Below are 288,358 nucleotides of genomic sequence, written 5' to 3'. Positions count from 1 at the left end.
TTTGGTATGTCCCCCCCCCCACCACAACCACCCATGTGACTCCCTCTGCATCATTCCATCCTTCCTATCCAGGTCTTATATAATCTTTTTCTCAGCAAGTTCTGCGTCAGACTGTCTCTCAAAGCTGTAAATCCGTGGTTTTAGACTTGGGTTTACACTACACATGTCAGGACATAAATACAACATGTTAGCGTGTGAACAACTGTTGAAAGCATGTACAGTATGTCATGTGCATGATTCGGCTACAGGTGGCCAGTGGCCCTGAGCCAGGGAGCCTCCTCTCTGCACGACTGCAGAAAAGACAGGTGACCTTGCAGCCTGTGAAGTCTGCAGCGCGAAAAACTTCAGAGAGCAATAACTGGTTACATCGGCTGATAAAGGGGAGAGAGATAGGCAGAAATGGAGAGAGAGGGGATGAGGGGTAGAGACAGCTGCTGCTCTGTAGATTAGAACTGAAAGCAGCTCTCCCTCTCTTTGGGCTCTGCTTTGAATGGTGTTTTTCGCCTGCTGGAGTTGGCGATTGGCTGAAAAGCTGGGTCTACAGGATGGGGCGATTTTAAACTCTTAAACATTTGTCATGCGGCATCCTTTTCACAAAACCCGGTGGCTTATTTTGGCCCCCAAACTAAATTTATAAGGAACAGAATGAAGATAATATACTGAAATCAAATTTTGTGTCATATTGTCATTAATAACATCAGCATTTTTTTCCTTCAAAAGGTTTGGAAGTTTAGAAATTTCTTGATGAAATAAAAAAAATCTAGTAAATATAAGTGGTTGCCAATACAGCCATCAAATCTCCAGGGTTCAAAAAACTTCATTACTACTTTCCTGCGCTCCAAGAACCATAAAACTTTTAATGTCAGGGTACACTGAAGCAAAGCAACAACTGGCACAACTACTGACTGCTTGAATAGGTTCTGAAATAAAAGGTAAGAGTTTTAAAAACGCTGCCAAATATCAGAGCGTGCCAGTAGTGCCGAAGGCTGTAAAGTATGTGATGTAATCCAATGGTGATCAAAACATGTTAAAACAAAGGTGAGATGAAGATTTGTGTGTGTGTAGCTGAAGCATAAAGCAATGTATAGAGAGCTGAGCGCAGGTGCTAACAGTGGGAGATGGGTTTACAGACAGAGAATGACCCGCCTGCAGAGATTTTTGAGCGAGTGTTATGAGAGAGACAAACAAAGAGAGAAAAGTGTGTCTTTGTGTGTGTGTGTGTGTGTGTGTGTGTGTGTGTGTGTGTGTGTGTGTGTGTGTGTTTGTGTGTGCATGAAAGTTACTCACTCCATCATAGATGCAGGTATGGAGCAGCAGTCCTGTATCGCAGTGAGTGGAGAGGTGAGGTGAGCGGTGTATGAGGCCTCAACCACCTGTTTGTTCCTGTTCACCACATCCAGGTAGCGGTTAAACTTCTCGCGAATCTTTTTGGCCAGCTGGGAAACACAAACACAGACAATGATTAGTGGTGACATCTAGATTTATTTCTTACTTCCTTTCTTAAATATGCAAGACTGATCAAGACAATCTTTACTTTCCAGGCGTGACGAGATGTTATCTAGCCTTCAAGTCTGCTTAAAACCTGCCAAACTAAAGCTTGACGTAAAAGATTCACATCAAGGATCTACACAAATATGCGCACACATAAAAGTAAAGACAAAACATAAAAGTACTGATTCCAAGTTGGGTTTTGTTGACTGTGGTTGCAAGGTGTTGCACATTGATAGTACATGTTTGAATAACACATACAGCTTCCTACTTTGGTGTGTTTTGGGGGGTAAATATTGCGGCCAATTTAGGAAACTCTTTAAAATGATGGCCTTTTTTTTCCTTTTAGTCTTTCTGTATTTAACTGTGTTTCCATTCTGTTTGTTCTACCCCCTCTACCCTGTTTGCACATTGTAGTTTGCTATATGCATATAGATACAGCAGAATAAAGAAACTGACCCAGATCAGCTCTTCTCTCTAACATAAAAGCTTTTTCTGTCTTTTGTCTTCACTGTATCTTGTTTTCGGCTTGTTTATACTTATATTGAGTAAGCATTCTCATAATTCTTCTTATTGTCTTAGCTTCTCACTTCTCAAGTGTATCCTCCTCCTTTCTTTTTTCTACATTGTTGTTCTAAAACAAGCTTCTGTTTACTGTGACCTCGGCCTTCTTATCTGTCTATGTTTTATTTATAATATAAATAGCTAACTTCTAAATTTGGCAATAATGGCATGATGAATTTTAAGGGAACACTAGAATTGTATATTGGGGCAGGCAAAGCACTCATCTCTGACCGCAGAATGCCAGAAATGCAACTCTACAAAGTTCAACCTACACCTTAACTTCATCCACAATTACATTTTCCTCAAAAATCAGAAATCTGGAAACCCTGGTTAGAAGTGTGACTATAAACTTTAAATAGACAGCTGTCAAGGTAAACTGTGAGCAAACGTTTCCACACTCACTCTCCTGAACATCCAATATACATGCATAAACATGTACACAAACACAATTCAACACTCATAAATGGAGCTGAGCAATATCAAAGATGCCCAGAACCCAGGCGGCACTAAGTGTGAAATCCATCACTGTTAACAGCAGAGCTGAATGATGTATGCCTGAGGCTGGAGAACAAAAACACTCTCCATTTCCACACAGCACATCCTTCATCATTTGATAAGAAAAAAACACCTTAAAATACAACACAGGGCCAATGTAAAGTGAAAGTTGGGAGCAGAAGCATTGTAACTATCTGTGGGAAAGAACAAGTGCATCAAACTGTTTTTAGCTTATAACATTGCAGCCCTTACATGAATGACAACATGATTCTACCACTTGCTATTGTGCCTTTATGTATATTTTCTTTTGGCACAATCCACATTTTAAATACACTATCCCCTATTTGTCTGGCTTAGCAAAAAAACTTCATTTTAAAAGAGATAAATCTGATATGAGGTCCCTACAAATGTCAAGTGAGTTTGGGAGTTTTGTTTTATGGTGTAATTTACCTTTAAAATGCATGAAAACAAGGAAGCAGGAAGGAGAAAATGGTGTTTCTAAACAAAGGCAAAAGGCTAATTCAGTCAGTGTTTACTGGGGCCCTTAATGCAGGCCCCTGGACATGCATACATTATACTTTGTCTTTCTTCTTGTGAAGGACTGAGTTCTGGTTGAGTACACATCTCACAGTGCTCTTTCAAAATGGGGTTCGAGCTCCTTTGGGGAAACTAATAACCAGCTCGCCAGTAGCCTCCTGGGCGACATTAATAACCAAAGCACCAGCAGCTCTTCACAACAGGTTCCTGTTCGTGCTTTCTTTTTCCAAAGGGCACTGAAAGGATGTTATGGGGAATTGTGAGGAGCTCACATCCACTTAATCTAAAAACATCACATGCATGTAATCTGTTACAGCCTATCCTATTAATTTAAAAGCTGCCACATGATCCACTGGTTTACTTGAGATCGGTTAAGTTACGTTTGGATAACCTTGTCATCTAAAAAGTGTGAAATATTTAAGAACTGTCGATGATGTGGTGCGCACCAAGTTTACACCATAATATAACTGACTCTTTACTTTTGTGAATCCAGCTTCTTTGTTATGACAACTCTAGTTTATATTTTCCAGCTTAATATGACCACTACCGGAAATGGTAGAACAACAAAAATAGTAACATTGCACAATTGCTGAAACTTCTCATCATGAGGTATTATGTATGCACTGATGGCACTATTAACACAGAAAAATGTAGAAAAATGGCAGTGATCTGAATAGTTTCAAAAGCCATTGTAAGTTACCTACTCAGGCGTGTTGAATACAGAAAAAGGCTTATTTCCACAGTAACTGGACCCCCTTTGTTCACATCCCATAATTACCGGAGCCTGCAAAAGGGCTGTGATTCAAGCCAGGAACAGGGAAATGCACCACGACCCACTGACCGCTTGTACACCTAATCAGCCGGCCGCTATTCCTATTAGGGGTTTAACAGGGGCCTGAGGCACAGCCCACAATTACTCCTACTCAACCACAAGGAACACACACACACACACACACACACACACACACACACACACACACACACACACACACACACACACACACACACACACACACACACACACACACACACACCAAGACACTAATGTGCGCTCTCACACACGGACATAAAGTTAAACACACAAACGCTGTACTCCCCCACACACACACAGTACAGTCCATGCATGTGCAGCATGGCAATTAGCTGCAGTGGACTTTGTATTAAAAAGGGGAAAATGGGCCAGTGTTCAGCTGAGGAGTGTTTCCATAGCTGGGGGAGAGAGAGACACACAAGGAGAAAGTAAGACATGACTTTTAACAGAGTGACTTAAGAGAAACCAGAAACTTCTAGCCGTGCAAGTTAAAGCTTAAGGTTACAGTCTGCCACGGTGCAGCCAAAGCAAACCTGCGCTCTGCAGATTAACCACACACTTCCAAAACACAGGGCTCCTCTCTCCACTCTATGACCCATCCAACCAGCTTTTTAGGGTTTGCAGCAGCCAGTGGGGTTGGTTCAGCCGCAGAACTGTAGTGAGTGGAACGGGTGCACCCTGAAATCTAGTGCTGGGAGTTTTGAGGTTTGCCAGTCAGCCTGCAACCACCAGTCACTGGCATTAGTGTTTATGGCAAGACCAAGACTTACTTTGGAGTGCAGGGATGAGGTTAGAATAGGGATAAGTATAAGAGCGACACTAGTCGAGCTCTGCAGAACTAAAAATCTGCGGGCGCACAAGCGACTGGCACAGTAGAAACTTGACAGTACATGTCTTTCTTCTTCTTCTTGCATAAACTGATTTTGTTATTGAATTAAAGCGTTTTCATTGGTGTGAGAAGCGGACATGTTGCTTCCAATGACTGTCAAAAAGGTTTGTTGAACTTCCACACTGCTGGCTTTGTTCGCTCCACTGGTGGTGATGTAACTATTCAGCATGATTTGATAAAGTGAGGAAATGTCTTGGAAATGGAAAAACCTCCTGCTTACAGGTTTGTTATAAATACATGAACACCGTAATGATAGCAGGAGGTAAGATACTCTGAGGGGAATTTACCAGTTTTGAAAAAGTTGTCATTTCCATGGAATGAACTAAACAAAAATGGCTTACAAAAAGATGAATTACAACAGCCAAATATGACAAATTGTTTATTTGATGTCAAGTTGAGGCAGTGGATTGTTTTTTTAAATAAAATTGTATATGTTATGAAAAACAGACATGTATTTAGATTGATGTGGCAAGACTGGAAATTGCAAAAGATGACTCCACTGACATGTTGTAAGTATTACTGGTCTTATGGCTATAACGGATGTCCTGAATGCAGGAGTAAATGCAGTAAACCAATACAATTGTGAACACAACATGTCTGAAATAATCAAAATGTAATTTTTCACTTGAATGGAACCATTTCTTTTTGTCCTTTTCCTTCCATTGCTTAAATGTCACAGAGCGAACGCTACATCTACCGCGTAACACTCCCAACCACAGCTACAGTGGTAGATTCAACAGATACTGCATACCACTCTGTCAACACCTAATGTGGATACATGTTTTAATAAACTCAGTTGAACTGGGTGTGTCTACAATACAAGTGAGCATGTGTATTTGTGTTACAATTCATTATCCAAAGAGTTGCCACAGAGCAGCGAGGCTTGTGGTTTGTCTCCCAAGGTTTGTGGTTCACTAGGCTACTGATCTGTATCTTTCTCCTGCACTTATTTTTAGGTGCACCATAGAAACGCCCTGTTGTTACAGTAGGAAGCCAGTGTATCTCTAATTGTCTGAGGCTTTTCTCCCTGAACCACAAATGTCAACTACATGGTGGCCCCAGATGAAAGCTCAGGAGATCAGATCAAGATTCGTCCACAGAACAATGTTTGTACAAAATGTCATCACAATCTGTTCAAAAGCTGTTGGTGGACAAACTGACCCAGCGATAAGGCCATTGTCTTCAGACACGCTGCTAACAGGGCTAAACACACAGCACGCTTTAACATTTTTTATTCTGTGATTTGAGGAACTTGAGCCAAAGTAGTACTTGTAGAAACATTTTAACACACAAGTATATTCTTAGAGCTAATAGCCAACAAACTTTGGTTCAAGAACTTCATATTGCCTTTTAGAATTTATACGATTTAGTTATTTAAATAAGGACTGTATTGGCTATACAAAGCCTGATTTTAACTTTTTATAGTACCTGTAGAAGGGGTGTCAAATATTACTTTGTTAAAACAACCCATCACTAATAGACAGCACTGCATGTGTGAATGGTGGACCAGCATGAAAACATTGGCAGCCAGCAGCTTCACTCTGACAACACATGTCAAGGAGTAAGAATAGAAGCAGAATAAATCCATAGAATGAACTGAAAGAAGACAGGAACAGACCTTACAACAGACACAGAGAGGGAAGGCTTGTGTCATTAGAGAGGGACAGATGTCTGCATGTCTTTCTGAATAATGAATTTCCAGAGGAGAAACTCGTCTGACAGCCCGGTGGCTTCTCTCTGCAGCCCCTTGCCCCCTCTCTCTCTCTCTTTCTCCCAGCCCTCTCTTCCTCTGCAGATCCACTCCTAATTGAGCCTCAACTTTGGCTCATGGACACAGCCCCTCTGCCCAGAGAGAACACGCGAGCCAACTATGCCAAGGTTGTCATCTGAATTAGTCGGCGTCTGCTTCAGCAGGGTTGCAGCTAGAATGTATGGGCACTCTATGAGCTAGCCATGGACATGAAATAGTTCAACTATTCTAACAAGGACTAAGAATGAGTGATGTAAGTCAGCTCTGGGTGCTTATTAACACACCAAACTCATGTTATACCAATTCAAAACATTAGACTCAGTACTGTAGCTGACATTTCTGTAAAAGGAAATGTTTTTTGACTATTAAACTTGCGCAACAGGTTATGATGATCCTGGAAACGCTAGTTGTATGAATACTATATTTTGTGCAAATGAGCGCATTTCCACGGAGACGAAGAAACAGCGATGCTTCGAGGCCAATTTGAGCTACCTCTGGAATAGTACATAACTGCAAGGTGAGAGGTATTTCACACACATACATTGACACAGATGGATACACTAGCGTACACACACAGAGTCACGGGAGAAATGCAAACAAACATCAGCCTGTCTGTTCTTGCTGGTGGCTGTTTACCAGTCTGGTGTTTACTGTCAGTCTTCCAAGATCCCCGACACACGAGTGCAAACACACACGTGGATACCCACAATGCCTGCTCGCAATCATGTTTGACTTGACGCCGGACAGCATCAATTCTGAGCATATTTTTCCTAAACCTAGCCCCAAAATGGCACACACAAAATTTTGACTTGTGGATTTTGAGGGCATATGAAACAAATCTCCCAATTTCTCTTTCAAGCCTTCTTATTCTGACTGCAGCTCTGCACTCACACTGTGAGCAGAGGGAGAGAGAGAGACAGCGCACAGACAAGTGGAAAAACAGACTGAGAACTTCAAAGCCAATGAGACAGCAGCCGTAGAATTTTAATAAACCCCCTTTTTCCCTCTGATGGCGAGTGTACGTGTGAGTGTGTCTGTGGTCCTGTGTTGTGTTCAATTCAGCAATGAACAGACACCATCCATGACACATGCATGCACAAACAGGCAGGCACGCACACACACACACAAACACACACGCACACACACGCACACACACGCACACACACGCACACACACACACAAAGGAAAGGAGAAGCCTTTGTTACTCACCTGCTGCACTTCTGTCTCTCCGTTTGATGTCTTCTCGGTGTACACAAACGAGTTGAAAATCCTCTGTAGGGACACAGAGAGAGAAGGAAGCAGAGACAGTGAGGTTACATCAGGAGGAATGCTCAAGATTCAGATCCAATAACCGAAAACCATCACCTAAGGAAGAGTATTGGCAGAACTCCTTTATAGAGATAGATTTTGGTTTCAGGTGTTGTTGAGCAGAGACCTTTGTTATCAACACTGTGGGATTACATCTACAAAAACTGTCAAAAATTGTGGATCGGTAAAAAAAAGAGAGTGATTGCAAAAGTATGTTCCCTGTAGTAATCTACTAACTATCACAAGGTCACCAAATAGTCAGAGAATTCACATATTTGTAAAGAATCCAGTCAAACCAGGACCATTCATTGCTAATTTAGCATACCGGGTATAATGAAGCTGGGTATTAAACTTTGAATATCCTAGCACATATTTTTCAAATAATTCTATTCTGTATTTTATTGAGGCTTTAATTTTGAGCTCATGTATGGCCATTTGTTTAAACAACAACACTGCGTACACTGATGTATATTCATCAATGAACTCATGTATAAAAGTAGCATTTTCAGAGGTGCCACTACAACAGCCGAATTTTACCCTGTTTACACTGTCACGTAAATCAACCCTTTGCCCATCAAACTTGATTCATTTCAGCCAGTGTAATGTGATTTGGCAAAGACACAAGCTATTTAAGGAGTTGAGGAAGTGATGGTGTCGACCTTGTTTGTACAGTCTGCATTCATGTATCCCTTTACGAGCCTGTCGAATGGGGCAGTGAAACAGTTCATCTCTTCCTTGTTAAACATAAACCACCCATTACTGAGATAAAAATTATACTGAGAAAATCCAAAGATCAAACACAGAATCTAATCTGAATATGTATATGCTGAATAAACTGCCAACTAAATAAATATCCAAACACACTAAGTTGTTAGTCCTTTCTAATCGTAATGACAGAGGCTCGGTGTTGTGTATTTTGGCTCACTGGCTCACGTTGACATTGATGTTATTAGTTACACCTGTTCTTCTCCTGACAGACCAATCATATATAATTTATAACACATCATGGCATGACACCCAAGTAATATAAAGTAAATGTAAAGTGAACTACAGCTAATTAACAACACCCCAACCTGACTTCACTGAATGAGACAGAAAAGGCTCTGAGCCACTGTCTTGATTCTAGATCCAGAGTTAGGCAGACATTAGCATTAGTTTTGATGGATTTCTCTGCACAGACAGGTGCATCTGGAGCCTTTTTATTACTAGTCCATAGAGAATGATAAGCCTGGTTATCTGCCAAAACAACCAGCCCATAGACCCAGACAGTATGTTCCTGTCATTTACATCAGCCTCTAGGTTGGGAAGGAAAATGCGTCACCTGTCTAAATCTGGAGGTCAGCCATAACACAAAATGAAGGTTTTCATGAGCCCAAATCACAAGGTGATGTTAAATTTCCCCCTTCACCATCCAGACTGAAACATTTTAATAGTCCCTGATTTATATTGTTAAGTGAATAGGAAGCGGAGTCCTACATTAAAGCATGGAGAAAATGAGTCCTGGTGTGACCTCAGCATTAACACGCTCTTACAGAGACCCAGAAAAACATTTTAAGAGTTGCCTGAATAACACACACACACACACACACACACACACACACACACACACACACACACACACACACACACACACACACACACACACACACACACACACACACACACACACACACAAACAGAGTAAAACTAATGTTTGTGTTGAGGCAGCAGGTAGGCAGGTGTTTCACTGTGAACCGCCCCACTGCACACAAAGCCTTAAATTACCTGGTTCCACTCTGCAACTATTTCCTGCTGCCTGTCCACACCTTTTGTTAGATACATTCCAGAGGACCTCAGTTACCCAGAATGCACCACATCACAACTAACCTGGAGCTGATTCACTAGAGACGGTTACTGCCACGCCATTGCTACACCTTTACACTTTCCAACGCTGTCTCACTGGTTATACACAGTTAAAAAGGGAAAAGGTGAGCAGTTCCAAGATATTGTAGCCTCCTAAACATCAGATGAACTTATTCCTGGATGGCTCTTGCAAAGAAATGTAGTAAAAGTAAGGCCTTAACTACTTATTATTTTGATTATCTTATAATCCTTTGGTCTAAAAACAAGTACAAAACACAGGTATTTAGGTTACTATAATGTAAGACAAAGAAGAGCAGCAAATTCTGACATTTGAGCTGAATCCAGAAAATACTTTTGCCATTATTGTAAATTAATTTAAACAAAGATCAACTGTTTCTGTTGATCAACTAATCGATTAACTAATCGACATAGCTCTATTTAAAAGATACTGAAAGATTCCTACCCAAACCAATGCAATTATAGGCCATAATCTCTTTATAATGGCCTCTTCTGGGCCATAATTAGGCCGCTCAGTTAACACTCATGAAGATTAAGTATCAAATGTAATTTCTGAATGAACTTCAATGCTGCCTATAAACACAGACATAAATATAAGCTAATTGTGACTGTCTTCAACAGAACTTTAGCAAAGTGCTCAGTTTTAATCCTGATTGTCTAAATGGAGTCTGCAGTCCTTGTTATGACTGTTTCTGAGTATGTTTCTTTCATTTTAAGGTGGCATGAGACAAACACAAACGTGCTATGCAAACAGTTTTGTTATGTTATTATTACACACACACACACACACACACACACACACACACACACACACACACACACACACACACACAGCTGCATATTTCGCTACCGAGTTATTTACAAAGTGCAAAACCAAGCCCAGACAGTCTACTGTTCCACACCCTTCTTAGTGGAAAAAAAGAGAAAGTCCAAGATGTAGAACTGTCAAATAAACACGAAACAAGCGCACACAAACAGAGTTGCCACTTCTTAGCAGGAAGCATGTGCTTTCAAATCACGACACCAACAAAGAGAAGGAAAATAAGTGGAGAAATAGGCACTGGGAAGGAGAAATACTTTGTTCCCATTAAGCCAGCAATTCTGAAAAATCGGGAACAAATCCTGTTGAGAGAGAAACCTCCTGTTGTTGATTAGCCACAGGTTAGCTGTCTTTCCCCCAGTGCCTCGAGTGTTTGTTGTTGGAGCTGCTTTGCGGTTTTCACAGCTATGTAGCAGCCAGCAAGGAATGCTCAGCTCTGAAATCTGAGAGGCCTGAGGCTGCCTAGGCCACCGTGGGCCTGTGGCCTCCCCTGACCCATAATCAAACACTGAAATGTACACAGACACATATACCCCAGTACAGAGCCACACACAGACTACTACACAGTCTCATGGTGTACTCACACCTCCCTATACACCTTACTGGGCTGGGCAGTAAAGAAAAAATAAATATGAGAGATACCAGAAGATGAGAAAAATCAACATTTAAGTCAGATGGGATTTCTTGGAAGAAATGTGTTAAATTAAGCATGATTCAGAACTATGAATGAAATCCCAGCATTAACAATATATAACATAGGTACATCTGTATATTCACCATCTGTCTAACAGATCAGACCAGCGGGAAACAACCATATATCTTAAAAACAGCAACATTATGAACCCCTTTGCCTCATTTATCAAGCTGTGGAATCATTTTGTAGTTTTAGCCTGTTAAGTGCACATACAATAGCAATACATTTGGATGACTAATGAACCACAGCTCCAAACAAGTCAGCATAGCTCTTTACAGAATATCCACAATGTGGTTTTTGTTTGTCAAAAGGGAGCCCCCTAAAAGGTCCAGTGTGTAACATTTAGAAAGGAACTATTGGCAGAAATGGAATATAATATTCATATGTATGTCTGCATTAGTGTATAATCACCTGACTATAGGAATCGTTGAGTTTTAGTTACCTTAGAATGAGCGTTTTTTGTCTAGAGACGCCGTAGGGGCCTTTCATGGACGTTGAATCGCCACACTTCACAAACCGCTCTAATTCCCAGATTGTCAAATACCAACGCCAGCGGTATTCAGTTAGTTGCAATCAGCAACTTCACCACTAGATGCCACTAAATCTTACACAGGCTATGAAGCTGTTTCTCTATGAACGGCTCTCTGTTTTGTTTATCGCTCATGCACTATTCCACTGATCTACAGGTGGTGGTAATGTGCTACAATAAGCTAAGAAAAGCAGTGAGGAAGAAGCTAGTCAGCTGTATTTTAAATACAGTATCATTTACATCTTTGTTTACCGGAGAAAAATGCACTCAACATGTTTGCTAGACCTCAAGTATGCACATAATATGTTTTTGGTGAGTAACACTGAATGTAAATGTAACTTTTGTTTGTTTACAAGAAAACTGAACATACACATTTAACAGACCCTGGATCCGAATAGGTAACACACTAAGCTCACAAGAAATGCCCTCAAACTTGTGTCCATTGATCACAGAGCAGCAGCCTTTGTCTCATTAGGCCAGTTTTTAAATCCAACCACCTTGGGGTTAATCCTCCTAACCACAGACGGGTGGTTCACATGAATGACTAGCCCTCAGTGGAAGCTTAAACTGTGAGTAAGAATGTTATTTCAATCCTGTAATATATTTGTTATAACGATACAGGGTTGTTTGAGTGGATTCCTGTTGCATGTATTAGAATAACTGACTTATCGTTGAAACTCTTTTCAGATTTATAACTTAACCTGCTCCCCTCTCAATTATAGGAACAGAGGAGGATTAAGATTGAGCAGATTTACACATAACAAGAAAACGTTTGCAATCCTGTGACTTTTTGGGCTTAGTACATGCTGTTGATGTGTTGAGTGAGTCTCAGGCAACACCACACTTTATCATTTTGTTTCTCTTTCTTGGCCCCACAATCCTCTTTGCACCCTGTTAAAGCTTATTTAAATGGTTCAACCTTGGGAACCCCCACCCCCCTATGTATATGGCATCAATTTAATTGGGCCTGCCTCTTCAGCTCTTCTGTCGGGCTCTCTTGGGGATGCCATAAACTACCCCAAGAGGCTCTTCTCCTTTAAAGAGACTCTTTTGTTCTTAGTGGGGCAGAGAATAAAATCCAGACAGACGACTGGTGATAACCAGCCCAAAGACAGAGACTTTGAAAGTCGCCCGTGCATGTTTTTAGGGGAAACACATGGAGAAATGGGCACAGAAATACAGACTAAAAGAGCGGAAGTGAAGGAAAGACAGAGCAGACTGTAGGGAGGTGAAGGCAAGAGTGAGGAAGGAAAGAAGCAAGGAAGTGGAGGCCAACTGCAGGGGTAGGGCTTAATAGGGAATACACCTATTAACAATTCTCCCATCTTCAAAGGCCAGTGTGGAGCTGTAAGCAACACTAATTTGGAATTGGACTAGAGAGCATGCACACAAATGTACACACACACACACACACACACACACACACACACACACACACACACACACACACACACACACACACACACACACACACACACACACACACACACACACACACACACACACACACACACACACACACACACACACACACACACACACACACACACAAATCCTGTCTTTAGGGCTTGTTGATCAGTGGTCCAAGGTTTATCTGTGAACACACTGGAGGGCAAAATGGAAGCATCACTTGGGTGGGGCACATCTCAAATACTGTGTGTGAGCAAGTCAAAGTGATTACGTGCCCATGAGCAGACTGTGAACGTGGGTATGCATAGTAAAACATGCACAGGCCGAGCGCACGTATGTGTGATGATCATCACAATGCTGTCACTACAGGCTTCTCACTCTAAGAAATGTCTGTGAATGTGAATGTCTCATACGCATACACACACACATATCACACACATTAAGCTGTAGTGTAGATGTTTTGGAGCTGTAGGGCCTGAGAGATTGGTTTCCATACAACTGACAGATAAAAGCCCAAAGCCCAAGGGAGAGTAACTGCTGCTTCCTCCATGCTGCTGGTATACAGCTCAGCCTCCCTCCTTCCTTCAGTGCTTTATCCCCCCTTGGCTTTTCCTCTCTCCCTCCCTCCCTGCCCCCAGCCAACTCTCCGCTCATTGCACTACAAAGGGCTGGAGCCAGGGATGCAGCATCAGAGCTTCGCCACTGATGTGCGTGTTTGTTGTTTTTTTTTTTTTTTTTACTTCTTTCCTTGACTCTTTGCCATATCCCCATCTTCGCCCCCCCATCTCGATTTTTTTTCTTAACACTACAAAGCAGAGTCAGAAAACAGGCACCTGGGAGTGGAGAATCGAGGGGGGGAGAGAGAGCATAGTTTCTGTATTTTTCGCAATACAACACAAATAGCCTGAAATAATTGCACCTGCAGTTTACAGATCCATAACACATAGGCCAGAATAACAGAAGAAAATAGCATTTGTTTTAATTCATTTGTCTATGGGGATAAACCTGGTGAACACACCTAGACACAAATGCTTTGAAAGGCTTCACTGTGTTTCCTATCAATTAAAATACACACAACACAACCTCAGCTCTGTTAGAAACCAGATAACAGATGGAGTTCTGGTTCTGGTGAATGTTTTCACTGTGCTCAAACACAACGGTTCTATTGACTTTATTTCTCTTCTCTACAGTCAAGCCAGAAGGGAGTTAGTCGATTGAAAGTGGCTTGTGATTCTCTTTTAAATCGCTGACGTATAGACGTGACGATGGTTACAGGTTTTGAAAGGGAGCTTGATCACCATTCAACTGTTTAGTATCAATAAAAGGCATCAACAGAATCAATATTTATATATGAATAATGGTCACATTTGTTTGTGTGTGCATCAAGGGCACAGTCAAGCTAACAGCTGCTAAAGCGCCATAAGGGTCTATAAGGGGATGATATGTAAATATTGTATGTGCAGCTTGCTGTGGAACTACTAAGTGGACAAAAAATCCCTTAATGAAGTTTGAAGTTTCTCACATGAAGCAGTGAAGTTGTTTTATGTCTGTAAATGATGGAAAAACAACATTTTAATAAGGTCCGGGTTAACCCAACCAAATGATGCGTGAAGAGATGAGAGCCAATTAAGTACCCGGCTTTTCAGCAGTAAGACATGAAGCAGGTTTGTTAGCTTTGGTGGGGTAATTGGCATGTCCCTTGTTAGATTCTTGATTGCTAACTACAGATTTTAGAGAAAAAATTAGGGAATCAATATCTTTCCTTTGAGTGAATTCATAATATCTCACCAAAGATTGATTGGTTGCTTAATGCACAACACATTACAGGCAAATCCTGTGCAGATTTCCAAATGCTTTGTGACTATGAAAACAGACACAGAAAAAAAAGAACTAAAAAAGAAGGGTCTGCGCAGGAAGAGATCTCTAAATGTCACTATAATAGACAGAGAGAAACCAAACCTTTGCTAATTAAGTGTGTCTCTATTTCAACCCAGTGGAGTAGGTTCGCTAATTAAATGACTAGCTAGTGTGTCTGCCAACTGCTTGCTGCTGCATTTAGAGGGTGCTGGGGGTCAATTACATTTTCTTGAATCTAACTAACGGACAACCTGAGGCGATGCCTCTAAAGCCCCGGCCCACACACTGTGTTAGTGCATGCATGTGTGCAGCCTGCTAGTCAGAGGCTTGGAGCACCAGCTCTGATTTACTGTGCTTCATTTTCAATCTACTCCATGCATATTTCTGTGTGCTTGTAGACGTTTATGTGCACTTGAAAAAGTGTTGAAAATAGGGAGGATTGCAGCCACGTGCAAAAAATTATTCCTTGGCTTTACATCCTCATAAAAATGCAACTTGGTTGTCATAGTAATGTGACGTTAACTGTAATGGATAAAACAGCTCAATGTTCAATTTTAGCGCAAAGTCTATAACCCAGGTTGCACTGGGGGCTTCACAGAAACACTGAATGATGACTCTCTAGATCTGATGTCCATCATGAATCCCACACTTTAATACTGCTACTGCTAAACTACTACTATGCTGGTTACAGTCACTGAGAAAGAAAGTGAAATGATTGATTGGATCTTCTGTAAGCATTCACAGTATCTAGTAATATAAAATCCTAATTTTCCTACACTGATTTGTCAGCACTTTCCAATGAGATCAACTGGCACTTTGGAGGAAAGTAATGCCAGATCTGTGAATTGCCCGAAATGCTTGCAAAGATATAACTAAGCACATTGGAAATCTGCTGGGCCGTGATCCAAGCACTAAGGGTGTGGTGATGGCTTCAGCCTGCTGTCATGGTATCCAGCTTTGGGACATAAAGTGAAGACTGGGAACCTTTTCAACATCTGACCAAGTCCAAGACCTCGGACAAATGTGTCACACTAACCACATATGATGGCTTTTCAATGTGGAGCAACTTATAAAAAAAAAAGCAACAGATAACATTTGTTTCCAAACATTTTTCCCCAAAATTCATCACCAAAAATAATATCTTCTTGATTGACGTGCCATTTAAAGAAGAGCATTAACTTGTACAATTAACTAGTATATATAAATATATTGATCAGTATCTGCAGCAATTAAATGGATAAAGTTGTCTATCATCTATCTATCAGATGAGCCCAAATACACAAACAGACACGGAAAGAGCAGCTGTGTGGTTTTTGGTACACATTTTTTGATTTTTAATTGTTCTGTATTAGCGCTGCAACTAACGATTATTAATTAATCTTACAAATGAATCCTTTAGTTTAAAACATCAGAAAACAGTGAAAAATAATGCATAGCCACATCCTACGGGCCAACCTGGCATCATCAAATATACAGTTTACTATAATGTAAGACCAAGAAAGGCAGCGAATCAGGAAAAAAGTCAAAGCTGTAACCAACTCCCTGAAGAGAGATGAGCACAAGTGTTTTAAACTCAAATCTACATATGCTATAGATATTATTCGTGCTAAATGTACTGGAGTGCAAAGGCCTTTCTTTATCTTCCTCGCTCTCTCTCATTCAACCAGGGTCTCGTCCAGTCCAATGCGGTGGGAGGGTGAAGCCTGTCAGCTATCGGGTGCTGTGGTTCTGAAATAACAAGACCCCCTTTTGTCCAAACAGCATCAGGGCCAAGAGAGAGTGAGAGAGTCACCACCATGCAGATCCTAGCAGCCTCCCCACCACCCCCTACACCTACCCGAGAGACTCCCAGTCTCAGCCTGGGATGTTTGCTCTCCCTCTCCACCAGACAGGATATAATGCTTTCCACATGTGAGAGAAAAAAGGGAGGGAATGGAGGGTGGAGGAGAGAAGAAGGGACGAGAGGGGGGGACGGGGACGAAAGAACTGTGGAAAAGTGGGGCGGGGTCAGACGAGAGCAGTAAAGAGAAGAGAAAGATAGTAGAACTGTGGTTTGATAACTTCTCCACACATAAGCCAGGCTTCTTGTTTACTTAAGGCTATGGCTGTGAACAAAGATGTAAAACCTCAATATCTCCTGGTATTTAAGCCTTCATTTGATAGATGGTTGTCAAGACAGACAGTAAAACCTGAAAGAAATTGGGGGGAGGGGACTGAACCAAGGACATCAGAGGTACAAATGATCCATCATGACTGAAGTTATGACTATTGGCAAGGATCCCATATGCATTTCAATTCATTTTGTTGATGCAACCACACAGCTTTGCACCAGTAAAAAGATTATTGTTTCTTACTTTTGTTTTCATTATTTCTCCCTTCTTCTAAAGCCTCTTGCAACTTGCAAGTTCAAAATGGTGTTCTGCAGCTAACTCTAGACACACATATGTGTTTAAATAGACAGAAAATTATGTTTATTCAGAGTAAACATGACTGTAGAGGACCCACATACCTTCTTTGTGTCTATGAAATTAAGCTTACTTCTTGCATGTCTAGTATTGCCCCATTTAGCTCTCCTGCAGGACTAAGGATGGTAATGAACCAACTGAATTGTGGCTTAGCTACTGTCCAAAAATAAGGCATTGTGACTCAAATGAGAGACATAATCTGGCAGCTTAGCAAGAGTAAATGAGGTTTCCGCCTTTCTCTCTCTGAGTGGAAAATGGGTAGAAATGTCCTTCAGAGAAACCAAGAGAGTACTTTTATACTTTGAGTACATTTCATAGCCTGTTTTTCTACTTTTATCTGAGTCTTTTTTTACATACGTATCTGTATTTCTACTTGAGTAAAGAATGGGCATACGTTTGCCACCTCTGGGCAAAGGGTACATGTTTTCCGCACACAAGGCCCATTGATGTCAAAGCAGTTGAGTCATTAGAACAAGGCCACAGGCCATAGTAACCATGCACTAATCATACTTCACTAATTAGAATACTATGACTTTATAAAAAATGCAGTTCTTGATGATGACATTCCCAATTTTTAAATTAAAGTTTCCGCAACTCTTTTAGCACTATGCAAAATTCCTGATCTTAGGAAAGAGAAAACCCATTTCATGTATTGGAATACACCGTACAAGGCTCTGATGAGGTATCAAACTCCACTTTTCAGCCTGAAAGCAGCAACACATACAGTATGTAGCGGCAGAAGCGCCAGACCAGCAGTGCATTATGGGAATAGCAACTCGCTGTTAAAGTGGAGCCAATGTGAAAACTTTCCAAAGACAGATCAAAGCTGCATACCTGAGCACCTCCATTAAGCTGATAAAATCTAGGAGTGAAAGAGGACGAAAACAAAACCTCACACGCTGCTGTCACATAAGTTCAACACAGGAATGCGAGATAATGAGAAAATGCAGTGTTTTATAGGGGCTTCGAATGTTTCCCCATATCAAGAGATCCATAAATGATGGCGTTCCTGTTCACACAACATGGCTTAGACTGAAAGCCAAAGGATGATTAAACCAATTATGGACTGTGCAGCCATGCACTTTAGGTCATCGATGATGTGTAAATCTTGTAAATAACTGGGGACTGCGCCAATTATTTGAGATCCGAATGAAGTGCTGGGCTTATTTCATATGACGAACTCCATGTCAAGAATGCTAGTAAATTACTGTGGGGATCGGGGTGAGGGAGTTCAAACTAAAAAAGAACCTCTGCAGCAAATCATGGTTGGCTAATGTGTACTATACATTCCTTTAACTATTACTTGAGGCTCATAGTGTGGGTCACGGGCATGTTGACAGTGGATACTGACACTGACACTTTGCTTACAAAATAAAAATAAATTACCTCTTTCAGAACAAAAGGCTTCAAGTAAAGTGGCAAACGACATGACTGAAGCAAACAGGCCGCACCAGCAGTGGAAACTAAGCAAGAGTCTAACAAACGCTTAACCTCTGGACCCGGCTTCAGCCATCTCAGGGCCCAATGCCAGCCTGCCAGCAGCCTTTGGCACTACAAGTCCCAGGCACACCCTAGCGGTACACCGTGCCAAGGTCAAAAGATCATAAAGATTGTGTGAAAAAACTGAGACTGATAAACTGTAAGTCGGGGTCAAAGGACAGGACGAGAGAGACACACACAGAGCAAAGGGCTCATCACCCAGTGCCAATAAATTCAAAACTTTGATATATGCTTCCTGCCAAAATGGCCCCGCTCTCAGCCCAGTGAAGGGATGTTCAGATGGGGCGCCTGCACTGTCTGCACAAAGTACCCTGGATTATCTTCACATTCCTATGCTATGGACTCATCTTTACAAGCATCAGTACGTATGTACACAAGAGCCACGCTATAGATAGAAATCTTGTCACCATATTAAAAAGCAAATAAGACACAGTGTTCTTGTTTATAATAAGGAGAAGATGTATTTTCCAGGAACTTCAAAAAAATCCTTAAAAAAGGAGAAGTGGTCTGAGTCAATCATCCTCAGAGTTTGGAAAGCGAGGTATACAGAGGAGGAAGAGCAGGCAGAGAGACAGAGGCAGGACGGCAAAATGAAATGCATGTCGATACGTCGCTATGGTGAAAAGAATCAAATGCAATATATTCCATAAAATTATTTTAATTAATATTATCTTAAGCAATAATTTAAATATTAGCTTCTCGTTGTCCACATTGCCCATGTTTTCTTCTTGTGCGAGGGAGCTACCTAACATCCATTAGCAAATTATGTCGTGGAGGATGGTAAAAATATTTGCAATTTGATTTGTCTGTGTATTTATATGTACATATTTTGTTTGTCTATGAAGTTCATTCACTGTATGTAGTGTTATCTCATTTACCACTGTAATGCTGAGCAATCATTTATAGTTTATGTTTATTTTAGTATTTATTTAGAGTACTGAGTACTATTGTTATTGTATATACATATATGTATATATGAGAAAAATCAAATATATTTAAATAACTTTTGACAGCAGTGCCCGTCTACAGTCACTGGTTTTCTCTACCGGTAACTATTTTTACCGCCCTGCTCTCATCCACTGAAATGATATCCGGGTTGCCGCCTACTGTCTGCCTGAATCCTTCCTTGTGAATGCGGATAAGGATAGTAGAAATGATGAAAACAAATATAATATATATGTGTGTGTGTGTCTCAGACAGGTGATTGTGAAGGAGCAGTCGGTAAAGGCAGATGTACGGGGTGACACATCGGAGAGATGACGAAGAGATAAAGAAGAGAAAGGACATAGGACAGAGAGGAACAAAACAAGTTCCCAGGGTGGTCTCCTTCTCAGGTTTCTGAGCACGATGTGAGATCATGTCTGGCCACAGTTATAAGGTCTCTCTATAGACAGGGCGCTTTGTTCTACTTCATGTATTCTTAGGGCAGTTACACGCACTGATTAATAGAGGCAGGGGTCGCTCTGCAGAGCAGCCTAAAGCAGCATCCGATACTGGCTTTGTCTTTGCCAAGACAAACTAGTACAGCCTGATACTGCTGACCCTCGTGTTGACACCAATAACCTGGAATTAACCAGTAACAGCAGTGTGGAAGAAATGGGTCAAATGTGGGTGGAGGCATGTTCTTTGTCGTGTGTTAAACATGGTTTGTGTGTGAAAGTGGTACTAGTGACGCATACACCTATTTGCTAGTCTATTAGGTGCTAGCTAAACAAATGGGGTCTAATACAATAGTCGTGCAATAACTCCTACCTTCATAAAGGTTATGATATTCAGTGTTTGTTGAAACTGTTTTTTGTGAGCAGTTTATTCAACTTAGTGGAAATTTAGGAGAATGTAGTTTGTGCTGCTGTACTGTATTGATTTACAGAAAGAGGTGTCGTGACCCAAACTTTTTTTCTGCGTCTGATCGGATCCGATTTTCAGCATTTTTAAATTATCGGTTTTGTTTTAAATGATTGTCAATAAAAGAAATTAGAGATGTTCAGATGCCCTCTTTTCCTTCTAGACACCAATCCCGATACCTGAACTTTGGTTATCAGCCAATACCGAGTACCAACCTGATACAATTAATATTTGTTCTACATTTTGACACTAAGATTTTCAACTTTACTGCGAATGTGTATCGGTTCCAAATATCTGTTATCAGTTTCCTTTATTACTCATAATCAGCATCTGTATCGGCCTTAAAAAAAACAACAAAGAAAACCACAAATCGGTCGATCCTTAATAACCACACCAGAACACAAAAATGGGCAAAAACTTCTGATTATTACTAATACAAAATTACTGAGTAGAGAAAAGCATGCCATAGCGTAACACAGCTCAGTACAGCACCGCATCAATCTTTATGACATGAGATGATTAACTGGATGCAGGATTTGTGTTGGCTACTCAGCGTGCCGAGGGAGGCAACCTGGCAGCTGTGGTGAGGAAGGAAAACATCAGCCCGGGCTTGGCTAAATTACAGACATACATATACAAGCACATTTATGCACAGTCATATAGACTCACATAAAAATGACTCATTTACACAAATTCATCATGCATCTAATCGCAAATAACGGCTTATACAACATGACACGACAGAAAAACATTTTAATCCTAATGTCTAACGTCTCACCTGTCTACATAGCGAATGTTCTGCAACTGCACACACACAAGTGAATTAAAAAAGGAGGACAGTTTATGAGCTGTGACCCTCACTTGCAGCAGGAAACCACGATGCCAAAGTACACACATAAAATACACGCGCACACACAAATCTCCTTGTTCTCTGTGCTATCGTGCAGATGCAGTAACTCCCAAACACGATTTGTATCAGAAAGCTGCGCTCAGAAGTCAAGAGGACTGCTTAAGAGACACACACAGAGACGAACAAAGTGCAAATGAATAAATAAAGTATATTAAGAATGAAGGAAAAAGAGGATGCAAGCAGGAAAAGGAGTGATGGACCAAAGACAGAAATGTTTACCTATACAGCAATCGACGTTGATGACTGAACCCTTTCATAAATGGCCCGTGTAAAAACCTCTGAAGCAGATACCTTTGGAGATATGTTTGAGTAAAAGAAGAGAGGGATGATGTTTGTGGTGGGTGGGGGTCTCTAGATAGATCAAAGGCAGGGAGGAAGAAAGACAGAATGGGGGGGGGATGCAACCAAAGAGAGATCAGAAATGTGCACCTGTTGGTTTTGGCTCAGGTGAGGCAGTCAGTCAGTATTCCCACAAACTCACACACGGAGCTTTTTATACTAGAATTCAACAACAAGAGTTCGGATAAAAAAGGCTTTCAGACAAACTTCTGTTCCAGTGCAACTACAGTAAATACAGTCCAATGATTCAGTCTCAGGCTTCATTCATGCTGAAAAAGATGTGACAAAATTGTTGCCACACTGGCTGCAAATGGGAGTCAAAACACAAACCCACACATCAAACAAGGCATCGGAGAAACTTTGAATCTCCACTGAAACGTGTATCAGAAACTAATTGGAAACTTCAGAGCTATGGCAGCAATGTCTCACCATTACAACAACGTAAAGCCACGCCATGTCTGTACTCACTACCGTGTTGCCGAGTTAGTTTCTTCTCTTTTTAACATTTCTCTTTTTGTTTTGCAGATTTACTCACTCCGTTACATGCTGAGAGGCTTTAAATGTACAGCTGATGGGTTGCTACAACAGCACTTCACCATTTCCTACTAATGTGACAAAAAAATTTTTTTTGAACGCATCTAAATTTTCAACCAGAGATTTTCCATCACAAACTTGTGCTAGCCTGCAGCTCCATTGCAGTGGGAACATGCTGCTGGTTAGGGCTTGGTAGGGGAAGCCCGTCATTACAGTTATATAAATATATATTTATTTATTTCTTTTCTCTAGTGCACCTCTTATGAGCTGAACACACAGTGCTATGCATACGCCTGCTAGAAGGAGTTTATAAGCATATAGGCACATTTCAGCTTCTCTTTAGTTCGAAGTTAGCCTACAGTAGGAAATGACATATGGTAAAATAAATCCCTGGAGGGCAGGTGGAGCCATGTGAGTGACTGCCAGCAAAGGCTACTACACTCAGGAGGAAAACAAGCACTCCTTCCCTGCTAGGAAAAAAAAATACTGCGCCCTAGACCGGCTGAGGAACTAATGCCACTCTGGCAGCTGATTCAGCTACCCCAAGAAATAAGACTGTCATGCATGGTAATTTAAAATAGCATTAATTGCAAGGTTAGATTGTTTTTCTGGGTGCATTATGCAGCTTGCACACATCAAAATCTACAGAAAAAGAAGGAGCCAGATGTTTTGAAGATTTTGAATTCCCAAGGTAATAAGTGTCATTCTCCCTCCCTCATTAAACACCAGTGTGTTGCACATAGTAAAAGCACAGAAGTGTACGAGCACCCTCAGTCAGGAGCCTGCTGGAACAACTTTGTGTGTGAATGAGTGAAAATGTTTAATAAAAGAGGCCTAAATGTACGAAAAATTACAAGTGGAAGTGTTTGTGCTAGAACTCAGATCTCAGGCGTTAAATCTCTACGCAAAAATCTCATTTATGCAAGAAATACATAGAGATAATATATTGTTTACATTCATTAACACTCGAGCAAACCACTGGCACGCACACGCATTGTCTGTGTTTCACAAACGTGTCAAGCCGAGCTCTTAGACAGCAGGCAGGCCCTATGGGGAGTGTCAACTGAATATGCATCAGGTTTCTTTCCTATGCTGTCTAAACATCGGAAACCTCTCCTATTCAGATTCATGAGTCGATCATTGCTGTGTGCAGAAGCTCAAGTGTGAGTGCTTTCAAAAGAGAGACAGAGAGAGAGAGAGAGAGAGAGGGAGGGAGGGAGAGAGTTCCCCAAGGGCATTCACAAGTTTTCTGGTATGTAAATGATGAGTGGCTTTGCTGTTGTGAGTATGAGGAGAGGGAGAGCAGTGTTTCTGTTTTTAACTATGCAGGAGACGTATGACAGCTCCTCTCAAAGAAGAGTCTTCCATTTGGCATTCGCGTTATAACGGTCAATCAAAATGCCTGGTTTGGGACCTCATTAAACACTTTCACTATTCACATTCTAATAGTAAATATGCACATTAAAAAAGGTCCCAGTGTGTAGGATTTACAGGCAGCTAGAGGTGTAGTTGCACCCTCCCCCCTTTCCAAGCACGATGGAGAACCTACAGTGGTAGTGAAATGGCCCTATCTACAGCCAGTGTTTGGTTTGTCTCTTCCGGGCTACTGTAGAAACATTCCGTGAAAGGCAACCCGCATCATCTATAGATATATCTAAAGTAACAAAAACATGCATATTATATTCCATTTCTGCCCATAGATCCTCCTTAATGTTACACACTGGACCTTTAACAGCATGATGTAGTCCTATATTCTTTCACAGCACAAGATATGATGATTTAAGAGAGTTCATTTTCTATGAAATGGCTCAATTAAACTCTGGTATATATTCTGGTGTACAAACAGTCAAAAATTGGATTGTTTATTTTCAATGTGTCTAAGTTTGCCAACATTGTCTCAAAAGCCTGGAAAAGAAAGCAAGAAAGACTAATATTTACTCTGATTTTTCCAGTGTTATATAATCAATGTCTTTGCCAATGATTGATGAATTGGGTTGTGGTTAAAGTTGGTTTTCCATTTTTGGACTTTGTTTGAGAATGAACACACAGCGCTCATTCATTCATATTTTGGGATATCAACAACTCTAATTGATTTATTGATATTATCAAATTCATTTTCTGGCGGCAAATCCATTGAAATAAATACCAGATAAAGTTATGCACTTCAGATCACACAGATGCAAAACAAAAGTAGTCCTGATCTTTGATTTGTATCATTGCCTGCAAAGCCAACAAGAGAGGGATAGCTCCCCTGATAATAACGCTACAACAAAATCACCGCCAGTTGACAAATTCCTTGTCCGATAGCTGTATATCGTCATATCACTAAAGCTTATCACACATGCAGGCAAAGGAACGAAAACCCGCCTCGCTACTACCTGTACACACATGGATGCACACAACACCAAAAATGAACACACACACACACACACACACACACACACACACACACACACACACACACACACACACACACACACACACACACACACACACACACACACACACACACACACACACACACACACACACACACACACACACACACACACACACACACACACACAGGTTTCTGTTCCCACAGAGCTCAGTATCAGTCTAAGAGCCCTTTCACACATAGACCAAGTAACACTGACGGATTAGCGTCTCCGGAAAAAGGTAAGAGATCTGGTGGCTAGTTCACACCATCATCAACTTCACCGCTCTAAAACAGAGCAGGTTTCGCTGCTCCACGCTTCACTTGAGGGATTCTTCACAAAGACACATAGCTCCAAATAAAACCAGAAACAGTGCTACCTTTATGCTGAAATCTTCTAAAAACCTGGATGCTGTATAGTATCAGTATCAGTGTATAAACCATCCAATATCCATCCATATAAAAACTTTTCCCCCGGTATGTAATGCAGAAAAAAAAAGCTTGTTGTAATACACTGGCGTCACTGTAAAGTGCAGCAGCAAGCAGCACAGAGTGAGAGAGGAGCAGCTCTCAGCAGTGTCAACTAGAATTGGTTGACAATGTATATGTTAAATTATTTAACTTGTTAAATAATACTTAACTCAAATATTCTTCAATAAAGTTATTTGTCTAAGAGAGCAGCCTTCTGAGTACCTTTACATCCATAAAATCAGTGCACAATCCACATAGAAAAGGTATATTTTCATTTCTGCTCAAAATTCACTATATCGGCCACCTTATCTGTAGTCACTGAATTTTCAATCAATATTGATTATGTCAATATCACTATAGGGCTCTAGTTCTGTTGAAGTCCTATCATGCCATTGTTTCAGTATTATCTATTCTCTCTACTCTTTCACGTATGCAGCTTCACCCATGATGTTTTACTATAGAGACGAAACCTCATCCAGGAAGCAAATTCTAATTTATGATCAACAGTGAAATAGAGGTTTTGGATTTTTATGTTTATGCTATTTGTTTTTCATGCTGCTGAGTGTGGCAAAGTGCTCAAAGCTGCCTGTAAATGTTATTATTATCTACCTGAAGAAGTGACATCTGTAATGAGTAGCTTATAATATAAACAGAGCCAGCATTGACACACCTAATCCTACACAGAAGATTGAATATGTGTAAAGGTCTAAAAAATGTATTCACATATGAATAAGTAAGTTCCATAAAACGTAGAATGTGCAGACATGTTTTGTCTCATGTTCAGCTGCCAAGAGATACCAGCAGAAACCCCAGCTGGCTGACGGTGCCAACACCAGGGCGAGACAGACTGAAAAAAGCTGGCATGGCACCAGCCAGCCAAACCTGGCAAAGAACAGGCCTTCTGGAAAGAAAAAAAAAGTCTTGGAAATAAAAGTTTGGAAAGAAAGGAGAACCCTGGATAAGACTGAGTAAAATAGAATTTAGATTTCTTGTAGAAAGCGTTAACTGGGTTTCCCGCTGGAGAAAAACACAAATGAATCCTTAAGTAGTGAGACAGAGTGGCTTGCTATACAATTGGCTGAACATTAAACATCTCAGTGTGACCGCCAGTACTGATTTTAGTCTGGAAGGGCATACAAACATACATACAGACTGACAATGGGGGTTTCTTTTGGACAGGAGACAGGAGGATGAAATTGATGCTGCTGCCAGAAACATAAAAACACATCATTTCCTTTGTGAAAGATATTTTCTCCTGAATGTCTGATATTAAATAGATGCGGGCTGCAAGCAGCACCACCGTTTCAGACTGCACAAATTATTTGGTTTAAGAGGAAAAAATAAAGGATTCATTGCTGGTCTACACAAGGAGCACAGTGTGTGAACCAACAAGGTAATACACACAGAGACCAGACGATTTTATCTGCCTATTTAACTAATCGACCAATTTTTCGAACTTAGCAATGAAATCAAACCAGGAGCACCACAAAGAGAAGCCGTGCACATACACAGATGGAGACAGCCAGAAAGAAAAATCATGGGAAAACTGGCAAGTTTCTCAAACGAGAGGCCAAGATGTAAAATGTGCTGCAAGATGATTTCAAGATGGTCCCTACACAACTAGAGCAATATGTTTTTATGAGTCTGGGACCCAGTGTGAGACATTATAGTTATCATTTGGGCACTGAGCTGAATACATTAAAAACCTAAGGACTCTAACCTAAATGAGCTCTCTTCTCTGCTGGACTGAAATCCCAATGGGGAGGAAATGTCCACTGTAAAAAACAAAAAGAAACACCATGCTAACACTTAGGTACAAGTGGCATGTTTGTTGTTTCTCTGCATTGAAATTATTATGTCAAAATGATGCAGTAATCTTTGGTGATCTGGAGTAATGTTGGTGTGTCAGCAGAAGAATATGTCCAGTTTAGTGAACACCGAAGCCGGTTTGGCTTTCCTAATGCTCGTCTTCCATTACTTGTGAGTCAGTCCAGATCAAATAAGCCACTCGTTTGGCAAACACATAACCGAGCTCAGAGACACTGATAGCTAAACACAGCTGCAGCCCCCTCCGTACACGTAGCTTCATATAAGTCTGTGTTTATGTGAGGTATATGCGTGTATAGGTCGAGATTGAGATAGTGTGAGAGAGCGTCTTCAGGTGTTTACATGTGTTTGGAACATTGAAAGTGTCTGAAGCGGTCTACCAATTTTTCATCTCACACTCAAAAGTCCTGACACTCCTTCCTGCCTCCTAATTAGCAAGCTGTATCACATTTTCCCCCTTTGCCATTTTCTCTGCGAGAATAAAAACACTGCACCTCTTTTCATCTCCCAACCAGCCTAGTCTTACAGAGCCAGGAGCAGAAAAGTCCATGGTTCAACTCATTAGCCCAGGTCACTTCCTGACTTTTCTTCAAAGGTGGCGAACCAGCAGAAGACAAAAGGCACAGGACAGCTTCACATACCACCACCCACGGACACAATTACACTCAGAGATAGGAAGGGGCTGCAGAGAAGATGAGAAGATGGTGGAAAAGATAGACAAAGTAGGAACTGTAGAGCAGACAGCGACTTGTCAGATTGCTGAAAAGACCTCAAGGCACAAAGGAAGACCAAAAGAAACATAGGCCTGATTACAATGTTTTCCCTTTTTTTGGTTCATTTCTTTCTTTTAATACTATATCATACAATTATATTCAGTATGAAAGGATATGAACCACAGAACTTGCAAAGCCAGGCTAGCTGTTTCCCCCTGCTACCAGTCTCTGTGCCACCTCTCAGCTTCAGATCCTTACTTGGTGAACAGACATTGAAGTGGTATAAATCTTCTTATCTAACTCTCAGCAGAAAAGCAAATAAGCATTATTTCCCAAAAATGTTAAACGATTCCTTTCAGCCCTTCAGCCATCATTATTTTTTAACTTCCTTGAAAGGTTTGCATACAATAATAGTGAAACCACAGTCACTAATGTACCCATTAGTAAGGAGTGTTTTACCCAAGAGCCCATGAATGTTCTTCATAAAATAGTTGGAGGCGGACATTTGCAAACCTACGCTTTCTAGCCTATATGAGAAACTCCCAGTGCCTCTAATTTGCTGCACCAATGTTCACCCCACTTTTTGAGAAACTAAACCACTATTTAGTGCACATGGTACAAAAATCCCAGCAAATCAACAAATTGATTAAACCTGAAATCTCTGCAGCCAATGACGTGACAACAGGGAGTGGATATGTTGTATTAATCATTACTAGCTGCACCTTTAACTGGCAGAAGACATTATGTTTATGAATGGCTGCGAAGACAGAAGTTAGACTAACTGAGCTGACCCCCGCAACCCCGTGACCCTAGAGCTCGAGAGGCGTTATGTAATTCCTCACCATCAGAGAGAAAGATGCAAACTGCGGTGACAGTGTCTGTGCTTGGTGCGTGCATGAGACTCCACAATATGCTATTTCTTGGCTGCCACTGCTGCACACAATCTCTTCCAGTCTTCTTTCATTACTGCCCTCTGCACCCATTTTAGCATTTTGCACTCTTAACAGCCTTCTGACTGGAGGACGAACCCCAAAGCCTACTATTACATATTCACCGTCAGTCAAAAAAAAATGCACCTATCCAAATACAGAAATACTGCCAAACAGGCATAAAAAATTGATAGAAATTCTAGAGAACTTCAGAAACAGCGCTTCTCCACAACTGTGAAGTCTGGGCGAGTTTATGTATGCAACACAGAGCCCTGAGAGAGAGGCATAAACAGAGAGAAAGAGAGAAAAGAGGCATGAAAAACAGTCGGCTCTACTTCTCCACAGTAGGAGCTCCAACTCTCTCCTCATCGAGAATGCAAAACCTCTTCTGAAGAAGTGTGTGTGTGTGTGTGTGTGTGTGTGTGTGTGTGTGTGTGTGTGTGTGTGTGTGTGTGTGTGTGTGTGTGTATTGTGAGGGGGATGGGGCCCTTACAAAATGCATGGTGTCTGGGGGAGGGAACTGGTCCCCCTACTCTCCTTGCCCTCCCAATCGGGTATTTTGCTCACTGGCCCCTTGCCTTCACCACAAGCTCCCACCCCTTCCCCTTCCCTCTTTCTCTCTTTCAGGGAGAGTTCATTTTGAGTCCTGCCCATTGTGGCGAGTGAAGGGACTGACTTGCTAAGGGGTGGCCTGGGGTCCCTTGGCTCACACTGCCAGGTCAGCCCTGTTGGAGCTAACTAAGTAACACTGGCAGGAATCTGGAGGAAAAAAAACACAAAGCCTGGATCACCAATAAAGATCCTTTTTTCTCTCTCATTGAGTGTGTTTGTTATTGCTGTGTGTGTGTGTGTGTGTGTGTGTGTGTGTGTGTGTGAGAGAGGCTGTGTGAAGAAAGACATGGCAGAGGGGGTGATAGTTAATGGGAGATAAAGAGTGAGCGAGGCAACAGAGAGAGGGAGAATCATTAAAAAAGTGAGAATGAGCTGATTAAACACAGCCAGTTAATTAGTTCTCCTGTTTAATAAGCAGAGGAAAGAGTTAGCTACTTTCACTGAAAACCTGGAGGGCTTGGCTGTACCACTGATGCACGGAGTTCAATACACAGAAAATTAGGGCTGAAAGGATTAGTTGATTAATCAGCAGAAATAAAATTAATTGACTGACTGTTTTGATCGATTAGTCACATGACTCGTTTATGAGCCTAAAATGCCAAATATTTGCCGTACTACTTTTCTCTCTTTTTGTGTGTCCAGAAAGTGAATATCTTGTTTTAAGGCTATATATGATAGCATGTTCAACTATTTTTTGACATTTAAAGGCTGAAGGGATAATTGTAACCTTTCATTAATCAATAATGATAATAATCGTTAGCTAGAATAAAATGGAGAGGGAGCAAGCCCGACAAAAATTGTATCATAAATTAAAACTTGTGGGAATCAAAACTTGCCTTTGCAAACCGAGAGTAAAGTGGTACCTTCAAGTGCCAGTTATGTTACATCACAGGGGCTGCAACATGCTATCATTTTCTCAATCAATTCATTGATTCATTGATAGTTAATCTATGAAATGTCAAAATAATTGTGAAGAAATGCCATCAGAGTCCAAAGTGATGCCTTAAATTGTTCTCTGACAGACCAAAACTCAAAGATTTTCTGGTCTGCAACCAGAGGATGGAAAATGAAATGATAGTTGCAAATTAAGCTTCTGTCGACCACTCTTTCAGCTCTTAAATCACAAAAATAGCTGGTTCCAACTTTACAATTAAGACTAAATAATAGGAAAATGAAAAACAATCCCAAGATTGATAATTAAAATAATAATAATTAATTGCAGTGCTACATATAATAATAAAAAGGGAGCAAGCAGACAGGAATTTTATCACAAATCAACGGAAGGGCAGCCAAAAACAACAACTCAAATCTTTGGAATCAAGTGCCAACATGTAACATGATTGGGGCTGCAACTAACAATTCATTTCATTATTGATAAACCTGATCAATCAATCTTTAGTCGATAAAATGGAAAAAAATTTCCATCACAATTCCTCAAGAGTATAAAGTTACATCTTCAAATGTCTTATTTTGTCTCAAATATTTAATACAATTAATTATTATAGTAGTTTCTGATTAATTCAAACAATTTACTAATTGCTTCAGCTCTATACATCAATATGATACAATACACAGATACATTTATGCATGCCTGCACACAACCGACATCCTGATGTTTATCTCAGGTAAAACTGATAACAACAGGATGTTTGCAACTGGGAAAAAATGCTATTTTCCATGTTGAACTATATTGCACTTAGGGATCTGGACTAACATTTCTATGGCTGCTATCTAACAGGAACATTATAGGGCAGGTCAAAACAGGATACAAGTGGGGAGAGATTTAGAGCAAGCAAAAGCAGACACCAAAAGGCGAAGGCTGAGGAGGCTGCAAATCACTGCAAAACCAATTTCAGTCAAGGCCAAACAGAGAGAGGCCTTCTTCAACTGGGAGATGTGGGAAACAGATCAAAAAGCGGTCAGATAAATGATCTGGCCACGACAGTACAGACAGATTTAAACCACAACAGCTGGTGCAGAAGGGGAAGAACATCAGTTTTATGCTCCGTCCTGACCGCAGTCCAGCAGGAGCCAAGAGACAGTGCACTAGGCTGTACTTACACAGGCAAAAAAAATAAAAATTAAAGGGATTTGATTGAAATGAATGGAAGTCATGTTGTCCAAAAGCTCTGGAGAGAGAGAAAAAAAACACATCCCTGAAAATGTTTTTCTCCCCATATCTTTCTTCCAGCAGGGTTCCAGCACAAAGTTGGATATGGAAGTGGGTTGTAGGTAGATTCAGATAAAAAGGTGAAGTCAGACTTCAAAAGATACATGATGTCTGTTCAGGTCTTTGTAGAGATCATTTGGAAACTGTTTTTTCCATTTTGGAAAAGGACACGGCTGGGTCAAAAGAAAGGCTGAATATAAAATTTCAAGACATTAGCTGTGACTAGAAAACAAGTTACCGTATTTAGAGCCGGTTAGACACCAGAGTTGGTCAGAACAGCGGAAAAACTAACGAGGACAGTTTTTATTTGGCTTATTTTGTTCATGTCGAGTTTGAAGTTTGTTTTACCGTGACTTAACACAGCAATTAAGCTAGTCTTAGTTTTGTAAATGAGAGATACTTAAATTCAGGAGGTGTAGAGCTATATTTTTCTGTTTAATGAGGAAATAGGTGTTTAGAATATTTACTTTCTTGACATTTTGAGAGTTTATTTTGTTTATTGAAGCTAACCAAGCTTGTGCTATGTAGCGAAAATATCGGTATAAGTGTCTGTCCTTGACACTAACGGTGAACAACCAACCATCACCCAAGCCCAACAAATAAGTTTTTATTGTATTTTCATGAATGTAGAAGTTGCACAACTTGGCAAAAATTTAATATAGATCAGAACATCTGTCTTAGTTGCAATCCAACATACCAAAGCCCACTGAACCACCCGATGACCCCTTGTATGAATTCAAATATTGACAACTAAATAAGGTTGTTTTTCCTTTAAACCAGAAGCACCACGGTTTCCATCAGACAGCAGCACTTCATTTCCAGTTTCGTCCAACAAGTCCAGAGACTTCACCTCATGTCTGATGTCTGTTTGGAGGTTAGACACACTCCGGTGCAGAGTAGTTGGATACAAGGGGCGCCTCGGCCTCTCGGTGCTTGGGCTCGGGCCAAAGCATACAAGGAGCTCCACATTTAATGAAAACGTGGCCCTTTGCTCTGTTCTCTCCTGCATTGTGACGGGATGATAAAGGTAATAGTCGACAGAACTAGGTTGTTTCCCGGGGTTTTGGACAGGCCAACAATTTTGAAGACCGATATCAAAGTCATTCCAAGTTTTAAAACATTGCAGATGTCGCTGTTGGCAGAGAGCCCGGTTTTTCCATGAAAAATGGAGTCAAGAAATTCAATTCTTAATTTCAATGAAACAATTTAAACTTTAAAATAATAGCAAAGTTTAGTTTGGAAATAAGGTCACGTATACCCAACAGCTTTTCACACCAGTTACCATGTTCATCTCCAATTCAGCTAGAATATAAATAAGAAATAGACATTATACTAAAGAACACACACAAATAGAACAGTATAACTTGGTGTTATAAAGTATTCATGTATCAGCATCAACTTGGTACCAAGAATCCAATAAGTGTGTAAAAGCAAGGAAGTGTAAAAAAAAAAAAAAAAACACAAATAATCGTTTGGAAAAAAGCGACAGTTAAAATGGAAAAGAACAGAGGTGCAGATAGTTCAGCACAGCCTCGAACGGCTCGTAAACCTCTGAGGCACGTTGCAATTTATGGTTGGACTGAAAATGAGGAATTGTGCCATTGCAATGCAGTGCAAGGCTGACTAATACAAAGCACCTGTTGCTCAGACAACACGAACATCCCATCCCACAAGAGAAAGGAGGTCAGAGGAATGGGGACAGAGAGGCAGAAGGGGAAAGAAATCCCTACAACTTTCAACACCTGACAGACATTTAAAAACAGTGTTTGCCATTGTTGTGAGGGGGTTAAAGCATATTACCCGAGTATATGCTGGAGGAGACGTTTGGCCTAATAAATTCCACTTTTCTTGACTGCACTTGAACACTACGTTGTTCAATTAAAGCAACTATAATTAATACTTGTATGTTGACAGTGTATGCGTGGGGACGTACATTTCTCCACTTCCAATAAACAAAACCAAAACAAATGTACTTATTCAGGTACCAAGAATTTAGTTCAGTACCCTACTGAAGGCTGCACAATGTGGTAAAAACATCATATTGCCATTATTTTTTTTTTTAGATTACTTTTGCAACCCAAGTTAAATTTTAACTGAAAAAAAACATTCAAATCATCATCATCATGATATTCACATTTTGGGTTCTATATCCAATAAACACGTTTTTATAGAGAACAAGATGTCTTCATGACTACAGTGCTTCATTATAATGCTAATGTAAAAGATTTTACCTTTATAAAAAAAATGCAGCTTCTGTGATTTTGATATGACACTTGGCCATATTGTGATTTCAATGATATTCTGATTAATTGTGCAGCCCTAATCCTACTTCATACTCTATGTGATACATAAGTTTGTCCATAAAAATGGTTGTCAAACACCTGACAAAAACGGAGGAAACAAAAGACCATCATGCACCAAATGTTTCCATATTCTGTGATTACCAACTGACAGGGATAGAGACATATATTATGTAATCTCTGTGCCCTGAGGGGCACCAAAAAGAGACTCCTTATATCCCCAACCAGACAACAGGAATGTGCTTAGAGATACGTTTGACGCCTAAGTGTTCATTTGTTGTTATTGTGAAGAAACTGTTATACATGTAGCACAAGCCCTGCATGGAGAGCTACAGCAGTCAGACTGTGGAGTACAGTCGTTCATACGTTCATTTAGCTTCATATTATTAATTGAGAAGAATATGCTTGGATATGCGCAATGTTGAACAGCAAAACAGACCGAAACACCGACTCAAAGTCAAAAGAGAGAATAGATGAGAGATAGTAATAGTCCCACATGTAGCAGAGGGCCTGTGAGGCTCATAGTAACCTTGACTGTTTGAGCACACAGCCATGCAGGCAATGCAGTAAGAGGCAAGAAGGCTTTGAAGCTGTACTGCAGAGAACCTAGCAGGAATTCTGATGTCCTGCTGTATATCCTCTAACCCTCCTCCTCAGTTCCTGCCTGCCTCTGCAAGTGATTCAGTATAAAGAGAAGAAAAGAGAAGAGAAGAAGGCAGCCGAGAGACAGACGAAAGAGAAAGTTGAGAAATGAGATTAAAATTAAAGTGTGCAGAAACAAAGAGACAGAAGAGAGAGAGAAGATATTTATACATGTTAAAAGAGCCTGAATCAAAATCAAATCAAAAGCAGGAATCAGGGCTCTGTGATAGCCCCTCAACCGGTGTTGCCCTTGGACCAAACCCAACCCAGAAAATCACAGCATAATGACAGGGCAGGAGCTACCCCAATTTTCTCTTTTCCTGCACAAACCTCCATTTCCCTCAAATTACTATCAATATTCAATTAGGGGGCCGGGGATACTGGACGAGCCAGTCTCAATAACAAACCACACTTCTCTGTGGATTAAGGCCCTTAAAACTAACACGGTGAAATTTCCTTTGTAAATAATCAGCCAACAGGGCCGTAAATACCCTCTCAGTAAAAGCAAGTGAACTGGACTTTTCACACTGTGATGATGAGTGATCTCTTTTTGGCTTCACCTCTGGCGACAATACGCTGGTTCGTTACACCTTTAAAGTGTCTCCTTGTTTCCAACAGTGATCAGGCACGTGTTGCTGTAACTAAGGCTGGAAACTTGTGCCGTGGTCTTGGCTCCAGTTGGCGCCCACATGACAAGAGCAGCACCAAGCCCGTGTTTTAATAACATGGAAAAGGGAAAGGAGATTAAATTTCATATTTACATTCACGGCTAAATCCAAATTGCCATGTAAAACCTCCTACTTTAAGCCACAGAAAATCTGAGATGAAATGCTCATTAGTTACATATATCAGAGAAGACTGTCTGCTTTCACATAAACCGCAGAGAGTCACATGGCAGAAACAGTCATAAATCAGTCAGAAGGATGTGAAGTAATTCCTTAATGTGGCAGACTATTCTTACATTTCTGGTTTATGCACTGAGAACCTGCAAGGTCAGGCTGCAATCAATCAAAGATACAACAAATAGTATGCATCAGCTACAACTTGACAAGAGCCACACAAAGACTGTTTTAAATAAATAACACATTATGGAAAATCTAATATGTAAATGATGGGAAAACAACATTTCTGTACTGACTAACTAAATTGTAGAGACACTAAACAAGTTTACAAAGTAGGAAAACTGAAATGTGTCTATATTAAAGTTGATAAGTCAACTGAGAGAAGATTCATTGGCAACCATTTTGATACTTGATTAATTGTTTCAGTAATATTCTAAATAAGATCAACTTTCACTGGTTCTGGCTAATCAAATTTCTAATCATTTATTACATTAAAGTTAGACAGAATTAAACATTTGAAGATGTCAACTTTGGCTCTGAGAAATGTTTGATCGACTAATAACCTTGCAAGATCACAAAAATTCATGCAAGAATCTATGGTACAGTGGTATCTGAAGGCTTTTCTCCATGGAAAAGATTTTTTTGTTCTTACCTGACTGGTTCAGGTAAGAGCTTGACTTGGGTTTGTTAGATGGTGGGTTGATCTGATTGGTTAAAGTTCGCCCACGGTAGGTGGTGACAGACAGATGGTTCATCCAATCACCTGCCGAGTACTTTGTGAAAGTGTCTGTTCTTTTCCAATCAATTTTCCAACGATGGCACAGGGGGGATAATGACTGACATTTCATAGACTAAACCAATAATCAATAATGAGGATAACAGTTAGTTGCAGCCTTACAGCAAACTTTATAGTAGCAAACATTGTAGTTAAAATAATCCACAAAAAATAAACTATGCAGTATATTGTATTAGAATACCTTAAAACCTTCCCAGAGAATTGCCTTTATAACATCAATCTGATTATTCTCTGGTGACAAACATCCTCTGAAATGTTGACCTATCAACTTAAAAGTGTCAACTGTACACCCCCGTGTCCCCTGATAACTGAGTAACTCAATGACAGTTTGAACAAGGTTGACCCAGTGACTCAGAAGCACCGACAACGCAAGCCTCAAATTACACATCTGCCAGAGAATGAGGGGTGGAGTGAAGAGGGGTAGAATTACGGTTTAAATGGAGATGCTGGGATGCTCGCTTGATAACAAAACCTTCAGATCTTCTCTGAAATGGTACAGCGTGAACCCTGCACGTTGGTGTCTCTGTGCCAAAAGCATAGAACTTACAAAAAGATAATGAATGTCAGCTGTGACTCCAGAAAACAGGACTTGTATTAAAAGGCAATGGTGCCGTTTGGATAAAAACTCATTTTAGAGGGGGGAGGAAATCACAGTGTGGAAAATCACTGCCTCCGTCACTGCAAGGGGGAAAAGGGAAAATGTCAAAGAGACAGAGAGATAAAGTGAAATCTACTTCAGCTGACACACCTGCAGACTGCCAGTCAGGCCACATCTGAGCATCAGAGCAGGTGTCCACACAGACTGCGTGGCCGACAGATTCCTGCAGTTGTTTTCACGGGCAGATGCGGACTGTTTTTACTGGATGCACATCTCTTACATTCACAGAAAACCGCTCTGACAAATCCATGAAATGTACCGCTTCAATCAAACTCACATTAGCTTCATGCCAAAGCAGATTTTCACAGCTTGTACAACAACATCCTGAAAACTGTTTTCCCACGATACAGGGGGACGATTCTGAATGCATATTTCCATAAATACTAAGAAAGGGTTGTATGTAATCAGAATGTAAAAAAAATTGAATTAATTACGTCTTTTCAGCTATAGAACAACTGTACTCTGATATGAGAGAAAAACAGAAATAAAGACAGAAGGAACCAGAAAGATAATAAAAGCGGGCTGATATATTTTTACTTGCACCAGCAAGAGCAGAAAAGAAGAATAATGCAGAGCAAATAAGACAGACTGCACAAACAGTGTCATTTTCTGTGATGGGGAGAACCGGAATGAGACGGAAACCAAGCACAAACTGGAGCTCAAGGAGGGATGAGCGGCGACAAAGGCGGATCCAGAGGGATCAGAGGAAGCCCTCAAAGCCAACTCCCAGAGCCGGGATGAAGGCAGCTCAGTGTGGAAGCGGAGAAGATGAAACACCATTTGGGGGCAGGGCCCCCCCGCTGCCTCGCCTCTGTGTTCAGGGCCTGTGAGCGCCACTGCCTCTGAAGTGCTAAACACCCCCCTCACACCCTGCAGCACCCGGCACTGCACCTCCTGCCATTTGGTGACTCAACGCAGCTCTGCACGGATGGACATGAAAGTAGCCTTTCTGCTGTGCTCACATTATTTTCTCGATTAATTGTTTGGTCTTAAAATAAACTGGAAATACTGAAAAATGTTACAATTTCCTAAAGCCCAAGGTGACACATTCAAATCACATATTCTCATATAAAATAAAAATAAACAGCAAATCCTCTAAATTAAGGAGGTGGAACATACGAATGTTTGGTATTTTTAAATAAATTACTTAAATTTTTCTTAATAGTTGACAATTTTTTAAAGATTTATCAGTTTACTATCACAAAAGACAAACAAAATCCATAAATATTCACATTTGATTAGCTTAAACCGGTGTCATTTTGGCACATTTGCTTACTCAATTCACATTCTGCCAATCACCTAATTGATGAATCTGTTTGAGCTCTAAAATCAATGATCTATCAAGGCTGATATAATGTAATATGAGGATACAATCATTACACAGATTATGGGGTTACCAGCTAAAAAAAATGGTTGTTCTTGATATCTTCAATGAGGAAGAAAAAGGGCACGTTAAATAATGAACATCTAATAAAACACAAAAATCAGTTGCAGTCAGAGCTAAAACAATGAATCAATGAATCCTTTAAAACATCTATCAGGCTAAAAATCCCTGGTTACAGTGTCTGAAATGTGAGGATTTCCTCCTTTTAATATAATTATAAACTGAATATCTTTAAGTTTTTGGATCAAGCTATTTGAAGGCATCACCTTGACAGCTGGTCATTTTTCACTATTTTCTGACATTTAACCAACCAATTAATCAATTAGCCTACTAAAAAAAAATAATCACCAATAGCTGTACATACAGCATCATCAGCTCATTGGTTGCAGCCCTAATACAACTGATGCTGACAGAGACAATGTGTTTCCATCCACATGATATATGATCACAATCTGATTTACTGTTTGTATTTAATCACAAACACTTTGACTTCTCCTCCTGTCCAAAAGCTGATTCTCTGATTGCAGTCAATTTAGATAAAATATGGATTTATTCATATTATGTGACGTTCAGGAGACAGATTCTCAGACACACTAGGAAAGCAGTTGAATTATAAAAAAAAAAGAAAAAGCTTTACAATGTGCCCACCTTTATAAAACAGAGGCTTATGACCTTAGCACACATCACAGTTAACTGCATCAAGCTGCTCTTATTCATGAGGACAAATGATTCAAGGCTGAATGCTCATGTTAATCACAGTAAGCGACAGCCTCTTATTCACCTTTTCCATTTGTCTTTGCAGCACTCACACAGTAAATGTCTCGAAGTAAAAGATCTTTTATAAAAAAAAGGCGTCTATTTAACCAGATGAGGGAATAATAAAGGTGAAACACACCAAACCTCCAGCGTGTTGATGTCCCAGATAAATGCGTCCCAACTTCAAAGCGCTTGTTGTTGAGCAAGACAGAGCAAAGCAAAGAGCTTATTGTCCCCTCACATTACTGTCAACAAACTTCCCCTCAAGTCATTATCACATTATTTTTGTATGCCCCCCCCCCACCTCACCCCCCATTTTAACTATCCTGCTTGTGCCAGTTTTGGCCCCTTTTAAACCCGCTCCAACTCACACATGAATAAAAAAAAAAACCCACACAGGCTCAGTTCCATCCCTTCCACGTTTACCTGCATAGTAAAGACTCCCAGCTCCTGAGAGGACAGCTTCTTCATCTGATCGGCCAAAACTTGCGCTTCCTCCAGTATGGAAAACTCCGACTCGGCTCCGCAATATCCACAAGAAAGAGCCCAGCAGATTAAGATGAAGCTCCAGGAAAAAGCCATCAAGCCCCCGTGAAACCGATGGTGTTTATCCCGGAAAGCAGGGCGCGTAATCGGCGGCAAAAGCAGAGGTGTCTCCCCTGTCCGCCTCGCCATGATGGCTGTGCGTCTAACAGGCTGGAGAGTCTGAACTGGCGGCGGAAAAAGAAAAACTTCAAGGGGGGGGGAAACTACTTTTACAACTTTGCAGCGTAGAGTACGTGAGCCCTTTCTCTCCGGCACAAGTCTCCACAGTTCCCGGCAGCGCAAACCATCGCAACTCCGTCAAATCCCTCCAGAGGAGAAAGTAGATCCATGCGTCAAAAGAGGGATAGTTTCTTTCTTTTTTTCCTTTTTAAAAAAAAAAAAAAAACGTTGTCGGTGTTCCGTCTTCGGGCCAGCCGCTCCAAACTCCTGGAAGTCTGGCAAAGTGTGTGTGAGCCGGAGATTCACCACAATGGGGGTGAAAGTGGGAGGCGTGGAAACACAAGAGTCCTACCGGCGCCTGGATTACGGATCAATGGATCAGGGTTGGTGTGGTGCCTTCACGTGCTGCTGGGAAAGACGGCGGTCGGTGTAACGGCCAGCGTGGAATAACCCCCCCATAAAAATACACGACAAAGAAAGTGTTTGTTTTTAATCTGTTAAATTAGTGTAGACTATTTGAAGCAGTCAGCAGGATCGCAACAGGGGTCACCTGAATGCATCCACACCTTATACACAATGATCCACACACTACCTCCACACCCCTACAAACATTTGTGACCAGACACCAAAAAAAGTCTCTAAAATGTTTGCAAATATTTCCAAGTTTTCATATTTTATGTAATTTTGGAGGAACGGATTACATGTAAAGTAGTTAGGTAATCAAGATACAAAAAAGGGTAACTAATCCATTACAGGGAAACATGTGTAATCATATTACAATTATATTTGGTAAAAAGGGGGATTATTCAGGACTAAATTTTATTATGTATTAAAATACATCAGAGTACAGTGCAACTAATGCCTTCCAGCTGTGCAGATGGCTAATGCTTATATCTGCTTAATGAAAACTAAGTTTTTCTTTAAAGACACACTGAGCATAAGACACATTTTTGATGCTAAAAATCTTGGTTTCCATTTTCTTTTCTAAGATTACATTGTTCTGTTATCTCATAGAATATACATGATCTTTTTTACATTTATTTTGTCCTGTCTTTATTTGCATTTTTGGTATTGAGGCAATCAAAAAGTAAAAAGAAAATAATTGTGATACTTGATTAGGTTACTGACTTTAACTGGCAATTAGTACTTGTCTCTGTATCTGATTACATTTGAAAGTAACCTTCCTTAGCCCTGATTATAATATACATTGCTGTTCATACTATTTTATTTTGTGTAGAAAAATATAGAATCCCTAATTATTAATTATTTTTCATAAACTGAGCACAGCAAGCAGGGAGTCAGTCAATTAAGGGAACGTGGGATCTTATTACCATTTTGCATCTTATCTATACAATACAATTGGTGTTTGATTTTGGCCCAAAACCCACCATTAAGTTTCAGTTTTGTTTCCAAGTGAAAAAGCCTGGGCACCCCCTGGTCCAAACGCAGCTTCAAAGTCTTTACACTGCCAGGAATAAAATTCTGGTGGGGAAATGCTGAATTATTTATTTACTTTTAATTGCTGGCTTAAAAGTCAGGTCAGTCATAGCCAAAAATAAAATAAATCACAAATTTGCCTCAAAGGGCTTTCAGGATGGACATATATGTGAATCACATTTCAATATATTGAGTCTAAAAATGCTGGAATCAGCCAACAAAATGCCTTCAGTGTATATGTTTCTGCACAGAGGATGCTCAAAACCCTAAATGTCATCAAATAAAGACAGGGGACCTCAGTGTGCAGTCATATCTGTGACTGATGATAGAAGTTGGGATTTCCTTTACTTTTTATGAGGCTATAGGAGGCTTTAGATCTTCTCTGCAGTGCTAGTGTGTGGGGTTGTCTTTAAATGCAGCTGTACATTAAAACAAAGTAGTTTAAAAAGATATAAATCCTCATTAAAATATAAACTGACATGTAAGACATGTATCATGTCTCTGTGAAGTTCATTGATTTGTCCTGCCGGTACAGTTGTGGGAAAATGAAACTACAGCGTTTGGATGAACATGAATGAAAGCTGAACTGACGCAACCAGCAGAGACTCCTTTCCTACAATAATCCAGTTCTTGTTTTTGTTGCAGCTTCAATTTCGCTGTGGCTGAGCTCCTTTCAGAAAGATCAGAGGCTTGTGTATTTGTGCAATTCACATGTTGATTTCTGACTTCAGAATAAGAAAAAAAATTATGGCACATAGCTCATTTGTTAAAAAATCTTGTAGTCAAGGCCAATGATGTGAGGCTTTAAAGTACTCCAACCCATTCAACAGCTGACCTCTAATCAGTGCTCTCTCTAGCTCTCTGTTCTTCATTGGATTGCAGAGTGTATTTGATTTGCAGCTGTACAACTGGCCTCTTCACAGCAGTCTCTCTTGCTTCTTGAGATTTTCTGCCACGAAATATCAGTTTCGTGGCAGATCACATTCACATATCACATGTTCACTTAGAGGCTTATTTCGAAGGTCAGTTTTTACATTTTTTTTTCTAAATGATTTGATTTTAAGACATTTGAAGGCATGCAAATGTTCTGCCTATATATAGGAGAGACTTCACTATCAGCTGTGTAACATGTCATAAGGACAGCTTTGGGTTGGTGACTTCACACCGAACATGCCTTGCACGCACACAGACACACATATGAAATAAGTGTATGCCTGCTGTGGCCACATCATGTTAATTCTGGGTATAACTTTTAGAGATAGCCTGTGGAGATGTCCTGATGGAATGGGATTAAAATATATATTCTGTGCAGCTTTGTTGGTTGTGTAATGACGCTTTATGTGTCAGTCACACTAGAATGAAAGTAGACTCTTTAAAGGACCAGTGTGTAGGATTTAATGGCATCTAGCAGTGAAGTTGCAGATTGCAACCGATTTGAAAACTTTTCAGCCCTCCAGGCTTGAAGGAGAAATTATTGTGGCAGCAAAACTTGCACAAAATGCAAACACCTACCTAGACCCAGTGTTTGGTTTGTGCTTTCTGGGCTACTGTAGAAACATGGTGGTTCACCATGGTGTACTCTGTAGTGGACGAACCACTCCCTATGTAGATAAAAACGGTTCATTCCAAAGTAACAAAAACACAATGATTCTTCCTTCCTTCCTTTCTTCATACCTATAATCATTATATTCCATTACTGTCAATACATCCTCTTAAATTCAAGGATTAAAATATTCAAGGTCTTATTGTCATTTACAATGCAAAGTTGTATCATGAAATTTAATTTATGTTACACACTCGACCTTTAACCCAAATCCTTATCACATACAGTCATGGAAGGCTATTGAAGAAACCTTTCAAATATTTACCACTTATGTAGTTGTAAAGTGCTTGTACTAGAATAACAAACCTCAAGTCTATTACACAAAGGTCTAGTAAAAGTCTAAAGTAAAAGTCTTTTTATTTGTGTGTGGGAGCCATCTCAAGTATGTTAAGTTTTAGTTTTAGACCCTGCAAGTAGCTATAACACCAGCAATCTGTAAGTCATTTTAGCATCAACTGTGTGATGATTATTTTTCATTTGCATTTCATCATGATGCGTCACTTGCTGGAGAGTCTACATACTGTGTATAAATATATATTTTTCATGTTTTAGTCAGTCAGTCAACCGTGTTTAGTTATGGTCTTGATCATAGAGGGGATATAACAGCCTGCCCACCATGATCGTTTCACACTGGAGCCAAAATAACTCCAATGCCTTTTCACTTAAATGACATCTATCAAATTAAGAAATATTTTTGGTGTGTTGTATTTAGAGACCTAAGTCGAACAACCTCCCATCGTTATACGGGTTGCAAATACAACAAGTAATTTTTATGAATATTTAAGCTAAAAGTGTAGATTTTTTAAAGAAAAATGTTGACATTATGGCTACCAATTGTGTGTTTTCAGGATGTACTACTCATAATGTGGGACACTTATTTTCATTACCAAATCTTTCCTGTGTTTCTAATTCTCCTCTCAAGATTTAATTCACATGGATGGCTCTGCTTGTGAAATACAAGTGTGATTGATGCAATGAGCTAACACTTTGCAAACCAGGGATCTGCAGCAGGAAAAGAGTTCCCGACTCCAGACTTTGCTACGCTCCTGAATGGGTCGTCTGTCTGTGTCTTTGGCTGCAGACGCCATCAGATGTTTGCATGGCCTTCAGATTCTTTTAGACACTTACAAACACAAGGATGTTTGTTGAGTGGTTAGACGTGTGCGCCACATACATTATCAGTTCCTCAGAAAATCCCTGTTTTATTGGGGGTCTCTCAGCTCAACAGGCAAAAGTGCAGTTTATTTGCGAGCTATTCTTTATTTATAAGTGAACAAATGGTAACTGTTTTTTTAAGGGAATTCATTTCCTGAATTGGTTGCAATATTTGCGCAGGAGAAAATATATAAAGATCCCTGTGCAAACGAAAAGACAGAATGTATAAATTTACATAATTTGAAACAGACTAAAATAACTCAAAGTAAAATTCAAAAGCCACAGCCTTTCAAAATGAAATGGTCAATTTCTCCTCTCTGCTCCTCTCAGCCACAGAGGCAGAGCTGACCTCATCAAAGTGTTTGTGAGTTTGGAGGATTTTTAAAACTCACTCATCTCCCCCTGCTCCACCTGTTATTTGCGTGTGTGATCATGTTTTTGCGCCTGCATGTCTACCACAGGTGTACTGTGTTGCACTGATGCAGAGGTGATTAGAGAAAGGGGTCAGGGACTGAAAAAGACTCGACATGTGGCCCTTTTGCATCCTAGATTTCCATTGAGACGAGGATCTGTTTGTTTAGGGACTCGATGAAAATACAGATCTTTAATTTTACACTCAACAACTAAAAGATTTCTGAAGGTACTGTGACATTATGTTTCATAATTTACCTACACCTGGATTAAAAAAATGTGTATAATGAATAAATGTTGATCAGGTCGACTGTAAATAGTGTGAGAGAGCGACGCTACAGTTTGTAGTTGTACTTTTTGTGTCAGCCAAACAGGAAACTCACACTTGAATTTGTTGATCCTACAGGCAAATATTGTGACCTATTATTTTTATTATATAAAAGTATTCACACTCTACAGGTACATGATCCCTCACTGGCTTCCCACAAACAAAGAGATTGTGTTCCTTGTAAAGCACAACAGAGTTGGAAGTTCCACTGCCAGGTATTGTGGTTTAAGTGGTCTGCCCCTGTCACATGAGCCATGTTTAAAAATTAACAATATTATTTTACATTAAAAAGTACATAACTGGGACGCAGGGTAGCTCGCCTGGTAGAGTGTGCACTCCATTAAGGCGGATCCCTTGCTACAGCAACCTGGGTTATATTATAACCTGCGGCCATTTGCTGCATGTCATCCCCTTTTCTCTCTCCCTCCCCACTTTCCTGTCTACACCTATCCTATCAAATAATGGCTTAACAAGCCCAAAAATGCAATAATAATTTGAAAAAGTACACAACTATCCTGGCTGGTTAAAGATATAATATGTAACATTTCTTCCATGATCCCACGCTACTTCACAACGTCATCAAACTACATCTTTTGATATGGTTTTGATGTAAGAGAATCCTAATGGCAGAAATGACATACTGTGTGTTTAAGCTATAATAATACACAATCTGTTATATGTATATTATAAATAATTATAATAACACTCAATCTCAAACTCGGTACAGTCTCAACATATCCTGAACATAAGCTTCATAAAGGTAAGAATTACTACTGTGCTGATTGTGTTGTGTGGTAACATAATGTAGAAAGGAGAAGGCAGAGATTAAAAAAAATCTGAGATTGTATTTCAACCTGGATTTTTCATGGAAGCCTATACTGGTTCACCCAGAAACCACAATAATGAGATTCAAGTAAATACAAGAATAAAAGTTTGTAATTAACTGTAATCAAATATAAACTGTAATTAGGATGTTAATTTTATGTCTGCACCTCACTAAGATCGAGATTGTTGGCTTGTAAAGCAGGAAAACATGGGACTATTTATTATCTAATGCTAATGCTCATGCTATAAAAAGCAGCCACAACACCAATTTAACTTGCTCTGATTGTTTTTTCCGTGTATCTTTTGGATCATTTTCTGATTGCAGCTCAGTGTCTGTCTGTAAAAATACTAATCCTGACTGGCATATCTTTGTGGAGAGAGCACTGCTGGTTTATTCAGAGCAAAATATTTCATTACACAAGAAAGCGGGTAGGGGTCTTCATTAACAGAGACAGAAGGATTTGTTTTACAGGATTACCCCATTTGCATTATTTTAATTACAGCATAGACCCACAAAGCCACATGGTTTGGGATGATAAAGGGGAGAAGAGGAGAAAGTGAGGCTGATTAGTCCAGGTTTCAGGACTTGTGAATATATTAAATGAGATTTGGGTTGAGATGCAGTTAGGTCCTGTTCAAAGCAAGACAGGAAGACTCTGGGGTATCTGGCTTCAAAGACAACTCTGACTACTCTGATTTTTTTTTTTTTTTTTATTACAGGTGAACAGGAAAGTTTTGGCTCAGGATCTAATATTACCTGTTACATGTGGATGTCAAGACTACATTTGAAGCCAGATTCTGTGAGGTTACACAGCTTCTAATATAAGCATACTGTTGTGTTTGGGAAGGTGTCTCTGCAAGTGGGAAGTAGACAATGCTATAACTGGATTTCCTCATGCTGAGTAAATAAAGCCAAATGCAACTGACTGAGCATGACAATTCCCCACTGCAATAATCAGTAAACACAGGGGCTGATAGTGACACATAGAGGCTTGTTAGACTTTTACAGCAACACTCTTCCTGGCACATCAATACCCTTACATAACATTGGGAGGTATGGCACACAAGTAAGATATGACAAGTAGAAATGATACAATATCCTCTGGAGAAGTTCCTCTTAAAAACTTGCACAAAAAGAGAATGAACACTGAATGAAATCTGCTCTCTCTTTATGGCTGTATGATTTTGCTTATGTTCTCTGTTACGTGATGCTCTAACATGCATTTTAATTGCCATTTATATCGTTGGTTAATTTACGTAGACTTTTCTAAAGCTTTAGGAAAAGATGCTCACATTGAAGGATTTAAATCAGTCCCTACTTTAAGTGAATGACAGGCATGCAAATCAAAATGGCTTGTTTAATCACATCTTCTCCAGGCAGCCCATGAAAGAAGAACAGGGTTGTTACATTTAACAGTTTGTGGGTTGGTAGGGACAGCAGGCAACTACATTTATATGCACAGGCACTGAAAAGGTGATTAAGATGTGATTTCAATTAGATTTAAAAAAAAGAAAAGAAAATCCTTTTCAAATCTAGCTGGGTAAAAATTAGATCACGAGAATCTTCGACAGTTTAGCTTTGCTTATAAAAACTGGAAGCAGGTTCTCTGCAGAGTTAAAAAATATGCCTACTAGCAGCTTTAAATCTCACAAATTAATGCTTTATATTGCATTATAAAGTAAGGAGTTACATCCTGGACTTTTTCTTAGCCAGACAGTGTAAAACCACATATTGTTATTTTTACACTTTTTATTTATATGGATTGAACTAATCATACATATAATAAATTAATTAGTGAGCTTTAAAGGTGTTGGTAGGCAGATATTTTATCTTTGAACAGAGCCAGGCTAGCTGTTTCCCCACCTGTTCCTGTCTTTATGCCAAGCTAAGCTAACCATCTCCTGGCGACAGCTTATTAGTTATAAGTTTCACTCTGGATTGAATGATTTTGATCCTGTACTGGATGTAGACTACAGCCCAAATTTCTGACCCAAAACTTTGACCTTCACACCTATGGCAGTAAAATAAACGTCTGTTAAACATTTCATTACCATGGAAATCTGCCTGCTTTAATTAAATTATTGGTAAGTTCACTGACTGAATGTATGAGGTTGCATGACATTGGTTATAATGCATTGCATGAGTGTACTCACCGCAGCTCTTTGCCATCTCTTTCTTCCCAGCTGGTCCTGGATCACCCTCAAACCACTCAGAAGAAATGTTTTGAGCTGCTCCTAAAACTCCTCTTTGGTTCAGACAACATCACCATCGTGTCAATGTCTTCACAGAGAGCACAACAAACCAGTCAGTTATAAAGTTCATTAATGGACTGCTGGGACTTATTGTGACACACTGGCTAACTCTAGTTCATCCACATGTCTGTGGTTGGTAGCTGTTAACATAATAAACAGTCAATAATCAGTACAGTACAACCATTGTAAAAAAGTATCTGACTTGATATGTAGAAAATGACCCTCTCAAACTGCTCTAAACACCATTTATCAAAGTATAGAGGAAAGATCCTAACTGACTAACCTGATTTTCTCTCTTGATGACCATGGCGCCTTGGTGATCACCCAGTGGTAAAAACAGAAATCATTTTAGACGTAAACAACCTCCCAGTTCCCAGTTGTCTTGAACTCACTGGCAGCATCAGAGCTTCAGTTTCAGAGTCTCTGGGCATCCATCCATCTGCAGACAGGAAACGCTCCGGGGACAAACTAGCTAGACCCAGTTTTTCTTAATGCATGACAGACCCCTGTGCTTCACATGGCCATGAAAGAAGGACAGAGACTGAGGAAATAAACAAAAAAAAACCCAGAAAGAAATAGATCAAAAGAAAGAGAGGCTCACATTGTTCCAGGGATACAGACGGGCGTAGAGGAGCTGTACATAATGTCTGTTGACATGTGACCTTGAAACCTTCACAGCATTATTCCAATTGCCTTACTAATAATAAAATGTGCTTTGTATCATGTTTGAACAGGGGTGTAGGCATGGCAATTGTGGCCTTGTGCATATGTGGTTTCAGTGGACCCCTTTACCTGCTTAATACAAATAACAAATAACAATCACATGCATCTGTGGCAGTTATATAAATGGGGCCTGCACATGTTTGGGGCCCTGGTTATAGTTCCCCTGCCTTCGATAACAACATTAGAGAAAACTATTACAGTAAGATATCCTAAGATATCCAGTAAGACAAAAACAAAACAGATAAGAAGAGACATGAAGCAAAAAGTGAAAAAACAAGGATTTAAATTGGTTACAGGGTTAGTATAGTGAGGTCGATACACATGTGTGTATGTTTAATGATGTAAAGCACATTTTATTATTATTAAAAGGAGATTGGAAAATGCTGTAAAGGTTTCAAGGTCACATGTCAGCAGACATTATGTACAGCTCCTCTATGCCCATCTGAAACCCCGGAACAATGTGAGCCTCTTTTGATCTATTTCTGTTTTTTGTTTATTTCCTTGGTCTCTGTCCTTCTTTCATGGCAATTAATCCCAAAATTACTAAGATATTTCAGTCTGAACCAAAGTGGTGGACTGACCAACTCACAGACTGACACACAGACATTGCCAATAAGGCTAAAAATGTGAGAATGATCATATCAAAGCAGATAAAGTAATTTGACCTGTGAATAAATGAAAAAATACAGAAATAACCATTTTCATTTAAAACATTTATACATTTTTCTTATATTTATTTCTACATTTACTTCTTTACTTATTTACGCTAAAGTCATTTTTCGTCTTTCATACCTAGACCCTTGATTTGGGTAAAGAAAAACTCCCAAAAAACATTTTTAACTGGGAAAAATGAAAAAAAAAAAAACGTACCACGTTATATACAAATATTGATGACACAATTTCTGATACATGAAGATTTTAAAATATATGTGAAGAATGTTGATACAGGAGGAAATATAAACAGCTTTAGATGTCGCAGAGTGAGGCACACAACTTCCTCTCCACCATGGACATCTGGAAGAGGACAGGTCACAGAAGTTTAAGCAAAAGAATCACAATATATATATAGATTTTGATGACAAAAACAACAATATATTTAGATTGTAAAACATAACTGAAAAGTAGCATTTAACAGTCAATAAAGAGCAGCAACAGAGGCAAAACTTAGTCTGAACAAACATGAAAAATAAAAAGACAGACTGGGAGATGGATCTGATTAAAACTGGAATTTAGATCCACTGGCTATGAAGTGATAGCATGTCATAATTACAGGGAACAAGCCCCGAACATCAATACGTAAAAACACGAAGAAGCAACTCCTTCACTCATCACTTCACACAGGGAAACTGTGCAGCTAACCCTATTGGGTTTTAATTAGCCACAGCAGTACCCATCACCACACACATCAATATGATCTGTGCTGGATATGGAGAGTAACAGTATCCAATAAAGAAGATAAAAGGGACAGAGATGGAAAAATAAAGTATTGGGGAGCAAGTCTGCACCCAGTACACACTCTGCTGCCATAAATTTTTATGAATAAATGCGCTACATGTATGGGTGTTTGAGCACGGGGGGGGGCTTTAAAGCAGGCACCATACAGTTACCATGGCAACGTGAGTCTTTGAAGTTTTTTTGCCCCCTTTTTACAGCTGGATATAACAACCAGATCTGCTCTGTTCTCCCCTCAGCTACCCCCCCCCACTCCCTCTCTCACCCCTCTCCCTCTCACTCTTTCACTCCCTTTGCAACATCAAAAATTTCTCTTTGAAGACTTAAGCCGATTCCAAGTCAAACCCAATGCTATTTCTGGCTCTATTCAACACTAGGGCTGTGGCTTTGTGCAGTGCTGTGTTTGACATCTGTGTGTGTGTGTGTGTGTGTGTGTGTGTGTGTGTGAAAGAGACAGAAAAATATGACTCAGTGTGTTTGTGTGTGGAAAACTAGAAGTGATAGGTATATGTGTGTGTGTGTGTGTGTGTGTGTGTGTGTGTGTGTGTGTGTGTGTGTGTGTGTGTGTGTTTGCAGCACAACAAGCATAAACAAACAGTCTGATTAAAAAGCCGCCTGCTGGTCGGGACCGATAATGAGAAATGTTGTTTCATGTGTTTGAATATATGTGCATTTGTGTGTGTGTGTGTGTGTGTGTGAGTGTGTGTTGCCTGCAAGTACAGACACAGACCTAAAAAAAAAAAAACATATCAAAAGAGAAGGAGGGGGAGAGAGGAGGGGACGAAAGAAGAAGGACGGCGGGAGATGAGGAGATTAAAGGAGCAGGGGGGGGGGAGGAGAGGAAGAGGAGAGAGACAGGAAGAGGAAGACGGGAGGAGGTGAAGCACTGAAACATGCCATGTTGTGTCATCATGTTTCCAATTCTGTGTCTCACACAGATAGAGATAAAATATTAATTAGGACATCCATATACAGCTCACACCAAACTCTACACCCACAGATCTGGGATTTTCAAAGCCTGGTGTCAATCCTAGACATTGAAATGGGACCCAGTTTTATTCTGAAAGCAGTTAAAAGTGTACATAGTAAAACAGGACTTGTATGTATCTGAAGCCTACAGTTTATAAAAAGAGAAAATAAACATAAGTAACCTGCAAAAAACCACAACCCCCACATGAATTTGATGTTTTAGAAGAATAGTTCAACACCTCAGGGAAATACACTTATTGGCTTTCTTGCTGTGAATTAGATGAGAAGATCGATCCCACATATATGCTGAACATGAAGCTACAGCCAGCAGTTGGTTAGCTTAGCTTAAACAGCCCTGTCCAAAAGTAACACAATCCACCTACCAGCACCTCTAAAGCTCACTGATTAATGTCAGATCCCGTTTGTTTAATCTGTACAAATAAAAGTAGGCTATAAAAGTAATCCTGATCCTGAACGATGTCCGATGTCGTGCATATTGCGAGAGAGATATAGTCTGTTAATGAGCTTTAGAGGAGCTGCTGATTTTGTTACGTTTGGACAGAAAATAGACACCACTCTTCTATCAGTCTGTCCAATATGAGGCAAAAGCCAGCCGCTTATTAGCTTAGCATATGATTGCTTCTTTTACACATTGTTTTTTGTATGGCTTAAACAAATTAGATAAAATGTGTTTAATAGTGAGCTTTAGGGGTACCGCAAGGCAGGTGTAATAACTTTAACAAAGCCAGCTAGCTGTTCCCTCTGTTTCCTGTCTTTGTGCTAAGCTAAGCTATCCAGATACTGGCTGTAGCTTCATATTTAGTGTACAGACATGAGAGTGGTATCAGTCTTCTCATTATAGGGGCTTTTTTTTTTTGCAGACCCCATAAGCTATTTTTTTCTAATTTCATAAACTGCAGGCCTCAGATACAAAAAAAGACTAAAGATCCTTGACAAACACAATTTGTTGTTTTTATAATCCATATTTTGAACAAATGGGATATAATGTGTTAATTAGTGACCTTTAGATTTGCTGGTAGGCAGTACTTATCGCCTTTCTGTTAATTTTGCATCTTTTAGTTACTGCGTTGTTTTCTCGGCAACAAGAAATCAAACAAGTGCATTTCCCAAGATGTCGAACTATTCATTTTAGTATACAAAGGACAGTACTGCTGCAGTCTCTCTGCATACTGCAAAGACATCCATTCACACCTTTATCACCAGGAAACGGGAGAGTGATCATAATCACAAATCTGATCTCAACAGTGATTCTGCACAGAGGAGTTGAAAGAGACCTTGAGCCTAATGTCCACAACACACTCACAGCCTTTAATCCAAATCAGGACTTTTCCACAAAGACAGTTTTGTTGAAGCTGCAGTATTGCGTCGGTCAGAGTGTAAGATGGAAGATAAAAGAAGGAACATTTCTCAGAGAAACAGCACTGTATTGATGTCTCACTGCCAGCTACACGAAGCAAAATCTCCCTCAAACCATTTCTTCCATTTATTTGCTAAAATGGATGGCCTTTGTTGCCACAGAATTACTGCAGAATTCCACCTTAAACATATGATATTTTATTTTAAAAATTAAAAGAAAGGCTGATGTTGGAGTCCAGCTATAGATTCATCATCATCATCATCATCATCATCATCTTCACAGCCTCAAGTCTTGCGCCTCTCGTCTTGCACCTCTCGTCTCCAGCTCTCAGCCAGGTAAGTTTACTTACCTGAGAGTATGTTCACAAACTTTGATTAAAGTCTCCCAAGGCTGCATTCAGTTTTAGGGTGGACTTTACTTTTGATGCTACTAGTGCATTTCTTCACCATGACTAGATGTATTATACTGTTAAACCTCCTGCAGAGTTTGGGCAGCCCTCTGTACAATTAGTCTTTCTTTAAACATCAACATCATTGTGATAGTCCACATGCCACATGCAGTCTCGCTGAGTGGAATGTATTATACTTGCATAAGTTCTTGTACAGTAGAAGCAGATTTACCAGGCTTTTTTAGATATTCTTTGTGTCTTTATTTTATTGAGACGATAGACAGACAAGGGGGAGAGAGAGGATGATGTGCAGCGAAGGGCCACAAGCTGGAATCGAATCTGGGCCACTGCAGTAAGGGCTGAGCCTTGGCACACGCTCTACCAGGTGAGCTACCAGGGCACACCCCTTTATAAGGCTTTTTATTTGAACCCCGCCGAAAATTAAGTAGAATTTGGTTTTCTGACACAACACATCCAAAGTAAAACAACATTTACACTACATGTTAGTCACTCAGTACAATGCTCAATGCCTTTCAAGGGTTTTTATTGTAATCAATAATTTATATGCAAATATTAGAATATAGAGAAAAATGCCCATCACAGTTTCAAGGCTGAAATCAAACTGCTTATTCTGTCTGATCAACAGGCCAAAAGACCCAAAGATATTTAATGTACTATGATAATGTTATGTTATGCAAAGTTGGACCTAAATGCAGACAGACAGGGTAAATTAAAAAGGATTTATTGCAAGGGTAGCAGGGTATGGAGGTAGAAAGAGAAGGGAGGTAGCTGACTGAAGCAGAGGGCTAGAGGACTGAGAGGAATGGTGTGGCTTACTGGGTGGCGCTGGTGCAAAGCAGGCAGGCAGACAGGTGAGGTGTAGTCCTGAGACACAAGAGATACAGTTAGGCAGTATAGCACTGTCTAGGAAATAACTATGAAAACTGGAAGCTCTAGGACATATATACAAAAGCTATACTACCACAGTAGTTGACAAAACTATCTGACACTGAGTAGATGGAGAACTGGAGTTGATATACTGCTGAGTTGATGAGTCGATTGAAAGCAGGTGTGTAGAGGAGCAGAGCTGTGAGGAAAGACCACGCCCACAACACACAGAGAGACAGACAAGAGCACAGGAGACACAGAGAATGGACACACAAGAAAAACACAAGGAAAATGCAAGATGTTAGAATGAATGTTTGTCATCCTTTACTCGATAATTAATACTCATTATTTACAGAGCACTTCAAGCAAAGAGTTACAAGTTACAAAGTTAAAAGGGTTCTCGAGGTTAAAAAAGTTTTATCGATTCTTGTTTGTATCGCCTCGTTTCATTGATTTCAAGAGGAATCTGGATGAATCCGAACCGGTGGCAGGCATTAAAAATAACTTTATAGAAAAAGCCAATCTTGCTGATGGTCTTGCTTGTTTATGTAGGTCATATGAGACTGTTTTATAATCTGTTAAAAACTCTCTTGTTTTACGTTTAAAAGAAATGAATACAAACAAGATGAAAGAAAAGACATTTAAAAGATTGAAATGATAAATCAGTTATCAAAATGGTCAATTAACTTTCCCTAGACTAACTGATTTATTAACTTCTAAAACTAATGCACATACACTTTCTACGTTGGCAAACAAGTGTCTCTCTTCTAAAGTTTAAATCCTTTTAGCTTTTTCTTTTGCCTAACAACTGATTAATTGATGAACCTGTTCAAGTAAATGAGAACATCAGTTGAAACCAAATAAACACACAATCTCATTAAACACATCCAGGACATGTAACCGTGATTATAACTGGAGTGTGTGTCCACATAAAGTCTGTCATGAACCAGACAGGAAGTGTTTTCATGGGTGCTAATGACAATAAAATATTTTTTTACACTGTCCATTAAATTATTGTTGTTTTTGAATCATGTCATACATACTAGTCTGATATTCCTTTCTTTCTTTTTGTATTAGTTGTTTTTACTTTAACAAAAACATTTGTGCAGAAGCCTGAAGTGTCTGAACTGGACCAAAAAAGGTGCCAGTACCCTGATTTAGCACAACCCTACCCTTAACTGCAACATGACTTCATAACTAATTCCTTTAGCGTTTTGTTATCCATAACATTTTCAGCACTGTTTTAAATTAGCTATATGTTTACACAGAGACACAATTTTGTGGGCGTTATTTTTTCCCCACCCATTATTTGTGAAGACCAACCCCTACTCTGCCTCTGATTGGCTAGTCACTCCTTGGGCCAAAACCTAACCGACCTAACCAACAAAGGCATCAAACACTAGCCAATCAGAGGCATCAGAATCAGAAGTAATGGGAAAAAAAATCTGAAGTGTCAGTACTCAGTACCTGTGGGCACTGGCACATTTCAGGCACTTCCCCACATTTGAAGTATACTGGCACCAAATGGAGTTTCAGTGATTCTAAGTGTTTATGTATTGTGTTTGAGCCATTAAACATCGCTCTTGCCAATCCGCAACAGTCATCTCATCATTTTTACACAATTCAGGCCTCGTACTGCCTGAAGAAACCTGAGAACCGTTCACATATAGTAAAAATGTGAACACATGCCATATGTCCCAGCTTGTAATCTGCAGATAATTAAAAAAATGTTAAATTCTGTTTTGCTTCTATGCAGAATATGCTGTGTCTTGTAAGTGATGTGGGCTTAGAAATTATATGTGATTAATTGACTTGTTCATTCCTTTCAGAGTGACCCAGAATCTCTAGGATCCAGGGCCCACAGATCCAGGGGCCTGGTCGACCTCCCCCTGCTGCCTCAGGCCAGGAGGGGCCCCAGCATGGAGAGAGATCTTAGACTTTAAGGCTGAGTGGAACCAGACTCAGTGTTTTGTTGGAAAGGAGTTGAAGTGGAGAAGGGGGAGTGAATAAAGAGTGGCAGGCCTTGCCCTTGGAGCCCCTCCATTGACGCACACAGATGGAAAGCATTAGACTTCCATTCCAGCACAAAGATGGATGGATTATTAGATAGAGTGTGTGTGGAGTGGGAAAATAAGGAAAGAGAAAAGACGATGAGAGATTGAGAGGAGAGGAGAAGGCAAATGACAGGAGAGTAAATACACAGTAAAAAAAGAAAATTGAAAAAACTCATAATTTCAAGGCAACCGTCTTCATTACATTTAGAAGTTTTTTGTCAAACTCTTAAACTTTAAAATAAACTAATAATAATTTTAATAACTTTTCTGGAGCATTTAGCAGCTAAAGAGCATGATATTTCCCTTAAGAGTTGATGGAGACCAAAACAGAAAGAAGAAGAGTACTGGACTTAAATTTATCAGGTGGATACAAACACAAAGACTGTTCTCACAGCTTGTTTCTCAGTCATTGATCTTGTTATCTTGGATATAACTGCTTATGTGTTCTTCAGATTTGTTTATCTTTAATTGGGCAGTGAAGTGCTCTAAATTGCAGTTAAAGTACATTCGCACATTGTCGAGAACATGCAGGGATGTGTGTATTTTTAGAATTAGTGGAGAAATATATGTACACATCCCTCTTTGTGTACATGCAACATTTATAGGTGTGGTACTTGCTGTAGGCTATTTATGTCCTTAATCCCATAACTATTTATACACTAGCTCCCTGTACATGAATACACACATTTTACTACCAAATGCACCATGTCTCAAGATATATCTCTTAACCACTAACATAAGTCACTGAATCTGCAGTGCAGCGTTTAACACACACCCAACTTAACAATCCATGTGGTCTCTTAAGTCTTTTAAATTTAAACAAATCACACTTACTCAAAAGAAGCTGGTACCATTACAGGCTATGTGGGGTTATTATTATGATGTTACTGGAATTAATTAATGAATAAATACCTTCAGTAAACATTCTGCCTGATTATGACGTTATTGTAATTCTGTAATATGATTAAGTAAGCTCCTCCTTAACCTCCTCAACCAAAGTGTTTCATTGCCACAGAAGATCCTAAAAGGCTGTTTATATTTGGTACCTGAATATGGTCTTACACTTGTTTGACTTATTGGATGTCAGAATAACAAGAAGTTAGACCTCAAGCAGTAGTTGGTAAGATCATCACATAAACTTTAAAAGTAAAAATAGTTCAATATCAACATTTTTAAAGGAATGCTTTAATCAGTTACTACAGGTTTAAAGTATCAGTTATTATTATTTGCCGCAGTATTAGACTTGTTGATGTACTAGTTGTGCATTAAAAGTCTAGAATTGAACATTTAGGAGGATCAATTTGCAGAAATGGAATATAATATTCATAGATAAGTTGTCATTAGTGTTTATATTAACTTATAATGAGCCTTTTTTATTTATAGAAGGAGCAGATCCTCTGTTTGTGTTTACAGTAACCCAGAACAGACAAACCAAACATTGTACACCAGCGCTGTAGATAGGAACTTTTGCATTTTTCACAGCCACCATAGATTCTCCTACACGCTTGGAAGGCGAACTTTCACACACTCGTCCTTTAAAATGTCCTTTTTGACTGTTATATTATGATATGGTACATTAATAATACTGATGCAGCAATGTGTAAGCAGCATTTTACTGTTGTAGCTGATCAATAGTGCCTCTATTGGATAGGAAGGGGAAAAGAAAGAGAGGGGATGACACAAAGCAAAAGGCCACAGGTCGGATTCAAACCTGTGGCTGCTGCAGCAAGGAGCCCTATAGCACACACGTTGAAGGCTCCCAGATAGAGCTATTTTTAAGTACTTTACATATAGTTAGGCAGTTTAATGTATGGGTCAGGTCCCCTCCAAAGGGTCACCAGATACATCTGAAAGGGTTTGATGAATGTAGTAGAAAATATAAAGTTCTCCTACACAAAACTATATTCTTTTCACATCGCTTCTAAAAATATTCGATAACTTAACCTCTTTGGGCCTCAAACCGTTATTTCAATAAAACCCTTGTGCGCAGTTTAGACGTTTTTTAAAGGTGTCACAAGACAAAATTATTGTTAGCCAGAACCAGCAGGCGGTTAGATTAGCTTAGCTTAGCAGGGGCAGACAGCTAGCCTGGCTCTGTCCAAAGATGAAAAGGAAATCTACCAGCACCTCTATGCTATGCTAAGTTTATAGGAGGGGTCATGTGATCTCAGACCTGCGAGGCATGAACAGACAGAAGGAATGTGGATCCATCTTTCGCTCTATTGTTCTCCACCCGTCTTTCCGACTCTGCAGCCATGAGAGTATCTGTCTGACAATGAAAAGGACTGTTAATGTTTAAAACAGCTGAATGCTTTTTGACCTGAACAATGAGTTTCAGCTGTCACAGACACAACTAGCACAAGGCCTTGCTTCAGCACGTCAGCAGATAATGTTACTAACGGGAAGTCAGGGACTGAATATTAGGTATGCAGCCTTGTGTGATTGGTTTTTAGACACACTAGCAGCAGCACGGGGCTGAGGATGACAATGTCGGTCGCTCAGTCCTCCACTTTGGAACTACAGGATGGATTGATGTGAAGTTTTGGTCCCCAGATGATGAATTTGACTGACTTTGAAGATCCCCGCACTTTTCCTCTAGCGCTATCATCAGGTCAACATTTTAACATCTCCATTACTTTGGTTTATGATCAAATTCCTGCAAATTTGACCAATCATTGTAGCTTCTTGTGCCGAATGCTGAGCCATATCGTTGTTTCTACTTGCGAAGATGCAGACAACGTGAACGTTTCACATTTACCCTCCAAACACTGCAACTAGTTTTTACAGTTTTCGCCTAAAATGCAACCAAAAAAGCCAGCGAAATCCTGGAGGGACTACACTGTACCTACTACAGCTATAATGAGACACTAGCATGGCTGTAAACTTATCATCTTGTTGACATTAAACTTTCATGAATATTAATTACCCTAGTTTAAAAATAGATCCAAATTTCAATATCTTGGTGATAACTATCAATATTATATAGTTTCATTTTTTAAAGCATTTGAGAGTGTAAGATTTAAAAAGCTAAAAACTTTCAGTTTAATTTTACAAGCTATGCTAAATAAAACACTTGAAGTAATAATACTTCAAGTATTTTGATAATAAAATTTAAACAAACCAACAATTTATGGTCAAAAGTAAAGCAAGAAATTTTATATATTTTAATGGAGAAAACAATTTGCATGAATCAGGCAGATGACTATAGTCCACATGACCTATCCCAGCTCTGTCAAAGCCCTGGGGGAAATTAAACAAGGCAGTGATAGTTCACTTGACAGTGTTCAAAGGCTTCACTTCACTTCCTCTTTCCAAGGTCAGTATGTGGCAGCGCGGACAGCAGAGGTCAAGCGCCTGTCAGCCCCTCAACAAAAACAGCTCATGTTCCTCAACAATCAGGGGCTTGTTGGAGGTTTCCAGCGCCACCACGACAGAGCGAGAGGAGGGTGAAACTGTATCCTTCTCTCTGCCTCCCCCCTCCCTCAACATATATCTGTATCCCTTCCTTTCAGTCATCATATCATCAAAGTGGAAGCCTTCGGTTGTCACAAGCAGGAGTGCTCTATCATCTAGTTTTCTGCATGAGAAGAATCAATGTGTAACACACTTGGCAGTGTAAAGTTATTAAGTTAATTCACTCAAGCATTGGCCTTAAGTACAATATTGAGTTAGTTGTACTTGACTTATTTAGTATTTCCATTGTATGCTGTTTTATATTTCTACTCCACAACATTAATTAGACAGCCAGGATGGAGGAGGAGTTAGTAAAGTAGTTTTACATCTTAAAGGTCCAGTGTGTAGGATTGAGTGGCATCTAGCAGTGTAGTTGCAACTCTTGCTTCATCGTCCCTTTTCAAATGCAAAGGAGAAGCATTGGTGGCCATGAAATGTACAAAAACCAACGCTACTATCTAGAGCCAGTGTTTGGTTTGTTCCTTCTGGGCTACTGTAGAAACATGACGGTGAACTGTAGATAAAAACAGGTCCTTCTATGGTAACAAAAACACAACAATTCTTACTTTAATGTGATTATACACTAATGATATAGCGCCTTTCTGGTCTTCCGACCACTCAAAGCGCTCAACACTACATGCCAGATTCAGATGCATTCATACAGTGATGACAAAGGCCATCACAAACTAACTCATTCAGGCCGACATGCAACAGGAGGGGCCAGGGATTGAACCAGCGACCAATCACCAGCTCTACCCGCTGAGCCACAGCCATCTGCATATTATATTCCATTTCTGCCTATCTTAAATGTTACACATTGGGCCTCTGAGCGACAGTTGAGATATGGAAAATGAAATATTTTTGTCATTTGCTGTATGTCAAGCTGTATGTAAGCACATTTATAAAAATAGAGGAGGAAGAGAGTGAAAACTGAAAACCTTGCCACTTCGATTTGGTTTGTCATCTTCCAGTTGATAATATTTTTCAGTTCAAATATTTTCCAGAGCCCAAAGGTCTTCAGAAAGTCTTGTTTTGTTCAACCAACAGATCTAAACCCTTTTAGGGTTTATTTTATTATGATATAAAACAGAAACTATCCTCAATTTTATTTCCAACAATCAATTACATATCTTACCCTTTCAGATAGTTTTATAAAACCTGGGGTCATAAAACAAGTTCTCTCATTTCAACAGTAAAAAAAACAACAATAACATAAACAGGTTGTGTTCAACAGTCAATTGTATCATCAACATTTTACTTTCACTCCAGATCCTCCTAGTAAACTCAGATGGAGCCAGATCCCACAACTGGAAACAATCTGGTTTTGGATCCCTTTACATCGCACCACTCTGCCCTTACACATGGTTTACAAGTTGTATCCAAAAGACCTCATGGTAAAGCCGATACATTTCACCCTAATGACTCCTTTGCTTTATGCTGTACTTTAAAACTACACATAATCCCTCTCGGCCATTCAATGCACTTTACCTGTATCCCCCTCCTTCCACCCTTCATTCATCCATCTCTCTCTCTTAAAACCAAATGCATTCTCTTCTGCAGCCTCTTCTTTACTTTCAAAGCCCATTACAGCCCATTACACCCTGAACTCAAGAGGCTTAATGAAGCTCCTTTAGCAGAGAGCGCCCTCAGGGCTTTACTGTCATCGGAGGAGAGGGAGTGGTCGTCCTCAGTTATATAGAGTAGCCCCTCTGGCTTTGAACCAGAGGGATTTAGAATCAGGGCAGGGCACACCCATCCCCACTGCACCTATCAGTCAGAGTTTGAGACAAATCTGTCGATTTAGGAGTGGTGGAAAGTGACTATAAGTACACTTAACTGTCCTTAAAAGTTTTGAGGTATAGCTACTTCCATTTTATGATACCTTATACTATTATTGTACATTTACTCCATTAGATGTGTCTGACAGCTACTGAATACTACTACTACTAAATGCAGTGCATTAAAGATTAAACCAGTGGTTTCCAATCACTTTGGCTTGTGACCCCCCCTGGATTAAACTAAATACACTAATTACAAGTGCTGGTAGTGATGAACTGACAGAGAATGATCACCTGAATCTGCAGCTCCCCTCCAGAGCTTTTTAGACAGTTTCAGCTCATTGTTCAGCTCTCCGGCAACAACTTTACTGTTTTGATTCACACTCACCTCTCTAATAGTGTTGAAAATAGCTCTAAAAATTGATCGGACCCTACCTGCTCAGCACCAAACAGCTGCAGACACAGGGAACATAGTGGAGCATTTAACAGCTTCAGACACTTCTTCAGGCTAAAAGATAGTGACTATATAATAAACTTACATTCATTAGGTGGCCAAAAACACGACTCCAAATAATGTCAGTGTTACTCCATAACTGCTGGATGCAGTTGTTTGCCATATCAACTTAAAGGTCAAGAGTGTAACATTTAGGAGGATCTACTGGCAGAAATTGGATATAATACGCAGAACTGTGTTTTAATTAGAGTTTTTCGTTACGTTAGAATGACCTGTTTTTTTCTATAGACGCCACAGGTCACCTTCCGTGGAGGCTGCCATGTTCCTACAGTAGCCCCGAAGGGACAAACCAAACACTAGTGTTTTGAGTCCATTGTAGTTTCTCCCTTGCACTTGGAAGGGGAGGGTGAAGCAAAAAAGTTGCAATCTGCAACTACACTGCTAAATGCCACTAAATCCTGCACACTCTACCTTTACGAGGTGATAATATGTCAATGTTGTGTTCACAACTTGTTTCTGCTGCCCAAAGGTAGCCCAAGAAAATGTATATTGTATTATGATATATTGACATTGAATATTTTGGGGGTTTAGACTAAACAACCAATAAGAAGATGTCACACTGCACATTCTTTACTGATATTTTATAGACTAAGTGATTAAAAACAGCTGACAGATGAACCAATAATGAAAATAATCAATATCTGTGACCTTAATATAGTCATTCAAAAGCTGTTAAACAACAGAAAACATTCAGTTTTCAAAACAATGTTAATCAGTTTTAACCCAGATGCCAAGGAGGGTGTGTTTCATATCCCAAAAATTGTGTTTTGTCTAACACAAACTGCACAGTCAAGATAAAGGAGCAGCAGCAGACTCAGACTCATCCTGGCATCTCAGATCAGATGTGAGTTTCTTGCTCTATCAGTCTATCAACTACAGATGCCTCCTTTTTTCTCCTCCTTTTCCCTCCTCTGTCTCACTCTCTCTCAGTCTCTCTGGCTACAGTTGCAAGCATACCAAATGATCTTGCCTTGGGAGAAATTATATGCAATAATTTCAGAGCTCTGTGCCTCTGATGAAGAAGTCATGGGAGTTTACTTCTCTGCTACTGCTACTCGCAGAACATTTTCATAATACAAACTGTTCCAGAACGGCAGCAGAAAATGTTGTTAGGAGTCAATTCTGTTTTTCTATGCATAGCTTTTCTTTTTCTTCTTTTCCTCTTTACCTGCCAACACACACACACACACACACACACACACACACACACACACACACACACACACACACACACACACACACACACACACACACACACACACACACACACACACACACACACACACACACACACACACAGAGATTCACACTAGGGAATAAAGGAACAGTCAACATGTCTTGCACTGAGCGGGAGCTCCATCTTTTTTTTTTTTAAAGATATCTTCACCCTCTACTAAAAACTTCATTCTTGTGAAATCTATGAATGCAGATTGGGTCTGATTATGTCTCCTCAACAAAGTGCAATAGAAGTGAAAGGACCTTGTTCTTCTGTAACAGAGTAATCTATAATCTTTTATCCTTTTCAGGCCTTTAAAAACTATTCAAATGAATCTGAGAAGGAAAAATCACTCATTGCTTGGATTGGTCACATCCTGTAAACATGCAAGCTGATTAAACGTCATAATAATCCAGAGCTTCATTTTATGGCGTCAAAAGCTAAAAATGTCGTATGGACTATTTCTTAGTAAGATATTTATCTGGAGAACCTGGAGAAATGAAACCAAACTATCCCTATGGCTAGATATCACCACTAATAGTTTGGGCGTGGGTTTTTATAATTTAAGTAGAGCAGAGCCAAATTACTTTAAGGAATCTGTATGTTAAATGTGGTGTGTGATTAAGAATTGCTGATTTGCTGTATGTCTCTCTCTCTCTCTCTAACACACACACACACACGCAGCTTACACGAGAGCCATGTGTACATCAAATCATCTCCATATATGTACAGCATCTTTTTTTTGGCATGGTAAGACATACTCACAGCCATTCTGGTTAATTTTAAGCTGTTTTGGCTCATTCAGTGTGCAAAGTCTAAGCAGGAAATAAGCAAATGCACACAAAAACACACACTGATACACACAAGTAAGCACAGAGGAACATTATACTAGAGTCATATTTCCATCTTTTGCCAAATTCTAGCTGGACTAATATTATTTCCAGCTGTTATGAAGCTCATACCTATGCCTCAAACAGCTAGAGGGCCCCACCACCTGGTCAACAAGGGTTATTACATTTAGGAGCAAGACAAATTCAAGACGATTCACAGAAATGGTGATTTGGTGATACCCAGTGGATTCACACTGCCATAACAATTCTGAGACCAACGTTGGGAATTCCTCATTACAATAAAAACACACAAACATACAAACAACATACAACTTTCTGCATGCCTTCACATTAATAATCATATTAATTCCAATTTTAACCAAACAACATCATTTAATAAATGATTTTGCAATACAAAACATCTGTGCAAAAATGTTCAGACAAAATACAAAGACAAGGCCTCTCTTGGTCAAAAGGATAAGCATGTAAACCTTCTGTAATGGGTACACTGAAATATAAATTTAATTGTATTTAGTCTTTTTTTTTTAATGGATCTCGAATACGACAAAAAAAAAAAAAAAAAAGGCACAAGAAAGATTTATTTTGCCAAATACAAAAATACCTAGACTTGATTAAGATTCACAGTCTTGTGTACAAGTGGTTTTTGCACTGCTATATTAGTACACATAAATCCTTTACATGCTGGAGGTACAAACTTAGATGCCAAGGTAGCTCGATCTGCTTCAGAGGAACAAAAAGATAAAGTACAGAGACAAAAGACAGCAATGAAATAAAAACTTGATGGGAAAATTAACTTAAAATGATTCAAATCATTGTGGACTAGATCTGACATAAGGAACAAATATCTTCTCCCTCCATTTTGCTAATGGCAGACAATCTGCTTCTGTTGACCATATTTGGTTAAATAAATTATTTCGGGGTAAAATAAAGACATTTTAAATTTTATTCTACCTGAATGGGGGCAGCTACTCTTCTTGCAGCCTTGTGGTTTAAAGGGTCAAGGCTTTAAAGGGTGGATGAACTAAATACTGAAGTCTTGTCTATCTACATTCCACAAATGTCAACTTAAAACTTTAACATTAAAACGGTTAAAAAATAAACGCACTACAGGCAACAAGCCGTCTTCACTGTGCTTTCTGCTCTGCACAGCCACAGTGAAATGCTGTCAGTGTAACCTTGTGTCATGCTGGTTAGAAAATTACAGCTGATTGATAGAATGATAGTCTGTAAACAACAGCAGAGTGCAACACATACATACAGTTTACTTATGATTGTCTACTATACAGGTACCACTAAGATCACAAACTGTTCTGTTACTGCTGCTGGTTCTATGACATGTTTTAAATGAACGAAGTAGGGGTGCTGAGGGGGCTGCCCATAATGAAAACCATTAGTTCATAAAAATGTAAAAACGTTCTCCTTTTTTACTGGGATTTACATTTATACAGTGGTATTTACGACACGAAATAGTTTTTGCCTTGTTTTTTTTTTTTTTTTATCAGTTTTATCCACTAAAAAGTTACAGAATTTCTATAAAATGTTGTTAATAACTATTAAATCAGCTATAAATTATCCTGCCCATTCAAATTAATGCAAAAATCATAAATGTCATGCATTTAGCATTCAGTATGACATCCTTATCTTAGACAGACTTTCTCTCAGCACCCCCAACCTCTGACTGCCTTCCAGCGTCCCCGTAACAAAAGCTTCATATTAAGCTGTGCTTCTAATCAGCTCATCATCTAATAATAACACAGAGCAGAGCTGAGGGATCATTTGTGTGATTACAGGACTGAGAGCTCTTCTTCAAACGTCTTCATCTCACAAAGGATATTTGAGTAATTAAATCCAACACCATACATGATTACCTGCTACTGAACAGTGGATATGTTGAAAAAAACAACAACACACAGCTGTAATTTTAGAGACTCAAAAGGCAATAGAAAATGGGCAGATTAATTTTGTTCTTTTTCTTGCCATGTTGGGATCACGTACATGTCAGTACATTTGGCGCCAGGTGTTCACTGACTCCACGATACTCAACATTTACTAATACATAATCAATAGGAGCGACATACATAAATCTCTTTGCATGTAGTGACACAGTCAGTCCCCAGCTCATAAAATGTATCCTTTTTTAGGTCAAACATTCTTCTGTTCAAGCATAGAGGGGGCATAAATTCAAGCACATCAAACATACTACTATATGAGTTTTTGTTCATGCACATGGCTGAGACATTACAAAATACAGACAGAGGCTCATTTTTGTGATGGTAACATTATCTAGTATGAGCCTCCAACCCTCCCTGCTTTGAGTACTTTCATTCCTCCATGTCTTCAACGGTATATTTTTCCACAATAGAGATGCCAAAAAACAGGAAAGGAAATGACAAAGACATGAAGACAAGCCCTGTGAATAAAATCCTTAAGTTCCTTCAAATTTTAAATACTGAAAAACTCTCCCTTAAAAATTAAAACACCACAACCAATTTACAATAAACATGTTCTTTTGTGAGGGTGAAAGTTTAGCTTACATCACTGACAGTAAATTGACCCCAGCCCTCGAGTGGTGAATGAAGCGTTTGCCCTGAGACCGGTCCAGTTCATCTGTGGAGGATATGAGTGCTGTGTAATTTCATTTGTAGATCTGTGGGGGGGCCACTGAAGCCAGCTTTTGAAATTAGATGCCATATTTGCTCGGAACCCAAGGAAGATGGTGTGAGAAGAGAAAATGAGGATGTGGATATGATGAATGGATAACCTGTGATGGTTAGAGAGAGGAATGACGGGTTTATTGTCCAATCAGATGTACTCCCAGCTGCCTTGTTCCTCAGCCTGGAAAACTGTACACTGAGATTTGAAAAAGGCAAAGAGGCCTGTGTCCATGTTGCAAAAGTGTCAGATAGTCATGTTGAGGTTGCACAAAAAACATTCAGGTGTCATTTCCGAAAGGGTTTTGCATGATGATGATGATGATCCAATCTGCCAGATCTCAGTGCCTGGACGGGTATTTATAGCCAACTTATTACCTGTATCTGTTTTAGTTTGACATAGCCGGGCTGCTGGAACCCAAAAGGCGGGGGTATGTCACCTGTAGGTCTTGTATACTGGTGTATTCATGCAGATCAGTGCTGGTATTCCCAGTAAAAGCTGCTAAACTTCTCGTTTGTTCAATCTGCTGGTACCATTCTTGTTCGCTTGGTTATTGCCTGCTAAATGCAGTTTCTTTCACTGTACAAGAAAATGTACAGCACAATTTTGTGTTCTAATGTGTCCAGAAACAAGCAAATCACACCACTACTGAAAGGCACCTAAAGGTCATGGTATGAATGTCAGTGTTTCCTTCTCATCCTGCTTGAAGCAATCCATTGACTGGGTTGTTGACTTTTTGTCAGACTGTGATACAAACTATTTATTTTGACACAGGATGGACTTTTTCACCTTTAAAATTTTTCCTAAATAAAAAGTTCTTTTGAATATATATCTTTGTATTTCATTCATTCATTCAGGACTGTACCGTATTTACACAAAGGTTATAATAACACAACATTTTCAAACCATGGTAGTAAGTACACTTTAAACAATAAGGCATTAAAAAGTCAGACAGATGTGTATATACTTGTGTAGCTGCGGCAGTGTTTCTTGCACACCAAAGCGTGCTTACAGGCCTTTTTTCTTTTGGGTCTCCATGTGACCAGAGTAGAAATGTTAGACTGGGTCCCTGGCTGAGAGGCATAACTTCTCAAATTTGGGTCCCAAGCAGGAAGAGTGCGAGTATCCCTCTATGTATCTACAGGTCTGCGGTGATGACCGTGTCGTTGTACATCAGTACGTCAGAATCACCAGCGAGCAGTGCTGATGTTTGTGAGTGGTCCAGCTGTCCCACCCCCTTCTGGCAAACTTGTCCATACACCTGAGCCGGCCCTCCACTCCCCGGCATGATGCAGTGGGAAAGCAGCGGCGTGTTGGCGTCATGGTTGGAGCCCGTGGTGGAGGGCACTCCGCTGACGTGACCTGTGCTGGTGGAGCCGCTTGCGCTGCTAGGGGAGCGGCTTTTGGGAGGGGGCAAGTGATGCTGGATGACCCTAGTCGGTGGGACAGGGGCAGTGAAGTGGGCTGGAAAAGCTGCGTATCCTGGCGGGATTGGGTATCCATTGACGGGGATAAAGCGCTGGTGGGTTTGGGACACAGCCATGGGCGTCCATGCTGTAATCGGAGCCATCTGGCCTGCTGAGGGAATAGCCTGGGCAGGGTAGAGGTAACCCGCAGCCGCGGCGGCAGCAGCGTAGCGTGGGTTACTGAGGTTGCTGACAGGGCTAGCGCTGAGCGAGGTGGTCTGGGTGGTCGCGTTGCCTCCGCCACCTGAGGGCGTACTGGAGCTGGCGTGGGATGACATCCCTTCCCAGGCTCGCAGGCGGGCGTGGATGTCCTTGAAGCGTGGTCGACGCGCTGGTCCCTCCTGCCAGCATTCAGTCATCAAACCATAAAACCTGAGAGACAACAGAGTTAGTTATCAGGCGATTGAAAGAAAGTCTTTAAAAGCCAATTTTAATCTGATAAATTGATTTTAATACCAAAAGCAGACTGTTTTATTAATATGGTGAATGAATACTTATTATATTTATTGTAATAAAGCTTAAGCTAGTGCATTCTCTCTTTACTCTGTATTCTATCAGTGGTAGCCCTCACAGAGCTAAATCTACATTTGTGGTTCTTCTCATGGTTAGTTCTTCATTACAAATGTCCAAATATCAAAAAATAAAAGAGAGAAATAAAGTCATGAAGTTTTAGGAACTCTGATTACTTTTACATTGCATTATGTGATCGGGCTTTGAAGAGGTCAACATTTTTGGTGTTTGGGGCTTAAATACATTTCGTTTTTTAAGTTAGTAATTAGAAAAATTTTTATCCGTGGCCTTTGACACACAAAGTGAGGGCCCGACACATGCCACGTTGGTTGTCTATTCTTCAGAAGAAAGTGAAGCTACAGTGAATTTTGTGAGCTTCGTGACACAATGTGAGAATACAAATAAGTCACAACCAGTATGAACTGTATGGCATTCTCCTCATTTACTTCACAGCTTATGGTATTAACAACATCAACTTGAACATACCTTGGCGGACAGTCCTCAGGGCACGGCAGCAGCTGCCTCTTTCTCACCATCTCCATCACTTCCTGGTTGGAGAAGCCGTAATAGGGCTGCAGACCATAGCTGAAGATCTCCCACAGCACAACTCCGAACGACCAGATGTCTGAGTCTGTGGTGAACTTGCCGTAAGAGATGGCCTCGGGGGGCATCCAGCGGATGGGCAGCAGAGTTTTGGGCTGGAGGCAGAAGTAGTCTGAGGAGTAGATCTCTCTGGAGAGACCCAGGTCGGAGATCTTGACATGAAGCTGTTCGCCCACCAGAATGTTCCTAGCTGCAAGGTCTTTATGGATGTAAAAGTGGCTTGCCAAGTACTCCATCCCAGCAGTCACCTAGGGTTGATTAGTCATAAAGAAAACAATCATTGAAGGAGTAAGTAGCTGCGAACTATGGCTGGTATACAGCAAGGTGAATGGCGCAAAGAGAGATAATTTTTAGCGCAATCAACTTGAGAAAGCAGCAATACTTGAATCTCGACTAAAAATAGCTTTCATATCCCCACCTGTATGGCCATATGAAGGAAGTCTCCATGATCTAGGCTGGATTTCACAGTGCCATCTTCATCACTGCTGCAGCCGACGTCAGAGTGTGGTGAACGCATGATGAGGAACTCGTGGAGGTCACCTTGGGGTAAAAACTCAAAGAGCATGCAGACAGGCTGCTCCTGTGTCACCACTCCCAGCAGGCAAACCACGTTTGGGTGCTGCAGCTCTGTCAGCACTGCCACCTCCTGAGATGGACACCAAAAAGTCAGTGAACTTCAAGCAAAGACAAATGTGGCAGATTTATTTAAACAAAACATTTTGTGGAAGGACTTTTTATGTGCTCATTGGAGCCTTCTCAAGTGAGGCTTAAGTTTAAATCTACTTTTTGGTCATAAGACGTTTGTTGGAGTGTTTCAAACTTAAAAGAGAGATCGTTGGTGTGTCACTTTAAAGGCTGGGAGTTCAGGTCTACCTCATTCTCTGTGCATTGAAAGCTAGGATTATGTTTTCACGAGTCAGCTGTTTCAACCCTCCTTAACATCTAAATTTATCAGGACAATCTGGCAGTAGTTAAAGTTTATTTTTGGAACTATTTCCAGTGAATTAATCTGCTACCCAGTGATCTTAAGATGTATACAGTCTGTCATGGCCACCACGTCTCCTTCTGTGCAAATATAACAAGTCATGCTTCAAGTCCTGTGGGAAAGAGAGGTCTTTCCACTGGGGAAATAGTCCCTTGTAGTTTAAAACAGTAGATTATTTTGATACCACATTTAATTTTAGCAATTCACACACAATTGCCAGTTTGAAAAAGCATATCTTTTAACATGACTAACTATTTAGCCTTAGAGCTGCTATGTAGGTTACCCCTTGTTGATTTTTTTTCATTGGTGTCCTCACCAATATTATATGTTCACACATTTTTTATTTCATATTTCTTTAACTTGGCCTAACTAACAGAACTGGTTAGAATAAGCCTAAAGCTTTGGAGGCAGGGATCCATTCTGTACCTGCTGGAAGTCAGTCCACTGCTGGACATTGGAGATATCCTTCAGGGTCTTTATGGCCACAAGCTGTGCCTGGTCCATGCCAGGCAGATACAGGTGACCCTTGTAGATCTTCCCTAAAGTGCACTCCCCAAGCTCCTCCATGAAACGTACAGCCGATAGGGGAAGCTCTTTGGCCTTACTCTGCAGAGAGAAGAAGGAAGAAGTGAGATCAGTGGTCAGAGAGATGTGACAGAAAAATTAGATCATTATTTTCTTAGGCCAGTGCTCTTTCCTCACCATTATCCTTGTATGGAAAAGTGAAATGTTGACATGAAGTTTACATTGGTGCTCCTAATTCGATGCAGGCGAGCTGCCTAATATAACATCAAATATGTGTTTGAGTGGAAAAAAAACAAAGTATAGCCCTGAGAGTTGATAATTGAAATAATCAGACTCAATCCATTACATCAGCTCCTAATGACTCCCTTTAAGCCTTTGGGAAGCTATGTGGGAAAACTGTAAACTCTGGCAACACATTCAAAGCTTTAAGATGTCATTTAACTGACACATTAGCAGCTTTTAGGAAGACTAAGACTAATTCTCTTGCCAGTAAAACTGAGGAATCAGCTGTAGGAACAACAGAAAAAGATGATAGCTTTCTTTGCTTTGTGAAGGGGGAAATTGCCTTTTTAGTCATTTTCTAGGAGGTTTATTTGTACAGCTAAATCCAACAACAGGACTGATGAACTGCAGGGTTATAACAGGGTCACAAACTTTTTTTTATAATTCAGTTGGACTCAAATCTACTTTGTAATTAAAGAGCAATTTAACAACACATTTAGCAAATGTATTCAAATCCCAGACAGCTGATGTAGTGACAGCTGATGTCTCTTATATTGAACACTACAAACTGAGACCAGGTTCAATTGACAGGGCAATAACTAAATCACTTACTTATTTTATATACACTTATACTTATTTTAATTTACTAATTTTAGTAGTACGTGGATTTAATGTTTGGTAAATCTGATGAAAGGAAGGTGTTTCATTTGGTTATGTCCAAATGAGGAAGCAGTATCAAGGCAAACAAATGAGATGATTATCAATGAGAATAAACACTGACAATATGCCAACGTTAACGTTACTGTTGGTGCAATGCTAGAAGAAGATGCAACTGATGCAAAACCACAGTAAATAAAGGTTCATTTTTAAAAACACAACTAGAAGATACACTATTATCCAGAGATTGACAGTAAACTCTCTGCCTGTGTGTGTGTGTGTGTGTGTGTGTGTGTGTGTGTGTGTGTGTGTGTGTGTGTGTGTGTGTGTGTGTGTGTGTGTGTGTGAGTGAGTGAGTGAGAGTTCTTTGTCTGTGTCTGTCTGTTTCATATGGTTGTCTATCGTTCATGACTTGCTCTCCAGGTGATCTCAGAAAGAGAGGGAGTGTGGATATTTTTGGGTTTGTGTGTGTGTGTTTGTGTGTGTGTGTGAGAGAGAGAGAGAGACAGAGAGAGAGAGTGAGCTTCAGTAGGTGTGTGTGTGTGTGTGTGTGTGTGTGTGTGTGTGTGTGTGTGTGTGTGTGTGTGTGTGTGTGTGTGTGTGTGTGTGTGTAGATAAAAGGTGAGGAGAGGTTGGCAGAGATTTTCAGATTCCAGGAACTCTGAGATGAATAATGAAATTCCTCAGTGAGCAGGAGAGAGACACACAGGCCTGTATGATCTCTGAGGGGGGTGTGGGGTGTGTGTGTGTGTGTGTGTGTATGTGTCTAAGTATGTGTATGAGGCAAATGTGGGGGCCTGCTGATGTTATGAGACACACAGATGTTTTTAGTTATGGGTTTGTTTCACCCCTTCATTTCTCCCCACACCCAAACCCTCAGATCCTCCTGACACCGCAGCAGGTTTGTGTGTGTGTATGTTTATGTGTGTCTAAAGGGATTGTCACAGGCAATAGCCCCTGGGTGACCCTGCAGCAAAGCCTTCTGGGTAGCAACCTAAACCTTACCCAAGACAAAGTTGTAGATTACAGGGGTCGAGAAGGGAGACTTGCAATGATATACATAAATGACTGTATAATCAAAAAGGTGTTAAAGGGTAGAAATCACATGCAAATGCTCATTTATTCAAATGATCATGTTGAACTATTTGGTTACCAGATTAGATACACGTACTGGAAACAGAGGTGGGAACTGCACTTCTGTAAAATCTTTTTTTTGCTTTTCAAATCCTAACATGGATGGTTATTCAGCCTGTGCACCATATTCCAGGCCCATGTAGTCCACAAAGACCATTTAAAATTCACAGTATAATTCCATAACTTGCATGGTTGTCACTCAGAAAAACTTTCTTTGATCTCCAGTTACCTTGACTCCTTGCAGATACAAGGTAGTCATCTCAACACAGCGAGGAGAGACTCCTTTTTAGGTCAATGAAACATTAGTTCCATTGCAAAAAAACAAAATAAACCACAGATATTAATGGCTTCTGACGCTTCGGTCACATTTTGCGGTTCTCCCTACAGCTGTTGACGGTAATATTATACACATTACCTTGAGCATCAGCTCTGGTTTGCACAAGCAGACACGTTGTCTAGATAACCCCCCTTCCCACAACCTCCACCTCCACCACCACCAAAATGATGTGGAAAAAGATAAACAGACATGATATGACTGAGTGTGCAACCTTAAAAGAAATATGATACAGGTCCTAATGTGAGCTATGTGTTGGCTGGCAGAGCAAGGGCTCGATGATCTACATTACAAAGAGGTTCTGTGAGAGAGGGAGGGGAGGAAGGAGAGAGTGAGGGATGAAAAAGAGGTCCAGAAAGTAAAGGGATGGAGGGAGAGACAGAAGAAGAGCAACAAAGAAAGATGGATTAAGTGAGAGCAGGCGTGAGAGGAGGAGTGTGAGGAAAAAGAGACAGCAGGAGAGAAATAAACAGAGGAAAAAGAACTGCAGTTGAACATTCCTGGACCTGCTGAGCTCTGATGATAGAGATCTGAAGCTTTGCCTGAGACAGGTCATTTCCACACACACTCAAGCCAGTAACCCCATCATGCTGTGATGCATCCCAGTTGACACACAGTGTTTTGATTCCTCCCCAGTCTGCTCTTGTGACTTAAAAAGACAAACACAGAAAGAGAGCACTGGTCTAGATTCACCACGGGAGAATCTAAAATCCTGTGTGAGTGTATGAAAGTGTGTTTTTAGCAGCACTGCTGCTGTTCTATAAGCAGTGAATGGGGGAGAATATACTTCTGTTTATACTTCTGATATGTTTGGTTGAGAATGTGGCAGACTAGGGAAAGGCGTGGATAATGGAGGACTAACACGTCAGTGGCATTATGTGCAGAGTCTCCATGAGTCATGAGTCTAGGGTGTACTTTTCCAGTTAGTTTGGTTCATTTAGGCTGGTGTGACAGCTTTCAATCAATCTCTGGTGTAAACCAAACCACCAAACCCTTCCAAGTGAACTCTGCTGCAGTTCATACGTGGATCTTTTAGGCCTGAGCGATTTGTAACACATGCATGCGTATATATTTATGCGAGAACATACTTAAGAAGTGAGCAAACAGTAACTATCCCTCACAGTGTAATATAAATGTACAAGATGCTTCCTGTTTGTACCTGTTATCATACAGGGTATACAGTATGAGGTCCAACAACAACAACAACAAATCACCATAATAAATGATTTCTTCCAGAGGACACAAACACTTAAGAAGCAGTTCAGCACTGTCGGTCTCTGGCATTAGATTTCCCCACATGGAGCCCTGCAGCACTGATGATGCAAGATGACATCACCAAAACTGTCCAATCAATGAGTTAACTGTCAGTCAGTATGATGTCATGTTTACTGCTCTTGGTTTGTTTGTAATAAATCAGTGTGAACATGAACTGTGACCTAAGATACAGCACACTCTACTGAACTGAGAGTTTGTCATCATTAACTTATGTAGCTGAACCTCAAGTGCTATATTATATTTGTAATGTTAGATGATTAATTGAAACTGTATTATATACATTATATACATTTTCATATATCCTCTTTAATTTTAGTCTAAATTCTCCTTTGCGATGTGTAATGTGTACATGGACAGAGAGGTGAAAGGGCATCAAAAACTGAAAATAATGGACCACCCTAGTGTCTAAGTCTCAGTGAGGGAGAGCAGAGCCTCCATCATTCACTCCCCCCACCCACAGTCTCATGTGCTGTCACTGTCACTCTACCTTCGGCTTGTATGCAGTTGTGAGCATGGACATCTCAACGTTTTGTCCTCGGACCGGTTTGGGCTGGCGGGGGGCAGGAGGCCTGGAGGACTTCTGGTTGTTGCGGCACACGCAGATAAAGAAGAAGAGCAAGGCAATGGCCAATGGGATCGCCACACTGGGAACCAGGATGTACAAGATCTCCATGTTGCCGCCGCCAGATTTGTCTTTATGGTCTGTGGGGTGGACGGAGAGAGAGGAATAATATTAGATGTATGGGTTACTGCATGACTGGGCAACATTGATAAAGAGGCATAGTAGAGCAATTAATTGATTAGCTGATTGACATTTTGTTAAGCGATTTTCCTGATGTGATAGAAAAAGGTTAAATATTTAATTGGGTTTTGGACTGCTGTTAAAAAAACAACATGGGGCTTGTGATGGTAATTTTTCACTATTTTCTGACATTTTACACCAAAGCAAGAAAAATAATCATTAGTTGCAGCTCTTTGGCATACTGATAAGAATGTTTTGAACATAAAAACAAATATCTACAAATGTGCTACAAAGACAGCATTACACATGACATATAAATCTCACTAATATAGACTTAAACACATTCTAGTCTCTTACCACAGATGGCTATGTCACAGAGCTCCATGCGGACCCCCTCGTCCAGCGTGAAGCACCAGGGGGCCTCGTGTTTGTTCCCAGGATTGCGGCAGTACGAGTGTCCTCCGTTCAGCTCCGGGTAGCGGAGGGCCAGGAAGGTGTGGCTGTGAGGATACTGGGAGTTCCACGGCTGACACTGACGCCCAGACTTGGTCATACTGACTGTCCCTCTGTAGTCTGACCCACTGTTGTTGTAACACTTGTGATCTGGGGGAGAAGAAGGCGTGGTTGTGCATTAGGTATCTGTAAGGTTAAGTTTCTGTCGTTGTTTTTTAAGCTGATTGCTAATGATACAGTTTGTTGAAAGGGGAATGATAAACTAACATGCGTGTTGTGAGAAGGACTATGTGAATTTGTGTATTACAATGTTTCATCCTGATGTCTGCAAATATAAATACTTTAAGAGTAACTGAAGACTAGAGTCAAATCTCTTGTAACTTTGACTAGAGCTGAAATGATAAGCTGAGTAATCAATTAGTTGAACCAAAAGATCCAACAAAAACTATTTTGGTAATTAATTTCAAAGTCATTTTTTCAAGCAAAATGCTCAATTTGCTGGTTCCAGTTTATCTAAATGTGCAGATTTCCTGCTTTTCTTTGTTGAGAGTAAATTCAATATTGTTGGTTTTTGGACAGTTTGTTTGACTTTGTCACTTTGGGGTCTGGGAAGTTGTGATGGATGTTTCCCACTACATTTCATAGACTAAATGCTCATCAGATATTAGAAAGAATAAGCTGCAGATGAATCAACAATGTAAATGATTGTTAGTTACAGCCTACGTTTAACCATACTTTGCCCCAATAATAAGAGTTTCTGTTAGCAGTTACATTAGGGGCCACAGCGATGCCTCTCCTCATAATAATAATAACAGTAATGAGCTTTATTAGCAGTATTAATAAAGGAAGTCTTACTCTTGTTTATGGGCTCGGCCATGGGGATGCCGATCCTGAGACAGTTGGCAGCCTCGGGGCTGTCAGAGACAGCCAGATCCTCACAGTTCGGCAGCTTCAGCCTCTTCAGGATGATGGGGTTTGAGCGGGCGATGATGTACTCTGTCTTACACAAGTCGTTCTCCAGGATCTCACACTCGTCCTTACACAGGTCCCGAGGTTTGTCAGTTCCAGAGCTGCGGTCGCATGTCGGGAAGGCGAAGTGGCATAGAGACGGGATGGCGAACTGGGAGCAACGATCGGACAAATGGTTGGATGTTCCAATCATGGTGAAAGCCGCTGGAAAGAGGGGAGACTTTCTTTTAAAACAACATATCATCTATAATTCATCTATAAATTTAGCATGTATATTACGGTTTTGTTGATGTTTAAGAGATAAGAGACTGAATAAAAATCAATAATTTCATATATTCTTTGATTGACATTTATTAAAAGACATAAAGAAGACACAAGGAGTTTAAAAGCAATCCTGTGCTCACGTTGCTATTAACTTTTGAGTATCTGAACCCTTGAAGGATCAAAGAGGGAGACTGACAATGAAAGCTGCAGTTGTAAATGTATGATTCATAGTCAGACTGTACAGTTATTGCAAACATATGCTTTGCTGTGGTTGTGATTATCAGTAAAGCAGCTCTGTGGGGGGGTGGAGGAGAAGACAACTGATTATAAAGTGGATAGCTTAAGCTGGCAGTTATCCAAACGCTCCTGCAGCACATGCTGCTTGAATCAAATGATATCCAAGATCAGTGAAAGTGATATTATATTTAAGATGGTGAATGGCTACCGAATGTGGATGTTCTGGGAACGTAATATATGATTTACAGTGCTACTGTAGGCTCATTACGACCCAGTGGCACTATAAATCTTAATTATCACTCGCCCTTGATGTTTCAGATTTGAGTCTCAGTTCATGGCCCCTTTGTCCCTGAAGCTGACAGCTGCACGGATGTAATCAATAACATACACATTAAAGTGACCTCTGAGGACATATGCATGCAAACACGCTAACAAAAACACAGAAGCAGACACACAGACGTGTACAACAGCATGAAACAGTACTGTATGTGCATGGTGGTGACCCTACTGAACTTCCTTTGAACTCCATAAGTGACGTCCTGTTTTCTTCCTACTGCATATTAGTTAAGGTTTACCTTCTAAACAGTCCTCATTCGCAGATGGTTTTCATTGATTCAGTGTATGAGGAGAAGGCAGCTTTACAAAGGTGCTCCATCAGCCCTGGTTGCTGAAGACATATGTGAGCAGGGTTTGGCTCCTCAAGACAGAATTGCTAAATGATGGTTGAACTAGTGAACTCACTGAATGAAAGCAGGCTGTCAGCTTTTCCTGTCAGACACAAAATGCCTGGGAGGAAACTGCTAGTTTGTCCTTAAAAACTATGTTATGTTATGTTTGGTGATCTGGCAACATTTAATGGAGATGCATATATTAGTAATTGAATGTATAGATCACATTAAATATGGCTGAATTAACTTAACTTAACTTAACATAAAAAGCACATTTAGACAGAATCTGTTTAGATACTGGTTCGGAAATGCCCAATAACTTGAACCAAGAGAACCAAAGTGCTGCAGAAAAATGAATGAATGCCTCCTACTGTACAAGTAAAAGTATATTTAGACCTTTCTCGATATTCTTGAGTATAAGCAAAATTGATTTTCTGCAGTAAAGGAGGTCAAACCCAGTTATACACATCGCCTGTTTCTGTTTCTTACCAGTGATCTGGGTCTCGATCTCGCCCTGCATCTGCAGCGAGTCGACAAAGATGCTGCGGTTACCGATGAAACGGGCGCAGGCTATACCTCTGTACGGCTGGCAGAATCCTTCTTCATCAAAATCCTCCCTGACAAAGACAGAGGAGAGAGTTCAGAGAAATTTAAAAAAACTTTTTTCACAGATATCACAACAATATTAATAACACATGAAGTGGATCTGCAATATGTGCATCACTAGAAGAGCAAGGAGACATCTGCACAGTGACAGATGCTGCAATACACCAAAATTCCACTTGAGGGCAGTCTGTGTTTGACAATGACAGAAAACCATCTAGTTGCTGGTCCTAAACCAACAGGTCTTCCTTTGCTTAATAAATCATATTCATGTCAAAGGCAGAGATCTGAAACACACACACACACACGCACGCCCGCACACACGCACACACGCACACACACACACACACACACACACACACACACACACACACAGACCAGTTCACAGAAGTAAACCGCATTAGGAATTAATGTTTGGCTGTTTAACTTTATTCCTGTTTATGGCAGAGAGATGTCATCATGAGCCATAATCTGAAACATATGCGCGCACACACACACACACACACACACACACACACACACACACACACACACACACACACACACACACACACACAGAGATAGAGGGAGAGAGAGAGAGAGCTTGATCATGTTTTCACAACTTTTACTTCCTTTGGTGACTTGACATTTTTGTCCTTTTTCAACGTTTTACGTAGTCATTCTCTGTTCTTGCCGTTCCTTTTTAATCTGTTCATCTCCCTCCCTCATTCTTGTTCTGCCCCAATCCCTCACCTCTCTCTTTTGGTATACACCCACTCGTACGTGTACATACGCACAAACCACATGCTGACTAGCAGGCTATGCTCAGCGTGAGATCACTGTGTCATGTGCTTTAAATTGTGCCATATGGGGACTTTAAGACCAGGCATAACCACAATATATAGGGGAGTGCATGATGCCACTGCACATGCACACACACATACGCAAAACCAAGCAAAAAATAACCATATTGTAGCTATTGGCTGATTGAAAGTGCATCCTCATGCTTCAGACACTACTGCTCGAGTAATGGCAAACAGAAGTGCTCCAACTGAAACTGACCAGAGCGGGACATTTTGGAAAATACTTAATTCGTTAAATTATCAAGTGGGTAGATGCAGTGCAGTCTTCAACTCTGATTGGCTTGAATACAACTTTGTTTAGCTAAAACGCACTGCTTAATTTCACATTGTGCTTAACTGTTAAATAAAGCCTCTCGAGGCTTGACGCTTCATTATCATCCAACCATGTCTGCTGCCTCCGTAGAATAGAATCAGATACTTTACAAGGGACGTAAGAGCGTGTGAATTACACTGATTACTGCACAGACTGTAAAAACTGCACTAAAAAAGCCTTGGAAGATGCAACTTAAAACAAGGTGACAATGGTGCGCGCACACACACACACACACACACACACACACACACACACACAGCCTTTGTAATGCCAGGGGTCTGTAAGTTTGGTGCGAGTACAGGGTCACTAGGTTCCCTCTCTCTGAGGAGTGTTAAGTGACTGAAGGGCCAAGGTCAGCTCTCTCTATCCCTGTCTCTGCAGATCTAAATGGGCTTTCCAGACATGGACGGACACACACACACACACACACACACACACACACACACACACACACACACACACACACACACACACACACACACACACACACACACACACACACACACACACACACACACAGAACTATATAGCAGTGGTCTGACAATTCCATGGAGATATGGTAACATTACATTTATAACTTAATACAGGTTTAAGCAGATTTTGGAATATGTAATTTCCTAGTAAAATGCGGATATCAGTAATAATGATTTCATGTTGCGGTGTGCCTGTAGACGGCTTAGCACCCCTTCATCAAGCCACAAACTCACAAACTGCCACATCTTCAGATATTTTTCCTTTGGCAAAGAGCTCCTTCTCTTTAGGTGAAAATCATGTCTGGCATTAAAGCTGTAAGTGGAGAGTCTTGTAATAAAAAAAAGCTACCACTGTGAAAACTAGTTGAACGATTTGAGGGATTGTTGACTGATTGAGTTGCAGCCATTCTGAATGTAATGAAGCAGAATATGAAAAGGCAGAAGAGAAAACACACACACACCCACACACACACATATACATGCAAGATACAAAGTGAGGGCTGGAGTGTGTCCAGGCAGTGGAGAGGTTAGTTTGGTTGTGCGTCACAGAGGACGGTGGACACACACATCCACACTAACATCAAGCCACACACAGACAAGTAAATGACAAGGGAGAACAGACGATCCACCACATTGCAGCCAGATCCCCGCAGGCAAATTACAACTCTGGCCAGCCCGAACGGCCTCAACCGAACCAGCTCAGCCCAAATCACAAATCGCCCCTCACTGCTTTTTATATTTTAATTTCTTTCACTCTCCTCCAAGTCGACTTAGATTGAAAGCCATGTCTGAGAGGCATATTAAAGTGTCGGTATTCTGCCCAGTGCAACAGAAATGACTTATAACATGTCTAAAGAGAGAAATGGGTAGGAAAGACACATCAAGAATAACGTAATCACTGTAAGACATCACATGTTTTTTCCGAAAATCTTTCATGAGTTTTGTTTGTGTGTATCCATTTGCTTCTCTGTTTTGTGTGTGTGTGTGTGTGTGTGTGTGTGTGTGTGTGTGTGTGTGTGTGTGCGCGTGTGTGTGAGCTATTCCAGGCAGGCACAGCCAAGTGTGGTTGCTATTTGTGTAAACAGTGGATGGCTGTTCAGGCCTTTTATTTTACACACCAACGCCATGGGCTCTCTGTGTAATGTTTTATAATAGTTAATTACAAGGAGAGGCTTTTCCCTCCGAGCCCCGATCTATGATCCAGATCTAAACAGAAAGGCGAGCCTCACCACAGAACCTAAACAAGGTATTGAGGACATTGATTCATTGTCCAATTAAATTTTTTCCAACCTCATTATTTATTCAGGGAAGCGCTTGCTAAGCAGCTATGCTCTTTTTCCAACACTACCCTGATTCAAATCCATATGGAGATTACATACATTCACACCTGGGTGGTTCAAGTACAGTAAGATCCAGAATGCAGCTCCAGTGCTTGAGACAGTTGGTGGTTTGGACTTTTTTAGTACATCATGATTAAGTTTTATGTATATTTTCTGAAACTGTGCACATATGCACACTTGCATTGTATCTTTTTAATCAAGAAAGAAATGTAAGCGGGAGCGCCAACAGGCTATAAATAGTTTAATGAGGAATCTTTAACTCCAGTCCAGTGCTGTAGTCAAGACCACTTTTGTGGAGTCCAAGACTAGGACTAGTCCAGACAGGGTCAAGACCACGTCCAAAGACATTTGAGTCTAAGTCAAGACCTTGTTCAAATGAGAGAGTCAAGACCAAGACAGGAAAAAAATAATGCTTTTTCCAATGCCAATGACATGAGTTTTGGCAGCCAGCCATACAACTACAAATGACATTGACTGGGATTCTAGATTTCAAATTTAAACCAATAGTTACCTGTACTTGTATAGCCCTTTCTAGTCTTCCCCCAAATTACTATGTTCACCCTTTCACACACATTCAGTGATGGCAAAGTCCATTGACAGAAACTGGGATTCATAGATTTCAAGATTAAAGGATACCTTAACATGTAACAAGAAGCGGGGGAAAAAAAAAAAAAAACCCAAAAAAAAAAACCCAAACCCCCCCCCCACCCCCCCCCCCCAATACAAGTTTTCAGAACAAGCGCTGAACTTCATCAGTAGTTTTGAAGGAGAAATGTACTTCAATGAAGAAACATATATTGCTGGAGTCATACGGGACCAGCTAGAATATCTGGTGAGACCAATGGCCAAGAATGCAAAATACCAATAAGTCCAAGACAAGTTCGAGACAATAGGGACCGGACTCGAGTACCACCGAACTGCTCCAGTCTTCCTGATTTGATTACTTCAAAGAAAGTAAGAAAGACAAGTAAGGCAACATTTAAAACTGACGACATCCGGCCTACCAGAGACGCAGAAAATAGCCAGAAAATATCAGCGAAGAAAGTTAAATTGGCAATATATCTGCCAGACAGCAACAGCATAAAATATAGTTACACACATGAGTATTTATTTAACTGTAGGCCTCAAAGTTACACAAAAAACCAATTGTATAAACACTAGTTTGTATATTATCATATTGTATCATACGCACACATGCATGGACACAAAGGATACTGAGAGGATAAAGTGATAAACCAGAAACTGATGACAGGATGAAGTGGGCTTTTTGTGTGTGTTCCGACTGCAACAACGAAACACAATTGAGCATTTGAAGATAGCTCTACCTTAACTAAAACAGTTTCCTGTATAGACATAACAAAGACAAATAAACGGTGACACACACATTCACTTTCTTGACCTCAGACGATGATGAGGGTTAGGATTTAAGGACTGAAAGGGAGAGTTTTTAAAGTTGAGGTGGTTGAATGTTAAGCCCATAAAAATGGATGAGTCATCCAGTCGACTCCACACTCTCCCTCAAAAAGAAGTTCAATTTGGCAGCAAAGACAAAAAGACAGGATTCCTTTAAAACTTGTAATCGATCAAAATGGGGAGTCTCCCTTTTCTCATTGCCTTTGAAGGAGCTGCTAACACTCTGCCTCCGGCCTTCCCTTGCTTTCTTTCCCTCCACCTCCACCTCGGAGTACTTGAATCCATGGCATCAAAAAGAAATAACGGTATACGCAGTTCAGACTACTGAGCATTAAGAAAAACAACGAATCCTGGAGGTATTTTGAGTGTGTTACCTCTACTATTGGCTAAATATGAAATTTTTTTGCATCTTTAAAATTACATTAAAATACCTTAAAAAGTGTGGGACATTACTACTGTAGCACATGCTCTGTTTATTCCAGAATAAACAAACTTGTCCTTGCCTAGGACTTCATTGTTGGGTTTATACTTTATGTTTTGATTATAAAACAAATCTTTAGGCCTTCAGCAAGTAAACTTTGGTATTTTTCACCCAGAAACTGTGGGCTGGAATGACGGGTTTGCGTTTAGTTTTGGGGTTAAGGGGATGTGAAACTCAACACTCTTTGTTGGAGGGGGATCTAGAAAGGATGGGATTTGAGGGTGAGGAGGCAAGGGGCGGATCCCGATGACATTTTAGATTTCAGGGTTTCATTTCCAGGAGCTGCTGTGGGTGCTGAGTGAAGAGGAGATGAGCTGCTGCCAGCATGAGGTCACAGCTGTTGTATCCTGATTGGGGATGTCCCTCAACTTGTGTTATATGTGCTTTTAAACATACACTCCCTGCTTTTATTTTAGTGTTTTAGTGTGGTGACTTTTGGAACAGCAATGAGCTGGGAGAGAATTTTGAGATTCCATTCAATACTTTAATACAATCAGGGCAGTGGTTTTAACGTTTTAGCTCCTAAACTAAACATTTATGGGTGAATATAATGTACCATCTTGTGCATGATGGTTGTGCCTATGTTGTTTATCCATTAATGTTAACATATTTTATTCTGGTTTTATTAATATTTTCTGGCAATGGGACAACAAATGAAAAAAAGTAATCTAGGATAAATTATTTAAATTTACTTTTTCTTATTGATCAATGAGCAATTTGCCTGACAAACAAACTAATAATGTATATAATAATGTTTCTAAAACAGCAGCGGCAAATGGCAAAATAGATTTGACGTAAAGTTCAGGTGATTATATTGCTTAAAATGTACAAAACCACTGATATAGTTCTTTAAATTCTGATTTATTTATTCATTTATTAGAGTATTTGTGTATGAGTTTCCTTGGAAATTCTTGTCAAATGAATTAAGATAACGTGACGTACTGAAGAAAAGTCATTCAACAGAGATCATAGTTGGATTAAAATATGCTCTTGAGCTCAATGACTCACTGAGATACGGCCCTTTTGTGCATTTTCAGAGAGTATTTGTGAACATGTGTATGTGTGTTAGATGGTGTCCAAAAACAAATCAAAGACACTTGCGGGTCTGGAAAAGAAACGGACAGGGAGAGAGGATGAGAGGGAGAAAACAATGAACAATCTCGTGGTCACTGTCCTTAAGAGACTGCATTTCCTCCCTGGAAGTAAGTCTGACACAGATGAGAAAAAGAAGATGAGAAAACAAAATCTGTTCAGCATTATTCAGCCTGTTTACAATTATAAAAGGTACCACAGAATTAGAACTCAGCAAATAAATACAGGATCCTGCCAAAGTCTTACTTTTTGTTTTATCCATGCAATGCTGCTCGAGTATATCCAGATATTTTGCAGCAACCAACAATAGCTGTACGGCAATCATTCATGTGTTGGACCCTTTATATTGGTGTCCGCTTATAGTGACAGTGTAACTCAGTTATCATAGAGAATTACAGAATGCATGTGTGGCTGCAGTGTGTTATGATCTCTCACTGACAGGGAGCCAAAATGGCCACCAGAGGCTGAGGTTGACTGGGGTCTGTGGCTGCCAGTGGCCCGTGACCACACTGGGAATGAGCAAGGGCAACTAGGCGCTGCCTTGGGATACAATGGAGAAAGAACGAGCCCTCCTGAGTCCTCGTGTTACTTCTGCTTACTGACTGCAACAATAGAGGCTTCTGTCAGAGGGACGGGAAGAGAGATTCAGAGCATACTGAAAGAGGAAGAAGGAACATAAGAAAAGATGTGGAGAGGAAATCATAGGTGGATTTGAGTTGGTGGGTTTCTTCTCATTTCAAATATTTAAAAATGCCCATGTCTATTTGCTAACAAGTAGTCTTGCTACTTTTCCTTGTATTTAATGTTTAAGTTTGCCTTCTTGTGTGTGATGCTTTTTCCTTAGTCTGTTTAGGTTGAAAACAGCTATGCATTAAAACAATGTAAGGTGCAGCACTGATGTGGTTATGTTGCTTCAGGTACTGGTGAGAAGATACTATCCAGTAAGTCCAGTTTAAGTATGTTTATAAGTATGAAAGGTTATCAGAAACCAAAACACAGGAGACTAGTTATTTTGTCCCCTACAGAATTTATTAGAAAGTAATATACCCTGAATCTGTGCTCGCATGTGTTTGATTGTTGTCACATAATGCAGTGTTGTGGCAAATGTTGAACCACATTCATCATTATTTACACATGACTCTGCGTTTGTTTGTTTTTTTGCCCTCGGTATGGGAACTGGTGCTGTAAACTCACTGAAATGAATGAGGAGGCCCCCGCACCCACACTGCGTCAACATACTAGCATCATTCAAATTAATGAGGGGGCTACGTTTTTTACACACATGGGTACACTCAGTGTGAACATGGCCTACAGTACACAGTCATGGTGGCTATCTCTGCTCATGCTACATATACAGTTTATTTCAAACAAGCAATTGTTTCTGCTGCCAGAAATGTAAAATGCATCATTTCCAGTGAGTCTCAGGAATTTTCCCAGAAAAGACGTATTAGGCTGTTGTTTGTTCAGTTAATTCTAATGCTTTTAAAAAACTTCTTATGGTTGAAATACTCTTGATCTGAGATAGAGAGTAAATTTATTTATGTTAACATTTTACGGGATGTAACTGTAACGCTGATCTTATCTAAAGTAGTCCACAGAATTACTCCCAGATATGGATTCTGGTGTTTGATGTTGTTGGACCGCTGAAGTATTTGTTGTAAGGCCCAGTCTTTGCCCACACAGGCTGGAAGTCGTGTGTGGATGATGCTAAAGAGTTTTAATAACAGGGTTAACAAATACATGGTGATTTGACATGCAGGGAAGGACCCTACATCAGTCCCGTCACTCCTCACAATGCTCCTGACCTGGTGACATCACTTCCCCCGGAGGACTGCAGGGTATTAGAGGACCAGGTGGGGGGGAGGGTTTGGGGGAGTAAGGGTGTCAATCAGCCTAGCAATTAGCAGGATAGGAAGGCAATATGTCTCCTAAAACCTAACATAAACCCAGTGGTGTTTATACAGACACATACACACACAAACAAAAGCACAGGGGTTAGGCAGTAGAATCCATTACTCTCACCCAAGAAGGTGTGTGAGGGGGCAGGCAGATTTGTTTGACTTCTCATTGACCCATTGGTTAAAGAGATCACTGAAAACAACATAGATGGATAGGAAACAGAGAAGGCATAGGGAAGCAAAAAACACAAGGAAGGGAAAGTAAAAAAAGGGGGATAAAGAAAAGTGAAATCAGAGAGAAGATTTGTGAGAAACAGATTGGGAGATAATTGAGGAAAAGAAGACCAAGGACTGGAAACTGTTAGGAGCTCTGGGCATGAAGTCTGACTGCCTTTTAACAATGTAGTATCTGTACGTCTGATCCAAAACACCATTATCTCAAAAACATCTTCCATGATGATGACCCGACAACAGTGACACAGGTACAGTATCTCAACACTAACTCTATCATGCCTCGATGTGGGAGGTCCAACATAATATGAAAACTAGTGACAAGGAGTATAAGAAATATAAAAGCAGCAGTTCATGATCTATTTTTAAAAGGAGTTTTTATCCCCCCCCCAAGCACTATTACAAACTTCATTCCTGTTTTCCATTTTTGTTGCTGTAAAAATTCCTGTCTTCAGTTTTCCTTAATAGCATTCCTTGAATTGACTCCAGGCTGCCTTGAAACATCCGTGTGGAAATAATAATAACAGGAAAAGCGAAGAGAGCACAAAAGAAAGAACAGGGGAAAGAGATAGCCGAGAGCAAAGCTACTTCTGTGATTTAGACAGCATGGTAACCCCCCCAGACACACACACACACACACACACACACACACACACACACACACACACACACACACACACACACACACACACACACACACACACACACACACACACACACACACACACACACACACACACACACACTTTCCTGCATGATTTACGACAGCGTATTGCCTAGATCACAGATCCCAATCTGAACACACAAAGGCAGACACTTAAAAAAGACAGGAGGACACATGTTTTGGCTGACTGGCTACTGACGGTGCTTAAGGAACAAGAACACACACGTTTGAACACAAGCGTGGCTTCCCAAGGAAAGTGGAATAATCCTTGATGAGAGCGATTAAGAGTCACTAAAGGCATGTAGTGTAGGGAAGTAAAACACTGTTGCACTGTGGAGCCCATAAATAATCCCTCTTTACACACTCTGCCGTCAATAGGTGTCTGTAGGACACAGAAAACAAACAACAAGGGCTTAAGTCTGGTTGAAGGATATCCACCTTGATACATTCACATAGTTAACAAAGCCGTTAAATGACAGATAATCATGGTATGCTTTGTACTGTATATCTTCGTCCAATGCAAGTCATGAATTCTTCCGGTGAGAGTAGCCTCATTATACCAGCAGGCGATGCAGCTGCAAGACTTACTGATGACTTGCTGATGACTGTGTATGACTTATATTCTAGTAAGTCTTTTTCTTGACTGGAAAACTTCTCCCTCCACAATATGGATCACTACAATTATTGCTTTCTCTGCCTACACATAAAACCCACATCCGACATTCAGAGAGCTCAGGCATGTTGTCTGAGGTTTCTGGATATTATGGGAAAAATAGTAAGGATAATGCTTGATGGAGCTGCAATGGAGGCTATACCTTTGCCAAAACTCATAGAGAAAACTAAAAATACACACCTTGACAGTTATCAACAAATGGATATAATAACATTGAGGCCACACACATAATGTACACACACAATCTTTCAGCCGAAGGTCATGCGTTGTTGAAACAGTCTAGAGAGGACCTAATCTTCCAATAAGAGATAATATACAGCCTCATGCACTCTTAAAAACAAAGGGGACTAACCAGCACATTATTCAGTTGGTACAAGGGCCAGACACACACTCTCAGAGTTGTCACGTATATTTACAACATGGTCTACAAGTATGTGTTCACGTGATATGTGTGTTCATATGAACTTCCTGCCTGGAGGCAAACTGATTGAGAGAAGAGAAGAAAAACGCAGAGGATGACGACGCAAACTAAAAAATATCTTGTAATCATTATTTCAGCCTGGTAAAGTGTTTAGGTGAAAATGGACCGGAACAAACTTTGCTATAAACTTTACTAATTTGGCAATTAAGTTTGAAGCTTAGTGCTAGTTATTTTCTCTTATGATAATTTTAGGGAAAGTTCAAGAAAACTATAGGCAAGTATATCCTAACAGACACACAAACCACTGCCCTTTTCTTGTCTTCTATCTCCATCATTTGATCTGGTCTCTGGCTGCACTGCTGTTTAACAGGCTGGCTGTCCAGGAGAGCCCACCCACATTCCTGCCTTGAGGGACCAATTCAGGTTACACTGACAACTGTTATTTTTGCATATGAAAATGATTTTATCTTTACAAAAACATATCTTGGGAGCAGAAAACAGAAGTGAGTACAGGCGTCTAGAATGCCTAAATGAAATTTGCTCCCTTCTCCAAATTATTTTACCGTCAACGGCTACTGGCAGCCTGAGATTGTTCATACTGAACCTCGCCCTGTCCACACAGTTCACTTTCAGGCCATTGTAAGCCTATTTTGGCTTTATTCCACAGACATTATTAGATTTGTCAAAAGGGGAAAAGACAAGCAGCGAAGTTCAATATCTTGTTGACACTAATAACATTGTAAGTACGGTACATGGTACGGCCCACTGAACCCTCCATAGAGTCAAAATAAACTGATGCTGGATAAGTTTGGCTGTTACTGTTGGATTTAAAAGGTCAAGATCAGGAGTGGACTGCTGACAAACATACTGTATACTGTAGATAAATACAGAGTATGAAAGGGTAGAAAATGATAATGACTTCTTAATTAACCTCTCAATCTGTCGTAGTCTCAATAATACAACTCTACTTCTATTTTATTTCTTTTTAAGTTTGTGTGTGTCTGTAATATCTATATTGTTTAATCACTCTTGTAAAGTACCCCATCTGCCTTCATTTGACCAGTCCATTGTTGTCTGAACATTCAAATGTTTTCCTGGTAAAATCTTTCTCTGCGTAAGAGGTGGGAGCTAAATTGAAAATGGAAGACTTTCTGTTTTTATCACAACCCAAAATGTCGTCTAGTCATGTGCATGCAATCTGGTAGGCACCAGGACCAATAAATACAAAACTGATTGATAAGCTGGCTTCAACTGAAAGGGCATCTTTTATCAATACTCTACATGAAACTGCATTGATCCTGTTAAGCTCTACAAATTACTAAATATCCCCCGGCTCAGGCTCACAGGTTACAAGTCCAAACTGCAAACAAAAGCCTCTATTTATACCTAGAAATACTCAAGGTAATACTGTGCCTCCCTCTGTTTCTCTCACACACTCCAATACCACCACTGAGGGCAAAGAAAGAACACTTTCTGTGCATACGTGTCTGCATGTATGTGTGTTTTTTTTTCTTTGCAGGAGTGTGCATGCATGTGTGTTCATGGGAGGTTTAGGGCAAAGTTCAGGGAAACCCCACATACCCCAACCAGGCCTTGTAACCCTCAGGGAGAAACTGTGATTCACGAAAACACACACACAAACACTTTCTTAAACCACAGACTTTACCAGACCTGACCTTGACCAGACCTGCCAACGGGATCACCAACAGACAGACACAGGGGATTCTGGGAAACAGGAAACAGGAAGTGGGCCCTGTCCAAGCTGAGTGTGAAAACCTTGTTCATAATGAGTTGTGTATGAAACTCGTGGTGTGTGGTACAGCGTGTAAAAGCAGACTTGCGTCTTTATTAACGCTTACTAATGTAAATTGCTTTAATGGGTAAAGCAGGCTACACATCATGACAGTCTCCACGTGTGTGTGTGTGTGTGTGTGTGTGTGTGTGTGTGTGTGTGTGTGTGTGTGTGTGTGTGTGTGTGTGTGTCTGTGTGTGTATGTGTTCACATGTGTCTGCCTCCATGTGTGTGAAGCTGCCTGACCTGGGCAGCATTTAGCAGAGAGGCATCCAGGCTTGTGGGAGGGGGCTGCAGTGGGATCTCTGGTTTCAAATAGTGCCGGTGCCCTGGGACCAGGCCATGTCAAAGGGCCTGTCCCTGATGAGCCATATTAGGGCCCTGATCCCCAATCAATCAGCACTGTGCTAAAAAGAATCCACAACAAGACGGCAATTAAGCCCCACCGAGGACTTAACTAAACATGTGTGAGAGATAGGGTTTGTAAGAGTAACTGTGTGTGCAGTTCTTTGACTGTGTTTTATGTAGAACTGCAAGTGTGCATATGTGTGACTGCGTGTGGGTAAAAGCCTGACAGAAGGGGAAAAAAAGCCCCAGTCTACTCCGGACGTCCAAAGGAATAGAGGACAGAGGTGGAGAAAGTCTCAGTAGGCTGTTTTTTTCACTTCTGTATCAGTGTAGCTACATACAAAAAGTGGTGGAGTATACACACACTCAACAATTGAAACCCCGTCCAAAAGTGAATGTAGAACACTGACAGAATGCCCTTTTTTCCCTTTTGCCAAGATAGTTTAATCCATTTTCCATGTTTGGCAGTTAACAGGGCTATTAAGCAATTTGGGAAAACTGCAGCAGCTATTGCTCTTGCTCTTGGTTTAACTATGGCCACTAGTACAGAGCCTGCTGTTGGCAGGTCTGAGTTGTGGCTCAAAGAGTTCCAGAGTGAAAATACATTTTTAACTAGATCCCAAATTGAAATAAGTTCAGCAGAACCCCCTGTGTTAGTCTGATGTGGAGTGCTGAAGTGCATCAGTATGTGGCACAGGAGTAGTGCATCCAAAACTTGAGTGGGCCTGTCATCCCCTCTGTCTGAATGGGTACGAGGGTTGTGGTGTGGAGAAAATCATCATCAATCCTGGCCAGCATCTGAGAACCACAGCAGTGTTGACACTGGCACTGAGGTGAGGAGAAGTGAAACCAAAATCCACAGTTTCTCAATACAGCACAGTTAAGAGCCTATTGTGACCAAAAACAGCACATACTGTGTGCTGAGGGGAGAGTGAGAGGAGAGCATGGTTTTTAAGTGGTGGACCTGGCATATCTTTCTGGCTTAAGTGACCTTGAGCATTCAGACATTCAGCACCACAACCTCTGTGCCTCATTTCAGATTCTGCACCTAGGGAGGGGCGTGTTATTTATCAAACAGACACACCAACACTGCACTGTAGTTTTCCATCAAAAGTGTTATCAGTGAAGTGCATCCCTTAACTTTATGTATATGTATTAAAAACCATAGTTCAGCATTTTGGGGAATGCGCTTGTTAGTTTTTCTCGCTGAGAGATGAGACAACTGACAGCACTCTCATATCTGTAATATGGAGCTACCACCAGCAGCCAGTTGGTTTAGTTTATAGCATAAAGACTGGAAACAGGGGGAATGAGCTAGCCTGACTGCACCTATAAAGTTCACAGATAATTATATCTCGACTGTGCAATCCGTACCCAAAAATGTCTAAAGATGCAAATTTGTGGTTTTATGTGTCTTTATGTGCTGAACTATTTCTTGACAGGGCAATCCACGTTGTCACTGCGAGGTTGTCAGTTAACAAGTTCTTTCTACATTTCAGTTTTTGTATGGATTAAACAAGAAATAACGTGTTAATTAGTGAGCTTTAGAAGTGCTGGTTGTCGCATTTTGTTCACGGAGAGCCAGACTCGTTATTTTTTCCAGTTTTTGTGTTATGTTAAGTTATGCAAACTAGCTGTTGGCAGTAGTTTAAAATTTAGTTACTATATCTTCTCATCTAACTTCTGGCAATAAAGCAAATGAGCATCTTCTTATTTATTTATACCATTTTTATAAAGAGGGTTCGTAGGAACACAGAAGGAAATACAATAAATATGGTAGATTGCACATTCCTGTGGATTTACAAAAGGAACCTTCAACTTTTATGTGTGGAAAAAACGGTAAATTTCTAAAGATGTTGGCGTTACAGAGGTGCAGGTATATTAAGAAGTCTGTGGTTGGGAAGCTTGTATTTACAGGAAGACACCACAAGAAAGACTGCAGGGGAGCTGCACTGAATATAAAAAACACACAACATCTGGTAATAACTGATATTGTTTGGACAAGGGGTGGTGCCTGTGTGCTCATTAATCTTAAATGTGATATTCTTTGAGCAGCTAATGCATATTATATTGATATTGATAAGACATTTACCTTGCGGCAGCTTGTATTTAAGCCAAACAAGCGGCAAGGCTGCTTGATCAGTCAGCTTGTTGGCAGTCTCTCTTGAGGGATGATGCAAGATAACGCTGACAGCAAAATATCTGTAAAAGATTCTCTACATAATAACCTCAGTTAAGATCTTAATTGCAGTTTAAGTAATTGTTCCTTCATTAATGACTTTGGATGCTTTGCTGATCTTTGCCACATAAAACACTTTGATGGCATCCTTTTATCCTCCTGCACTCACAGAAAACACCTAGAAGGCAGTCAGAGGCGCTGATCTGTGTGATTACCTGAGTTCTTAATAAATCAGTTGTTAATTACACGGACATTGTAAGTACAACTCTTTCACAACAGCTACAGTAGAAAAGAAAGGAGAAGAGAAAAGAGTTTTCATGGAATCAATAAATCAAATATTACTGTACACATATATTTAAGCGCCTAATACCTTTGAGCAAGCCTAAGCAAGTTTCAACATCAACACAGTGTGACATCTTCAAGTCATTACACCTTTTGGAAACTACTTCCTTAAACTAATTTGTCAATCAACCAGTGCGCCGCTATGGGTGAGACACACACGCTACAATCCTGTCTATACAAAGTCAAATTACTCCTTCATTTTTAACTCTTTGATGCTTCGACTGTATAATTGGATTGCCAGGGGGCTGATGGCAGTACGGGCCTCACGGTCCTTGTCATGTCAGCTCCGAGGTCAATTTAATCCAGTGTGTTGACAGCTGGCTAATTACAGAGGCATTCACCGTGTGTTGGTTGGTTTCTTGCCACACAGCCCCACCACCCACCCACCCACCCCCACACACACACCCACACACACACACACACACACACACACACACACACACACACACACACACACACACACACACACACACACACACCAGAGAGAGAGAGATACAGGATATACTGTATTTGTATTTATACTGTCTTACAGTTAAACACACCTGATTAGAGAAATCCCTCTGAGTCATCAACTTATACCCAAACAAGATCCCAACTGGCAAATGAATTGCAAACTAACAAAAAAGTAAACAAAGATCTTACTGTATTACAGAGGTAGCTATACATATAGACATTAACACACACACACACACACACACACACACACACACACACACACACACACACACACACACACACACACACACACACACACACACACACACACACACATATATATATAAATAAATAAATGATCATTGACAAACCAGCACTTTCAGCCATGTGTGATTGTTGGATTTACTGTGGTAAACAGTGGTTAAACTTGACATATGACTTGACATATGAAAGTAAAATGTTGTTCGAATAAGGTTTTTGAAGGAGAATAATGAAAAGAACAGTAGAGCAGAAAAGTGAGAATCTGTTCTTTGTTAAACCTGTGCTCTTTATTCTCCAGTACAGAGTGGACAGAGGAAAGAGCAGAGGCACAGTGGAGGGAAAAGAGAAAAAAAGCAGCTATTTTTGTAATTGCTTTTTTTGCCAGTGCTGAGAGAAAAGTGGTGGGGAAAGTTTTGAGAAATTTAAACACCCTTGACAGCCAGGGTGTAGTGGTATTAATCTTTTCAAACAGGGAGAAAACCCCTCTATTATAAACACAGACAGAGACTCTGAGATCAGCTGCCGCGTTGCATAAAGTCTGTTTATCGCTGCTGTCAGATTAAAAAAACGTAGATATCCAGTACGTCAATGTTTTTAGAAATATAAAAGCAACTGTGTTTTGGAAATCACACAAGACATTTTGAAATAATAATAATAATAATAATAATAATAATAATAATAATAATAATAATAATAATAATAATAATAATAATAATGTTAAATCAGCAATAACTGATTTTTTGGCCACTAGGGAGCAGCTATAACAAGTATATCATCACCGTTTAAGTTGAAATAGCCTATTTACACATACAGCAGTTTTGGAGCAACATTTGCATTCATTTAAAATCATGTTTCTGGCCACCCGATGAATGGAAGTCCAATATTTACGTTCATTATAGATTTGTTTTTAGTCCATCAACTCTGAGGGTAGCTGCTAAATGTTCCACCATATTCACCAGCTAGTTGCTAACTTTGTCTGTCTGTTGTTTGGAGCTGGGAAGGTACAGGTAGCCACAGTACAGTGGGTTTTTCAGAGCTTTTTCACTGAAAAGTGGCTTGCTGCTGCTGGAAATGGAGAGCTATAAAAAAGTTATTAGAACTAACAGTGATTTATGAGGAAAATCTCAGCACAGAAAACATGTTCCTTTTCATACCAATCTCATTAAAATATGATTAATTAACAGCAACACTGTCATTAATTTTCTGTGATTGAAGGTGGGGTCAGTCAGTCTGGTAAAAGATAGCTGATTGTTGATTCTCATTCACAGGTTCCTAAAAAAATGACACTTTGGGCTGCGAGAGCATGGGCTTCTGACGACCTAGGAATGAAACTCAACAGTCTCCTTTTCCAGAATGATTGGCCCCACCTTTAATTTGCCAATTCAAATGCCTAACAGACAGAAAGAGAAAAAATTACCTGAAAGAGCTAATAAAAGTAATTTATAGTTCAGTTTCAGTCCTAACATGTATCTGATGAAGATCTAATTAATCCTACCGATTCATTTAATTGAAAAAACAATTCTAAGAAAACAATATACAGACAGAAGATGAAGAAGAGAGTGTTTAATTGCGTCTTGGGACAATTTTAGCCTGCCTTGTCAGAACGTGGGCAGTTTGCACACAGGCCTCAGTCAGGAGTTATTAACCGACTCTGATCTGAGCTTACAGCTAAACCTCCCGTCGCCTCCACACAGCTAATCACACCTGAATGCCGCCGACCCCGCAGAACCCAGGAGTCAAAGAACAACATGCAACCCCGGGTGTTAATGGTACCATCCTCCTCCTACCCTGCTAACACTGTTTTTCTTTTACTCCCTTCACTCTCCCGCCGTCTCCATCACGCTCTTTTTTTTCTGCAAACGAAGGAAGTGTGGCTGCGTAAAGAGAGAGAGAGAGAAAGAGAGACAGAGAAAGTTGGGGGTCTAATTTTGGCAGGCAAGACTTTTTCCCCTCACCCCGTGTTTGTTCTGGCTCTATTAAAACATCTCAAAGTAGGAGAGGAGAGGAGAGGAGAGGAATGGGGGGGGGTATATGGAGGGAGTAGCATGGGCACAATGAGAGGCATTATGATAAGTGGTGGCATTCTAATGAATTTTGGATTAGAAATTAAATTAAGTCAGAGTTGTAGATGTGAGACTATAAACTTGGACTTGAAGCCAGACTTAAGTAACAAAAATTAGGACTTGAGACTTGCACTGCTGTGAGCGTTGATACAAAGAAATAGTTCTTCATTTTGGGAAATATGCTTTATTAATTTGAGAGGACGTCATTTTAGGCCATTATTAGATAGCACCAGATGGTAGGAAATGAGGGAGAGACAGAGGCAATAAAGGTCCCCAGTCTGATTCGCACCGAGGATGTTGCGGTTCAAGGTCGGCGTCTTAACGTCTAAGTCGTGGGGTAGAGGCTGGGGGATGCTACAACCAGTGGAGACTTCAAGAAGCTATTGGTCGAGGCCGATAAATACTGCACCATGTAACCAAGCATAAAACCACAAAGTGTTGTTTTTACACTTCGGTTTTTGGATGGATTAAACTAAATTGAACAAAACTAAACTAAATAGTGGACTTTAGAGGTGCTGGTAGATGGATTTTGTAACCTTTGGACGGAGCCAGGCTAACTGTTTCCCCCCTTTTTCCAGTCTTTATTTGAATTGAATTAACTGGCTGCTGGGTCCAACTATTATTTATTTTTATTTACCATTATGACATGAGATTGGTATTGATCTTCTCATCTAACCCTTGGAAAAACTTGGAATAGGCTTATATCGTTTTTTTTTTTAAACACAGCAACAGACAGGCCTTGCATAGCCACACACCTTACACATCTATTTATTAGGCCTCCAGATTGAAAGGAATGGTCTGAACCACGTAAAACACTATTAACACTTGCTTTGAAAGGAAAATTCTGCTGTGTCCTTCTAACCCTGAAAGACTCTTAACTTGCAATATGCTTATCAAAACTTGTAACCCAACAAGGACTTGAGACTTGTAAACTTGTCTTGAATTACTTGAAACATCAAATGGACCTGCATTAAGAGACTTAACCAAAGCTCTGGAAAGAATACTTAGAAATCCCAAAAATGTCTGTGCTTAAGGAAAAAATCATGCTTCAAACTTTCCTCTCTTGTCCTCATCCTTCTGTCTCCTCCTTCTTGTATTTCTGATCTGCTCTGCTGTAGTTTTCTGCTCTGGCAGTCACACTGAACACAAGCTGCTTGAATTGTAGTTGAAACCTCCAGGCTGTCAGCTTTTAGTTTGCCTGTGGCTACTCTCAAAAACCCAACCCTGAGGATATATACGAACACACACTCACACTGTAATGTCCCGCACACCACAGAGTGTATACTTAAGCCCAACGTAGAGGGGATGGAAATTAGAGCACAGACCGAAGCAAAGACAACACGGAGGACATGAAGTTCATGTTATGCTCAGGTTCAACAAGCTGGGTGGCAAGAAATTTTCCCCCAAATTTGTGAGTAATATTTGTGGCTAAGAAAACGGAAGTCACTGCGCTCTCTGTAACGCTCTCTGCTGAATGCGGAGACGACGGGAGAGAGAGTGGGAGGTACGAAAAAAAGTGGTGGAACGTGCAAATTAATATATTTCACTTAAACTGACAGCTCCTGGACCAGATGTCTTTCCGAAAATGTTGAATCAAGGAGCGGCAAGTTTTGACGTTTGAACAGCTGCGGCATGAGGTAAGCGGCTGCAGGTCATCACGTGTCATCATTAGTTGACCCTGTCTTCTTGACGGCCTGCCATCCTACTTTACAGCTAATAAAGTTGGCCGTGGCACTAATGATGAGCAGCAGTGACGGTCAGCCCACCACCGCCGCAGCTCCGCCGCTGTCAAAAGAGGCCCCTGTCCATTTAACTGAAGTCTGTAATGACTGTAATGTGACTCAAGATCGCATGCTGGTCTTCGCTTGACTGCAACATTTTCCTTAACAAGTTGGCAGGAAAAACAAGGCAACAGCAGAAGCGAAATTTATTCGATTTTGCAAAGCGTAATGTCGTGTCTGCTGTGTTTAAGCTGTACCTCAGTGAGTTTTAATCTTCGTTTCAATGCAAGAAGCTTCTGTGGGATGTAATCAACTGGAATATCAGACAAAGAATTTGCTTTGCATAGACATTTCTGAATATCATCATGGTGATTTTCATGGAACCAACTCCAATTAACAACTACTCTTTTATGAAAATAGATCATTTTATCACCAGTTAAATCCATAAATAAACCTTTATAGCCTGCATCATCACCAAGCAAGAGGTGAAAAAAGACACAAGAACATAAAAAATTAATATGTTTTCCAATATCTTATGAAAGCACACACAGATATGTCCAGATGGGGTTATTAGTCAAGAGGTCAACATTTTTCTTTAGTTTAGTTTGCTGTAAAATCACTCCTCCAATGTTAGAAATTAGATTACAAAACCCTCACAATCATAAATATTGCCAGTGTGGCACTGTAATCCAGGTAATCTCTTAAATCAACATGTAACATAGCCAGAATTACATCCTCCTATTTTCTAATCTACATCTATTTATTTAAATTTATGTCCAGTATTTTCACATTGTTGACAGTCTAGTTGATTGTTCCTCTTTATTGATAACTCCCATGAGAAAACTGCCATGGGATTTCTCTGCGAGCCAACTGTCTCCTCTATGAAACGAGCTGCAATTGAGCCGTGCAAGGATAAAAAAACAAAACATGTAAACAAAGGAATGGCAGAAACAGATGTTTGCAAAGGAGCACGAGTACATGCGCTCCAACGTGTGCGCGTGTGCACGGACGTGCGCGCAGTCGTTTCAGTGTGTGAGTGGATTTAGTAAGTGTCTGATGTCCACTTTGTGCCAACAGTTTTCATTCACAGAACGCCGCATGGAACATGGCAGTCAGCCTTGCCATAATGTCATTGGGGAAAATCATCCAGCTTAACTCCTTTGATCCTGCGGGAATCAAACAAACTGAAAAAGTTCTTAGCGTTTTATCCCGAAACACTGGGGAGACGTCAAAACAAAGCAAAGGAAGCTCGCCAGACTCAAACAAAAATTTGGATTTGGGCAGAAATATTGCCATTGCCAAGAACATGGAAATGCTTTAGTGGAATTTTTTGATAGTTTGTTACAATATTTTGCATTGTTTGTTTTTATTTGTTACTCTCCAGATCCTATATCCTATTAAGAGATCAGGACTGTGGTTGGTTTTGCTGTATAGTCAGACAGCTGGCAGCTAATTGGGCGACTATAAAAGGTTATATAACAGAAACCACAAAGACAGATGTGGGTCATTTTTCTGTACTGCTCATTGCAATAGGTGGCAATATTTTACGGAGACTTCACTTAATCAACTAAACTCACTAATAGACACAAGACATTCAGTCTTAATTATAATAACTTCATTATAGGCCTGAAATTAGATGAATGTCTCATTATTACACTGAAATTAAATGAATGGCACAGGTTTTGGATTTTGAGTAGGCTAAAGGTAAATTAACCCAATTCCCCCAATACTACGAGGATCAGTATGTTACAGACGCTATGGAGTATATTATAGATATCAACGATATCAAAGATCTGCTTCAAGCCCTGACTTGTGATTGGTGAACAGTCCTGTTCCCTCCAGTCCACATGGTCCACATTCCAACTGTGGCACAGAGTCTATATTCAAATGTGAACCATGTGAGCTGTGATGGTTGGGCAGAGACAGCAGCACAGAACATCAGACATTTGGGATTTAAAGACTCATATTAAATAGTCATTCAGCCACACTGAGACCTGTACCAATAAAACAGAAAATTACAGACCAAGCCTTGCCATAATGTGTGTGATTGCTCAATGAATGTGCCGTATAGGACTTTTTAGGGTGTCTCTATGCAAGCAGGCGATAAATTACTATGAAAAGCATAAAATAGAAAAACAATGCTGGATTTTTCCAGTTTTTCCAGTTTGTCAGTTGTTGTTCAATGCTATTTAATCAATTTACTGAACTGGAACTTTGTCTTTAGTTTAAGTTTAAGTCAAAACATTTGTATTCTCTAAAATGAAATCTGTTTCTATTATGGACACAGACATGGACACAACAGACCCACAAATAGTTACCAGTATAGACAGCAAATCAAAATTAGTTTTTCTCTTCCTCTAGCATTTGTTTTTTGTTTTGTTTGTGCTTTTGCTTGTAAATTCTGTAAAGCACTTTGCCCTGGGTATGAAATGTGCTATATAAATAAGTTATCCTTGTCTTGCCTTGAGTGATCCAGGGATGCAAATGGCAAGGTTTTTTTTGTTTTTTTTTACACTTTTCAGTAATAAAACAAAAAAAATGTTGCATCGCAACACAGGTGTTGGGCATGCAAGAGGTTTTTTGAGTTGCAATATATTCTGAAATGCGTTTGTAATCCGCATCAAAAACACCTGTGAAACGGCCCCCCTATATTGCATTCTGCTAAGTACAGCATGAACAGACTGACAGGAGAAAAATGGTTAGAGGAAAAGCAACTTACGTTGGCCTTCCTGGCAGAAGTGTAGGGAGTGGATCTGGAAAAGAAGACAAGGGGATTTTTTACAACAGGATAAACAATATTGCTCCCAGATTTTTCACTGCACAAGCTGCCAGCTACAAGCAAGAATCAGTTGAGAAGAGTGCGGCTAAAAGGAGCCAGGTCTTAAGTAGGAAAAGATGAATAAGAGAAAATGTCATCATTTGTCACAGTGAGTGCATAAGACATTTGTCATGAAGCCACTTCACTGTGACACCTGCATGCCAGTAAGTAAAAAAAAAAAAAAAAAAAAGTTTCAAAGGTTTAAATGCACAGATGCTACATTCACTTTAACTCCTCTTACCAAATTTGACGAACAGCACACCCGTCGTGGACACAGTGCCCTGGTTGTTGGTGGCCACGCACTGGAAGTAGCCTGTGTCAGTAGTGTCCAGGTTGCGGATTCGGAGGCGTGATCCATAAGACATGGATCGGTACGAGACACGTCGGGGCTCTTGCACCACGGGGGCGTCGTTTTTCAACCAGCGCACAACGGGCGTTGGGTTGCCGGACACACGACAGAAAAGTTCTGCTGTGTGGCCCAGAGAGGTGGTAATGTTGTTCATGGGAGCTTCAAGACGGATGAAAAAGGGCCCTGGGAGACACAGAGGCATAGCAGAGATGAAAAGTCAGAATTTGGAGGAAAAAAAATATGTAAAAAGAAGCCAAGTGAGAAGAAACATCGGGGGTGAGATGATTTAGAGACAAAAAGATATAAGGAAAGGGAAACTATTGTATTACACAAGCCCAACAGCTAAGACATAAATCAAACAACACTTACTGTACTATATCGGAGCCAGATATTAAAACATGCTGCTGTATAAAACTAAAGTGGTAAAACAACTCAATGTTTTCAGACACACATATTCAGGACCTGGTTTTGCAAGTTATTTTGTGGTTGCCACTGTGGTGACACCTAATTTTACTTTTCATCATGCCTGTATGACGCCAGAGGGTTTTCTCCAGCTTGTGTATGAGCTTATGTGGCAACATCACCTGTGTTGTGGGTAAAAACTGAAGGAGAACAACCTTAAGGACCCACTATAATGCCCCAGTTTGACCATGATGAGTTCAGAAGGAGTTGGAAAAGACAAAGCAAAACATTTTTGCGTGATTATCTCCAGGACCACATTTTTCCTCGAGGTGGTTAGAAAAAAAACAATCTGGAGGGCCACCTAAGAGTTTAATGTGCAGGAAAAACATTCGTGTTAATGTTAAGAAAAACCTCTGGAAAGTTTCCTCAACCCCAAAACCCATCTTAGGTATGCAGAAATGCTCCTGGTCACACAAATCAGCCAAAACAAACAAAAGAGGAAAAACACATACAGGGGAATCTCAAATACTAGTTAGACAAACTTCAATTTGTGTGAATAGAGAGGTTGAGGAGTAAAAATAGAGGCCCACACTTACATATGCAAGGACGCCCGCACATTTAAATCTTTGCTATGCCATGCAAATTCATTAGTTAGGGCATCTCTGCACTGGAAAACGTAACATTTGACATTACTTTCATGTTAGGTTTAATTTATGTAATCAGAATCAAAAATACTTTATTGATCCCCAGGAGTAAACTGGTTGCGTTACAGTTGCTCAAGTTTCTAAGCAAGACATTATAATAAATAGAAGTAATAATAATTAAAATATGTGCATTAAATTACAATATATGCAATTTTTTCTTGATTTTTGAGACATCTTTAATGAAATCACATGACCATCCAGGAAAGTTAGAGTTGGAGAGTTGTTGGAAGAATAAAACAAAACTCTCTCAGAAACACTTCAGTCAGGTCTTGCTTCAAGGGTGCAACAAGGGTTTCCCCTACAAGGGTACTGCTGTCTTTTTTCAAAAGTTTGAGTAGTTCTACAGTCTGATTGCTGTCAAAAGATTACTTGAAACTGTAGTGAGCTTGTTTTAAAAGGTCCAGTGTGTAACATTCAGGAGGATCTATGGGCACAAATGGAATATAATATTCACAGGTATGTTTCCACTAGTGTATAATCATTTTCACCATATTGCCAACACTGTTGAGGATTGTCTTGTTTGAATGAACTTTTCTGGAATTGTCAGTGGACATGCTGATGACCTTACTTGGTACTCTGTCACCATAGCAACCCTTGTGGTTGTATGTACAGCTCATCTATAGTCCTGCGGCTAACATATTGTCATGAGGTGTCTAAAATGAGTGCCTACAAAATGTTTGTGAAAAAGAGAAGAGGGCACATTTGTCTTGGCATCGAGCTCTCTCTCTCTTGTGTGTGTGTGTGTGTGTGTGTGTGTGTGTGTGTGTGTGTGTGTGTGTGTGTGTGTGTGTGTGTGTGTGTGTGTCTGTACTCTCACATTGTCCTCCCTAAAGCTCCAGGCTTAACACGGCAATGTGGTACTAACAAGTGTGTGACAATATGAGAAGACTCCCACCATTGACCGTATCACTGCCACCTCTCTCTGTCTTCTCACCCACTTTTTTATCTGTCCTCCTTACTCTTCACACACACACACACACACACACACCCACACACACACACACACACACACACACACACACACACACACACACACACACACACACACACGCCTCCATATTTATACAGTCCTGTCTCTCCACATTACAGCACTAAATTCAGAATGAAACTTCCAGCACATCAATGTTGACGATGTCAATAAAATTGATATAAATCAAAACATCTGGATAGTATCCGAAACAACACAGTATTCAGAATCTCCAATTTTACTATTATATAGTGACATACTTTATTGCCACATAGTATTATCCATCCTGTCTCTCCCACTTTCATTCACTCCCTTCCCTGTCTCTCCCAATCTATTTACTCCCCCACTCTCCTGCCCATGTATGTGCTACAATTTCAGACATACAAAAAATGTATCTCACTTAGGTGTGTGTGTGGGGGGGGAGATGCTCTTGCATTACATCATACAGACAAAAAGCAAAAGTCAGACCATTTCTTCTCTGCAATATAAGATATATTCATTTTGTAGTTGTTACAGCATGATCAATACACATTTTTCCCAAAAATACACTTAAAAGTGAGACTGTACAAGTAAACTAATTTAACACATTTAAAGGCCTAAAATTCAGATTAAATTAATGTCAACATTTTTCTTTTTTTTCTATCTAGCCAACAATACACACATTTAAAGAACATTTAATGTACTGACACAGACTCCTGTGTCTTCTGTTGATTTAACAAGCCTTGTAAATGGATTATCAAGGCAAAATCTGATAGTTAAACGTAATAGGTGCTGTAATGGGTTGTGCATAATTGATAGCCAGGTCAAAGTCTGATATGATTATAAACCACGAAGCATGCTCTGACAGAAAGTAATGCAAAAGCACAACTGTGCAATTTGTAAGAGTGTGTGGGAGAGACTGAATAAAGAAAATATGGAATGCAGCAGTTTCTGCAGTTAATTTGTGTCACTCGATTTTTTTCATAACTTGTTTATTCAGCTGTTTCGCCACTTTGTGTTTTGCTTTATTTTTCTATTTAATCTGTCGAGTCTGATTATGTTACCATTTGTAATCACTTTAAATGTCATGAGACAAGCGTAAGAGTACTGAGATGGAAGACATTAACTGTGTTCCTTCTGTATCAAGCATAAGGCCAGTTTTATTTAGTAAAAATATTTTCTCATTAAACTTTACTTTGCTGTGCTGTTTACTCTTAATTTGTCACATCAACCAACTCGAAGTCCTCACTAAAACATCTCAAAAAGGTAAATATGTGCCATGACGTTGTCATTACAGTTCAGGGGAAAATGTCAATTGAAACTTTTCCAGGAATCCAGGACAGGGAAAGGCATTTTTAGACCCCTGATTGGTTCCTCAAATGGTTTTATGAGTCTAATAGGTAGGCGAATTTTCTCAAAACATAAAGAAGCATTCATTGGAACAGCAAAGATTTGCAACTATTAAGAGGAGATCATTATACTTTATCTTTCTTTCATGCCACATGGCTTGGAATGCGAATTGCTAATAATTTATTGGAGTGCTATGATTACTCCTGTATTAATTAATAAGTGGTCATTGTATGAGTGGACATTTATAGTAAAATCATTAATATTTTTGCTGATTTACTGCTCTCTCCGATACTCTGTGTGAACTGGGGCTGTCATAATAGACTTTGACAGTGTTTGGCGAGATGGTGCCGTCAGTCTGGTCTGTGTTGTTGGGTTCCTTTGATTATGTGTTCAGTTGCACTTTTGTTGGTGTATTCCTCTTTTTATCTAAAATAAAATAAAATAAAATCTTTAATAACAAACCATAAGCCCAACACAGCTCTACCTGCAATGTACAGTAGGATGTGTCATTTAGAAGAGACAAGCTTTGAAAAGTGTTGCAACGCTCCTTATATTCACAGGTCATCACTTCTCACAACCTCACTTACACTCACAGGAAAAAACAACCATACTCAATTTGCAATGCTGACATTAATAAAAACCTGAGGTCATTGGCTCTGATGATACATTTGTTTTCATGAGAGTGTGTGACAGTGTGTGCTTACTTCTGTGTGTGTGGGTGTGTGTTTTCATTTTGATTTGACTTCCAAACTGTCAACACAAAGTCATGAGGGATCTGCTGGGAATCTGTGCCTATACACGCTTATGAGTGTAGTAGACTTTTGCTTACATGCCGATGCCTTAGTGTCCCTGTTGAGTCTGACTATAATATCTAAAAACAAAAAGTACTTTATATATTAAATGAGAACAGACTCGCTTTAAAAAGACGTGTGTTTTGCCAAAGGCAAGAGGGTCACTTTATCACCGTCTCATTAGTTGAGTTGATGGAAAAGAAAATGGTCTTTGGAGCTGTAAGCCTGCACACTTCATTAGCTGTTATAATAACTGACTATAAAGCAGTGGGGAGCAGAAAAGGGGAAAGAAGAGACAAAAGGAGAAGACAAGAGGAGACGATAAGAAGAGAGGTGAAGAGGAGAAAGAAGAGAAGGATGTCCTGCCAATGTCTGTGTAACAAAGCCACTCTGTATGTAATTGTCTCGTGGTGAGTGTTGTGGTATTTGGCACCAGGAGTACTGTGAAACTCAAACCGTTGCTGCGGACTGTCCCTTTAATGTGGCAGTTGACTAAATGGTGCCCTGTCATCAGCCTGCATTTTCTCGCAGTGGTTTTGTACAATCAAACACTCACACACAGGCACACAAATGTAAACACACGCACCCCCCCACACAACCGCAACACACACAAACTATACTGTACATGTTCTAAACTAGATCAGTTACACAATACCTTTTCATTTCACCAGCATCATTGTATTCTATATGTGAATATGTCTACACTCAATAACACACTTGCAAAGCTGTGCTAGGCAGGCTGCTCTCAGCAAGTCGCCGGCACAGAAACCTGAGTGGCTGCACAGCTAACTAAACATACTCAGTGGATACACTGAGGAGCTGGGATTCTAGCATTGCCAGCTATGGCTAAAGGTGAATTTCATTAAAGCTGGGTCACTCTCCAACAGGGAAAGAGAGAGGGGAAAGGAAGTAAGGGAAGCAAAATGGATCAAATGCAACAAAGAAAAAGAAAGGACGAATGAAAGAGAGAAAGCCCCAGGGAAAATGAGTTCAGTAAACTATCATCACCCTTGATTTCAGCCCAATAATGAGCCTCTTTCAGCATGATAACTTCCTGCTACTGATGCATACTGATAGAGCCACGCTACCTGAATGCTGTCTGCTTGGTCAATCAAAACCATTCCCTGCCTGCAGACAAAACAAGTGGTGCAATCACCATCCATCCATCAGATAAGAAACAGATGTTAGTCATGGGGCCGAGCTCAACATGACACACACAGATACACTACTATGAACACATGGGTACGTGCACGCCTTTGTAGATTTCCATATTTCATGTTGTTCTGGAAAAATAAAGCTGTTTCTAAGATTTGTTTGGAACTACCCCTCATTGTATTTATGACTTTTTAAACATCCTTGATTGGTCACCATAATCATTACGTTGACTAAACTGCTCCATCATGTCCAGAAAACTACTGTCTTCGTTCTTGCCGGTGTATTTAACAATGTCTGTTTTTGTGTACACAGAATCTACTGTGGGATCCGGATGCTGTGGGTGACTTGGCTTTGCAAGAGATGAATTAAACAAACCAGACACAACGAGAGAGAAAAAATAGAGGTCAAGTTCAATTAAGTCTCATGTTGAGGATCTTCCAAGTCAGGTTATCTTTGTGGGGGATTAGGCGGATGTTGGCTCTCCAAGCCCAGGGGAAACGGAGGAGTGGATTTGACAGATAACTCTGGGCAACAGAGTTAAAAAAAATATATCCAGACAATTTTATGGATCTGACTCAGTTGTTCCTGCAGTGCTGAGGGAAGAACAGCAGCTTTAAATGCTTCCTCTGCCAGGAGCTGCTGATCTAAACCTGGACAGCTCCAGGAAACGGGACCATCCTCACCACAAAATACATAATTTTAATAAACTGGCAAGAATCCTTACTGATAAAGGAAAGGAAGGAATATGCTGACCAAGTCTATGTGGGAAAACCGAGGAGACTTTAAGGCATTTTCGTCTCAAGTCAATTTTCTTGGGGTTTTAGACCAGGTGGAAAGTATGTTAAATCTGACTTGCTGAAAGGTTTGTTTTCTACAAGCCTGTCAGATGTATAAGCCATTGTTGGACTGTGAAACTCCTGGAGATCTTGAGAACATTGGTGCAGTGCAGGATCCTCTCTGACTTGGCAGCTCTCTCTTTCATGTACAACACTAGCTGATATATTTGATTTGAACTAACAAACTTAGACATGTATGCAAGGTGTCCACAAGATACAATCAAGCACATCAGTGATGGGGGCATTTAGGGGAAATTACGGACATTTCTACCTTAAATAGAAGACAAGAAGTGTGGCTTCTCTGTCTTATAAAAATGATGTGACTACTACAGCTCAGTTACCATTTATGTCTTGTCTAGAGTCTACAGCTCTTGATTTCCACTTCACATCCACACATTTCATACTTGCTGTATGGGATGGGGATGCCTGGCAGGAGACAAACTGAGCAAAATGAAAATGAAGTCAAGCTGGATGATACTTCGATGAATATATGGAGCAAAGGTTTATAAAATGTAGTGGCAGCACTGGAGGCTTTTGCTTAAAGGAGAACTAAAAGTAGGTCAGTGGAAACAAGGGAAATGCAGTGCACCTGTGGCTGTATTCCCACATGCTGAGTAGATCAATGTGTAATTTGTTCCATCAATTATCCTCCATAGTGGCTTACACTGGGACAATGGGTGTTGTCAGGGTTGCTGAAGGTGACCACTCACAGAGGATGTGTTTAACACATCATTGAATAGAATTTTAGTCAGCACATGGTATAGTATAGTTCAGTGTACCATGTGTTGATTGCATTATGAACATATGATCATGTATTGCTTGTAACAGATGTATTCACAGCTATTAGAGGTTTGCTGAAAATAAGTCTGTTCAGGATGTGTTGAAATAGAGCCCTGGTTTTAGTGTGTGTGTGTGTGTGTGTGTGTGTGTGTGTGTGTGTGTGTGTGTGTGTGTGTGTGTGTGTGTGTGTGTGTGTGTGTGTGTGTTTATGTGTGTGCATTTACCATCACTAGAGGTGTTCCATGAAGTGGTAGCTAGCACACTGGGGTCTTGGGGAAACTCAGACCCTGTAAACAAAGGAAATGGAGAAGACTATTAGCATATTTCTTACTGTTGGGCCCTTCCATTTTTTCCATTGCTATTTCACTAGATGGATCGTGAACCCTGCAATTAGAATAAATGTGGAAGAGTGAGTGAAAAAATGACAAACTCTGAGCTTCAGCCCTCTTCACAGATACAGAGTAAAATACTGGAAATGCGGCAGGATGCCATTTATTTTGAACTGAACTTTGAAAAACATGCTGCCAGAGCCTACCACTGCTCAAAGAACCTAAAGTTGCCCAGTGGGGCTAAGATGGAGTCTAAGGAAGGTCCAACTTTATGATAGTGTCCTGTGACATACAGGGGGGACAACCAAATGAAACAAACAAACAAACAGAAGAAGTTGTTGTCTACTCTGACTCCAAAACCAATCCGTGAAAACATTCCTCAGGAAATGAAATACTTTGTTGTGCACCAGTATAGTGGCATCAAGAGAAAACAATCAATCTAAGAGTACATTAAATTTAAATAAAAAAGCTAAACTCATCCAGAAGCCTCACTATGTGAGAGCATCACTTTAAATAGACACACTGGTCCCACCCAATGTGATGCTCCTAAATTTAAAACAACAAGAAATAGGCTATAATCTTTCATGGAAGTTCAACGAAGTCAAACAACAAAACAAACATCTGAGTATTGGCTCATGCTGTTTTAATCATATTATTAATGAAGTAAACAATCACAATGTGGTAGCCACTTTGCTATGTAAAAGACTGCTTACAGACACACATACACGCACGCATTGTTTTTTTTTTTGTTTCCATCTTAAATGTAAAACAACACTGATGATAGCATTGAACATTTGCTAGTGTAGATCAAAGGTTTGAATGTATAACAGGGAGCCTATCAGCGAGCCATGTGGACCTAATGCTGCATTATTACCAGCTGACGACAGAGCAGCCCTCTGCTTTTCATTACAGGAGAGGAGAGGCAGAAAATGGGCTTCAGTGTGCACTGCCACAGGTCATGAGGTGATTCCTGTGAAAAAGCCTGAGCAGGACTTAAACTTGCAGGACTGACAAGGATGGAACCTGAAACAGTTTTATCTTTGCTGATTCTTTGGACAGCAGACAACTGACAAAAACCTCAACACACCTACATTACCCCATGATTACAATGAGTTCTGCTTCTCAGGCTGACACAGTGTGTGCGTGTGTGTGTGTGTGTGTGTGTGTGTGAGAGAGAGAAGGAGAGAGAGAGAGTGCAGGCTGGGATAGTTTAACATGATGAATGAGCAAATGGCTGCCAGCCAACTGAGGGCAGGCATCGTACATTCACAATCATGCAAAAAACACAAGCATGTGCACTGATACAATTGTATACAATTGTATACACACACACAAACACACCAACACACACACACACACACACACACACACACACACACACACACACACACACACACACACACACACTTATCTGCAAACCAAACCTTCAGCACCAAATTTAAAAAGAACTCGATAAAAGTATCTTGAATGAATTTACAACTTAAAAACATTATTGTTGGGGGGGGAGAGAGAGAGAGAGGAGAGAAAGTCTGCAGTCAAACAGGCGCCTGACACCGGCTCATACTAATTGGGTGATAATGTGTTGTTTCACACGTGCTGTGTCAGGATGGTAACGCCTTTGTGGTGATGCCTGTGAAATGAGCTGTGTTAATGAGCAGCGCTTTGGGCCTCTGCACCTGTTAGTGAGAGAGTCTGGAGGCTCGGCAATAGGCTCACAACAAGCAGCTGGCAGTTTTATGAGTTATAGAGAAGACTGTTACAGATAAGAAGCAACACTTGAGGGTTGATATGCGGTAAAGATAGGCCTGTGTTCATTACGTTATCTCTTCATTAAGCTGATTTTCAAAACAATAACCGATAATCTCGGTTGGCTAGATTCTTATCCCCTCTTGAGAAACACTTCATCCTTTGCTTTTCTTATGCTTTTGAGCTGTGTTACTGGACCCAAAATGACTTGCTGGTTTGTTTCTTGAGGCTCCTAACATGACACGGTTTCATGGTGAGCCTAAGGTGAGTCTGAACTCTCTCTGTGTTCTGGGTGGATAGAAACACAGAGCTCTGTGGTTTACAAAGGACAGAGGAGAAGAAACGTTGCAGCTCACTAGCTTCACTAACACAAAGCTAGCCAAGTGCAGCCAGGTGAGAGTTCAATAGAGGGTCTGGACATGGGAATACAAGGGAAGGGGAAGGAGGAGAGAAGAGGGAAAGGTGTACAATGAGGAGGTTTCTAAAAACAATATGGTGCAGGCACAGCAGCATCATTTTGTAAAAGAAACTGGTATTTTCAGGAACAAAAAGCAGTGCGTGAGATTTCATTGACATTGCTTTTGCAGATAAGACATTTGTTCAACTAGACAAAATGTTCACATTCACACATTTTTCTTCTATTTCTCTCTCTCTCTTTCTTCCACTTTATATCTCCTCTATTTAGGGCACATCTGTTAGTTCTCTTTCATTGAGACAATCATCTGGAATATCTAGGATGATTTGCAGAGTAATTTTGAGATTAGCTTTCTAATGTTTCTCAGTAACAGAGGGAAGCAATTGTATTACGCCCATTTGTTAATGAGGGCCTAAAAATAGGCAACTTCACAGTGCCTGTGACAGTTCAGATCAATGGTTCTTGCTGCTGTGGTTCGGGCCCCTGATTGGATCATGAACCTAATTCTGATGGCCTCCCATATTTTAACTGGAATGTGTATTAGGGATGCTGGTCTGCCAGTATGAGTCATTGAAAAGGATCAAAGGTTTTAATGATAATATGTAGAAGGAAGAAACTTTAACTGCATCTTATTTCCAATCCAGAGTCAACATTGGTCTATTTTTTTAACGATGACTACAACCTCTCCCAAGCAGTTTTAATTGCCTTAGTTGAGGAAGCAAATCAGAAAACAGCCATATGGATGTTTTTGTAACATGGGTTATTTTGAAAGGGATCAGACAAAGAACCTATTGGAAGTAACCCTGGAAGATTATTTAAACAGGCTAAACTTGTCTAAAACACTGTTAGAAAAGTGCATTATTCCAACTTAATCAGGTCGACTGTACCAAGTCTACTTTACATCTCAATGTGCCCCCCACTTTTTGTAATTGGCTGTTGATAACATTACTGCCGTCATATGCATGGGGTGCACACCTACAGCGCCTCCTAAAATCCCCATTTCATGCCATCTCTCAAAGAATTTATCTGTATCAGTTGAAGTCTGCTTCGTGCTGTCTCTCCAGCCAAGAGCCAAACTACCTTTTAGCTGGTTGTCTACCATTTCACAGCCCTTCCGTTTGGAACAGCCACAAGTCAGTCTCCCAGAACTATTTGTCCACTGATACCATCTCTGCCCATTGGTTTTTATTAAAATGACGATTATCTCAACTGTTAGAAACCCTAATTTCCTTTTAAGTACCTTCAAAGAGAAGCAATATAACCTGGATCACAAAGCAGTGCACATATTTCCATAGCATGTCAGCAGTGATATGTTAAAACTTCAGAGGCCATTTTGGTATGGCAGTGAACACACATCAAAAATCTGGATGTCTGACAAGCTTTATTATAGTATCACTTTCCCTTCTTGGCTGGTAGTGCATATTTCATACAACTGAAAGTTTTGGAACCTCTTCTTTCATTTGCAACTGAGTGCCACTCAATTGCCATCCTAGTGGCAAAAATATACAGTGAATGGTTAACATGAAGGTGCCTTTGAGAAGTCCAGACATCAAATCTCCACACAGAAAGTTCCATGAGAACAGCCTGTGATCCTCATCCAGCTGTATTTGACTAGTGATGATAAAAATCATATAGGGACATAGGCTTAACCCCTATAAAGCTCTGAGAATTTGGTGTGACTTTACTGTGACAGCAGCATATGGGAATTAGTGCAGAACTTCAAACTTCAAGGCATGGGAATGAGGCCTCTGAGGCCTAAAGTAGAGTAAAGCAGAAGAAAGTGAGAAAGAGGCAGCCTCAGAGGGTAACACTGAACCATATCAGAAATGTTCAATTTGAGCGGTTATACGTTGCAACTAATATGCTGTTATATGGTCTGGGGGGCTGTGTTTGGAGCCAGGCTGGTTGGTGTGGTGAGTGAGACTGATGTATGAGCTCTCCCGCTCTGTTATTAGGGCCTCTCCCAAGGTCCTCTTCCTTCCCTATTAACTGGAAAACTGACCTAACTATGGGGTTATCTGGAAGAACAGCAAACCAACCATTTTCACAATATAGCTATGTCATATTTCTGTCTTAAAGAGGTGAAAGATACATATGCTTACAGTAGATGAGGAAAAATCAGGAATGATAATCATTTCCTTCTTCAATTTGTCTTCATCAGATCTCTCTTTCTGTTCAGCAAGTTTCTTTCTCTCTTTTTATATCCCAACTCTCTCTTCTTTTTGTTTTCTAAGTTCATGTGCTTCTACTGAAAAAGATCTCCTCACAATCCTGTTCGGATTTTACAAGAAACACTGTCTCACTTCCCTCCTGCCTGCTTATCTAAAGGAAGCAGTTAAAGTGAACATCTATTCGTCTTGTATACCAAACTATACAGTTACAGACAACGAGAAGAGTGAAATAAGAAGCTAATGTCCGACTGTGGCCTGCATCCAGAACCAGACTAAGCACCATGTAGGGCTCAAACTGCCTTAATGAATTATTAGCACAATTAGGTTTGAGATTGGAAAACGAGCGGAAAGTTACAGTCTTGGCGAAAGGACAGGGATTTGAGAAAATAAAGATTTTTCATGCCAAAAGGAAGAGGAAAAAAAGAGTGACGGAGAGAAGAAAAGGAGAATAGAGGACTTGGAGATAAATGGAGGGAAGAAGACTTGGAAAATGTGAGAGTGTAGAAAAAAAAGACAGCAAGAGAGAAAATAAAAGAGAAACTTCATAATAAAACCAGAGTGAAGGCGCTCGTAAAATCTGCTTTTTAAGAATTGGGCTTCTGTCCCACCAGGCAGAGTGCAGGTTTGTGTTGGCCGGTGTGTTTATTCCCTGTCAATGTGTCAGATGTAAATAACTGTTACACTGGTCATTCATTGGCATTACAAAGTCAAGGGACTGATGGCCAGCGACAGGGAAGGAGGAGACATGGAAAAAAAATAGATAAATAGTCATTCTAGTGACTGAAACAGTTTATTACAACTTGATAACTGATAACATTACATTTGCCAAAATAACTGCTGAGATCTAGGACCACGGCAACAACGCTGTAACAAGAAATGCAAGCATTTTGACAATTTGACATGTTGTAAACAGGCCACGAGATCAAGCAGATTAATCACAAGAAAATGTTGTGTGTGCACAACTATGCCAAGTAGATCAAAACTGGACCTGGAAGTCAGTTTGTAAACTGTAGTGGATGTACATCATACTGTTGAGAGTTTGGAAAATAACATTACTGTGTGCGTTTGTTTTCTCTTCCAACTAAATTTGGGGGTTTTGTTTAAAAAGTGTGTGACTGTCTGCACTGTTGTATTTTTTGCAGTGTTTCTTGTTCCCAACCTGGTAAGTACATTTTTTATTTAAATAACATGAAATTATAATTTAAAGAGAGACAGAGGGGACAAGACAGAAGAACTACAAACAGGATAATGAGGCCTGTCTCTAAAAATGGCTGACTGTAAATACAGTCTAGTACACTATCTAGACTGCATATGTGCATGTGTGTGTGCTTGTATAGCTGCACCTGCGTGTGTGCATGCAGGTGTTTGTTCCCAGGCTCAACTGGAGCATAAAGAGGAATAAAAGCAGACCCAGTTCAGGGACTGAGTGTTCACCTGAGGACATCATGGACCAAAGAACACAAGATTCACTAACACACATATACACACACACACACACACACGCACACGCACACGCACACACACACACACGCACACGCACACACACTCCTGCATCGCCTCAGAAAGTTCTACTCTGTAACCTTATAAGACCACAGAAAGGGGTGTGTGAGAGAGAGAGAGAGAGAGGGGCAGGAGGGCTGAGTGGGGGAGAGAGATGTGAGCAGGGTAGATGACAGGAGGCTGTCTGACAGGGCTCTTTTTGGATCAGAACAATAGACAACAAGAGAAAGAAAGAGCTCAAGTTGCAACAGACATTTGCTCTAACATGAAAAAAACTACTTTTTAAAAAAAAGTCAAAACTTTTGCTTTCCCTCCAACAATCACAGAGCTGAGCAGTGAGGATGTTTTATGCAACCTATACTACATGTTTGTGAAAGCTGTGTTGCATTTGGAATTACAGTTTGGCTTGACCACAAACTCTCAATAAATGTTGGAGGAAACTTTTGACTCTTTGGGTAAAACAAGCTACAAGTGCCTGTTTTTTTAAAACCTTTTTTTGAAATATTATGGAGCTCGACTGAGGTGTACGTGCTTTCTGGAGACTCAGCCCAGAGACTGGCATTTTGAGGGAGTGAGTAAACCTATTGAAATCTTAGCTTTGCAAAAACATAACTTTATTTTACACTGATTTGAATATGAGGCTGTAAACCTATCAAACATTAAATCTCAACTCCCAGCCACTTCAGAGCGTTTCTAAACTGCTGCAGAGTGACTTCAGAGGAAACTTGAGTACACCGAGAATAAGTTAAAAGCTGACACAGACCAACCAAGTGCTGAGAAGGTTCCTTCAAACAGCAGCTTGTCACTTTACTGAAAATTATCTCACAGCATCAGGCTCATACTGACAACTGTCACTACCCAGCATTCCTCAGTCCACAGGAGCATGGCCGAGTGGACAGCAGGGTGACATCCTTAAGAAAGAAACTGAATCCTTACAACCTCCTGGGATGCAGCAGACTCTGACCTCTGACCTCTCTAGAAGTGACAAGCAAAATGAGAACGTCCACAGAGATATCAGTTGTAGTTTGAATCTAAACCTGTAGTTTAACTTCATCCCTCAGTCTCCACCACAACTCTGTCAAACCACATGTAACACAAATGGGGGGGAAGGGCCTCCCACTATTTGCACTGAAACCCTATAGTAGCGTCTCTCCCTCACAAGGCCGAATTGGGCAGTGTACAGTACCCATGCCAGATCATACTGTGTACTGTAAATATAAGTATCATGATGATCCAAAACTGCATGAATGCTACCTTTATACCCTTACTAAGATCTTAATTAAATGACATTAGGGCTGGACTTTCAGTAGAATAATATAATAAAGTGATTGTATCATCTTATTTATTCATTTTTACAGAAATGTTTGTATAAAGTAATGATTCCCAGCAAGGAAAATATTCCTGATAATATTGTGATATTTATTTCACCCATATATGTTTAGCTGACAACTCAATAACTGCTAGCCTTTTTTACTGGTCAGGTCCAATCACACATTTGCACCCACGGGCAAATTAAAGTTTCCAGTCCACCAGACTACTTGCATGTCTTTGAAATATGGGAGGAAACCTGAGAGTGCCAAGGAAACCCACGCAAACACAGCATGTAAACTGGACACAGAGGGCTGGAGCTTGGGAATGAATTTAAGTCTATTGGGTTTGTTCGGATTTATGTACAGTGAAGGTAATTTCACACATTTCCTCTGCAGGAAAAGGCTGCCTATGCAATGAATCTTAGTTTATATAAAGCTATAGTCCATCTTTCACATTTTTGTCTGTTTTGTCATGACAGAAACTTTGCTCTTGGAGTAACTTCATGCTGTGCTGCTGGCGTTACAGAAGCACTGCCTTATCCTCTTTGGCCCTATAGAACTACATTTGGCCTCATAGGTTAAACATGCTGATGCACAAGCCCGGACCGTCCCTGAGAGGCTCTGCAATGGAAACCACGCTGATGTATAAGGCCTGGTTAGCCCATTTTGGGTGAGGCTCTCCTCGTCTCCGGTTACCAGTGGTGTAAGCAGACTAGTGAGGAATGTGCACAAGCATGTTACCACCTACTGTGCAGCTCATCTGTTTTCACCTGACAGGTCCAGTACAAGTGTGTGTGTGTGTGTGTGTGTGTGTGTGTGTGTGTGTGTGTGTGTGTGTGTGTGTGTGTGTGTGTGTGTGCACGCGCACACGTGTGTGCGCAAACGCTCAGCTTTCTGGAAAACCTGATCGCTTCCAAGCAGATAGACTGAGCCCTGAGACCTTGACGTAATGTGCAGAGGTAGCCGTCTGTCCCGTTCATCTGTCTGTGGAATGTGAATAGAGTCATCACACCTGCATGTTAGTGGGTCACTTTATTGCAGAGGATGTGCTACTAAGTGTATGTGCAGAATGAGCATAGCGTTTAATGATCTGAACATGGCGCACATTAACGTTATGTCCGTGTTGAGTCCTGCGTGCGTGTGTGTGTGTGTGTGTCATGGGTCAGGTGTGGAATGGAAGATTTAAAACCTAGTCAGTCAGTCAGGCTGTCTGTGTGTGGGACATGAATACAGTCATCTTACTTGGCTTTTTGTACGTGACTTTTCAGTAAATAGTGTGAATGGTGTGAATAAGACAGATGCCATGTTGCATGCCTGCTTGTGCTTGTGTGTTGTAGAGTGTGTGTGTGTGTGTGTGTGTGTGTGTGTCTGCTCAGGTGCAGCCAGGGACATGTACACACTCCATAAGCTCACTGCCAGCATTCCCAGATTCCTCAAGGATAACAAATTCAAAAGGAGAGGCCCCAGCAGATGGAATCTGGGAACGCCAGGATAATGCTGCTGAATTTCAAACGTGATTCGGATTTAGACATCATGTGACTACAGTTCAGCTGGGCGCCATTCCAAAACCATTCTTTACGTCTGTTGGTATTTCCTCACTCACCAAGCTGAATCACGTCTCGTCTGCAGGACGTATAATGACTGAAAAGTGTTGGCAGGCCAGCTTAAGTCAATGGGAATATTTAGGCCAGGCACTATTAACGAAACACAGAGCGTGACCATCTCTAGTTGAGAAAATCTGATTTAAATGACACGTCAAGCACGGTGATGGTGTAATTTGGAAAACATTATTAGCCAGAATGCTGCTGGTCTGTGTTCAATCAGGTTATATGGCTGCATGAATAAAGTCCCATTCAATCTGCATATTTCTCTTTCCAAACACAATTAAGATAAGTGTACAATAAATCATATAAATAAAACAAGTTATCAAAGTGTTTAAGCTCTGTAGAGGTTTTCCACAAAGAACTCCATTCATAGAACCGTTGTGGTTTGCACATTTTCTTTTTACTACCACTGTGCTTATTAAACTGACTGACTTGATGTTTAACACGGGTCACTGATTGCTGGCTTCCGACTGCACCGATAAACTGTGCTAAATAACGTAGGGATGCTTCTGGGAAACTGGGTGTGAGACATCGTGTCGCCATCAACTCAAGACTCTTAGTCAGCTCTCTGTGACTGATGCTGTAGGACAGACTCAGCCACAAGAAATCTGACTCCAGGCCAGAGAGAAAGTTAGACCGGGAGAGAGGAAGACATTGAAATAGAGACGAACACAGAGCAAGCAGTGGAATAAATAAGAGACAGGGAGATGTACTGTAGAGACAAAGAGGGAGAGAGATGAAAGCAAAAAAGAAACTCCATGCATGCAAAAAATATTCATTCCAGTAAAAACGTGTTATTCTTATTCTTTGGTTTTCCAGCTCTGTATTAGAGACCAAGTCTGGGCTGCCAACAGCGAGACTCTGAGGCACACAGAGAACCTCTGAGCCATTCCAGCACGCTTCCCTTGTCAATCAAAGCCGATGCTCTATGGGAACCTCTCCTCGTCCCAGGTTAAAAAAATAAGCACCAGCATTCCTCCACTTGTTTAGAGGAAAAGGTAGCCGGCTAATGAGGAAGACAGAAGGATAGAAGAGAGAAAAAGAAGATGGGAGAGATGAGTGGTGGGAAGGAGAAGTGAGAGTTTTGTGTCCTAAAAGACAGAGCTGAAAACAAGCCAGAGACAAACCCACACTGTCAGCATCCAAAACACTTTCCGCTACTGCAGAAAAAATTACTTAGAGCCAGGGAATTGGACTGAATTTCCACACAGTGAACCACAAATACAGATTTCACATACATTTCAGAAGAGAGATAAAGTATGATTCAACATATACAAACACTGGTGGACAATTGTATTAACAAGTTGATGGTATTCATTAAAGATATTCAAGTTCAAAAATGTATTAACATAGTAAATGAACATATTGTACGTGTGTATATACACTTATGTCCATGTAATGTTGTGTAGTGATGAATCTGTAATATAAGCATGAGAAAAAAGCCTGTCTCCCCTACGGTCCTATGATCCGAGATAATCAATACATTTTGTGAAGATCTGTCAGACAAAAGAAACCCTCTAGTCTAGCTTGTGTGGTTAATGTTAAAAAGTAAAAAAATGGATATTAAACTATACTGGTGATAGTAGATCTGAAGTAACTCCGATTCATCTGCAATGTTTGCCAGCCTCCTACAATGAGTCATTTACCATTGTGTCTAACAACACAAAGTGGTTTCATTCAGTGGTGAAATATTGGTCTCCTGAAAAAATAATAGCAGTCTAGTATTACAGCAATGCTGTGACTGCAGTTCAGAATACAATTCCAGTTTTACACGACTCATGAATCTTAATCAACGGCTGAAACACAAGAAAAACTCCCCTATTGTGTCAATTCTGAACAGCTGGACAGTAACAGGTACAGTAACTACATACAACACTGGCATCTATAAAAAATTATGCAATCAAGTAAAAATAATACAGGCCAATAAAAAAACAAAAGCCACTTCAGAGGGTATTTTCTTTATTTCTCATAAAAAAGTCTCATGCAAAACTAGCTCTTCACTCCATTTAATGACCTGCCCTCTACAATAAAGGTTACAGTGTTGGCATACAACCTACATTTTGACTCAAAACTGAGTTTGTAAAATATATTTTAAAAATACTAGAACATTATTGCGACCAGAGAAAAAAACCCTTACACAATATGTTTCCACTTTCCAAGGAAAATGTGTATGAAATTTGCTTGGTAAATTGGAAACATAATGTAATTTTGACTGTCAAGAGTGGGGGTCCAGCTCTGTCAATCAGCCCTTTTTATTCCCTCAAAAGTGTAAAAAAAAAGTATCCAATTTTCTGATTACACTAAAATAGTGAATTAAACATAAATAAGTAGCAAAAACTGAAAAAGAATATTGCTTTTAACGCATGTGAGGGAGGATTTAGGTTGTTCAGCGGCCCAAAAGCCTCCCTTAATGGGAAGGATTTGTCAAAAGGGATTCTCTTATAATGAAATTTACCTTCTGCCCTCATAAGTGAAGAACCAGATGGACCAAAAGTGTTTGTGTGTGTGTATACACTTTGTGTGTGCTGTAGAGACACACGCCCTGATTTCCAATTCCCCTTCGACCCATCTCTAATGTCAGGAAGAGGGGGGGGGCTGAAGAGGATAGGGGGACACCTGCTCTGGATCTGCCTCAGTTTTGAAAAAAAGATGGCAACAATATGTAAAACAGGAACAAAACAGTAAAGGAGAAGGAGAAATGTCATGCAGATGTAGCTGATAAAAACTTTTGGAGATGATACAAGGTAAACTTGATGTGGGAAACTTGCTGAATAGGAGCAGAATGGAAGATTTTTAAAAAGTATGTTGATAAATTGCCTAACAGACTTAAATACACATACCCATTCTGCAGTTTTCTACTTAACCCCACAAGGTAAATAATCTAGAGTCATTATTTATCATTTGCTCCAAAAACAATTTATTATGGAGATAATTAATGATGCAGGAGGCCTCACAGTTCAAAACAAATAACGGTGGTGGGTGGAACATCACGCCTGATCTCACTTTATTGGACGTAGTTTTTCATTGGCTGCAACTGTGTGCTGATTATGAAAACTCTTCCACCCAAAGTCCTCTTTGTGGACTGAAGACAGAGACATTTGTAAAAGTAGAGGGGGTGGGGATGGTTGAGGGATTAGAAGGCCTGGATATTATTAAAGTGCACGAAATACAGAAATAGGTCAAAAATAAGAGTGCCAGAAAGAGACATGAAATTTGCCACAAGAGACAAAGATGATCACAGTTTTTCTCACATTTCCAAAGTTTGTTGTAATTTCCATCTCATTTCACCAGATGACTGGTGCGGGGGCTGACTAAGCACACCTTGTAAAGCATCCCAGCTTGCTTCTCCAAACACAGTCTCACCTCACCTCCCATAAACCCTGTTCTCTCAAACACACACTTCATAGCTGATCCACCTCCACCCCAGACGATGGAAAGGAGGATAGGCAGATGGCGGCGCAGAGAAGAGCGAGGTGTTAAAGGAGTTCTACTACAGGCACAAAGATCTCTATTGTATTACCTCATTTCCTGTTCAGAATCTCCCAGGTTGCAGAGATGAAATCTGTTAGATCCCTCTGAGAGTAGGATCCCACAGCTTGCTATGCACCTTCATATGTTATTTCTGCTCCCTACTTCTCATCAGTGTGCCAGACCTTTGAACCTGAGACTGTTTTTGCCTGTTTTCTTTTAACTTTTTTTTCTACAGATTTGAGGCATAGTCCGTTATTTGGCATGCCATATATCGTTATTTTTTCCAGGTACGTTAGGCTACCTATAAATGGCATCATTTGGCATATCGGTGGAGCTAAACATGTTCTAGAGCAGCTTCTCCTGTCAGTCAACAAATGAATGACTTTGATCATTGTGAGGCAATACGTATATTAAGTTTTAAGGGGTGCCAATATATTTAAAGCATTTCTAAACATACTTATTATTACAAATTATCATTTACTCCTCATTTATCCTCAACAGAGATGGAAGAAATGGTTTAACTTCGTTATCATTTGGCAACTATCAATCAACCAACAGGGGTTAAAATATTAATATAATTTTGGTGCCTTGAGTCTATTTGTATGACGTTATCATGTGCCAAATGTAGTAAGAATGTTTTGTTACTCCACATTCGATGTGGCGGATATATATATAAGAGATAGATAGGAGGGAAAAGGTGACATTAAAAGCCAGAATGGTTTCCTCCTGATACGGGTACATTAGCTAGTTTGCGTATAGAAGATCACAAGTGTCAGTGATGTGTGGTGTCATGTCTATTATTTATTATTGATTTTCATGAGTGTGCTGTGGAGGGAAGTTAAAGAGAAAGGGTGGGGCGACAAAATGCGTGCAATATAAGCTTTCAAATGTGGTGAGCTGTGTGAAGGCTCTTGTCGTGAGCAACCCTGAGTCTGTGTGTGTGTGTAAGAGTCATGCATGTGCAGTGTCTATGTATGTGTTAGAATTGGCAGCAGGTTAGGGTACTCTGGCCTTGATTAGGCGTCTCTTTCCCGTCCACCAGTCGCCGAGTGAAGCAGTGAATTATGCTGCCATCTCAACGGTGTAATTGGGGACACATGCAACCTTAAACCCCTCCTCCCTCCCTCCATCTTAAGGTCAAAGCAGCACTAAGATCAAATGCTCTCCTCAGTGGAGCATTCCTCAATAAAACAACAAGCAGGCAGGAGAGAAGGGGGAAGAGAGACGAGAAGTGAGGAAAAGGAGAAAGAAAGGAAATCAAAAGAGATGGGGCGAGACAGGCAGAGAGGAGAAAAGAAGGAGACAGAGGTGGAGACAGTGAGAGCATATGGAATATGTTTACAGTAATATCGTTGGGCCTTGATGTTATCGTGGCGCTTCATTTGGTGGATCACAATGTCTCATCAAATTGCAGTATCGTCTGTCATTTTCTCTGCTGTGTCACTTTTTCTCTCTTCTCGGTGCAAGAATAACCCGCCCATGCATAGTTTTACTTCATTACCTTTGCAGGAATCCCCTTTTTCTCCAAGCCTGTCCTACCAGCATATACTGTAACAGTGTCTCTCTTTTGTACACATTACGCAGTGTCCTGGGTCCTTTTCAAAGCAATAAAGCCATGAAGGGCTCAGGTCTGGTTCAAGCTAACATAAACAATCCTCCCTCTTCCTCAAAAGGCAGAGAGAAACAGAGGTTGACAAATGGGCTGCTGGGCTACTGAAAGTCCACTCATTTGAGATCCGCAGTGACAAATGTGGACACAGAAATAATTTGGATCAAAGTAACTGCATAGTTTGTAAGAGAACAAAACTATTTATCATGAGTTTAGGACAAAGATGAAGGAATTTTCCCAGTTCTATCCAAGCCTTTGATGATACAGTTGGAGCCTAATGACGCACACAGCCCTGCAGTGTCAGAATGATTTCACAGGTTTCTTAGCGGTTTTTGAAAAGCATGGAGCTGATGTCTAAGGTGGAAGAAACCATTTACGGGATAAACCCTGGATATTAGGTTGATAGATTGTGAGATGTTCACTGGGAGCAAGTGCGCGAGAGAAAGATGTGCAATGAAGAACTAAGCTCTTTATGATGAAGTAGAGATTTCCTATTAATTCTACTGTTTCATGTCTTCATATATGTATGTTGCTTGCTTGTCAGTGTGTGTATTGTATAGCTGCAGGCTGCAGACGGACAGCACAGATGCTGGAGTGTGTCAGACTCCACATCTGGTGGATGGGCTCTGTTAGCTCCGTCTGTCTGCCTATTATTATATAGTATGAAGCCTTTGAACTGAGCAGCCACTGCTGACAATCACCAGACTCCAACACACCGGGTCATTCCCTGATTTTAAAAAGGAGACGGGCGCAGTCCTTTCTCACTAAGTGTTTTCGTTCTGTAAAGAGACAGTACAGTATGTTCATTTTCCTTCAACATCAGAAAATGTGACAGCCAGGTGGAGGGAGAGGGAAGGAAAGAAAAGTTGCAGGAGCATTTGCTCAATTCAGGAAAAGTATATCTCAGTTTCATACTGTTTTGTGGGGTACAATCAACGGTTTCCTGATGTTACAAATGGAAGTCGTGGAGAGAGAAAAATGTATGGACTTAATTATCCTTCAAGCCAAAAACACTACAATACTGGACTGAAGTTGAGACTAAAGAGTGAAAGGAAATTTAGAGGCATGGCGAAAGTCAGTTTTCACAAAAACCTGCAAACCAGCTGTACCTAACAACTATTTCTTAATGTGCACCTGTCATCACTTTGTATGGAATGGCCTTGATATATTGATGAAGTGCCTCAACACTTTTTGATATACACAAGGCCTTCACAATGGGAAACTAAATGTGGTATTACTGGGTGGTTCTCTGGCTGCCAGCATGTTGAAAAATAACGGATGCATTCAGCTCTTTGTGCTGTTTCTACTATGAGTCTGTTCAGCTTTTTCAGCTGTCAAACTAGAAAATTTAAGACCCATAAGTAACTTTTCAAAGACGAAAGGTTAAGTTTAAGATGCATAGTTCCAAACAAACCAAATATGAGATATTTAAAGTATGCTGCCTTTTATGTGCAGCCAGTGCAACGGTGTGACTCATAAAAGTAAAGGGCTATGCAACAGAGGAATACATTATAGCTGCCTTTGAACCCAGACTTTACTTGTTCGTAGGATTCATTTATCATGGGAATTGGGATGGGACAATAATAAACAAAAACAGAATATCACCAGACCATTTAAGGAAGTGTAATCCACATAATTCTCAATATGTAATAAGTGATGGAAAAAATGATACATTTTGGCTTTCATACTACAATTTATATCAGAGAGCGCTTGACATTATCCAGCTATGAAACTCAATTTAAAATGTTGGCATGATAATGTTCTTAGAATAATTTACAACATTTGTTGATACACACTATATATGAAGCTCTGTGTCTCCTGCCAGATGTTTGTCAGGGTCAAGGCTTGTCAGCTGAAGTGGTGACCTCCTCATGATGAGCTGAGCACACAAAGCTCAGTAGAGAAATTACAGAGTCCGACCAGTGCTGATGACATTTACAGCCCCACTCACTTTGTGAGATGGTAACAATCAACAGCAAGAAAAGGGTCGACACAGTTTACTGTAGTGTGTTATGTGTGTGTGCTCTTATGCGCAATGCTTAGCATGTTTACCTTTGGGTTTACCAGTAATGACGATGCGAAATAGCAAAGGTGTATGATAAAATCCTGTAGCCATGTATGAGAGGGAGCTGTTACATTGCTCAGTCGTAAATCAAAGTTGACGGTTTACATTTTTTTGTCTGAGTAAACACACACACAGCCAAAACAGCTGAAAGCATATAAACTGTGCTATGTTATGTTGCTAGTAGACGATCAAATACAATAAGTTCATTTTAGAAAACAGTAGTCAAGTACATTTGTAAAACAGCTGTTATAAAGTAATAAAATAATAATTTTGGAATAATTCAGGTCTATGGTAGCTTGCTTGTATATTTTCGTGAGTTGCAATTAACATTGCCGTAGGCTGATAAATTAAACCTCCACATAAAGAAAACTGCTTATACTTGTAATGGTTAAAGTGAAACCAGTAAGATAAAGAATAAATTCGACTGACTTCTTGTTTTCTGCATAGCACAATGCATAAAGCCCTATCTACAAAATAAGTTCTTTGGAATAAACCGATAGATCACAATATTTCCACAGGCATGAAGGCATGAAGCTAAACAGCATTAAACTGCAATTTGAAAACTGTTTATTTTTTCACCAGCCAACCACTCTAGCTACAATTTTATACAGATAGTTAGAGGGCAGAGTGTGTGTGTTTTTACTTTTTGTGTGTTTGTGTGTTTGTGTACTCACACACAACTACCAAACCGGGTCTAAGAAACCATATAATGCAGTAAAATGACTGTGAAACTAACCCACGTAAAGACACAAACAGATACACAAGCTCAGTCACACAAACTTCTTTGGATAACGGATCCTTTATTCCTCCACTTGCACTGCATACAACCGCATACACAAAGTACGAGGGCGAACACAAGCATGCACACAAACATAGAAAAACACACATCACGCTGTATTGTCAGGCCCCTGATTTAAATCACTTGCAGGCTCAGAGTTTTCCTGCTCTCAAAGTGCCTTATTACTCCTCCTTTGTTTGACTGGAGCATGATTTGAGCTTGGGCCCTTTTACATTCTTTCATTACTCTCCAGTCAACACACAGGCCTGCCAGAGGGACTCTATGATCCACACTTCACTTACTTTGATTGTTTTTGGGAGAAATTGCTATTCTGGCTGGCACTCTCCTATTGGTGCAGCACGCCTGGGGTCTAGTAAATGGGACTGTCTGTGCACGTGGTGGTCTGTTCCAAAGCATATCACTGTTGCCTGATGAAAACCTCCTCAGATTTTTGTGATGTTTGTATTTTAAACTATACTGAAGGATTTCATGCCTCTCTTAAAGGTAATAAATTACTCAGCCCCTCAGCCTATTAACATAAAAGACTATTTCTTTTAAGATTGTTCCTGAAAAGCTGATACTTAGGAGATGTGACAATTTTTGTATTTTAGCCACGCTTTAGCTGCGTACAGCAGAAATATCGCAACACATATTGGACAGATGATGATGAAATTTTGTACAGACATTCATGATCTCCAGAGGATGAATCCTACTGACTTCAGTCTCCTGACTTCTCCTTTTCACTCATTTCACAGTGAAATATCTCTACCTGGGATTGGCATAAAATGTTGTACAGACATTCCTGATTCCAAGACAATGTATACTTGTATAACGACTTTGGTAATGACTTCACTTTTTTTCCAAATGGTGAACATTAATGTAATGAAAGAATGTAAAAGGGCACAAGCTCAGGGCGGCGGTGGCTCAGTCTGTGGGGACTAGGCTTGGGAACCAGAGGGCTACTGGTTCAAGTCCAGTATGGACCACAGTTTGGTGTGTGGACTGGTAGCTGGAGATGTGCCAGTTCCACCTCCTGTGCACTCCTGAGGTACCATTGAGCAAGACACCTAACCCCTAATGGAGCAACATCTCTCCACATTTCTATTTCTATTCTATAAGCCCTGTGTGTGCATGATTGTATTTGGGGCAATGTGTGTAAAAACAATGAGTGAAAATACTTTCCCCATTGGGGTTTAATAAAGTAAATCTTCATTACACCTGCTAAACTTCAGCATGTTTGCATCGTGAACATGTTAGCATGCTGACGTTAGCATTTAGTACAACTTTACAAAGCCGCTATGGTGGCTATAGGCTCCAAAATATTTTTAATTTCTGTAGCTCAGTCTATATTCACGTTTTAGTCTGTCAGTTTTAATCTGTTGATTTCATGCTCAAACTCAAATTCTGGGCAAGTATCTGCAAAAAAGTTTTTCATCTGATTTGTTGTAGAATGGAGAGCAAAGCATATGAATTCTCACTTGTGTCACTGTAGTAATATTGAATATGTCAAATATGAGCATTCAACTCTTCTTCATTTAGTTAGTGGGCCCCATGAGGCCCCTGCAACAACCGCAGAGCTGTCCAGCTGGACTGAGAATCTAGTATGTGTCAAGGTCACTGCAAGGACAAATCATTACATATTAAGACCCTTGGTGCTCTGTTTTTGCTTTCAGAACAGACAACAAAACAGCAGACATAGCCGTCGCCTATAAAGGCACAATAGCAGCAACTGTACCATCCGTGACTACCTGACCTTTCATTAGAACCAGAGTGACAGTGAGGCAAGACAGCTGGGCAGAGAGGAGAAAATGAGCAGTCACTCAGACTATGAATAGACCTTTGTATCATCTCCTCTGTCTAGGAGACAGGAGAGGAGAGGAGGAAAATTATGTAGATGATGATTGGAAAAAAAAAATACGAAGGAGGAAAAACTAGAGAAGAGGAGATAAAAGGAGAAAGAAGAGAAAAGTAAAAATTGTAGGCAAGTAAGAAGGAAAACAAAGGTAAAGGAGTGAGCTGGATGGTGTTAGCAGATAGCAGGAAGGTTCTCCAGAGTCCCATTTAACCAGTTATGATCTAAGGGATCCTCACTGTTGTAAATCCACTGTAATTCCGAGCGTGCCCGCTGCCTAGAAAACAAAGCTTGTGTTTTCCTTCAGCCCTGTCATCTAATCACTTGCACATGAGGGGAGGAACAACAAAGCTGGAACAGTGGAGAGCAAAAGACAGAGAAGAAGGGAAGCATGGGGATGAGAAGAGGAGGCCACTCGGGGCCAAAGCCTTTGATGCCCTTTATGTCTTTGAAGCTTTCCAACAGTTGGGGAGGACTGAGAAGACAACTGAAGCAGCCGCACAGTGAGAACTGACAATAAAAAGGACCAAACAAGGAAAAGATTGTGCGCAGAGACAATAGGGAAAAAAGATGATAAACTGAGAGATATACAATAGGAGGTGAGATCAGCTTTATTTACTGATACAACTGTGCTCCGTGGACTAAGAGCAGCTTTGATCAGGAACTTTTAGGATGTGTCCCAATGGGCTGCTGGTCAGATCACACGACTTTGACAATGAAACCTCTCGACATGTTGTATCTTGCACTGACTTGCCTTACTCTAACATTGTAATGCAGCCTCTTTTAGTCTAATCAACAGGTGAGAATGTTACACGGCCCTGAAGCGCATCATTCACTCCTGTAAATAATAAACTTGATAACAATCCCTGTGCAGGGGTTGAACACAGCAGACTATAAATCCAGTTCCCCCCTCTCATCACTCTCTTTCCTTCCACAACATATAACTTTATGCTTTATATTCTTCCTTGGCTTGCTCCACTCATATCTATTCCAAGGACAACACTGCAGAAAATAATAAGTACAGCAAACCAGGAACATTGTCGTCTTTATCAGGTTCATTTTTCAAACTTTAAGTCTATTTCATCACATATTTAAACTCAGATTATCTTGTTGTGCTTGTGGGCTGTTTCATTTCATGGTACTGCAACATCTTTCAACATATATTGTAAAATGTATGTATGTATGTAAAATATGAGTTTTATGTTTCCTCTTTTTAGATGTTCTCCTTCACTATGAATGTGATTTATGAAGTGTATTAATTTGACGTGAAAAGATCTCAAAAGAAGCGTAAAGTTTATTTTGTGTAATATTTTCAACTGAGGTAAATCTTGACTTCAAACTCAAACTATAGCACAGATTATATGTGAATTTACAAACAGGAACTGCTGCAGTCTATAAATAGTGTTGAAAACACTGTACCTGTACAGTGTATTTCTAAAAAAGGAAACAAGTGAGCAAAACCTGCATTGTAATATGAGTTTGGCACACAGCAGCTGATGGCCAAAAGCACAGCTGTTACATTGAATTATAACTATATTGTCTTACAGGATTCCCCAAACACCTTTCATATTTCATATTTTATGTGTGTCTGCTCTGTTTCCTTCTCTCTCAGTGCAGTAATCCACTTAGGAGAAATCTCTTCTCTTTTTATTATTATTATTCCTTCATTATATTGGGCATTTCACTCTGCACTTGTGCAAATCGTCACCTTACTTGAAATTCTAGAGAAGCAAAACTGTAATTTATGATGGCAGTCCAACATAAAGACAGGAGCCAAGGTTCTGAATTGTGGGGAATGTGAAAGACTAAACACAACAGCTGAGGCTCAGAAATGAATTTCATCTTCTCCACACACGCAGACACATAAAATATCTCAAACATTCAGCCTGAGCTTTCCATTGCACACACACACTTTATTACTTTTCATTATCTTTGATGGCTATCTGTACAGCTAAATCCAGCTCTGTGCTGTTCTTTTGGCTGTGCAGCACAACGCTAATCCAGTGTCTTGAAAGACAATCCTCCAGCGATTCAGTTTATACTTCATCTTTTATTTAATTTTAAACTAAATGTTTATGCTGAGCAGTGCAAGCCAATATGATGCTTACAAACTGCCCCTTTCTGAATGAATAAAATGGCTTGTCTACTCTTAACACCCAGTTGAAACAAGAGCAGAAGTTTCCCTGCGATTAATAGTACAAGGCCAAGCCAAACGCAAATGCTCTTCACCACTGACCCCAATAGGAAAATCTGGCATGCTCATTTCATGCGATAAGGGATGTTCATGAGGGCCTGTGAATGGTCACTGCATTCCTTGTTTGCCTCGATGTTCCTAAACCTTTTGTTTGTTTAAATCTTCAGCCTTGAATCCCCATGGGAAACTCACGATGCTTGCAATGTTAGCCACCTCAGAATCTTTGAAACACAGAAAAATCCCAGCACACCCACCGAGAGGCCAAACTAGGCCGCTGACCAGTACTGAGAACACCAGCTGAAACGCTAACAGTTGTTGGACTAAATAGCCCCATCAACCCTCATCAAGTGCAACATGAGGGTGTGGCCACTAAAGCAAACTTGGCTTTGAGAAGATACGGCAGTGTTATTAGATGGTAGTCAGCATTTGCCTCTGCCCTGCTGACCCTCTATACTGACACGGTCCACATTAAGCACCGCTGCTGCATTTATTCAATTTGATGTACTTGACTGCAAAGCCCTATTGTTCCTACTACAGTAATGGCCATTGTTCAACGTCAAGCATCTGTGCTAAATTAATCCAAAAATCCTCCATTAATACTGAACCTTATACTGCAATCTGTTTGCTCAGTGAGTTTGCTGGACAACAGAAGTGCCTTAATGCCTGATGAAGGTCTAAAACCAAAGCATCCATCCCTCTATTATCTATATCTGCTCTTCCTGTGTCATTACCTATTCTCTAGATTTCTAGATTTCATGTTACAGGTGTGCATTCAATTATATACTATTCTGCTACAAGATAAGAATGCTAAAGCCCAAGATTGACAGAAAGTAACAAAGGGAGAATACAGAAAGAAGAAACCACTTTCATAAAATGTAAAAACCAAAACAAAAGCAAAATGGAGTTGTCTTCTCCAATTGTAAAATTGATGCTTCACAGGAATCAATAGATGTGCGAGAGCTCCAGACTGTATTCTTCAAATTCAATAAATGAATCATTGAATATACATTTGACCATAAGATAGAATGTTTATCCAGGTGAAGAAAATAAGTCACAAAAAAGGTAGGATAAAGTTGAGTCAATATTCAGTAGTGAGACCAAGAGTTCTGGACAAAACAGAGACTGAGACAGGTCTAAGACTTCAGAGAAAAGACCCAGACATGGTTCAAGTAATCCTGCTCCGCCTCCTTCTGTAGGGACAGTATTGTGAGCTGTAGAAACATAATGAGGGTGCCGCTGTAATCTACACCCAATCGTTCACCCGCCCATAACTCTTCATCCAGTAACATTAGAAGACCTGGACCATTTAAAAGCTAAGCCCTGATCTCACTATTTATGTATCTTTGCCACTGCCAGATGTTACAAGGTTCTACAAAAAATGCTTCAGCTTCCTATATGATGTTGGGCAATATAGATTTGTGGCGGGCAAACACAGGTAGTTAGGCTGTAAAAATAGTCCAAACATCAGAGTCTAGGCCTGTGGAGCATATTGTGGGCTGTTAATGTTGCTTGAAGGACCTTTATATCCTTTCGCCCCCTCTGATGATGCCCTGAATATTTTCGGGTGTTGCTGGCAGACATTATAATTCATACACATTTGTCTGTGTGTATGTCATTTGTTTTATCTGACAATATACTGCATTTATTGAAGTATAAATATCATCAAGTTGTTCCCACTTTAGTAGCATAAGAGCTCTCTCATTTTCCATTTTGCCTCATGTAAAGAGGTGTGACAGTAACAAGCTCTGACTGCTGCTTCCAACAAGGACAGTCCCACTTCTCAGTGCAGTCCCATAAAGAGAGGTCTCCTAAACTTTTACAGGCTGACAACAGCCTGGCTTCCACTAGGCCCAAATGGTCACAGTCAGGTTTATATCACTGCTACGTAACGGTTTCAGCAGTAATTTAGGCTGCCATAGGACCAAATTGAAACCTGAAAGGCCAACTGATCATGCAGCAGCAGCAGCCCTCTTATCATCACCACTATGGTACCCTGGAGTAAAGCGAACAGAATAGCACAGCATCCAACAACTGTACTGTGAGTTTGGAGCTGTGTGTTGGTGTTAAAGAGTATGGATGAAAAAAGATTAAGCAGTATTTCAACATTTTCTTCTTCTTTCTATCTACGGTTTGTGCAACCAAGCATTTTCTATAACATTAGCAGTCACTTATTTGTCTCACATGGGGCAGAAGTAATTTACGCTTGTTTACTGGTAATAATTGGCCTAGCTGACAAACTGTAGCTCAGCAAGATTATTTAGTGTAATGCCACAGGTAGACCCAAAATGATTTAGATTTTTTGCTTGTCTATTGATTGACCTCTGGCCACTTGATTGTTGTACAGGACAGGCTTGATGATAATGCCTGACCAGTACAGAGAACTAATAATTATTCTATGTATAAGTAAAAAATTTGGTTTCACAATGCAATCTGAAAAATGTCCTTCAACAAAGCGTTAAGTGAAACCAGGCTCCTGCAGCATCTACCAGAGTTCAACTGTAATACACATAAAAAAAATTAGCTTGGATGCCACTGCACTCGAGGCTATTTTACACTTGAGCCCCTGCTGACTGGTAGTAATGATTGAAAATGTGTCACTCCAGCAGAACTGCTATAAAAAGCAGAGGCATAATCGCCCTAGCTTGTGGAAAAGAACTGTCTTTCAGGCTGCTGTCTAACAGATTTGGCATCGCCCTCCATCCGTCTGCTCAGACATACAGCCTGGCAATACTGGGCAGCATGGAGCCAGATCCGATTGCAGGGTTTACGTATGTTGCTAACATTGTCATTATCCCCAGAGGCCTTCGGAAATGCTGTGCCCTGGAATAACTGCAAATAATAAGCAGGAATAACTGAGAACGGCTGGTCATTCCTATGGTGATTTATGAATGGTGGTTGACAGTGTGTGCCATCTGAGGGTGACTGTATATCCGTATTTATGACTGCATTTTCCTGGCTGATCAACACGTTGGCTGTCTATATCTTTCTCAATCTCTAGGGTAAAATCAAACTTTGTGCAGCTCTTTGAGGAGAGCTTTTCACGTCACTTAGAGCAGCTTGTCAAAAGGTCAGTTGTGCTCTAAGTTCTGTACTGTAGAGTGAATCATGTTGGTTTAATGGCCCGTTGAAAATGGGATCAGAGAATTGAGACAGAGAGGTCCCTAGACTGTAAACCATATCTGGGGAGACCAGAGGAAGAGTGAATAGATGTGAGGGAGTAAAGAGTTCTGTAAAAGGAAGAAAAAGAGATAGAGCAAAGACTGTAATGAGTAATCAAACCAAACTATGTGTCACAAAGCACTTTCACCCTCACAGTGGGAGACAGAGAAAGCAAAGTAAAGACAGAAAAAAGGGAAGGGGGGATGAAGAGACCTGAAATAGAGAGGAAAAAGTCAAAGAAAGCTCATAAAAGCAGCATGATTCTCTTTAATTTTCACACTCGCTGTGACTTTTACAAGCTGCTGTGGCAGAGCTGGGAAGCGGGTGAGTAAACGGGGCAGGAGTGAGGCCCCAGGCACCCACATCACGCTGCAGCACACGACCCTACTCAGGCTATAATGTGATCACAGGCTGGGCAGGTCCATTCCTGAACAGAAATGATCCAAAAGCAGCACTGTGCAAAAGCATGCGTCGCTTTTAACACTTCTGCAAAAGGATGTTTGGCGACAACACGTCAACACACAAGCTTGTGTTAAGAGCAACAAATGGAGAAGAGGAAAGAGGGCGTAAATTCACCTGAAAATTTAACTGCTTAATGCTTCACATGATCTGCTTTTATCTACAAACAGGACACGCTTTTACTAAAAGCAGGCAGCTGGGTGCTGAGTGTGCTTATGCTTGTAGCTGTGTTTGCGTGTGTTTTGGTAGGCGTGTCAAGATAAGTTAATATCGTGAGCAGGGGGGATGGCGAATCGTGCTGTATTTAAGTAAAGGGGTGTGCAAGCTCATTGGGGTTTGGCAGTGTGACTTGATGTGTTTACAGGTATGTGTGACAGAACAAGAGAAGGGCATTTGTATTCATGTGTGTGTGCGTGTGTGTGTTTAGAAAATGGTTCCCTTGTGTTGAGATGAATGATCGAAATGCTGACTCAGAAGATCTTTCTCTTGACTAACCTGTAATTTCTAGGAACATTATGGATTGATGTGGAGTGTGTGTGTGAAGGAGATAAAAAGAGTAGGGTTATGACAAAAACTTCATGTTGGATTGCTTTGCGCATGGGTGCATGTAGCTGTCTATGACTACCTTTTTGTGTGTATGAGATAAAAGCTAGCTTAGAAAAAAACCCTTGAGGCAATTTGGGGCCAATAAACCTGTGTGTGTGTCTGTTGGCATTGTGTATCAATCTGAGGGCTCTTTGGTGGGTGGAGGACAAGACACTGATGTCAAACATGATACGGTAACAGCTGGAAAAATCACTTTACCTCCGCCCTCTGCACACTCTCCCTCCCTCCCTCCCCTCACACTACTCTCCCTCAGGGCAGTTTTTCTGGTTGGCATGTGGCTAATTTGGCAAAGTTCTGCCGTCTGTCTGTGTGTATGTTTCTGTGTGTATTTTTATTTTATGGTCTTGTTTCTTTGCTGTAAGTATCTTTTGGGCCAGGTCAGTGTATATTTTCCCTCATTAATCAGAATTACAATAGGTTCAAAATTAGGTTTTATGAAGTTGGCAGTATTATACTTTCACCAGGCTCCAGTCCAAAATTCAGTATGTGTTCAAGGCAGCTCAGACATGATTAACAAGATAATTACCTCTTCTATATGAGTTAACTTAGGACATCTCCATTACATCCATGTGTTGTTTGTGCTCTGAACCCCCCGTGTGCACTACAGGGAAATCCAACCACTAGGATGACACAATACCTAAAAAATGTTGGACATGAAAACTGAACTGTATCATTTGACTTGTGCGTGATGAAACCTAACAACCGTAATAAAACAAAACAAAAGTCCATCAATCTCTCAATAACCATTTTTTAACATTCCCTCTTTTTCTGACAATGTTTAGACATCTCCAACTACCTTTTGGTGACCACAGAGCCTGACAGACAAAAACCAATCAGACAGTTATTTACTGCCCCGTTCTCCTAACCACTCCCTGCTGCTACTGTTGATAAGTGAAGCAAAGGAGATATCACTGGATTCCTCTTTTATCTTCACTATCTCTGCTCATCTCGCCGTCTTTGCAAACCATAGGACAAGCTGCGTCTCCAAGCTCTGCTATTTTCTTCCACTGCTTTTTTTTGTCTCACTACCTCGTCTCTAGTTAAAGAGTTTAGATCAAAGTAATCTTAACGGGACCCATTAGCTGTTGGTATGGATCACCAACTCACTCAAAGAGTCAAACCTGTCACCATGTGGTAATACAATGATCTCTGTTGTGGAATTCACCCGTTAGCTGTTATATCTAATCTATTTCTACCTATCGAGCCATTGTTCATCTCTCCGCTGCTCTTCATGTCTCTCTCCCTCCCTGTTTTTCCTTTAGGGGAACCCTTCTTGCTGTCATTACACCTCCCACCCTGATGAAAACCTCACAGCACCCAGCAGCAACATTCCTGCTTGTTTTACAACCTTCTCTCTACTTATAGCCTAGTATCCAGCTGCCTTTAAAAAAAGCGTCTGTCATTTTCACCCTGTCTGTCACTGTCTTGCATGTGCACACACATACAGGGTACAAATTCAAGAGAAATTATACACCCTTTTATTATCTGTCTGTTTATTCTTCTTCCATCTTTTTCTTGGCACTGCAGGTTATTATTAATTGTCAATCAAGATTTTCTCTTCCTAGACACAGGAAAAAAATGTACAAAAACAAGATGATGTTTCACATCTGGGAGATAGAGGATAATTCATAATGGAAGAAAACAATAGGCTTTCTTTACCAGCACATACACACAGACTGGTGACAGCATGGCTGGAGACGATGTTGAATGCAGCCCAAAGATTACAAGCCCACTTTTTGTGACGTCAAGACTAATGTTATTAAGTTAAGCTGATATCCAGCTAATGAATCATCAGATTCCGAGCAACCTGGCCAGTGGACTCACTCAGTGTCTCAGAACAATCAGTTTTTTAGCCTCAGCATTATTGTCTGTCACAGATGTGTCTCCTGTTTGCATTAAGTACTGATGGAGAAAACATTCAGATACTTAACATAACTTAAACTAGCAATACCACTAGGGCTGCAAATAACAATTAGTTTTGTTGTGAATTAATCTGCTGATCATTTTCTCAATTTGTATATTACTCTATAAATCCCACAAAAAAAAATGAAAATGTCCATTACAATATCTTAGAGCGCCTAATGTGGCATCTTAAAATGTCCAAAAGCCAAAACTATTTAATTTACTATAATGTAGGACAGCAGCAATTTTCCCATTTGAGAAACATTTTTCTTAAAAGTGACATAATTGATTGCCATTGTGGATTAATTTCTCCACTACCACAATAGCATAGGAAATGTTTTACAATGGAATGTCAAATGCCTTATGAACTGCATTTCTGCTAACACCTCTGTTGCACCCTGCAGGGTGTAGACAGCCATTTGTTACCTTCATAACACTGTCCCTAGGCATCCTCCTTTTTACCTGAACTTCACCTGTAAGGGTGTGAAGGGAGGAGCACCTTATCACTCCCAATTCCACCCCCCACTGAACAGTTGTCCTAATCTACCAGTAAGAGTCACTTGTGAAGTGAGAACGACTATAATCCACAAACACAGTCGATTTAACTAAACCAACTGAACCAAGCGCAGAAAGAGTGCTGAGCTGTGCAGTGATTTTGGCCACAGTGAAAACTACAGGTCATGTGATATGTTTTGCCCCAGCTGTATCATTACATATTATATGCTTGACATTTGTATTTGTTGGGAGTCAGCCAGCACAGCCAGGGAAGGACTAATACACATGTGAGCCTGATAACTTTTTAAGAATATGTACCTGCTGAGCAACTTTCATTGGACTGGCTGGCAGCCTCAAAGGTGAGGATTTTTGCTTTTCTTTGTCTAGTACTATAGTAAAATGATTGAAAACATTTTCCCTTAAGCGTTGGGAAACTGTAATTGACAATTATCAATATTTTCTGACTTTGTATAGGTAATGTGATTAATCAGGAAAATAATTGGCAGATTAATTGGTGAGCCAGAGAACATACAACAAACTCTGAGTCTCCACAGTGGTGGGTGAGAACTCTTGGTTGCAGTGACTAAAAATCAAACAAAATCTATATTAGACGGGGAAAGAATTGGCTAAAGGCCTTTAATGAACACAAACAAGAACTACGTCAGCTTTTAATTTAACGACTTCAAAACATTTACCAGTGTTACATGAGTCCTCCGTTTTCACTACAGCATAAATCATATTTATATCTTATAACATTATGACAGCCAAAGAAGAGACTGTGTATCTTCAGGGTCACAAACATACTGCAGTTTAGATGACAATGTTTAATTCTAAAACACACTGACGCACACACGCACACGCACACACACACACACACACACACACACACACACACACACACACAAGACAAAGGGCCTATTGAATGCAGTATGGTAACAGCCCTTCATAATAAAGGCAAGCTGGGGCTGACTGAAAGAGAGAGCACACAGCCAGGTCCAAAGTCTTCATGAAACTGGACATTCGATAGCTGCTTGCGGGGCTGTTTGTGTGAGATTGTGACATTGATACCTTCTAATAAAACAGCGGACTGCATCCATGCATCCAGCCAGTCGAAAGGTCACTCCAAATAGGTCAACCTCGGACAGATGGGCATGGACAGAGAGGGTGGTGTCAGTGTGTGTGTTTGGGGGATCATTCCCAGAGAACTATTAGGCTCCACAGACACTACATTGCTCTTCCTCTTACTCCACTAATACACGCCGATATTAAAGGTCAGGTGAGAGAGGAAGCCGTATATACATGCGCATCTCATTACAGAGACCACAGTCATCTCTGATTGTTATGGAAAAACACTGCAATGGAACAATAATGAAGATAATGTCTGTGTCGTACTGTAAGACTTTGAGTACAAGGTGGCTGAGGTTTGTGTGATTATGTACATCATGTGTGAGGTAGGTGGGTAATTTTGAGCCATGCTGCATTTATCATCTTTCCTGGCCTGCCCCTGTTTGTACGACTTTGTTAAATTACTCCCAGATTCGGGATCAGTTAACACACAAATACAGCCCTATGGATTTATGCTCATCTATGTCCCTTTGCCAATTTCTGACAGGAGATAGAGTATATATCTATTAAGTCTGCATGAATGTTCATGTGATCCTTCTATGAACAACGCCTGGACTTTCTTTCCATAATGAGAACAGACATTGCTTTGAATCACATATTTTGCTTGAGGAAAAGTGAATGCTTCATCTCCTCCTACCTCAAGACATACATAACTTACATTTCATGGCATGTCATTTCTTTTGCACATGTCAAGGAAGAAATTACATAACACGTAGTAAAGTAACAAACGTTCTTTCAGAATAAAATGCTGTTAGAAGAAGGAAAACGAAACAAACTTTTGATCTTGAAAATACCTACACATTTTAAACTTCAAACCAATGCTTGAGAACTCTATTAACTAAGATATACGCATACAGTTTTCTTCAACAGGACTGAGAAGAGCATAAGAGAACAGGTGGGAAACTGAGGTTATCATGCAACATGGGTCAAAGGCCAAATCCAAACACACATGATACTTGTTATTTGCTTTGGCTCACCAAACCACAGGGTATCCTCCGTCTCATTGTTTCCTCCCATTCCCCTCTGCATCTTAGTGGAGCATGAATGACTGATGCTCTGGTGGAAGCAGGGGGGAGTTAATAGCAAGACTTGGTTCAGGTGAAACACTTGGCTGGAGTGAAGGGAGCTACGGCAAATTACACATTCAGAGAAACTTGGCAGATGTGGGGAGGTGGCTGTTGGGTAAATGTAGAGAAGAAATGAGAAAAAGACGGTAAAGAGTGGAAAGACAGAGAGAAATGGAGAGCTGGAGCTGTTGCTCATTTTGACAGGGGAGCTACTTTTCTAGGATAAAGCCAGAGAACACAAACATATTGAGAGACTCTTAACTGCTCAGTTCTGCTTAATGAAAAACACTGAGGCTTCATTCAGACAAATTTAACCTCATGCTATTCATTCACTTCTTCCTGAATTCTCTGTCCCTGTAGCCTGGTTTGCATGTAGATGTGGACAGTTTGTATAAATGAATAGCTGACTCCGTCATGGCAAAATCTCAGTGTGACAGTATCGAACAACCTTAACTTTAAGTACACAGAAAATTATTTAGTAATCATGTCTTACCAACTTATGTGCTTTTGTCTGTGTGTTTTTAGATATTAACAAGTAAACTTTAACTTCTTGTATTTAAGGATTTGTTTTAGCTTTTGACACAAGCATACTATCCAGGATAATTAAAATATATTTCTCCTCGTCAGCTCCTCCAGTTTAAATGAGCCAATTCGAAATGCATAATTACAGCAAGCCATATATGATGTCTTATCTGCAGGGTAACTGTCAGCAAAGATATCCATGAAGATAATCATAATGTGCTTTAATGTCAGCTACCGCTTCTTTGGTTTGACCAGTCCAACAACACATAATATGAATACCTGGGAGGTAAATCTGGAGGTAAATCTGGAGGTAAGTCTGGAGGGGTTTCAGGGAGACAGATGACCAAGAGTGGCCAGGCCCTCCACAATCAATACACAGGGTGTGTATGCAAATGTAGCATGAGTGTATATTATCAGTGCTCCATCTCCAAGAAAAATGTTGCGTTGAGGATGCACTGCATAACTAAAACACTGTATAATGTCATTATATTGAACATAATACTGGCCAATGTGGCTTTCACTGAAACAAAAAGAACATCTGGTGAAAAATCCAATTAACAACCTTTTATTGAGTCACAGTAACAGTAGAAAAGATCTAATGCCACAAACATGCCCTGATGGATGCTAAAATACCACGTTGAAAGACAATTATATTACCAGTTTCCAGCACCATAAACCAGCAAAAAGAATACTGCTTGCCTGGACATATAATGTATGGATATATTAAATAATGTCACAGGTTCAAGCATGGGCCACTTACAGCTTAATTTGGCTGGACAAGCTATTAGAGAGCAGATGGGGCAATGAGGCCTTTTTTCTGTTACTGGCTACAGTCAACAAGCATCTGGTCGCAAGCCGGCAGAAAAACAAGTCCTCAGAACATCTGAACCCAACAATGACGTTCAATTCATTAAAGGTTAATCATTGCCGGATCTCTCTCTGGCCAACCTGTAAGGGTTGAGGAAAAGCAGGAGGATGTGGGTTAGCTACCAGGCGAGAGTAAAGTGGTGAAAGTTGGAGGCAGCAGTTAGTAAGGATAAAAAGAAAGCGGAGAGTAACACAACAGGATGCCAATGAGGGGAATGCGAATAGAAAACAGAGGATGTGGGGTTTCCCGAAGAAAATGTAATTCTTTTTAATTCTTAAGATCTGTCACTGGATAGTTTAAAAGTACACTGTTATGCATGCAGTTGGTTGGATGTGTCCATGATCTAAACGATATATGGCAGAGTTTCCATGTCCAGAGCCAATGACTACGGCAGTGCTTCTCTCTCCCAGCCTGCTTCCGTCTGGGTCATGAGTTTAAGACAGAGGTCAACTGTTTCCCTTAAAAACCTTGTGAAAAGAAAAATTATGTTGTTATGACTATGTTTGTACCTAACTATAAGCTACTTAAAAGGTGGATGACGTTACTCTTTACTTTGCTGCATATGAGATATCATTATACGATTGACAGAAATGTATACAGGGATGACATTTTAAGTAAATTACTTCTGCATATAGACTTGAGAATACTGTTTTGTGACTTATTTGCAATTCATGTAATGAAGTAAAGTCTTTATTAATTCAGTGCCATTACTCCAGACCTGACTAGAAACAACGAGCGATGAACGAGCAGTACAGTTTAACAAACAAAAGGGAAATGCTAATTATAACTATTGTTGAGAAATTATTGAAAGCCCCAAAAGACACCATACAAATGCAAAAAAACGAAAACATCATGACATTCATTTCCAAGTAATGACACAACAATATTCATCTGGCTGCTGGAATGGAAAGCAGGAACAAAGACGTATAGGCTAAGAGCGAACAGAAGAGATAAAGATGTTTCAAAGCTTTCATCTTGCGGTGCTGTTATCTGCTCATCATATCACAGCCCAGAGCAGCAGGACAGCTTCAATCACATACACAGAGCTCTTCTTCTCTGGCCTGCATGGACACAGCATACCTGGGATTCCTCTGTCTATGTGTTTTTGTGCGTGTGTATGTGAGTCAGAGGAGATGACAGAGTGCAAAAGAGAGGAAGGGAATCAGAAAGAGGGGAGATGTAGAAGATAGTTCTTTTAAGATAAATGGAAGGAGAAACTTAGGCTGCATCTAATGATTGTGTATGAATGTACGATTTTTAAAATTAATTGTTTACACTATAACATTTCAGAACATAACAACTTTAGCTTACTTTAACATTTCAGAGGCTGGAAGCTGCAACTTTAATTTGTTTCAATCCGATATCAAAATTACTGTGGACTCATTTTTAGGGATGCACTGATCTGTTTAACCAGTACCCTCAATATCAGGTCCAATGCTGACTTTATTACACAGATCCACTTTAAATACAGGTCCTTCAGGAACATTCATTTAACTCACGACAGGTCTGACTGTTTTTCCGAGCCGCAGTTATATATAGAAACTTTTTGTGTTGATTGACAAATCGATTAATCATTTCAGCATTAAAGAAAACACACCCTTGGCCAAGAAGATGCTTGCATGCTTCACTTGAGACACACACACACACACACACACACACACACACACACACACACACACACACACACACACACACACTGGAAGGTGATCAATCAGTATTTATTTTTCACTCTCGACAGCCTGTGTACTTTGCCACTGTCCTGTTTCTGGCTGTCTGTCTGCACGCTCATCCACACCAGGATTGAAATTCAGAGGAAGATGTTGCAGAACACTGTGTGTGTATGTGTGTGTGCGTGTTTATGTCTGTGTGTCAGCCAGAGAGGGATATATGCAGAGACTTGTCTGTTACACGTCTCAGATGGCACCTCAGGGTCGGATATGCTTTCTCACTGAAACACACACATACACACACCTGCTCGGAGACAGATTTCACAGATTATGCGGCCAATATACCCCCCCCGGTTTTAAATAGGTAGAGTTCAGTGGGGGGGGGGTTAAGACTATGTCACAGGACTCATAACCACACATAAGGAAACTGGAAGCTCTTCAGCCGCCTTGGGCGGGGAACACATGCCAGTTATCCTGCATGGTGTTTGAGATTTTAGATGTTGCAGATGTTTCTTGGATAGAAAGGAAGCATTTATTCTAGGCTTAACAGAACACTCTTATCTCTGGTGTCTGCAGTAACACATCAGAGTATTCAGATTACTTTTTGAAGTAACTAGTAAACAACACATTACTTTTTAACTTTTAAGAGGACTATTATTTTTTCCTGGACTTTCATTCAACTTTCATTTTCTTTTAATTGAGCCCTCGTTATGCTCCTTTTCAGTATTACCCTATTTCAGCTCTCTATTATCACTAAACCACAGCCTGACACTGACATAATTAGCACAGTGAAACTACATTAATCTAAACTTCAGAATTCCCACATGTCTATGTAACTGAATAGGTAAGTACAAAACAAGAGGATAGGGTTTTCCACAGGAGTACTCCATCTGCAGCGCTCAAAAGACCTGAGAAAACCTGAGACAGGAAAAAGTGTGGAGAAACCAAAAGAAGGTGGAAGAGAAAGAGTGAGGGAGCGACGAGGGAGAAGAGAGACGGAGGGAGATGAATGGTTGTGTTTTCGCTTAGAGTTAAAGCTTTTCCAGGCTACATTTTTTTGCAACAGCGGTGTAAGGTATCCCACTGTATAATCCTCTGGTGGTGACAGACACAGAAAGATGGAGGGAGAGAGGGATGGAGGTGGAGGCGATGTATGCGAGTGTGGTTGTATGTGCGTGAGAGTCCACATGCTTGCAATAATGCTCATTTGTCACTGTGTGCCTACTGTATGTCGATACAGTGTGTGCATGTGTGTGTGTGTGTGTGTGTGTGTGCATGTGTGTGTGCGTGTGTGCGTGTGCATGTGTGTGTGTACGTGCGTGAGTTGACAAGCCATCTATCCCCCTCTGAGAGCAAATTAGTCTTGTTCACCTTCAGAGTCCTGCTCTCTCTCCATTGCACTGTAAAACCTATTTACGCTCACTCTGCACTGTAAAACCCTCTGGTTCAACTTCAAGTTGTGCAGCTGCACAAATACTCAATTTAAATCACTTGTGACCGTAAGCTGATTAAGTGGTTTTTGGAGTCCAGTACACCTGGGGATATCATGGGTGGACTGACATGGCTATTACATTGAGACGCATCTCCAAGACAGTTAACTTTATCTTTTTGTTCTGGCATACAAGCATGTGCAATTTATGGAATGATGAGGAGAGCAGGTCATGTGAAACAATCTGTACAAAGGGCTAACTAATATAACTTTATTTATTTCATTAATTTATTCTATTCATAAAGTGGTCATTGCGGGGTTTCTTTTGCTGATTTCTTGGATTAGATTAAACTAGACTGTGTCTTTAATTGATCAAAAACAATGACAGATGTGCATCATGCATTAGGCTCAGATACAACCAAGTTTTTAAGATTCTGCCACCAGTTTTCTCATCTTCCTTTAAACATGAAAATGCTATATAGACAGAGCCCTTGCACTAAAACAAAGACTTTCATTTATCTGTGTCCTGTCACCTTTCAGATGACCCCTCTGCTTCCCACATGTCCTTCAAGTCTGCCCCAATCTATTTTGTTTTCATCTCTGTCTTCTCCCCCCGGGAAACGTCAATCCCACACAACAGCCAGGCCATTAGCCTCAGGACTGGAAGCCTGATTCAGTAGCTCAGTAAGTAGTATCTCAGTAAGTCGCAAACTTAGCAAGCTCCTCTTCAGTGGCTTGAAGTCTGGGGGATGGGAGATGGCCAAAAGGAAAGATCGAAGTCCTGCAGCCCTGTGAAGTCTGGCGCTGCAGGTTAGCTAGGGTCAGGGGAACAAATTGTGAAAAGCTTCTTCTCATTGTCTGCTGTGGGGGCCTGAGGCATCTCATCCCTCCATTGACAGTTGAGGATAGTTGCAGGGCCAAAAGGATACAGCAAAGAAGGGTTTTTTTCCTACCTTCACAGGCTTGAATGGGGCACCAATGTAAATCACTGATAGTTCAGAATATTTACATTTGTTGTGTATTGTGTCTGGGAGTGTATGAATGACAATGAGAGAAACAGAAAGAAAAGTGCAGAGACACAGACAGAAAAAAGAGGTCTTCCACCCCCGGATGAGGAAACATGACCCAAAAAGACTAATTTGTATTCATTACAGAGAAGTAAATTAAAGAAATTAGTGGCCACACATTCGGTCAAATACACAGAGACCAATGTAGTCACGCAGTACTTAAACCTGAGAAGGCTGACATTTCAGCTGAAGAGACCAGTGCCACGACTGCTCCAGAGAAATCCTGGACAATGTAGGTGCTGTGTTTCAGAAAGAGACAGAGAGAGTACATTTTGTTTCTAGTAGCGGTCCTTTTATTTTATTAATCTATTATTTATTTGGTCATGTCTGTATGCACAAGCGTGACTACAGATCACTTTCACAAGATATCGTCCATCAAATCAAACCAATGATTCTGTATTGCCCTACAAAATCTGCTATAATATACTTTAATTCAAAAAGAGGAGGAAATGTGGCTCAGTAACACTGATAGTGGAAATTCTGAACACTTGATTTAACAAGCAGCTCACTGCAGAATTATAATGAACAGGATTAAGATGAAAAAACATTTATCCCAGCAGATAAATTACGGTCTTTGGAGATAAAGCCTACAGTGAATCTCTCTTTAACTATCCCAGGTTTTGAGGTAACAGGATCATGGTAGACACACTGAATCCATCTGCTTTTCTGTGTTTATGTGTGTGTGCATGTCTACCTATTGGCAGTCTATTTCTGAAGTCTAGCCAACAGGTGGGTCTGGTATTCTGTAACCATGGACTGAAAAAAAGAAAGGCATTTCTAGCAGACTAGAGCAGGCAAAGGACTGGGACACTGTGTGTGTGTGTGTGTGTGTGTGTGTGTGTGTGTGTGTGTGTGTGTGTGTGTGTATATATGTGTGTGTGTATATATGTGTGTGTGTGTGTGTGTGTGTGTGTGTGTGTGTGTGTGTGTGTGTGTGTGTGTGTGTGTGTGTGTGACTGTGTGTGACGTGTGTGTGTGTGTGTGTGTGTGTGTGTGTTCATGCCAGAAGGCCTTCAATAACATACTATACATGCTTCAATACAGTGTTACTGAGTTCAGCTGCAGCCTCAGGTAGAGAATTTTTTAGGTTTTCATCATTTCTAAGAGGAAAGGGTTGACTTTATCTGAAAATGATGGTAAATAGATAAATGGTAAATGTGTATTGGAGGGTTTTAAAATGACTGAAGCATACTGGCTGTAAATTCTTATCTCTCTTATCCTTCTCATATCTCTAAGCAGAAATGGAGATAACTAACAGACTATGATCCCCATCTCCATTAAGACTGCACTTTTTTCTGAATGGGATGAGGAGTTGTACAAGAGGGGGACATCAATCACTGACATGAGCATGGAGGTCAGCAGCAGTTCACAGGGTAGAAGATATCGAGGCAAAGAGAACTTAAGAGATAAGGAAAGAGGTAGTGGGGGAGCAGCAAAGAGACATTTTAATTGTGTAGAAAAAGAGATCTAAATCTAATGAAATGTAATAATGGCGAATACTTTTCAGGTTAGGTAGAACTGAGGAGTCAGCAGTCAATGGTGGTATAAAACAGAGCAGTCAATAAAACACATTTTTAAAAAATTCTGAATCCCTGCAACCATGAGAGGTCCTTGAACATACAAACAGTCATAAATGTGCGCGGAATATGTGAGATTAGATGTGGAGACATGTGGATACACACAGGGACAGACACACACAACTAAAAGCATGATCACCTTCAGGCGATAACAACATTAACTGTGTAAGGCAAGGAGCATGAGCCTGAATTTAGACTTCCAGTGTTGAACCCAGGATGAACACAAAGGCATATCATGTAGCACACACACTGATTTCCAGAAAAACATTGACTAATCTCAATTTGTTTTGGCCATGTCAGAAAAACACGCTAACGTTTCAGCCTCATGACCTTCTTCAGAGCATCTGACTTTAGACCTTCAAGGAGTCCAACTACACAAAGCTAGTGAAACAAGTAGACCTAAATCTTGAACAATGGCATCCTTTTCAAATCTACTGCATTATTCGCATCACCACAAATTTCTGTATTGAAGTGCAGCATATCTCATTACTCAATAACATTGTCAGCTGCATACATGTGTATATCGATGTGTAAAAATGAGCTGCATTTCAAAGCAGGTTACTATACATTTTAGAGAGCCAAATACTTACACTACTATACAGTATTTTCAATATGTCAGAATTGCTCTTAAACCACATGTACTCACTGTGCACATACACACCTATATACACTGTGTGGCTGAGAGCGTCTCTGCGTGTCTCCCCTTCTCACTGGTTTGGTTTGCTATGAGTTATCTCCCCGCTGAGGTGTATTTATTTGTTGGTTCGTTCCCAGAGTTCCTGTTTGCGGAGGTGAAATTCAGCACGCAGCGTTCAGAGCAGTACTGAAGATCTACTCACACAGCCTACTGTGATTTAAGGCAGGATAAGAGGATGGCGTCCCCTTGTTAGCATAATTTACTACATGCGCGCTCCTTATTTCCAGAAACTAATTTTAGAGAGAAGAGAGTTTTTCCTCCCCGCCACTTTTCACCTAGTTAAATCTAAGAGCAGAGCAGCCTGGGTTTGCGTGTTTCTGCACAACGAAGGTCGCTGGGGAGAAGTTACAGACTTGCGAGGGAAAAGTTATATACAGTATCAGCAGTCAAAGTTATTTGGTGCTGCTTTGCCCTTTTACTGTACAGTACACAAAGATTTCTAAGACAGTACACCCTCCTATATCTGGACCTTGTTATAAACTTTGTATGAGCAGAAACTGGTACATTTCAAGGCAACGGTCAGGCCACTGTACTTTGGTAATCCTCCCCTGGGAGTGCGACTGTTCCTGGATCAGTGACCAAAGCAGACTCCATGAGGCCAAAATAAGTGGGCCATAAGTTAGAGTGGAGCAGTGGGAATTCTCTGTTCAGCTTGAAAAATGGCTGGGATAAATATGAGTGGAGCCTGACACATACACACTCACAACACGCACATATACAGGCCCATTGGTCTGTGCTGGCTCACATTAGGGTTTGAGCACCTAGATTTATCAATATATGAGCCTTATGACGTTTGAAAGAAAACTGAGGCGTATGTTCATACATTGACTGTTCCAGATCCAGGTCCGCTCAGTCTAACTGTGAACTGAGGAGTTTTCAGTATTGGAAAAAGCTCATAAATTATCTCCAGTGAGTGAGTGCAGAGTTAAGACTGGGGAAACTACAGTATACTCAACCTGGCTTATAGAGAAAAGAGAACTATTTCACATAGATACAGAGACATGCCCCCAAATGCCCTCAAAATATGTAGCTTTTTATTCTCAATGTAGAGAAGAGACAAGCATTAAAGGAAAGGCCAGTTTTGTACAATTCTGCAGTGGCAGAAAAAGTACTCCATTACAGTAAAACTTAAAAGTAACACTCAACTGGAAGTTTTATAAGCATGTACATGTAAACTCAAAAATAATTAAAATAAATTTGTGCAAAACGACTCATAAATACAGTACATTATACTACTGAATTCAAGTTACTTATGCATTCATGTCTAAGCAGCATTTGAATGATGCAGCTGGTTAAAGTGGAGCTACTTTTGTCTATTTAATATATTAATGTTTAATGAAAGGTCTAATATTGCATCATGATTTATAAGATGATCATGTGTTTTCTGCAAAGTAACTACCACTCTCAAATAATTGTGGTGGAGTAAAAACTATAATATTTCCCTACAACAATATTTAAAAGTACCTCAAATTTGTACAGTACTTGTTCCACCACTACAGCTCAGTAAGCCAAAAACATCTTGAGTAATGGATGAGGATGTAGATCCAACTGCACAAAAGAGGTCAACTATAAAATCTGTGTAATTACCAAAGCCTTAACTGAATTATTAATTTATACTAATGTAGAAAATATGAGAAACACCTGCTCTCTTTTCACTGACGTTTACTGGCCCGAGCATTGATAAATGAGTATGTGAGAAAGTGTGTGTCAGGCTGACGCTTGCTTAAAAACAATGGAGGAAAAGGGGGGAGCTCATATTTGATCTGGTGTGAATTAGAGGTGAATCAGGAGGGCGGGGGGAGGAGGTGTAGGTAACCACTGTGCTAAAGGCCAGCTGACCCCGCCTGAGGCTTTGGAGCTGGGGTTGACGAGGGGAGCAGAGCCCTGGAGAAGAGAATCTGGACGGCTACAGTATGTAAGGGCTATAAAAGAGCCATAAAACAGGGTCAAACAGAGGGGACACCGAGAGGTCTGGGAAAACACACCCTGACACACTCAGTATCCCTCCCTCCACTCGCTCATTCACTCATCAGTGTGTCTGTCTCTCTTTCCTCAAACCACTGGATCTATCATCTTCTTGTCCCTCTGTTCCAAACTCTTTCAATCTCTCAATGTACTCATTCCTTTTGTTTTGCAATGCAAGAAGCCATATAAACGAGCCATATATCGTTCTCTTTATAGTCATTTACATTGAAAGCTTCCAGGTACATTGAAGATGTCTTACAAAAATCCTCATCTGCCCTTCCTCAACTAGTGCCAATTACAGCACCACTGACCGACTGAAAATATAATAATATTACAAATTGAGAGCCGCTTTTAACCACATAACCTATGGAAACTGATCCTGGACTGTGCTAAAATGATCAATATTTTCTTATTCCAGCTTATCAAATGTGATGAATTTATTTCATATGTCATTTTATATCACATTATTTTGTGTTTTGAACTGTAACCTTTAATTTGATTTGAAAAAAACACACTGAGTTTCAAAACAATTCGATTTTTTATAATACTTTCACACTGTATATACACTAAACACAGAAAGTAATCAGTAGGTTTCTTGAAAAAAAGAATAATCCTTTGCCAGAGCCCCAACATTTATAGTATCTTAACCAATACATCTACAGAAGATGCTGCCTATAAAAATATGAACAGAGTTTTCTTTGGCTTGTTAAAGCTGAGAAAAACCTCACTGAATGAAAGATGAACCCCGACCTCTGTGTTGCCTTGTTCACTCACCCATCATATTAGTTGCCCTCCCTCTCTCCCTAAATCCATCTCTCCATCCTTTCCTCCCTCTCTGTCCCTCCTTCCCACATGTAGATCCAGAGACTGATAAATGCCGCTACTCCATTATCCCTGACAGCCCTTTCTCCCTCATTTTTTCCTTTCATCCCTCTCTCCCTCCCTTCTTGCATTCCTTTCCCACTCATCCTCAGTCTCTGTCTTGAGGCCTGCTCTGATTACCCATAATCCACCCACCGCCCTCCAGATGATGTGTGGGCTGCGTTCAGCCTAGCGCTGTCTTAAGTTCATGTTGATGAATGGTGATTTGACATCACATCAAGATAAGCAGGTAAAAAGATGCCAAGAGAGGTGTAGAGTGCCTGACTCAAACCTGCCTGCCTGTCATGGATAGTTCTTGGATGACAGTGCAGGCCTTGGATGTACTATAAAGTGCATGTGTGTGGATTTATTATGCTTCACTTCATTTATCTCTCCTGTGATTGTATTCATTTCACAATTATTGTCTATTTTTCCAGAGATCTTTCTTTGAATATGGCTAAATAATCAACCTGGGCTTTTTTCCACTGTGATTTTCACTGCTGGCTCAACTCAGTACTGACGTCTTTAGTTTTACATTGCATTACATCACACTGCCAATATCCCACATCTTTAATAAACATTTATGATACACCCTATTCCCCTTTAGGAGCTCACGTTTCAAAGATAGGGATTTGGAAAAGGTGTACAGCTGCACCTTGTTGCAGACATTTGTTTAACAATCTCAGCTGACTTTCCAGCAGAGCAATAAATATGTATAACCCTGTATATTTTTTACTTTTATATATATGTACCTAGTAGTTTATGTCTATGTTCTTAAGCTTGTTGTCCTGTTTATTAATGCCTTTTCTGTGTATGTACATTGAGAGCAATGTTAAACTGAATTCAAAGTTAAATTTCTTTTATTTTAAACATAGCTGGACAAAACAGTGTTGTACATAAATCACTACTGCTTGTGATGATTCTGCTCATTTATTCAACTGGAGCAAAAGTTGGACTGGACGATAATGAAATCAAATTCAAATTATATTATATTGGTATCAAATTACCAACATTAGGACCATCTTACTGACCTAAATCTACTTATATCCCACTGTCAATAAACTGACAACAAGTACAACAACAAATTATAATCAGCAGTTCACCACTTTGGTTGGAGATTACATTAGAGGCTCCTGTGAAAATACTAGAGGCCTCTAAAGACGGCAAGAAAACTTTGCTCTACAGCTTTACTCAAGCAACCTCACACAGGACACAAGTCGTGCACGCCAATTTTAGACTTGCCTATTTCACATGGCGGGGTCTAAAACAGGTAGTTATGAGGTTGGGAAAGAGCTGACATAGACTCAAAGCTTAGCACACTGTAGCTGCGAGGAAAGGGACCGGGGGGAGACACTGTGGCCGTTTACCCAAGCTTTCCGCTTAACAGTAACACCCACTCCAGCTGGCCTTGACTAAGACAGGGCGCTCGGTGCAGTCCTCCTCTTGCCACCTGCTTGTGGAATGTTCCATGTGTGCAGCTGTGTATGTATGAAGCTCTCTAATTGGCTGGCATCAGCTCAGGTTGACTTGGTGAGAACTCTAATTGATTGCTGTACTGACCTTGGGGTGGGTGACTGAAAGCTCATTAGTCCCTGAGCACTACTGGCACATGACCTGGCAGGGCCATGCAGTGGCTGACTGTTTGAACTTATGAGGTACTGATGATAGAAAATACAAAGACAAGGAGAAGACTAACAAACTGAATGCATTATTTATTAGGGGTTCAAGCCCAGAAGAGGTCCTATAAATCAGAAATTGTTTGTCCAGTCATTACAAAACTCGCAGGATATCTTTCATAACCACATTGAACCATGTGTATAAAACTATTTAGAAATGTCTGATGGTCTGTGTTGCTTAAACCCCAGAACTTCCCACTTGCAGCTATATTTCTTAGTATGTGTCAAATATCAGTGCATTTTAAGTCCTCTTCTTGCTTCATGCGATGTCTTATGTAAGTGTCAGAGTATTGCAATGTTGTGTTACTCTGTATCCAAGCATCAAATTTCTTGTGTTTGTGCTGAATTTGAAACAGTAACTGTATAGCAGCTTGTGTTGGGTTCTGAGCTGGATCTATCTTGGATTTGGTTTAACGTTAGCTCAGAATTTTAAAATGAATGCATCTTTGCTTTGACTGTCCAATTCTTAATCTTAGTTTTCAAATATTGAATTATTATTCTTGCTAAAGCTAAATCTAAACAGATTTGCAATCTTCAGTATTGAGTTTGTTAAAACTCCTATTGCAAGTTCAGATTAGACTTTACATTTTAGGAAAGAAACATGAATATAAATGTAACTATTTAAAATAAAAATCTATGTGATGAAATTCAAAGCTCATTTTTCTCTTTCATTTCTTCTTCCTCTCATCATTCAACACCCAGAGGCCGCACTAACTCACTGACGTCATGCTGAACAACCAGCCTACTTATTCCCATATTTCTTTCCTCAGGGCTTACCTGCCTCATTACCACTGATAAAATGCAGACATACCTCTCCTCGTACCATTCAAACACATACATAGTTAATGTAACAGATGATTAAAATGCATAAGGTTTGGTGTCCCATGGGTGGGCCCTCAGTACATGCCACACAACTATGGAAGCGGATGCCAAATATATTATAACCCACTGGTATGTTAATATACTCAGGCAGTTCTTCAGATGCTAGTTTGACTCGTGTGCATCGTAAAGTGCTGAAGCAACGCATGTGTGCTAACCCTAACTCTGCTAAATGGCAATGCGTGTGAATGAGACAACCAGTGAAGAATGTGGGTCACACATGATGCAAGTCAGCATGCGAGCCTGAGCGCACGCACACGCGCACACGTGCACACGCACACGCACACGCACACGCACACACACACACACACACACACACACACACACACACACACACACACTCTTTTCACCAACCCACAAACAAACTGAATCCACAAGTGCTGTTGACCATTGATATACATGTATGTGTGTGTTCAGCCTATTCGTATTTGTATGAAGTGGGTTGAATTTCATATGGTGCACTATTTCTATGCCTTCCTGTTTTCAGCACTTTGAATTTGACGTGCTAACTAGATACTCCTATTCTCCCCGCCAACAGCCATTTGCTCTTAAGGCCCAACCCACAGCCAGATTTAGACTCATTAATGACAGCTGTCACGTACAGTACGCCATCAACCAAGAGAAAAAGAGAGGAGACGGGAGTCAGTGAAGGACACAAACTTAGTGGGGGAAAGAGAGGAAGACTTGATAAGAGGATGGATAAATGGATGCATGGATGGAGGCCATGGTTCGAGGGGCTTCTGCATTTTTGGGACTGACTGTCTCAAGGGCTGGCAAAGCAATTAGACAAAAAAAAAACAGGACACATACAACTGAATCCATCATCTGTAAACATCTTACTGATGCACAAGTGTTTTGAATATCAACCCTATCCAGTGGCTGCTTCCCCTGCCCATGGCCCTCTAGCGTTTTTCTAAAAATCTAATTCAATAACTTGTCTCCAGTGATTTAAGTCAGGAAATTGTCATAATCTATTCCCATGGAAAACAAGTGGATATGTTAAAAAGCTAATTGCCTTTGGGCCTGGCGGTTTTTGGAATCGGGGCTTAAAGAAAGGTAGTGGTGTATGGAAGTGTAGTGCAGAGCGGGACAGCAAGCACATGAATGAACACTTTGTGAAGTGTAGGGTCAGTAATGACATGTAAATACAAGGTCCAGGCCACAAAATGAGAAGACAAATATCCTCCGTTCACCTTGCCCCTACTTTAGCTGTCTATCAATGCAAGTTTGTCCTGTCCCTTCAATCTATCACACTGTGGGCAGGTAAAACGCCACTCCTGATCTATGTAATGGTGGTTGTCTTACATTTTAAAAGATGGTATGAAACAGAATTAAATTTAAACACATTCATTTTTTTACTGAGTCTAGTATCTTTCTGAAAAAAACCACAGCACACCCGTGTTTTGACTTTCACTTTCTGCACTTTTTCCATGATTTTTTTTCCAGTAAATGACTGATCAAACACACGATTTCACAATTCCATTTCTCCAGTTTAATCCTGGATTTTCCAACATGCAACATTTCCGTAGCACACTAACAATTTGGACGGGCTTTTAATAGACGTTTATGCTGACAGATAGCGGTTGTGCATTCTTTATGGGGCTTCTGTTGGACAACGAACACGTTTGTGACCAACAGTCAGGAGGCCCCTGAAGGGCAGGAGGACAGATGACACCCCTGTCAACACTGCCACCACAAACACCATGAAAACACACAGGCGACCATCCCTGTAGTACCACAAGCTTCCCCTGTTCTACGTTAAACATCTGTACGGTTGCCGCCCAGAGCAACTCCCATAAAAACACAGATATGGAACCTATTAGGACCACTGAGACTGTATTTTGGGATTGTATCATTTTCCATTGCACAGACGAAAAAAAAAAAAAACTGATCACAGCTCTACATTTTACGATTTCATATAATACAACGATAGGAACTGGTTCCATAAACTGTCGCCAAAGGTCTTTTTTATGCAATTTATTGGGGAACTGGAAAAGTGAGAAGTGATCTGGTGGATTGTGAGGGTAACCAAGACATGAGTAGAGATAGATGGTACCGTAAGAGGGAAGAGAGGGAGAATTACAATCAGACGTTTCAGAGTTTCATGTTTAGCGAAGCAGAAGCTCTGTGGAACTAGGATTCAAGATTGGGAAACGTGCTGACAAGCTCTGCAAAAACAGAAATAGGGTTAAAGATTTTTAGTGGTGTGGTGGTGAGATCACAGACTCACTGTGACTCATAAGATTGCAATTCTTCAGAAACTGTTTGATTATAATGAAATCAGACTTAAAACATAACCTGAATTTTAACATATAATTAGGTTCCATCTAGAAAAACCACAGCAAAGACATCATTTCATTCCAGTGATAGAGATAGCCTTTACAATTTCCCACCTTTTAATAAAATTCTTACAAAATGAGTCCTTATATACACTATATAAAAGGGAGAAAGTGAATATACACTTGAAATCGAAATGTGGTTAGTAAAGTTGAGTCCCAGCCAGGTTCTCACCATGCTAAAACAGAGTTTATATCCTTTAATATGAGGGCTGTTAAATGTTTTCAGCCTGAGACCAAGAGGAGACACTTAGTCTCTTGCCTTCAGTCCAGAACCATGAAAGCACATTTATGTACTTGTCATGTGAGGAGAGGGACCCAATGCAGGTAGGCCGTCGGCCAAGTGTGGCTCTCTAAACCCATAGTTTCAGAAACACTGAATACAATCCCCTGTCTATACTCTTTTAAAAAGAGACCTTATAAAGAGGCAGTCTGCTGAGGAATTTACTGTTTAATATTACTATGTGGCTTAATTTATTATTAGAATATTTGCAGTTTTCTTAAATGATAAAATGTGGGATTTGGTGAGGATTCTTATATCTCTAACCATACACTGTAGATTAGTATATTGCTCATCAGAATGATTTCTGTGTGGCTAAATGTGTGGGTTTTTTGTATTATATTAAAGACAACACAAGGGGATAACAGCTGAACTGAGCCACATATATTATAGTGCAAGCCTTTTTGTACAAACTGTCTCATAGTTTAAAAATACATCTGAATGGAGCGCCCTGGTAGCTGTCCTTGCTGCAGCGGCATGGGTTTTGACTCCAGCCTGCGGCCCTTTTCTGCATGTCAACCTCCCTCTCTCCCCCCTCTGATGTCTATCTTCTATATAAAATAAAGACATAAAAAGCAAAATACAAATTGATTATGGTATGCTGTGTTATGATGTGCTACTACTGTAGTTCCCATAAGCAAGGGTGGCCCCATGACGGTCTGGTCTCATGTGAGTACATTAGAGGTTCGCTCCCCAGTAACGGCCCTGCTCTCCTCTCATTAACATCCCATCTATCAAATGGTCTGCTGTCATCCTGCGCTGCCACCCTGTCATTTAGCTCACAGTAGAGCTACAACACTTACACTCATTACTCCCTTTACCAAAGCCTGAAAAGTAAAAGTGCATTTTTGGATGGGGGTTGTGTTTTTTAATCACAGTTTGGGAAATTATTCATGTGGAATTTGTGTACATGTGGTTTCTAAAACATACTACCACTTCCATTACGTACCCCTTGAAAGGATAATCTCCATGCTGGGGGCAATTCTTAACCAAAAAGAAGGGGAAAAAAGATTGTTTAAAAACAACTGCTTGTAAGACTAGTAAAAAGCGCAACGTCTAATTCAAGGAGAATGTGAACCATTTTGAAGTGGCTTGTAAATGTGGTCATGTGTGGTTTATGTGAGTGAGGCTGCTTTCCCCTGTAAAGGTTGAGGCTTCGTTTAAGTTGAGCAGAGTAAGGTGCTCTCCATGTGTTCATGCTACGCCGATTTCAAATCCAGCTTATGACCTATATCACATTCCTCCTTCCCATCTGTTATTTTCCATCGTACTCAATCTGATAAAACACAATAAAAAACACACTCCTTTTCTCTGACTAACGTCCTGCAGTACCCTTTTGCCTCTGTGTCTTAGGGGAATGTGTGTGTGCCTCTTCGACTAAGTAGAGAGTGACATAAAACAGAATATTGTGATGGTAAATTAATGCTGGTCTCATTTTCTACAGCTCTGGCCAAAGAGCAAGTTAAAGAATGATTGGTCTGTATGGGAGACCTCAGTATGCTCTCTGACAGAGACAGAACTGGGAATATAGGAAATCACACACACAAGGTCAGCCCTATCTCTCTCTCTCTCTCTCTCTCCCTCTCTCCCACACAAACATACAGGGACACAATGCACCTGGTCTCTCTCTCTCTCCCCACAGTCACAGTGACACACTGCAGGTCTCAGACTCCAGAGTCCAACAAAAACAGCAGTGTGTGTGTGTGTGTGTGTGTGTGTGTGTGTGTGTGTGTGTGTGTGTGTGTGTGTGTGTGTGTGTGTGTGTGTGTGTGTGTGTTGATGTATGTATGTGCGTGTGTGTGTATTGATGTATGTATGTGCGTGTGTGTCTGTGCACACTGTGCTGTTTAAGGCATGCACAGCAATGTCAATAAACTGTGAGACGATGCGAAGCCAAACAGAGAGAGCTTAGATTGAATCTACAGTTTGGCAAGTCTACCACCCTCTGAGAAACGTCAAAGGACTGAGCTTCTTCTCAGTGTCGAGACTCAAGCCAAACACTCGTCATTACATTTTTTTGTTGTTGTTTAAAGCAGTGCTGTAATGTAACATAAGTTGCACTTCGATGCCAGAACAGTAGGAAGAACAGTGGACACACATTACATGATGCAGTTTGTTTATGAAAACACATACTCGTATGTCTTGGTTCAGGCGTGTCTCTCTCCATCTCACCCGACGCATAAATCAAGGTTTTGCCAACTTGCTTCCTAGCTGGGTGTTTCTAAAGCACAACTAGACAGAAAGTGAAACTTGACTTTGTTTAAATAAGATTATAAAAAAATAAATAAATAAATAAAAAAAGTAAAATCAGAAACACTCAGGTACTGGCACACGTGTAAAGGTCTTAAAATTTAACAGGCCAGAGTGACACAGTCACTCAACAAAGTGACATCTAAAGGTATTCCTGACTTGACCCATTTCTTAATAGTGCCCACCCTCAAACAAACTCACTACAGACAGATAGAATTTTTTCTTGCCATTTTAGAATATTTGTCCACTGAATACAAAGCTCAGCCTAAAGGCATTTCTGTGTATGCTCTTGCAACACACTGCAATGAAATCCCCCACTCATACAGAAGGCCAACTGGGAACATATATGGAGGGGTGGATCTAACCTAGAAAAAGATGCATTGTACAATTCAGATGAGGATAAATGAGACGGGCGCAACATGTTGAATGCTGCTTAAAATGGACTAATCCCTAAGCTTTGAACAACTTCCCAAAAAAGGTGAAGGCATTTAGAAAAGACAGGAAATATGTAGGCCAGGGATTGAAGTCACAACATGCAGTCAATGTTAATGATTTCTTGGTGGGAAAAAAAGTAGAAACGTTTAGCCATGCATGAAGCACCTGCAAATTAACAAAAGATTCTATAATGTAATCTTTCGCTACCCCTTTTCAACTTGATAGTTTGTCATTTCTCTCCCTGCGGGTCTCAACAAATGTTCAGCATGATGGAGAGAATAACTTCCTTCTAAAAACACAAATATGACGCCTCTTCAATTGAAAACAGTGACAGATTTGGAATCCACTTGACCAGCTTGTGTTGAAAATCGTTTTATGCCTTTTAATGCTGAAGCCAAGCCCCTCGCTTTTTTCCTCTCCCTCCTCCCCTCCCTTCATGGTTTCAGTTAGCCAGAGATGCCTGCATTTGATTAGGGTTTCAATGTCAATAACGCCTGTTTTGAAAAACACCCTCAAAGAGGCCTGGAACAGAGACAAAGAAAAGGGCAAGTGGGTGAGAGGGAGAAAGAAAGAGGGAGATTTTAAGGCAAGAAGAAACATAATAAGGTATTATGACTTGACATTCATGTGCAGTCCACATGTTGCTGTATTGTGTTTGTTTGCCCCTCAGCATGATATGACAGCTACACTTGAACTGCTAAAAACTCAAATCTCTAATGACTACGGCCATGGAAACGAGGAGACAGAGAAAATAAAGCAGAACAAAAAAAACAGGGAAAAAGGAGGCATATCAATGACATATGAATAGGAATGTATACGAACCATTTCAACTTACACATAAAGTACGAGGAGCTGCACGGACAGGAGAAGAAGTTTTCTTTCACTTCTTCTCACACTTTAAATTGTGGTTTTTTTCCCCATCCACTGGAATCTAGTTGAGGTTAATTTGGCACATTTCTTAATATTGACTGTGGGGTCAAGTACATTTTTGTCAGTGTGAGTAAGTGTGATAATATGCAACAAACTCCTACTTCCCATATTCCACTTTATACTAGGACATTACAGGGTCATTGGTGAGCAGATAGATAGATATATACTCAGATAAGCCAATTACATGTTATTAATCTATATATGTCCTATATGCAGGCATTTTTGGCTAACCACATTCAAGACTAAGAAGAATTTATCTGCAACTATTTTGATACTTCAATTGTTTCAGTCATTTGTGAAGCAAAAATGGCAATCATTATGTGGTTTCAGACTCTCCAGAGTCAGGATCTGTCATATATGACGGCAAACTGAAAATATTTGGACCTGTTGTTTGAACAAAACAAGCCATTTGAAGATGCACCTTGGGCTCTTGATAAATTATAATGAACAGTTTTTACTATTCATTATGGCATTTTACAGAAAGAAACACGTACAGATAGGATTAGTTTAAGAAATTATTAGAAGAAAGTTATTTAAGAGAACCGGATAGGACCCATGCTGGTCTAGCTCGGCCTTAAGGCTGCTCCAGACGAAATGGGACTCAGGCGGGCCAAACCACAGGAAATCAGAAACTGTCGTGCACACATTTTTAAAGAGACATGCTCCAGCCAAATCCCGGATCAAGCACTTGAGGGGCGGACTGTCAGAGCAAAGGATGAGAGTAGACGGACTCTGTGTTTACGTCAATGATGCTTGATTCTTAAACACGTTCTTACTCTTTCATTATTCACACACACGGCATTCAGCATTGCTTTACAAAGCTCAGACTTGTTTTGTGTTACGTTGCAGTAACACGACCAGCCAATCGCGGCCCACCCTGAAACAGACAGCTTGCTGTTTTTGCAATTTAGTGATGGTTGAACGCTTTGCACCTAAAAAGCATTGCAAACCACATGTTGAATCTCTGCATGTAGGGTCATGCTGCAACAGTGTGCACTTGGCACTTAGTCTGCCAACATTCAGGGAGCCAAGCAGTCACTATGAATCAGCAGTCAGCTGATTTACAAATATCGAAACAAAATGTTTATATGAGACTATATGTTTGAGTACATGATGTTGTATTTGGGTCTTGCATATTGTGTATGTGTGAACAGACATAATGCATGTGTCTGTGTGAACACATGGGACACCGCCTTCCTTATCAGAGTCTGTATGCTTGTCTAAATCAATGCTACAGTGGACGTGTGTGTGTACATTTGTGCCAAAAGAGAAAATCCTTTGCGTGGTCCCATGAGTGGCTGAGACAGCCAGAGTGTGTGTTTATTGAAAGACTATGGGTGGTCCTTTTTGTTTCATTCACTCTCAGAAAAACAGCTTCTCATTGAACCTTTTGTCCCTCAAGGAAAATCATATGATATTGCAACCATCGCACTGAGAGCTTGTTGGTACTTAACATATCACTGATGTTCCTTTAAAGGTATACATGTTATTTGTATATTTAGAAAAAAACATGTGCCTCTGTAAGACAGAACATCATTTCCTCAGGGTTAGGGAAAAAACATACAGTAAATGCACTACAGGAAGGATTAAACCTTTTCTTTGAGTTCAGCACACATCATGACAGGCGTTCACCCTCGATCTAAACATCTGTAAACATACAGCACTCTTAACCAAACCCGCAACCTCCAAATACACTCGTGGCTGGCTTTGATTTTTTTTTTCTCATTCCACTACTGAAAAAAGCTGTTTAAGGGAGCCAAACAGCGGACATGGCACTTGTCCACATCTCAGCACTATGATTAATCAGAATCACTGTCAGTATACAACCAATAGGGCATCAGATTTACCTACAAGACAGGCAGAGAACATTTTTGAGGCTGTCTGATCACATTTTAAGTCCTTATGAAGGTTAAATGCAGGTCCAACTATAGGCAGCTTCATAAGACTTTAAACTGACCATGAGAACAGCAATGATGGCCTCAGAGGGTACCTTTCTGGGTAATTCTGGGTAATTGTCATCAGGTTAAACACACAATATCATTCAAAGCTTTATAGATGATTGCATTTTTTATTATACATTTGTTCCTTAACAGCCACAATGTGAATATCTACATCATGTGAGTTCCAGTTATTTGCTTCAGGGTTATGAATTTATAATGCATACATAATTACAACTAATAATAATAAACTATGATACAGTCTGTGAGATATGGAAGAAAAATCTATCAGTCATGATCAAGAAAAACTTGTTGGTGACCATGAAAACTTAAATAAATATACACAACCCTACTGATTAAAACATTAAGTTAGGAAAGTATACAGGACATGGATGAATGATGAAGATGTTTAAATATGTGTTCACCACAAGTAGTATGAAAACTAACAAAATCTATTAAGAAATGAAACGCATCCAATTTCCTCAAAGCTGCTGGACCTTCTAGACAGACACCCAATGGCTCCACTTCCCAGCACTGAGCATGAAATATGGCAGGGAGAACTCATGGCCTTCAATACTTAGACACATAGGCACACACACATTCAGAAGCAGGAGGGGTAGGGGTGTAACACCCCGACGTCTCCCCCAATAACATACCAAATCCATCAAGGTGCCCCAGCATCCAGTACTGAAGCCTGTCACTGCTGGAAGCACAGAGGGTTACAGCACCAGAGCAAATGAAGGCTTTGTGGATTAAAGCACATATAGTGTGCCAATCATATTGTGGGTGTGAACCATGATTATCGTATATACTCTTACTGTCACACACTCTATCATGCACATTTTTAGTACTAAGGCTAGCCTTTCTGTTAACTAACAAACATAGTGCTATATATTCAAAAGGAAGAACATGATAAACATGGAATGTTATTTGAACTAAGACCACATCTCATGTTGGAAAAACAGATAAAGATAAAACAGGGCAGAAAATTATCTGCTAATAATTTATAATAATAATAATAAGACTGTCTAGTTACGCAATCTTTGCTGTTCCCAAAAACAAACACTCACTCCACTTTGTATTTGTAAGCACATACCATACCACACAGCAGCAGGCGATGAGTGCACTCTAAAATGAGCTGCACAGACAGGAAAAAATGTTCTCAATGTTTACATAACCCACAAATCAATTAGAAAATATAGCTCTCTTATAATTAAAAACAAATTAGATTACTAAAAGTCAGTTTGCTTCCTGGAATTTGGCCTAGCTCCGCTGGGTCAGGCCACTGGATTGGATCCACAGAGCAGTGGGATCCAAACAGCAGTGGGACAGGAAAGACGAGTAAGTATTTGGATGATGGCACTCATGTTAGCCTGCAGAGCCCCATTTCTTTCTGACTGAGGGACATACGAACATTTGTCTTTCCTTTTCAAAAAAGCAAAAGAAAGAAAGAATGACTCAACAGAAGTGAATCAGAAATAAAATATAGACAAAATACAGGAAAGGTAATGCTGTGAAAGATGAGGGGGTAGGTGGATGTGTGTGTGTTGGCAGAGGAGGAGACAGAAAGAGAAAGAGAGCCTGTGAATGTGGAATGTTCCCTGTTGGTTTTAATAACTAATCTCACAAGACTGAAGTCTAAGACAGGCCGAGCTCCTTGAATCACGCAGTGGATGGCAGAAAGATGAGACATGATGATAAGGTCAATGTAAACTACATCAGTGGTTTCCATGGGAACCTAAATTTAGCTTTAGATTTGACTATTTGACCAGATATTTGATGCCAAATTTAGGAACATAATTCCTAACATAAACCCTGTGCTAGAGACACATTTTGGGTGCAACCAATACAGTATTGAGGTTTCACGCTATGGTCGCACATAAACAAATTCAGGGGAGTCACAATCGCCTGCTGGTCCGTCTTTGCCATTGGATAAGACTTCGCTGGTCAAAGTCCACCAAAGTTGGACAAAAGAGGTGCATGTGATGGTCCCCTCATACCTTGACCTACTTTTTGGTAATACACATACAAGATGAATGAATCTTTCATAAAATCAAATAAAATAAGGTTAATGTATCTTAAACTTTGTGGTTTATTTTGCAATTTACTGTACATTTATCACTATTATTACTGAAATCCTCCTCCCTTATCATCCTTCTAACACAATTGAGACCTGCACCTCAGTTGGCTTTAATTGCTGTACAGTTGTAGAATGCACTCATATGGTGACCAACCAACCAAAATATCTGCATATGGTGGCATCAGCAATCTGCCAAGAAGCATATGTCGGCATATCAGATATTGTGAAGGATCCAATATTGTCCATCCCTTTTTTTTTTACTGCGCATTAAAACTGATTGAGTGGTTACAGTTGCTCTTCTGTTTAGGCGTTAGGCGTGTGTGTACAGAGCAAAATCCTACAATAAACATGTCAGCAGATGTGGGAATTTAACTTATTGTAGCTGTTTGGTAGAGCAGTCGGCTTATTCAGGCTGCTTGTGGAATAAACAAAGGTCTGCTCTAACATTTCCTATGTCACCCTTATCACATTACAGCTCTGATCAGTGCTACATCACACACACACACACACACACACACACACACACACACACACACACACACACAGGATGTCTGTCTCCTGGGAGCTGATCAGCCTGCTATCTATCAACAGTCTTTTATTCACATTGACCCAACTGCTGTGAACAAACACGTAAAAACACGCAAGAGAAGGATTCCTGTACCCAAGCACAAACACACACATATCACCACACTACAGACACCCCCTCTCTCTTTCACACACACACACATATCACCACACTACAGACACCCCCTCTCTCTTTCTCACACACACACACACACACACACACACACACACACACACACACACACACACACACACACACACACACACACACACACACACACACACACACACACACACACACACACACACACACACACACACACACACACGCGCACACTGAGGCGTCTGACCTGTCCGCCTGTCAGCACACCAAAAGGTTCCTTTGTCCTTTGATAACCCTTGTCCAGCCTCCTCTACAGGAGGCTGTCTCCCTAACAAGTCTTGCCCATGGCAGGAGCTCTGAGCTGGGGGCAGAGAACAGAACAATACCCTCTCTCCTGAAGGAAAACCGTTCACACAGGGACCTCTAATGAAATCCGTGTCTCACCAGTCTTTCCCAACCTCTAACAACCCCCCTCCTCTTCCTCTCCTTTCTTTTCCACACCTTCTCTCCAGATATTACAATTCCTCCTGTTGCTATTCATACTTCTTCAAAGAATTCATTGATTTCTGAAAGCATAATATGCAGAGCTTTAGCCTGAGCACTTCACACTCAGAGAATAAACAAACCAAACATACTGCCGCCAGCCAACTGCACTCTCTTCTCAAATTCTGGAAGTAATGATGAATGCACTCTCCTTTTCCTGCCTACAGGTAATCGAGAGCAAGACATTAAACAATCTTTTGGCCTAAAGCGGGGGGAGGGCTTTAAATCATCTGGCCTTATGGATTTGTGTGAGACAAATTTCATGAGCCAAAAAAGAAATGTGGTATCAAAGGCAAAAATCTAAAAAGACAGGCAGAAAAGAGAAGGAAGAAAAGCACAGACAGCAGGGACAAGGAAACACTGACCTCTGTTTTGTGTGAGATGGGTTGTGAGGAGTGAAAAGTGGCGGGATCATAAAAATCCTGTCTTCAGTTTCCATCCGCTGTGGAAATCCGTCTGGACCAGTCACCACAACAAACACCCGACTGTCCATGAATCACATTTCTCTACTGTCTCCTCTCAGTTTATCCTTTTAAACTTCTCAACTTGCAGTCAAAATTGAGAGATAAATCACAGAGATAGTTGTCCTTTTTCCCAGATTATTCTTCCATAGGAATACAGTGTTTGTATTTCACAACAAAACATGCAGTAAAAATGATGTGAAGAAGCATGATGACAGCTTATACTAACAATTGGGTTGATGTCAGTATTGTTAAAACATGTTCAAATTATGTCAAACTCTGGACAAAAACAACATTTCCTGTCTCAACAATACCACTGATTTTACTGTTTACCACTTTAAAAGATGGTAAAAGATGCTTTTAATTCTTGCTGACGGCAAACAGCTACATGTTCAATGTCACTTCCCCGTAATTTGAATTTCTCCATCTTCTCCTCCTTAAAAGAATCTTCTTGATTTTTTTCAGCTTATTTCAAACTCGCCTTCATCCCACAGACTCTCGTCGGTGACAGAGCACTTTGTGTTTAATGTATCTGTCAACACTTTAAAAGAGTTGGCGGTGTTGTGAAAAATGAGCCAGAGCGTATAGCGGAGGGAGGTGATTTCCCCCGAGCCGCTTGTAATTGCTTCAAGCTTGGACCAGACAGGACAAAACCAGGAGGCCTGGCACAGGAAGTTGGACAGGAAATGGTTCAAATTCAGCCAGTGAGGCAACATGCTGACTTCTCCTAGATGTGGAGTGGGTGTATCGTAACGCTGCCATCTTTCGTGTTATCTGTAAGATTGGGCTTATCAATTAATATATTGATTTCAGTGCAAGCATAAACAGACAACAGACCTATTTCATATGAGATGTCCGAGCTCCAAGTGGTCTGGTTCCTATCCGGGGGTTTAATCTGATGCTGCAGCAGTCTCCAGCATTCATATCGAGGCTTTAAAGATCTGCTTTAGATCTAAAGTTAGACTTGCTCTGTCTCTTCTCATGCTTGGATTGAAGACATAACTGCTCACACAAACTGACAAACACAGCCGCACAACAGTCTACCCACAGATATATAAAATCTTGACCACATGCAAAAAATATACAGAGAGAAAGAAAAGATGCTTCTAAAAAATATTCAAAATACAGATCAGCATCTCAGCACACTTTACTAAATTTGTGCGAGGAATCCTTATAGATTTAATTTACTGAAAAGGTCTGATCTAATTGAAAATCCTCCATACAGTTATAAACAAAACAGTCTGAGGTAGGTGTTTGTTTCAATATAAATGGCCCTTGAGGGTGAAAATGGCATTACTCATTCCCCTCAGGACTAAAAAGACAAGTGAGCGCTGGGCCGTGCAGACTGAGAAAAGCTGATCTAAAGGACTTCACCTCTCAAATAGTACAGCTGTCTCATTAACTCCAAATGCCTCGATAACTGAACAGAGACCAGTTGGACCACCAGCGAAAAAGAACACCCTAAAGCCATAGAAAGAAAGCAGGTGAAAGTTAGAGAGAAACTAGTGAATGGGAAGAGGATTTTTCTCAAGCAACCCTTTCCATTTCTGCCCAAACCCTGGGACCTTCCTTTGCCATCTTATCGTCTCCTCCCTCTTTCCCTCGCTTTCCACATTTTCTCCTTTCTTCCAGCTAGGATTAGCTCAGCAGGACACCAGCATTCCTTCTCTACTGGTAGTCTTTGTCTTGACATTCCCACTCCTCCCAGTGTCCTCTGCAGCCCTGCGTCCAACCAAGAAAACCAACTGTTCCAACTGGCAACAGGTTTTTTTTTCTCTTCTTTTTTTCCCCTCAAATGTGCCCAATTTTTAAATTATTCACATAAATGAATTAAAGGATAAACTGGTTTCATAAGAAGTTTTGCAAACTGGTAGATTGTTGGTCAAATTGGTTGGTATATCTGAACTTCCAAATGTCCACTTCCAACAGTTTGAAAAGGTCATGCTTACAGAGCTGCAGGCCTGCTCAATTCAGTCTCGAGGTAGGGGGTGCCCTTGAAGTGACTTTGATCTGGAGTCAGTTTTGCACTGCCGACTACCTGTTGTGAGGTTTTGTATGGGGGTAAGATAACTGATACACAGTCATACATGGAGGGGATCTGTACTCCATACTGGTGTGCCCCACCAGGGAAGGCCAGCATATTGTTGCAGCCATGTGCTAATCCTATTACTCCAATTTTGGTGTTTGTGTTTAACTTGGATTCAAAGTTTAGGTTACATGTTCCTTCTTCTGCCAATATTCAACTATGGGCCTTTAAAACCATCAGCCAAATGCAGCATTTCAAACTTTATTTTTAGAGATATGATAAGATATTTTTGCAGGTTTAAACAAAGGCAAATACAGTATTTTAATACTGAACACATGAAATAGGTTTTATGATCCACAAAGCACTACCCCTTTCTGACCCCCTCCTCTGAACTCAGAAATAATCACACTTAAAAACGTCCATTCCAATGAGCGCTCAAAGATATCAATGTGAAATAAAAGATTTCATTGTTACTTCCAATTGAAATCTAGACCTCACTGCATTTTGGCTGCAGGTCTAATTGTCAAATGTTTTCTTTTTTCCCCTGGCAAAAGGCTTGTCCAATTCAGCCAAACTGTCTAATGTTTAAGGTCTTTATAAGTCAGAGGGAGATTTGTGACTAAGAAAACTGTTTATCGGGGGCATCTGGTTTTTCACATGCATAATATAGTGAAATTTTCCAGACGTTTTTTCCATGATTGAGCTACTGTAATCATTAGTTACCCTTCCTTGACTTGTATTCTTTATTCTAAGACTGTTCCAAACATAGATTGCAGGAAAACCCTAACAAGCCCCATGTCCAATTAATGAAAATCAAAGATCATCAAGGTCAGTGTAGCTTATATATTAATACGCGGTGCAGTGACTGTATCCATACAACACGTATCATGCTACAAGCGGAACTTAATAGCTAGTGAGGTTCAGACTAGCAAGGATTTACAGCAGCATGGGGGATAAGGAGACCACAGGTATAAGAACCAGCTGCTCTCAAGAAGAGGCTGCATTATAACAATATGACAGCTGTCAGCAATGATATGCAACCATAGGATACAGTGCATGCAAACACATACTCACACACAAACCTGAAAAGCACATGCTGCACAGAAAAGCAGGGAGATGGCAGGTTTTTGTTTTATACTCTAATTGAGGTTGAAATCTGTGCATTCACGCTACTTGACCTGAGTACATAAAACAGACATAAAGAGGACAGAAGGAGAAAGAGAGAGAGCAGACAGGGACTAGGGGATATGATAAAAAGCAAGAGACAGGCATACTGTAGCAAAATGGGAATGCTAGAGAATGATGGAGACAAAAGGCAACATGAGAACAAGCAGAGATGACGAGGAGACAGATGACCGATGGAGTATTGCAAACAAACGAGTGCACTGGCCTTGACCTATTACTGCTTAATCCTTTCACCTGGACTTAACAACTGTGTACACACACACACACACACACACACACACACACACACACACACACACACACACACACACACACACACACACACACACACACACACACACACACACACACACACACACACACACACACACACACACACACAAAAAGCCATCTATACTACATAAAAAGATAAGTACGGGTTCACTAGTGTTCCAGATAAAGGTACACCAGCCCATTGTGTTTAATGCAAGAGTGGATAATAGTTTTATTAGTACCACTGATTCTTCCATAGGGCTTTACTTCTTAATCTCCATGGTGATTTGGCCTCGCTGGAATATGAACACGCACTGCTTCCTTGTGTGTATGTGTGAGTGTGAGTGTGTGAGAGTGTTAATTACACAGACAGAATTGTTCATACACCATCCAGGTCCCAAAAGGTCCTGTGTATGTGCGCACTGCTCTCAACCCGCCAGCTTAGTTTACACAAGAAGGTCATTTTAATCAGGTGAATACCAGGCCGCCTAATCTACGGGTCTTTGCCTGAGCATAAACAGAGGATATCCCCAGGCTCAGCCAGGATCACATACCTGGAGTCATGGAAAAGTCATTTCTGGAGCTGACCGGAGCAATCCAATAACCTCCTGCCCTCCTGCTCCCTTTCTCTTCCTCCAACTCTGTATAACAATCACCTCGGGTGCTTGCTCTCATTCTCATGTCTCCCTTTTTACTCCACTTTCCCTCTCTGTCTCACTCTCCCTATTCCCCTGTCTCATCTAACATTATTACCACTGACTGACCCACAAGACCACCGTGTCAAATTTACACAAATGTACAGAAATAAAACACACTCACGGATCAGAACGTTTCCACATGAACAAAGTATGCAATCTATTACTTTGGTAATGCAGGAATTACATGCATGGTCACACATACTCACCTTGAATAGACCCAAAATACACCACACATGGTCATCTTCTCTAATATTAGTCACTTTCTGTTAGGGGTCTAAATATCACACACTCTGGAGGGAATGTCAGACCAAAAGCTGCCTCATTTTTATCACAACCTCTTATCAAGTATATCAGATAGAGGATATCTTAGGAAACTACTGGCGCTGGTGGCTGTTGCCCATGTGTGTAAATGGGTGAATGTGACATGTAGTGTAAAGTGCTTTTAGTGGAGTAGAAATGTGCTGTGTAAGTTCAGTCCATTTACCATTACTGGCATATTCACAAGAAAAAAATTATTTAGATTTTGAAAACATTACTATCGTGTGGATAGGAAACCCAGAGGCATTCACTGTTCACTCCACTCAGCTTGCAGATTACTTCAAAAAAATGAACTGCGATTTAGCTGTTCGTGTAAGTGCAGGAGAACACAATATTAAGTGATATTACTGCAACAAAAGAAATCCCATATGACATGTTGTCTCATTTCATGAAACTCCTTGATATACTTTTCTATTTTGATATATAGACCAGCTATGGTTAAACAGTCCAAGACACTGTAAGATCTGGCCAGACATAGGGGTCTTGAGCCAAGAGGAATTGAGGTGGATTTAGTTGCGTTTCTTGGGCCTGGACACTGGTAGACAAAAGTTCCTAATTAGTTTGGACAGGTTTCATCCAAACAGATATTAACCTGGAAATGGGAAACACAATAAGCTATTGCTTGCTTAACTAAAAACACCATAAAATGAATAGCTTAAAAAATGAAGAAAGCTCACATTAGTAATAACTGTCAGGACACCACAGATCCTACAAAGTACAATTTAGAAGGAATATAGCAGGACTCTGAATGATGCATGCAGGGATTTGTAACAAAGTCTCCCTACTCCTCCCATCCTCCCACCCTTTTGTAACTACTGCTGACTGGCATGCTTCCTCTCTTCCTGTGGGTGATAACATATCGATAAGGTCTGACTCTTTATCACACAGGCACACCAATTAAGGTAGTGGGGCAGCCATGAAGTGGCGACCTTGTTATCGCTGTCTGATTTGAGTTTAAGTAGATAGACATTATGCCTTGCGTACGTGTGTGTGTGTGTGTGTTTGAGGAAGAGGAAGAAATAACTGCGAAAATACTATCAGAAGCTTTACTTCTCTGACACTAACAGAAAGTGTTAAATAAGATTATCATAATACCACAGTAGGGATTTTTAGATTAATTGTAATCCGTAAGAGACAAAGATAACAGAGACTGTCCTTTTTCTGGTGAAGACTGGGGACAGGAACAGTAATCAACATCAGATCAGCTGATACTAACGGCATTAAACCACATATTCGAGCTGGCTTTAAAATGTCAACACAACAACATTAATACAACAACAACAATATGTGCAGGGAGTAGATGGTGCTTGCTGACTAGAGGGAAACTTTACATTCTTTTAAAGTCTTTAATCAGGACCAGTCTAGTAAATTGTTGTGGTTGTTACTATTCTGGGGTGGCCTCTTATCCATGTGTGTCTATCAACGCTGCTCTCTCCTGGAGAGGACTGGAGCCTCTGACAACCTGCTCACTGACTGGGCAAGTGCTTTACTCAGTGTAAGTAAGTGTGTGTGTATGCTGAAAGGAAAAGCATGTGGAAAAAGTAATCAGCTAGTATTGAAATACATGTGCATCGTCTTATGGCAAGGAAGGGGGATTATAAGAGACAGACAGAGGGAGAAATACAGACACACTGTAGAGATGAAACAGAAACACAGGCAGAAGGACTTAGCAAAAAGAAGTTGTCAGCGAAAGCATACCAGAAGTGGGTTGTGGGTATGGGTAGTTGTTGGTGCTTGATGATCTAATTGTGAGAGTGTGTGTGTGTAAATGTGTGTATGAGTGTGTGTGATGATAAGTGGTGATTCAGACATTCAGACCAAAAAAAAACAAAAAAAACAGCCACATGTCTTCCTTCCAGATGTTTTACTGAAGCTGACTCCCGTCTGAAGTTGCTCAAGGACACAACAAGAACCAGTCACTGTGGGAATCAACGGTTCTTCAAGGACTAAGACTGTCCTCTCTGTCCGCATAGACACACACTTTTGGCACACCAGAAGATACACACTTGTCAGTCAAAACAACTTTTGCCATAAAGTAAATGTGCACACACACCATTCAACATAATAGAGGCTCTGTGAGTCAGACTTAAAGGAAAGGGGTCAAATGAAAGCTATGGTGTCTGCTATTAGGAAACCTTCTTGACTCATCTATCCAGAGACACTTACAATAACAGTACTACAGTTCTTATAGTGGTTGAGCCATGAATAAGTAATAGTAGCCACACATGTCTTTACCTATACATAGGTGCTGGGCGATATACCAGATGAACCAGGATACCGGTTTTAATTTCATTCCTGAAACAAGTGCTGTAACATTTGCTTCATGTACAAAAGGAAAATCTCTGAATGAATACTTTTTTGCATTCATTTTATCAGTTCCGTTTTTTCCTACATTGCAGTTTGTACAATAAACATTGTTTACATTCTGCTACTATTTCATGCATTCTCATGCCTTCATATATTGTGGGGCCAAAAAAACCTTATTAGCAAAGCCTTCAGTATATACACATGATGACTATGTACTATGTACTCCTCTAATAAGCCACTATAAACCTATATAAAAGTATAAGTACAAATAAATAAATAAATACTGTGATATATTGTGAAACCACAAGAATATGGGGGATACAAATTTTTGGTCATACTGCCCAGCACTACCTATACATTTTCATGTCATACACCTCCCCATAAGCATTTAAGATGCAGAGATGGATTTTGGTAAGAATTAACTTGTAACTATTTTTTAGGTAAGCGCAATATATCTATTAAATGAAATTATAATAATATATACTGTGTGAATGACAATTACTTGAATTCTTTCAAATTTATTATTTTTTTAAATTAGCGATGCATGAGTTATTGTGCCTGAGATACGGAGAATAATCCTTAACTTTTCAGTGCCCCCTTAAGCCAACCAGTTAACTTCTGAATAGCACACATTGTTCTACATAATTTCATCAAACTCCAATCCGTGCATTCTGTGAAATTGTGTCAGAAACCAAAAATCTGAAATGGGCATCCTAATCAACAATCACCACATAGATTTAGCATATTAACCTATGAAAATATGATAGTGACATGCCAAAAATAAAAGCTATTGGAAAAGACGCTAACTACATTACAGTGAAAAGGGCAAAATGTCACAGACTGATTTAATTTCATTTTACAAAATTACATAAATCAGGCACTCCCTGTTTTTCCAGCAATCAAAACTGGATTTGTGTACTATTCTGTGCTAGTCTTGAGCTGGAGTTTAATAACCTCTGGAACACGATGAGAGAACACATTTTTACGTCAATCCAATCTAAATTAATTTGCCATCTGGGTCAGGCAGAGTGGAGCAGTGGGAAAGCTGTCCATCTGCGTAAGGCAACAGGAGTTTTATACAATTTCAAACCACAAAGCCAGGTGGTCCTGCAGCAATGGGGAAAGCACACAGAGCAGACGGTGGAAAAAAACCTGGGATTAAAGGAAAAGGGCGCAATTTGGTAGGATAGATTAGATCAGAAGGATAAGGTGGTTGGATAAAGGCTAACAAAAGAAGGTAACAGAGAAAGAGGGAAATGACTAACAAGTGTCTGTTCTTGGGCTAGTTTGCTGTACTCTCAGAGGACCAGTGTCGGTGGAGGGAACTAGAGTAAAAGAGAGGTGGGGGGTTGTAAGGTTTGTCATGGAACACCTGCCTCCACTTAACCCCTCTCCCTCTCTTTCTGCTTGAGCTGCCTCTTTCAGCCATCTCCTCTCCTCCTACCCTGCCACCCCCTCCTGCCCCGTCATTCATGCACTGGGTATCCTACGAGGTCACGGGCCCAAGCCTTTTTCTTTTCCCAAACATGGAAGGACCCCATAGCCTGAGCTGGGGCCTCACTAGCCAACCACCCAGTCAACCACCCAGTCAACCACAGAGCTTTTCATGAAGCTCCAGTAAGCAGTATTATAGACATTAACATTGATTCAAATTACTTCTTGTTATGTGAAATTCACAGGTCTGCATGGTTGTCACCCAACCGCTCTGACAGTGGGCAAAAAGCTAAGACAACCCAGTGAACTCTACCTGTGCAATGTAAAATCGCAAAGAGCTGAATTAAATACATTTCTTTCATGAACAAAGTCTGCAGTATGTATTAGACTTTAAGGGGCTCTTTGTCGGTTGGATAATATGTAAGTGGGTATTTACTTGCTCACACATAATTCATCATAACTCTCTTTCAAACTCTGTCAGTCTATATATATATAAAATATATAGATTCTATTTACATTACACTTAGTAAGTCAGCAAATCAGTTTACCAATTAGTTAGGCAACAAGCCAGACATTTTTGGTAAGCAAGGCCATTTCAATCCATATGGATACACCATGGATGCACTATATAAACACAAATGTATACCATGATCCACACCATGATTCACCAACACGTAGTCTAAAACCTTTTAGAATATAAGTGACGACAGAATGTGTGAATTCTCTCACTTTCTCACACAATACAACCGAAGTAGCACTCCATCCAACTGGTGGTTATACCAATTAAAAGCCTGTGTTAGGTCAGGAGTTATTCATTTGACATTAAAGAGGACATGCGGTTCCGCTATTCAGACCCACCGCAGGCATCACTCCCCCTCTCTCCTCTTTTCACCCCGGTTTCCATGCCTCATAAAAGATTTGCCCCTCGCCTCCCCACTTATTCTCCCCTCTCTCTTTCACTCTCTTGTTTGCTCATTCTCCCTCCTTCATTCACTCATTCTTTCCCTCTCACTTATTCTCTTCACCTCTACAACTAACTACCTCTCATAGACCCTTACTCCCTCATCTACTGGTTTTCAGTCACCGACATCACATCAACACAATCAAATGTCATCATACAATATTCAAATGATTACCAATAACCAATTCTCCCTCTTCCCCTCCTCATTCCTTTTCTTGCTTGGCTGCTGCCCCTTTTCCATTTGCCCCCATTTTACCCTTTGCTGGCCTCTACTCTTTTCTTTCCATTCATGGATGGTAACTAAAGATAGAGCTGGAAACTCCACCATTAGCCCCATATCTGTAGGGCTGGCCCCCACGTCTTATCCCAGTGTTTCTATTTTATTTCAGTTAGTAGATGTGCTGTATATGAGTCACTACACACACACACACACACACACACACACACACACACACACACACACACACACACACACACACACACACACACACACACACACACACACACACACACACACACACACACACACACACACACACACACATATATACACAAACACATGGTGAGCTGAAGGGGTCACTGGTTCTCAACAGTCTGTTATACAGTAGCTCTCCCAAAGGTCTTCTGCTCAACACAGTGTTGGAATAAGAGACACAAAGATGCAGTCAGTCCCTTCACTCTCTCTCTTGCTGTTTCAATGCATCATTGCCCGACTGGCGGTCTACCAGCTTTTAATGTTCTGTGAATCTCTCAATACTTCCATTTTTAAAAAAATAAATTCACAAAAACACAAAGTAGCGCGGTTTCAGTTGCAAAAACAGTGCATCAGTCAGTCTAACACAGGTTAAACGCAGTCACTTGACAGCTCATTAAAGACGGATCCACCGAACAGGATAATGCAAACAATTGGTGCCAACTTTTTTTGAATGACACAATAGTTGCCTGTGTTTCTTGGCCTTTTGACTCCTGGCGTGTCCTAAAATACTCATAGTTTATCTCCTGCCAAGCTTTATCATTGAAAGCCAAACTGAGGTAACAGGTTAATTGAATTCCACAGTATTCACCAGAACAGGTGAAACTTAGGTCAAAGCTATGTTTAAACAGAGTACATTTCGAGAATGTATCAAAAATAAAAAAAGTTTATGTGTGCAAAAGAAATGAGAAACAAATGTGTGAAAGATGGACGTAGGGTTTTAAGTAATTTGTCCTGTAACTGCATTTAACACTTAAGTGAGGAGGTGACACTCCAAAGCCACTGCTTCTATACACAGCTGTTGTATATGGAGGCTAGGTCTGAGTGAAAACTTGGTGGCCCGGTGGCACTGATGGGACTAGGCTGAGTCAGATTTGGAGGAAGTGTACCGATTTGCATGGGCTGCTTTATAGATCCCAGTAGGGACATTTTCTTTTCATTTTCCCCGCTCTACAGTGATGTTAGAGGGCAGGGTCAGTTAATGAAGAGCTCTCCAAGGGCCGGTACGCACTCACTGTCTTGTTTAAAGACACTTGAAGGGCGTGGGCGTTCAACAACACAAGCTCTTGAACTCCGGCCCTGTGGTTAAACTGGGGCTTTCCTACTCACTACAGTACACCACCCTGATGACTTCTGATCTATGCTACTTGTAGATGATTCAATTTAAACTGGTCGCAGGCGGTGCAAAGGCGAAACACATCATCCTTTGGAGCAGAAGACTACAGTAGATTTGTGGCCTTTGTGAGAAGGGTATAATATCAGGACAAACGTTTACTGAGCCTGAAACCTGAGATGAACTGTATCATCACATGGCGGTACAGTTGAAACAGAAATACTGCATAAGAGGAACTCAGCCGTGACACTTAATAATTGATTTTAGTCAAAAGAATTATTAACATGCTTAATGAATGAGTCTACATGTAAATATCAAAGAGTCGACTGCAATTCAGATCTTCATTTTATTCATTTTCAGGATACCATTGTCATAGGAAACAAACATAATTGTGCTCTTGAATAATATCTTTTGTTTTTTACTTGAATATATTAGTTTAACAAACATATTGTCAGTAAAATATTGGTGTCATGTTGTCTAAATCGCTCCTCGTAACAGTAGCGGTAGTATGTCAGCTGCAGCACTGTTTCCTTGTTTATTCAATGCCCAACTGGTGTGAAACCTGGAAATCCTGAAATGACGGGTTAAGAGCACAAGGCGGTAAGCCTACTAAATCTCAGCTGTGAGCCTTGCTTTGATAGACATGGTGCCTAAAATTACTCCCCGGCTAAGGTAGCTTTCTTCCTGTCCGGGCAAGAAAGAGTAGGAGAGGATGAGACAGAAAATGACAGAAAAGGTAATCCAGTGAGGGGAGGAAAAGATTGTCATGACACTGAACAATGAGTGAATGCAATAATATGACATGTAAGCAGGGAAAAACATTGTAGATTGAACAAAGGGGAGCAGAGAAGAAGAGAGAAGGAAGACTATGGATACCAGTGAGATCTGTTTTTAGTAAGCAGGCAGAGAGACTGAAGGGTGCAGATAGCTGCTGATGGAGGCTTCCATTTCTGGAGGTCGGTGCTAAATGGTACGGTCCGGGCCGAAGACAGAAAACTGATAACGTATCACGGTTCTTTTTGTGAGAATAAAGCCAGAGACACTTTTGCATCTTACCCTCAGTATATACTGTGCGCAGGCATACCTGACTTACATACAGTTTTGAAGGAAGGCTGAAAGGTCATACTCAACACGAGATAGTTGTTAAAACAACTTTCTCTTAGTCCGCCTCTCCCTCTCCAACATACTGTACATGGAGTGAAACCCCTGTCTCATTAGTCAAGGTCATCGTAAATCTACAAAGTGCACAGATTTATATGATTGTTGGTGTTTGATCTATAGCTGGCAACGATTGTGCTTTGTTTACTTTGCATTTCAAGTCTTTCATCTTGTTGATTTTCCCTCCCTTTTTCTTCCTCTCGTTGTGCACTCCTGTGTTTCTAGTTGTGCCGTATAGTTTATGATTTGCTGATAGAGCAGGCAGGCAGAGGTCTTTGAGGGTCACTTGAGACAAAAGCTGCTTTTCAGCTCTCAGAGTTGATACCTCCCAGCTCTGCTCCCTTCAGATAGCCGAAATATGCTGGCTGAGGGTTTGAGGTGAGGGGTAGGAGGGGTGGATGTTGCTCCTGGCCTCCTCTTCCCACAGAGGCCGAGGTGAAAATGACTTTACCATGTGAAGAAGCTGCGGTCGCTCCTGCTATGTGTGTAGGCCTGCCAAACTGTCCTTTTTGTCTTGTCTTAATCTGATTTCTGAGGCTGAGGTTAAGCTGGGACGCACAAGTACAGAATATCTTACTTAAGAGTACATTAATGTTTCAGGCCAGGTCACATGTGCACGTTCTCATGCTCGTGTACCCTCAGCCCGGCTACAAAAGGCATGCATGTTCTGACAGGGAATGAAAGAGAGATGGACAAAAATGCAAACACGGTAGGTTGCTTAAAGACAGAGTGTTTCCTGTGTGTGTGTGTGTGTGTGTGTGTGTGTGTGTGTGTGTGTGTGTGTGTTCATGTTTTGTGGAGAACAATGTGTAAGAGGGACAGTTTGGGCAACAGAGAGTGTGAGAGGGAAAACAAGGAACTTAGAAAGCTCTACACCAGGTGAGTTTTCCTGAGGGCAGCTGGGAGTATTTTTCCCCTCATTTAGCAGTTCATGAAAAAAACCACAAGCTGCCAGATGTGACAGAGGGCACGCACCCTGCTCACACACTGTAAACACACACAAATCTCACACAGAGGGTACTCAATCTAACCCAATATGTGTGTGGCACTGATTTACTGTATTCCAGCATAAGTCAGAGGCAGATTTCTATCAGGGGGAATGTCCATCTCATTAAAATGAATGTCAGATGAAGTAAACGGAGGGTGAAGACATCAAAGAGGTCTGCAGACAGCCGAATAAATCTGGGTTTAAACTCGCTACAAACCCATTTACGTCAGGAACTTTACTATTAACTCCAAAAGTTATTTTCTCTCAAAGATGAAAAAGCTGAAAAACATCCATTTGTTACATTCTAGCAACTAATTAGAATTTTGATATGTGATCTTTTTAATCTCTTTAAGGATTTTATTGCAATCTTTTATGAGCCAATAAGGCACAAAGCCATGTTGCTCTATGCAAAAGATGGATTTGTCAGAAAAGAGGCTAAATGATGTATCTTAAGTAACTACAAAAAATGTACAATAACCTGTAACAGTCGGAAATAACTACACATGGTCCAAAGAAATGCGATGGCCACACCATGTACCTGTGACTCACAGCTGACCTACATTCCCCTTTGTTATTCCACACATATCGGCACTGTGTAAAACCGCTGGCTGCTAATTGCTTTCACATTACAGAACAGCCGGGTGATCTTGGTGGCTTTCCAAGACCACCAACACTGGGACATGGGGCGTGCACATTTGCAAATGCATACCACCAATCACATTCTGGCTGCATTACTGTGTAAGCACAGGCTGAGGGCAAACATGTAGCCTGCTATCTGCTATGTAACCAGCAATAAAACACTTCTCTGCTATTGTCTGGGTCCTTCTTAACTACTGTTTTTCTTTAAGGTTTATTACTGTCGAGCCAGGGAAGCATAGTTGTCAAATTGAAAGTAAGGCTGGCTTCACTACACATTTCTGGAGGCACCTTGTGTAAACCACTAAGTGATGTAACTCATTCAGCATGAAGCAGAGGGCTTGTGTGACTTCCTAAACACATTTAACAAGCTAACAGTACACTCATTAGCAATGGGTTATTTGTGCCAATTACACATGGAGGGTAGTGGACAAGAAAATTAAATTGTCCTTCCCTTATATAATCTCTCAGGTCTACGGGTAACGTGACAGAATCTAAAAATATAACATAGTTGTAACCTAACATTTTTGTCCCACTCTTTGTTTAAGTGCACATTTCTTATGTTATAGTAATGCACATAAAACCTTTTCACGTAATCGGATTTTAAACACCAACCACTGTCAATCAAACAATAAAAACCAAAGACAAATGAACAAATCTTTAAGAGGCAGTTTGTAGAAGTGGTAAGAGGCTAGTTTCGCATTTTGAACAGAATGAATGTTTGATGTTTTTCTCCCAAATTAGCTTTTTTTCTGCTTATTTCTATTACTCTGCTAAAGCAAACATTCTGAACCACAAAATCGGCAAAAATTAAACCTGGGTTCACGGCCACATTTTCCATTTCCATGTTTTCCTCTCATTGTCCAACAATGTGTGCAGTTTTACCACATTTTTCAAAGTAGTGTATTACAAAAGCCACAACAAACAAAAACGTTAGGACACAAAAAAAGTGCACTAGGATGCAACACTGACTCACTTAGTCTGATCTGACAGCAATCACTGCATGACAGCAATTGAATGGAGGGGTATGTATTTTGTATAGTAGCTATTTTTAGCATAAAACAGATCTTTACTGGGAGTTTGTTAATTTTAGGGAGCAGTAAAAATGTTTAAGAGAGCCACATGTTTGTCCACACACACACCAACAAATATCAAGACAAAGGATAATGTCCAAATCTGGTCAGGGCCATCATAAGTAGAGGTTAAGCTAACCAGCTGGCTGGAGTTAAATCAAATTTAAATTAAAGAGTAAATGGACTAACAAAGCCTGGGGTGCAAAGCAAGGGCAGTTGGGGGACAATGGGTCACTCCTGTCTGGTTGTGGACACACAGACGACTAAAGAAGTCACAATAACAGAGAGCCAGAACAGAGTATTATCCAGGATGGAAGAGAAACATGTTTCATGACAAACCCTTTGCTTTGGACAGAGTTTCTGAAGATGAGAAGAAAGAGGAAGAAAGAGGAGGAGAGGGAGATGTAGACAAAAAACAGAGTGGGAGAAAAAGTAGTAGAAAGTTTGAAAGAAGTAAAGCTCAGACAAACTCTCACCCAGCCAAATTCCTTGCCGTGAGCTGACAGTAGTCCAAACTGTTGAACAGTACCAGCCGGGAAACTTCGGACCGACTCCACTATTGTTTGAAGTCCCACTCAAACAGTCATGAATCACAGCCACAGCGATCTGTCTCGGTCCGAATTATCAGCACCGGACCATTTCCAATCAGCACTTCAACAGAGCATGTCAGGAATAATAAGCCACAATGTCCATAGCAGGCATTTGTTTTATTTTTTTCCCCCCAATTTCAGTGCAGCAGGACCCTTCAGGCTGCATACATCTACAGGACGGGCCCCTGCCTTGTTGCAAAACATCATTACACAATGCATGCAACAGTATAAACAGTTGTTCATCTTAATGAAAAGCACAATAAATATTCTATTCAAGCGCAGTGAAACTGTGGCTAAATGTCTGGAAAGATGCTGAAGCTGTGCCATCCCTCCTTTACTCCAATTACGGCTGTAATGACATGACAGGTTTTATGTTCCATTAAAGATTACTGTGGGATAGTGAAATGCTGGAATTCTGTTTTCTTCTGTTAGAAAATGATATAGCATACATGCATTGCTCGACATTTCCAAATTGAATCCTGAAAATGATGCTATTTTGAAAGCGTTGACATGAGTTTAACTTATACTGTAAGGGCATATTCTTCACAGTTCACATTAGTTTGAAGGGTTTAACGGTGTACATAATCAGAGGCTCTTAAATCCATGTTCCAGTTGCTAAAATGGCTGTATGAAATACTGAGAGAGACGGAGGGCTGAGAGGTAATGAGCTCTTGTGGGCAAAGCTTAGCACTGCTGAGGCAGCCATGCAGAGGTTAAGCAAACAGGCAGAGGGATCACGCGGGCCTAAGCCTCTTATATAGGCCCCTCTGAGGAGAAGATCATTGACATCTGATAGAGGGATGAAGGTCAGGAGCTGTCAAAGATAGTGGGGCCACCGATCCTCAACTAGTGAGAGCACCCATTTTTCGCTGTCACTCAGTTGCTGTTTATCACCGGCTACTTTTCTGTCATGTGTTTAATGAGTAAAATGCTTCAGCCTTTTGATTGATATAACTTGCTGAGAGTTCATTTAAGCCTGCTGTCAGTCAAACGCCTCTGTAAAAATATTTTCTCGTCTCAATGTCGTTCTTAGCCCTCTCAGCTTTCTCTTAGCTGAGCCAGGCCCATCCCAGTCCGCGCTCACATCCTCAGACTATCAATCTTTTCATCCCTTTTCTTTAAAAAAAAAACTAGTAATGGACTTCTTTTACTCAACGAACCTCTTCCTTTTACCCTCCCCGGGTCCCCCTCTCCTGCTGGGAGTCGCAAGGCAATGCAGTTTCATTTCCTGCCCTGCTGAAATCAATGCTTTCTGAGAGAAGGGGGGCTGTGGGGAGAGAAACAGAGACAGATATACAGAGAGACAGGAAAACAAGAGTAAGGTGTGAGGGGACTGTTGGCATGCAGGACACAACCACACTAGTAAGTAAACTTAAACACAGATTGGTTCCAAGTCAGTGTCAGCTTTCATAAACATCTACTGGGAAATTAAAAAACTATTTAAAGTGGAAATATGAAAGGGGGGAGGAGGGGTTGCTTTAACACTCCCGTGAATGAGATGGTGATGAAGAAGATGGCATAAATTTTGTCACAGTCACACAAAGACAGATTCCTGCCCTATGACTATCCCATACCCTTCTATTGCCATTCCAGCATATTTTACCACAGCCGCTCAGACATCAAACACAGTATTTCTACAAGCCTCTGGTTAACGCATCTGGACAGTCAGTAGCACAGAACGACTGACTTTGTCCTTCCATCCTGCTATTCTTTTCACTCGCTTGTTTCCGTTAAAAACAGACCCACAATCTGGAGAGTTAGGCTACACAAAAGTCAATAACTTTGACTTGAAAGGAGCTGCCGTATGGTGAGGCCATCAGGCCAAAATTGATTTAAAAGGCTACCAGTGACTGTGTAGGGTAACAGCTTTCCCCCAAGACTGTGATGAAAGCTTTGAGGGTTTGCCAAACCTTTGGGTGTCGAGCATACCATAATCTGCAGACTCTCATACTCCCAGCTTTACTTTCAGGAACAAAAACAAAACTACAATTTTCTAAAATGTAAATGGGAAAAAGCAAGTTACACTGACTTTCACCAAGAGACCAACCTAATTGTTGACCATATTCCCTTATGCCCCATCACTAAGTTGGATTGATAAGACAATCTTTGACCACTTATAATGCCACACAGGGGCAATGATTGGTGCTGAATTGGGCAGATGACAAACCAGCAGTGGTTTGCAAGATGGGCATTTAACTCACAGTACTTCAGAGTTACAGCCAGTGAGCTCTTTAACTCCAGATTCCTCGGTCAGTGTGGTCAATACAGGATTAGAATGGATAGAAAGGGAATTTCCATTTAAGTCAAATCTCTTATGGTCTTTTGTGCTTTTCTATTCATGCTAAGTCACTGTTTTATTTATGGTTTCTGGTTCCCGTCACAGTTTTTTGTCTCTGAACATTATTGTCACAATTTACAGCCATGCTGGACATTCGAATAGACATTGTTTTCCACAATCATGCTGGAAAATTTGAGCAAAGTTGTTTCTAGTTGAAGTGACTGCTTCTGTCACTAGGAGTAAAGGCAGTACTTGTCAGCCCAGTGTGAAAGTTTGAGATCTCCTGGACAACAGGACTGAGCCACCAGTTCAAGGGAGCCCCTCTTAAGTCTTTTGTGTGAATCAAGTGGCCGGATAAACACTTGCTGCTGGTTAATAGGGGGCTTGCTTAGTGAACAATGCAACAAAGCCTTTGGTTAAACAAACATGCTAAGGCCATGTCCACACTGTGGCTGATACATTCAAAAAATACTGTTTAAGACTATGTCCACATTAAGACAACGACATCCAAAAATGCATAATTCAAAATCCCCCGATTTAATAAAATGATGGTTACCACTTATCATTCGAGGAGAGAGAAGAGGCCATTCTAAAAAAAACATATGGAGAAATGAAATGGGGGGAAAAAGTGATGTAGTGAGAGAAAGGACAACAGCAGAAGGACCACTGGTTGTTTCTTACCATAAATCCTGTATAATAGTAAAACAACACATCATAGTTAAATACAACACAAGCCGCCAAACTTTTTCAACGGACCAGAAAAAATATTGTGAAACATAAAGTCAGTACCCACAGCCGACCAACTTCTCCGATGGGAAATGGACAAAGAGAGAAGTGGGAGAGCTTCATCTTTTTCCTGTGAAGGCAACAATAAATTCAAGATCTGTCGCAACACTCAGACTTCGCCACTTAAACTCGGATTGTCTAAAAACCTGCACACAGACGGACGGCCCAAGTGCTGAAAACTGACATTCAAGAGCTGCATCACTAAAGAACCAAACAGCCTTTTTTTAAGGGGACAACAGACATAAAGTACATTTACACACTGGAAACCTATTTTGATGAGGTGACAATCTACCAGAGAGACAGCCTTTAATTAAAACAGTTTAGTTTGTAGGTTCAAAAGGTGCTCATGAAACCTCTCGACTTTGAATCCCCAACTGAAAACAATGAATGGGAAAAGGGCCTCGACATTCACAACCTTGTTGTTATTACTTTAGCAGGACCCCAAATGTATTTGGTGGCCAAAGTAGACTTGTTAAACCGGCAGCTTTGAACTAAACCCCATTTACACAAACTAATCTTCAAGAGACAAAATTCTTCAACTTCAGGCAACAACAGGATTATAGTTTCTACAGCTACTGATTGTAATTACAGACTAATAAAAGATAATAAAAAAAAGCAGGCAAACACACATCTCTCTCTATGTCACACAAACAAAAACTTCCTGAATAAATGAGAGGGTGAACCACAAATCAGCCCTCACAAGCAAATCCAACACTATATACACACACACACACACACACACACAACATAGACACGCCTGCATTCAAAAGGGTTCAGTTAATTCAAACTGAACATAAATCATTAGATGCCCCGTAAAATTTAATTTCCTGCCGTCCAAACATCTCTAGTTTAATAATTCCACAAGCAGAGGGAAATTTGTACTCCAAGCACTTTACCACATTACACAGTACTACAAGACAAATGTGCTATTTACATCATTTGTGTGTGTGTGTGTGTGTGTAAGAGGCATGAAAAAGAAAGACAGAAACAAAGGAAAAGAAAGATTTGTATGGAGGAGCTGCCAAGAATAATTTTGGAATCACACAACTGCGAAAAAAAAAATACTTGTGATGATGTTCTATTAATAACTGCAGAGTGATAAGTTTATACAAATGTGTCAAGGGAGCTGATGGTCCAATGGTTTCGCAGAGTATCACGTGGGCGAAAGAGCAGACATGGAGCCACAAAGACATGATCAAGACTGATATTGAGAAAGCCAAATCTGAACTAAACATCCTTCTCATAATCATCACATAACTGTAATGAACGAACAAAAAGCAAAGTGTTTCTTCATCAGCTGACGTCACAAAAGATGTCTCTTGCTCAAATTAAAGATGTTAAATAGTGACAGACCATTACCAAAGGCCTGTGTGAGTCATTATGATTGTGCCTCTAAAAGAGAGCAGGAGCTGGTGTGGAGCCACCCTGCTCTCAGTTATTGTTGAGTAAACACACACAGCGTAGCCAAGAGAAGCATGTCAGTCAGCCAGGCAAGAAGGGCCAACTGAGAGCCACCCGACAGCCAAAATGAACTGTACAGACAGAGAGGGAAAGGGACAGTGTGTGTGTGTGTGTGTGTGTGTGTGTGTGTGTGTGTGTGTGTGTGTGTGTGTGTGTGTGTGTGTGTGTGTGTGTGTGTGTAAGACAGAATAGAGCCAAGAAAGTCAGAAAGAGAGCAAAAAAGAAAAACAAGAAGAGACTGCCAGCATTTGTCTGTCATGCCAGCCAGATAAGATGCGTGCCAAGGAGTTTTGATGTCATGCTGATGGTGGTGGGTGACGGAGGGGTTGACTGTTCTCTGGTTCTCTAGCAGGCAGAAAGTATGTCTGTGTGAACAGCTGAAAACATACTCGGAGGGACGAATATGCCAAACCTTTCTGAAGAACACAGATAATTTGTATACACAAACAGCGTGTACCTGTTCAGTGCTTTTGACCTTTCATTGACATTAAAGTATTTGGAAAGCGAAAGCAGGGCCACTATATAACGCCCCTTTTTCATTTACTTCAAATTCAGGTCAAATTATACAGTAGAATAGGCACAGGCCAGTTAATGATTTTGTTCTGTGTGACTGACAATCACACTTTACTTCACCAGACTACTTGGCTTAGGCCGAGTATTTGGTTAGGGGATGTTGCAGAAAAGATGACAATGCTGTGCAAACATTAAAACATGTGACGACAACAACACACCTTTGGCGGATAAAGCTGGTTAAGATAAGCTACACATACTTTCTGGAAAATAAATACTAATATTTCTGGCAGAGAAGCCCGTAAAGTTTGGGGTATTTAATACCTTGGAAGGAGTGTGGTGTTGTACAAAGACCTAATTGTGGGTGGACGGAGATCTGCGGTCTGCTTGCAGTGGGGGTTTCTGAAGTCCTTAATGTAATGCAAACAGGGCTTAAAAAGATTTACTCTGACACATATAGGGAAATTTAAAAAGCCATGTTTCATCCTACTCCCTATTAAATGAAATGTAGCATGATCTCCACATATTAAGCCAGAGCAAAGCTAGCCGTGGAGGATGCTAGCAAAGCAGTAATTTGATAAAACTGCAATGAAGAGTGGTCTCAATGAAATTTAGAGCTCTTTGAGCCAGTGCTACTCCCTCCAGTCCTCAACATTAAACCGTGCCAAGTCCATATGGGAAATTGATATGCAGTATGTGTGGCTTATTCCATTAGACTCATTAAAGTGTCACTTTGTCATCAGCACGCTCTCGCACTTACAGCTTGCCTTACAACTGCAGCAAAGGACTCATTGTATCGTGTGTATAAAGTACAGCAGAGAACATTTTTTATGTGGCAGGCGTAATTTGTCTTCCAGACAGCAGTCGAAATACATCAACATAGGAAGTATTGACTAGAAGGTATAGAAAGCTATTCAATTTGTGGTCGGACATACAGGACAGGGCAATCGATGGAAAGGGGCAAATATACAGTAATTTAAGTGTACTAATGTAGCATACTAATGTACACACAGAAATTAATGCTACCTTGCTGCAGCTTATTTCCCACATCCATTTCCCATATGTGCCACATCCATACACTGGCTTCTCAACTGCAGCACTAAAACCTAAACTAGTGTTTTTTGTTCCCTTTGTTAATCCTGTGCTGCATTTCCCTGAATCCTGCAGAGGTTTTTCTCCCTCTAACAGACTGACCTCCTGTGCAGACAGTAAATTGCAGGAAAGGGGTTTTTACGCTTGGCTACAGTTTGTAGTGGCAGAAACTTTATCAAACGTCTAAGACGAGGATCTGAGTGAACTGTGTTTAGCCTCTGATTAAACGCTGCCTCTCTGAGGGACTCTGACCGCTAAAAAACAAGCATGCTCCACAGAGTGATTTGTGGAAATAAGAGCATTTTTCTGCCAATATTACGCAAATGCAGGAAATTTACACTTCTTACCATTCACAGAAAGGCTTTTGCCTGACTTGGCAGAGAGTAGATCTACAAAGAAGGAAAACCTAAAATCAGAATCCACGTCCAAAATTCCTATGTCAACCAACCATCGACGACATATTTTCAGGACATTCCAGCCAACATCTCAATGGAAAACAACTGTACCATTTACTGGCATCACACATCATAAGGAAACTTCATATCTTGCGAATTCTGTAGTAATCAATGAGGTATTCCTGCTTAGGAAACAACAACCACAAGAAGAGAGTGATTATAAAATATACACAAGTCAGAAGAAAGCACGGCACATTAGTTATTTGATATCTTGATGCTTTTTATATCATTTAAAGCAAATCGCCCGCTGGCTGTATATCAGTTAAACAATTAGCACACAATATTCTCCAAACAGTTTGCCCTATGGCAACACTGAAGTACACTGAGCCTTGGCAAACACATGTGCTTAATAACGAGTGGGAAGTAGGTAATTGCCAGTGCACGACGTGGTTTACACACCGATGTTTTAAATCAGCGACATAAAACAGAGTCAGAGCATATGATTTATGGCTATGTGCTGATTAAATTAATGTCCATGACTTTCTTCCTCTTTCACATACTCAAAATGGAGTCAAAGATTCTTAAAAAAAAAAAAAAAATTAACTCTACCCCCTCCCAAAAAAAGACCATACATCTGTTTCACACATACAGTTCCTGCCCCATTCTCCCGTCTGCCAAAAGCTTTTAGGGATGCACACCACTTGATGCCTGAGTTAGTGTGCTGTGCACTGTGCAGAGAGGGAGTTGGGTTTTAAACACAGCAGTCTGAAAGAGATGTACCACTAAGACCATGGCAGAGCCCAACATTTCCCAGAGTATCTGGATAAAATATAGATAAACTAAATATTGTTGAACACAAAAAGGAGAAATTATAGCAATATTGCAATGATGAAAAGCATCACTAGAGAGAGTGGCAAATTTACACAAATCTTTTACAAGGATGCATGAAGAAAGTTCTACCATAAACGTTGACGTCTCTTTCACCTCCTTGTAAACTGCTCCCTAAATATGAGTCTAAGAAAATGCCAGTAGACATAGAACAGTACAGATAGACATCTCAGTAGCAGAGAGAGCAGCACAGGCTCCTACACACTCAGCCTGTAGGACCGAGGATTTTTTTCCAGGGCTGAAGTGCCTTTAGTGTCAACAGTGTGTCCTGTTGAAAACTCCACTACGGCAGTTCCACCCAACATGATTTATAGCCTTCCTGAGTGTTATTAAAAGGCTAAATGCAACTCTAAACAGATTTCACATAGTTGCTGCCCTGCAGAGGACCTTTTATGTTCAGAGGTGAATGTCCCATGTTCAGAAACATTTACACAGTTTATATAGTTAGAAAACATTGCTGTCAATTTACTTTTATGAACGTGTCACAGATTATTACTTTGGAGCTAAAGGGCAGGGGCTGAGAGATGGAACAACAGGGACTATTTTGAAAAGATGATGCACCTATCTTATATTCAATTAAACGCTGCATTTACTTGGTAATCTGTTCTCCACTGTCAAAAGAAATCTGATTTTCATGCTGCACAACCTGGGTTCAATTTTAGGTTAACTGATTAGGGATAAACCCAGTTGGCACAGCTACATGGGTACTGGAAAAAAAAATACTAGGCCATGTCAACCAATTGTGTGCAAATGCATCTCCTGCTCTAGAGGAGCACAGTTGTGATTTGCAAGTGAAGCAGTGCCTATAAGAAAAACAATCTCATGATCTGTTCTGATGACTAAACAGTTTTTGGCAAGGAGAGGGAAGAATCTGAGGGCTGTCAAAAGTGCATGTGAACTCATTATCTAATATCCTGTCTTGTCCCGATAACTTCAATTAATCAAAAGGCGTGTAAGTGTAGAAAGAATGTTCCAACAAAACGAAAACATTTTTGAGGAGCATATTTGATTTGCACTGCCCGTTGTGAGCCAATTAATGACAGTTAACTTACACTGTAAGTTTAACATACATAAACCATGCATGCCACGCATACATGTTTTAATTGTTATCGTATACATCCTTTGTCAAGTCTGCCATGTATATAAAATTCCACTGCTGTGGCCAGGGGCAGCCCTGATTGTTCCTGGAAATCCTAGCATTTGAACCACAGTGACAGACCAGTGACCTCTGACCTCTGACTGGAAGCTTGCAGACTGACCAGTAAACCAGACAGCAGCAAATACAGACAGCCACGCCTTTTAGTTTCTTTCTTGTCACGTTTGCTCAGTTGCTGCCACATTACAGCCATTTTATTTCCACTGGCCACTGATCACAGGGTGCTGCACTCTTCTCTTCACATTTGATTACAGTAACCACACTGTTGTCCTTCTCTGACTATTCCCATTACAGCGAGCCAGAGGAGAGACAAGACTGCCAGTGATATTATCTACAAACATATCCTGGAGCTTCTTCATTGGCGCTGAATAAGAGGTCAAGTTTGTGGATGCAGTGAAAGTACAAAGCACCTTAATGGGCATCATCTTCTTGTCAATAACCATTAAGGCTACAGTGAAGCTGCACTTATTTGAATGTACAGAAAATGTTAGTATTAAAATCATTATACTGAGCAGCTGCAGATGATCTCTGTTCAATAGCAGTTGCAGCTTTTCTGCAGTTTTCTGGTTTCCAGCAGTGGGAGTGGAAAAGCAAATCAGTTTTGCTTCATGAATAACCGTATTAGCATATGAAATTACATTTTCAGGGTAGATTTTGCCTCTAAACTATGCAGCTAACATGGAAAAAGATGCAGTCATTTCCACTTGTCCATTTCCAGATATGAAGTAGCTGCAGAAGCAGGAGCTTGGCTCTCCTCCAGTCCATATTCGATCAGGAAACAGCATTTGAAGAAGTTATAGCTAACGCGTCCAGTTAAGTAATGTGGATTAACATTCCTCCCTGCCTCAGAGCAAGAAAGAGAGGTAGAAAGATATAGAGAAGACAGGATGGCAGGAGAAAGGCCATAGCAGAATGCTTTACGCTCAAAGCAAATGCTGTACATCTCCACTGTAAATAACCTCCAAAAGCATTTAAGGAGGACAGAGATAATCCAAACAAACCCCAAAAACCTTCCATAGATAATCCATCACTACCCATCTGAGAGGGGAGGATTGTTTTATACTTACTATACACTCAAAAGCCAGAGAGAGGAGAAAAAAAACGTAAAACGTTTTCTACAAGCAGCTCCATATACAAATCAAACTGAATTCAATCATACTTATATTAGTCAACCAAAAGCCAGTTACATAAACCATCACTCCATCCTTTCTTTAAGAAGATACCACACGCTCAGCCATGTTTAAGCATAAGGCAGTGGAAATATAGTTCCTAAGATTGTTGAATGAGCAAATAAACTAAATGAAACTCTTTATTTTTACCCGCAGTGCACAGAGAAATAAACTGATGATCTATTTTAGTGTTTGTTTTCTAAAAGGCAATTAAGACAAATGACAGTATTGTTTCCTAGAGGCCAGACTGGGCTGTTTATTCCAAAAGGTTGCCTACACATCCTCATCTAACCTCCTGACACAGCCACTCTCTTTAACAACTGTTTGCCTTTTAATTAAGACTTGATTCATCTCTTATCTTTAAACTGACCTAAATTATTGATGGGGGGTGGTTGGGGGGCACAGCAGCTAACCAGTTGACTAGTTAAGAGCCCCCCTATTGTCTGCCAATGGAGTCATGTCTTCCCCGTGCAGAGGCTTCAGAATGACAATGGGTCGATAATCTTAAAACCAAAGATCATTTACATGAGAGGGGAGGCTGAATGATGGCAAACAGCTCTGCTTTGTGAGGAACAACAGTTTGGGAACACGATTTCAAGACTAAAAAACTAATTAGAGTGGTCTTAAAAAATATAAAACCACATAAGAACACAATGATGGATGTCTTTAAAGCGAGATAAACTCACTATCAAGTCCCAAGTGCGCACTCCGGGCATGCTATAAATCCCGACAAACATTTTTTTTTCTCAGGGTTGACAGATTACATCGTTGAATTCACGCGTGTTGGGATGAAGCACAGAGTGAGTAAAGCCAGCAGAGAGAGCTGGGGGGGAAAGCAGGGGAAAGATTGGAATCATTACCGAAGGAACGGGAAAAGTATTGAGACTCACCAGACGCGCTCAGGTCCAGGACACTTTGAAGGAGCAGGGCGATCCAGAGAGCGCAGGCTGGACATCTCCAGAGACGCTGGCTCGCCGCTGCCCGAGTTGGATACATTCCTCCGGCTCTGTGTTAAACCTTCGCCGGCTTTTCACATCCACTACACTCAAAATTTTAATTTCGAGCACCTCCAAAAAAAAAAAAATAAATACAGTGCCTTGATAACGTTGTGCGCTGTTTTCTTCTGCTCTTCCCAAAGCGCACCAAAAACCCTCTCGGTGAAAGAAGCAGGAGTCTGTAAGAAAGTTGTCTCCGGCTCTTCTGGTCTCTTTCCTCCTCGATGGAGCCCAGCTCACTTTTCCCCCTCACTGTCTCTCTCTCCAACTGAGCGCAATCCTTCCTACAAACTTCACTGAGAGACTTGTGCCCATAGGAGCCACATGGCTCTGATTAGCCATGTGTCGCCACCCTGCGTTCACTGCAGGAACTGTCGGAGCAGAGGCCAGGAAGACATTTGAATTAGTGGGGGAAAAGCAGCCTTTTTGGGGCCAAACAAGTCCTGAGAACAATTTAAATTTTCAAGTCTAAAGTTCTGAGGAAGGTTGTGTGTTACAGTCGAAGAGCTATTAAATGGATATATTAGTGTATTTAAAGGTCCAGTGTGTAACATTTAGGAGGATCTATTGGCAGAAATTTAATATAATCATACATCAAAGCATCATTTCACAACTCTTATTGTATACCATTTGGAAAAAATACGGTGGTGACCTCAGTGGTGGGAACAGCCATGCTCACCAGAGGTGGCAATACTCATACAATAGTAAGAGTACTCAGTACCGGTGAGTATTGACCTATTTCAGGCACTTTAGTCACCTTAAAATAAGGAACCTTGTGTTCTCGTTACCTTAGAATGTGCCAGTTTTATCTCCAAAGGAGAGTGGGGCATTTTGCATTTTTCACAAGTTTTGTGGCCACTGTAGTTTCTCTGACAGGTTTGGAAGGGAAGCAGTATTGCAATCTGCAACTTTACTGATAGAATCCACTACATTTTTTGGTGAAGAATAAACTTTCCATCTCTGTCTTTGTGGCTAAAAGTAAAAGTTGATGTAGCAATGTGTAGCTAGAGCAACTAGACATGATGACTCCGATACAAAAAAATGGCAAATTTTAGAGAAATGGCATGAGTAAACAAGTAGGCCTACAACCAAATATGAAAAAAATAATTATTTTGAACTTTAAGATAAGTGTTTGTTATGCCCATTGCATTCCCAAACCTAATTATGAGCAAAAATTCAATTAAGTAACCTGAAGAAGGCTTCTCAGTTCCCTGCAGGCTGAGGGGCACTAAGCAGCCACTTTGTTCAGGCTGTCTCTGGTACATTTATCTGGTGATTTACAAGGTCCAGTATTTACGAGGAGGAAAATATTCTCTAATGAAAAAATCACTAAAGTATACTAATAATGAATTCAGGGAATGTGAATAGTGAATCCAGCATGGCCTTATACATTATTATACTTATACTTGATTGCACTACTTATATTTCTGAGAATATTCTAATCAGGGTTAACTAATTATATAGCACCCACTACATTATTTATTTTCAGAAAATAATCTCTGTACCACACAATACATTTAGCCACTATGTTCAGTATCGGTTTGTTTAAAGATATTTAAACAGTGTCATTGGGGTACTGCTACCTGCTTATAGAAAGGTCTGTGTTCAACTGCACATTCTCATTTTGCTAAAATACAGTGCAAAGTGATGTGAATTAATAAATAAGTGTTAATGGAGCTGTATTTAACTCTCTGGATTATCTGATAATGATCCATCTGGAGTTAATTAGATGATCACATGTGGTGGTAGTGACTTTTAGCAAGTAGATTTACCTTTTTATAATAATTACATGAATTACCCACCATATTAAAACCATATCCAAAAGTTTAACTCATTGAACTTTGATTTCCATCCCTGCATTACATGCATAAAGACAGATGCACGAAGGAAAGGAAAGGAGCGTAAAAAGAAGAGAATAAAGTTTCTTGTGCTGTGAACAATCATGCCTGCAGACATGTTTAACTACAGCTACACACACACACACACACACACACACACACACACACACACACACTGCATACACACCCCTTTATACAATTATTAATTCCAGAACCTTACAGCATTATTAACCCAACTCACCTTTTCCTCTATAACTCCACACCTTGTTTCATTTTACTCGACTCCCTTCTGGATTTTGACACATACTTTGTCTCTGCATGTGTGTCTGCACACACAGAGCACTTTGAAAGACTCATACCGGCATTTTTGGGACAGGAAAAGAATGGTAGCAATTTAGCATCTCCGGTTCTCCCATATTGTGACCTACCCCTGCTCATTAGAGGGAAATATCATCCTCTCTGAAGTATGTTTTGATTTAACTGTTACAGAGTACAGAAATAGCACGTATGAATAATGCTTTAGACTGGATTATTTTCCGATTGAAGATCTGTGAGAGGGTGCAGTGGGCTGCTCACGAGTGTCAGGGCTTCACCTCTGATTTCCCTGCTCCTTGTCAGGCCCAGGGGTCCAGGATATGGTCCATGGAGATGGTTATGAACTCCTAAACAAAACCTTCCCTCCCTTCGTCTCCTCTCTCTGCATACATGTCATCCCTGGAGAGATGCTGCTAACCAGAGCTTAGAGATAACACAGCATAAGCTTCCTGCATACCATGAGATAGGATAAGGGTGTGTCCGAGAGTGTGTGCTGTGGGGAGTAAAACCTTAAATTTTCCAGATTTTGGTCAATAGGTGTCTGTGATCGTTCAAGAATTCCTACCGTATACTGTATCTTATCACATCTTTGCAGGGACGGTCCACCGTGAGTTGAATGGTTAAGGAAATTAAGAATATGGTAATTATGAGGGTTGAGGGACACAACGCAGTAGGATGCGATAGCTGCCAAAGGTCTGATCAAAACCAGGGCTGCAGTCAATTCAAACAATTCAACATGTAAACAGAGACTGCAGTTCATTTGCTAATGATGATTAAGCGTTATAGGTCTCACTTAAATAGGTTGGACATAACAATTCTTTAATGCCAGAGGTTGTGATTTTGAAAAGTGGATATTTAAAGAATATAATTCTTCTTGACTTAATTGAACTGGAAGTGAAATTGGCCAAACATCATAATATGTACTGAAGTCTTCAAGGACTAAAAGTGGTTTAAGTTCATATTTCTTCTTTTGGACCACAGAGGAAAAAGAGGCACACCAAAAGTGTGTGAGATTGCATGTGCAGACGTGGCATTATTTCACATAACATTTCAATCAACACAACAAAGGGCTTTTGTGCTCCAGTGATATCACGCAGAGAGCAAATTCAAACAGAATAACTCTAAATAACTGTCAAACCAAATGAAATTGGGCATGACTGATTACAGTTGGGAGAAATGTGTGAAGTGATGTACATCATATGTCAACTGTGTTTCTTACTGAGGCACCCCTTTCAAAATTTGCTGTTTAAGCAGCCAAATGAATTTAACCTAAGCTGTGTTTAGGTGGTTTTCTCTGTAATAAGGAGCGGAAGGGGTCTCGGAGGGGGAAGACCTCACCACTGGGCCGATCAAGTAGCAAGATTATTTCTGACATTGGCCTATTTTCCCTCCTTGATGTCAATCGACTTCATTTTGCTTAAAGTAGGATATGATTATTAAAATTGCAACCATGCATGGTGAAAGTCATCTTACTTTCATGGTGGAGTGGATTAGGGTTCTGAAGGTCTCTTTGAAGAGCAGATCCCTGAGGATTTCTCCAGCGGCCACAGCACATGGACAGGGAGGCCCTTTGTTACAAAGTTGGCAATGATGTCTGAGTCAATAAAAGAGAATGAAAGGATGAGGGTGATGATGGCCTTTTAAAAAAATATCTGCCACATCTCCCCAGTATTTTCTACGTTTCTTCAAAACCTTGTATCTATCTCCTTTCCTTCACATCCTTAAATGAATAAAATAATTTGTACATTTGCATGAAAATGTGCTAGCATTTTGTGCATTCTTCAATCAGTGGAAGGGTTTCCGTCCCAGTTGAGACATATTAAATGGCTAAGGACAGTATTGGCCATACTGCATCTTTTACATCCACCCCACCCACGCCTGTCCAACCTCCATCTCGGTCAAAATCAGAGTTTAACTCTGCTACATATTGCATTTTCATGGGCTTGGTTTTCAAATGCCTGTTGCACTGTTACTCTATTCCCACGAGGTGTTTTTTGGAACAAACTATTACAGTCAGTACTAATATATAACAAACGCAGGATAGAGGGAACTTTTCCACGCCAATACTGTAGTCTCCCCAAATTAAAAGAAAAGGAAATCTTCACTGAGACCAGGCAATTCTTGTGGGTTTCGGATACGGTTTTACAGAAAACACATTGAAAACTGAAAAAAAGTAGGGCTTCACAATACAGTAAATCATATTGCACTTCTTTTGACAGATATTATGATTTCAATACGATCCACAATTTTCATTTTCATTGAAAAAATGATTAAAATCATGATGATGTAACATTTATTGGGGTTTGTACCAAACAAACGAATGTTTTCTTACATCTGGAGAGCTAGATTTGAAGGCCAGTGCATCTCTGCAACACTACAGTACATCATTATAATGCTGTTTCGTCACACATTTTACCGTTATCAAAAATTGCAGCCTTTGATCTTTTGATAATGCACTTGGCCATATTTCAGTTTTGATAATTTTTTTGATTAACTGTGCAGACCCATGCCAAAATATGTAATTTCCTGAGATTCAGTTCAAAAACCTTGCTAAAACCTTTTAAATAAAATAGATACATGTACACACTACTGCTAAAGCAACTTTATATTCTCCCATTGTTCTCTACAAGGCCTCCACATATGTGAAGTTTCAGGCAGCAGAACAATAATTACTTGCAGTTGCAGCACATGGAACACACAATACATCATTGGGTTTGATTGTGTACTACATATTGTTTGTATTTTTAGTGCAGCACATATGGAATGGGGATAAGTAAAGCAATAAGAGAACAGCTTTTTTGTTGTTGAACAAATCAGCTTGATTTCAAGTTTAAGGCTCTGACAAAAATGCGTTGTTGGCTGCCAACAGTATACAACACATTTTTAACATGTTGAGAATTTCTGGTACTGTATAAAATCTAAATATCCAGTTTCTCTTTCATTTCAATTCCTAGGAAAGGTCCAAATAGTTTCCCCATTAAACACACACTTCAGAGCACAATGGGCCATAGAAGTGTGGTGTTTCCTGGCATATTTGTCTTCTTATTGACTGAGAGCCAGAGGAAGGATGGATGAGAGGACATGAAGCAGCCTCCACACTTCTTGCTTCGACTGTGTGGTCAGAAATGTTCCAACTCATCTCGTCCCATTGCTGAACAGTTTTTATGGCCTCACACATCATCCTATACACTACGGCTCCAGACACAGAAAATTGTGAGTGTTAAGATGTTGATGACTCATGTGGAGCCTCTACATCTATTATTTCCAGGTTTTTTGGGATTGCCTGAGACTTTGTTAACCTCGCACACCCTGTCAAAGCTTGTTCATGTCCTTGTGGACGAGCTCAAGGTGATATTTTGTTTTAACAAGACAGACAAGTATAAGTTCCCTGTTTTCTAGCTTTGGCTCAACATCATTCACAAGTCCAAAAGCCAGCAGATTGAGTAATTTTAAACTGAGTGGCATTTGCTGGTATAGTTGACAGGATTTCTGTGTTACATGCCCAGTTGGAAGGCTGCAATGTTGTAGTGTATTTTGCTATTTTACAATACAGTTACCAATAGACCTTTTTCACAGCAGCCATTTCGACATGAAATAGTAGGGTAAACACAGGTGTTACCAATGATACTAATTAAGGTTCTGTTCCATTCAGGTCAAACAGAGGTAAAGTGCTGCTATTGTGCATGTAGGGTCACTGAAGGCTCTAAAGGGAACACAACCTTAAATACTGTCATTAGTAATACTGTGTTTATTTCATGCCAAATGAAATGCTGCTGTAGCCTCCTTTACTCAGTTTTTCCAGTGTTAATTAGTAATGTGAACTTTTCAACGAGTATAAGGAAAATAAAAAAAATTGATGAATCATAGCTTTGTATTACAAAAAATGTAACTGGTGTTTGACCTCATTCACGGCAGCCATTTTAATTGTCGGGTAAATACAGGCTTTATCAATGCTGCTCAATGATCCATTTAGTGTAGCAGAGCCTTTCCAGTGAGCCAACATGCACAATATCAGCACCCTGACTCTGTTTGACCTGAATAGAACAGAACTCGTGTCATTGATAACACCTGTATTTACCCTATTTCATGTCAAAATGGCTGTTGTTGTTGTTGTATTGCCCCCGAATGCCCCAGAGTCACTGGCTACAGATTTGTATTAACTTATAAACTTATATATTGTATTGTATTGCCTGCTGTTAGGGCCTTATAAAATTATATGTTTGTTTGAGCACACACTAGAGCACAACATCAACATGAAAAGGGCAGTTACTTGTGGGTCCTGCTTGCTTGAAGGGTCTTGAAGTTGGTGTGTCAAAAACTAGCTTTAAAACCGCTCTGCTTACATGGTACATAACCCTAAATAAATTTGTTTAATCAGAAAACCACACAGCAAACTTGGAGCCATGAGAAGCTTCAGCCCAGGAACACTGTACACAGTGCACAGAGAGGGGGTGCCATCAGAATTGTATTTTTCCCTTGTGCCCACAATAAGGTTATTTCAACCGCCAGTGAGGATATGGTGGTTGTCATCACCATATCCTCACTGGCGGCATCCTGAAGGAAAAGCAACCCTAAAAATTCTAACCATGAGTGATAACATTAAACGGGAATTGAATTGATAGTTTTGGAAGGATAAGTAGTAATAAGAAGTATTTAATGTTGTCAGGTGTTACAGAAGCTTCACTTTTCCTAATTCTAATACTCTATCACTTGACACAGAAAATTGTGTGTAAGCAAAGGAAAAGACTAACCACAAGAACCAGAGGAGTAAAACCTGACTGCTCGCTGCACAGCCACAGCTTATGCTTTCCTTCATCCTCATTTGAGGACTTTGAGAATGATGTCTTTGTCTGCGGCGTTGCCCTCCTCTTGCAGGAGAGCAATGAACAGTCCGCTCTAAAAACACAAGGCCCCATGCCAGCTCCAGAAAAAGCCATTTGGACATCTAATAGCTGCGAGCAGGCCAGCTTAATGTAAGCCTTATTGTGATTACCTGATGTAATGACAGCCAATCCAAATACAGCCTGTAAGCCATTACGAGCCGCACAAGAGGAACACATTATGTATTGCACTATGTCAACCTGACAGGGTCTGAACAATGCAACATGAAAAGTTTCCACCCTGTTATTGTGACTCTGAGAGGAATAGAGGAACTGTTATACATCCCAAATGCCACAGACTGTACCTTTTGAAGGTTGGCAATAGGCCTTAACAGCCCTACCCTCAGTCTTAATGTAAACAGATAAAAGATTTGAAACGTTTATTTGGAACTAGCTCCTAATAGTCGACAATGTCATTTGAAATGTGTCTTAAAGCTTGAGTCAATAAAATTACAGGAAAGGTAAAATAGCAGTAACGTTAACGTCATAGATCAAACCTTTTTGAAATATCTGTGAGATAAAAAAATAACTTGAATGGTCAATTAGTTCCAGCTCAGGAACCTTTATTATTTACCATGTGATTTTGTTTAGTTTTTTTTTTTTTTTTGGGGGGGAATTAGTGCAAACAGGTGGAGCTGTTTGTGTTGGTCAGTATGAATAACACTGACATGCCTGACAGAAATTGGCCAGAAAATGTGCCATCTGTGATGGAGGTTAATTTTCCCTTTTGTGTTTAGAGAGAAACCCACGAGCATTCCCTGTGCTGCTTGTGGGTGCACCTGATTTTCCACCCCATCATTCCTACTAACGAATACGCAGCCAATTTACGTCCAGATATAGCAGTGTGTGAGGAAAAGGTTGACACCAATCCAACACCTGTAGAATGTCAAATGGTGTAAGCTGCCTCAAACATCATTGACGTGTTTCCCTCGTGAAAAATTACATTTCAAAGCATTAAACGAAAAATCTGTTTCAGCTCTTGTCTGTTTGTCTTCAGATATAGCCCGCGGGATCCCCCGACCTCCTGACACTTTATAACTCTAATCATTAATCAGGATTACAATGACTATCTCATTACACAAGAAGACTTGCAAGGGAGGGAGAGAATTCATCAGTTTATGATTCTCTGCTTGCCTCAGGAATGTCTTTGGAGGGGTATTGACTTTTTTGAAGCACTTTATTCTCTTGGAGGCTTCTCCTACAATCTTTGCATTTATCTAGAATAATTCCCAGACTGAAAAGAAGTCATTAATACTACCGCACGCACGCACGCACACTTGTTTCCGTCTCTTGTGAGTGCTTGCTTTTACACAATTATACCCGTCTAAAACACACAGCAAAAGCTGGTCTATTGATGCAAAGGTACAGTATTTATAAATACTTTTGTGTATTGTGAGTTTGTGTGCCTAAACCAGACATCTGCATATGAATTAATTACATTAGAAAGTCCAGGGTGTAGGATTTAGTGGCATGTAGCGGTGTAGATCACAACTCCGTAGCTTCACCCTCCCCTTCCAAGCACGAAGGAGAAACTACGGTGGCCACAAACATCCCTACCTAGAGCCAGTGATTGGTTTGTCCCTTGTGGGCTACTGCAGAAACATGGTGGGCTCCATGGAAGGCTCATTTTAAAAGGTAACAAAAAAAACGATTCCTATATTCAGGTGGTTATACACGGATGAAAACATACCTGAATGAACATTAGATTATATTTCTGCCAACGGAGCCTCCTATATATTACACACTTTAACTATTGTGTAGCCAGAAATTAAAAAAGAAAAAAACAGATTTAAAACATGACCAGGGTAGTTCTTTTATGTAAGGTTATTTTATTAATGGTGGATGTGTTAATTCTCAAGGCTTTAGCTGTGGTTTATGGTTCAGGTCAAGAGGCTATTTAAGTGGTTTTGGAGAACAGGAGGGAAGGGGAAGGCACCAGGTCAGTGAGGGAAATGTGAGGTGAGGTTGCCCCAAATTGCTGATTTATTGGCCAGTTTGGCAGTTTCTCCTTTTAATGATATCGTTCAGGAACTGATCTGGACAATAAAATAAACATGGTTTCTGAAATTAGGCACATTCAATTTAAGTTGTTCAGTCCACTTTTGAATCTTTAAATTGTGTTTCCCTTAATTCACATTAATAAAATATGCCACAACTGTGACAGAAGTTCTCTTGTTTCTAATGCCTAATCTTTTTTTACAAATTTGTATGAGCATGTGACAACATGTCTTTATGTCTGGCAGGTCACTCCTCAGGCTGATTTTCTCCAATGTTTTAAAGAAACCCTCAACAGTGGCAGTGGTTAACTTTCAGTTTAGGATAAATCAAGAGCTCCTCATGTATTTTCTTGTTTTCAACCTGCATGTTGAGTTTCAGTTTTTCATCCAGTTCTGTTTAAAAGAGGGCCAGGAACTGAAGCCAGAACAGCATTCAAGGGCAGCTTCACCCCAGAGAGAGCGGAGGTATCCTGTTGCTGAGGGTGAGTGGAGGCAGTGTGGCAGAGGAATCATGTGATCACAGTGGGGCCAGTGCGTCCAGTCGTCTCTTGGAGCTGAGAGACCTTCAGGGCGATGTCTACCAGGGGGGCCAGCATCACCTGTACAGAGGCAACACAAAACACACACACACACACACACACACAACACATGACTTCCTGTACAGGGTCATACTGTTCTCACACATCCTCCAATACATTCATTTTCTTATAGCCTGGTTTGTGTATTGCCTGCTGGTTAGGGCCATTTTTTCTCATTTTTTTTATATATATGAATTTTATTACAGTTGATGAAGTAATAGTTGTCATTTTGTGGAATACACTTATTCACGTTCTTGCTGAGAGTTGATCTCATATCTGTTCACTAAATATGGAGCTATACAGCCAGTAGCTAGTTAGCTTAGCTCAGCACAAAGACTGGAAACCAGGGAAAATACCTATTGTAGTTTTGTTCAAAGCGAGTTACCTAACATAAATGGCAGCTAGCTGCATCTTCACATTCATCATACAGAAATGAGAGTGGTATTAATCTTCTTGTGTAACTCTTAGCAAGAAAGCTAATTAGTGTACTTCCCAAAGTGTCAAATTATTATTATTTTATATAAACCATGCAATCATGTGAAGGAGCTGGTCATGCTTTTCCTTTGAGCTCCAGTTTGAACCCTATGAGCACAAATGTTGACTACCCTGGCCCAATGTCAGCTAAAGTAAACTTTGAGAAGGTTAACACAATATAATGACCATATTTCTCACACCAAAGCAAGCCAGAAAAAAGCAGAATAGTCTGGATTCACAAAACAACTGCTGTTGGCAGAAATGTTTGTTGTGCTTCCTCTTTCCTTCAAAAGAGTCTTATATCTTAAAGTTATCGCTCTTGGTGTGTAAATCAAACCTACCCAAAGTCAGCCAACTGAACCATTAACCCACTGGCCATTTATCTGTCAAGTTAAGATTCTGCAGCAATATGTTTCTGCTTATCTATTCGTTCATGGTGTGTAAGCACTGACGAAGATAAAGGGCTTGAGTATAACTTTTATTCACTTTTTTTGGTCTTGTCTCACATTCTTGTTCTACATCACCTCCCTGTCCACACCAGTCAAAAGGACTTTATGAAGTGTCTAGTTGGAACTCACACTCTTTATTATTCCCTTGTGCTGCATTTCCCTCTCTTCAGACTGGCCCTGATAAGCTGCCATAACTCAAGACTTGGCCAAACAACTCCATCATCTCCCATGTTGAATAGGAGCTCTGGAACTACTTTTTGGGGAGCTCCACCCAACACAAGCTGGCTGTCTTGTAGATTACGGATCATTCTGGCCAGCCTGAAGGATTTTGAATCCTGTGTGAGCTAAACCATGACTGCTGTAACCTACAAGGGGTGACAAACTATATTAATATCTTTATTCTTATTTTTCCTTTTTTTCTGTTATTTTTCATATACAGAAAAGAAAAACTGGTGCTGGTTCCAGGAATGTTTATTTTCCTATTTGATGACTTCATTTTCAAATCTGGATCTAGCTTGCTAGAATTACTCCTCATTGTCCTGACCTGTGGGTCCTGGTAAATCTTCTGGGGATCCTTCTCATAGCTGTCTATGTAGAGCCTGATGGTTGCTCCCGCGCTGCCTGTACCACTGAGACGGAAAATAATCCTAGAACCATCAGAGAAGATGATCCTGAGGCCCTGAGAGAGTGAGAGTGAGAAGAGAAAGACGGGGAAGAGATTATGATGAATGAAAACGTACAGTAACTGAAAGACCAGAGGAGGTAGAACCTATGAGGTGGAATAACACTGTTGCATGCTGGTAGTTATTCATTGGCCATGATCTCCTCTATATGACTTCATTATGTATTCAGTAAATTGTAAATAATTTGGAAAAAACTAAGGATTGATATATATAATTAGTAAACTTATTCATTGATTGGTTTATACATTCTGTGGATTAGATACATTTGTGTTTTTAGAAAAACTGCTGATTCATAGTGTGACTTCCTCTGTTACCTAAAACCAAAGTGGACTGAACAAACATCCCTCAAATATGAGCTTGAGCCCAACACTGTAAAAAACGCTTAAAGATCTTCGATAATGGACTACTACATCTGATGATAGATGGAAAACTAAGAGAAAACAGAATACATTTTTAACGGGCTCTGCCTTTCAGCCTCTCACCTGGTTTTTGGACACACTTCCGTCGACAGGGTCTGTGTAGGCAAAGTTGTCAGAGATAGCCACCTTGTAAGTCTTATCACCCGAGGATAACTTCTTGCCTACGAAGGATGGGTCGAACATTGCCTTCTCCAGATCCTTAATCATCTTGTTGGCAGCATCTGAGTCGACCTCCTCATAGTCGTACCTGGATGTGAAGTTGGACTTGGTTGATGCAAAAATATATTCTGGTGTCTAACTGGCATCATACAATTGCTGATTTTGGGTATAAGATATTAATTTGGTATAGGATAATAGTTTTAACCCTGATATGAAGGGATAGTAGTGATGGCTTGATTATTACTTTTTAAGATTTTACCTATTTGCAAAACTGGAAAAAAATGCTAATTTGGTAGCAATAATCATGGAAAAACTTTAAACCTTAAAAAGAGTGTCTTAAGACGACTACATGAATTAAACGTGTGTGGGCTTTTGTGTGGTGGAGTTCTCTTATTTACCACTAAGGGGTGCCAAAGTATCATTTGAGCAACTGACATCCCTGCATCATCCCAGTAGGTGTTTTTGCAACAGTTTCAACCAAAAAAAGTCTTTGGACCAACAGTTATTAAAAAAACATTCTTACCACTGGAAACATGAAATACTGCTCTTTTAGGACTCACATTTCATAAACCACTCTACAGGGATCATTCCTGACCTGGTGAAGAAGTTCCTGCCAAACTTCTGCCAGTGATCCTTCATGATGTCTTCCACGCTCTGTTTCCTGGTGGCTAAGATTGACAACCATGCGAGCACCGCCCACAAGCCGTCCTTCTCACGGATATGATCAGAGCCTAGTTGGTTTGCAGAAGGAGAAAAGAGGGAATGAGTGATTGCATGAATTAGGGGCTGATTTCATTTACTGGAGTTCTGGCTGCAAAAATTGGACGACATTCACTCACCTGTGCCGAAGCTCTCCTCTCCGCACAGTGAAAGTTTGCCAGCATCCATCAGATTCCCAAAGAACTTCCAGCCAGTTGGAGTCTCATACAGCTGCATCTGCAGAGCTTTAGCCACACTGGAACAAATTGGGACACACAATAAACCACATTAGAAAAATAACTCTTACTGAGTTCAGCACTGAGTTTACACTAGAAGAAAAACTTTAAAATTAGCTGTTTTGTCGTGTGGTTTTTACTTGTCCAGGGCTCCACTGGTCGGCATACTGCGGGCCAATCCCTTGACACCAGTCTTCTGGAAGTAAGGGATGCTGGTAATGTTGGCAGCGATGACAGCCACAGAGTCTGAGGGGTTCACGAAAAAGCCGTGTTTACCCAGCACCATGTTACGATCCTGAAAACAGGGACACAACAAGTGCCAACAGGGGTCAACAGCCACAAACACCACATTTAAGATTTACTTTCCTGAACTGTAGTAAATGGTTGTTAATTGGCAAGAGTCATCCCTGCTTGTGGAAGATGCTGAATCTCTATGGATGATGTTTTTAGATGTGCAGAGGTAAATGTGAAATTCTCCACAGTATTACTTGTATGAAAAGTATGGCTTCATAATTTTTGCATATTTATTACCAATTCTGTTATACAGGGCTCACAATTGGCAGCCTGCATGCTTGTAAAATGCCACATTGGGCTATTAAACCTAGCAACAACAAAAAATTAAACACATTGTTTTTTCCAGAGCTGATGATGGAAGTAGCTATAGAGTGAGCCATCTTGCTTCCTTCTCATCTCCGTTGAGAGCTGCACATGTGCAGTATCAATCTTAGACAAAGTTTATGAGCTGAAACACAAGCATGCATTTCAATTATCCTGGAAACAGGAGTTTAGTTAGGTGGCGTTCAGCGGTCAATGAGAGGTTCCAGGGGTCCAGAGAAAAAAAAATCACTATTATTTAACTGACTAGAAGTTAGCCCAATGAGAAAAAGTACAAGAATATTTGTGAATACTATTTAGCTCCTAGGTTTCACACTCTACAATCTACAGTATAGACAGCTGTGGAATAATTAAATCTTATCAGATGTGGTTACCTGAGACTACATCTTATCAAATACTGAACTACGGCCTGTTGGGTATCAATTTGGGGTCCTTGACAGAAAAAAGGTTGAGAACCACTGCGTTAGAGGATGTGGGCGAAGTTTACATTAACATTGAACCCTGTTATTTATTAAAATTTGGTCTGTTCCTTTCATGAAACATGAGAAAAGTGTCAAGGGAAAAGCTTGAGAAAAACAGCTAACTGAAAACATTCACTGTCCTCAATAAATTGCTGTGCCAAAGTCAAAATGAGTTCAGATCAGTCTCACACCAGGACCCAGGCCCATTATTTTGGTTACTGATGCTGGACGATTAAAAAGAAAAACTTCAAATTAAAAACCCTAATGGACCAGAGTTTATTAAATTCATTTTATGTGAGCTGACATCATAGATTCAAATCCAGTTCAAGAACTTCACAACTCAGCTCTCACCTCTCTCCATTATACTGTCTGATTAAACAGCTGTAAAACCCTCTTCCCAGAAATTGAAGTTGACTTACACCATCACCATCGAAAGCAGCTCCAAAGTCATATTCTCCTCCTTTCATGGTGTTGACCAGGTCGGCAGCGTAAGTCAAGTTGGGGTCAGGGTGGTGGCCCCCAAAGTCCTCCTGAGGGACACAGTTGACTGCAGAGTTGGCAGGAGAACCCAGCTCTTCACAGACTATCTTCTTCACATAAGGACCAACCACTGCAAGGACAGACAGTCTTTAAAAGGGGACTAATACGCTTTGCTAAACAATATCGCATAGTGCTAAATAATAAACAATGTAACTCCTTTAACTGTGACACCCTAAAATGTGATAAAAGACACTTAGCTTGGCTATAGTGAATGCCTTAAATATACAGCAATGTGTCTCATTTATTTTAATCTGGGGACCCATTTTCCACTGTCTCAATTTCCAAATCCAGTCTCTGCAATCTATTCTGGCTGTCACAAAGTTGTGCTGTGCTGTTTCCTACCTCCGTGCATAGCATCCAGGCGGACGTTAATGTGGCTGGCTCCAGAGAGAAGCTCCTTTAGTGCAGCAAAATCAAAGATGCCCCTTAGCATCTCAGCATAGGCCTCCACAGAGTCCACAATCTCCACTAGGACAAACAAAGAGGAAACAGAGCACAATTAAGATAGCAGCAGATGTCAAGAAGAAAGACTTAATAATTATCCATCCATCCATGGTATACATTTTCAGCCCTGACATCAAAGAAATAAATGCACTGCCATAAACTATTTCACTTTCAAGTGAGATCGGGACTCTGCTGTCACTGTACCTGTGAAGGGCTTGAAAGTTTCTACTTCAAAGGTCTGTTTGCCGATTTTGGACAGATCCACTTTCAGCTCTGGGCAGATGTGATACTCCTGCAGGCTTTTGCTGATGTCAAATATTTTGTTTGTGATGCCCTCTGGAGCAGGTCCTGGGGACAAAGTAAAAGGCCGGTGAGAAAATGATTTACCGACAAATACAGATGATGATTCGGCCCAAAAAAATGATTCCATGCACATTTCTCCTCATTGCTTATTGTGTAACATGTTAGGCAGAAGTCCTTTAGGGTCTGACAACTGAAGCTCACTAGACTGCACAGTCCAGTCTCACCTCCACTGGAGATGTTGTACTTAATGCCAAAGTCTCCATTGGGGCCTCCAGGGTTGTGGCTGGCTGTGAGGATAATGCCCCCCACTGCCTTTATCTTGCGGATCACACAGGAGACTGCTGGGGTGGACATGATGCCATTCTGACCAATCACCAGATGGCCAATCTGCAGGAGGAAATATAAATACACAGGGACACACAAATCAATGCACACACATACAGGCAAAGACAGCATGAATATGCTAGGTTTGGGGACAGTATGTTTAGATTTATTGATTATGATTAAGGCTCTACATGTTAATGCTTGCCGTTAGTGAACTGCCACATTTTTCTCACACTTCCTTGATTTGAGTCAGGTATTGCTTAACCTCGATGAAAGCGCAAAGCTTATCATGTCATTGTTACCTTGGTTGCAGTCACTGACAGTTAGTAAATCAGAGAGTAAGTTATGATTGAGATACTGACACAATCTTGTCTTTACCTTCAGTATTTATTGGTAATAATGTGAAATATCCACTTTAAGGATACCATTGCTTCATATTCAGCAAAAGTCCTAAAATGCACACAGGAGACATAGTACATATAAGAAGTAGAATAAGTGTATCTTATAGACGATTATTTTTAAAATTGTGTCACTATCTTGGTCCAGGAATTTCTATTTAAACATGCAACGGTTTGCTTTGTGTAAACATATGAACAGAAGTACCCCTGTCTGTGCAACCGGGCATTGACAGTTTCTCCACTTCTTCATTTCCTAACATCAACCACTTGTGGAGAAACTATGAAACATAGCAGACTTCATCTTTTTGCAACTTTAACCTACTGGCATCACCCTGCATTTACTAATAATCGTTGCAGTAGCTTCACAGGAAGCAGAGTGGCCATCTCATAAGAGAGCAGATCACAGACAGCAAAGAGAATACCCTGTCCATGCCTGCAGCTGTCTCTACTACAGTTGAGATAAGGAGGCATTAGATGGTAACATGCTCATAGTGTCAAAGAAAACAAAAATATACTGTGCTATGTATTTATTCCTGCACCGTGCAGCTCTGATCTATGCTACAGACATATGCAGAGGCAACGTGACTGGCTGCACGTTGCATGTCACGCCCCCCCTCCCCTCCTTGCCTGAAGTCTCTTCAGTAACACCAGAGTGAATGCAGCCAGTGGCATCTCACCACAGCTCATTATGAAACAGCACTGCGTTATGGCTGTAATGCTTCCTTTAAAACACTGTTTCTGCACATTTGTAAAACTGTGCAAGATTAAACCCTTAACCTAAGTCTTTTAATCTGCTAAAATCTTAAATCTCTTACAGTAAAGCAAAGAAGTTGCAGTGTAGTGTCGGTATATGGCGTTAAATGTCAAAGGTGATAGTGTTGATATTCAAGTGGCCTCCTGCGTGCTCTTTATCCAAAAGATCACCGCGGTCATGTTGGCATCGCAGTAAGGAAAACGCAGACGGGTGCAGACGACACCTGCACCTCATGAGAGTCGTCGAGTAGATTTCCACGAACACAACCTTAATGATAAATCATCAGACCAATGTCTAATATCAAGACATGGCAAGTAGAGGCAGGAATGCCATCATTTCTCCAACTGTCTTCCTTGTCATGCCAAAGGAAGGGAAGGGGGGAAGCTTGCAACAGCATGTAACTTAAGCTTTATATTATTTTTTTATAACAATGCATCACTTAAATAAAATGTGACTGAATACGTTTGAATCTTAAAAAAATAAAATAAAAAAGGGTTTAACCACACCTGTTATTGCACAATGACTGTATCTTGGGATGTTAACGTTAATACATTAGTGACTTATTTTGGGTACTTTCGTTACAAATAACCAATACTCGACCTCTCCTGTTAGGTAACTAGATAAAATAGCTACAATAGCCCATAAAATACCACACAGTACGAAAAATGTAAGTATGTGTAACGTTAAATTTAAAAAAAATGATACAGAAGTTGACAAAACTTGACGCTGACTTGCTAGCTGAGTCTGTTGGTGTATTTTTAGCTAACTTAGCTAGCTTGCTAGCACACAGAGGAAGAGGAGGAGGAGGAGGAGGAGGAGGGAGACAGAGCTGCCCTGCAAAGGTGAACAATTCTCCTACTGACTGACCCCGTTGGCAGCAGCAATCTGGACGATCAACTGAATCGCGTCTTTCATGAAAAACCTGCCATCTCCTCCCACCACCAGAGAGGCAGCCTGGCGCTCGGCAGGCTCGATGACAGAGATAATGCTCTGGATGAAGTTCTCCGCATAGTGCTGGTTCTGCTGGAACACCGTGACCCGCTTCCTCAGCCCGCTCGTCCCGGGCTTCTGGTCCGTGTACGGCTTGGTCTTGACTGTCGTTATTTTCACCATGTTTGACCCCCCAGTGAGCACCTATGGTCGCCCCGTGTGATCCGCAGTCTGGCCCGATGAGGAGGCGACTGCAGTGGCGGAGCGGCCACACGTACACACCGGACAACTCCCCCTACTCCTCCTCCTCCTCCTCCTCCTCATAGATCCGCCTTCTCAGTTTAAAGGGCAAGTAGTGACCATGGTGGGTTTCTTCACACTCAATCACAAGAAGGTTTTGAAAGATAATTGTAGTTCATGCAGTTTCTAATGCATACTTGAGTAATTCATAAATTAATAAATGAATAATTTTGCAGTGTGGTAATCTAATGGTGCACAGGGCCATATCCAGGATTTTAAAGATAGAAAAGGTCATTGCCCCCTATAACCTACCACCACCCTACAGATAAAGTTTTATAAATATATTTCTGGCAGGTTTTGTCTGTGTTTGAGAAGAGATAGGAGAGAAGTGATAGGAAATCAGTCTGTAAGGATTTGGGTGCAGAGAGAAAGTCTGTCTATACAACAGGACTGTGTATTGGTAAGAATCTGGTGCCAAAACAGGAGTTATGATTCAGTATATTGCAATATATTGGGACACTGTAAGCAGGGCAATCTATTGCAATTAAGGATTTTAGTAAAACACACCACCATATGCATAAAATCTGAGGAAAGAAAGAAAGAACACTGATATCTAGTATTTGGGAATTTAAAACACATGTTTAATAACATTGATTTAAATGGCCAGGATCATGTATAGTATATTTAATAGTTTATAACAACATTTTACACAAATTGCCAACAACATTACAGTATAAAAATACTGGAATCAGCCTATAAAATTCCTACCATGTACATTTTGAAGTTTCACAACTCAAGATTCACAAAAACTAAAAAAAGAAAGAAAAGTATTGCCAGTGGTAGTTCTGGCCTATATGGTGCAAAACAACATTCCCCAAAAGGAGAATCCAACTTTAAAGCATTGAGGCCCTTAAAATCTCTCATGGTAAGTGAGAATTGCAGTGTCCAGCAGTTTCCTAATGACGGATCATATTTATTCATGCTTGAGCAGACGTTTGTACCCTTAAGGTCAGGTCCCACTGAGGGGTCAATGACTGCCTGGCTTGTATTTCAAAACTTTACACCAGATAGAAAACCTAGATAGCAAGTAAATGAAATAATACATTCTCTAATAAGTCAGTACAATTTAAATATCACAAAATTGCCCTTACAATTACTCAGAGAGAAAGATATGGAAATACAACACTCTGTTTGAGGAGGGAGAATATTGTGAAATAGTTCAGGCCACTGTTGTTTGCCTGTTGCATCACGGTGTGTTTGATTATCATAAGTAGAACAAAGTTTAACGTCAGACTTGTCATCATGGCAGTGGAGGGTGTGTGTGTGTGTGTGTGTGTGTGTGTGTGTGTGGAGGTAAACTACCCTCGATAGCCTTAAGAGAAGAATATACTGAGTACATACCAAAAGCAGTATCATCTTACTCTGTTATTTCTATTTATAGCATTAGTTAAACCATATTTTACTAATTATTGACAGATGATAGATTTTTGCCACTGTTGATTTAGGGGCAAATCCATTTTATTGCAAAATTATTTACATTTTTGAATGATGAAGACTATTTTGTATCTGAAATCATATAAAATCATACAGCATAAAAAAAAGAATACAACATTAAGTACTTCTTAAAACACATGGCATAATGAATTTAAATGCAGAATGACAGTCTCACAAAGTAGATATTCAAATTGGCTCACAGCCCCTGAAGCCCCGACAGCCCCTGAGCAGCCAAGTGTTACTAAACCTCTGTGTTGGGAAAGGAAGAGCAGACAGGGGCTCAGGACATTAAATACATCTCACATGCCATGTGACATTTAGTTAGCTCGCTCTACTGTTTCAGCAGAGAAAGTCAAAGGGCAAATAATGGCCTAAGAGATATAAATAGGAGGTCAAGACTGTTCTCAACTTGAAAGGCCAAGGGCAAATAAAGTTTAGACCTGAGCGCAATGCAAAGGAATGCATTTCATGGCCAACACAGAATCCCCACAGCAACATACTGTATCAAGAGTATGGAGAGTGGTGACCAACAGCTACACTGTCACATGCAGGCAGAAACAGACAGTAAGTGCAAGAACTTTGGTACAATCCTTCAGTTTAATTAAAAAATAATACCCAGCAAGCACTGATTTGATGATTAACAGGACAAAATATGTCTGTTTATCAAAAACTATTACTGTGTTTTGAGGAGAGGTGAAAGAACTGTGGTAATTCAAACACTGTTAACCTGTCTGATCTGATTGGAGAGCATCTGCCTTTATTCGGGGGCATTATGAAGGGTTGCATTCAAAAGTGTAAATCAAAGATTTATCAGTTAAGAAAAATATGTAAGAGGAATATTATAATAATAATAATGTTTACATATACATGAGGAAAGTGACAATGATAAAATGTTTTTCAAAGTAAAGTATATAAAAGGACAGAGAAAATAAAATCTCAGCACACTGTGACACTTTTCATTTAATTCTGACTGGACGTTTTATGACAACCTACCTGAAACTTAATGAATAATAATATGCTACATTTTAAATTTAGATTTCTGTTACATAAAATAACACAGCATTAAACAACTTCTTTAGAGATTTATTTTTTCATGATTAAATCTACTCTCCTTTACTTTAATGATACATAATAAATAGTAAAGTATAATTTTGTAACATTTAGGAGAATCTACTGTTAAAAATGGAACAAAATATTTTAGGTATGTTTTCATTAGTGTATAATCCGCCACGTTTCTACAGTAGCCCAGAATGGACTAACAAAACACTGGCTCAAGGGCCTGTCACATTTTTCAGGAGTTTCGTGACCACTGTAGTTTCTCCTACGCTTCCTACTAAATCCTACACACTGGGCCTTTAAAGCTTCTATGCATTGTATACACTTTAAATGTTGTCAGAGTTAAGAGAATTTTGCAGAAATTCTCCACAATAACCAAAACATGTCACACATACAAAGGCACAACAAAAACAGTAACAACCATCATCAGCTGTGCTTTATGACTACAGTCACCATCTCTTGCTGCCATCAATGGTTAACTCCAGTGATGCACAGACTCACTGAGCTTCTGAAACACCTTTCTTGAAGTGGGCCTGATCAAGCTGCTGGCCACAAGCAGGCAGAGGCTCTCAGCTCCTGGTTGAGGCTTTTCAAAACACACAGGTAAGCTTTGAACATGACAGTGGACTTCTAAAAGCTGAAATGATGAGGAACTGTTCCTTTGGGACCTTGAAAGTTAGAGTAAAACTACACAATCATTTGGTCCAACCAGTAATAACAGTTTTCATATATTACTGTTTTATGAATAATTGTGGCCCATCACTTTTCTGTCTTATTAGTATAGGTGAGCTTTGAATCCTTGATGGGACAACAGGTTTACGTGCAGGGTAGTATGGTCTCCACACAGTTGTAGGTCCAATCCTGTCTCTCATTGATAGGCAGGACGTGTTGGCACACCTAGAGAACATTGTATTAGTATCCAAAACAGTCATTTCATACCATCATACCATCATACCAATTATAGTATTGTTTTATTCAGAATGAACGACTTAGTTGTAGATTTAAATGTAGTAAAATGGAACATGGCATAATAACCAAGACGGCATTCTCAGGAAGACTTCGTACCATCTTAGTCCTGGCTGGCACCTCGACAGCAAACACACTCATGCCTCGGCTGCTGCAGCAGTTCCTGCTCTGCTCATTGTTTACATGGACGGTCACTTTCTGGTTGGTCTGCAACACAAAGGGTATTGGTCACTTTCTTAATCAGCTTTCTTAACTTAAAACCACAGACTATAAAGAAATTCTACAGATACATAGCCAGGACTCTATAGTCTAAAACAACAGCCTATTTTGCTTCTTATTCATAGAAAAGGGGATTTATGTGCTTTAGCTAATCTAAGAATATATACATAAAATTATACATTCATATACCAAACTGTTGCTATGTTTGGACCTAGCTGTGGGTTCTGTGGGTACTGAATGTGTTTACAAGAGAGCTCTACACCCCACGCATCACTGCTGGTGTCACTGTAGTTGAATAGTGAGACAATATAAGGTAAATATAAAACAAAAAAGACAAATCAACCCTCTAGGTAAACTGGATACAAATTTAACCATTTCCCCAGTTCAGTGGTTCCTTTGTCACCAGGTCATTCTTGCTGAGTAGTTCCTGTTGCTGTGAGAGTCAATACGATGGCTGCATATCAATTACAAACAGGGTGAATAGTGTCTGCAACCATACACTGTAGACGGAGTGTCTAATACAAACTCTGAAGATACAGTATAAAGACTTACTCACCATACAATACACAAACACTCTGATTATTTGTGCTTTTAGTAATACTGCTTAACATCTGGAAAATAATGATAATTACTTCTGTTATTTCTCTCACTGTTTTTCACTTGTTTGATGAAAAGCACATCATGAATTTATAAAAATAGATAATTCACTACCAGACTTTACTTCAAAGCTGGACTATCATCCCCCTAGTGGCCAATTGGATTCATGGCAATCTGTCTGAACTGAATCAGGAACATTCACTTGCTTCTTTGAAATACTGTGTGCATGCAGCTTCACGTGCATAAAACTGTATTATGCCCAATGATATCTTAATTTCACAATTAAACTCAACCTGCACATTCAGAAAATAACTTTTTCAAAGTTTGTCGTCTACCTTGTTGGCTATGAGGGAGGAGATCCTGTGTTCTCCTCTGTAAATGTAGATGAAGACGTTGTCTTGTCCCCTCAGTGCTTTGGCCCCTGTCCTGGCTGTGATGGACTTCTGGAGGCCCTGGTTTAGAAGCTTGGGGCCTGAGTCCATACTGATTGGCTGGATGGATGGCTGAGTGCCTTCACAGTGTACATCTATCTGGAATGGACATGCCTGACAGAGTGGGAGGCAGAGAACTTTAGTTAGGATTCAGGTTAGACATTGAAAGTCTGGATGTGTTTCTTTGTGTGTGTGTGTGTGTATCAAACCAGTGCTTTTGCTAATATCCCACATTTGCACTTGGAGATATTGGTCATGGAAATCATTGTGTCATGTGTTAGAAACAGGAAGAGAGTTTAGTAGCTAGCTTTTGTAGAATGGCTTATTGATTTAAATGTATTTTCCCATCAAGTTTCCAATGTAAGCCCTAAATTACAGCATATTAGGACTATATCATTTCATGTCATATAAGAACTGTTTGAACTCTGTGATTGTTCTAAGTGAGAGCAGATGTGTAAACTTACCTCTACGAGCTCCAGCATTCGGTTGTAGCCCATGGCTTCCAGGGTGACCCAAAGGTCAGCAGGGTCTCCATCTTTCTCTGTGGCCTCCATCAGGTTCAGCTCCATGAAGCCCTGCCGTGTCAGCTGGTTCTTTCTCATATCAAAGTTTTCTGCACAACCAACAAGCAAATGAGCAAATGAACAAATGCACAAATGAAAAGCCATAAGGAAGCCACCCCTGTACATTGTATTTTTTTACATAAATGTAACACTGGTCATCATGTGTATCAGTGCCATAATGAGAGTGATTACCTTTGCAGACAGCCCAGGCATCCTTTTCACATTTCTCTCCACTGGTCCTCAGCTCAAAAAAATTGTACTCCTCTAAACTGAGCAAACCATTTCCATCCATGTCTATCACCTCAAATATGTCAGACAGCACCTCCCTGTGGTACAAAAAGAGCAACACACAGAAATGTCAGTATGTCAGTCCAATACAGGGCTTAAACCGAGATAGCCTTAACTCATTAATCTCTCAAGTTTCCAACCATGTAACCATCCATTCAAGTGCTGTGGTGACAACAGAGCTGGATCCAACAAACCCTAATGACGTTAATACACAATCTCAATGTTTGGTCATTAGCCAAAGTTGGTGACATTTGATGAGTCAAACTTTGCTATGTTGTGTATTTTTATACTTACAATGGTGGAATGAAGCAGACAAATACACATATAACATGCACACACTCACCTGAGCTCTCTAGTGAGGTCTAGTTCTCCAGTGTCAGTCCTGTAGACAAGCTCTACAGGTTGATTAGAAAGGCTCTTTTTGCTCTTTTTCTTTAGTTTGCAACCACTAGTGAAGGGAAGCAGGTAGTAAGTTCCAGCGTTCAATTCTCCTTTCCAAACATATTTCTGTAGGAACAAAGGAGTAGCAAACAAAGTTAAAAACACTGAGCATATCCCGGGATGTAGCACAAACACGTTTCAACTTCATAGTATCAGAAATAGCAACTATTTTTGGCAGTACACCGAGAAACATTTTTGGGGTAAATATTTTACACAAACTTATTTTTGTATCAACACACAAACTCTTAAATTAAGTATCAGTGGGAATAATTTTAAAACAAATAGTACATGTGCATCCCTCTACACACACAAACATACTTCTTTGTCTTTTGACTCAGTGAAACACACTAATGTTGAGTCCTCTTTGGTTTCACCAGCTGACATGACAAAAAGGGCTGTGTCCACTGTCATCCATGAAGAAGGCTTGTCTGAAAAATAACACAAGATGCCAGGCATTTTAATAGATTATTATATATAAAATGTTTGTGGACAAACTTCAACTTTTACCGTTATCTTTACTAGAACACATATAGCGGTGGTGGAAACCACTATCTGCTATTGTGTGCTTCAATTTTATGAACTGAACTGCACCCACTTCATAAATTATCGTGCACTGAGCTGGAACACAATCTAGCACAATTCCTACCACATCTGACCTGTTGCCCCACAAAGAATACAGTGCAGGGGCCAATAAAGGGCTTCTGTGTGGTCTTTTTGTTTATCAGTCATTATCTGAAAATGACTGGGGCGATACTTTATTTATGTTACAATGTCACTGAAAACATCTTTAAAATTGTGCAACTGTATGCCACTAAAAACTGTAGCGAAGCAATGGGGCAGCAAGCAGTCCAGTCAGAAATTGAAATATGGGACTTTGAAGTAATGAATCCTGAGGGGCTCAGGTCCAAATCCAGAATGCTTGAGAAAACTACTGTATTCCTACCAGCTCCAGAGGTGCTGTCCTGTTCCTGACCCTAATTTCTGACCTCCATAAACAGGGGAGCAAGGAAAAATATAACATCCCTATGGGAAATAGGGTTAATTAAACAATTTTTATGATTTTGATTTATGTGTAATATAAAAAAGAAAAAGTGCCAGTACCAGGTCTGTGGCTGAGGCTGAGTGGTTGGATGGTTAGGTAGACGTTGGTTGTCTGGGGGATGTGGAACTGGTACTGCAGAGAACTGACACTTCCATCGTCCTCCAAGAAGAAACAGCCCTTCACATAACTGTGATGCCAATCCTGGAACAATGGGTAACATTTCTGCTTAACGACAGTCCCAGCACATTCATACAAACTGATATAGTGCAGCTAATAAAGCAGAAGAGTAATGATTTCTAAACTTTATCAGAACTGGACCCAGTTGTTTGCTATTTTAAGCCTTTTGAAGTATCGTATACAGTACATCATGTTATGTGTATCCTATTATATTTTGTTATGTGTGGTCTTTGTTTAGAATCTGACACAGTCTAAACAAACTGTTTTGCTGCTTGACAACAAAATGCATTTATTCATTCAACAGAAACCAAAACCAATTTGCAGTTCCTATTAAAAGGGGGATTGATCTTGTGACAGTATATTTTGCCATGAAAAAGTGAATTAAGCAGTCAATCATAACAGTGAGGTTGCTCGCTTGATTAACAGAAACTGCCGTCGTGATAATTACCACTCCAACCTTCAGGGGGCATATTCATTATTACACAGTTTATGTCAGCTTAGCAGCAAACACTTGTTATACTCGTACGGATCCAGAGGAGGGCAGAAGTGTTACACTGTGTTTCTGTTGAAGGCTGAAGTAAATCTCCCTCTAGGACCTGATAGGGCAAATTGGAGTCCATTTAACTTTGATAAATACAGCCTTTTCAATCTTGGGCCAGCGGTCATTCAAAACTATCAAGAGGCTACTTTGGCAATATTTATGAATCCTAATATTTCTCTCATTTTGAAATCCTGTTGTTCCTTTGTCTGGCAGCACAACTGAAATGAGGTAATAATTTGAAATTGAACAGGAACATCAAAACAAGGAAGTTTTCCTTCCACTCATTGGAGACACATTAAATGAAAACACAGTTGGTGTGGACACACAGTAAGAGGACACTGAGGGCCGGGCAAGTCTGGAATAGGCTATATATCCTTTTAGTGGACAAATAAATCACCAAGTTAAACAAAGAAAGTACCATAAAGACGGAGCATGTCACTCCTTTAGAGAAAAGCCATTTTCTCAAAGTATTTATCTTGGGCTGTGAGAGGCATAAAAGATCAAACCATAACACTTCAGAGGTTTGTCCAGACAATATTAAATAAGGGAAATTGCCATGGGCACCCATCCACTGCTTAAAGACATCAGAATTAATGCCCCCACAGAGAGAGGGTCAGCCTGCAGACTAATACAGGCGCTGTCACCTGCTCCGGCCACAGGTCTGATTTACTGCTACGCGAAGGGTCGCAGGACACCAAACCAGCCACAAACACAATCACACACACACAAACACACACATTTAAACCCTGGCCTGTAACTTATCTAATAATTCTAACCTATACGAAAAAAAACTAATCCTGAGAAAAATGAATATTCCTCACTGGTTATGTTCGTGGTGACACATTTGCATCCTACAAGGCACAAAAACATGCACACATACCCACTGCTACAAAAACACAGCCTTCCCTCCACCCACCCCCTCCCAATTATCAGCCTGTGGCAATATAGCAGCCAATATAGCGAGCAGAACTTCCCTCAGAGGTAATCTCTGGACACACATTCTTTTACCTCCATGATGTCTGGCCCTATCCAATCTCAACACAGTGCTTGGGTCTGAGAGATGGAGCAGGGGGCTGTTATTTTTATTTATTTATTTTTCTTGCTGTAAAGCAAACCAGCCGAGGTTAAGCCAAAAAGAGTGAAAACAAAGAGCGTGAGATCAATACAGTGTATATCTATCCACCCTGGGCTAAATTCGCCCATCAAAAACACTGGGTTACAGTGACACTGGGAGCGCAGTGGGGCTGCAAGGTTCTTGATATCACCGGAGCCCACATACAAAGATTTTGGCACAAACAGTTCAGCTTTCAGATTTATAACATAGCATGTTTCTTATGGAACATAAAAAGCATATACTGATATAATGGATGAGTAATTACAATAAATTACTGTATTAAAATACAATTAACTCTCCTCAAATCCAGTTTAGAAATATTACATAAACAGATTGTGACTAAAAACTGAAATATGATTCAACAACTCTGCTTATGTTATTAGTTTGTTTAGTAAAAGAAACCTTCATGCGTGTTTGAAAAACTTGAGCTCAGAAATATAAAAAATAAATAAGCTCCATATCAATACACCTGTTATTCTTTGCTGTTTTTATCTGTTTCTTATCATCGTAAGTTCAATATATTTATTTATATATCAAAAAATTCTCAGAACTTGTGATGGGCATTTTTTTGCTGTTTTTGACATTTCAGAAACTAAATTAAGAATCAACTAATCGGAAAAATAATAGACAGATTAATCGATGATTACCTGCAAGCCTGAGGGTTCTTGTATTTTGCTGGTCTTAGTGCTGCTGGATGTCATAGTGATTGGGTTGGACAGGGACGACCGTCTGCTGCGAGCAGAAGAAGGACGGGAGGATGATCGACTGTCTGAGACACACAAACACACACATACCAGACACAAACATAAAAACTCAAACATAGATAAAGGCTAACAAACTAATACATCCACAATTATTCTAAATTAATCAAGTCATAACATTGCTGCAACAGAAAAAAAAGTTCAATTGACTGATTGAGTACAGCCCTCCCCTCCCCAAACAGTAAACACACTTTCAAAAAAGAGATGAGGTGCACAACATAATTGACACTATAATCTGTCTTCTCAGAAGTCCATTCCCGAGTTAAAGTGAAGGTGGCTGCTTTGCATTTGGGTTCTGAGAAAGTGTGATCTCAAGTTCAGCTCTCTTTTAATTAATTATGGAGGGCTTTTAAATCACAAATGGCATAACGGCACCCTCTCAAATCCATTATCTTGCACAACTTTTTTCCTTGAACACTAATTGAAGCCAGAAAATATCAATTCACTAATGAGGGGTCTGATTGTTTCAAAGCTCGGGAAATCAAGATGCGAAGTAATGTGATAGGCTTACAAGCAAATTACCGTAGCAGAGAAATAAATAGATCCGCTGTCCTGGTATTTGTCATGGATCTATTTTGTATTGATGGCAGTATTTTAATCTAGAGGACCAAATTGTAGCTGTTGTGTGAATGTGGACAAAGATGCACTGAAACGTGGCCTAACAAAAGCTTCAGTGTGAGTTTATACTGAATGTGAGTTTATAGCCAGTGTTGTTTCAGCACTAGTGGTTTCCTGCTGCTGGAAAAGTGTGAGAATTGACTTAAATAGACCAATTATCAGAGAAACACCATGGCAGTTTATCAATTGGCCTAACTGTTTGCCAAAACATTTTAGACACAAATACCTGATACATTATAAATCAGTATCTCATCAATTATTTGTAAAATAATTAGTCAAAATGATCCTGTCCCATACAGTTATAACATATTTCTCAGGGTGGTAATGGTTTATACTGACAAATGCCAGACCAAATGAGAAGTCAAAACTGTTTTTGAGCTCCAAGAATAACGCATTCAATATGTGCGAGCACGTTGCATCTCGTGCCAGAGTCTTGTTAAAATGTAGCGGGTATAAATCAATATGTGGGAGAGGCACAATAATGTGATAATCCAGACAACTATGTGGGAGCTCATTTGTTTTTGCAGTGGTGGTCGACGGGGCCCTCCTCTCGACCACCGGCTAATCCCTCATCATCTCCCCAGTGAGAAGTGGTGGAATCCTCCGAATCAATAACATGAACATGGACTGACCACTTAAATCAACCCCATCTATCTTCCCACTGTGGGCCTGTCCCTGGCTCGCTCATCCAGGATCTCTGTTCTTCTCTTTCCTCGAAATGCTGGTTTTAAAGTGCAAAAAGTGGATTTTTACATTCAACTTGCTAAAGGTGCTGTCTTTTACAGAAAATAACTCTGTTGGTTTATTATCAGTGGTTGCAGAAGAGTGAAGCTGGACATGATGCCAGTCTTTGTTTGTTGAAGCTATGAAAATATATATTTCTAACTCCAAAGCCATAGTTGAAAGGCAGCATTTTTCATCAGTGTAGATGGAGCGTTTGTCAATCTCCTAATGGCAGAAATGATTACCCAAATCACAACGCTTTACAGTCCCCTCCCTCCAAACAAGCTGCCCTAATTGTGTGGCTATTATGATGTATGGCCTGTCTTAATGAGGTGATTTGTCACAGGGGGAGTGAAAAATCGATCAATAACAGAGCTATTATTTATTCATCAAAACTAATCGGTGAGGCGTATTGGGGCAAGCATTGTGTATGGGTGTGCAACTATAAATTGGAATCTGAAGTGTACTTCATGTGCAGTCGACATGGGCTGCTACTTTGAACTTGTAGATTGCGCTGCACAAATTGCTATTATGTTCTGGAGTAATGCACCAATAAGATATTAGCCTTTCCATGTAAAAAATAAAGTTGTCAGTATATAATTTATCTGGTCACTGAGTATAGAAGTGACTGGTGATGCAAACAGAGTTTTTAAAAACATACAATGCATAAATTCTGGGTGCTTTGTTGTCCTTGTTCATTCCTGTGGTCTTTTACTTTTTATTTTTAATCTTTGATAATTCAGAGTTTAGGACTTTGATGTTTTAACCTGAATTCTATAAGACATACTGTAGTTAGATATAAATATAAGTCAATTTTATGTTTTGTGTGAACGTGTTTTGGGTGGGACAAAGAGTACTTTTGAGGGAGAAAAATGAGAGCAAAAACAGTAAACATTTTTTCCTTAAGATCTTCTTATTCTGAGATGTCACACGGTGTACCTTTCTTGAGTGTTGTATCAGAGTCTGCCCGTGGTGTTTCCGGAGGCTGAGGGAGAGTCGCTGTCGCTTGTGCTGCCGATGATGATGCTGATGACACGGAGCTCTTCGGAGGGCTGTATGACTGACTGCCAAAGTTCTGTCTCTTCAGCTTGGCATTAGCCTCAAGCCTCTCCAAAACAGCCATCTCACACTGCTCTACTGTAGACACAAGCAATCTGCAGAACTGACAGCAACAGGAAACCAGTAGTAAGGGGATGATACAAGAGGATGTTCTGAGGCAAGAGAGAGGTTGTGTGTTTATATCTTGAGTGGAGGTAAGCATATGACATTAAATAAAGCCTTTCTGTGACACTTTGCATCCCCGATTCTTCTGTATTTTATATGAATTCAATTCAGCTTTAAAGAGAAACATTTTGAAGAGTGTTTTTATCCTTTACTGTGGTGCATTTGAACTTGCTCAAAGCAATTATTTGTGGCACGTGTTAAAATATGTACAAATATGAATCCCATTGTACATTATTAATATAATTTTACCATTTCCAAAAGTTTTTCTCTCGCTTGGGATAGTAGCCTTTGTTCTGATGCTACACTGGTGCACTAATCATCTTAAACTGATCAATCAAGTGTTGTATATACAGAAAATAGGCAACATGAGTAAGAAAGAATGGAAGTCACTTGATACTTACTTCTGCATAGTCCAGTTTGCCGTCTTTGTTGATGTCAAGTAATGAGAAAATAGCATTCACCTCTTCAGTGGTCATTTTCTCTCCTCTCTGGAAGATTCAACACATAGTCTTTAGTAGGAAAAACACCGGAACAAAAATATATCTTTTTTTTGTTTAAGCAAGAGCTGATCAGTTATTTTAATTAATAAACAATTGTAGCCAAAACCTACACACAAATCTAAAACAATAAATATACAATTTGCTGCAGATCTGGCTGAAATGTTTCAGACTACTCACAGTGGTTAGGGCCTTCTCCAGTTCACTCTGTGAGATGTAGCCATCACCATTCACATCCATCTTTTTGAAGGCTCTCATCAACTCCGTTTCCTCCGTTTTCTTCTCACACTTGAGAATCTCACAGAAGTCATCAAAGTTCAGTTTGGATGTTCTCGGGGTCCAGTATTTATTGAGAGTTGCTTGGGATGGATTTCTACCAGCCTGCTGGAGAACTGAATAGGATGAATGGGAAAGAGGAACATTGAATCTACAAGTAGTAAAGGCTTATGGCGGACAATGTAGGCCTGTTTTCTGTTCTAGTTAAGCCCTAAACATGCACTTCTCCCCTTTTATTTCCCTTAAGTAGCTTTAGAGGTTGGATAATAGTCTCATCTTAAGACGTCATGTCTTTTTGTTGTCAAACAGAAATGTTTTTAATATCTTGTGCTTAATTTGATCATATTTTGTTTCTGGAAACCTTGCAACTACCACTATAGCTCTGTGTTTCTGATCAATGTTAAATCAATGTTCAGCTGCACGGCATTGGTTCGTAATGACTGAATTCACACTGTCCTCTCTCAAACACTTTTTGTGCATGTAAATTCATTTTTACAAACACAGACAACTGTCTCTCTAAGCTGAAAATTAGAGCATCATAACTTCATGTCATCAGCTGATGCCTTTTACAGACTGCTCCTGAAACAGTGGCCAGCTAAAGCTTGTGGGCTCTTTTGAGAATATAACATTCAGTTGAGTTTTATTCTGTAAAACTGCAGGGTTTTCAGTCGTGAACAAGAAAATGCTCCATATACCAGTGACTGCTAGTGTCCAAGAAGTCATCATACAGTCACCACTATAAGCTAACGTCCTATGTTACAGAAATAACACGAAAATAAAGTCTATTTAAGATGATTTTTTTTCTTCCTATGAAATTGGAAAATGTGTAGCACTGTAACAACTACCTAAATGGCAGAGTTTTACGTTAGCTTACCACGACATAACTGCTGTTTCGAAGAGATATTGCTCAAACTAGATTTGAACACAGCAAGGTATGCGGCTCTGCACTGCATGTAGAAAGCCTCCTCTTCATCAGAAGGACGAGGTGCCTCTTGAAGAGACATCTTTGGATGAAGATACCGACCTGTTCGCCGTTAGCTAGCACCGCCCAGCTCAGGAAACCCTACGACAGCCAGATATAGCGGCTAACTTGGGGTTAAACTATTATTGTTTGTAGTGTTTCATACTCACACCGTAACAATCACCTGAACGCCTGCCAACTGCGTGGTATTGAACCGGCGTTGGCTATGACGTTTGTCAAGCACCGTTGCTAGCTGCAGTCTGTTGCTAGGGGAACAAAAAAGTTGTCGGTGTTCACCAAAAACGACACTGAAGAAACAAACGTTAACGTTTCCCGTTGTTGTTAAAACCTAATTGTAAGATAGTATTGGACTTCTCAGTGATTAAAATAAATAAATAAAAGCGATGTTTAGAATATAGATGAGGATTTTCCTTGTTACGCTGTTCGAGTCGTTTTTGCAACAAGGGGACATCCGGTACTATATAGGACAGGTTGCGTTTTACACGAACTGTTTGAGTGTAGTAACGGCGCCAGTTTCATAAATTTGAAAAACAAAAAAGAAACTTCTGCTGAACCAGCTTTAAAATGCCGTGAGTGTTGTTCACCGTTTCTGTTTCCATCTGCCGTATTGATTACTACATTGAAGCGTACGGTAACCTTACTTGAATAGACTTCAGAAATACTTTGTAGTGTTACACAACTCTCTAAAATGATGTTACAGTATTAGCTTGGTCACTTTGTGTCCGACTGTTATAGCTTACTTTAGTACACACTCATTAGTTAATAACAATAATAATTGTATTTATATGGCACCTTTTTAAAGACAGAGTTTACAAAGTGCTTTGACAATAGCTGTGACACACAACCATACGAAAATACAATAATAAGAGCAGAATAGAAGCCATAGAAATGAGAAAATGAATAAAGAAAAGAAAAGAAAAAAGATAGAGAAGTTATTTTTTAAATAAAGCAATTCATTGCATGTGTTTCTCTTAACAGTGTGAGGAGAACTCTGCGCATGGACAATGGCCATCAAGTAAGTAATCAAACGGTCCTTGTACCAAGTGTACTAACAATGTAATCAATTCACCGATCACCTGTAGATAATGTGCTGCTTTCTCATTTCTGTGCAAAATAGACCTTTTTTACAGCAGCCATTCTGACATGAAAGACTTGAATGGCTCTGCTACACTAAATGTAACTTATCTCTGGTGACACCTGGGTTTACCTTACTATTTTGTGTCAAAATGACTGCTGTGAAAAAGGCATGTAGTGTTTTTAAAAGTTTACAGAGTGTAACTTTTAGCCGGGCTGTGTTTCAAATGTTAGTTGTTCGAGCATTTTTCTGACAAATTTTGTCTTCTCTCCATCCTGAATAGCATCCAGTTTCCAAAATACCAGTACCCGCAAGAAACCATGCACCTTCAACAGGGACTGCAAGTTCTCAGGCAGGTGTGTTGACGTTTGTCTTTGCAGAACCTGCAGAAGCATGAGCTACATACATAGAAGCAGACAAATTCATTCAGGCTATGTCCATGCTCGTGCAAAATTGCCCTTCATTTTGCCAAAAATAACACTGGCATACTGGTCATTGTTAGAGCTGTGTCTCATGTCCAAATAGTCTGTTCAGATTTGTTTAAATGAACACCTGTGTATCTTAACTGATCCCACACACTGTAAATGTTGTTGTATTAGTTTTGTTTTCAGGCGTGGTCTAAAGGTTAGAGAAATGGGCATTTGACTAAAATGTCAGTGGTTAATTTCTTTGGACAAGGAGTTTATTATCTGGGCAGCGGGTTGACTGAACTCTTGACCCACAGCGTGGAACAGTATATGTGTGACTGAGTGGCAGGTTGCATTTGTTCTCAATGACCTTTTACTGTGTAAATGACAATTTAAAAAAAACTACTGACTCAATAATTATAGATTTGATTGTCCTGTAGATTTACCCCCATTCACTTCCACTGCTGTATTAAGAAGACTGCCAAATTGTACTTCCAGCTGCCAGACAAATGACCTCAATCTACGAGCTCCATTCTCGGACCACTCTGTGAATATTCTGCAACTGCATTTTAGATTAGAGAGCTGGGGGTTGTCCTTCCTGACAAGGACATTCTTAAGGACTATTTGGACCATGACTTTAAATATAAGCCATGCTGTGTGTATTGTAGTCCTTGTGTGGTAAATAATACTGCCCCCCTGTCAGTCCACAAAGCAACAGTAACTTGTATATACGCCAGTGTACTCTAGATTGTGTTATTAAGGATGTGATGCTTAATCAACAGGTAAGACCAACGTCACAACACGTGAACAAGAGGTCCCACAGACGGAGTTGGAAAAGTGAGTAATTAAGTCAAAGCTTTTGCAATCTCTCAATCAATCACTTATATTGTAGGCTGCAAATTACGTTTTTTTTTTTTACTGCAAACTGTCAATACATAGAGAGCCAAAGTAGAGCACAGAGTTAAAGGGTTACAGAGAACTCCCTTTTATGAGTTGCAATATTTCAATTGCCACACTTTCCTGATGGTCATAATGACATATCAGAATTTAATGACAGGAGACACGGAATGACGGAGATCCATCACTGGCCAAATTATCAGTGATTTACATAGCACTAAAAATAGTTGTATAAGAGTCACTTAACACAAGAACCATTTCCTTAGTCAAGGCAGACATTTGGTGTCTGGCCCATCCATCAAGACAAGCATTAGTTTTTAATTTTATAGTGCTGTCACTAATACATTACATGAGCTCGGTTTACAGTACATTCATAACACTCACTTGGTTATGTCATATTAGGGTCATTTGGGGCACAGCAGTGTGTTAATTTATTGTAAATTTCAAAATCAATGTAATAGTATCTGTGTCTGGGATAGACACTAAATAGTTTATTGTGTAGGTCTTGGATTGTATCTTATACAGACCATTCTGTTGATTTATCCATGTGGTTTTCAATCTACTTTTAACCCACAAGCTACTGATCAATATCAATATACAATAGCCAATATATACAACAAGTAGTAGTAGTAGTAGTAGTAGTAGTAGTAGTAGTTGTAGTAGTTATGTGTAGTGCTTTTAAGAGACATGTTTTAATATAACAGCCAATCATTTATTTAAATGAATCAGAATTATAATATGAAGAAGGTTACCATTGTTACCCCACTCTCTTTTGCGTTGACCAGACTGGATTCCACGCGATCTAAACTGGAACAATCAGTGGATGCATTCATCAAGGCCAGGAAAGAGCTGGAGGAAATATTCGTGAGAAAGACTTTTTCCTTTGGTCTTAAATCTTTGCAATAGGCGGAAATGTCTCTGTCTCCATCATATCATGAGATTGAGAGATGATGGTTTTTATTACACACTGAATATTCACTTCTGACATGGCTTTTCCTTTCAGACTACAACTTTTTTTTTTTTTCCCCTTTTCATTCATTTCCAATACAGTGAGCTATATTTTCCCCTTTCCCCACTATTTCTTGTGTGTTGCTGGGGGTTTTGTGATTTTCCGTTTATCTCCTTCACCCTGTATATTAATTAGTCAGCAGAGGGCAGCAGTGAACAAGGACGCTTCCTCACTGGATCTTCTGCTGACCTGAAGACTGAGCTAAAGAGACACAGAGAGCTGAGTAAGTATGCAAATCAACAAAATGCTGTTGAATATGACTTTGTTGAAAGTCAGTCAGGAAAAAACTGGGGTTGAATGAGAGTTATTTGCTGCATTTTTCACTGACACAACTGGATGTGAAATACATGAAAAAAGTTACAATTTTGGTTCTGTTTGCAGTTATTTATGGCATCAAAATGAAAGCACTCATTTTGGGTTAGGCTCTCTATTTGTTCCCACTTTTGAAATAATTGTGATGCCATTTGTGGCTTTTCAGCATTCAGAGTAGAGTCATCTTTGAAAGAAAATAAAGACCCCAAGCATCACAGTCAAGGTAATGTATCTGCTTATAAATGTAATAAACCTAACAGTGTTAAAGTAAACAATCTTTTACTATTTAATGTTCATGTGCCATTATGCTTTAATGCCATCAAGATAAACACTCCTACTTCGCATTACTGGGATATTATCAGAGGCTTTATGGCCAAGTGCCAAGTAGAGTTCAGCAATATCACAACATCTACTACAACACACACATTTAAAGATAAGTGTAGAAATTAAACACCTATTTATTAAGAGCACGTTAAGTGAATGTTTTAATAGTTTAGGGATTTTGTAGTGGATCTATAGTGGACCTTAAATTATGTGCAGGATATTAGGCCGGTGTCCCTACGTTTTCACTTCTGTCAAGACTGTTTTTGTTCAGATTATTTTCCAGTGACATCCTTAACTAAATGGCCCCATTTATACAGCTGTGATTGTGACCTTATCTCTAGGTCTTTTAAAAGGCTGTAAGAAAACATTTTTGTCCCAATTGTTTAGCTCAAGATGACCAGAAAAACAAATGGTGTCACGAGGCTGTTTCATTCCTAAGGACATCCCCATTCGCTACTACTTCACTATTTGATTTGCTTCTTCCTTGATCTTCTGTGCTGTTTAACATTAACAGCATCAATGGATGCTTGTTTCAGTTGTTCAGACAATCGTGTGCTCTGCGACCTTTGGAGAAAAACAACATTTTGTTATGGTTCCACAAACAAGTCAGTGAGTGATTTCGTAGGGAAAGAATTAATTTGATTATTTTAGGCACATATTATGCCTGCAGCAGAGCAATTCTTGTGATCCAATCATACAATGGCGACTTGTGTAAAATTAATAGGGGGTATTGTCAGGAGGCGAGCTTGTTTTCCGATAAGGTTGTTAGAAATTATTTTAATTAGTTCCAGTAAGGGAGCTGAACATACATGATGCATTGTGGATCCACACCACAGGAATGTCACATTTTTGTCACATGGTGGATCCGTGAAATTTATCAGTTTTGCATAAGCCTCCTTACAACAACAGACTTCACAATGTCAAGGCAGATAGCTATGGGAGAGAATTGGCCCTCTATGTGCATTGAGACACACATTTTAAGTAAACAAACTGTTATTCAAAGCTGCTGAACAGTTCTGGCCTATATCTGCTGGGAGCATGAAATCCAGACGGATGATGTTGATGGTATCTCGAAGCATGATTCTGTTCTAGTGTAAAATGTTTGTTTAGATCCGCTGCTATGGCCTTGAGGCTTTGGGTCCATGTGCTGAATACAAGGGGGGGGGGGCTGTATGAAACTCTTTGGAAAAGGCTGAGTGTTTTTATGAGGACATACCTGTAGGATTGTACAGTATGTGCTGGTTGTTCTCTTATCTTGACATTGTCAGTGGGAGTCGTATACTTATGAACAATATTATTATTATTATTATTATTATTATTATTAAGTTATAAGAAGAAAAGTAGAATGAAAAAGGGTTTGTCATACCTGACAACAAAATAGCTGTAGTATAACCCGATCAGCCATAACATTATGACCGCCTGGGAACCCTGGTGGTCATAATGTTATGGCTGATCGGTGTATATATTACTATATATCTACTTAAAGTATTATTGTCTTTTTATGGCAATATTGATATACACTGAAGCACTACTATATACTTGCTGAAAATGGATTTGAGTAATTGTCGCGCCACATCAGTAGTGACTGATTTATAGATCATTGTAACTGTTTTCCACTCATAGGCTCAATACTGAATAGATCCAGTGTCAATTTTTTAAAATTAGATTGTTTTACCTTCGCCACACTTTACAGGAAAATCTGTGATGGAGGACAGCCAACTTAGAGTAAGTGGTCGGTAGTTAATTAACTGAACTTAGGAGCTTTGCTGAAGTATCTTACAATGCTTTTAGGCAGTGTTTCTCAACTGGTTTCACCTTGGGACCCACATTTTCCCATGGCCATTAAGTCACAACCCACTTTTATAAAATTAAAACCAAGCTAATGCTTCTGATTCATAACATCATAACTGTGTTTACACGCAAAATAAGTAGAGCCTATAAGTCAGACATTAGATAGCTATGGATTTAAAATAGATTCATTTTTGACCACGCACCTAAGACCACTATTGGGTTGCGACCCACCCGTTGGTTGGGCTTTAGTATGATTTCAAGTGACCAGACAAAGCACCCCATTACCTGAGCCATGCTGACATACACAGTATTTAAATAGATGTAAAGACCATTCACATTCAAATCCAAATTTGTTGTTGTTAGTGTAAAACTACATTATAATTTTGAGACTATCTCATGCACCTGTCACCCTTCTAAACTAAGACCACAATTCAAAACTCTATTGTCTGCTGTAAAAAAAAATATGTTGAGAGTCACAGTGCGCACAATAGTAGCACATGACTGGGGCAAGTAAACAGACTATTCATAATGGATAATGGTAAAATGTAGTGCAGTGACAGTAGCACAAGTATAGAAGAGTCATAGTCAGCAAACTGATTCAATGGTTTCAGTTTGTTACACAGAAAGTTTGCTAACATTAGCTACCATAAGCTATTAGTCATACCAGTCTGACTAAGGCTGCAGCAGCAAAACAGCAGTGAATTAAAGTTAGTAAGGATGTGTTTTAGTGCTTAGACATTTGACTTTTCATTTTTAATAGGCAAAAATAGGAAAGTTATTTAATCTTGCATTACATATACTCTCTTTGAAACACGGCAGATTGTGGAGCCTTGTATATCGTCTGCACTCATTTATCTGTCTGATAAAACAAATCTTCCATGGCAGCCATTACACACCAGGTAGAGCCCTTTCTGCATGTTCAGACTGTGTACCCCAGGCTCTCCCCTCTCTGAAGTGCCAAGCCTCCCAACGCCTCCACCCAGACAAGGCAGCTGAGCAAATCCATGAGGACATTTAAACCTTGAAGGCCAATCCTCCAGTTCCACTTCTCCTCCTATGTCTTCTTCTTTACCACTCTTTTTCCTTCCTCCTCCCACCTTTTTTCTGCATTGTCATCCCCTTTTCCGCCTTACGCTGTGATAGTTAAAACTACTTCTTTCCTCAGAGTGAGAGTGCAGTGTTAAGAAGCGCTTACGACCGTCCTTTAAGGTTAACAAAAGTTTCAGTAAGCATTCTAAAGAAGTCACTCTTGGTGAGCAATCAGGCTTGGGGCGGGCATAAATCCTCTGGGTATAGTCGCGGCATTACAAATACCCGCAGCGTCTGTATGTGCTGATGACTACAAAATTGAAAAAGAAAGGCCCTAATAATTCTGAGGCAAGTTTCCCTCAGCAGTAGGTATTGATTATTTGTGTGTGGTGAGAGATTTGGAAAATTCAATTAAAGGAGTTGTGCAAAGGATTCATAAATTCAGCCCCTCCAACCCGTATCGAGACATGGTTATGTTCTAAATCAATGCTGCACTTCACAATATATTTTCTTAGGAACATAAAAATAAATAACATTTAAACAGTTCTGCTTACTACAGAAACAAATTTTATTTTCTCCGAAGCTTTTTAGTAACAGCCAAGTACTGACTTGTAGGCATCTTCTGGGTGGTAACGTATTTTTATTGCTGTTTTTCCCATAAGAAAATCCTATATAATATGAATTTTGAGATGACAAAATGAGGGGAAAGGGGACGGCTCAGCAGTGTAAAAATTGATCAGGCCATAGATGGGGCCACGTTGGGGAAGATTTGTATGTCAGCAGTAATGGGCTGTATTAAAAAGAAGATTCCTTAAGATGTCATAAAAGTGATGGGGCCGTGTCGCAGGTCGTGGGCTGCCGGTCCAGGCAGCTCGCAGACTCTGGCACATCAATCCTAGCAGACCTCATGGACAGATGCCACCTACCCACCGGGAGTTTTATGCTTTCTGATTGAACACACGGTTGCAATTAAAGGGGGGAGTTGTATATTAGGCTGTTTTGGTCCAAGTGAAGCCAGTAGCCTTCGATCGACACCGTGGGGTTGCAGAGTATGCAATCTTTTCAGGCGTGATTTCTGATTTAGTGAATGTCATTGCATTTCATCGTAGGGTGCAAAAAATTTGCTTCCATGTTTCTTTGAAATATTAACATAGTGAGCAAATAAGTATTTATTTCATAACCAAATATAGCTGAGGGTTTAATGAAAACACTAACTAGCATTATCAAAGGATAAGATTGTATGATAATAATGAACTTTACATTCAGTTATTTCTCGTCCAGTTACATATTTAGTTTAATTTCCCTGCCTTGAGTATCGCCTAGATCATTGAATAGTATCCATTTCTTTTTTTAAATAAACACTCTTACGCATCTAATGAACTGAAATTGACTTTCATTATTTCTCTTTTTAGGAACTGTGAAGCTGGGTAGCTCCTACGAGTTTCTGAAGTCCATTATGGATTGAGGTACATTAATCCATTTCAACTCTTATTTTTTAAATTTGAAATGAATTTTAGTTTAAAGACTGACAGAAATCCACTTCCATACATCTTGGTTTATTAACAGATAGCATTGGTTTATGGAAAATATGCCTCCTGTTAACTCTCTTCTTTGTGAACATTCAATCTTGACAGTGAGTGTGGTGTGTGTAATATCACTGGGTGCCAGTGGGGTTACAATCATGTTTTCCTCTCCCATATTCCCCAGGTTTTTGTTAGCGAGGCATCTCGGCTGTTGACAGCTAATGGAATTGCTCTTCACCTCCTGTGCGTATGATCCCTCGGAGATAAAGCAGGAGATGAATGTGGAATCTACTGTCAGTCGTGAGGCGGAGATGTCTTGGAGGCCGTCATTCATTTGCAGGAGAGGCGTCTGAAATGGTGGGAGCGAATCCTCTGACGTATTAGACCCTGTCTACCCGCCGGAGCCTCTGCCTGGCACCTGACAAATGTTGATTCTACATTAACCACAATGCTGCAACACTGTGCAAATAATGTTCTTTCAGATGGCAACCCTCATCCCCTTTATGGCTAAAACTATGCAATCCTCCCCACCTGTGCAGTTTAACACCTTTTTGAAAAGTAAAGGTGGGGGGGGGGCAAACTGACTTGCACAACACAGTAGTCTCTTTATTTGGTAGTGCCTGGGAAGGCCGAGGCCTCTCACTGCCCGAGTCGACCTAAGCAACAGCTGGTGTTCACAGCAACATTTCCTATTTCTGCCTAAGGTGGATCGTGTAACTCTCACTTTATCACCCTTAGAGGCCACGTGAAGGACAAAGCCAGCACGCCCATAAACAAAACTAATGTTTTGATACAAGCCCCTTTGGAGATTGATGGAAGGATCCGTGGTACTTTTAATGCCCCTTTACCACCCATGACACATCAAATAATCTTTTGCCTACACCAATGGTTTTCACTTTAGGTCAGGATCTAAAACTATTAGTTATTCTACTTACTTCTTGTAATGTGTATTTATAATCTAGGGGTCCCTTAGGGGGGGTGTTCTTCATCTCCTATTAACACAGAGTTTTTGCTAGGAGGGCTCAGTATCTACTTATTGTGCCTGCCACTGTTCTAAGGTTTAGAGCCACAGAGACTGGGGATATGCATCCTGGGTAACTTGTCAGGGACTAGGTGGTGACAGAAGACTTATCTTCACTGTGGCTTTGAAAAAGGCTTCTTTGGTGTGTAATTATTTAACTTCTTTTAAACACCAGAAGCACATGAACTGGATTTTTTTTATCATACAGTTTTAGTAACGTAATCTGTCTCGAAAAAGTTACAACAGAGCAGTGTAAACACAGCACAGACAATGCGGCTTGCTTCAGTGATTATTATATTATATTGTTTGTTTCAAACCTTGTTTGTCTGGTTTATATATAACCTGTATATCAATATACACATATTATATACTACATATACTACAACTAATGCTTATTTCCTTAGCAATTTATCTTTTGCTTATTTTATTACTCTATTAAATGTAATAAAATTGTGAAAATGTACAAGTTTTAAGATTCCAAAGTAGTGTCTTCAAATATCTATTTTTATCCAACCAACAGACAAAACCCACAAAATACTGACATTACAATGATAAATAATTCACATAGAAGCACAAAATCCTCACATCTGAGAAGCTTGAACCCAATGAACTTTGAGATTTAAGCTTGATAAATTAGCATAAATAGATGATCAAAAGTGTAGTTTATTAATTTCCTGCAGCATTTGATCCTATCACAGGATCTTCCACAGCGGGCGGAGAAGTTGTCTCTTTATCTAAAGTTGTCTCTATCTTTTTATGGCTGATTAATTTGAATAAAGTAGACCAGAAATAATAGTTTTGTATGTGTTGATTTTTAATATTTTGCTCCAACTGTGTTAGTTGTTTACCTTGTAATATAACACTAATTTCCTAATAATATTAATTTACCCTCCCATTTCAGGCACAGGGAGGTGAATTACATTTTTTCCTCACATCTTTCTAAATGAATTAGCAAGGCTTTATATAAACATGTGTAATAAAAGGGCAAATCAGCACCTTTTATACCACCTCTAATTGTCCCCTTGTGTTCATGTTCCATTGTAGTAACAGTTAACTCAGATCTTGGGCTCCTATTTGTCCCTGTGGCCCAGTATTGGCTAGCGGCCTGGAGCCTCAGATGCACAGGCAACCCTCACTGACCTGATAACATTTATAGTTGTAATGGATTTTTTTATGCCCGTCATTAACTCGCTCAGAGATTGGAGAAAGAAATTGCTTGTACCTTTTTCTGTGGTATTTCAACTTTATAGCATTATGTTCAGATATGTCACCTTCCATCATCTCTTTTTAAGGCCTGTCCTGTCACTGATTTTGTTTTAAATGAACAGGTCTTTTGTGCAGGACCCTTGTAGTATCTAGGACTTGTAATGAATATTTAATGATGTTGAGTAAAAGCTTTGAAAGATATAATTTCTGTCCAATTATTGGCTCTGTCTCTGCCAGACTGTTAGGGGTGATTTAGCGGACTACTTGGTAAATGTAGACAGTTTATATGAAGCTGCTCAAAATCTAATGATTTAACAATGTGGCAATAAAACCAATGTTCACTTTAGGTCACTGAGAAATTTTTATTTATTTTCACAAAAACTAAGTTTGTACAAAATAACTTCAAGAATGGATAAAAATATACAGTAGAAAACCGTAAAAAAAAAAAAGCTCACATGAATAGATAATGACAACCATTACTGCTAACCCTGAGTCCAGTCGCATCAGGTATGCATTTTAATCACAATCCCTAGGAGGGGTACTGAGGGTGGACAAAACAACAGGAACACCTCACAACATCCTTAAGGCTACCACCACCACCACCACCACCTATAGCTTTAAACGTTACCACACAATTAAATCAATACCTTCCCCAACGGTCTAAACAATAACCGAACATTGAAACAGGTGTTCCTATTATTGTGGCCACCTCCTGCAGCTTGAGCATACTGACACAGAGCTATCTAAAGTCAAGTGCGTAGGCTGCACACTGCTTACCTAGTTGTACTTGAGATTAGGTAGCAATAATGTGGTTTTAAGAGTAAAGTATCATTGGTCCAAGCAAAACATAATTCAAGAAAAGAGATATTTTTCACATGAAGGGATTATGTAGTTTGGGAAAATATACAGAAACGACAGATTTTCATGAATTTACTTGGTCCAAACTAGAGAAATATCACTACCCTTTAATTTCACTTGATGTCAGAGCTCATCTGAGTTTCCATTTTATAGTATAATGACTTTTCAGCCCACAGTATGTCTTATTAAGCATTTGTGTAGGGCTGCAACTAATTATTTCCATTATTGATTAATCCGCCAGTTACCTTCTCCATTACAGGTACTTTGTCTTTGAAAGTTCAGAAAACTGAAGCCCAAGGTGATAACATCAAATCTCTCGTTTTGTCCGAGCAACCATTTAAAACCTAAAGTTATTCAATTTGCTGTAATGGTAAACGAGGAAAAGCAGAAAATGATATCTGAGAAGCTGGAACCATCCAATGTTTGCCGTATTTTCTTTAAATTTTACTTAAATATTAATTGCTTATCAAAATAGTTAATTTTCTCAGCTAATCAATTAATAATCATTTTAGCTGTACATTCGTGCTATTTGCACTGGGGACACAATGGCACGAGTGAAAGCCTTCAAGCACATTAGGAGCAGACATGCCCTACAATGTAACATCAGCTTTCCTGTAGCAAAATTAGGGCACATGTATCTCACTGCCGTTGGCACCATTCAGTTGTTCTTCTTCTGGGTCTTTCTGCTGGGTGGCCCGCTGAACTGGACAATATTGAAATATAAAAATGTGCCCAAGAATTGCAGGAAAGCTGTAGTAGACACCAACACAGGAAACAAGTCAGGTAGATGTGGTGGAGGAACCAGAGCTACACTCACGGCGCTCAGGCCAGCCATGGCTGCGACGCCGATGTAGAACTGTAACATAGAAAGACAGAGTGGTTATGAAATGACTGAAATGAGATCAGATTATTTAGTTATTTAGTTAGTTAGTATTATGTTGAGTTCATATTGAAATGCTAAAAGGCAAACCCAGGCTGAGGTGAAATAGCTGGGGGCAGGTGATACTTTAGAGCCGCATAAAAGGAGAGACGAAACATCTCATATTAGCTTGACAAAAAAAAAATCTTAACTCAAGCTTGACTTACTAGCTTCATCTTGAGCTTTCAATCACATCTCACTGTCCTTATGCTCAGATTAATAATAACTTTATTTCTATAGCACTTTTCAAAACTACCATTACAAAGTGCTTCATTAGCAAATAAGAATAACAAATAGCTATAAAGAAAAAAATAATGGGTAAGCTTACACATAAGAACAGATAAAATGGTAAAAAATAAGTATTTCTGAACATATTTCTCACAGAAACCCTGCGTACAAATTGAGCTGTGGAATTTTAAAGATGTGGTCGTTCGCCACACAGGGAGGGTTATGTAAAGCACAAGATTCAGCATTTTTTGGAGTTAGACCTATTCTAGGGACTAAAATTTAGGATAGCTCAGCTTCTGTAAACTGCTGAAATACCCCTTTAATGCAGACAACTCTGGTGTTTGATGAGTGAATTGATATTCCATACCAGAAACTGTCCCTCGTAAAACGATGAAAAGACTGGGCACCTCAGGCTCAGAACAAACCGTTAGCTTTTCCCTTAATTTTAAGTGTAACTATAATATCAAACCAATGAATGATTTAATTTGAAAAACCTCTTAAATCACATTGCATATTTATCACTGGATGACTTCATATTGCTCATTTGAGAGGTGCTATAAAGAAAGAATAGAGGCTTGTAGTATCACACTGCAGAATAGCCAATTTGAATTAAGGCCTACATAACTACTTTTTGCCTTGTTACAGAGTTGCAAACAGAACTGATGGTGAGAGTGAGATCATTCATGTGTCTATTTGGGCTTTATGACCCAGAGATAAGTCCGTGAGTAAGATGGAGGAAACACCTCATGCCCACACCCTCCCCGCCACCCCAAACCCATGAAACCTTATCGCCTTCATTGGGGCTCGCTATTTATGCTGCTTGTGTAAATAAATATATCTAGGCAAACCTGTGTTAATGACACGCGCTATAAAAAGACACCTCGTCTTAATCTCTGACACCCTACCGGTGCCCCTGTCGCTAAGGGGCTGGCAGCGCAGCCACTTCAGACGCTGTGGAAACTTAAATAAGTGATAAATAATTCTTTGGCTGGCAGCAGCTTTCATCCCCGGACAGCTTACACAGCTTACATCGGCACATGATCTTTATTTATACAGTTGGGTATATCTTCTCACACGTTTGCAATTTAGGTCTAGTGCCACTTTCAAAGTACTGACCACCTGGGATCCTGAAATCAGCACCCTTCCTATTACAAATGCATCAGCTGTACATCCTCCTCCCGCCATCTACAAGATGTGAACTATTAATTTAATCAAGCAGCAATGTCACTAGCACTGTTCCCTGTTCACTGCCTTATCAAAAGCAAAAGGACACTTTAAACTTAAAGTGTGTACGATCGGAAAATTTGTGATTCTGGCGACTCCTAGTGGTAATATCAAAAAAGATACAGTGGTCGAGAGGAACTGACGCCACAACTGACCCCGTACAAATGAGATGAATGGGCTGAGAGCAACACAGACTCTACCAATTTTTACTGGCATTGTCCCATGTCTCTACGAAGAAAAGCTCATGGCATTAGAATAATTTGAGAGATGCTGTGATCAAATAGATACTCTAGACATAGTGGCTTTAAATTACTCCTATGAAGACATACAATACTGCCGTGCCGTGTTAATAGGTATTAAGTAATCTGCATGACCTTTATTTTATTAGCAACCAATTAGAGCTGCAACCACAATGACAGACACTGCCCACCATACAGATCTCTGGGATTGCAGACCTCTGCAGCTTGACCTACAATTTCTTACTGATATAAATGCACCATTTTATATTTATATATCTTTCATATGCAGCAAGTCTTTGGTGAAATTGTACTTTTTTCCATCAGTAAGACACAGCTATCAGTTGTACAACTAATGTCTCTTAATGCTGATTAACATTTATTTTGCTATTGAGTCTACACATACTCAGCAAGGACTGAGTTGAAGATTTGCTGGTCAAAAGATGTCTCTAGATAAAAACCTTAACCATAAACCATAACAATGTAAATGTGTAAAAGTTTTGACATGTAGGTATAACTACTGCTTCAATATCATTATATAGTATATTTCTAGGTCTGTAAGTAGTAGATCCTAGCTACATGTTCAACTGTAGCAATTAAAATGCCTCTGAAACAGTTATATGTTACATTAACATCTAATATTGCCACGGGTTGCACCAGGACAACACTGACCTTCCATCTTGTAATACAGGCCAGGTCCAGTTTTGGTAGAAAAAACAGCATCTTGTGGTAGGCTCCCAGTCTCAGCTCTTCCTCTGAGCAGTGCTCCAGTGCAGACAGTAGATAGAGGCTGAAGAAGAGGAAGGCCAGCGAGGTCACAACATAGGGCACCAGCAGACCGTCCTTCAGTAACAGAGGCAGCATGCTGCACCGAGAGACAAGGACAAGAACAATGGTGCATTTACAGTTTATCTGGAGCAATGTACAATAACCCCAGAGTAACAAGAATTGCTAACGTCTTTTCCACTTTTTACGTGCAATATGCAGCTTGAGCTGTGATAAACAGTTGTATTGGAATACATAAATATATATATAGCATGACGGTGAATGTTAACACACTCATAATGGATTTTTATATACATCCAAAATTACATCATTGAGAGCAGGGCAACTGTAAACCACATAGCTTTTATCCAGCAGGCCTGCACAAGCAGTGTGTCCCCTGGGGAGAGATGGCTCTGACATTCATGCCAAGCTTATCTTAGTTTAGCAGAGGGGCATGGACTACAACAACAGTTGACTCATAGTAAATCGCACATCACCCCAGCTTGGAAAAACCTTTCCACTCACAACAAACCACTCATTCTGATATTTATGCCAACAAAAAAGCCCCATTCAGCAGATAAGTGTTTAACAATTTGGAAATACATACTTCGTCAATTTAAACAAACTGGCTGCGTTCTGTCCTCTTGAAATTGCTATGGTTGAGCATCCATTCAGCCAATTATGCTAACAAAAGATGTATTTTTTTTAAATGGCCAAATGTGTAGAGGATGCAAATAATGGGAAGTTAGACTGTACTGAGAAACGGCTACAGAATGACCTCCTGTCTCTACACAACGCACACTTAGACTGCAGGCATGCAGACTATGCCATTTAATCCCCAGATATCCTTATACTAAACCACACACACAACAATTAGTGCTGCCGGAAGAATTTAACAACAGCTGGTGAAAGTTAGACACAGCATTTGCAGCACTACTTGTCTTTTCCATTCATGGTCCTCAGCTCAACCCATACCGTAGATCCATTTCGCTTTTTAGGATTATTACTATGTTTATCATTTGATAGTAAACACTGGTGGGACAGAAAGAGAGGTGACATTGGACATTGCGCTTATGTGGTACATGCCAACTGAACAAGGATCAGTGTGGCCACGAGTAACAGATATCAAATTAATTTAAGTTCTGCCTTGGTTGATTTTGCCTGATTGAAAATATAGTATGTTTGATTTGTTTTTCACCTTCACTATCAGTGAAAGGTAACTGAAATAATGTTGCAGCATCGTTGGCATCATTTCTGCAGATAGTTGCATGGAAGCCTGTTGTTATTAAATTAATAGTTTAACATTGTGGGAATTTAGTCGCATCCGGACGTTGATGTGACGTTGCCAGGCATCCAGCTGCCACTCCAGGAAGTGACTGTGCCCAGCCAAGAAATAGTTTAGCACATAACCCCCCCCCATCAAACTACAAAACTTCATGTTCAACAATCATCTTTATGTAGCCCAATACGGACAACCAAACACTGGCTCTAGACATTGTGTTTTTTACTAGTTTCGTGGCCAACGTAGTTTCACCCACAGGCTTTGTATGGGAATGTGAAACGAGGGGGTTATAATGCAACATCACTGCTGAATGTCCCTAAATCCTACACACTGGTCCTTTGTGGACAGAGCAAGGATAGCAGTTTTCCCTGTTTCCAGTCTAAATCATAAGCTAAGCTAACCAGCTGCTGGTGGTAGCTTCACATTTATAAAGATATGAAAGCGGTAAGGGAATAGCATTTAGATTCTAACGTTTTTCCATATAGTCTTACCTGAATGTTGAGGTCAGCAGGAACCAAATAGCTACCAAGGGGAGGTCATTCAGCAGGAGGCAGACAGGCCTAGGAAGGATCAAAGTTTGATATTCTCACTGTTAAACAAACTGTACAGTAAGTACCATTAAATAATATTTTACAGTAAGAAGGGAAGTGAGGCCACATTAGGTCAGAGCTGGATGTGAACTGATATCATGTGTGTATCATATTAAAGCAACTAACCCGATAGGACATCCACATGAATCGATTATTGACGGCCCCTCACAAGGCAGTCAAGTGTTCACATTGTACCACATTATTGTATATCAGTATATGCCTTTCACTGTAACTGCACTGGCGTGTATGGTACAATAAAACCTTCATCATTAATTTCAACATTAAAAGACCTGAAATTGTTTCGCTAAGAAGTCACAGTGTTATGACCTCATGGCATACATGTGTGACTGTGCACAAGGTCTGTTGTTAGTTGAACCTGGTTGCCTGCGTCATTGCTATCCAGTGCTGGTTGTACACTGTGCTCCAAGGGGGGCACTTTCCACCGGTCTCTGAGCCCATAATTACAGTCAGTGCTCTTTGGCGATCCTGTTACAGCCCAATAATTGATCCTGCGCAAACAACGCCCCGAGCTGCCGCCTGCCATTCTTTCCTAATCCCTGGACATGCATTACTGATTGATTCAGGGGGACAGGTGGGAGATATAACTCAATAGTTAATAAAGCAACAATCTACCCTAATCTAGATTAATAGATGAGCCCAGATCTAGGAACCAAATCCCTCGCTGTCAAATCTATGTCAGACTTCACTCTCTACCTACAGCCGCCGCAGCTTTATACATATGGAGGTTAATGGCAATGAATCAAACACGCATGCATGTCTTTATGCTCACATGTGAAAGTGCTGCATTTACTCTTTTAAATATGACCCAGCTATGAAAAACACCACAACACATATCATGACAATGGAAGCTGAGGGGGCTGCATTTGTGTCTGCGCGGCACAGAGTATGATGACAGAGGTGAATAACCTCTCAGTTAGCAAGTCTGTGCTTGAATAGATCATTCCTCTGCAACTCTGGGAATACAGCAGGAGGATGATGTCAGTTTTACAGTGCACACGTATTCATCTCATTAACAATCTGCAGGACAACTGAGATTTGAGGTTGGGAACAGAAGAATGGCTCCTTTGTGGGCAGAAATTAAATCTATCCTCATGAATATTTGAGATATCAGTACAAGATAGAAAAAGCACCATCGCTGCTGTCACATGGCGACAAAGTTAATGCTATTACCTCTGTACTTACAAGGCAGCCAAGAGGATGGACTTCTCGTGGACTTGATAGGAGAAGAGGAAAAACGCCAGAGCTGAATTAGCCTAAAAGTGACAATGATATTGTTAGTATAACAGCTGCTAGTGTAATTGAACCTAAATACTAGATAGCATATGTTTTTAATAAAGGCGGTGAAGGAAAAAACCTGAATGAACAAAGGCATTAATAATGTAATTATTTGATAGTATTTTAGACGAGAAAGGGAAATGCATAAAGTTCTCAAACAAATTAAAATGATTAAGTTACTAATATTTGATTGGTTCTCTCTTTTTTTATTCTCTTTTTGACATTTTTTACTCTTTGGATGCCACTCACCAAGGCCAGTTTAAACTGCCAGAAGGTGGGTTTTGTCAGAAGTTTGACTGAGGAAGGTAGGACTGCTAGAAGAGTGCAGGCAGTACTGAAAAACAATACAAATGAACTGTCAGATTATCTCACATCAAAAACAGTACAATTACCAGATGAAAATCCCCAGTTGTAGATGAAGCAAAAAATAATTATACAGCAGAAGACATGTAGAGTATAAAATCAATTTTGGAGTCAATATGAATAACTGCATTTGCACATAATTCCACGCTTACACGTACATCTTTCTGTTGGCTTCATCTGAAAACTGATAATGACTGTTTAACTGAAACGCAGTCCACTATTTTACCAGGATGATATAATGAACACAAACAACAAAGCCAGATTAGTATTCAGTCAGTGGAACTAGACGATCTGATTTTGATGTTAAATGCAAACAATCAATATGTTGAACCAAAATCTAACTGTGGATCCATCTCAATGTTTTTTTAGACACAGCCTGCTCCGCAAACTAAGACCTCAGCTATGTGGGAAATTACCAAATACAGGCCCCTTCGTAGGGTTAGCAGGCATTAGTTTAACCCTTCAATTGTCACCTGCTGGGGTCGGAGGCTCCGGAAAAGAGTGACTATGTGTCAGTGTGAATGTGCTGAGAGGTCAGGCAGTGAAATTGTTCAAGGTGTGAGGGCAACAATGTGTTTGTACTATGACACAGATAAAGACACACACAGATAGATGGAAATAATGAAAGTGGTAGAGAGATAGCAGAAATAAATGGGTATTTACTGTGTATGAAAGCGAGCGTGTTATGTGTAGGGCAGGGTTTTGCGGTCCGGAAGGACATGGATCACTTTTCACAGCTGATTCATTCTATGTACACAGTACACCCACACCAGAGCATTTAGCAATCCACGCCCTGTGCCAAAAAGACAAGAGTGTTTTTCATTTGTTTGAAATGCACTACAGTCAAAGAAGTCCAGCTTGATCCCTGGACTTAGCAGTCTGGCAGAAACGTGTCCATGCTGCGAACATAGGACCCCTAAATTTAGAGTGCTGGGTTATTTAAGCAGGCTCCACCATGACACAACTGTTGCATTGACTTTTTCTCACTGTGACTGGACAGGTTCTCAGCTTTTGGTCAAAATAACTTATCCAAATACTTCCTGGGATGCTGCGTCGGGTACCGGACAAAGAAACTTAAGTGCTTACTACGTTGTCTCCCCTGATAGCACGATTAATTTGTCTTTATAATATCACATCATCAAATAAAGCACATGATCCATAACATTTTTTAAATGAAAATCAGATCGATTTACTCTGCCTCCATTTCTGTATATGATGCGTTGCAATAGCACCTTGGGCAATTCGACTAATTGTCACCACGTTTCCAAACACAGCTGTGTCTTCATGTTCCTCACAAGATGTTTCCTTAAGGGATAATCTTATTTCCACCCCACTGGATCACCGTCTTCATTCCCTTGGGCAAGCTCTGCTTTCCCAGGAAATTAAATGAGTGAAAGCAAGAGACAGGAGGGAGGGGATCAAAGAAAGAACGACAGAATGATACAGAAAAAGAGAGAAGGAAACAATAAAATATAAAGGAGAAAAAAGTGAAAGCTTGTTAGATAGACAGAGGGATTACCTGAGGTAGATCTGGGAGTCACTGGACAGAATGGATCTGATCTTTATCAGGATGTTCAAGCTGCACCATGTGTTGGCCACCTTATCCTGACCCCACACCCACACACACATACACAGACACACACACCACTTGGTTAAATTAGTAATTATGTCAGATGAAAACACAAAAACATTTTCAAATTCAACACATTGCCTGTGAAAGAAAAAAAAAATCATCTTCTTCCATTTTTAAGAGAAAGCAAATAATATTGCTGTAAGTAATTATTTCCTCACTGCATTCCTCACGGCATTCCCAAGGGACATTTCTATGTAACCCTCCATCATAAATTCACTCCCCTGTCAGAAAAAGCATGGGACTTATTTGTAAACTTGGGCACACAAGGTCAAGTGTCAAACCAGAGTAGTTTCTGCATAACAAGCAGATACAGACCAACCACAGAGCACTGCTGAAAAATATATAATTAAATATATTAAGCTTTTATTGAATATATAAATTTTATTGAACATATTTGACTAAACTAATTTACTGAAAACTAGGGCTACAACAAACATTATTTTTCATGATCAATTAATCTGCCAGTTATTTCTTAATTCAATGATCAATAGTGAAAAATCACAATTTCCCAAAGCGACATTTAATGACTTGTTTTTTCTGATTAACAGTCCAGAACCTATAGATTTATGTGTTAATAATATGAAACAAAGAAAAGCAGTAAATCCTCACATTTGGGAAGTTGAATACTGAGAATTTCTGGCATTTTTGCTTGACAAAAAAAAACTTAAATGAATAAATTATCAAAATAAATGGCAATTAATTTCCAGCATAACTTTTTCTCTCATGTTAGACTGTAAGATTTTATATTGTTTTCATAAATAACTAATAAAATCTGATCTTTAACGTTTGTGAATGATATGAAAGATATGTTCCAACCTTACTACCAGCCTAAAAGTACTTGTGGTTTATAAGAGATGACGAGGGCGTTGCTGTGAGATTCAGTTGATTTAAGTGCTTAAGCACTTGTGCAGGGATCAGATGATATTGAGGTTCAAGCCGCCACTGTGCACTATGATATCACACAACACAGAGACAGCGTGCCTAGATCAGCTTTATGATTCCACGGTGAATGGTTTCAGTGTGTGGCCCTGTCTAGAAAAACTATTTCTGGCCTCCTCTCTCTCCTCTGTGCTACAGCTGCTCACAGCACAGCTGTGTGGATCTTGATGGCAGCCTAGTCAGCAGCACTAGGCCGTCCAGTGTTGTGTTGTCTCAGCCCCTTCCCTCTCTCCCTTCTCTCTTTCCTCTCCGCCTCCCTGCTCCAAATAACCGCTACGGGAATGTTCCTGGATGCCGCCTGAAGGCAACACATGAACGACGGGGGGCGGGGGGGTTGTCCCATCGTCAAATGTAAGGGGGCGAGAGCGGTGCGGCTCCTTCACCTATAAGCTAGCATGGAATTTCACAGGGAGAAGCATTTGGTGCCATTTTTGTGAGCAGGCAGCAACGTGAGACGCCAGAATGCAGCTCAGTGGGTAAACTTACAACTGCTCCCGCCTAGAAGCTGCCAGGACCACCACTCACCAGCCCTTTCCTTCCCCACCACCCCTTCTCACCCCTGTCCCCTTGTCCAAAGCTTCTGCTTACGTGCACAATTTCACAATTAGTTCAGGACGAGTCGCCCCGGCAGCCTCTCATGCTGTCGTCACAGGGGAGTATAGTGTCTCTCACACCCTGTGTATTATGTTTGCATCATTTCTTTGAACAAATACTGCCACAGCGCATGCTGCCATCTGCTCCCCTGGTAGAATTTTCAATTACTTCTCACATCCATGACACCTTGTGGTGGGTGCCACCTCAGGGAACGGGACAAGAGGGGGGATACAGGGTTTCAGAAATGAGAGCTGCCTCTGAGCTGTCAGTCACACACAGAAACACACAGTTACCTATGCTTCTTCCATGACAGCTTTCAGCACTGCCAACTTAAGTCTTTGAAGTACTCTCTCACTGTTCACTGTGGCTTTATTTTTAAATTAATATCATATTGCTTTACCTCTCAGAGGCAATGACTGACTGACCGCAGCATACAAATGTGTGTGCACGCTATGACACAGTCTAACACTCTCATATTCTTTCCAAAGATGAAGTCGGTAGCAGTTGTCGGATGTGCTCTGATACTCCTTTAGGTGTATCGTTGGCCCCACTCATCAGTCCATACGGCTAGAACATGGCTGTGCTATGAAGTGCTGAAACACCCAGGCCATAAATTAGTTAGATTTATCTATATCCTCTCACTGTACATCCCGAACTCTGACACCTCCCAGAGATAGAGTGAAACTGATCTCCTGACCTTTCACCATTTTATTCCACTGTTTTCTTTGATCCCGCAGGGTATCCGTTTCCCACTGGCTGAGCACTGGAGGGTAGAAGGGTGTTCACCACGCTGAGAGTATGGAACAGTGTGTGGGCCTTGAGGAGAGCCACAAAGTTTGTGTATGACTCTCTGAAAAGCACTGGTCACAGCCTCGTGCTATAAATTGATAAAATCCCCATGAAGTGAGGGCTTTGGCTTCTTAGAAAAGAACGTCACTTCCTAGAAAATAGTGACTCTTCACTCATCCTGAACAAGTAGGCACAAACAAAAATTCCAACCAATAAAGCCATCACCAAGAAATCTTATAATATGAAACAGCCGTTCTTCCTCTATAACTGGATTATAATTTCGAACGATCCCTTGCTGTGTTGTGTCTTGCAACAACATCCTGTTCAACAGAAATTACATTAATTAAATAAAGGAAATAAAGATACCACTTCTTACTAATTTAATCCAGGCTGATACTTACACAACATACTGACATTAACAGGAGCCAATTAGTCACAAACTGATTGATTGCAGGATCCAATGTTGTGTGTATTGCATGATCATATCCATGTTGACTGTAAGCTGTGAGGGACTGTATGAAAATGATTGGGGTGAGGAGGGGGCGGGATCCCCAGTGCTGTTAATATAGTCTTTGTTGTTGTCTTAGAAAAAAAAACAGCAAAACCCTAAACCCAATATCTCAGAATGATATATGTATGGCAAATATAAGAATGGTGAAAATACAGGTATTTATAAATAAAGAGCTGATTAACAGTAATTACTACTGCAAATTGAGTAAACCTGGGGTGAGAAAAAAATTTGAATTCCTCATATCATCATTTCCTCCTCCCACTTTAATCATTTATCTACAGTCCCTAACTTTGATGGATGAGTTAAAATACTAAACACAGCACCAGGCAACATAAACCGGGTAAACATACACAGAACAGCATCTCTGTTGTCTTATAACATAACAAAAGATGGCATTACATATATGATTATTAAAGCCATAACAAATCCCTTATTGAGTCAAAATGCTCAACATTTTTTATTTTATGCTATTTATGGTATTTAGGACATTTGATGAATATAATTACAGTCACATGTATTCATGAATTTCTAAAAGCTCCCTGGGATACACATTCTTATGCATACCACCAGAAGGGATAGTGAGAAGGTTAACCATCTGTACCACCCCAACGGCAAGGAAGGCTTCGACGGAAACTGGCACAGGGAATGTACATGTGACCTGTATAGATCATCCAATCTCCAGGCCATACTGGTCTAACATTAGTTAGCCTGTGTATTGAGCTTTTATTAATCTTCAGGAGATATTATTTTCTTCCACTTGTTTCTTACAATTAGTTAATTACATATTGGGATTGTGCGTGGAGAGCTGCTATTCTTAGATGCTTGCATGACAAGAGTACAAATGTGTTTTTGATCAGGCTGAGCCGCAAGATCATGCTTCTCAGATGTGGTTTTCAGTCTGACTTTTCATTCAGAAAAACTCTACTGTACCTCAAACAGACCACGAGCCACGGGAAAGATCCTCCTGACCACCTGCAAAGCCTCACTGGGGTCAGACAGGAAGGGCAGCCAGCAGAGGGCAAAAGTCACCAACACAGTTGAAGCAATTCTCACCAAGAGGAAAAACCTATGTGAGGAGGGTCACATGGAGAGAGAGAGGCATCATCACTGACTGCAAGAGGTACAGCTACACCACAAATAATGAAAATATTGGCAATTCCTAACAAACTTTGAACATATTCCGTTACTGTAATTTAAAATAAATAAATAAATACAAACATTGTTGGCATTAGCATGCAGTTTAAGTTAGTCTTTGTCTACTGGTATTCCTCAAACAATTAGTACAGACTGTCTGCAAGTCCTAAATTTGGGATTTGACCCTTGTGCAGAGGAATGCAGTGAAAGCCATGCATCAGCTGAAAGTCTTCAGTGTAGGTCAGGCTATCTTGTCAGCTGTAACTGTGAAGCTGCTGGTTAAGTTGCACACACAGCATAGCTGAGGAGTTTGGGCATGGCGAGAGTGTCATCTGGACATATCTTCCCCCCGGCCCTTCTAATCCAGCTCTCCATTTGCTACTAAATGCCCTTGGTACATTGTTACTAGATAAACAGACACTGGACACACTAGTAACAGCATCCAATCTGATTACCTCAGTCATTCTGTGGCTCTCCTGAGGACACTGCTCTCTTATAGACTGACATTACATATCTGCTTTGAGCACTCAGCTGACACTTCTATCCTGAGTGACAAAACCATATAACCAAAACAATACGCGGTTGAATAGTCGGGACTTCACAGACACAAAAATAAATCCTCTTGATTTTGCTTGCCAGAAATATGGCGGAGGTTGCTTTATTAAGACATGAGTTGTGTTCTTAACTAACTGCAAGAAAGAATACGTGGACGTCTTTTACTTTCCTTTCTTCCACGATGAATTGTTTGGTCACGCTGTATCATCAGTGCGCTGTGGCTTGAACTTTGACTCTATACTATTGGTTGCTGACTATTTTAGAAATCTAGGAACTGAAGCCAAATACGGTTTATTACATGTTGCTCTGAATCAGTGATCCTTCACATGTGGTACTAGTACCCCAGGGGTTATTTCTACTGTTACGAGGGTGCATGGAAAGGTTAGAGACGAACTAAAATAATTTGAAAAATTATATTTTAGGAGGTAAATAAAACATGAACAAAATTACAAATTGATCACAATTAAAAGTGTGCAAAAACTAAAACTAATAGATAAATGGTTTAAGTGTCCAGTATTTTCTGCCACTCCAAATAGTATTAGAATAACTACAAACTTGATCACTACTGAAAAAAAAAAAAACAGCCTCAATATAGACAATTACATGACTGTCTTGTATGGATTCACATATGCTGCAGATCAAAAAGGGTAAGATTAAGGTTACTTGAGCCCATCTGCCTGGGCTGTGTGGGTGCATTAAACCTACTGCTGTAGATAACTGCACGCCTTAGCTAAATGTAAAGAAAAGAAATGTTAAGCGCAGAAGGAAGACAAGACAAACAGACTCACCCTCGCCCCATTGGGCCCAGTTTGATACACTTGCCCAGCAGGTAGCAGAAGAAGGGCAGAGCATGGTACAGCTCCATCTGTTTGTAGTTGAGAGCGAGACAAAAGGCCATGGAGCCCAACGCATCCCAGCCCAGACCCAGAGCCAGAACCCCCCACAGGGCAAAGCCTAGACTCACTCCATTGTACCTAACATGGTTAAGGTCAATATTGTAATAAAAGTGTCTCCATTTATAAGGTCAAGAGTTTTTTTAAGTGGAGATAAACAACTCTATTGCTGGTATGCGACAAGTATCTTATAAACAGCAGCTGACCCGGGGTCAGATCAGATTCTCAGTTTACACATCTTCAACTCTTTCATTGTCGTGTTAAGTAGTGTTTAAATAACAGCTTCATACACTGGTGGAAAGAAGCATACATTTTCTGTCTGATTTTTTAGTAGTTGTCTCATTCTATCATAATATAACAGAATGGTGTAAATGAAATAAGATAACTATCTCCGATGTCAGCTGGTGTTTCTTTCTATTTACGATCTGATAGAGGAGCATTTCCATGAGGAAGGCACATGATGTGCACATACATCTTGTAAATAATCTTGTCGCTGTAGGGAAGAAATGTCCAAGTGTTAGCTTTTCAGGAAATATGAAAAACAAAATCTATTTTCACATTAGAGTTTTGTTTCAATAATGCCATTTAGAAGCGCCTCATTTAGTGGTATACATCTAAAATAACAAACTTACAGTTTTAAAGTTTACCCTTACAAAACCATATTACAATTTCAATCAATTCAAATCAATGTGCTACAAAGGCTGTGAGAAAATATACTTACTTAATATACTATTTACTTGATATACTACTCTATTAGGATTGGGCCTTTGAAGACAAGGCTGCAGCTTTTAAGTTCAGTATTTCACTGGAAATCATCAAAGCGAATTACAATAATGATATCACAGTGAATAAATAGTAGAAATGCATCTTTACATAAAGGATACTGGAAATGCCCGTAGTCAATGAGGATTAGCCCTGGGTATAGAAGGAAGCAGAACAGAGTGGAAACCTGGAGAAAAAGAAAATGAATAGGTTGTTGGAACATAAACATAATTAACACTTAACTACAGTCTACTGGTTATTATAAGTTATCTCGTGTATCAGAAATGACTTAAGTCTGCAAAAGTTTAGCAGATGTCCAGCAAATTTGCTGTGTGAAAAAGAGATATAAACAATATAAGCTGCTTTCTTTATTCATTCATTCCTTCCCAGTAGTTGCTTATTCATACATGGGGTCATAAGGTGTGAACTGCCTGTCCAACCCTGCAATTAACAAAGGACAGTGCATGCTGGGAAAGCCTGTTCTAGTGCTGCCTTTTTACAGACCAAGCTGGTATGTTTCTGTTGTAGCTGCTGATCTTGTCAAAACTGTTAAATAATTTAAGACACAGTCAAAATATTACAAAATATCCCTCTCAATTGATTGTACTGTAAATGTAATTATATTCGCTACTTCCTGGAAAATGTAATAACTTTAAATTATATTGCAATAATGACTTTATGATTCCCCAGTCTGGATGACCAGTGCTGTGCAATCAGCTTTAATAAGGGTGTGCTCCCAGACTAAGAGGAAAATGTGGCCCATTTGGGTCTATGTTATGACATACTTTGCGCATGTGTTACCTTTTTTTTAGAGGATCCATCAGTCAGGTAGAGACAGTATAAAACCACAGCAGGGATGTATATCAACAAATCTGCCACCAGGACTGAAACAGAACAAAGAACCATATTAGACCACTTCAACTTTGTAAGCAAGTAAATTACTTGTTATTCCAAGGTTGAGGTAGATCATAAAGTTTTTCCACTGTATTTTCTTGTGGTTACTGTACCTGTAGCTCTCATGAATAACTTGTGCGCTGGACTCTCATAACCTCTGGATCTGTGAAGCTCCACCCATTCAGGGTTTATCATCTTGGCTCTGCGTGAAATCACAGACAGCAGAATAAGAGAGACGTTTGTTTTTATAACTGTTTTATATTTTAAGAAATCCGCTGTTTTTGTATTACCTACGATCAGGGTATATAAAATAAAACCCAAAAGTAAGAAGAATAGTAATGTAAGCCATAATAAAGGACCGGTGTGTAGGATTTAGTGGCATCTAGCAGCAAAGTTTCAGCTTACAACTAACTAAACAACACCGGTGTCTGTATTTGACGACCAGGGAATGAGAACTGGCTGTGAAGTGCGTAGGAGAAACTACACTGGCCGTGAAACTAGCAAAAAAACATAAAAGGCCCTATCTACAGCCAGTGTTTGGTTTGTCCTGGGCTACTGTAGAAACATGGCAGTTCAACATGGCGGCCCCACTCCCTCTGTAGATACAATTTCTGCCAATAGAATTCAATTTCTGCCTAAATATTACACAATGGACTGTGAAAAGTCCTTGGGCCTGTTCTTTTCAATACACTAAAGCAGAGAAGTCATGTCAAATATAGTCTCTAAATAGTAAAAACTACTTACACGTATGCACAGATCAGGCTGTGGTAGGCAGTCAGAGGAGGGTAATCAAGACCCCAGTAGTTCAAGTCATTCTCAGTTGTGTTAAAGTACCTGGATGAGAACAATTATTGCATATATTTATTCTGAAACAGTGTGTAGACATGCTGGATTGTATAGTCTCATAGGCGCCTTTAATGCTATATAGTGCATGTGCATTTATACATGTAAATACTGCAGTTTGGGTTTTTAATTTAGTCACTTATTTGATGATCCTCTTGACTTGTTTCATCCCATACCTGTGGTAGCCTGTTGTGGCTGTGACTAACAGAATGTGGCCTCAGTAGTGTGTTTACAATATTTCCCTATGATACGACAAGCCTTCAAAAACATACAATCACTGTTCGTGTGCCGGAGCATGTATTTGTCAGACTTGCTCCACTGAGTAAATAAATGAAGCTGCAGACTGACCATTCCTGGACAGGGAGGTTGTAGGTCACTTCTTGCCAGTGCCTCTGGGCTTCGTAATCGCCAAACATGGGAGGTTTCCCCGCCCCTGGAGAATAATATTTCAGCTGTTAGTCTGGTGAATGGGGAAGCTACATCAATGAATGACAGCCAGGAAGTATACACACACACACACACACACACACACACACACACACACACACACACACATCACACACACACACACACACACACACACACCACACACATACTCTCTCTCTCTCTCTCTCTCTCTCTCACACACACACTCACACACACACATACATACACATACATACACATACATTACACACACACACACACATACATACATACACACACACCCCCTCACACACACACACACACACACACACACACACACACACACACACACACACACTCTCTCTCTCTCTCTCTCTCTCTCTCTCTCTCTCTCTCTCTCTCTCTCTCTCTCTCTCCCTCTCCTCTCACACACACACACACACACACACACACACACACACACACAACAGACGTAGACACAGTAGTGTGTAACCAAAGAGTGTTTCTCTGCCGCATGTCAACGTTAAGCTCCACACACTTCCTACCTGAATATGAATTTAACGAAACACCCCATCTCACAACAACGCCGAGCAACACACAGATGGACACGAGACTCCACGTTTGCATGACTTCGGACGGAAAATGAGCAAACTGAGGAGAAATAAACGCAAAACAATTCAGTTCATTGAGCCGCTTTTTACACTCTGTTTACATTTCCTGTACACGTCATCCTTCAAGACTTCGTTGCGCGTTCTCATTGGTCACTGCATGCTGACGTAGGCACAGAGAGACATGAGGCGTTCAGGAACAACACCGACGACCCAGCGGTCGTCGGGCAATCGCAGCACAGTTTGGGCGACAATAAATGAATCAAACGAGTTTTAACTGTAGCTACAGCAGATAGATTAAGTTTTTATCTGGTACCTTTAAAGGTCTGATTACATCTCGTGTCACTTTAACCGTTTTTTGTTGATAGTTATAATATTTCCCAGCTGCGATGAATGTAACATCATTTGAGACTAGATTTATGACAAATTGATGGACATTGTGCATTATTAAAGGTCTATTTGTCCACTAATATCTCAATAACTTATAGATGATGATGAATTCAGAGGTCAGAACTTGAAGAAGCATCTTTTATCTAGCAGCAAAAGAGCATTTCCAATAATGTAATAACATAGTAGACTAAAAATATGTGGAACACAATGTATAGATTATTAAATTATGAGGGAAATCACCCTTTTTATGGTCGCCATAAGAAGTAAATTCCTTACTTATCATAGCAGGGCCATAAAGCTGGTCCATTTCTGTATGGTCAGTTTAAATATAGGCCTGACAATTACTATCCCTATATATAGGCAACATTTATGACATATATTTAAATATATATATATATATATATATATATATATATATATATATATATAAATATTAAAAAAAACAATTTGAGATATCTTTGAAATCCCAAAGACACTATCTAAAATAAGAATATTGAATTTTAACTGTCAGTATAACAGAAGATGTTGTGGATTCAAAAAGATCTAGAGCTTAGGAACAACTAACTTGTAATTGAGTATAGTTCAAAAAAGGATGCTCTAATTTAACTAATGCTCAGTATATGTTTATATGTTTTTGTCAAAACACATTTCAAAACACTTTATTCTGCATTTCGACTACATGTGTGTCATCTGTCTTTAAACTTTCTGGCAGCTTACCATGGCGTAGCAACATACACTACTATTATATCAACTTCAGTTGTCTCATGTGTAACTAGTTTATTGTAACCTTCTGTATACAGATGTGTGTATGGTTATACAATAACTCCCCTTTCCGTCCCTTCACAATGTACATCTCAGCCCAGGGACATATTCTCCTCTGTGACCTTTTCTTCTGTTGACACCATCATCTTTGCTCCCAAGGTGTTGGGATATGCTGGTGAGACATGTTCCTTGTGGTTCTGGCATCAATTATGCATAAATAATAATAACCACGGACAACTGCTGATTTGCAATGACACTTTCATTACAACGGCAGCAGCCTATAACTCATGGGTACCCATTAGTTATTAATGCCTGGCCACGCCAGCTTTACTTTGTCATTTATTGCTTCATCTCTATGCCTTTTTAAATATTCAGTAACTGCTGTACCTACATTTACTGTCTGTGATCTCCACCAAGGAGAAGGCTATAGCTTGTGGTGGAAGATGACCTAGTTATTATGGAGGCCTGGGCCTTGCTTGCCAATGCCAATGCAGTCTATCATCTATATAGTCAAGTTTGCTACAGCAAGTCAAACTTGATCTTTTCTGTGTTTTTGTCTCATGTCCGACGGTTAACATAAGAACCAGACATAGAAGTCCTGCTCTTCCTTCTTCACTGTAGACATGCTCTTAATTGCATCATCAATTACTTGTTTTGAAGTCCCTTCAGTATTTATGCATTATGCATTTACAGGTTATTCAGCTTTGTCTGAGGCTTTATGAACCCAGATTATTCCAGAGGTGTCTGGTGTCAGGGCAGGACTTTTTCAGTGACATACAACATGCCCTCTGTGGCTCAAAGGTCAAAGGTAACACATTAACTCCTTCTCTTGAAGAATGTTATCACCCAGATGTTTAAAATCCAACATGAGACAAGTGAATAGAGACTATTCTGCTACATAAAAGCAAGTGCCACGTCATATGAAAGTTGACATTGCAATATCAATCTATGCAATGCAATGGATTTTCCTGTAGATAAACTAAACACTTAGACCTGACGGTGGAACAGTTGAACAGCACAGACAAAAACTAAATATAAATGAGCTTCTTGATTTGACAAAAACTTCTCAATCATGTTGACTTAAAAGTTCAGACTGAAATGGATATGGAATACATGACAATCATAAGTTCCAGCTCCAGAGTCTGATTTGGGTCAACTAAATGGGTTCAAGAGACTTACAGTATCAGTGCCTTAGTCACACTGTAGAGGCTAAATCAGTAGGATTAAATACAGTAATGTTGTTAAAAGACATGTTTCTCATACAACACTACTGGATACCATTCATTCATAAAAAGACAGATAAAGAGGACTGTCTCCTTCAGTGTTCAGGCAGCTAAAACCTGTCAAATACACTAAACAGCAACGCTCAAGCATGTAATTCCCTAATGCTTTGATATTGTTTTAGGTTGAACACATAATCCAATTAGGGCCTTCAGGTAAAACACTTTGAAGTTTCAACTCTAACAAAACCCTTGTGGTTTTCTCTAATTTGGTCAAAGTGTTTGTGTGAGATCATTTCATTTGTGAGTAAATCAATCACACTGAGAAATCCGACTGCATATAACCACAGCAATTGTAATGTGTTTGTACAAACAGCTACATTTTACCTCATTATTTCAGTTGGGTCGGGTATACTGAAACACTCTCCGAGCATGACTCATACTCATCGTAATGAATTAAGAAATTGAAATAAATGTATACCTTTTAATCTGTCAATGTATTGATTATTTCTGCTTTGAACAGTTTTGCATGAACAACAAGGGCTTCATAAAAAATGATTACCTGGTGTTCATTAAAAAACAAGGCTCCACAAAAAGTGGAACTTGTAAAAGATCATGTTTTCTGCAAGAACCTGCTTTATACTAACCCTTATATATCTGAGGACAGGTGCATGAACTGTATATGGAATGCATGCTGGTCTGATAAGAATCACTGGCAATGTGGTATCATATACCTACAATAGTGTCCTTTCCACTGAAGAGCCCCTGGGAACATCGCATCTGTAACCTTCAGTGAGTTTCTATGAATATAACAAGATCAATGTCAACTATCTCTCTCTTGCACACAGGTATCCACAGGTGTGTCAAACATCCAAAAACATATAAACTTATCAACAAAAAACATTGTTGTTTTTTTTCTTGTATCTAGTTAAAATCCAGATAATTTTTGAACATTTTATTGCAAAAAAACAACACTAAAAACCATTAACTTGAATTAATTGTCACGTTAATTCAGTTGGAGTTCAGTCGCTGGTGAAATAAGACAACAATCAAACATATAGCTTCGCACACAAAGCCTGTCGCTTGAGACTAATATAGACTGGCTGCAGGAGCTGTGGGAACCTCACTCCAGACTGCTCTCCACCTGTGCACAAGCACGTGCAGCTGCACAGGTCATTATCGAGCGGGTGCGTGCGGGCGCGCGCTGGTGCGACTGTTTGCTCTTTAAATGAGCGCAGTCGTCCAATCAGCAAATTGTATTTGGTTGTTTGCGACATAATAACGTGAAACACCAACAACTGCGTGTGTTTTCAGTACAATTAGGGATAAAAGGACAACGGAGGAGGCTGCCTTCATGGATTTAAACAATCTGCAGTGCTTTTGTGGAGGGAAATGTTATTTTAAATCTCTTTGTATATCACACAATTAAATATATCATTTGAATAGTAATCAACAACTATTTTGCATCTGGGTTTTTATAATATTTTCAACACAGCTTTTAGTTTAAGAATAATGTTTTTTTGTCCGATTGAGTTCAGATGGAATCTGCTGTATTTAAATGTGGTCTTTTCCCCAACATCTGCTATACTGAAACCTTAAATTAAAATTGAATTAACATCAGCAACATTTGGTTTCCCACTCAAATAATGTCAGTTCTAGCTGAGCCTAAAATACTATATGTACCCCCAGTATGAAGCTGTGGACATATTTTGATTAATGGGGTATGTGGATACAAATATTTACCATATTCATGTCGCTTATCATTATTTTAAAAAAAGAAAAGAAAAAGAAAGGATTGGAACACATTATTAAATTAAGATTAACTTAATTAAAAACAGAACTTATTTCAGTTTCCCCTTCTTAAAATAAATCCTGCATATTATGTCTGATTGCATATATTCTATAGATTTATTCAAGCTAAAGTATTGGACAAAATAAAAACGATTAACTTGGTGTACCGGAAAATGTTTCAGGTTGTGAAGTCTTCCTAAATATTTCTTTTATGTTTGATACCACCCTGATGACGAGCCAGAGGTGTCAGTTAACGCCCCCTAGCGGCTTGAATGTCGTCTCTTCCGACGTGTTGTCAGCCTGCAGCATCACCGGTGCAACATCACACACAGAGACATCACACGGAGTCTATATGTGCAATTTTACTGCAGGCACTCTTATCCGGTGAGACATGTGGAAGCCGAACCTGCCTCTCACATGGTGTAATGTAAATAAATGAGAGACGGAAATAATTGTTATAAACGTGTTAACCAAGTGCAAGTTGGACTTTCGATGTTTAAATGCTTTGATGTTTTTTCTTTTTTTTATGAATTTGTATGTCAGATATTCCCAAAATGACACACATAGAGCTGCGTTTGACAGCATCTCATATTGTTTTCCCCACATACGCCTTAATCAAAATGATATTGTACTGACTGCACCCTGAATGTGACCTCTGGTGGTGCCCGGACGCCTCTTTCACAACCTCTTTAAACTGCCTCTTAGAGTGGATATGAGAATATTAAATACCTCCTTAGTTTATACATTAAGAGTCGAATTATGAGGAAAATATAATGACAGAAATTAAAACTTATTACAGAGCCAACAACTTCTATATTTATATCTCTCTTTTTTTATTTCTAGTCTATTATGTGTTTCGATTAGAAGAATAATCAACAGAAAATAGCCAATAATGTGCGTTAATGTGACAAACAAGGTTAGTCTGGCAATAAAACGAATTCCATAATACAATATGATACTGTACATTACATGCATTACTATGCTGCTATTATTATTTCCAATAATAGGATGATAAAATAATAATAGCTCAGTAATAATAATGAATGAAATGCCACGGTGACATTGGAGAAGCCTTTTGCATCATCAGCACCTTCTTCGGTGTCTGAGAGTGAATTGAAGCAGAGAGAGAGGCTCCTTTCTCTTTCTCAGGGGGATCAGATAAATATAGCGCCTATAACCCCCCTTCACACACTCTCACACAGACACACACACACACACACACACACACACACAGACAGCCCGATCACCATTTGCTGTTTGTGTAAAAGTGATTAGCCAGACACAACTGCGAAACTGTTACCTTTATAATAGCCGAGCCGCGGAATATCCTGTAAAACGACACGAGCAGTGATGTAATGGTAAATTAAAAGGTGTCTAAACTGTGACCTCCAGCCAGGGATCATTATCAGGGAAAACTACCATAAATATAGTTTGGTTTTTTTTTTAAACAAAGAAGTTTTATTATTTACCCATAAATGTCCATGTAGCCTATTTTACACCAGTTGATCTTAACATCTAAAATATGATGTCTGATTTTTGGTCAGCATGAAAAAGTGTAAACATTCCGCAAATAAGCAGGTAGAAACTGCACTAAATGTCAATATGACACCTTTTCATTTTACATAATAATTACCCTTTTTCACCTATTCTTTAAATTTAAAACCCAAATAAACTCCATGTTATTTCCCTTATCAGCATCAATTATCGTTTAATTTAAAGAGCAAATTAAAAAAAACATTTATTTAAGATCTCACAGTAAAGTTGTACTAAAAGTAAAATATAAATCTAAAAGGCTGAAAAGAGTTGATATGGTTGTTCAGCTGCTGCCGTAAAAGTTTAATTCAATTTCTCTGTTACTTGGTAAATATAATTAGCTCATGATGGAATGGTACGGCCTGCAAATAAAAATACATTTAAAAATATAGACATTTAACATTAGGAAAACTGGATCATACTAATAATTATTAAGCCTGAAAGTGATTTAGTAAATTTAAACACATCATATTCACAAGATAAGACAACCTTTCTTGTACGTGATAAATCTCTGAAGTAAATTTTTATAATGTCTACAAATCAAAATTAAATTTCCATGTCTTTGATTTTTATTTAATGCCTGGATAGCGTGAGAGGTTATTTATATAAAAAGAATATTTTCAAGAATATATTTCTCATTAAATATGTTATCAAACAATTTAAGAATAATGAAAAATGATGTTAATTCTTTCTTAGATTTATTTACAAATAAATTCAGTTTACAACACAATATAGCTACATAGAATTACATATATTTGATCTTTTTTTTTAATTATAAACAGACTATTTTTTCAGAGCTTTTTTGTGTCTCGTATGAAAAGGAAGCAAGAAATTGTGTCCAGTTGAGCTTCCGATACAAAAAGAAAATGTAAAATAATTATCACAGATCTCAAACAGGAACAACAGAAATAAGACAGGTAAAAGTCAAACAGGTAAAATCATTCTTTTTTTTTTTTTTTTTACAAATATTTACAAATATTACCTGTACAGAAATATCTCCTTTTTCTTTTTGCTCTGTGTGTTTCAACAGTCTTTACATGGCTACAGAGTCCAGTGTTTCTTATTGATTTGTGCTGTTCACACTTCCGCCAGTAATAATGTCTCTATATATAAAAATAAGAGTTTATTTTCTTATGATTTGCAGTCACTGCGAAGGCCATTTGGACACTGCCGCCGCCGTCGCTGAAGGTAAAACGTGTCCAGAAATAATATTTGACGGTACGCTGAGGATGGGAGCGATAGCGGCAGAGGTCCGGGTCAGAGAAAGGGACTGTGCGCTCAGCAGGGCCGACTGAACGGTCACCGGAGGCCGCAGGAAAGCCTGAGGTGAGGACGAGGAGGCGCTGGACACCCCGATGATGTTCTCTATACTGAAAGACGGTCTGTTTGAAGGCTCTGATTTGATCATGGACGCCGTGCTCAGGCTGTTGAGCTGAAGTTGAAGGCTCGGGCTGAGCTGGGAGTTGAACGCCTTTCTGTTCAGCTCCGCCGAGGACAGGAGGGGGACACCCGGGGGCAGCATGTGACCTACAGGGGGGATGTATGGGTACTGCAAAGCCGCCGGATGGGAATAAGCAGCCGGGTGGATCCCGTAGTGCCTCCCGTAGGGCCCCCCAAGGCTGTACGCACCGAAACTTTGCATCATGAGCGCAGTCTGGTCCCTGAGCATGTCCGGCTGAACTCTCTTGAACCTTTTCCTCCTCCTGAGGAAGCTGCCGTTGTCGAACATGTCCTCCGAAGCGGGATCTAGGGTCCAGTAGTTGCCCTTGCCGGGGTTACCAGGTTCCCGGGGGATTTTCACGAAGCAGTCGTTCAGGGACAAGTTGTGGCGAATGGAGTTTTGCCACGCCGGGAACTTCTCTCGGTAATAGGGGAAGCGGTTGCTGATGAACTCACAGATCCCGCTGAGGGTGAGCTTTTTCTGCGGGCTCTGGAGGATGGACATGGTGATGAGGGCGATGTAGGAGTAAGGCGGCTTTACCAGGCTGTTTTTGGGCTTCTGGATCGCACCTCCCGCCGCTGCGCTCTGGTCTTGACCCTCTCCCTTTCCGGTGCCAGTCTCTCCCTCCCCGGAGCTCTCGCAGCACGGGCTCCCTCCACCGGACCCGATCTCCTCCTTCTCCACCTCGATCTCATCTTCCAGCTCCTCGTCGCCTGCTTCTCCTCGGAGGTCGTGCAGGATGCCTCCCCCGGGGCTGTCGCAGTCGCTGTCCACCCTCTCCATGCCCTCCTCGTCTCCCTCGCCTACCACGTCGATATCCACGTCCTCCGCTGTGAGCACAGTTTGGCCGGACATGTCGCTGGCTCTTTCGCTGCCTCCAGACAGGGTCATCTCACGGCGTACTAACACTTTTTTCTAAAAAAGTCTGCCGGAGCCAAAACAACCGAGCAGCCGGGTGTGATGAGTAGGTGGGACCAAGCGCGGTCAGTGCGCACACACGGCGGGTCTGCTGGACTTTCTGGTCGCCCCTGTCAAGAGATCGGATGTCTCCAAAAAATCTAAATATGGTTGAACCGGCAGCGAGCCAGTCAAGCCAAAGAGAAAACTTCAACTTCTACAAATATTTCTCCACTCGGTAAGTGAGCAAAGGCCCCTGAAAGCGGCGAGTCTTGCCTTGAAGTTGTTTGGAGATGTTTCGAAATTGTGCGCTCCGACGTCCCTTCTCGGTGCGTGTATTTCCTACAGGAGTGATATTTGGAGAACCAAGTCGAGATGACACATGCTGCTTTTAAAGGCCGGAGCTTTAAAAGGACTGTCTGATAGATTACTTTTCCCAGTATAAGATATACTACCAGTGCAGGACACGTGGTCCGGTGACGACAGACGCCCCCTCTCCTTCTCCTCTCCTCCCTCCCTCCCTCCCTCCCTCCACCCTCCTCTCTGTTAAACCATGCAAACTGGAGTTGTTTCATGGATTTGTCAACAATGGGACATCAGCAATGCTGCTTTCCGCTGATTTCTGTGTTCGTCCGTCATAGACCATTTAACGGTGGCAGAGGGAGGAGGAGGAGGGGGAGAGAAAATTGGCCTGCATGATTGAAAGATCTGATGCGCATTAACGTGGCTGCGTAAAAACAACCCCAAACCTTTAACTTTGCTAATGCAAACTCTGTTGAAAAGCTGCAGAATGAAAACGACGACAGCTAAGTTCACTGAATCCTCCTTTAAGTTCCTTTATGTGTGTGTGTTTTTTAATATTGTGAAATTGTGCATGCATGGATTTTATTCGGTTTAATTTTAAAAACCAGTTCCCGTGCATGTTATCTCTGCGTAAAAGCATACGTTGTCAATGCGTGAGGATTAAACATTTGTACTTTGTTTATTTGGAGCTGAAACGCATGCCTTGATATTTCCAGCTTTACAGCCCCGCCGTGTAAATCCAAGCTGCGAATGCAAAGCATGAATTGAAGTCTATTTATTCCCGCAGGATTAGCCGAAGGTGGGAAGAATATTGAGCAGCAGCGGCCAGCAGCACCGGCGACAATGAATGGAGAGAATAAAGAATTTCCTTTAAGAGTTTGGAAGAGGTGCTAACGACCCCAATCATTGCACGATTTTACATTTGAAAAAAGTAGGAAATGCGGGCAGCGGGTGAATGCAAAGAGAGCGTTTATTCACAAGCATGAAGGTGAGCGGTGTAGGCTGGGCTCAGGGAGAGGATGTCGGATCTGATACAGAGGGGTTTCCTCCGTAGTGTGAGAACATTTGGGAGGACTGGTGAAAAGAACAGGGCACTCGTATTTTCAGCTGTAACGTTCAAAGCGACTGAGGACACGTGTGGTAAATTAACAATAGCCTACTGGAATTTAAACTCAGATATACTCCGATGTGCCACAAGCGATTTAAACCCTCAATTGATTTTATCGGAAGTCTTTTAGAAGGTTAATGAAAATATCTATAATCAACAGCAGCCGGTTATTTCTGACAAAAGCTTTATTTGAATAAATTAAAATGGATAAATAAATTACAAATGGTGGAATTAACGATTATTTCTTTTTCTTTCTTCATTTTTTCTCAATTGAAACACATTATGAGAATACATTTTAATGTAGAAAATAGCCTATAATTTACAGTGTTATTAATATTCTCAATATTATCACTAATATTATATAATTATTAACATTCTTATTATTGTTACATTTAACTAAATTAGACGTGTCACCTATTAATGACATAATTATCATTAATTACTTTCACATGAAGTGCATGTATATAGAAGAGCGAATATCTCAACTAAAAGCGCCTTTTCATTGGTTTATTTTGCGGTTTACTTTGCTTTAATATCCCATCAGTGTTTTTCCCCCCTGTATCTTATCGTTTTTGGAGTAAATGTGATCCTTTAATGGCCTTCAGCAGCGCACAGAGGTGCTGCTTCATGCGCCACCTCCGACACCTCAGCTCTCCGGATAAAAGTGGGATTAATCAAACGCTATCATTAATAATGTGCGTATGGGTCAAAGGAGGGAAACATGGTTTCCGATTAGACTCGCCTTTTGTTAATCTCTCATTGACCTGTGTGATCTGGAAGGTCCGTCAATACGGACTACTTAGCAGATGAAACCAGAGTCTACATCAACTTTTATCCTGCTTATCCGCAGGGCGAATGCGTATTTAAGACAGCGCTGTTTTCTATTCATTTCTGCCTTTCTCAGGCCATAAATCAGGAAAAAATGAACTTTTGCTCAAGGTTGTTTGTTCGGGAGGTTTTGCTCAAATCGAATTCTTTTCAGACTCATTTGCACTGCTGTTTGACACATTTCGTGCATTTCTTCAAAGCATCAGAAGTCCCATTGAACTCGATATATTAGTGACCTTTTTGATAATAAATTAGCTCCTCGGGCTCAACAGAAAAGGTTTGTTATGTAGCCAAAACCACATTTTTGGCTCCTATTAAAAAATGTTTTATAGCAGCAAAATAAAAGAGCTTTATGAACCACATCTGCCATTCTTCTTATTTTTGAAGGATTTTTGAAGGAATCAGAAGGTCATAGAGCCACTGTCTTAATCATCTCTCCCCTCTCTCTCCCCCCTGTGTGTGTGTGTGTGTGTGTGTGTGTGTGTGTGTGTGTGTGTGTGTGTGGCGAGAGAAAGAGACAGGTGCAGCCAGCCTCCTTTTAAAAAATCCCAGAGTCGCAGTGTTGTGTGAAAGGCGGCGTAACTGCTGATATAACCTGACTGAAACAGCACCGAGAGGGGGTTTCAAACCCGTCCTTCCTGTGATCTTTTGAAGCCTCATAAATCCGCTTTTATACCTCCGCAGTTTGTTAATGAAATGTACGTTTTAAGCACACATGCACGGCTTAGCGCGACAAAACCTTTTAGTATAATAAGCCAACTCGCTCCGGCATGAAACCATTTGGGGAGGGGGGGGCGACAGGAGATACAGCGGAGCAGCAGCACAGGTGATGGAGAGGAAACAGTCACCACATGTGATCACTGCAAACTACCAGCAAGGTCACCGAACAAATAATTGTGATCATAATAATGTGATGCTCTGGTGATTCCTGAGAGCGAGCACTTTTTCTCACTTGCCCCCCCCCCAACCCTTGTGTAGCCTACTCCTCCGTCTCACCGGGGTCAGAGGTCAGGGTCACCTGCAGAAGACGACAGTTGTTTGCTCAAGGACACTTCAGCAGGACTGGAGATGATCTGTCTAGATGACTGATTGTTAAATATTGTGATTGCGTTTAATTTTGGGGGAAATTCGGAAGTAGTGGAGAGATACTTGGGATACTTTTTCTTTTGTGTGACATTATTTGTTGCCATTGAGGTGATTTAACTTTGTCCCGCTTTACAATTTCCATATAATGACAATTTTAAAGAAAAACTTGTGAAAAAGCGCATTTTCACAAGTTTTTGAAGGTCATAGGACCAAATATGAAAACTACACGAATATGGAACTGGTTTTAGAGCATTTTAAGACATTTTATATTGCAGTTTATGTATGTGTGAGCTTAGGGCTTTCAGTGGAAGTAACGTGTGGAGGTTGAGGCCTGTATGGGAGAGGTGGATGCGGTTTTTTTCTAATCAATAGTGACTCTCTCCTCTTTTAATCTTTTGATTTCTTAAAAAATAATCCTAAAATGACCTGTCGTTGTGCAGGAAATGTGTGACCCAAATGTAATTGGAAATTCATCCCGTGGCTTATTTGATTTTCAAGAAATAAAAAGTTTCTTTGTTAATTATTATTAATTAGTTATTAAAATCTCCATTAACAAATAGGAGACTAGCTATTTTACATCATATCTGCACATACCATAAGGGCTCGAAATACAAACATATTGATTCAAGACTAATTTAAATCCAGAAACTGAAGCTGAACCTTGCTGGACTCACATTCTCGCATCGAAATCTTTGCTGTTTGTGAAAGCAGATTTTGTGAAAGGCGACTCATTTAATTAATTAGGTGAGTGAGCAGTTGGGGGCAGCAGCTAGTAAAACGATATGATAAATTAATGGCATTGTTAGCGCGCCTGTAATTACAACCATTATGTTAATTATTTTACACCAGTAGCCAAATCTTCAACTTGTCACATTTAATAAAAACAAGATGTTCTCAAAAGAAAAAAAAAAAAAACCTCACTACATCCGCAAAGCTTTGTGCCACACAACAGTTATGTCACACAAAAAGAATCCTTAAATCATTGAAATATGTCTCTCTGTAATTTGATTGTTCATGGTCAACAGTGTGAATTCTGCAGAAAAAGGCAGAGACATGTGAGCTGAGGGTTTTTTTCCCCTTCTCCTTCCTCCTTCTTTTTGGAAATGACCATTTTCAGCCCTTCTCAAAGAATCCACTCTATCAACCTGCGAGTTTCTGTCAAACAATATGATGGAGCCCATTTTTAACTCTCCCTCCTGCAGGATGAGCCGGAGCCAGAGCTCTCCTGCACAACAAAGCGCAAAGGGCCCAGAGTCGAAGAGCCACGTGTGTCTGTCTATGTGTGTGTGTGTATATAGATAGGTGTGTGTTTGTGTTTGTGTACGTTGGATGTCTCATCTATTTGACGCCTCTGTATAAAGACACCACGCAGCAGCAGATCAGGCTGCACAGTAACAGCAGGTGATGTAGAAGGACTCAGCTCATGTCTTAACTCACTTCAGCTTTTCGTTTCGTTCCCTTTTTTTGGGGGGTTGAGATACTTTATATCATGATGGGCTCTGAATTCATAGGTCATAGCTATATGATCACAGCATGTTTAACTCATCTCACTTATGTTCTTATTTATTGTGTCTTCAGATGGTGGCAGTGCTGCTGAAGTCAGTGGAAAAATAAGCATTAAGACACATACTTTTTTGAGTTAACAGAATCAGTGGACAGCTGTATATCTGGGTCATATAACGGATTTTCTTTTCTACAGTCTGTATTTTACAGTTATCAGTCTGAGGTCTTCAGGCTTGTCTGCGGCCTTGCAGGCTTTCAATGCACCACAATTTACAAGTTGTATGTTGGCCATGAAGTTTGCTTTATCATTTTAAAAATCATACTTTCAACGAGATGATTAAATCTATAAAAAATCTAATCTGGTGATTTTGTGGTGCAATGTGAAACAAAAATAATAATCTAATATATAACTATCCCGCCTTAAATAATAATACAAATTACAATTTACCACAATGTCAAACATTTTTCTTCTTCAGATAATTGTTGTATCTTGTTGCAATAAATCCCAGAGTAAAATCTGGTCCAGTGCCCTATGAATCACTTACAGAGATAAACATGTGAAAAATCACTTTCCATCAGTCCAATAACCTTAACGAATATCTTGTGATCATAAGTCAGCAAATCATACGTGGGTGTTAAGGTCTCCAAACCGCTCTTTCATTGTCATCTCTCATTATCAGGCTGTTATTTTCCAGTTCAATTGAGTCATTGCATATTAATTAGTTTTAATCTAATTTTAGGTATAACAAAATTCAATAATTTGCAGGACAGTAAGAAAACAATTTCTCCTCTATATTTATTCGTGTATTTATATTTGTATTAAAGATTACAACGCTACGTCTTATTTAGCCTCTCTGCCCCGTCCATCGCTGCTCTCCTCCGGCTGTCCGTCAGTGGGAAGCCCCCGGGGAGGCTGCGTGAACTCGCGGGTGCTGGTGGGAAAGTGACACCTCCAGCTAAATGCAGCCGGATTACCATGCCAATGTGTACTTGTTAAGTACGTGCAATGTCACTCAGTTTGTAGGCTTTTTGTCATTCAGATTAAGGCTGAAAAGTTGCACATCAGTATATCACCGTGTTGTGTGAGTGCAGCGATCCAGGCAGTAAACAGTGCAAATTGGCCCAATAGCAAGCATTTAACACGGTGTCAAAACACATGCAGCCTGGCTTTGCACCAAATCATTGTCTGCATAAAACGACAGTAAACAATGTGCTAATACAGCCAACGGTGTCAGATGATTGTGGTTACTGGAATTTGATAAACAGAGACCAGAAACCAACAAAATTCGCCAGAAATGTGTTTGTCCTTATCTAAAAATCCCATTTAGGAGAAAAATATTTGGAAAATATAACCGACATATAAATATTAATTTGTTATTGTCAGACTTTTGGACAATTTGATTATAAATTAAGAAACATTAACATGCTCTCTCTCTCTCTCTCTCTCTCTCTCTCTCTCACACACACACACACACACACACACACACACACACACACACACACACACACACACACACACACACACACAAACAAATAAAAGAAAAGAAAATCATGTTGTGCCTCCCTATGCACTAATCTTAATGTTTGTACCTGAGGCAGCTTTTCTTATATATTCTCACCAAAAGGAAACTCTCATTGAGTGCGACCCCTGAACTCAATATCCTCTTGCCTACTGATGCATACACATATGTAACATCACACTAAATTACCTCCTACATCCCGCCTGCCCTGCCCATAATAATATTCCTTCACATAATCTGTCAAGTTCTTCACAAAGACACTTTACCTCTTCTCGAACCCAATTATAGGATAGAAGAAGAAGATGATGATAATGATGATGATGATGAGGAGGAGGAGGAGGAGGAGAAACAAATAGCTTTAGACTTGGAGAGGAGTCATGTTTTGATTTTGTTATTGATTGATGTTTGTGTTAAAAAAGTGTCTGGTATTTTGTTCAAATTAACATTATTATTCTCATGATGGCCTTATTTACCTTAATTCATCTTAAAACTGTAATATTTCTCCTATAATGTGGGCTACAGCTTGTACTCCATCCCTTATTTGTTTTATAAAAGTGTCCTTGTCCGTTATTTCACTGGGGAAGTGCATATCCCACATCCTAATCAAAGTCGTTGTGCTGTCTCTTGAAATTAAGGACTGCACCTTTAAATTGTCAATTACTCTGAGGTTAAGTGGACTGAATAGACCCAATGATTCAAATCAGGTGTTACAATTTACTGCACATGGCTATCTGACTTCATTTCATTTTGGCCTGAATCTCTCTGGCAGACAATCAAGTGATTTATTACACAAAGGAAAATATACATGTGTATGTTTGGTCTCACATAATCCACAATTGTTTACTAAACAACACATTTGTATATCATTTTGAACAAGGATTCTGAAACTGCACATCAATAGACCTTTATTCCTCATGATTACACAATTACTGGGTCAAAATGAACCCAATATTGGTCAATATAGCACCAATGCAATAACTCACAGCACCAATGGGTTGTTTTGACCCTGTGTTACTGTTAATTTTAACATTACTGTTGAGTTGTTTACCCAAACTAAAATGGGGTTATTTTTAAACCAGTGCTATACACAACACACTCAAGTTTTACAACAAAACTCTCACAAATTTATAGTAAATTAAGTGTACCGAGTACCTATGCGCAGAAATCCACTCGAAACAAGTCATTATTAAACTAACAATGGGTTATAATCTACTCTTGTGTCACATTTTGTTACTATCTGTTTATAACATGTGTATCAATATATATCATTTGTGACTGTCTTAAGGTCCAATATCCAGATCCTTTACTTTAGTAAAAGTACCAACTGTAAAAAAACAAATACTACTCCAGATTATACTCAGAAAATATAATCAGGAAAATGTACTTAAAGTATCAAAGTAAAATATTTTTTGATTAGTCTATTGATAGTTTGGTTTGTAAAACTTCAGAAAGTAGTGAGAAATGCTGTCACAGTTACCAGAACTCAAAGTGATGCCTTTAAACTGCTTGTTTTTTGTGTCAACAATAGTCAAACCTCAACATTATTCAGTTTACTTAAATTTAAGACAAGGGAAAGGGACAAATCTTCACTTTTGAGAGGCTGCCACCCTGAAATGTTCAAACTTTTTGCATAAAAAATTACTTAAATAATGAACCAATTATCAAAATAGTTTTAATTTTCTGTCACTGGACTAATCAATGAATCAACTAATCATTTCACCTTCAATTTTATATACTGTTGGATAGTAATTGATAATGCATCATATTTAAATGCTCTTCATATGTTTTGTGTGTAACATCTGCATTGGTAAAGTAAGATAAATGTATATGTGGAGTAAAATGTATAATATTTCCCTTGGATTGTAGAAGTATAAGTATGTACATAGTGTTAAAATAACACTAACACAGGGTCAAAACCCAGGGATTTTTAGTGTGTATCATTTAGTTAATTTTGCTCATATTACAGTGTTTACGTATACTTTTAACTACAAGATTAAACATGTCTGGATAATAAAGTTAACAGCCAAACAGTGTTAACACCCAAACAAAGTTACCACCCTCACACCCACGCTGGGAGTCCAAAGTCAGCCACACAAGCATCAATATTTTACATTCCCTCAAGAATCCTCTTTAAAGATGCAATCAATGCCTCCTATTCATTATCCATGTGTATGTCTTCTAGGTATGGCCTTTGTCATTAAGCAATAATTCACCCCTCCACAGTCCCACATTACTTCGCCGCTCCATACTTTTACAAATGCCTCGGGGCTATAAATACTAATGAAATCTCTTTGCTTAATTTGATTTTGCTGGTACACTTGCAGTTATGGCTGAACTTTCCCACGAGAGAGGCTGATTGAACACTTTCAAGTCCTTATGGAAGCAGGAAAACATTCCAAAGAGCTGGGGAGATCATTTCCATAATTACCCCGATTGGCAGCCTAATGACCTTCTGTGACAATAAAAAGATCTCTTGTTAATTCCATTTCTGTCGCTGACATTCAAGAGATTCCTATCTTACATGTTTGAGGGTTCACAAGATAACAAGTGTACTTTTTTTCCCTCCCGTTTTCAGCCAGCAAAAGAGCAGCCCCATTCAGTGTTGCACCCCCAACACACTGCAGTGATGTGGCTCTGCTCTGCTGTGAAAGGGATCTGCTTGTGCCTGCACAGCTCGTCCACCCTGCCCCAAAGTTGGATAATTTATGGGCCTGGGGGAGATTATAAAGATGGATCTTTGAGGCAATCAATTCTCATGTTGCGTTTTGAATGGTGGGATAGAAATGAAGTGCAGAATAATTAAAAAGATCACAAGTCCCCCCTCGCATGTAATAATGAGTGGCTCCAGAGGCAGTGGGCTCTGCCACAGTGCCGGAGGAAGCGCCTTTGATTTGACTGAGAGGACACCCGGCCCAGTCCAACACACCGCTGCACAATGGGGGGGTTTCACCACCGCCACACACTGAGGCTGCATTGCAAATCACGCTCTGTGACTGTTTGGGGACTGTGTGCTTGTCCACCAGGCAGATCATAAGCAGATACTGTTGTCAGAGGAAACAGAGGGAGGGGAGGCGAGGTGGGGGGTTCTTGTTGCTTGGATGTCTAAGTCAGGATGACTCAGAACTGGCATGAAAAGTGATGGGGGCGGTTGTTTGGAATATGTTTCACAGTGACCACAATGCTCAGAGTGTTATGGGATGTTAAAATAAAATCTGTCTGTTCTTTGCAAATGAATCAGTGTCAAAATGTACCATCAGCCCTCTGCATGGACAACTGTGAGCTGTTGTGTCTTGACAAATTCAAATGGTAATTTAGGGCCTTTTTATACCTCTGAATGTATTAGTCTAAATGTGAAATGTGCATCTGTTAGTAGCCTTTTTGCAAGCTTCTTAGTTTTGTCCTTGCCTGCCAAATCTCCATTTTCTTTCTGTAAAGGACAAGCTTTCTGGAAATAAACATCTGATATATTTGCCCACTCACACCATATTGCATTAGTACTTTGCTTAGTGCACAAGGTATTGTTCAAAGGATGGTAAAGAGGATCAAATTTTTGCCACCAAAGACCCTAAATTATGAAGACAAAATATAGTAAAAAGGAGACTGCAGTGAGCTGGCGAGGGCATCCTAGAAACAGATGGTGGCATGTGTGAACGCTTGTCTCTGCTGGAAGGGAAAGTGTAATGACACCTGGCAGCGGCCTCACATTGAATATCATTCTGCTGGTCACTTGGTCAACTCAACATTGGCACACTGCACACACATCCAGACACATGCAGTGCTGCAGGCGGTAGTTAATTTAGTGTGGATTTCCTTTTTCAAGGTGTTAACATCTTGTTACTGACAACTGGTGAGTGTGTGTGTGTGTGTCTCATCTGTTCTGTATCATCTCTGACACTCCTGATGGGTTTTTTTTTTGTAAGTGAATGCAGAAGAGAAGTTTAGATGTGCTGTGTTTTTGACCTGTACACTGAAGAAGCTTTTTGTGATCAACTGATCAAGCACCCTTTCTTGGTTTCAAATATCAGTGAGCTGGTATATAAATTTGGCAGCCTTGGGCATGTTCACAAACTGGCTGTAAGTGGGTTACAAATAGGCAGCTTTACAAAAAAAGAGCCAGACGGCAGGCAAAATTTAGTTCCATAGTCCAATTTCATAGAAAAATTGCATGCATGCTGAAGAAACACGTAGAAGAGGCTGTTTAGATGCAGGATAATTGATTTATTCCGTGTGCAAAAGAAGTGAACATTTCAGTCAAACGACCACTGTCATCGCAACTTACAGACCATGTAATTCTAGAGACATAAATCTAAACAGCAATGATGGTGGTCCTTTGACTGAACTTTGAAGTCCCATTTTTTTCCACTAACCCTTTCAAAGGTTTTTAAAAAACTGTTCCATCTCAGCTGTATACAGATTAAAATAAAGGATTTGAAATGTGTGTGTATGTGTGTGGTGAGTGCTGTTATATGATGCCTCCCTAGAAGCTTTTATGAATTTTAAAGATGGTGGAAAGGTCATTGCCCCCCCCTTTTTTTTAAACATCCAATGAGATGATCACCTACTGTAGCTCGCCTTCACAATAAACAACTAATCTGAGAGTAACATTTTGTTTTCATTTGTCATTATTTAATCATAGTTTTTTCGTTTTTGTTTTGTTTGTTTTGGGGTCCTGTTGTGTTGTGGGTGCAAATGCAGCACATAATGGGATTCTGGGATGAATATTATTATCAAACTAAACTATCTTAAGTCTATACATACAATTTAAAGCCATATGCACAAATGTAATGCTATCATTTGAATGCACCAATTTTGTGTTAGTACTGCAAAATATATTATAAATGTGTTGCATGCTTTAATTTAAACTGCTACCCACTCATTAGCATTGACCTTATTGGAACACTAGGGTAATTAGTTGTGTAATAACTCCATAAAGGTTGCCCTTAAGTTGCTTCAAAAAGAGAAAAAAGTCCACTGAAGCTATGGAATCAGTCTATAAACTGGAACATATGTAACAAAAACATCTGTTTTACTAGGTTTTTTCAGCCAGTTGCTTTGGCTGAACTGAAGGAAGGAGATTCAAGCGAATGGCATCATTTAAACACGTTTCAAAATCATCAAAGTGCTGCCGATAATAGTCATTTGGCTGGCTTCTTCTTGGCCTAATGTCACAACTCAAGAACCAAAGGGGAAGCTAAACAGCTAATGGAGGCATGTGACGGGACTTGAGAAAGCAGCTCAGAACAGCAAATTCAATTATCATGTTAGAATTCTGCATGAAAACAATCTATACTAGAAATTAGAGGTATTCCTGTCAGATGACTCGTGTTAGTGGATCTAATGTAATTTGGAACAGCCTTACACCTTCTTTGAATGTTATCAAATGTTTGCAAAAGAACTTAATGTGCTAAAATGCAATCAGAGAATCTACTGTGCCGGCATCAGCACTGTGCAGTGTTCCCTAGGGGTGGCTTGGTGATGCATAATGCAGGCCACCATGTTGTTGAGTTGAAAAGTGACTTTTCTGCATAATATGCAACACTTTTATGTGCTCAAAAGGAAATGATTTGTGCTTCAACAATGCAGACATTTGACTCATCTGAGGAATGTGGAACATTTTTTAAATTTCATTTCACTGCGGTAGATTCCTGTGCAGCAATGTCTTTGACTTTATTCTGCTGCTACAGCAGAAATGACAAATGACCTTCATTTTTATCTCCAATTGTAAATTATAATATCACAGGTATGAAATAATAATGATGACACGCATGAGCCTACATATGTTAAGTCTTAAATACATGTGTACTGCACCTTATCTCATACTTCTCTTTGGTTGAGAACCGGCATTAGATCTTCACAAAGAGCCACCACATCCTGCTCGCCATCATTTTCCATCAATTTAATGGATTTCCATCTAATTTGGAGTGGAATTATAGTGTGCTATCAGTGATGCAAACTTACTCTTCAATGTGCGCTCCTCCTGTTGCTTAGTTATTGTGTATTTGTTGGAGTTGTGTAATGGTTACCTTGCTTATTTCCCCAACAGGGACTCATCCTCAGGGTCAGGTTTTGCTGCGTGCTGCAAGGGGCCTTCAAACTTTCACAGGCTCACAAAGGCCCCTTTCTCCTCTGTGTTGCTCTTCTTCATCACCCAGCCCCAGGGCATAGGAGATCTGCTCAAACCCCGGCATTGTCTGGGCAAAACCACATATTAAATTTGCCCCACATAAGCCATTTCATTGAGCAGCAGCAGGAATTCCTTTGCTGGGTCATTCATCTGTGTACATGGTTTGGACACACATTTGAAACAAAGCAAGCCAGTCAAGGATAATATTGAGGAAGTTACATACATTTCAAGTTTTGCAGCATATGTCATTTCTGTTTCGTGCTCTTTTGCCACTGGAGTTGTTCAGTGCAGATTCATGCAGCGGGAACATTGCGAGGCTGTAGCTGCGAGCGATCCAAAATTTCTCCCTGCATATGTAATGTTTTGCACTTCATTTGGAATTCTGGATTTTCCCCATCAGGAATGTCAACTGAATAGAAAGAGAGGGAAACTAAGAGAGCTTTCTATCCACAGCAAACAATTAACAATGAATAATAAAGAGAAAAAATCTGATTCAAGCCAGCCAGTGGTCCTGCAGATAATTCATCAGCTCTGTATTGGAATAGTGCATGAGCTTATCTCTTGTTTGTTCATTCTATTTATGAATTCATTTTTATTTCATATCTGTAAATTCTTCTCAGCGCTAGCACGGCATGTAAACCATATCACTTTATAAGAATGTGAATGATTTATGTGCTATGCTATTTGTCTTTACTGTAATTACAAGACAAACTTTCCTTTTTTATGTAAAAAAGGAAACACTGTCAATGCTGGGATGCCATTACAATAGTTGTCATTTGATATGAGTTTTATGGTTTTGCAGCCTTACAGTGTGCATTGTCTAAAAACAATTAATGTCTGGAAGATCTCATCTTTCTCTCGAGGCTATGCTTCAGAGGCAGACAACTATCTGTTGGATAATGGATTACACCATTTTGCTCTTTGACCAACTTTGACCACCAAAGATCATGAGCTCAGCACATTGCAACTCAAGAAAACACACAAAAAAAACACACACAAGCAAATGGAGCATAACAAAACACAAAAAGCTGACAACCCGTCAATGGTGTTGGAAAATGAGCGAACAATTTGAATTTATTTCAGTTTTAACATTCTGACTACATGATTCAGATATTATTGCATAGTGTATAGTGTACAGGCCAGTTCATAGACTAACTCCATGACAACAACTCGCATGCATCGGTTTATTAAGAGTAAGGGTGTAACAGTAACCAGAAGTTACAGTTTGGTTCATACCCCGGTTATGATATGTTTCTTTTCATATGGGTGTGGAGGTGGGTGTGGTTTACACTCAGCTGTAGGAGAGAGTGAGGTGTAGGGATGGCTTATGAGAGCAGCGCCGGGTGAGTTGATTATCTCAGCTGGTATTCATTGAGTAATCAATCTCTCCTCTCTTAATGCAGTAGTGTGCTAGACCTGAGTTGGCTGCCACAGACACATAAGAAAGGATGTCTGGTGCTAATTGTCTGGGACTTTTGAAGAGGGCTTTAAAAGCCTCTGATCAGCCAGAAAGCTGAGTTTGTATGTGTTGATGATGTGTGCAGCTGAATAAGAATAAAAGTTGTGTTGGCTAACTAACCTGTGGTGCTGGATTGTGTGCTGAGGGAACCCACGGTAGTAGAGAGACTTGCTACAATTGTTGAAACTGTCAAATGTGCGTTTGCATATTATGTGTTCCATTGACATACCTACAACAGCGGAGCAATGCTGCTACACCATCCTGGTCTTATCCACAACTCTCTCTCTGCTGCTGTTGTAGCAGACCAATTGTTTGAGAACCAAAACAACTGAAGGACTCAGGGGAGTCTTCAAGTTCTGACGTTTCATTTGCACTCACTATAGTGCGACTGACTCACACGCCAATCAGTTTGTTGTGATAACCTTAGCACATGTTTCTAACAGCGTATCTAAAAGTCTCCTTGTGGAACTCACGATTGTGAACTTTGTGAACACTCTCATGTGTGCATGCATGTGGTTGCAAGCACCAGACTGTGACGCTGTACCATGACAAATACACAAACTGTTACAGCGCTAATTAGGAGAGCTGGAACCAGCGCAGCCACTCAGCCTTGCTGCTAATTTTTCCCATGTGGCCCTGCAACCAAAAAAGCATTTTCCCGGTATTCCACCATTTTAAAAGATGCATCTATGATGACAGCAGACCTCCGAATGCAAACAAGGTCAGTTATTACTGTTTGTATTAAGAAATCTTAATCCATGGAAGTTTTGTATTAGTAAAACTTTCCCAGAGCCCAGAGAAGTGATTTTAAAGTGTAAAGTCTACAGGATAAACAGGAATGTGCTGACAACACGGAAATATACCCATAAATTGTCTATATGTGTTTATTTTAGTTAAATTGCAGTGAGCTCTCAGGGCCGCTGTAATTCACTCCTTGAAAATTAGTTCAAAGTAAAATAATCGTGCTCAGCTTATCAGTTACAATGTACAAGACAACTTATTTTACAACACTTAGCATGTCAGTCTTGCAAGTTCAAAAAGGTGAAAGTGAGAGTTGAAAACTATTCAGTTATCTAGCTTATTAAAATTGTCTTTCACGTCTGTAACTTACAACGCTGGGTTACTTCACAAACCTTCACAGTGTGGTTTACAGTGGACCCAGTGTTCGTAAACTTCCATGACCCTTGGTTATTGTCTCGAGATTCCTCTCAATTTAGCACATTAATCGCTCTGTAAACATTTGATTTATTTCAAAGACGCTTCCAGTTACCTTAAATTGTATTTGTCTGAAACCAAAGTCATCTGACAGCACTTGCTCTATATGCTGCAGCTGCAGTCCAAACACAACTCTAATACAATCTAATTATCTTTGCTGCAGAAACATGACATCTGAGAGGTGAGCGGCTGTGGCTGATGCTCTCACATGATGGGCAGCCAGTTGTGTTTGCAGATCATTGGCGTTTTACAATAATGCATTGAATTTAAGACCCAACTTATTTATCACTGGCCAAGCAGTAAAGTAAATTACATTATACTGGCTGGGGCTGAGCATGGACGAATCAAATAAGAGCTGTTAAAGGATGCAAAAACACTAGGGCGTTTTATTTCTTTATGCTATGTTTACAGCCAAAATAGTTTGGATTGAATTGAAAGGGAAGAGACCTGTCATTTAGAAATGTGATATGTGGGTTGATGTGTTGCAGCAGAGTTCATTAATGTCTTGACATCAAGATGTAAATTTGCGAGTAAAGGGAGGAACTTTATGCCAAAAACACTCTGTGCCAACAATGACAATGCTAACATGCTGATGTTAGCAGGTAGAATTTGGACCAAAATGGTGGACCAACCGATCTAGCCATCCCTAACAGAAATTGAAAGCGGAAAAAAAAATCTTCTACACATATTCTCACAGATCAGTGGCGGGCCTGTTTTTATTTGCACATTATGCAGTTCTTTTAGAAAATTACCATATTGCGATCCCAACAGTTTAAACCAATCCTTGTGAATTCTGTGCAAGCTTGCAATTTTGTCTCATAACTGCAGTTTTTCCACAAATTTGACATCATTGTAGTTTCCCTTTATTTTAACCAATCATAGCAGTCCTACTACTAGCGATTTTATTCTTGCTCTAACAAGCTGCCTTCGATTCACAACTACTTTTGCAGTTTTTACTACAATTTGCAATTCCATTGTAAAAAAAAAAAGTCTAAAAACACTGCAACATGCATCACAGTTTGTTTTTAGGAAAGCTGCCGTGAAATCAGGCATTTTAGGGCGTAACAATCGCAAAAAAGCCTGCGAAATCCTGGAGAGTCACTTAACTAGTGCTGCTTGACTTTAGGCAGTACTGCAGAACTACACGTTCATGCATTTTGAGTGAAGTACTCTTTTTTCGTTACTCCATCCAATCATGAAAATTGGAACTTACCATGCCTTCGCCATCTTAGGAAAAATAAAAGAAATATCACCTCGGAGAGTGCTACTAAATGATTTAGCAAATTCATAGCAAATGCTGACTGAAAAATAAGTAGCTATACTCTGTATTCCTTTGTATACCCTGCACTACATCACTGTGTTTCAGCAGTTGGAGGTACACACACTGTAGCTATCTGCCACCTTGTTTCAACAATAATGTCCTGTTCACTTAAAGAAGAAGTCCATTGGGGACTCATATGTCCTCACACTGGTCATACTGACATGGTCCATTCAGTTGGCATCTGTCCCATGATCCCTCAGAGCCACAAAGTTCACCCTGTGCTCGTGTCCGTCTGGTGTATGTCATGATCTATGCCACTGTAATCCCAGGAGAAATATCAGTTACCATGTGTGTATTTGTACACACAGTGCAGTTACCATTCTTCTGTGCCTTGTGTAAAACTGTCAGACTTGTCCCTTTACACCACACAAGCGTGTTTGTATTTGTATTTTCCTTTTTTCTGTGTGTGTGTGTGTGTGTGTGTGTGTGTGTGTTTGTGGTATCATCTCCCCAGTGTATTCTAGGCCTGTTACTCAGCTCTCACATGAGGATGACACAAGGCTTCTGGTTTCACTGTAAAATTAGGTTGACATCGATAGAGTCACAAGTGTCACCATGTGGCCCCCCTGTACTTCACGACAATACACAGAACTTACTGTTAATGAACCGGGACTTGACTAGAGCCTTTCTCTTTTCTTCTTCTGTGTGTTTGTCAGTCTGTGTCATCAGCCAAAACGTGTGGGGTTTACCACAATTGAATCCGTCTTTTATTTTTCAACATACATTTTAATAATTTAGTGTAACTGACAGTTCTGGATGGCAGTCAAATATTTTTCTTATGCTTTGCTCACCTGTTGTGGCAAAAGTCTCATCTGTATATATGAAATCCTATCAGTGACCAACACGCTGGTCGCAGAAGGATTAAACTCAAACTTTCCTGGATATCTGAAGTTATTAGCAATGAAATGTTGCCAACTGACCATTCGCTAAACCCCCTCTCTCAAACAGTGAGTGTCTAATCGAACCACAGCGACAGTAACTAGGCACAACAGGCCTGTTTGCTTTCGATTCTTTGGTTCAAAATGTTAACATTTCATAGCTAACTACATTTTGTGGAGTTATTTGTTACATTAGAAAAAACATCAGATAAATTATTTCAAAAACGAGAATGCCGAAATGTTTCAAACCCACTTCTGTAACACAAAGTAAATCCCAGCAGCTGAGTACTGTTGTAGCTGTGAGTTGTTGCCCCTCCCTGGCCAGATCATTTGTTTCCAATGGCTGAAGGTCTCTGTTGGCCAGTCTGTGGCAGGACCAAATTAAGAGGTGCACTGAGGATGGATGAGCAGAGAGCGAATGAAAGATTGGCGGGCAGGCTAAGATTTTTCCTGTTTTCTCTCCCTTTTCTCCTTTCCTTTTGCTGCCTTCTGTCAGATAGATGATGTGCGAGGGAAATATTATTGTTGTTGCTGTTTTCACTGTTGATTCTGTCTTGTCCTCCTCAGAGTTGCTATCTCAATTTTGATGACAGAACCGAGAGATGAAGCCAAAGTAGAAGACCTGCTTAAATGTTTGCTGTACTGCTGCATCTCCACGCCCTGCAGAAATCATTTACAGTTACACAAGGGCTTGATTGATTATATCATTCCCCATTGAGTTTTATTGTATGTGTGAACAGCCAGCTGCACAACTTTTAAATGTGCTAAACATCTTAGATTAAGATTATCTATTTTTTTCTAAAGCTGAAAACTTCTCTCACATCCGTAAATTGAGTCAAAGCAAAGAAATAAGCATCACTGGAGTTCATTTTAGTTTCCATTACTTTACATATCCATTACAACATCCAAACTGTATATTGGACCAAATTATGATGATTAAACTGCCAGTCTCTTGCAATGCAGTGTAATTTATGATTATACCAGCTGAAAATTTCCAAAAGAATGGCTGCAGATTTGAGCCTGAATCTGTATTAATCCAGCAAGTGATGTGTATGATGTGTTTCTGACACAAAAGATCAAGAGAAAGAGGGGTAGGCGTCACTTGTCGCCAACATTGTGACAAGTGTGAAACAACTTCCAGTCAGTGTTTACTGCTGTGGAGATCTGTGCCCTGTGGAGGGAAGAGGCCTCAGCTGCACTCAGGGTCATAGGTTATGGCTCGATACAGATGAAATACTTCATAGCTGTTAGATTTCCTGCTTGGACAGACAGAGAGGTTAGGTCACCAAATATATATTGATCCAACTGTCACACACAATGTCCCATTGAGTATTGTGTATGAGAAACTGTTGCCAAAAAATTTAATAAAAGAGCGAGCAGTTGCTGCTGTTGCCTCCATCGAGCGGCTGCTCACTGTCTGAAAGACTGCATCAGCCTCAGTGCTAATGAACTATACAGGTCGCTAATGTGACAGAACACATTCAACTTGACAGTTAATCAGCTGTGAAATTTGATGCATGAGTGCAGATGTTCTAGGTATCTTGACAGGTGTTTCATTGTGATGTTGTGCAGTTACAAGTTATGGTCATATGTACTATTATATAATATCACAGTGTGTTTTGCATTAATAAAAATGTTATCTGATAAGTTGCTTTTCATCATATAATATTTTGAAAGGTTGAGTTTGAAAGTTCATTCTTGACCTTGAACCAAACCATAGCTATGACCACATGAGCATATAGCTATGATATGGAGCTATTTAGTAGCTTTCAATCATGTCACATGATATTCCTTGGCAGATTGCTGGTGTTTGCCCAGTTGTCATAGAAGTGTAGATGTTCAAATTGTCACAAATTCCTGTTTCTGAGCACTTTAAGGACTCATCATCCATATTGGCTAAGCATTTTTTGACTGTGGTCTGACTATTTTGTCAAATTTCAGTCTTTACGTTTAACCCAACATGGACAAACAACCGTTGCCAGGTTAGACAAATGGAAATTCACAATTACTTGTGCGAAATGATCAAAAGCTCCATAACAACTATTAAACATTGGGATAAGTTGTTTTGTCAGTCTATGAGGATGTTTGATAATATCTGCCGTGGAGGTAAACCTAATCATGAAATATTAATTATTCTCTGTTTCATGTTCAGGAAAAATCCTTATAAACCTGAAATCCTCCTTTATTTCCTGTAAGCTGTGAGCTACATGGCAGTCATGTATGTACATTACTGTCTTCCCAGAAACAGTCCTGTGACTGTGTTGTTGAGGGTGAACTGAGTCAGTCAGTGGCTATGAGATCATCCTATAGAGATGGATCATCACCCCCATTACAAAAGAGTGGGCTGTGTGTCTTATTTACCACCACTGCAAGTTAATATATGTGTGTTTCCTCTCAGTGTACGCCTTCATTTTACACCCCTCCACCACCACTGTCATCATCACCTCTACCACTAACCTTAACTGTCACAGACCTATCTTCTAATGGCCAATTAAATGCCTTGATTTTAGCCAAAACGGCTTGGCGAGGAATTACTTGCCAGAGCTGGGCTGGGTTACTTATCTGTAAATGGTGGTTCCTTAGCATTTGGTGGCATTTGAGGGCCCCGATCACAGGATAACTGCAGGTCATTTGTATGTTAATGACTCAATGACATGTAGTTAAGTTAGGTGTGCAGCTGAACGCCTCGCTGGAGCAAAGAGTGGGACAATGCAGTCAGAGGTGGAGAATAAAATAGAATAGAAGAAGAGAGAATAAAAGGCACAGGCATATGTAAAAAATGTAATTTAAAAAATGACACAAATTGTACAAAAATATAAATGAATGGAAAAAAACACATGACATTAAAGTTTATTTATTAGCTGTTCAGAAGTTATTCTTCAACCGATTGATTTTATAGATTATTTAAAGGATCGGTGATGTTTCAGAGTGCAACTAACTGAACACCTCTCGCATCTGTATTTCATGACCAGGGAATGAGAACGGTGTAGTAATGTGTAGGAGAAAGGAGAAAAACACAAAAGCTACAGCTAGTGTTGGTCTGTTCTGGGCTACTGTAGAAACATGGTCTGTAGATATAAAAGGCTCATTCAAAAGTAACAAAAACTCAACGATTCTTATTCTCAATGGAGAGTAAGAATGTTTTGTTAACGGCTATTTCCAAGGTCAGGAATGAAATTAACAAAAAAAAATATTTTAAAACTTAAAATCTAAATAAAAGTACAATATATTGGGACTTAGCAAGGCGTGACGCTAAGTAAGTCGAGGAACAGCAACCGCAAAAGCACGCTCACCTCAAATATACAGTATGTAGAAAATAAATGTGTTTTTCTGGTAAAAACTGTCCGGTAAAAGAAATGGTAAGAGCTAAATTGGCCGTATATGTCACTGTGGTGACATATATGGTTTGTACACTAGAGGGTTCAGGATAGTCAAAACGATCTCGGTAATAATTGTTCAACCCTGTCAAAAGGCAAGTGTTTATACAGTTTGCACATAGCCACACAGAGAGAAACACTTGCTGCCATAGAGTGGGGTAACACATATTAAACTGTAATTTGGAGAGATCCCTTACGATCCCTTCAGTTGAAGCACACTGATGCCTTGTTGTTAAGGATGTGGTGTGACGTCATCCTGTTGCAGGATGTTAATGCAGTTATTTTGAAAAAACATCACCATGTACTTGCATTTGTAATCCTTTTTATTATTGCAAAATGTAACACAATGTTTTGCTGTTAAGAAATAAATTGCCACCTAATTCTATAATCACTCAGACTTTGTTTGCTGTTACCTAACAATATAAAATAAACTGTTTGTCAGACAACACTGTGGCATTGTTTTTAATTCAAAACAATTCCCATATGTAATTTAACACAGTGCAGGCCTCTTTCAATAAGCACTGCAGCTATTGAGCTCTCCTCCTTCTGCAGCACTCCTAAAGAGAAAGCAGAAAGTTGTGTGAATGTTCTATGCAAATGTTTAGTGTATTAGCATACACAGTTGTAATTAAAGCATAATTAGAGAGACAAATGGTGCTGTGAAGCTCTGCGCCTTGGCTCCGGAGTCTGTTTATCAGCAGCCCCTTGTTTAGTCGGCTAAAACAGGTTTATATGAAACAAGCGCCGCCGACTGCTGCATTAATTGTTATCATTGCCTTGGAAAGCAAATAGGTGCCATAGCGCTGCGGACTGTGAGAGGAGAGAGCCGTAGAGGGACCGGGACAAATTAGTGTGGAAAATGAGAGTGTCGAAATTGGAGAGGGATTAGCACAGACGATAATGAAGCAATTAAAGAGTAAGCGCTCAGCACTCAGGTGCCTTTACTGAGCTGGTTCACTCCAGCTGCTTTCAGACGCTCCAATGCAAATATATCCCCAACGGTGAGGGGAGGTAACACTCTGTCCTAATACATCACTGATATAGACTGAGAGGAGAGAACACAACATGCTGCAGTATAATGCAACATGACAAAGTACAACACAATCTGACAGAACGGGACATGACAAGATAGCACAACACAACATCACCTGACAGAATACAAGCGCAAGAAAACATAACAAGACAACACAATGCAAAACAATGCATCACAGTATTTTAAAGATAATACAACACATTACAACCCAACCATTTTCACGAAGATAATACAAGACAACTGTGGACCAACATTAACACATGAAGAAATTATAATACTACAACACATTGCAGCTAGAAGTAGAAATCGAATCTCTACACTTTTTTTTTGTACTGACAGAAATGTGTCCAAGTACCAGAAGCTTGCAATGAATGTTAATTTATTCTGTGATCAGATGGATCCTGATTTAAGTCGAAACACTTTTAAATTATTTAACTCAGCAAAATGCTTGTGGCCCAGCTTGTATTTAGACCTCTTGTAGGATTTGAGAACACTGAAGAGACTGATACGAGCAATGAGTTAAGGGGCACATAGTCTCCATCAAAACTACTTGACCGATCAGTCTTACCAGCTCTGTAACTTTCTGAAATTGTCATCCAATATTCACACCCACCTCACACTGTCACTGGCCAGCTGTGTGGAGGTATGAAAAGGAGCCAGGGTTTAAACTTCTGTCACTTTTCAAGTATGCAACCAAGTGTAACACCATGACGGCCAGCTTTTCACTCCACCCTTGAGTGTGGCCATTCAGAACTGTATAAAGTATAAACACTTCGTCTGACAACACATCATTTAATATTTAATTTACTTTATCTTTCCCTACCTTGTCCGTGGCTCTCTCTCAATATATTTGTTGAGGACTATTTCCGGCAGCAGTATTTTGCATGCTAGAGTATTTACTGCACCTTGGTACAGTGCCCCATTTGCATTGTAATGAATGTGCAACCCAGTGCAACGGGTGGCTCAGAGTAATAGGCTATATCAGGCTTTGGCTACATGGGTAATACTTGTCAGGATCAATTTATTGCCAGTTTTGGTCTTTTTATGAGTTTGTTGAGTATCACCAGACTCATCCTTTGAATTAAATGGAAGAGAAACATTTTTATTTCTCAAAATGAGGCTTCAAAAAACTATTGCTTGCTATTGATACCAAAACTCATGAACTGTATTGGTGGTATAGTGTCAAGTTGTACAGACACAAGTTAAAATAAATATACAAAATCCTATATACCACTATGCAATTAATGCAATAAAAACAAGGTAGACTTTCAAAGCAGTACAATACAGTAAAGCTCTGTTGGGGCACAACACAACAAAACACATCACTACTCACTGGGGTGCAAAGTTCATGAGAGTGCAGAACAAAATCGATGTTCAATATTAGGCAGAAAAATAATAAGCCACAGTCACAATCATACAGAATGAGAGTTTATTGTAATATTTTCATTTCTGATTTTCTAAAGACAGTACATGGCAGTTGCCTCATTCAAACCCACAACATCCCATTATGCGCAGCCAAGAGATGTCTGAGCTACCTTGATGCTTGAGTTGGTATTTTAACATTCTTATATTCGGTCTAATATTCAGACAGTCGACCCAACACTCCTAAATGACGTAAGAAGGGGCAGCGGCAGCCAGAGGTAGGAGAAAGAGGAAAAAACTGAGAGGGGAAAGGAAGGGACGGGGGCTGTCTATAGCGATGCCAGACATCTATGGTTGGGGGTAATAAAGCCCCTCTCAAAGTCAACAGTTCAGAAACTCCTTTGTCCTCCTAAAAGAGCTTTTAATTTTTAACACAAACTTGCACTTAGGTATGCATGAACTTTGGTAAAATCCTGAGACATGTGTATAAAAGGGTTTAATAGATGACGGTCATGTGCTCTGCTGCCGGGTAATGATGTCAGCCCCTCGATCTCATTCCCTCTCTGCCTCTCTTTTGGCTTCTTTGATAGAGGAGGGCCTAATGTAAATTTAATTTGGAGTGATGTATGGCAGGGATGGGTGAGTGAGTGAGAATGGGGTTTTGGGTTTTGGGGGGTGTGTGATGGGAAATTTGGGCTCATGAGCGAAGGTGGAGAAGGGCTGAGTCGATGGGGACGGTGGGGTGAGGGGGTGACGGGTGGGAAGACAGAAGGGTGTGTGTTGGGGGGGGGAGTCAGATAGGGTGTCTGAAGAGTCTCAGTGGGGGGAGCAGCTGGATTGGGGCGCTGCCACTTTGCCAACACTGTCTTCTTTAAGCAGGATTGATGACGATGTACGCCCCATACGCATCCGTGACCGTGCAGGGCTCCCTTAATACACGAGCGTGGCCCCACACACATGCACATGCTCCCACCGCCTCACATGCTCTCTCCGTGTCTGATTTACACAGACATGATTGGCCCCCGCCATGCCACATTTACCCTCAACAATGTGGAGGGGAGGGACGGTTGCTTTTGGTTTCCAACAAGAGGGTGACATCTGAATGGGAGGAGGCTAAACACTCCCCGATTTTTGCCTCTTCAAAGACCCCCAACCCTCTCTACCCCGCCGCCTCCTTGTCTCACTTCAAATGAAGTGGACAAATGCTAAATCAATGTTTTTAGTGTTGCTCATCACCGTCTTTATCCCCCTCTCTCATTGTTTCCTGGCAGATTGAAAGGGTATTGATGGCCATGACTGTCACGACTGCAGCTATCAAGGTTTTCCCCTTCTTTCTTTCCTTCTCTTAATGTCCTCTGGGTGTTTGTTCACACTCACGCCAACCAGGAGACACTATTTAAATAGGGACAATCTATGATGGTGTAGCTATTGTAGAAATCTCCCCATCCTCCATCTATTCTACATTAATGCTGCAGGATTTTCCCAAACAATTTCTTCATGCACAGTCATCAAGGAGAAGGAGATGAAATCCAGATCCTATCTGTGGACTTAATGAGTTTCCGCAAACGATTGCACTGTAAATTGTCACAGGGTTATTAAACAAAACATGGAAATTGCAATAATCGCATGTAGAATGCAGGTATTGTTTCAGCAATAAAATCCTTGTTCATTAAGTTAAAATTAGTTTGGTGATGCTCGGAGTGCAAAGAAGCCTGGATCAGGTTATTGTCTCATTTTTATTGATTCATTTGTAATGTAATTTTAGCTTGCTCTTTATTTTTTTCAACACTTAGATTGTTGGAAAAGCAAAAGAAATACTTGAACAACCACAACTTGTTCAAGAACTCCCAAATTTCATTTTTTACATACTTTTGTTTAACTAAATATTGAATGAACACAGAGATAATTTCAACTTCCTTCTATTGACAGTCATCATCATCATCATCATCATCATCATCATCATCATCTCCAGCTCCACAGTCTGCTGTAATGGATGCAGGGTAGAGGAGGATGAGCAGGGGTCGAATGAATAGTGAGTGGTATTCATCAGACCAGGGGGAAGCGGCAGCCAAGATCCAATTATATATATTCATTAAGTGATAATGATATCATGGTCTTTTAACTGAGAAGAAAAGGGAGCGTAATTGAATAATAACAGTTGTACAATCCCAGAGGATTGAACCCCCCCTCCCCACATTCCCACCACCACCACACAGACACACACCCCGACATGGTGACCCCCCGAGGGGTGGGGAGCAGCAGGGAGGGCAGCAAGACTGAAGAGCGAGGATTGATGGAATTCTATTACTCCCTGATAGATTTATTATGAAGGCCTGAGTGGACTCTCTGCTCCACTTTGTCACTCACACTAATCAGCGAAGGGGAGGGAGGGAGGGCAACTCATGCCCCCCTTTGTGTGTCCCCACCCCAAACCCCCACCCTTTCCCCTCTCCTGCCCTCCTGCCCATCACCAAAGACAAGGTTAGCAGCCGTCTGACAGGCAGACGCGGCGGGTGGCCATTTTGGATCCCTGTGAGCCGAGAGATCGCTGTGGCAAATGGGCCAGCTGAGCTCCCCTGACCTCCAGGGTGAGCCCTTCATTTGTTTATTAATGGAGGACCATGTGCAACACCATAAGGTTGGCGTGTCATGCAGAGATCAACAGCCTTCGCATGGCAGCCCATCCTGACCGCTTGCTACCTCCCAGCAACCCCCAACAAGAAGGAAGACCAAAACAATTTGTAAACACTTAGCATGGTGATGAGGCACTAGCTCACGTCCAACGTCAGATTAGACTTGTATGTGAAATGACAAGAGGCAGATGAAAATGGATGGTCATTGCTGCTCAGTGTTAGCATGCTCTTAAGCAACCAAGTTATTGTAAGCTTTCTCCTACAGAACCTGAATTCTTAAAGGAAAAACAAAATATTTTTGTATTATTCTAACAATTGTGGCTGTTCTGATGGAACCAATTGAGCCCCAACAACATTTTAAAGTTGATTTCTAGTTTAAAACTGCTAACAAGACTTTGGGAAGCAGTGTCTTACAGTCTACTACAGTTAAAATAAGAAAGCCATGGTTTCAAAATAAGGCTGTGATGGGGGAGACATCTGCATCTATATAGGCCAAACTCCCAAATCATTAATTTGCCTGAAAAGGTTTTACAGTCTGCCACCTTCTATCCTTTGGTATCTATTGTTTTAATGTCAATTTTGTAGCAACTGTCAAAATCAATTTATCCACTTAAAGAATTTGTTTAGTAGGTGGAACCACTAGCTCATGACATGATTTCGAGTACGTTTTCTAGGAAAGCACAGTGGGGAAATACGACTTCTTCCATTGTTTGTGTATGTGTTTACATATTTGTACGTTTCTGCTGACATACATGTGTTAATCTAACATAATGCCAATTTCAATGTTAACTTTGCTTTCATAATTGCAGTAGTAATCACACCTTAATATTAAAATGGCAAAAAACTTAGACTTAGGGAATTTTCACTTTTACTTGAGTCATTTTTATGGGAGTAATTGTACATTTACTTGAGTATAGATTCTCAGCACCACCACTGGCTATCAGTGCTCTATTATAGAAAGATCACAGAAAGATGAGGATCCCTGGATTAGTGGAGAAAGACTGAGAGAAAATCATTGTCATTACGCTCCTAACAGACTTCTACTGTTTACTCTCTTCTTGTCTTACACCACTTACTTCAACATCGAAAGATAAACCAGTCCAGTGGCAGTTTGTATTCCCAGGGGCATCATGTCTGACAGACTACGAAATCCTGCAGACGTGAGAGAGTGGGAGTGTCTCTGTGTGTGTGTGTAGTGTATGCATGTCAACAAGGAGGAAGTGAAGCGGAGGGATGTTCAAGAGTCAACTGCTGTTTCAGTTGACATACGTACACAGTGTGTGTCGTGTACCTTTCTCACAACGTCTCCCTCACATTGTTCAGGTATAATTTTAGTTAAATGGCATCTCCACCTTGTATAAAAGTACATTTCTGTGATACACAGTGAAATTCAGCCATAGTGTTCTGCACCAATACTAAATTCTTCATTATTTTTTACAAGACATCTGTTATTTGTTAATGTGGTTAAACCATCTGTTTGGGTTGTCTGCAAAGTTATGAGTTCTGCTTCTCAGAGATTCTCAACGCAGTTGAATGCTCCATTAAAAAAGTTTTATAACATTAGAAAAAGTCTAAAATTTCAAGCCCAAATGAGCTTAAAGGACAACTACTTTTTCTAATGTTATAAAAATAAATGTCCAATGTCATCAGATAAAAAAAAGTAAAGTACCTTGGGAAGCACAAAAAACAGCTACAGTTCTGGACTCAGCACCTGGACAAGAAAGTATGTGTGTTTTGCATACTTACTGCATAACAAATATATGATATTTTAGGTTTCAGTTGTATAGTCTGCCTTGAATTGTACCCAAATTATTTCTATGACAAGGCCAAGCGTCTGACCTATTGATAAATGTATCATGTAGTTTGTGAAAGATCTACTTGGTGCTAGCTTCCAGGGGGAGGAACTAAATGTTTGCATTGCTCAGTTGCAGCTCTACCTCCTGCAATTTCTTTTCATGTATAATTAACATACATTCAGGCCAAGTTTAATATCAAGAAGTGTGACTTTTGCACAGTAAACAGTCCTGATTACCTTACCATAACCAAATGGTTTTAGCTGCCTAACCTTAACAGTACCATAAGCATACATTAGTAACCAGGATACTTCTGCTGAACTGAAATCAATTTATCTGAAAATGCATTTTGAATCCATTTTGACCCGATTGTACTGTTTGAGCAGCTTACAAACAGTTTGATTTGTGTGCCTGGATATTTACAATACATTATTACTGTTTACATAGTTGATCCATATGGCATCTCATCTGTCTTTTGGCGTTAATGTGGCCACATGTGTCTTCGACCACCCCTGGTTGGGTGCCCATATCTGGTGCTGTGGATTTATGTTTTTGTGTTATCTAATCATAACTCAATCACCGTGAAAGGAATCTCAGATGTGATGCGAGCATTAGATCAGGATCTCTATTTTGCTTGCTCTGTGTGATGTCAATGCCAGAAAGTGTATACTGGCCTGTAAGGCACTGGGTAATGTGTTCCCTGTTTGATGTGCGTTTTCCAATCACTGACTGGCTTTTCCCAAACTTCTCTCACTAAACGTCACCACCTCCCTCGGGTGGTCGTACATTGTCTTTCCACTCCGCTGTTTACACCCGTGCGCCTTTGATACAAACGTCTATTTGTTTTCTGAGGCCTCGGACTCGTATACCATGGGGCAAGATAAATATTTTGAGGCTTCATAGGCATAAATAATTGATTTATGTCACACAGCAAAGCACGACATCCCCACTTCACACAGCCTCAGCAGTGCTTTGTTTTGGGCTGGAGTATAACTGAGAGGACAATAATGTTTACCCTGGTGGTATTGCAATTAACAGAAGAAAACAGCTGCATACATGCATCCGAAGCTGCATCGAATTAAAGAGCGATTGTGAACAAGTATAACTCTGGCTTTTGTTTACATGTGGCGAGGGAGAGCAGTAAACAGAACTGGGTGAGGCGGGTGAGTAATACGGTCCCTCTGATGGGAGAGCTGCAAATTGATTCACACACATGCCAACATGGTTCAGATAGGCCTGTCCCTCTGTCTGTCATTCGTCTGTGTTTGTACCTGTCTCTCTGTCTCGGGTTTTCTGCATCGACACAGAAATGTAAATTTGTTCTGTCCTTTCCGTTTGTCTTTGTCTGTCCTGTCTTTCCCTCTCTGTCTACTTCTCTCTTTCACTGTCTCTCTCTCTCTCTCTCTCTCTCACTCACTCACTCACTCACTCACACACACACACACACACACACACACTTATACACACACATATATTCACACACACTCGCACAGAAATTCTCATTACCTCATTAGCAGAGGCAGCTCTCATTTAGCTCTTTAATGACGGTTCTAGATGAATGGGCCTGGTGCTGATCCCAGTGCTGTGACTGGATTAGTGATAATGACTGATCTATGGGAAGTGTGACAGCCTCATCTCAACTCTCCCCAGGTCTCATCCTCTAGCCCCAGGCCAACCAAAGTGAGGTCCACAAGCCAAGTCTGGCCCTTCACACAGTTTAGGACTTCATGAGATGAGATGACCCCTGTTGGTTCTGTTTCACAGTATGAAAAGATTAGTCTGTGGTCAGACTATTTCAATGCACCTTTGTATGTAAAAGGTGTGACTTTCAGTTTAGTTTTAGTCTGCTAAAGTGTCATTATCTATTAAGTTTTAGTCTAGTAAGATTCATACCATATACATGTACTCATTAATGAAGTTTTATGGTAATTTTATTGTATCATTGTTTGTGTTTTGTGCAGTTTTGTATGTGCTGTATTATCTTGATAATTAGTGAGTATTTTAAAGGCCCATCTCTGAACTGCCATTGCAAACTACCTTAGGCAATAAATGCTGTGGTATGTGGCACTTCCCTAACCCTATGTACTTGTCTCTATAAAAACAGAAACTTTACATTTACTATAAATAAATATAACCACCATATGTCCATGGTTCAATTTCAGCTGGGGGATTTGTTGGATTGTTTGTTGCTTGTCTAATCTAAGGTTGTAATATTTGAACATACATTTGATGTTTCACTATGTAGTATTTGCAAAGACACTGCCGATATAATCTTATTATGACGATACTACTATGATTATTTTCAATATATTTACAGTGTTTAGGTAAAATAATTGGTTGACTTCAAAAAATTGCAAAACACTGCAGGAATGTTAGTTAGAAACCATAAACATGTGGCATATACATATATATTTATTGTAAAGAGTAAATAATGTCTGTGACACTAATGAAAGAGAATATCCCTTCAATCGGAGACCTAATGATGTTGATGACCCAAATGTGTTTTATGTGTGTCACATAATTTGATTATTCATAATATTTTTATTAAGCGTTCTTCAGTGTATTGACTATTCTTATTTGAATGAACTTTCAATATTAACTTTTAGAAGAGCAGGGATGAGAAATTTGAGCATCTACATTTCCGTGACAACTAAACAAATATCTGTAGAGGAAGATTGTGTGTTAAAATTGAAAGCTCCAGAACAGCCTAGACCTTGTGGTGAGATAATTTTTCTAAACTGGTGTTTCCAATGTCAAATTTAACTTTAAGTCATCACTCATAAATTCATTTGACACGACCATATCCTCCCATTTGTCTATCTTCAAATATTATTTTGAATTGAGGGAAAGGTATTTTTACTAACATGACACAAAGATATACAAAAACATCTGAAAAGTTACAGCGTATAACATTTTTGAGACATTGGGGAAAGTGACAGAGTATAACCAGGTGGCTACATTGTCAGAGAGGCACTAACTTACCCACAATGATCATATACTGACATCACATATTTTCATCTTGTGTGTTACTTGACATGTGTAGATGGTGCATGTTCACACATGTAGTTATGTGTGCAGGCCTACGATTCCATCTCACCTGAGTCTTTATACATGGTTTACTGTCAATCCCACCATCATGCCACATATTTAACCCTAAGGCCGCGGCTTGATCCCCTACAGTCGGCCCTGAGCTGATCCATCAGTGCTGCCGGTCGGCCCCCAGCCTCTACAGACCCAGGGCATCCAGTCTAAGACCACAGGGGACTGGGATCTCTGTCTGGAACACCCAGCAAGACCACTGAGACCTACTGAGGGCCAAGCAGGCTGAATTAGTTAAGGCTATTAAAGGTGGTTGAGGTGAGCACTAAGACCGTATTGAGTCTGAGTGGTTAGGTATCAGTTTGTAGCATCAGCACTGAGCTGGTTAGACTGCTGATAGTGCCCTTACTGTTTGTATTGTAAAGAATTGGAAATAGCAAATACATTAAATTACTGTGTTATAAATAAATATGTCAAGATATTAGGAAAACAAGGAAAATAATACAATTGGAATATAATTGCACAAAAAGGAGTGTTTAAAAGAAATTTAGGTTGGGGGTCTTGAAAGTGACACACAATTTGGTAGCGAGCTAACACACAATATGCGTATATACACACACACTGAATTTTAAAATGTAACAGATAAGAATCAACATGATAACACTTGATCTAGTTAAAGTTCTCACTTAAACATTTGTATGGCCATGATCTCAGGGGCCATAAGTACCTTGACTGCACTGGTCTTTTCCAACATATTAGCATATGGGTAAAAACTAATCTTATTAATGAGTTGGTGACAGTTTTGGATCTGTAGTTAAAATCTAATCCAAATATAAGAACAACAAACAAAGTAAAGAAGAAATAAGAATTTCCATTATTTCGTTATCCATTACATTTAATAAATGATAGATGATTATAATTGCAACATTATACAATTCTTCCCACTAACTATTTTCAAAAGGGACCTGTTTTTTGACTGTAGACTTCTGAGCCAGGACTGTCTCATCAATCGTTGGAAATTTCTAAAAACAACATTCGGTTGTTGACTTTTAACTGATAAGGACCTTCAGCGGCCGTCTAAATGGCAGAAGCATGACTTTGTTAAAGAGTCTAAACATCCATGTAGGGAGATTTTGGTGGATAGATTGGTTGACAAAGTATTGGACTGTTCATTTTTTCCTCTCCTACCAACAGCCAACGTGGGTTTCTCTTATCCGATCACAAAAGTTCCCTTAACTTCG

At 40.1% G+C, this 288,358-nt stretch overlaps 7 protein-coding genes across 11 annotated transcripts in view; 1 reads left to right on the top strand and 6 right to left on the bottom strand.

Annotated features, from left to right (window-relative positions):
• The window catches only part of cachd1 (cache domain containing 1), an 86,807-nt gene extending 46,711 nt beyond the window's left edge, over positions 1 to 40,096 (bottom strand). The window contains exons 1-3 of the mRNA XM_051376158.1: positions 39,548 to 40,096; positions 7,744 to 7,806; positions 1,288 to 1,436 (exon numbers count right to left, since the gene is read on the bottom strand). Of these exons, the coding sequence (XP_051232118.1) occupies positions 1,288 to 1,436; positions 7,744 to 7,806; positions 39,548 to 39,796 (461 nt within the window). The 5' untranslated portion in view covers positions 39,797 to 40,096. The remainder of the gene's footprint in view (positions 1 to 1,287; positions 1,437 to 7,743; positions 7,807 to 39,547) is intronic.
• Positions 40,097 to 63,854: 23,758 nt separating this feature from the next.
• On the bottom strand, positions 63,855 to 188,133 carry ror1 (receptor tyrosine kinase-like orphan receptor 1). 2 transcript variants are annotated; one of them, XM_051376171.1, is made up of 12 exons: positions 187,736 to 188,133; positions 107,139 to 107,201; positions 99,843 to 100,133; positions 99,503 to 99,536; positions 77,688 to 77,815; positions 75,916 to 76,233; positions 74,965 to 75,210; positions 74,353 to 74,567; positions 70,145 to 70,324; positions 69,152 to 69,379; positions 68,617 to 68,981; positions 63,855 to 67,992 (listed from the first exon to the last, which is right to left on the bottom strand). In XM_051376171.1, exons 1-12 carry the CDS (start codon positions 187,839 to 187,841, stop codon positions 67,293 to 67,295), a joined length of 2,874 nt encoding a protein of 957 aa, XP_051232131.1. In that variant the 5' UTR covers positions 187,842 to 188,133; the 3' UTR covers positions 63,855 to 67,292. The 2 variants fall into 2 exon arrangements, with proteins under 2 accessions (XP_051232131.1, XP_051232132.1); XM_051376172.1 differs by lacking the exon at positions 107,139 to 107,201.
• Positions 188,134 to 196,682: 8,549 nt separating this feature from the next.
• pgm1 (phosphoglucomutase 1) lies at positions 196,683 to 205,611 on the bottom strand. Its single transcript, XM_051376177.1, has 11 exons — positions 205,274 to 205,611; positions 203,155 to 203,317; positions 202,832 to 202,975; positions 202,526 to 202,651; positions 202,063 to 202,253; positions 200,708 to 200,862; positions 200,472 to 200,587; positions 200,228 to 200,363; positions 199,537 to 199,720; positions 198,916 to 199,050; positions 196,683 to 197,469 (listed from the first exon to the last, which is right to left on the bottom strand). The coding sequence occupies exons 1-11, from the start codon at positions 205,517 to 205,519 to the stop codon at positions 197,380 to 197,382; spliced, it is 1,686 nt and encodes a 561-aa protein (XP_051232137.1). The 5' UTR covers positions 205,520 to 205,611; the 3' UTR covers positions 196,683 to 197,379.
• A 15-nt stretch (positions 205,612 to 205,626) lies between these two features.
• On the top strand, positions 205,627 to 230,384 carry itgb3bp (integrin subunit beta 3 binding protein). 3 transcript variants are annotated; one of them, XM_051376192.1, is made up of 9 exons: positions 205,627 to 205,700; positions 220,565 to 220,601; positions 220,945 to 221,013; positions 221,851 to 221,905; positions 222,751 to 222,829; positions 223,110 to 223,197; positions 223,453 to 223,509; positions 227,843 to 227,896; positions 228,138 to 230,384. In XM_051376192.1, the coding sequence occupies exons 1-8, from the start codon at positions 205,698 to 205,700 to the stop codon at positions 227,893 to 227,895; spliced, it is 441 nt and encodes a 146-aa protein (XP_051232152.1). In that variant the 5' UTR covers positions 205,627 to 205,697; the 3' UTR covers position 227,896; positions 228,138 to 230,384. The 3 variants fall into 3 exon arrangements, with proteins under 3 accessions (XP_051232152.1, XP_051232151.1, XP_051232153.1); XM_051376191.1 differs by lacking the exon at positions 205,627 to 205,700 and adding an exon at positions 219,995 to 220,155 and having other exon boundaries at positions 220,945 to 221,017; XM_051376193.1 differs by lacking the exon at positions 205,627 to 205,700 and adding an exon at positions 220,199 to 220,217 and having other exon boundaries at positions 220,945 to 221,017.
• Positions 206,246 to 219,893, bottom strand: efcab7 (EF-hand calcium binding domain 7). Of its 2 annotated transcripts, XM_051376175.1 has the most exons (14): positions 219,750 to 219,893; positions 219,479 to 219,667; positions 218,509 to 218,720; positions 218,233 to 218,319; positions 217,547 to 217,769; positions 215,153 to 215,274; positions 212,733 to 212,874; positions 211,950 to 212,059; positions 211,534 to 211,697; positions 211,095 to 211,228; positions 210,804 to 210,952; positions 210,244 to 210,453; positions 209,192 to 209,299; positions 206,246 to 209,023 (listed from the first exon to the last, which is right to left on the bottom strand). In XM_051376175.1, exons 2-14 carry the CDS (start codon positions 219,606 to 219,608, stop codon positions 208,943 to 208,945), a joined length of 1,872 nt encoding a protein of 623 aa, XP_051232135.1. In that variant the 5' UTR covers positions 219,609 to 219,667; positions 219,750 to 219,893; the 3' UTR covers positions 206,246 to 208,942. The 2 variants fall into 2 exon arrangements, with proteins under 2 accessions (XP_051232135.1, XP_051232134.1); XM_051376174.1 differs by having other exon boundaries at positions 219,479 to 219,893.
• A 144-nt stretch (positions 230,385 to 230,528) lies between the features above and the next one.
• On the bottom strand, positions 230,529 to 248,627 carry alg6 (ALG6 alpha-1,3-glucosyltransferase). Its single transcript, XM_051376178.1, has 14 exons — positions 248,439 to 248,627; positions 247,837 to 247,921; positions 247,390 to 247,479; positions 246,759 to 246,847; positions 246,553 to 246,635; positions 245,874 to 245,938; positions 244,885 to 245,070; positions 243,338 to 243,473; positions 239,461 to 239,546; positions 237,828 to 237,912; positions 237,486 to 237,556; positions 236,184 to 236,252; positions 234,318 to 234,510; positions 230,529 to 231,894 (listed from the first exon to the last, which is right to left on the bottom strand). The coding sequence occupies exons 1-14, from the start codon at positions 248,518 to 248,520 to the stop codon at positions 231,697 to 231,699; spliced, it is 1,518 nt and encodes a 505-aa protein (XP_051232138.1). The 5' UTR covers positions 248,521 to 248,627; the 3' UTR covers positions 230,529 to 231,696.
• Positions 248,628 to 254,878: 6,251 nt separating this feature from the next.
• foxd3 (forkhead box D3) lies at positions 254,879 to 256,951 on the bottom strand. Its single transcript, XM_051376186.1, has one exon. It carries the CDS (start codon positions 256,527 to 256,529, stop codon positions 255,342 to 255,344), a length of 1,188 nt encoding a protein of 395 aa, XP_051232146.1. The 5' UTR covers positions 256,530 to 256,951; the 3' UTR covers positions 254,879 to 255,341.
• Between the last annotated feature and the right edge of the window lie 31,407 nt (positions 256,952 to 288,358).

The sequence above is a fragment of the Dicentrarchus labrax genome, unplaced genomic scaffold (genome assembly GCF_905237075.1).
Source record: "Dicentrarchus labrax unplaced genomic scaffold, dlabrax2021, whole genome shotgun sequence".
In the NCBI taxonomy this organism is placed as follows: Eukaryota; Metazoa; Chordata; class Actinopteri; family Moronidae; genus Dicentrarchus; species Dicentrarchus labrax.
The sequence above is the reverse complement of the archived record's forward strand: the minus strand, read 5'-3'. Positions and strand labels throughout refer to the sequence as shown.

Coding starts and splice junctions, on each gene's coding strand:
- efcab7 (XM_051376174.1), bottom strand. CDS start 219,608: ATGTCTCTTCAAGAGGCACCTCGTCCTTCTGATGAAGAGGAGGCTTTC. Junction 212,060..212,732: donor CAGCCTCAGCCACAGACCTG/GTACTGGCACTT, acceptor GTTATTTTTCAG/ACAAGCCTTCTTCATGGATG. Junction 209,024..209,191: donor TGCCAGCCAGGACTAAGATG/GTACGAAGTCTT, acceptor AATGTTCTCTAG/GTGTGCCAACACGTCCTGCC.
- pgm1 (XM_051376177.1), bottom strand. CDS start 205,519: ATGGTGAAAATAACGACAGTCAAGACCAAGCCGTACACGGACCAGAAG. Junction 203,318..205,273: donor AGATTGCTGCTGCCAACGGG/GTCAGTCAGTAG, acceptor TTCCTCCTGCAG/ATTGGCCATCTGGTGATTGG. Junction 199,721..200,227: donor GGCAGGAACTTCTTCACCAG/GTCAGGAATGAT, acceptor CTTCACATCCAG/GTACGACTATGAGGAGGTCG.
- foxd3 (XM_051376186.1), bottom strand. CDS start 256,529: ATGACCCTGTCTGGAGGCAGCGAAAGAGCCAGCGACATGTCCGGCCAA.
- alg6 (XM_051376178.1), bottom strand. CDS start 248,520: ATGCAAACGTGGAGTCTCGTGTCCATCTGTGTGTTGCTCGGCGTTGTT. Junction 243,474..244,884: donor CTGGGCCCAATGGGGCGAGG/GTGAGTCTGTTT, acceptor CTCCTCACATAG/GTTTTTCCTCTTGGTGAGAA. Junction 237,557..237,827: donor GGCAGTTTAAACTGGCCTTG/GTGAGTGGCATC, acceptor TGTCACTTTTAG/GCTAATTCAGCTCTGGCGTT.
- itgb3bp (XM_051376191.1), top strand. Junction 221,906..222,750: donor CCACAGACGGAGTTGGAAAA/GTGAGTAATTAA, acceptor TGCGTTGACCAG/ACTGGATTCCACGCGATCTA. Junction 223,198..223,452: donor AAAGAGACACAGAGAGCTGA/GTAAGTATGCAA, acceptor GTGGCTTTTCAG/CATTCAGAGTAGAGTCATCT.
- ror1 (XM_051376171.1), bottom strand. CDS start 187,841: ATGTATCCAACTCGGGCAGCGGCGAGCCAGCGTCTCTGGAGATGTCCA. Junction 100,134..107,138: donor ATGGAACACCTCTAGTGATG/GTAAATGCACAC, acceptor TGTGTCTCCCAG/GGCCCTTTTTCATCCGTCTT. Junction 70,325..74,352: donor CAACTGCATACAAGCCGAAG/GTAGAGTGACAG, acceptor TTCTCTCTGCAG/AGTAAGGCCAAAGAGCTTCC.